Source organism: Anomaloglossus baeobatrachus, chromosome 5, assembly GCF_048569485.1.
Source record: "Anomaloglossus baeobatrachus isolate aAnoBae1 chromosome 5, aAnoBae1.hap1, whole genome shotgun sequence".
In the NCBI taxonomy this organism is placed as follows: Eukaryota; Metazoa; Chordata; class Amphibia; order Anura; family Aromobatidae; genus Anomaloglossus; species Anomaloglossus baeobatrachus.
This window is the reverse complement of record NC_134357.1, coordinates 74,203,674-74,434,994: the sequence shown is the minus strand read 5'-3', so window position 1 is coordinate 74,434,994 and position 231,321 is coordinate 74,203,674. Positions and strand designations below refer to the sequence as shown.

At 47.0% G+C, this 231,321-nt stretch overlaps 1 protein-coding gene across 2 annotated transcripts; it reads right to left on the bottom strand.

Annotated features, from left to right (window-relative positions):
- Positions 1-37,733: 37,733 nt before the first annotated feature.
- PDZD7 (PDZ domain containing 7) lies at positions 37,734-171,509 on the bottom strand. Of its 2 annotated transcripts, XM_075352312.1 has the most exons (17): positions 171,466-171,509; positions 163,919-164,327; positions 158,566-158,706; positions 144,525-144,699; positions 138,773-138,949; positions 134,365-134,512; positions 122,664-122,724; positions 119,247-119,744; positions 111,024-111,215; positions 105,353-105,394; positions 99,793-99,956; positions 94,616-94,707; positions 92,422-92,513; positions 73,345-73,416; positions 69,097-69,720; positions 51,187-51,287; positions 37,734-38,112 (listed from the first exon to the last, which is right to left on the bottom strand). In XM_075352312.1, exons 2-17 carry the CDS (start codon positions 164,109-164,111, stop codon positions 37,963-37,965), a joined length of 2,922 nt encoding a protein of 973 aa, XP_075208427.1. In that variant the 5' UTR covers positions 164,112-164,327; positions 171,466-171,509; the 3' UTR covers positions 37,734-37,962. The 2 variants fall into 2 exon arrangements, with proteins under 2 accessions (XP_075208427.1, XP_075208428.1); XM_075352313.1 differs by lacking the exon at positions 105,353-105,394.
- Positions 171,510-231,321: the final 59,812 nt, after the last annotated feature.

The window sequence follows — 231,321 nt, the reverse complement described above, 5'->3', positions numbered from 1 at the left end:
ATGTCAAGACACAGAAGTTTAAAAAACTAAACTGTTTTCATTTAAGCATGACACTGCAAACAACAGCGTCAAAAAACAAGATAAAAACGCACACAAAAACTCAATGAAAATAACACTAGTAAGTAAAGATGGTGCAGAAATTCTGCCGCGTCAAAAATTCAACCGATCCTGATTAAGGGAACGTAGCCTAAAGCGGGCTGTACACGCTGCGACATCACTAGTCGATGTTAGCGATGTCGAGCGTGATAGCACCCGCCCCTGTCGTACGGCCGATATGTGGTGATCGCTGCCGTAGTGAACATTATCGCTTTGGCAGCGTCACACGCACATACCTGCTCTGCGACGTCGCCGTGACCGGCGAACCGCCTCCTTTCTAAGGGGGGTGGTTCGTTCAGCATCACAGCAACGTCACTAAGCGGCCACCCAATCAAAGCGGAGTGGCGGAGAAGAGCGGGACGAACATCCCGCCCACCTCCTTCCTTCATCATTGCTGGCGGACGCAAGTAAGGAGAGGTTCCTCGTTCCTGCGGTGTCACACGGAGCGATGTGTGCTGCCGCAGGAACGAGGAACAACATCGCTACTGTAGCAGCAACGATAATTGGGAAGAGGGGGGCATGTCACCAATTAGCGATTTTGAACGTTTTTGCTAATAGGTGTCACACGCAACGACATCGCTAAAGCGACCGGATGTGTGTCACAAATTCCGTGACCCCAACGAGATCGCTTTAGTGATCTCGTAGCGTGTAAAGCCACCTTCAGTAGCACTGACTATAGCACTTCTGCTGATGTTAAGAAGAGAATACATTATTGCTTTTACTGTTCCCCACCAGAAGACAGCGAGTATCGTGTTATCCTTCAGCCATTGTTTGTTTCTTTGTCGTTTTCTTGTGGCGACATGTAATGCTGATTACTGTTCTGCTGTTGGATGTATTTATCCTGCAATAGTATAGCCCGTCTGTGCATCATTCCCAGTATCTGCCTTACATCAGCAGCGTGATTATCCCCCGGGGACTACGGTTTCTGGAGTAAGCTCTTCGGGGTTATGGAATCATTGATCTGAAGGCGTACGCACCCGCCAGTATAAAGTGAACACGATGAGGTAATGGCTGTGAGGTCACGTGTAAATGATCTTTGCGGAATCTTTTAGAGGGATGTCAGCATTGCAGAATTGGATAGATACTTCGCCTGCGTATAGGCTTCTTAAAATAGTTGCTTCTAGACTTGACCTGCGGAATCTAAGGAAAACATACAGTATATAAGATTTCGACCTAACTGCAGAAATTGTGGCTATAGACCTATGTATCTCTGCTTCCCAGCTTTTTTTTTTCTTTCTTTTCATCAGCTAAGATGGGTACATAAATACAATCTGCAGAATTTTTCACACATAGATTCAACTCAGGGAATCTGTCAACCGTTTTCTTCCCTATCGGAGAGTAGCAGCATGTAGGGGCCAGTGAGTGGCGTAGCTAGAGTTTGATGGGACCTGGTGCAAAATTTGGACCTGGGCCCCCCCATTCCCACATGTTGGTCAGATGGCTATATACAGTGCCTACTAGTATTCAACCCCCTGCAGATTTAGCAGGTTTACACATTCGGAATTAACTTGGCAGTGTGACATTTGGACATTAGATCAGCCTGGAAGTGTGAAATGCACTGCAGCAAAAAAGAATGTTATTTCTTTTTTTTTAAATTGTGAAAAGTTTATTCAGAGGGTCATTTATTATTCAACCCCTCAAACGACCAGAATTCTGTTTGGTTCCCCTAAAGTATTAAGAAGTATTTCAGGCACAAAGAACAATGAGCTTCACATGTTTGGATTAATTATCTCTTTTTCCAGCCTTTCCAGACTTATTAAGACCCTCCCCAAACTTGTGAACAGCACTCATACTTGGTCAACATGGGAAAGACAAAGGAGCATTCCAAGGCCATCAGAGACAAGATCGTGGAGGGTCACAAGGCTGGCAAGGGGTACAAAACCCTTTCCAAGGAGTTGGGCCTACCTGTCTCCACTGTTGGGAGCATCATCCGGAAGTGGAAGGCTTATGGAACTACTGTTAGTCTTCCACGGCCTGGACAGCCTTTGAAAGTTTCCACCCGTGCTGAGGCCATGCTTGTCCGAAGAGTCAACGCTAACCCAAGGACAACAAGGAAGGAGCTCCGGGAAGATCTCATGGCAGTGGGGACATTGGTTTCAGTCAATACCATAAGTAACGTACTCTACCGCAATGGTCTCCGTTCCAGACGAGCCCGTAAGGTACCTTTACTTTCAAAGCGTCATGTCAAGGCTCGTCTACAGTTTGCTCATGATCACTTGGAGGACTCTGAGACAGACTGGTTCAAGGTTCTCTGGTCTGATAAGACCAAGATCGAGATCTTTGGTGCCAACCACACACGTGACGTTTGGAGACTGGATGGCACTGCATACGACCCCAAGAATACCATCCCTACAGTCAAGCATGGTGGTGGCAGCATCATGCTGTGGGGCTGTTTCTCAGCCAAGGGGCCTGGCCATCTGGTCCGCATCCATGGGAAGATGGATAGCATAGCCTACCTGGAGATTTTGGCCAAGACCCTCCGCTCCTCCATCAAGGATCTTAAGATGGGTCGTCATTTCATCTTCCAACAAGACAACGACCCAAAGCACACAGCCAAGAAAACCAAGGCCTGTTTCAAGAGGGAAAAAATCAAGGTGTTGCAGTGGCCTAGTCAGTCTCCTGACCTTAACCCAATTGAAAACTTGTGGAAGGAGCTCAAGATTAGAGACCTGTGCCGGCCTGATCGGGTCTTATAAAAGACGATTATTAGCTGTAATTGCAAACAAGGGTTATTCCACAAAATATTAAACCTAGGGGTTGAATAATAATTGACCCACACTTTTATGTTGAAAATTTATTAAAATTTAACTGAGCAACATAACTTGTTGGTTTGTAAGATTTATGCATCTGTTAATAAATCCTGCTCTTGTTTGAAGTTTGCAGGCTCTAACTTATTTGCATCTTATCAAACCTGCTAAATCTGCAGGTGGTTGAAGACTACTTGTAGGCACTGTATGTATGTATATGTAGCACCCACGGGGCAGGGGGATAAATTGCTCGTTGCCGGGCCTGGTGATGTCGGGTCTGGGGATGTCACGAGGTGGCCCTTTTGCCCTTTTTGTCCGGCTTCGTGACCCCAAGATGTACAATAAAGAAGGGGGTGGTAATGGAGGTTTAATTTCGTGACACCACCTGTGGTACGCAACCAGAGAATAGCCGCCGCTGCTGTCGCCATCCTCCGGGGCAGATAGTAGTAGCAGCTAAGGTGTTTTCCGCTCCCCACAGGTGGAGCGGGCCCTGGGGAGGATAATGAGGGGAGTAGTATTGGCGGGCGCCGAGGTGTGAGACGTCAGCGCTGGGAATGACAGGCGGACAGAGTCTCTATGTGTTCCAGGTGTTTTTCTCACTGTTCTTTTAAGCAACCTGGTTGCCGCTCCCGAAGGACTGGCCACCGCTACGATGGGACCCGGTTGATCCCGAGCAATTCGAGGTCACCGCCGGTGTTCCCACTGTGAGTCCTTTCTGGTCGGGGTCCCTCCAAACCCGGTGTATGTGGAATATGGAACGGGCCGCTGGTGTTTCACTCACTGAGGACCCTGGAATCCCATGTAGCTGTAGAGAACCTGGGCTCAGCTGGATGCTCCAAGCCATGGGCCCTAAGGTGCTCCCAGAAGTGTGAGGTAGAAGAGAGTGGACCAAGGTCCCCAAGTGCATCTCACCCAAAGCTGTGCCCGGGGCAATCTGACTATGTGTGAAGATGCTCCTTCCCTTTTCCCCAAGTGGCCGGAAAAGTCCCATATCTCGTGATGGCCACCCTCCCAGCCGACCCTAGTCCATCACCCCGTTGGGAAAGCACCTAACTGTGTTTGTTGTGTGAATGTGAGAACCACCAGCGATTAACCTCTTCTTACCCGGGATGAGTACTCCAACTTTAGGCTACTTTCACACTTTCGTTTTTTTGCATCAGTCACAAGCCGTATTGTGACTGATGGGACAGATGTGTCGCACTCTGTTGTAAAACTGATTCAACGGATCCATTAAAAAACGTATCCGTCATGGTTTTTTTCTGTGTGAAAGGTCATTTGGTAGTTAAAACCTATCTGAACACATGTGAGAGAGAGATAGAGATTTCATGGCCAGAAATTCATTTACACTGGCATACCCAGAATCAAAAAATGGATCCATCGCCTGATTCCGTCATTTGATGGATTCTGCCGCCCATAGGCTTCCATTATAACACACGACGGATGCCGATGCATCCGTCGCCGTCAGTTTTTTTGCCGCACAGAAAAAATGTTACATTCTGCGTTGCTTCCGCCCGACGGTCAGTCACTAAACGACTGATCCATCGCACGGCGGATGCAATGCTAGGGCATCAGTCGCAATCTTTCGTTAATACAGGTCTATGGGGAAAAAACGGAATCCTGCAAAATATTTTGCAGGATACCGTATTTTCTAAAGGTGATGGATTACAACTGATGCAAAAAAATGGAAGTGTGAAAGCAGCCTTAAGGGAGATGCAGTGCACTGTGGCGGCTGAAGCTTCAGGGACGCCACATATACATTTAATGTTCTAAATGCTATAAAGACATATAAGTGGTCCCCCCCCATTATGTAGTAATGTCACCCATCCTGTTCTAATCTCCCCCATTTTAGGCTCCTTCCTGGTAAATATGTCTCCCATCCAGGTAAATATTTTCCCCATCCTGGTATTTATGCCCCTCATCCTGTAATGTCCCCCATCCTAGTAAACATATCCCCCATCCTGGTATATACTGTCCCTCTCCTGGACCCCTCCTAGTATATACTGTCCTTTTCCTGGTATATACTGTCCCTCTCCTGGACCCCTTTTAGTATATACTGTCCCCTTGCTGGTATATACTGTATGTTCCTCCCATGAGCCCCTCCTGATATATACTGTCCCCCTCCTGGTATATATGTTCTTTTCCTGGGCCCTTCCTGGTATATACTGTCCCCTTCCTGGTATGTACTGTCCCCCTCCTATTATACGCTGTACTCACCACCTCCCCAGCTTCCACACTGCATGGCGTCCTCCTCCATAGCTGGCCTGCAGTGGCAGGCAGTTTTCATTGGCGTCTGTGCTATGGCAGTGCATGATGTCATTATCATGTGCCACCTCAGTCACGGGGACGCCGATAAAAGCTGCCGGCTTCTGTTGCAAGTCTCTGCACTGTGATACATTTCAGCTGGATGTGCAGCCTCGGACGCACATCCAGCTGAAGCAGGGGCTGGGATCGGTGGGTTCCCTGCAACCCAGGGCCCGGTCACGATTCCTATGACCATAATTGGTTCGCCCCTGGCAGAGGCCCAGATTCTAGTGAGGTGACACAGGGTTGCTTGTTGAAGTTTTGATATAATCCGTGTTTTATCGGCTGCACATCTACCAGTTCTCTGAATGCAGAGCTCTGTATAACCCTGGCCATACCACTAAATTGGCAGCTTTCTGGCTATGCAGTGTACACAGAAAGCTGCACATCAGTAGTGGAGGGCAGATTATATACAGAGGTCATGAACATGGAAAACTACATGGTAGTAGGTTTACTAGTCCTCTAATGATAATTTCCTGCAGAAAATAAAACCGGAATTTTTCAAAACTGCAGCAGCAACCAGGAAAGTGACACATCATTGCAATCAAGGTCTCTGCATTATGCTGCTCTCAGCATTGATTTTACTCTCTGCAGAAGTGTGTGTTCTGTTAAAATCACTCCAAAAAGTCAGAAAAACCCAAAGATAACAGCAACACAACCCCAAAAACTAGGTGAAGACTTTACAAACTGTAAAAACCTACATATTTATTATTAGAAAGGCACTATGCAGAAATGGTATTCAGGGAAGCACACCACGTCTGACACTTACCCGAGCTTAGCCGAAACCTTCACAATGGACAAATGAGAAAAAGTGAAGGAAAAATACATTGTACCCATTTGATGACACCTGCTCCTTCAGAGGATTGCAATGCACAGGCTCAGCCTCTGATCCGATGTTAGCCGACTCTACCAGGTTACTCTTTCGTGTGCACTGCCACCTACATCATATCCATGTTTGTTATAAATCTTAAAGAGGCCACATCCAAAAGTTTATGGCACACTTCATTTATTCCCCTGAGTGTAACAATGGCTTTCATTCTTTCATTAGCACTGGCATGATATTTATCGCCCCCTTTAAGGGAATCTGTTATATCGTACAACAGCATAATGTAGGAAAAGGGATCCTGAAACCAATGATATTTCACTTAGTTTACTGGGTGCAGAAGTTGTGATGCAATAAGAGTTCTTACATGTAGTATGAAGCAGAGCTCAGAAAGCTAACCCCGCCCATACCACAGCTCTCTGTACATTGTATATTGACATTGAGCTGCTTCTCAGAAGAGGGAGTGTGGTCAGACAACTACTCATGTGCCCTGTAGTCCTGGCAGTGGTAATCACCTGGTGATAAAACCTTCATTGTAAGTAAACAACAGCACATAGCTTACTAAATGACACATCACAGAATTCAGTGCTTCAGCTTTTCTCCTGCTGTCTTCAGATTAAATAGCAAAAACCTGCTGACAGATTCCCTTTGATTGTCTGCAATTCAGAAATCCTTCTCTCAAAGTGGCTACACCTGGATCTTTGTTTGTTCCTGCTAATTACAGCAAATCTGACATGGCAGACCCATGGGTAATCCTTAGCCAGGACTGGAATAAGGCTGCTTTCACACTACGTCTTTTTAACATGCGTCATGAACGTTTTTTTTAACGCAAAACGGATCCAGTGCAAATGCGTTTTCATTTCAATGCATTTGCAATGGACTCGCGTTAACATGCGTTCACCTGCATTTGCGTGCGTTATAGTGAGGATCCAGTGACTTGCAGTTTTTTAACTTTTTTCAAAAACGCTACTTGTAGCGTTTTTGAGCTGCGTCCAAATACTGCAAATTGCTGGATCCTGACTAAACAGCACGCAAACACATGTGAACGCTGGCATGCTGATAGACAGGATCCTGCTTGCTCTACTGAGCATGCCCAGAAACCAGCCTCCGTGATCAGTCTATCTCTCTCCTCCCTCCCTCACCCTCTCTGTCTCTCTCCTCCCTCTCTCTGTCTCTCCCCCTCCCTTTCCCTCTCCCTTTCCCCCACCTGAGAGCTGCGGACACTCGTTATCAAGGTAAACATCAGGTAACCGCGGTCTTAGTTACCCGATGTTTACGTTGGTTACGTGTGCAGGCAGCCGGCTCCTAGCAGCTGCAGACGCTCGTAACCAATGTAAATATCAGGTATCCAAGCAAGTTACCCGATGTTTACCTTGGTTACGAGCCTCGCAGCTGTCAGAAGCCGGCTCCCAGTCTGGCACGTTTAGTTCCCATCACTCCCGATCACATGACTCCAATGCCCGCCCCTAAACAGCCAGTGACAGGATCCTGCAAAATAACAGATGCGTTTGCATGCGTTTTTTGCTGTAAAAGCAGGATCCGCTTTTGCAGCAAAAAAACATTCAGGACACATGTTAAAAAGACGTAGTGTGAAAGCAGCCTAACAAAATTTTTACTGTATTTTTCTGTCTTAAGAAAATGGATACAATTCGATATAACAACAATCCACAAAAATTGGGGATTGTTATTATATCGGTCGGTCACTAAATCACTTAGACTCTTTGACTGCACATTTTGTAGTACTAGGTGCAAGAGCACGGACCTCTATAGTGGTGACATTCTAGGAGAACCGTACAATCTGCACAACAAGGACCTGTGTGGTGGTGACATTCCAGGAGGACCCTACAGTTTGCTCAAGGAATTGTGTGGTGGTGACATTATAGGAGAACCCTACAGTCTGCACAATAAGGACCTCGGTGGTGGTTACATTCTAGGAGAACCCTACAGTCTGTACAACAAGGACCTGTGTGGTGGTGACATTATAGGAGAACCCTACAGTCTGCACAACAAGGACCTCGGTGGTGGTTACATTCTAGGAGAACTCTACAGTCTGTACAACAAGGACCTGTGTGGTGGTGACATTATAGGAGAACCCTACAGTCTGCACAACAAGGACCTGTGTGGTGGTGACATTCCAGGAGGACCCTACAGTTTGCTCAAGGAATTGTGTGGTGGTGACATTATAGGAGAACCCTACAGTCTGCACAATAATGACTTGTGTGGTGGTGACATTCTAGGAGGACCCTACAATCTGCACAACAAGGACCTCTGTGGTTGTGACATTCTAGGAGAATCCTACAGTCTGCTGTCATTTTAACTCTAGATCCCTGCTCATGTTTCTCTTTCTTGTATACTTCTATCAATTTTTCATGGTTTATTTTTTCTCAGCCTATTGATGTCCTCTATCACTTACATTCACACCTCATCTCACATTTTGTGCGTTACAATTGTTGTCACCATATGCAAGTTTAACACTAAACCCTCCAACTCTAAGGGGTACTTTGCACGCTGCGACATCGCTAGCAATGATAGAGATGTCCAGCGCGATAGCACCCGCCCCCGTCGCACATGCTATTTCTTGTGATTGCTGCCGTAGCGAACATTATCGCTACGGCAGCTTCACACTTACCTGGTCGGCGACGTCGCTGTGACGCCGAACGCACCTCCCCCTTGAAGGAGGTATTGTTCGTCAGTCACCGCGACGTCACTAAGCGGCCGGCCAGTAGAAGCGAAGGGGCGGAGATGAGCGGGACGTAACATCCCGCCCACCTTCTTCCTTCAGCATTGGCGGCGGGACGCAGGTAGGAGATGTTTGTCGGTCCTGCGGCTTCACACACAGCAATTTGTGACGCCGCAGGAGCGACAAACAACATTGCATCAGCAACAGGAGCGACATTATGGAAATGAACGACATGACACAGATTAACGATTTTTGACTGTTTCACGCTCGTTCATCGTCGCTCCGAGGATTTACACATTACGATGTCGCTACTGGCGCCGGATGTGTGTCACTAACGACGTGACCCCGACGATATTTCAGTAGCGATGTCGCAACGTGCAAAGTACCCCTAACTTGCAATGACATAATAAGGTACTGGGCCACATTGGGTCATGAAATGTCTTATTAATCAACTGATTAATTACTTTGGATGTTGTGAAAATAGAGGGACCACCTGCAAAGAAAATGTCTGTAATTTCAAAACTGTGTGGTGAATGTGGTGGTCCCCATTGGCAAAAAGTCTACTTTTTTGGGGGGTGGAGCCTAGTAAATGCTGTGATGAAAATAAAATATTATAGAAAAGGAATCTGTCGCGGGCGGGGAAGGACGCCGCGCTCGCTAACGCTCGGGTCCGGCGCTGCTGCGATGGCTGCTCGGTGGTTCAAGCGGTGGGCCGGATCCGGAGACTCAAGCGGCGCTCCTCGCTCGTGAGTGAAAGGGGGTAATTTGGTTTGGGGATTTGGTCCGTGACGCCACCCACGAGTTGTGGTGAGGTTGGGCACCACCGCTGCTGGTGACGGGGATCCCGGGAGCGATGGCAGGGAGCAGCGGGGATGTTGTTTTCCCCCTCCGTGGGTAGGGGTTGGCGGTCCCGAGGCCCGGTGAGATAACAGGGAGGCAGGGTTGGATGGGTGCAGGGTCGCTTGGGCTGCGCAGCGCGGTGCCAGACGGCACGGTAGTACTCACTCAGCCACAAATGTACGCAAAGTCTCTGGTAAACCAAACGGCTGGATGGACGGGTCCCGCAGCCGGCTGCTGTGGCTTCTCCCGGACGGTTAGTGGTGGCTGCCTTTCCCTGCACCTTTGTGTATGTTCGGTCCCGATGGATTCCCACCGGTAACCCGCTCCACAGCGTGTGTATGTGCCGGAGGAGCCCTTTTGCCCGCTGGCTCTGGCCTTTGGAACTCTAGCTGTGGCGGTAGCTGTATTTCCTTCTGTTGGTTGGACGGTTGCCTTCAATTGGGTCTTGGCTGTTAGGAAACCCCTGGGGTTCCGGTCACTGATGGATTTGACCTCTAATGGCGACTCCAAGCCTGGTCGGGGTCCGTAGGCCCTGCCTGTGTGTGCTGGCTTCACTTCGCTCCCCGGTTCGGTACCGGCGGGCCACCGCCCGTCCCTGGTCCTACGGTTCCGCGTTGATCTGCCTCTCCTGCAGACGGACGGCCACCACCGTCTGCCAACCTTGCTCTTGGTGCCCGGGCCACACACCCGGACACGGTCAGTTTACTCCTCCACTACTACTTCACTCCTTCCACTTCCCTAACTGATCTGACTTCCTTTTCCCGCCTCCAGGACTGTGAACTCCTCAGTGGGTGGGGCCAACCGCCTGGCTCCACCCCACCTGGTGTGGACATCAGCCCCTGGAGGGAGGCAACAAGGATTTTGTGTCTGGCTGATGTGCCTGTCTCAGGGTGTGGGTGTATGTTGTAGTACCTGTGACAACCTGGCTAGTCCAGGGCGCCACAAATCACTTTGACTTTGCTGTACTAATTCAACCAGTGAAACCTTTTTTATTTTATTTTTTTTTTTACATCTTTTTCTTTTTTCTGATTTTAGATTTTTTTATTTGTTCTCTGTACATGATTATGAGGGCAGTTATTTTTCCTGAGATACTGCTTTTATGTAATAAATGTCTAATACACTTTATGGATGAAAATATTACAACTGTTAATCAATTGCTCCAGGTTAACTTGTAGGGGTGTTTGGGGTTGTTATCATGTTGGAATACTGCCCTGTGCCCCAGTTTCTGAAGGGAGGGGATTATGCTCTGCATCAGGAAGTCACAGTACATGTTGGCATTCATGGTTCCCTCAATGAACTGTAGCTCCCCATAGCCAGCAGCCCCAAACCATGACACTTCCACCATGCTTGACTGTAGGCAAGACACACTTGTATTTGTACTCCTCACCTGGTTGCTGCCACACACACTTGAAACCATCCGAACCAAATAAGTTTATCTTGGTCTGGTCAGAGCACAGGACATGGTTCCAGTACTCCATGTCTATAGTTTGCTTGTCTTCAGCAAACTATATCTGGCCTTTGTTGTGCATCATCTTTAGAAGAGGCTTCCTTCTGGAACGTTAGACATGCAGATTATTTTAATGTGGTGTGTGGTCTGAGCACTGACAGGCTGACCTCCCACCCCTTCAACCTCTGCCGCAATGCTGGCAGCACGTCCACTTGTGTCGCCAGGGGTTAAGGGGATACCCAGAACCGGGACAAGGGGTTGCTTCTGGAAAGGGGATCACGGTGTCGTGACCCGGTCCGTGCTCCCTGGTTCCACAATAAAAAGGGGGGTTATGTTCGTGACGCCACCCGTGGAATGTGATCAGAGATGACCACCGCTGCTGCAGAATCTCCGGGGGTGATGGAAGGCAGCTTGAGATAGGACGTCTCCCCACGGGTAGAGCCTTTTCCCCGGGGCAGTGTGTTAGTCTATGGGGAGAGCGCAGGACACGAGCACAATAAACAGGCAGACTCACAGTTTTGCAGTTTCTTTGTCCTTTACTGATGATGGTATTCAGCAGAGTACTGTCCACGGAGTCTGTGAGGGGTTCAGGGTTTCTCCCACCCAGCCGGGCCGTTTTGGCTTCCTTGCCTGCACTGTGTGTCTGTGGCCCTGCTGCTGTGTGAACTAGACGTGAAAATAAGGAAATTTCAGCTCACCTGCCGACTCAACTGCTACGATCTCCTGAGTGCACGGATCCGCTGGCAGGTCCAAGCCAGCCAAGGTAACAGAGAAATTGAACAGAGGAAGGATCCAGCACAAATCCTTGTGGGTTAAAAGTAAAAATTCATCCTTTATTTCATAAGTTAAAAATCTTCAGAGACCGGGGGTGGGGGGAGTATTTACAATTAGCGCATAGGTGTACTTTACGCGTTTCGGACTTAGGGAATAAAAACAACAGAGTCCTTAATCATAAGGTAATAAAGTTTTTATTCCCTATGTCCTAAACGCGTAAAGTACACCTATGCGCTAATTGTAAATACTCCGCCCACCCCCGGTCTCTGAAGATTTTTAACTTATGAAATAAAGGATGAATTTTTACTTTTAACCCACGAGGATTTGTGCTGGATCCTTCCTCTGTTCAATTTCGCTGTGTGAACTAGGCAGCCGGCTCTGCTCTGCTCCTAGGTACCGACCTGACAGGCAACTCGAGTCCTTCCTAGTATGTTCCTGAACTCTGCGTTTGTTGCGGTGTCTGTGGAATAGATAGAGAATGTGGAATCCTCACTTCTCTGGTGTTAACTGTACAGTATGTAACCTGCAGTCTCGGATCCAGCATCCGTTCTGTGTGCTCCACTGGGGTGAGCTCTGCAATGCTCTGTCTCCCAGGAATGTTCCTCTGTGTCCTCTGTCTCCTTTCCTCAGACCCTTGGCTTAGGCCTGGAATTGGTCAGTGGATCCTGAGGTGAGCTAAAGCCAGCTTCCAACCTGCAGATCCTTTCTCCTCCGTTTTCTGCACTGACCTGAGCTGAAGCTGCACTGAACTGCACTCTCTGCACAAACAAACTAAACTGAACTCTGACCATTTCCTCTCCCCACCAGAATATACAGGGAAGCAGCTTGGTCTTCCCCTTCTGGCCAGGAGGTCTTGGTGTTGTGTGTGGGGAGTTAACCCTTTGTGTTGTTACTGTGGCAACCCTGGGGTGCCACACACTCAACTTCTTTGGTCAACCATGGCGAGGCCTGTTCTGAGTGTATCCTGTCTTGTTAAACCGCTGTATGGTCTTGGCCACCATGCTGCAGCTCAGTTTCAGGGTGGTGGCAGTCTTCTTATAGCCTAGGCCATCTTTATGCAGCGCAACAAATTTCTTTTTCAGATCCACAGAGAATTCCTTACCATGAGAAGCCATGTTGAACTTCCAGTGACCAGTATGAGAGCGTGTGTGAGGGATAACACCAAATGTAACACACCTGCTCCCCATTCACTGTTGAGGTCTTGTAACATTGATGAGTCACATGACACCAGGGAGGGAAAATGGCTAATTGGGCACAATTTGTCCATTTTCACTTAGGGGTGTACTCACGTTTGTTGCCAGCGGTTTAGACACTAATGGCTGTGTTGAGTTATTTAGATGGCATCAAATTTACACTGTTATACAAGCTGCACACTGACTACTGTACATTGTATCAAAGTGTCATATCTTCAGTGCTGTCCCATGAAAAGGTAAAATACTTACAAAAATGTGAGGGGTGTACTCACTTTGTAATATTCTGTACACACAAGGGGCTACAGGCCCAAACGGCTCTTTAATTAGACCTTCATGATGATCTGAATAGCCAGAAATGCATTTCCCATCTGCTGGCCGAGGTTCGGAGATGCACTGTCCTGCGCTGCCAAATGTAATGTTTATAGTTAGTCATATAAAGCATGTGTTCTTCTCACACATTAAAGCGCTTGATCGTATCTGACCAGATCCCTTTCATCTTACTTTATGAAGACTTTTATCTGGTTTTGGTCATGAGACACACAAGATAGGGATGTTCCTTGCAGGGAGATTGAACTGGCAGAGGCTTAGGAAAAGATTGCCAAAATCTATTCCCACTGGAAAAATGTAGTGAAACAGACCCACAAGACAGACGTGCCATGTTTTGGGGGTTTTTTTTTAGAGGATCACTCTAAAAAAAAATACTTAGTGGCCAATTCATTGAGACTGGCATTGCACACACCCAAATATTCAGGCCAACATTGGTAGGAAGTCAGGGCCCTTTCCAGGGTGGGGTCAGTAGGAGCACATTTGAAAATACGTTTTTTTTTTCCTTACTTTTAGATAACTTTTCATCTGAGAATTCCAGTGAATGCTGGGACACTCAAACAAAATGTCATCAGGGCACAGGCTCTGCCCCCTCCCTGAAATGAAGCGTCATCAGTGGCATTTGTTTCAAGGACTGAGCTAGTCCCTCCGCGTTGAGCACTGTGTGATGTGCACCATGACAGCGTGCTCTGTTGTTGGCTTTGGTGAGCAGAGTGGTGACAGAATACCTGGGGTGCACCACTTCGCAGGTGACATCACTGGTCTTCGCACACCAGGTATTGTGACACTGCTCTGTTGCCTGCTAATCTGAGCCGACAACCGACCGCATTCTGTTGTGCACTTTATATAGGTACTAGCTCAGCCACAGAAACTAATGTCACTGATAAGTAGCTGCCCCCTTTTTATTCAGGGCTGCTGTATGTGTACATTGAGCTCAGCCCCAGGGTGCCCCCAGTATCTACAGCTCATTGAGCTCTTACCTGCTCCCACCTATGGCGACATTTCATCCTTTATGGCACTCTGCAGAGACGCCAGCAGCGTGATGATGTAAACTCATTACGCTGCCTTGACGTCAAGAGTGAGAGCACGGAGCCGCACGTCAGGTCAGGGACCTGATTGGAGCTCCACTGAACCTAAAAGTGCCAGCGCACAGAGTTTTATGTGTATTAGCGTCTTACTAAGACCAATGAATACAGGGACACTGATCCCCACAAAGACTCTGTTTCGTTTTAATAGAGTCTGGAGAAGGGGAGCGAAGATTTAAAAAAAAAAAAAAATATTATTTCTTTTAAATCTTGACCCTGTTGCTGCCCCTTACAACCCGCCGCCCTAGGCACCAGATCTTCAGTGCCTAGTTGTAAATACAGGCCTGACGTTCTTGGTGAGGGGCCGTGTAGGAGTAGGAAGATTCTGATTAGTTAAGATAGGCAAGCTTATTAACAATCCAGGAACATCTGATGAGTGGAGTGCACATCTGTGCGCCACACCAGACCTCTTACTCCAGTCTATAACGAATGCCACAGCTTATTGTTGAGCTGTGGAATTACACCCCCGCTGCACCAGCAGGGCAGATCAAACTGCGCATGTGCAGGAGCATAATGTCGGACCCTGTGTGGATGACATAGGACGCGTCACCCACACGAGGCTGGGAAGAAGGATTTCGATTGCAAGAAGTGAGAAGCGTTGCTGCACCGAGAGCACCGACGCCAATCGGACCAGACCAGACCGGCAGGTAAGTATAATAAAGTTCTTTTTTAGATTATATAGAGCGGCCTGGGCTCTTATATACAGCATTTTAGAATGCTGCATATAAGAGCCCGGTGGTGGTGGCCGCAGCTTATAGGCCCCAAAACTGGTGACAGGTTCCCTTTAAAAGGAATCTCTGTCATCCTAAACTGACCGAATAAACTAAGCACATAGCATTATAGAGGATATAGCCCTAATAAAAATCATATTTTTAGTGATCTAATCGCCGCCTCCATTCTGCAAAAACTGACGATTAATCATATATGCTAATCAACTTACTTTTGTCAGTTTCAAGTTAATTCACTTACTATTTTGGGGTTTTCTGACTTTAACAGAATGGTACCAATACTTTTGTTCATGTGTATATTCTGCGGACAAGGCCTGAAGTTAAAGACAGTCTACCCATAGGTTTATATAAATTAAATGAATGAAATTCCTATTTCTCCTTTGTATGTAGAAGAAAAAGTACCTTGAAATACCCCTTCTATGATATATCAGATATTGAATGCCTTGTCCCGCAAATGAAAATAATTTTTAAAAGAGCTCAGACTTTTTTAAAACAAATATTCAATATCTCATATTGCAAGTTACTGTACTTCAAAAACAAAAAAAAGTCTTGAAATACCTGTTCTCTGTCATAGGTAGATCCCTGCTATTTCTGGTGATTGGTAGAGAAGGCATTTCTGGCCAATTCGGGTCAGTTGAGACTGAAAATATCAGTATAGACCAGGAGGGACTTAAGAATTACTGTAATTTTTGTTTTGTGAGACACACCGGATTATAAAATGCACCCCAAATTTAGAGATTAAAAAAGGGGTCCATTTTATAATCCCGTGGTGCCTTACCGGGTGTGGGAGAATGCGGGGAGGTGGCAGCGGTGGTGGAGCAGGACCATAAGAGGCAGGGGCGATGGTGCAGTAGGGTGGTGCAGCGGTTGTATCAGATGCTTGCTGCGGGCTTCAAAGAAATGGCGACCGGAGTCGGCGCATGCGCAGATTGAGCTATCGACTCAATGACAGGCCGAGATCTCATCTGCGCACACACCTCCTCCGGGCACCATTTTCCTTAAATCTAGTTCTGAGAGATCAATGGTCCAAAGGCGGTGCGTGCGCAGATGAGATCTTGAGCCGAGAGCTCTATCTGCGCGTGCGCTAACTCCGGGTGCCATTATTTGAAGCCTGCACTGCCAACATTTTCAAGATGGCTTCTTCCTCCTCACTCGCAGTGAACACAAGCCCACAGCCTACAACATTTCCCCTGCCTCCTGCAACCCTTGTCCACCACCTCCTGGTAAGCTGGATTTGGATTATGAGACGCACTGCTCCTTTTCCTTCCAAATTTTTCATCTTATAATCCAAAAAATATGGTAAATAAGGAGCTGTGGGGGATCAGTGAGGAGCAATATTACAACTTTAGTTGGGTTTTTTTAAGCTAGTTTCAACTCCTTGAAAATTTTTGTCTATTCGGTGGACAATCTCTTTTAGCACTGAAGACATGGTCAAAGGAAATATTCACACAGAAAATATATAGCTGATCAATCGTTACTATAGAATTGGTAAATGGTTTGTAAACCGCAGTCATGTCCTCTCGGGTACGTGTATTTTCCAGAAGAGCATTTACGTGACTGGAGCTTCTCACCCAAGATCCTCTGAGCAGCTTCTTGATGGATCTATTTCTGGAAACTCTGATACTCGCTCGATGAGATGTAAGTGCGTCTTGTGGAAAGTTCCTTATTGAATTTGCAGTGTGGTAGTTAATGCAATGGAAATATGAACGGTCAGGCCCGCATTTAGCTGTGTTAGCAGACTATGTAAACTGGTATAAGTAAATTATGAAAATTTAGGAGAAGTTTATAAATATTCAAGGCTTTTTATAGAGCTGGCACATCATTATATAAACTTCCTTACACTGCTTACTCTTATAAGAGACATGAAGTCTGGAATCTAAGCCGAGAGGTGATAGTTGTACAAATCCGAAGAAATGTAAGGTCAGTATGAGCTATCAAGATGTATAGAGACCAGCGGTGTACCTAGCAGTAAGCAGCCCAGTGGGTACACAGGCCATACAATGACCCCTTTTCCCCCATAGTTTACAGTCTCCACCATGCACCTCTTTTCTCAGACACCAGATATCTGTTCTGTGGAGGTCTAGTCTGCAGAGAGTGCTCCCTGCACATTCAGTTGTTGCTCTGTCGCTGTCACACACAGCGATCTGTGCTTCCCAGCGGGAGAGCAACAACTAAAAAATGGTCCAGGACATTCAGCAACAACGAACGACCTCACAGCAGGGGCCAGGTTGTTGCTGGATGTCACACACAGCGACATCACTAGCAACATCGCTGCTACGTCACAAAAGTCGTTCCTTAGCAGCAGGGGCGGACTGGGGTATCTGGGGCCCACCAGGGGAATTGACTCCAGGGGCCCACCCTACAGCTAAGTATAAACACCCATTAGCGTTATCCCCATTATTGTGTTGCTTTGACTGTATACACAGGCAGCTCCTGCACATCTATATTGTGCACCATAACTGGGATGTACATTTATAGTCGTTTGCAGTAATGGGGTCTTTGGTGAAAACAAGTTATCACAGGGTAGGTTGGTGATAACTTATTGATCGGTGGAACCAGACCAGTGAAAACCGCACCGATCGGAAGATTGGGGAACTTTTTGCAGCGGCAGGTGGGATCTGTGACCGCAGCTCCATTCATTCTCTGTGGGGTGGGGTGTGTGACCGCAGCTCCATTCATCCTCTGTGGGGTGGGGTGTGTGACCGCAGCTCCATTCATCCTCTGTGGGGTGGGGTGTGTGACCGCAGCTCCATTCATCCTCTGTGGGGTGGGGTGTGTGACCGCAGCTCCATTCATCCTCTGTGGGGTGGGGTGTGTGACCGCAGCTCCATTCATCCTCTGTGGGGTGGGGTGTGTGACCGCAGCTCCATTCATCCTCTGTGGGGTGGGGTGTGTGACCGCAGCTCCATTCATCCTCTGTGGGGTGGGGTGTGTGACCGCAGCTCCATTCATCCTCTGTGGGGTGGGGTGTGTGACCGCAGCTCCATTCATCCTCTGTGGAGCAGCCAGATAAAAACAAGCCGAGCGCTCGCAGCCACTGAGGGAATGAATGGATCAGGGGTCAAGTCGGACATGAGCTCCAGTGTAATGGGGGATAAAAGTTGCACGATTGGTGCAGGTCCCAGCAATTGGTCCACACAGATGAATAAGTTATCACTTATCCATAGGCCACGTTCACACGTTCAGTATTTGGTCAGTGTCTTACATCAGTATTTGTAGCCAAATCCAGGAGTGGGTGATAAATACAGAAGTGGTGCTCGTGTTTCTATTACACTTTTTCTCTGATTTTACCGCTCCTGGTTTAGTCTTCTAATACTGAGGTAAAAAACGCACTGAATACTCAGTGTGTGCACGTGGCCTTAGTAAAGAGATTACTTGTTTTCACTGAAGAATCTCTGTAAGTGCATATTTACTGCAGTGTAATAGTCACAGGACAGGGAGGGGTTAAATGTTTAAGTATTTAATTTCTACTGGAAATAATCGCCCCCTTATAGAGAGAAAAAGTGATCTCCATACACAACACAATCCACTATACCAAAATCAATAATACCATATACAAGGGGGAAATACCGCCACACTGTGACAAGACAACATATTACCACCACATAGTGACCGAATACAACCACATACAAGGGATAAATACCGCCACACAGTGACCAGACCACATATTATCACCAAACAGTGACCAAATACATCCACATACAAGGGAGAAATACCACCACACCGTGACCAGACCACAAAGTGACCGAACAATACCACATACAAGGGAGAAATACCGCAACACTATGACCAGATAACATACTACCAACACATAGTGATCAAAAGCAACCACATACCAGAGAGTAAAACCACCACATCATAATTAGACCACACAGTAACCGAATATTACCACATACAAGGGAGAAATACCGCAACACTATAATCACACCACATAATGACCGACTATAACTACATACAAGAAAGTAATACCGCCACACCATAATCAGACCACATAGTGACCGAATACAACCACATACAAGGGAGAAATAACGTGACACTATTACCACACAACATAATGACTAAATAATACCACACATGAGACAAATATCAGTACATGACCAGACGACTTATTACTACCACACAAGGACATATATTACTATAATAATGATCATGAATAAAAACTACAATGCTAATAACACTAATATTATCATCAGTGCCATAATGCACATGAGCTCTGTATATAGTGTATAGGTAATACAGTGCTCACCAGTAACATTATACACAGGAGCTCTGTATACAGTGTACTGCCCTATAATTTCCCCACTGCCCTATTATGTCCCCCACTGCCCTATTATGTCCCCCACTGCCCTATTATGTCCCCCACTGCCCTATTATGTCTCCCACTGCCCTATTATGTCTCCCACTGCCCTATTATGTCTCCCACTGCCCTATTATGTCCCCCACTGCCCTATTATGTCCTCTATTGCCCTATTATGTCCCCCACTGACCCATAATATGCACCATAAAGTCCCCCACCGCTTCTTAATGCCCCTTGTAAAATAACACTGCTCCTCCCCCACCCGCAGCCCCTCATATAAAAGTACATCTTCGGCTCCTCTGGAGCGCTTACTTGTGCGTCCTGCTCTTCATCCCTGCAGCTGCGGCCCCGGTGATGATGATGTCGGTGCAGGACTGAGGCGCGCTCCTCTGCAGCCCCGGTGATGACGGTACGTCGCGGTACCAGCGCTGCTCTCCCTCCTGTCACCGGCCGCACTGTACAAATGTATTGCGCGCCTGAAAGACACACATACATCTGGATACCGGTGCGGTCGGTGCAGGCCTTGGGACTCCCGCATTGCACTGCTAGGACCTTTGGTGAGTCACATGACACATGTGATGTCACTAAAGGTCCGGCAACTGCAAAAACATCAGTGATAGTGATTGTACAAGTTCTGTACGATCACTGAAGTTTACGATAGAAAGCCCGGGTGGCGGGGCCAACTCAGGCCTGTGATGCCCTGTGGCATGGGAGCTGCCTGAGGGCACCATACTGGGGATGGGGGGCAGCTGCACTACAGGCCCACAGCAGCAGGACAGATGGCATCAGTGGCATAACTAGAGTTTGATCGGCCCCGGTGCAAAGTTTGGACCTGCCCCCCCCCCCCACACACGTACATGACACTCGGGGTATGGGATAGTGTCGCTGACACTTGGCTCTTTCTCTCAGCACCCAGGTTTCCCATGATCTGAAATCTCTCTATCAGCAGCTTTCCCATGCTCTGCTATACATCTTTCCCTCGGCACCCAGCTTTCCCATGATATCAGAGCATGGGAAAGCTGGGTGCTGAGGGAAAGAACCTCTTTTCCTCAGCACAAAACGTTCCCATGCAGTGCTTTATCTTTGTCCCCCCTCGTATATAGTTATCCAAATACTATAATGGCCCCCACATAGCCTTCCATATAGTATAATGGGTCCCACATAACCCTTCATATATTATAATGCACCTCCCATAGTCCTCCATGTATTATAATACACGTCACATAGTCCTCCATATTATATAATGTAGAGCATAGTCCTCCATATAATATAATACACATCCCACAGTCCTCGATTTAAGATAATGCACATCCCATAGTCCTCCATATAAAGGCAAACCCCAGAATCCTCAATATAGTATAATGCACCCACATAGACCTCTAGCCACTGTTTACTCACTGCTTAAAAAAATAAATTAAATATAAATACATTAAAAATAATTTTTAATGGAGTGAATTGGGAGATGATTTGAACTTTTAGGTTTTTTATTTTTTTTAAACTTTTTTTAACATACATATATATATATATATATATATATATATATATATATATATATATATATATATATATATATATATATTACTAGTCCCCCTGCTGCATTGCTCTGATCTGCATAAATGCTGCTTTCCTCTGGCGGTCTGTCAGGTGTAAGAGGAACTGACTCATGATAGCTACAGGAGTCATCTGTGCTACCATGGCAACAATCAGCTCTACGTGGTCACACACCCTGTTCCCCATACAGCCTGCACCCCCCCATATGTCACACACACTACACCCCCATGTCACACACCCTGCACCCCCATATCACACACACTACACCCCCATATGTCACACACCCTGCACCCCCCATATCACACACACTACACCCCCATATGTCACACACCCTGCTTCCCATAGAGCCTGCACCCCACATATCACACACACTACACCCCCATATTTCACACACCCTGCTTCCCATACAGCCTGCACCCCACATATCACACACACTACACCCCCATATGTCACACACCCTGCACCCCCCATATCACACACACTACACCCCCATATGTCACACACCCTGCTTCTCATACAGCCTGCACCCCCCCATATCACACACACACACTACACCCCCATATATTACACACACTGCTCCCCACACAGCCTGCAACCCCCATGTCTCACACACACACACACACACACTCTACACCCCCATATGTCACACACACTACACCCCCATATGTCATACACCCTGCTTCCCATACAGCCTGCAACCCCCATGTCACACGCACACACACACACACTCTACACCCCCATATGTCACACACCCTGCACCCCCCATATCACACACACACTACACCCCCATATGTCACACACCCTGCTTCCCAAACAGCCTGCACCCCCCATATCACACACACTATACCCCCATGTCACACAACCTGCTCCGCATACAGCCTGCACCCCCCATATCACACACACTACACCCCCATGTCACACAACCTGCTCCGCATACAGCCTGCACCCCCCATATCACACACACTACACCCCCATATGTCACACACCCTGCTTCCCATACAGCATGCACCCCCCATATCACACACACTACACCCCCATATGTCACACACACTGCTCCCCATACAGCCTGCACCCCCATATCACACACACACTCTACACCCCCATATGTCCCACACCCTGCTCCCCATACAGACTGCCACCCCCATGTCACACACACTACACCCCCATATGTCACACACCCTGCCCCACATATCTCACACAGCCTGTACCCCAACTTACCCCTCTCTCAAACACTCTGCACCCCTTCACATCCTTCTGTCACAGTCTGCAGCCCTCATATGCCACTCACCCTGCACCGCCCCCTCTCTCTTATGTCCCCTCTTTTCTTATTACCAGTCATCTGTCCAAATCTTCAGGAATCAGTATCTTCTGATGCTTTCTGCCGGCATCCTGTGTCTCCTCCCACACAGTCACATGGGTGTGACATCATCGCAGGTCCTGGAAGGATGGATTCCGTCTACTGTGCAGGAGCAATTCTGCTCTGCCACAGCTCAGAAATGCCTGGTGGCCTCTCCAGGTCAGGGGCCCCTTCTGCCCCCTCCTGACACCGGGCTCCGCGATCGTTACGCCCCTGGATGGGATGGTGGAGGCGGCTGGAGCTGGCCTCAGGCAGGTGACTGGTAAGTTAAAGAGCGCCCCCCCCCCCCCCGGGCCCCTGCTCGCTCCCCTGGGCCCCCGCTTTCTATACTCACGTGCTGCTGCTGCTGCTGCTCCTGCAGCCTGGCCTGGGTCCTCCTCCGCAGCGCGATGCTGCCAGCACCCGCACAGGAAGGAAGCAGTTATCGCTCTGAGACTGCCTCCTCCTGCAGTGTCGCTGCGCACAGGAGTCAGAGCAGCAGTGACAGCAGGCAGAGCAGAGAGATCGCTCTCCCTGCTTGCCGCTGCAGAGGGAATGGGCTTGTCACTAATCATATCGGCACTGTACCGATATGATTAGTGAAATTACCGGCCGGGGGGGGGGGGGGGGGCTCTCACATATCCATAGGGGGCCGGGGCCCAGGGGGGTAGGGGGGCAGGGCCTAGGGGGCGTGGCCATCAATAGCAGGGGCCCACCGGGGGTTCTCCGGACCTCCTGGTGGGCCAGTCCACCCCTGCTTAGCAGCGATATTGCTAGCGATGTTGCTTAGTGAGACGTGGCCTTAAAGGTGCATTTACACTGCAAAATAATAGTGAACGAGTGTTGTTAAAAGAGCTCGTTTCATGAGCATCTTGCGATGTAAACAGGCTGCTGATCACCAAAAATGATCAAGCCAAACGCTCATTTGTCAGGTGCATGTCACACGGTGTCAGGACTACATCTGATGCTGTTCACACAGCAGATCAAAAAAGTCCATGGAGCCTCTGTTAGGCTACTTTCACACATCAGTTTTTTGCCATCAGGTTCAATCCGGAAAAAAACGGGTAAAACGGATCCGGTACCGCATCCGTTTTTTCCCCATAGACTTGCATTGTTACCGGATTGTACCGGATGGCTTTGCGTTGCATCCGTTTTTTTCCGGATGCGGCAAAATTAGTTAAAGCGGCGGCCGGAGGCAACGTAGCTTGCAACAATTTTTTGTCCGGCAAAAAAAACGCATCGCGCCGGATCCGGCGCGATACGGCGTGTTTTACAATAGAAGCCTATGGACGCCGGATCCGGCGTAATGCGGTAAAAAACGGATGCGGCCGCCGGATCCGTTTTTCTAAACTGAGCATGCTCCAATGTAATTAACAAAACGGATCCAGCCAAAAAACGGACGAAAAGGATGCAAAAACGGATGCAAACCGTATCCACCGGATCCGTTTTTTAACGGATCCGGCATAACGGATCCGTTAAAAAACGGATCCGGTGGATACGGTTTGCACTTATTTTTCAGGATCCGTTGGATCAGGAAAAAAAAGGACTGTGCCTGAATACAGAAAACTGATGTGTGAAAGTAGCCTTAGGAGTCTCGACACGGAAAAATAGCCAGATATCCCTCCGGGAAGGACCAAGCCAAGGAGCGGCTCTTTTTAGGAGACCACCATATTAAGTGGCCCTTCTAGTCAATATGCAACTCTTGATGAGTTTAAAGATATGACAAGGGAAATACCAAGGCCAGGTATCCATCCATAGACAGCTGTTTCGGAGTATTGCCCCTCATCAGTGTGGAGTAGGATTCTGCCCAGGTGGGAGCAATGCCTAGTAGACCAACAAGACAAAACAATCACTGATCTCGGGGAGACCAGCCAGAGAAAACACTGCCTGCAGCCAGCAAAGGTGCTCAACACAGTGAAATCCTAGGTGCATTGCCCCCTGGGAAGTATGCAAATCAAAAAAGTCCATGGAACCTCTGTTAGGAGTCTCTCGACACGGAAAAATAGCCAGATATCCCTGCAGGGATTAGTTTCTGCTAGTCTGTGCATTACTGCTTGCGTCACATGTTGCAGGAGACCTATCACAGTCACCTCCACCCTTTTTAAGATGGTAGAGCCTGTTCTCCCATGCCGATGATGGCTTTATGCGATCCCTTGTGCTTTGATATCTTGTTGCTGGTGAAATATATGTGCTGTTTGGTGTGTTGTGGAAATACTCTTGTCTGATTATTTCCTCCCTTCCTTTAGTTTCCTCCTGATCATGTATTACTATACCTCTGTGAGTGATTGCTGTGAGTTTGAATTTGTTTTTTCCCTGTCTGTTTATTAATCATTCCTGTCCCGCCCCTCTCATGGGTGGAGGGAGAAAGGCCACTAGACCTGGGTTATTCAGAGTTAGGGTAAGGAAGGCGGCCCAAACATCGTCACCTTCAGGCGTATCTTTGGCATCAGGGTCACCGAGGGTTCTCCTAGACTGATGGGCAGTTCAGGCTCCCCTGTTCATAGTGATCCCGTCACATTCCAGTGTCAGTGAAAAATAATTGCTAACGGCAGGGCATTACCATGTGTAAACAGGACTCTCAAGAACAATGGCAGCTCATGTGCACCAAGTGATCTGGTAAAGATTGCTGAGTGCTCTTCGTTTACTTTTGGTCTGCCAGTGCAATCAGGCATTAAATGACCGCTGATCAATAAATGATGGACCTTTTGTCTATACTTGATTCTAATTCTGGAAAAAAGAAAGAAGATAAAGTCCTGTACCAAAATTAAACTCTTTTCTTTATTTTCAGTAGTTAAAACATGATGGAGTTAATGATATGACATCTGTTGCAGTGCGGACAGGTTCCTTAATCACAAAGGATTAAGGCCCCTGTTCAAAACGCGTCCGGTGTCTTTGTACCTTTTAACTACTCGAAATAAAGACAAGAATTTTATTTTGGTGCTGGACCTCATCTTCTTCATTGTTTCTACTCCGTGGACACCAGCCACTTGGATCCATGCACCTGTCTCTTCACATGGCTTCCCACAGGCATAGAAAAATACACTGTGTGCAGAATTATTAGGCAAATGAGTATTTTGATCACATGATGCTTTTTATACATGTTGTCCTACTTCAGGCTGTATAGGCTTGAGAGCCAACTACCAATTAGGTAAATCAGGTGATGTGCATCTCTGTAATGAGGAGGGGTGCGGTGTAATGACATCAACACCCTATATAAGGGGTGCTTAATTATTAGGCAACTTCATTTCCTTTGACAAAATGGGTCAGAAGAGAGATTTGACGGGCTCTGAAAAGTCTAAAATTGTGAGATGTCTTGCAGAGGGATGCAGCAGTCTTGAAATTGCCAAGCTTTTGAAGTGTGATCACCGAACAATCAAGTGTTTCATGGCAAATAGCCAACAGGGTCGCAAGAAGCATGTTGGGCAAAAAAGGTGCAAAATAACTGCCCATGAATTGAGGAAAATCAAGCGTGAAGCTGCCAAGATGCCATTTGCCATCAGTTTGGCCATATTTCAGAGCTGCAACGTTACTGGAGTATCAAAAAGCACAAGGTGTGCCATACTCAGGGACATGGCCAAGGTAAGGAAGGCTGAAAAACGACCACCTTTGAACAAGAAACATAAGATAAAACATCAAGACTGGGCCAAGAAATATCTTAAGACTGATTTTTCAAAGGTTTTATGGACTGATGAAATGAGAGTGACTCTTTATGGGCCAGATGGATGGGCCAGAGGCTGGATCAGTAAAGGGCAGAGAGCTCCACTCCGATTCAGACGCCAGCAAGGTGGAGGTGGGCACTGGTATGGGCTGGTATCATCAAAGATGAACTTGTGGGACCTTTTTAGGTTGAGGATGGAGTGAAACTCAACTCCCAGACTTACTGCCAGTTTCTGGAAGACAACTTCTTCAAGCAGTGGTACAGGAAGAAGTCGGTATCGTTCAAGAAAAACATGATTTTCATGCAGGACAATGCTCCATCACATGCATCCAACTACTTCACAGCGTGGCTGGCCAGTAGAGGTCTAAAAGATGAAAAAATAATTACATGGCCCCCTTGTTCACCTGATCTGAACCCCATAGAGAACCTGTGGACCCTCTTAAAATGTGAGATCTACAGAAAGGGAAAACAGTACACTTCTCGGAACAGTGTCTGGGAGGCTGTGGTGGCTGCTGCACGCAATGTTGATCGTAAACAGATCAAGTAACTGACAGAATCTATGGATGGTAGGCTGCTGAGTGTCATCAGAAAGAAAGGTGGCTATATTGGTCACTAATTTTTTTGGGTTTTGTTTTTGCATGTGAGAAATGTTTATTTCTAAATTTTGTGCAGTTATATTGGTTTACCTGGTGAAAATAAACAAATGAGATGGGAATATATTTGGTTTTTATTAAGTTGCCTAATAATTCTGCACAGTAATAGTTACCTGCACAAACAGATATCCTCCTAAGATAACCAAATCTAAAAAAAATCCACTACGACTTCAAAAAATATTAAGCTTTGATATTTATGAGTCTTTTGGGTTGATTGAGAACATAGTTGTTGATCAATAATGAAAAAAAAATCCTCTAAAATATAATTTGCCTAATAATTCTGCACACAGTGTAGACCTTATTAAGTTTACAATGGTGAGCTGATAATCCCTCTTTATTTGATTCTCTTTTTGCCTGTATTAAGGTCCAGTCACACTAAGCAACTTACCAGCGATCCCAACAACGATAGGGATCGCTGGTAAGTTGCTAGGAGGTTGCTGGTGAGATGTCACACTGCGACGCTCCAGCGATCCCACCAGCAACCTGACCTGGCAGGGATCGCTGGAGCGTCGCTACACGAGTTGCTGGTGAGCTCACCAGCAACCAGTGACAAGCCCCCAGCGCCGCGTGGAAGATGCTGCGCTTGGTAACTAAGGTAAATATCGGGTAACCAACCCGATATTTACCTTGGTTACCACCGCATGGAGCTACACGTGCAGAGAGCAGGGAGCAGCGCACACTGAGCGCTGGCTCCCTGCTCTCCTAGTTACAGCACACATCGGGTTAATTACCCGATGTGTGCTGCAGCTACATGTGCACAGAGCAGGGAGCAGCGCACAATGCTTAGCGCTGGCTCCTTGCTCTCCTAGCTACAGCACAGGACATTCAGCAACAACCAACGACCTCACAGCAGGGGCCAGGTTGTTGCTGGATGTCACACACAGCAACATCGCTAGCAACGTCACAAAATTTGTTCGTTAGCAGCGATGTTGCTAGCGATGTTGCTTAGTGTGACGGGGCCTTTAGCTGAAAGAACCTTCCCCCAAATTTAACTTCAGACCCAAATGATTGTTGGCTGCCTTCTGGGGAAATTAATGATTTTTTGCTTGGACCTTTTAAACACCAATGAACAAAGAAGACCAACTGGCTGTATCATCGGCCAAAATAATGTAACACAGCTGACGTGGTCTATGATGCTTTCTGTATACCGCCGATGAACGACCGTCGGTCAGATCGATGAATAATTGTTCATTGGCTGAGCTTTCTCTCTTATTATTGGTAGTGTTTGCATTAGAGTAATTACTGGGCACTGTGTTCTACTATTTCCAGAACTGCCCAGGTCCCTCGTCTGCATCATTGGACTATAGGTCTTTTTTTGCCAGCTCCTACCACAGATCATAACCTCCTCCCTACATACAAGTCTATGAGAACCTTGTTCTGAGTCAAATACACTTACATTGAGAAATTGACTTAAAGGAGTGGTCCAAAATCTAAAATGTATTTTCTTCCTATCTATCCTTACCCCCTAACCACTTTTGTAATTATCTTTATTATACAATTCCCTACACTTCTCCCATATCTAACCATTAAAGGTGTTTTTTTTTTGTTTTTTTTTACTGTATTTCCTGTCATGTTTCATTTGTGGAGTCTCAAACTTGGTGTCAAAGGAAGCTGGGGCTGCACTCACTGTCCGCAGTGTCCATCACCCCTCCTGGAACAGGATGTCATGAGAGGGCAGAGTTGAAGTTACATGCTAGTTTTTTGCATCACTGCCCCTCTGAGAATGTCCTAGATCCTGGATGATGGATGCTGTGGCCTAGGATAGTGGGACGCCGGCATGCTGCTCCTCTCTCTGCCACCGATTCCATTGCTTGTTTGAAAGATGCCATCAGGGGACAGTTTTAGGCCTCTGCCACACTCACGTGAAAATCACGCACATGCCGAGAGACACGTATTTCTCCTGCGTGTTGCGTGCAGGTAAGTACGTGTCTCTGGTACGTGCGGGCCACGTGTGTTCTACGTGTGCTATCCGCGATAGCACACGTAGAACCGGTAATTTGCATACTCACGTGGTCCGCGCTGCTGTCCGTGGTGTTGATCTTCGGTTCTTCGGTTCTCCAGCCCTGCCGTCTCCCCGCTGCTGCTGTGGAGTGAATATTAAATGAGAATAATGAGCGGTGGTCGGCAGCAAGAGGCAGCAGCGGCAGAGGCAGGAGGGCTGGAGAAGGTGAGTTAAGATTTTTTTTTTTCACTGACATGTGTGTTTTCTCCGGCGCGTGTCACACGGGACCGCATCCACACTACATCCGTGTGGTACGGGTGCGGGCCGTGTGACACCCGTGCTGCCGGAGAAAACACTGACATGTCAGCGTTTAGAAAAACGCACACACGTACAAACGCACACGGACACACGTTCTGTGTGGTTTTACGTGTGTGTGCCTGCTACAATAGGGTAGCATTTCTGAATGTGTCTCCGTGCCGCCAGTACGTGCAAAAAATAACAAACACGTACCGGCGGCACGGATGTGTGTCGCAGGCCTTAGATGAAGTGAGTGACTCCAGCCGCTAGCACCGCCCTCAAGTGAATCGTCATTAAGGATTAGATTAGATAGGGGAGGATTGTATAATAAAAGATCATTTCAAAAGTGGTCAGGAGGTAAAAATAGAAAATATATTTAAGTGTCGGACCACCCGTTTAAGGTCCACAAAGAAACACTGTGTTTAAATAGTGAAAACTGCACCTTCGTTACATAAGGGTAAGTTCACACAGTGCGTTTTTCGCTGTGTTTTTGCGCGTTTTTCGAGTGCGTTTTTCCTCAGTTTTGTCTTCCCCAGCAAAGTCTATGAGTTTTCATTTTTGCTGTCCGCACACAACTTTTTTTTTAAGCTGCGTTTTTGAGCTTAAAAAAAAAATGAACATGTCAGTTCTTTCCTGCGTTTTTCTGCAATGCATTGGAAAAACGCAGAAAAACGCAGAGATCAAAAACGCAGCAAAACGCAGCCAAAAACGCACCAAATCGCGTTTTTTGCCGCGGGTGCTTTTTTGTGCGTTTTTGGCCGCTAAAAACGCACAAAAACGCAGCGTGTGCACATAGCCTAATGTAGGAGAGGACTGGAGCAGCGCTGGAAAAGGCAGAAGACTGTGACTAGTAAGTATTTTAATGCATGCACTGAGGGGATGGACTTTGAAGCAGGGAAGCAGAGCCTGGGTCGTCAACATCAGCGTGTTTCTGCTGTAACAAACACCTGATACTCTACTGCAGTGGTCCCCAAGATTTCTGACCTTGAGAGCCACATTCAGCTCTTAGAGAAGGTCACAAGCCTCATTTAGCTCCCGCCCCTCAACGTATTGACACGCAGAGCCCCCATTACTAGTGTAATGAGGATCAAAGTTTTTCCACAGATATCACAGTGTTCCAATATCCAGGGGTTCCTACCGCCATTCAGATCTGCTCTTCTGTGTGGGGCTTAAGGCGGCGTCACACGCTATGCATACCTCCCAACATTTAAAGATGAGAAAGAGGGACAAACGGCAATTTTAAGCCACGCCCCTAACCACACCCATTTTGCAATCTGTCACGCCCACATCCAATCATTTTCAGCACTGCTGATCACATTGTTTAAGGCTGCGTGCCCACGATCAGTATTTGCAGCATTTTGGATGTAGCGTGTTTTTGCTGTGTCTAAAACGCCGCATTGTACAGTACAAGCACAGTAGAGGGATTTCTAGAAATCCCGTGCCCACTGTGCTTGTTTTTTCTGCAGCAAACACTGACCTGCGGAGCGTCTTTCCAGACTGCAGCATATCAATTGTTTGCTGCAGTTGCATGCGTCCTCCGTAGGGAGAACACAGCAGGAGACCACAGCGCACTGAATCCTGATCGTGGGCACAGGCAGCTGCGTTCTCCTGCGGAGGAGACGTGCAGCCTCCCAGGTCAGGACCCGCTGCCTCCAGGACACAGCGAGTCCTGATCGTGGGCACAGGCAGCTGTGGTCTCCTGCGGAGGAGACGTGCAGCCCCGCAGATCAGGACCCGCTGCCTCCAGGACACAGCGAGTCCTGATCGTGGGCACAGGCAGCTGTGGTCTCCTGTGGAGGAGACGTGCAGCCCCGCAGATCAGGACACGCTGCGTCCAGGACACAGCGAGTCCTCATCGTGGGCACAGGCATACGCACATATACGGTACATATTTGAAGACAAATTCCCTAAAATACATATAAACAGACAAATCTATACACAGTCATCTGCACTGACATACATAGATATATACATCATACATGCATACAGACATTGGAGGTAATAATGGGGAAGCCGGCAGCAGCCGCACTCACCTACCCCGCTTGTCTCTATCCAGCTCCTCCTCGGCATGTGATCACTTGGCAACACTTTAACAGACCTAGCCACGCACAGTGCACACTGACACCGCTGTGTATGCATCACAAGGGAGGATGGGGGTTTTATATACTATAATATATATATATATATATATATATATATATATATATACACACACACACACGCACGCACACACTGTATATATACAGTATATACAGCACAGGAGGGGGTGGGGGCTACAGTATATACAGCACAGGAGGGGCTGGGGGCTACAGTATATACAGCACAGGAGGGGCTGGGGGCTACAGTATATTCAGTACAGGAGGGGCTGGGGGCATAGACAGTACTTGAGGGGCATACATATTAGGCCTGTTTCAGATGTCAGTGATTCTGGTATGTATGTGCTACTTTTTATACGTACCAGAATCACTGACCTATGCAGACCCATTATAATCAATGGGTCTGCACACACATCAGTGATTTTTCACTGACCGTGTCTCCGTGCGGCGTACATGCGTATCCGTGATTGCCGCACAGAAACATGTCCGTTTTTTTCTGGCATCACTGATGTCCCACAGACCACACTATGGTGTGATCCGTGAAACACGTACCAGAAAAACACGGACATTTAAAATAAAAATAAAAAATAAAACTTTTTCAACTCACCTTCTCCAGCAATGCTGAGTTCGGCAGCTGCTCTCTGCTTCTTCCTGGCTGCTTCATTATGGCATGCATATTCATTTATGCAGCCAGAGCCGACCCGGAAGCAGCTGCAGAGGTGAGAGAGCGGTGGCTGGATGCTGAATCGCGGGACTCTTCAGCACCACGGAGAGCAGGAGTGGGGAAAGGTGAGTATATGTCCATGTGCAATCACGGAGTACGGATCACGTATCATGGATTGCACATGGACAACCACTGTGTGCCGTGAATCACGGAGTATGAAGGAACATATGCGTGTTTAACACATCAGTGAAGAACGTCTGTGTTTTTCACTGAGGGGCATACACGTTACTAAGGGGTATACACATTACTGGGGGAAATACACTTTACTGTGGGGCATACAAATTACTGGTAGCATAGATATTACTAAGGGGCATATAGCTCTGGTGTTGGGGCTTATACAGCTCTGGGGGCACATACAGCTCCGATGGGGGGGCTGGGGGCATACAAATCTGGTGTTGGGGCTGGGGGGCACACAGATCTGGTGAGGGGGGGTGGCTGGAGGCATATAGCTCTGGTGAGGAGAGGGCTGCTGGGGCATACATATCTGGTGAGGGGGGGGCTGGGATACATATCTGGTGGGAGGGGGCTGGAGGCATACAGAGCTGGGGGGTGCTGGGGGGCATATAGATCTGGTGGGGTGGCTGGGGGGTATACAAATCTGGTGTGGGGGCTGGGGGACATACAAATCTGGTGAGGGGGGTGGCTGGAGGCATATAGCTCTGGTGAGGAGAGGGCTGCTGGGGCATACATATCTGGTGGGAGGGGGCTGGAGGCATACAGAGCTGGGGTGTGCTGGGGGGCATATAGATCTGGTGGGGGGGCATACAAATTTGGTGAGGGGGCCATACAGATGTGGTGAGGGGGGTGACTGGAGGCATATAGCTCTGGTGAGGAGGGGGTTGGGGCATACAGCTCTGGGTAGGTGGGGGGGTTCACATACAGCGTTCCTTGGTGTTGCAGCTCCTCTTCCTGCAGTCTCTTTATCTGTGAACAGAGCTCAGCATGTTGCTCGGTAGCTCCGCCCACAGATGCACTTTCGTACACAAACAGCCCAGCAGTGAGCAGTGAGTGCACGCTGAGCTGCAGATTTAAAGTGTCGGCAGCCAGAGTGCTGCTGCCGCCCACCCATAACAGCGGCAGCACAGAGCCAGAGCCGTGAAGCAGCGCTCGGCTCTGCTCTACTCATGTGCATTAGGAGGGGGAGAAAGTCAGACGGGGAGAGAGCGGGTGGGCGGAGCCACGGGCGGGACAAAAAGCCTCACGATCGTGACACCGGGACACCCGCTGAAATCCGGTACAGTCCCGCTGTATCCGGGACGGTTGGGAGGTATGCCTCGATATATCGGGCGATATGTCGTCGGGGTCACGGATTCCGTGACACACATTAGGCATCGTTGCTATGAACGACTGTGAACAAGCAAAAATACTCACCTTATCGTTGCTCGTTGACACATCGTTCATTTTCATAATCTCGTTCCTCCTTCTGCGCGCCGGTTGTTCGTCGTTCCCGAGGCAGCACACATCGCTCCGTGTGACACCCCGGGAACGACGAGCACAGCTTACCTGCGACCCGCCGGCAATGCGGAAGGAAGGAGGTGGGCGGGATGTTACGTCCCGCTCATCTCCGCCCCTCCGCTTCGATTGGCCGGCCGGTGTGTGACGTTGCTGTGACACTGAACGTACCTCCCCCTTCAGGAAGTGGACGTTTGCCGCCCACAGCGAGGTCGTTCGGGAGGTAAGTACATGTGACGGGGGGGTTAATGACTTTGTGCGCCACGGGCAACAAATTGCCCGTGGCGCACAAACGACGGGGGCGGGTACGATGCTCCATCGATGTCAGAACTACCTCCAGTGAAGAGCAAAAACAGCATAGCGATAAACCCCAGCTAGTCTTACACTGGCATATACAACGGCAGTATGGCTGGACATCCACATGAGAATATCACCAGCAGGAAACACTAGCAGGGGGAAGGTATATAAAGCTGCACCTAAAAGGTGATTGGAAATACAAATGGCTAAATAAAAACCACCTATCAGCCTAAATAACTAAAGCAAGGATAAGAGATAATAAAACACAGATAAAAGGTGTATCCTCTGTGACACAATGGACAGACAATCCAACATCAAGGCCCATGTTTGAACCCCAACACATGACAGGCAAATTGTCAACAATCTGCATCAAACTTGTCTAATAGCAGCCATCACCATTGGGACCAACCAGAAACAACTATAATTGAAAGCTGGGGTTGTTAACCCTAGAACACGCAACCATAGAAATCAACCATAGAAAACCAGTAACCTAGCAAGCCTGCGAGGCCCCAGGTATGCGTTCTAGGGTTAAATTGTCAAAGATTTGTGTATTTGAGTGAGTAAAGAAAGAATTGTTCCCAAGGTCTTGAAAGGAATCTGTCAGCAGGTTTCTGCTATGTAATCGGAAGGCAGCAGGATATAGAGGCTGACACACAGACTTCAATGATGTATGATATATTACTCTGTGTGGTGTTTTTACTTATAGTGAAGGTTTTATCACCTGGGATTATGATTGCTTCAGTACACTAGTCCGACGCCCCCTCCCCCTCTGATTAGCAGCTCTCTGTCTATAGACATTGTATATAGAGAGCCTCTGTAACAGCCGAAGTGGCTGTGAAGTCTATGGCCGAGGCAGGGGTGTAGACCCATTGGACCAGAGAGCCCATGCTTACCCTGGAATTGCATAACTAAGCAACTACCTGGTCTTCTCTGGAGCCTCTCCTGGGGACCGCATAACATTGTTGATTCATAAGATCTCTGCGGCCAGTCATCGCTGGCTTCACTCTCCCCTCCTTCGATGAAATTGGAAAAATAGGGATTGAGAGGAGGTTGTCCAAGTAGTGGACAACCCTTTTGGAGGGGTTGTCCCTTTCTTTAAAAGTCAATGTGAAAAGGCCGTTAAAGGGAATCTGTCACCAGGTTTTTGCTACCTCATCTGAGAGCAGCATAATGTAGAAACAGAGACCCTGATTCCAGCGATGTGTCACTTACTGAGGTGTTTGTTGTCATTTTGATAAAACCAATGTTTTCTCTGCTGCAGATCTAGCAGTTATACAGAGCTCATGAATATGCTGGACTACCTGCAGCACGCCAAGTAGTCCTCTAATGATAATCTGCTGCTGATTAAACTATGATTTTATCAAAACTACACAAAGCCGCTCAGTAAGTGACACATCGCTGCAATCAGGATCTCTGCCCCTACATTCTGCTGCTGTCAAATTGACAAAAACCTAGAGACAGATTCAATTTAAGGGGTAATAAATAAAAAAAACCTTTTACTAACCTCCTAGACTGGTGCTGTTCCTCCACTCTCAAAGCTGATTACCGTTACTCTTGGCATCAACATTGGTGGGGAGCATTAAGGGACCACTGTAGCCGATCACCAGCCACTGATTGCCTACAGCCGCCATTGTTTCCAAGTGGAAGAGGCCAGATCCCTTTAAAAAGTTATGGCTCTAGGAAAGTAACCAGCAGGTGGCCGTTGTGCTAGAAATGTTTGTACACCCTGTTCTATGTGCACATAATGAGATCTACATATGCAATGAAGAAATAGTCATATGGGAAAGGAATTATCATAAAAAATAAGACTTATAAAGAATATTGCTCCAGTGTAATGTGTTGTACTTGCTCCCTGGAAATACAGCATTAATTCCATTTTATTGTAATGCGTGCAGGAAATCAAGGCTTTTTATGAGCAGCAATAGTGACACCTGGTGGTAACTATGTGTAATAACATCTTAAACGAGTATTCAGCACAAGGTTCAGTTTTGCAGATAATAAAGGCTTGTATCTAATCGAATAAGTTGCATTAATTAGTAGCCTATAATTCAGACTACAAGAGGGCTTGTTGTTATCTGAATTACTGCAGTGGGAACTTATTTACCTACAGTACAGACCAAAAGTTTGGACACACCTTCTCATCTCTAGAACAACTGTTAAGAGGAGACTTTGTGCAGCAGGCCTTCATGGTAAAATATCTGCTGGGAAACCACTGCTAAGGACAGGCAACAAGCAGAAGAGACTTGTTTGGGCTAAAGAACACAAGGAATGGACATTAGACCAGTGGAAATCTGTGCTTTGGTCTGATGAGTCCAAATTTGAGATCTTTGAATCCAACCACCGTGTCTTTGTAGAAAAGGTGAACGGATGGACTCTACATGGCTGGTTCCCACCGTGAAGCATGGAGGAGGAGGTGTGATGGTGTGGGGGTGCTTTGCTGGAGACACTGTTGGGGATTTATTCAAAATTCAAGGCATACAGAACCAGCATGCCTACCACAGCATCTTGCAGCGGCGTGCTATTCCATCCGGTTTGCGTTTAGTTGGACCATCATTTATTTTTCAACAGGACAATGACCCCAAACACACCTCCAGGCTGTGTAAGGGCTATTTGACTAAGAAGGAGAGTGATGGGGTGCTACGCCAGATGACCTGGCCTCCACAGTCACCAGACCTGAACCCAATCGAGATGATTTGGGTTGAGCTGGACCGCAGAGTGAAGGCAAAAGGGCCAACAAGTGCTAAGCATCTCTGGGAACTCCTTCAAGACTGTTGGAAAACCATTTCCGGTGACTACTTCTTGAAGCTCATCAAGAGAATGCCAAGAGTGTGCAAAGTAGTAATCAAAGCAAAAGGTGGCTACTAGTTTGAAGAACCTAGAATATAAGACATATTTTCAGTTGTTTCACACTTTTTTAAGTATTTCATTCCACATGTGATAATTCATAGTTTTGAGGTCTTCAATGTGAATCTACAATTTTCAGAGTGCTGAAAATAAAGAAAACTCTTTGAATGAGAAGGTGTGTCCAAACTTTTGGTCTGTACTATAAATACTATTTATTTTGTCTTGATGACCCCTTAACTAGAACTCAGGTGAAAATACATTTCGTTTTACGTGATAAAGTTTTGTAAATTAGTAGAGAATGAATATGCCTTAGAGGTAGAGTACGTGGGTGTTTGGGGGAATGCCGGTATCATGCCTTTGTTCTGGCTGCAGCCTTCACATTTTGCACTTACTTTATAAATACATGTAACACTAGCTCCCTCTAGTGGTGGCTGCATCCTGAATTATATCCAGAATTCTAATCAGTCTACGATTAGAATATTCCTATTGAGATATATTGTGAAATTATACCCCTTTCACATGTAAAGCACCATGGAATAAATGACGCTATAATAATAATTATTATTATTAATAATAATAATAATAATAATAATAATAAAATTAAAGGAGTTTTGCTATTTTAGATATCCCCCATTATCTCAGCTGCAATTTGTTTTTAAAAAAAATTTAAAAAAAATAAACCATAATGTGCTTTACTCATTCTTCCCAGGTCCAACACTGAGCCTTCGTCTCCGCTCCCAGTATCTGTTATTGTCTGCGGTGCTGACGTCATGTCCAATGCACTGTAGCCAATTCTGCTCTGACTTAGTTGATGGCACAAGCCACTGAGAACTGCTGAATTCATTGATTGCCTGCATCGCTGACTATGTCAGGACTGCAGCAGCAGTGGCAGAGACTCATTGCTGGACCTGGGGAGAGTGAGTAACGCATAGTTTGCTATGTTAAATCTGAAACTGGAAAACTCCTTTAACCAGAAAAGAATTACGATCTAAAAGTTTGACAGTGGACAGAATAGGGATCTGTCGCCTCTCCTGACAAGTAAAAACTTGTATTCTTCATGAAAAAAAAATAAATTCTGGCCCATCTTTTCTTAGAAGTAAAAAAAAATAAATCTATGTTTTGCAGTCCCTCTGTTATTCCTCCTGGAAATTTATGAATAAATTGACAATATGATATTGGGGGATGGGTTTGTACGCCTCTGACACTGTCCAATTTATGCCAGATTCCAGAGGGATACCTCACTTTGACAAAAGGAATGGTAACATCCAATTTATGAAGACATTTCCAGGAGGAATAAGAGTGGAACAGAACAATGCAAATTTCTAAGAAATACTAGAGATTTATTTCTTCTTTTTTCTTTACTTTTGTACATTTCCATAGTATATGTAGCGGAGCTCTGGGACGTATATCCCATTCTGACTCTGTATGCCCCTTGCTCAATGATAAAGCAATTTTGTCTTCTATGTGACCTGGTGAAACAGACAGAACCGGTCTTCTTTTGACAATGGTGGTGCCGTAAAAACTTTTATTACATTCTACAAAAGTATGTACATGATTATTAAAAATAAAGGTCAGCGTGGTCTGTCCCTACTATATACAAGGAATCGTCCGCAGCTTTTGATACCGATTCACATAGGACAGTCCGAGAAAGTGCAAGGGAATCGCAGGAAGACTGAGGGGAACACATTAGGCACTTGCAGTGATATCAGATGGGGCAGCTTTGTCCCTTCATCAGTCCCTGGAAGCTTAGTGACAATATGAGGGAAGCACAATCTTATTAGTGTTCTAATTTTTTGGGAATTTTAACAACCAGCTCCATTGGCTCCCTTTGTTTGTTGCTGTAGGACTGGCGAATCACGTCCACTGCCCGCTGGTGGGTCACGTTCTGCAGCGTCTCTCCATCAACCGATACCAGTTCATAGCCAGCCTAGAAATGGAGTAAGAAATGGAGTAAGACATGTAATCATTTATTAATTTCATTTATATACAACAGTTTTTATAATAAAAAAGGAAGAGAAATATGTTCCCTTTAAAGCGAACCTGTCATGTTGTTTTTTTATATTAAACCGCCCCCAAAGTGTTTTAAATGATGCAATGTGCACCACTAACAGTTTTTAAAAAAAAAAAAAAAAAAAATCCTTGTTTTTAATGTTCAAAAAAGACTTTATATACTTAAGGGCACTTTACACGCTGCGATATCAATTGCAGCCCGAGGCGCACAACCTCACTTACACCCGTCACAAGGACTTACCTTCCCTGCGACGTCGCTGTGGCCGGCGAACCGTCTCCTTTCTAAGGGGGCGGTTCGTGCGGCGTCACACGGCAGCCGTCCAATAGAAGCAGAGGGGTGGAGATGAGTGGGTGGAACATCCCGCCCACCTCCTTCCTTCCTCATTGCCGGTGGACGCAGGTAAGGAGATGTTCGTCGCTCCTGTGGTGTCACACATAGCGATGTGTGATGCCGCAGGAACAACGAACAACCAGCGGCATGCACCACCAACGATATTATGAAAAGGAGTGACGTGTCAACGATCAACGATTTTTGACATTTTTGCGAACGTTGATCGTCGCTCCTAGCTGTCACACGTTGCGATGCCGCTAACGACGCCGGATGTGCGTCACAAACACCATGACCCCGACGATATATCGTTCGCGATGTTGCAGCATGTAAAGCACCGTTTAGGTGAATGCAGTACATTCCTTAGTTTTCAGTCATAGGGGCGGAGCTTTTGCTGGGATCAGTCATCCACTCAAGTTCAGGCACAATTCTTTTTTGAACTTAGTCATGGCCCCAGCATTGTAATTGATTACACCACAGGTCCTTCACCAGGACTTCTCTGCAGAGCTCCGGCCATTATGGTCACATGATAATGACATCTGCACAGGTCCTGCAGAACCACTTCTCTTCTGCTGATCACCACTGGTCCTTCACTATCACTTCTCTGCTGAGATCCGCCCATTACGGTCACATGATCGTGATATCTGCACAGGTCCTTCACCACCTTTTCTCCAAAGTTGAGCTCTGGAGCTCAGCATTGGAGAAGTGGAGGTGAAGGACCTGTGCTGAACTCACGATCATGTGACCGTAATGGTCGAGCTCAGTAGAGAAGTGTTCTTGAAGGACCTGTGGTAATCAGCAGAAGAGAAGTGGTTCTGCAGGACCTGTGGTGATGTCATAATCATGTGACCGTAATGGATGGAGCTCAGCAGAAAAGTGATACTGTAGGACCAGTGGTGTAATCAATTACAATGCTGGGGGCGTGTCTAAGTTAAAAAAAAAAAAAGAATCCTACCTGAACTTGAGTGACAGTGACTGATCCCAGCAAAAGCTCCGCCCCTATGACTGAAAGCTAAGGCATGTTCTGCATTCACCTAAACATATAAAGTCTTTTTTTAAGATAAATACATGGATTTTTTTTTAAAGAACTATGTTAGTGATGCACATTGCATCATTTAAACCACATTGGGGGCAGTTTAAAATAAAACAAAACGACATGACAGGTTCCCTTTAAGCTTTCTTGACTCGCCTTTATTATCTGCTTCATGGTTTTACTGTAGTTTTTTTTTAAAAAAATGTATCAACTAAACAAATCTTCTTCTTTGCACTCTTCAAGTCCTATAGAGAATTGTAGAGAATAAATGCTTCACAAGAACATCATACCGTGAAAAACAAAAATGTATTATTTTATCCCATGTTCATCTATAGGGCCATGGGTGGGGTGATAGCTATGGCGGCTGCTGTGCTCCCCCATGTGAAACCTTACAAAAAGAACAACGGTAAAATAAAACCCCAAGATGTCAGCTTTCTGTTATCAGGTTGTATATGTTGTCCTGGAAATGGAATCTGATTAGTTAAATCTGTAAAACTATAATATTAAAGAGGTGTCATTAGGCAAAAAGTGGTAATTTTTTGTTCTTTAATTATTCCTGCAGAATCCCTGAATACTCCACTTTTTTTTTTCTTTTAAATCCGCCATAGGGTTCTGTAGATATGGACCTTTTAAGTTAGTGAATCAAATATGATACTTATGGTCTGTACCAATGGCAGGCGTTTTCAAGGTGCTCTGCATATTTACCTTCTGAGCAAAACCCACTTGGTAAAGATCTTAAAAAACAGAATATAGGGCACACTAAATAAAAAGGCCCATATCGCCGGATCCCTATGTGAAATTTAAAAAAAAGAAAATAAATGCATTACTCAGGGTAACAGCAGGAATAACATAAGAGCAAAAACTAGCCACTTGTGACCTGGTGATCGGTCCTCTTTAATATTAAGGTAACTTTTCAGATTTAACAGTTTAGACTTCACTAAGAGAGACCCTGTACTAAATTGTGGAACCCAACCACAGGAACATTAACATACGCCCCAGCTTATGCACAAAGTGGCTGGAACCTATAAATATTTGTATAAAGTAGGTATTCTCTTGTGACTCAATGGTGAGGGCTTAAAAATGGCCCCTGAATGGAATGCACATTTTGGGGGTTATGTATTAGATTGAATTTTTCACCACTGGATTTGGGTCTTAAAAACAATATCAGATTCATTTAATATGATTAGCACTGTTGCTTTGAAGTGCTGGGGTCCTTGTTTCGAAACCCACCAAGGAGATCATCTGCAAGGAGTTTGTATGTTCTCCCCGTGTTTGTGTGGGTTTCCTCCAGGTTCTACGGTTTCCTCCCACACTCCAAAGACATACTGATAGGGACTCTAGATTGTGATCCCCAATGGGGACAGTGATGATTATCTCTGTAAACCGCTACAGAATATGATGGCGCTGTATAACCAATGCATAATAATAATTATATGAAGGTAGTCACTGGGCAGTTGTTACGCTGGACACCAGAATGTTACTGGATGGGAACCTTTGCACTGGCCCTCAGACTAAATTCAACCTGAGCTTTCCCTCATCCCAGAGGTACACTTGATGGTAGTCAGATCTGAGCCACCAGTGCCTCCCGATCTCCTGTCAAAGGCCCTGATGTAGTACCCTCCACACCCATCACCTAGGGGATGGGCCGGGACAGTAGTCATGTGACGCCCTGGCAAAGCCAGGTTGTCACAGAAAGAGTTAATCCTCCTTGGTAACCTGATCCCACACCAGTGCAGCAGGACAAACCACAGCCCCCAGTGTAAGAGAAAAGCAGAGCAGAGGGGAGGGGCTGGAGCAGAGTGTTTGGAGAGGCAGACGGAAGAGGAGTCTGGAGTTGTAGCTCCCAGGCTGATAGCAAAGCGTGCTCCGAGAGGGCCGGGACAGGCCGTAGTGAGGAAGGGGCCAGAGGTAGCCGGAGCAGGGTAGTGGCCCCTCGGTACCTAGGGTGACCCGGATCACTACAGGGGAGTGGATTCCCCGTTCCCGGCTGAGGAGTAAGAGGAAGAGAGTGGAGAGAAAGGCACCTGGCTGCAGGGAAAGAACAACAAGGGTTGCTGCACCGTGTGTGGGACACTAACACCCCCGTACCGAAGGCTGCGGACACCGGCAATTCCTAGTTTACCAGTGACTCTGTGTGTCATACTTGTGAGTACGCCCGTGCCCTCGGGCACCGCACCGCAGCACTGCGCCCTGCTCCCTGCTTACCCCATCACCGGGCCCCGGGACAACCAACCCCCCTACCCACGGAGGGGACATAACAACTACGCTGCTCCCTGTCATCGCTCCCGGGATCCCCGTCCAGAGCAGCAGTGGTGTCACAACCTCACCACAACCGTGGGTGGCGTCACGGACAATCTCCCTTAATCAAATCCCCTTTTTACTGTGGAGCCTGGGATCACAGACCGGGTCACGCCACCGTGATACCCACAGGAGTGACTCCGTGGCCCGGATCTGAGTACCCCTGGTCCCCGGGCGTCACATTTGGCGTCACGAACAGGATCGAACCCATCCAGTTACCTGGAGGAAGTGTGCCTTGCCCCGTCCGTCAGCGGCGTCCCGCTGAGGAAAAATCCCGAAGTCCGCCATTTTAGGCGCCAAAAACAACAGCTTGGCGCCTTCTTCTCCGAGCGGCGGGCGCGAAAAAGAGGCTCCGCCCCCTGAGAACGCGGGCGGAAGTGAAGCTCCGGAGGGCCGGAAGAGAAAGGGAAACTTTAAAAGTTGCTAGAAAGACTGCTCCCGAGTACCAAGGGGGAGCAGGAAGAAGGAACCGCAGTTTATGTGACTAGGACTGTAAAGGCAGGGACGCCAGGACTTTGCCTAATTCCGTTCCTGGACAAGCAGTAGCCGCAACCCCAATGACATCTCACCCGGCTCCGGCAGGCCGCCCAGCCGCAACGGAGGTGGCACCCGACCGGATGTCTGCCCAAGATGTGGCGCCAGCCGCTCCCAGGTATCCCGTCACGGCTGTGGAGCAGCCGGAGTGCACCTGCAGAGAGGAGGAGCAGGCCAGTGAGAGATGGAGCCCTCATCAGTTAGAGATGCCGGTTGTAGCCGGCGCCGAGGGCATCCAAGTGGGCCTGGCTTCTGAGCAGGAGGCAGAGCACGGAACCCGTGCCCCGTACTGGGAGTGGCGGCAGCGGCAGTGGTAATGGAGCATAGACGGCTACCCACAAGTTAAAAAGTTGACTGTTTTATGGACTGTCACCCCTGTTGAACGCCCTCAAGTTCAGGAGGAGGCCATCTGCTCCGCAGGTGTGGGGTGGCAGAACATTTTAAAGTTTTAGAAAACGTACCTCCCGATGTGGGAAGATGTATGATTGTAATGTGTTGATTTTTCCAGTTTTAATAAATGTTGGTGGCCAAAGGGCCCGAGGACGGGCCGTGTTTTACCAAGGGGGTGTGTGACGCCCTGGCAAAGCCAGGTTGTCACAGAAAGAGTTAATCCTCCTTGGTAACCTGATCCCACACCAGTGCAGCAGGACAAACCACAGCCCCCAGTGTAAGAGAAAAGCAGAGCAGAGGGGAGGGGCTGGAGCAGAGTGTTTGGAGAGGCAGACGGAAGAGGAGTCTGGAGTTGTAGCTCCCAGGCTGATAGCAAAGCGTGCTCCGAGAGGGCCGGGACAGGCCGTAGTGAGGAAGGGGCCAGAGGTAGCCGGAGCAGGGTAGTGGCCCCTCGGTACCTAGGGTGACCCGGATCACTACAGGGGAGTGGATTCCCCGTTCCCGGCTGAGGAGTAAGAGGAAGAGAGTGGAGAGAAAGGCACCTGGCTGCAGGGAAAGAACAACAAGGGTTGCTGCACCGTGTGTGGGACACTAACACCCCCGTACCGAAGGCTGCGGACACCGGCAATTCCTAGTTTACCAGTGACTCTGTGTGTCATACTTGTGAGTACGCCCGTGCCCTCGGGCACCGCACCGCAGCACTGCGCCCTGCTCCCTGCTTACCCCATCACCGGGCCCCGGGACAACCAACCCCCCTACCCACGGAGGGGACATAACAACTACGCTGCTCCCTGTCATCGCTCCCGGGATCTCCGTCCAGAGCAGCGGTGGTGTCACAACCTCACCACAACCGTGGGTGGCGTCACGGACAATCTCCCTTAATCAAATCCCCTTTTTACTGTGGAGCCTGGGATCACAGACCGGGTCACGCCACCGTGATACCCACAGGAGTGACTCCGTGGCCCGGATCTGAGTACCCCTGGTCCCCGGGCGTCACAGTCACAAAACTCACCAGCAAATAACACAGACAGGGGAGACCCAAAAAGGTGCACAGGAGGTAAATATGGTAGGAGAAAGTAAGTAAACAATGGGGTTACTTCCACACAAAACAACAGCAGACAACAGACACCTCCTTCCCACCCAGACCAAGCTCCAGAATGAATTCTGAATAACCAGCACCCTCTGTTGGGAGAAGAGGGTATTTATCTAGGTTGGGAGTGGTCATCAGTAGATACACCTGAGCAGAGGTAATGAGCATGCTTCTGGCAAGGAAAACTGACATTAACCCTGTGTATGCCAAAAGTAAAAAACACATTTAATGTGTATAGTCTCAGATGGTTCCATATGAGACTCCGAACCTGAGCCAGACATTAGTCTCCACAATAAACGATTGTGACAGCAGTGTAGTTTAGTGCAGGCCAGTTACATTAGTAGATGCCAAACTAACCTTTTATGGGACTAGTTGTGCACACTGTCAACCTAAAACAGGAAAGTTAGTATCACTCCATGTCTCTGCTATAGTTTACAGAAGGCTCTGTGGATTAAGACATGAGATATTTGCCCGGGATCTAATAATCCCTGCTTCATCCATCACACTGCCAGATGATGCCTAATCTGCTCCAGCAAAAAACATTCTCTCTTCTTTATTATCTAATGTGAGAATCTGAGCATTTCTGTAAAATCCATTGTACAGATAATATACACCTATGGAGAAGAAAGCCACGGACCCACTTGGGGGGAGGGGCGACATGACCAAGGGGGAGGTAGGGAGTGATGGGTTAATAGGGACAGTGGTATATGCCTAATATGGCTTTGGGGGATGGTTTTAGCCGGGGAGGAAGAGGAGGAGCAGGGAAAGGGTTAGCTGGGAGAGGAAGGAGTTACCTCCTCTTCTGTTTCCGGACGCCGAACGATCTGCACGTGCACCTCCATGGCAGATCTTCAGGAGCTCCAGCGTCTGATTCAGGCAGCGGTCGCAGCGCACGGGCCCCTGGCAGTGCAGACCCACATCAGGGCTGCCGGGGTTAACCCGTCGGCGCTTGCCCCTCGTCCCCCCAGCAGCGGCGGGCGCCAGTCGCGGCCCCCCCCGCAGGTATTCCCCGGGCGCGGGGGGGGCGAGGAGGAGATGTAAGAGCCCCTCCAGGGACCCTCCGCAGAGTGCAGCGCAGCAGCAGCGTCTGGCTGCTGCAGAGGCCGGCGGGAGGAATCTTCGTTCCAGCCGCGGCGGTCGGGAGGTGGGAGTGGCCAGCACGGGGCCTGCTTCCGGTCCCGGCCTCCGGGCTGGAGTTACTGAGACTGCAGCGGCTCCAGGCCGGGAGCGCGCTCGGCGCAGGAGAGAGGCCAGCAGATCCCCCTGCAGTCGGCGGGGGGACCGCGGGGCTGCACGTGGCGGTAGGTCCGGCGCCGGGGGGGGGGTCTGCGGTGCCTGACCCCGGTGCGGCTGAGAGAAGGAGTGACGGCGGGAGCCCTGCGGCAACCGCCGGGTCACTCAGTACCGCTGTGCAGCCCCCGGATGTGGCAGTCTCCCGTGGGAGCGGGAGGACTCGGCGGATGGAGGCCTGCAATAGCCCAGGAGGGCCAGAGGCGACGACGGCTGCGATCCGGAGCCGGGCGTCTGGTCGTCCGCGCCCAGAGGCCCCTTGCAGTCGGCAGGGGGGCGGGCGCAAGAGGTCGAGGCCCGGGGTGCCGGCGCGGGGGACAGGACGGTCTCCTGGGTTGTCACCCCGGGGCAAGAGATGGAGCGGGGATGACTCTGCCCACGCGGCGGCCCTGTCTGGCGGCCGTGGTGGGGGGGGTGCTGCGGCGGCGCCCCCCGGATGTCGGATGGAAGATGAGGCCAGCGGCGAGGAGGGGGAAGAGGCTTTCGGTTCGGAGGAGTCGGATGGACGACAGACGGAGGACAGCGAGGCGGCGGTCTCGGGAGACGCCGAGCGGCGGTCGGGTGAGACGGCCGCGGAGGCGGCAGGGGCTGCGCTGGCGGGGGGCTTCGGGGGGGGGGCGGCTGCGGCTACGGCAGCGCCCGCTGGTTTCGCAGTGTGGAGTCAATTGTTGGGGCTGTTGCAGGGGCTGGCGGCGGCTTCGGGAGCGGGGGGGGGAGGGGGCCCAGGCGCCGGTGGCGGCGTGGGTGGGTGCAGCCGGTTTAGGGGCCTCGGCGGCGACGGGGGGTGACGGAGCGGGTGCGAGTAGAGGGGGGGGCGAAGGGGGGAGTGAGACGGGGGGGGGAAAGGAGAAGGAAAAGGAGAAGGAAAAGGAGAAGGAAAAGGAGAAGGAGGATGAGGTGGTGCGCTTAGATGATAGGGCTAAAAGCGAAGTTTATGTTTGTTTTGAGGGCCCGCTGGGGGCCCATTTAAAGAAGGAGGTGCGGGAAAAAATTTGGAAAGGGGAATATGTGGAGATATTTTCTCTGCTTCCCCTGGAGAAATTTAATTTGGATAGGGTTAAGCCGAGTGATTCCAAAAAGGAGAAGGACGAGGAGGAAAAGCGCCGTTATAGGCTTATTCCTCGGACTTTTGCCAACTGGCTGCAGGCATTTGCGATTTTGGCGAGCGTGGTCGGGGAGAAGGAGCCGGAGCATTGTTCGGCTTTGTTCGGCTACATGGATGCGATAGGGGAGGCTTATCGAGTTTATGGCGGACTGGCGTGGCTGCGCTACGACGAGCAATTTCGGCAGCGGAAGGCATTGCGGCCAGATATGCGTTGGGACCATAAGGATATTTCCTTATGGATGCGATTGATGTCGGCACCGGCTCAGCCCTTTCGGGGGGGCGCCGGGGGTTCGGGGGGGGCCGGGTCCCCGGCAAGTTTCAAGAAAGGTTTGTGTTGGCAGTACAACGAAGGGCAGTGCAGGTTTGGAGCGGCGTGCCGTTTTAAGCATGAATGCTCCGGATGTGGGGGGGGACATAGCTTGTCCAAATGTTTTAAAAAAGGAAAAGGAAAGGCTGGTGATGGGGCTGGTAAGAGGGACGACGCCGGTGAAGGTAGAAGTGATGGTTCCGTTTTTAAATAGGTATCCGGACAAGGAGGCGGCGGCGTTGTTAAGTTCTGGTTTTTCGGATGGTTTTCATATTCCGTCGGTTGTTAATGCATCGGTTCCGCCGTATCGTAATTTGCGTTCCGCTCGGGATCACCCGGAAGTGGTGGATGAGAAGCTGGAAAGGGAGGTGGCTTTGGGCAGGATGGGCGGCCCTTATGTCGCCCCGCCGTGCGGGAATTTGGTGGTGTCACCGTTGGGGGTGGTACCAAAGAAGGAGCGGAATAAATTTCGGCTGATTCATCATTTGTCTTACCCGGAAGGGTTATCGGTGAATGATGGCATTGCGCCGGAGTTGTCGGCGGTATATTATGTGTCGTTCGATAAGGCGTTGGACCTGGTTAGGGCGGCGGGGCGGGGTGCATTGATGGCAAAGGCGGATGTGGAAGCAGCGTTTCGGTTGTTACCGGTTCATCCAGATAGTCAGCATTTGTTGGGTTGCTGGTGGGATGGCAGTTATTATGTTGATCGTTGTTTGCCAATGGGCTGTTCCATTTCGTGTTCGTACTTTGAGGCATTTAGTTCGTTTGTTGAGTGGGTGGTTCGGGACGTGTCCGGGCTTACGTCCATCATTCATTACTTGGATGATTTCCTGTGTGTCGGGCCGGCGGGTTCGATGGTTTGTGCGGGTTTGCTGTTTGCGTTGCAAAAAGTTGCGGCCAGTTTCGGGATTCCTTTGGCGCCGGATAAGACGGAAGGCCCGGCGCCGGTGATGTGTTTTCTGGGAATTGAAATTGACACCATTGCTATGGAATGCAGGTTGCCGGCGGAGAAGGTCCGTGATTTGAGGTCCGCAGTGTCAGGGGTAAAAGCGGCGAAGAAGGTGCGGCTTAAGGCGGTGCAGTCTTTGCTTGGAAAATTGAATTTTGCTTGCAGAATTGTGCCAATGGGGAGAGTGTTTGCGAGGCGTTTGGCGACGGCGACGGCCGGGGTACGGTTGCCGGCGCATTTTGTGCGGATCACAAAGGCGATCAGGGACGATTTGGAAGTATGGGATCAATTTTTGCAGCATTTCAACGGCCGGACGCTGGTGATGGAGAGGGTGGCGTCTAACGGGGCGTTGCAGCTGTTTACGGATGCGGCGGGGTCGGCCGGGTTTGGGGCTGTCTTCAGAGGTCATTGGTGTGTCGGGCAGTGGCCACAGGCGTGGCGGGAGAGCGGCTTGGTTAGGAATTTGGCTCTGTTAGAGCTATTCCCCATTGTAGTGGCAGTGGAGCTATGGGGGTCGCACTTTGCCGGAAGGAAAGTGTGTTTTCATTGTGATAACCAGGCGGTGGTGCACGCGATTAACAACTTGTCTGCTAAGTCGGAGCCGGTGGTGGTGTATTTGCGGCATTTAGTGTTGAGATGTCTGCAGTTGAATGTGCAGGTAGTGGCACGGCACGTTCCGGGTGTGGACAACGAGGTGGCTGATGCTTTGTCTCGTTTTCAGTTCAGCAGGTTTCGGGCGCTGTTGCCGTGGGCGGACGAAGTTGGAGTGGAGTGCCCCGAGGATTTGTGGCATCTGGTGAGGCGGTGATCTCAGACTTGATTCGGAACTCGGTGACCGAGGTGACTTGGTGCCGGTATGCTAAGGTGTGGGCTGAATGGGAGGAGTTGTTGCGTCTGATGTTTGGTGGGGAAAGCGTGGATTACTTGGTGGCTTTGTTGTCATTGGTGAGTACGGATTTTTCAGCCGGGCGATCGGCATCGGCTGTGGCACATCGGGTGTCGGCAGTGGCATTTTGGTTAAAAATGAGAGGGGAGCGTGATGTTTCACAGGATTTTCGGGTTCGTCAGGCTTTGCGGGGCTTTCGCCGTGGCGTACGGGAGAGGGACAAGAGGCGCCCTGTATCGTTTGGTTTGTTGAGACGGATGGTGGGTGGCCTGAGCGGCATTTGTGAGTCTGTGTACGAGACGGTTCTATTTACAACGGCTTTCGGTCTCGCTTTTTATGGGGCGTTCCGGATAGGCGAGCTGGTGAGCCCGTCCAGGGTGACGGGTGGTGGTTTGATGTTTGAGGACGTGCAAGTGAGCAGTAGTCAGGTGGAGTGCCGGATTCGCCGGTCAAAAATGGATCAGCTGGGCCGTGGTAGATTGGTGGTGTTATATGCGGTTCCAGGAGAGGAATTGTGCCCTGTGCGTTTAGTCGAGAGATTTTTGGCCGTGAGGGGAGGCTTACCTGGCCCGTTGTTGCGGCATTTGAATGGGTCGTTTTTGTCGAGGTTTCAGTTTGTGGCGGTTCTGCGGCTAAGTCTACGTAACGCGGGGGAGCGCCCGGAGGAATTCGGGTCGCATTCATTCCGAATTGGTGCAGCAACGGAGGCAGCCCGTTGGGGGCTTGGAGATGAGGTGGTAAAGCGTATTGGTAGATGGGAATCTTCTTGTTTTCGGCGGTATGTGAGACCGCAGTTGTTGTAGCATCATGGGACTTTGGTTACGTGCGGAAGGTTTGAGGCAAGGGGTGTTTTTTGATGTGTTGGTGGTTGTGCTGTTATTGGTTTTGATATTTTCGTTTTGTTTTATTTGTTATAGGGAAGTGCCTGATCTGGATCTTGGGGCACTCCTTCGTATTTTGGGGTGCCCGTCGGGCGGAGGTCCGCCCGAATGGTCGACAGCTGGGTTTGGATCGTGCGCAGGCGACTGTTCGATGGATCGGAGTTCGGGGCATGGAGTGGGGCAGGGTGGTCCCGGAATTTCGTTTCCATTGTAAAGTTGAGCGGCCCCCGGATGTGCTGGTATTGCATGTGGGGGGTAATGATCTTGGTGCCAGGGCGTCGCGGGATTTGATCCGAGACATAAAGATTGATTTACTGCAGTTGTGGAAGCGGTATCCTGGTTTGCTGGTCGTATGGTCTGACATAGTGACCAGGTTGGCATGGAGAGGGGCTCGGTCGGTGGAGAAGGTTAATAAGGCCAGGGCCCAGGTGAATAGGGTAGTGGCTAGGTTTGTGACCAGGAATGGTGGGATTGTGGTACGGCACAGGGATTTGGAGCCGGCTGATTGGCGATTTCGGAGGGGTGATGGTGTGCACCTCAACGAGGTCGGTCTGGATTTATGGGCGTTGGGTCTGCAGGATGGTGTGGAGCGTGCTTTTGGTGTGTGGCGGGTCCAGGCCACGTAAGGTGTCACGTGGTCTGTCCTGTGGCGGTGGGGGTAGGTCTGGTCCAGAGGTTTGGAAGTGATTGGTGGCTGGACCGGGAGTCATTGTCTTGGTATGGTGGCTCTCGGTTTCCGGGATGTGGCAGGCACGGGGTTCTGCCAAAGTGTGGGGGTCAATCCGTGGGTGATTGGCACCTCGTCTCTGGGTCGGTGTGTTGCGGCCGGGGACAGGGGGAGTAGTAGTAGTGGACTGGGCCTACCCCGGGGGGTATTGTAAATGTTATTGTCTATTGTTACCGTTATGTGGTTGTTTTGGGTCGCCCGTTGGACGGCGTCCCTAAGGTACTAGTCTGTAAAACAATAGGCAATAAAAAGGCTGCTGTGGCCATTTGAACCAAGTCGCATGCAGTCCGTGTGTTTAATTTTAGAGGATAAGGGGGTTTGGTTACACAGACATCATGACCGGAGAATCCTCCCTCAGCTGGTCAAGAAAGCCACGGACCCACTTGGGGGGAGGGGCGACATGACCAAGGGGGAGGTAGGGAGTGATGGGTTAATAGGGACAGTGGTATATGCCTAATATGGCTTTGGGGGATGGTTTTAGCCGGGGAGGAAGAGGAGGAGCAGGGAAAGGGTTAGCTGGGAGAGGAAGGAGTTACCTCCTCTTCTGTTTCCGGACGCCGAACGATCCCCGCCCACCCTCCCTTTGTGTTGTCATGTGGGAGATGTTTTTGGGTAGTTGGGATACCTTTTGTCACAGTAGCGGTGGGGGTAGGTCTGGTCCAGAGGTTTGGAAGTGATTGGTGGCTGGACCGGGAGTCATTGTCTTGGTATGGTGGCTCTCGGTTTCCGGGATGTGGCAGGCACGGGGTTCTGCCAAAGTGTGGGGGTCAATCCGTGGGTGATTGGCACCTCGTCTCTGGGTCGGTGTGTTGCGGCCGGGGACAGGGGGAGTAGTAGTAGTGGACTGGGCCTACCCCGGGGGGTATTGTAAATGTTATTGTCTATTGTTACCGTTATGTGGTTGTTTTGGGTCGCCCGTTGGACGGCGTCCCTAAGGTACTAGTCTGTAAAACAATAGGCAATAAAAAGGCTGCTGTGGCCATTTGAACCAAGTCGCATGCAGTCCGTGTGTTTAATTTTAGAGGATAAGGGGGTTTGGTTACACAGACATCATGACCGGAGAATCCTCCCTCAGCTGGTCATGACATTAATAGAGTTGGATGCCCCTTTTGGACCACGACAAACTGAATTTCAAAATGACTAATGTCAGAGTATTGGTAGATGATATCTTACCTGCAGATCTCCACTGACAAAAGCTGCTCCTCCTGGAAAGATCTTCTCTATCTTAACCATTGGTTGAATTTTGGATTCCATGCCCCCCGAAATGCTAATACCTATAAAATATGAATATGTATAAATCTTAAAATTACAATTCCCCCTACTTCATACATTGCACAGCTTTTGTCCCTGTGACAGCCATTGCAAGCGTTCTGCAATCAGAAATGAATCCAAGTGAAAAAAAAGTATACCGATAGTCTTAGAAAATGTTTCTTCTAATTTCCCCCCATCATGGTTTATATTTAAACAATATTGAAACTTAAGCCTGCTTCACATGGGACGACCGATTGTGCGATTTCACGATCGATCGTACCCGCCCCCGTCGTTTGTGCGTCACGGGCAATTGATTTCCCGTGGCGCACAAACTCGCTAACCCCCCGTCACATGTACTTACCTCCCATGCGACGTCGCTGTGAGCGGCGAACATCCACTTCCTGAAGTGGGATGGATGTTCGGCATCACAGCGGCGGCCGGCCAATAGAAGCGGAGGGCCGGAGATGAGCGGGATGTAAACATCCCGCCCACCTCCTTCTTTCCACATAGCCGGCGGGAGCCGCAGGATGCAGGTAAGAGATGTTCATCGTTCCCGTAGTGTCACACGGAGCAACGTGTGATGCCACGGAAACGATGAACAACCGGCGCCATGTTTCATAAACGATTTTATGAAACCTAGCGACGAGTACACGACTCACGATTTGTGAGCGATACTGCGTCGCTAGGAGGTGTCACACAGGCCGACGTCGCAAGCGATGCCGGATGTGCATCACAAAAAACGTGACCCCGACGATCTATCGCACGATAGATCGTCTCGTGTAAAGCACCCTTTACACATGGGCCATTGAGCCGAATAATCGACTGATATTTCCTGTTCTGTAGAGAGATCACTTCTCAGCATTAATCTCCATATCATTACAGAATGAAGTACAATGTTATAGTAATGTCCATAATAAAGAGTTAAATGCAGTTAACACCTAGGTGATGGGCCTAGCAGATCATCTTTTTTCCCCTCCCTGCAAAATACCGTATTTTTCGTTTTTTAAGATGCACCGGATTATAAGCCGATAAGACGCACCCCAAATTTGGAGAAAAAAAAAAAGGTGGAAAAAAAATATGGGGTCCGTTTTATAATCTGGTGGTGTCTTACCAGGGAGAGGGGGCAGCAGCAGAGCGGGGTGATGCAGCCCAGATACTCACTGCGGTCTCTGCTCTGTGTGGGGCTGGTGACGCCGCTCTGTGCGGGGCCGGTGGCGCCGCTCTTCTCTGTGCGGGGGGCAGGGAATCACCGGCCATTCTGAAGATGTCGGCGGTCTACAGTGAGGGCTTCAAATAATGGCGGTCATGGAGCTGAGAGCTCCATCTGCGTAGGCACTGACTCTAGGTGCCATTATTTGAATCCCTGACCGCCGATATCTTCAGAATGACCACCCGCCCGCCGAGCAGCACAAAGCAGCCGCGCGCTGAGCAGAGCCGAACAGAGTGGAGCCGATGCACACAACAGCGCCGTACTGACAAGTGCCGGCAGCACCCGGTAAGCTACATTCAGATTTTAAGACGCACGCCTCATTTTCCTCCCAAATTTTTGGGAGGAAAAGTGCGTCTTAGGCCCTGTGCGCACCGGAAAACGGAATTTTCTTAAGAAAATTCCGCAGGGTCTGAAAGATTACCGCACCCGCGGTAAAAAAACGAGGCAAACCGCACCCGAAAACCGCATGCAGTTTGCCGCGGTTTTACCGCAGTATTGTTTGCGGTATTGCTGCGGTTTTGCCGCGTGCGGGTTGGTACGTGTGCTTTAATGCATTCAATGCAATAAAGCACATTGAAAAAAAAAAAGGGTCATTTCCTTCTGAGATAGATAGATAAATAGACAGATAGAGAAATAGATAGATAGACAGAGGGATAGACAGAGGGATAGATAGAGTCCCTGTGAGCACACACTGCATTTCTCCCAAGCGGTAATGTGAGTTCACATTACCGGCCGTGGGAAATGCCCTGTGGTTACCTCTGTTGTCTCGCTGCTGTGGCGCCCTGGACTAGCCAGGTCGTCACAGGTAACACCCAAACACCCCCACCCCTAGGACAGCAACACTAGTCAAACACAAAACCCTTGTTGCCTCCCTCCAGTGTCTGATGTCCACACCAGGTGGGGGCGGGGCCAAGGTGGTTGGCTCCACCCACCGAGGAGTTCACAGGCCTGGAGGCGGGAAAAGTGAGAGATTAGTCTGGGAGGTCAAAGAGTGAGGAGCAAACACTTGGGTGTCTGGGTTCGTGGCCCAGGCACTGACAGCAAGGTTGGCAGACGGTGGTGGCCGTCTGCAGGAGTGGTGGAGCAACGCGGAACCGTAGGACCGGGGTCGGGCGTTGGCCCGCCGGTACCAACCGGGGAGCGAAGTGAAGCCAGCACACACAGGCAGGGCCATTGGACCCCAACCAGGATTGGAGCCGCCGACAACAGTCAAATCCGAATGTGACTGGAACCCCAGGGGTTTCCTAACAGCAAAAGTCCCGATTGAAGGCAACCGTCCACACCGTGAGGGTATACAGCCACCGCCAACGGCTAGAGACCCAAGGACCAGCGCCTGCGGGCACAACGGGCTCCTCCGGCACCCATACACCGGGTAGCGGACTACCGCTGGGAAGCCACAGTAGTCAACACAGAACACTAAGGTGCAGGGAGAGACAGCCACCATCACCTGTCCAGGGAGACATACAGCAGCCGGCTACGGGACCCGTCCATCCAGCCGTTTGGTTTACCGGAGACTTTGTGCCTCGTTTGCTGAGTGAGTACACCTGTGCTATCCGGCACTGCGCCGCGCTGTCCCTGCACCTCACCGGCCCTGCAGCCCCATCACATCACCGGGCCCCGGGACCACCAACCCCTACCCACGGAGGGGGAAAACAACATCCCAGCTGCTCCCCACCATCGCTCCCGGGATCCCCGTCACCAGCAGCGGTGGTGCCCATCTTCACCACAACCCGTGGGTGGCGTCACGGACTAAATCCCCAAACCAAATCACCTCCCCCCTTTCACTCATGGGCGAGGGGCGCCGCTCAAGTCCCCGGATCCGGCCCACCGCTCGAGCCACCGAGCAGCAGCAGCAGCGCCGGGCGTTAGCGAGCGCAGCGGCGTCCCCTCCTCCGCCCGCGACACTGCGAGGCTCCATTCAGCCTGTGTCTGTGTCACTCGCTTCTGGATGCAAGCAGCGCAAGACGTGGATTACGCCAGAGCTGTGTGTTGGGAGGGGTTAATAAAGGGGTTAAAGAGGAGGCTTTTTTGTGTTTTATTTAAAATAAAGGATTTTTCGGGGTGTGTGTTTATTCACTTTACTTACGGGTTGATCATGTCAGCTGTCTCATAGACGCTGCCATGATCAAGCCTGGAGTTAATGGCAGCGATGCGCTGCCATGAACTCGTTATTACCTGGATAGCCACTGCATTACGGCATCTGGAAGAGCTGGGGACACTCTGGGATTGCCGCATAATGCATGCGACAGTCCCGGGGCAGCTGCGGCCGATATTCTCGGCTGCGGGAGGAGGGGGGACATTAACCCTGCCCCCCGTCCTCCCCAGCCTGAGAATACCGGGCCGCCGCTGTGTGCTTACCTCGACTGGACGGTAAAAATACGGCGGAGCCCGCGTGTTTTTTTTTCTATATTTCCGTTTGATTTGTATGTGTATTCTATATGTCTGTGTGTGAGTGTGATGTGTGTGTGTTTACTCTCTGCTCCGCTTCCTCTTCCTGTAATGACATCACTTCCCTGCGGGATTTCACGATTACATGGCAGTCAATGGAGTGAAATCCCGCAGCGACGTGCGGAAAAGAAGTGACATGCAATTGTTTTTGCTGCGGGAATCCCGCAGCAAAACATGCAGCTGTCAAATTCCGCATAGTGCGCACAGCATTTTTTTTCCCATAGGTTTTGCTGGTGAATCACTGCAGAGATGTTATGAACATTTTCTGCAGCGAAACATGCAGCAAAACCGCAGGAAATCCACGGGAAAAAACGGTAAGTGCGCACAGGGCCTTATAATCCGAAAAATACGGTAACCTCTGCACAGGTCATGGATGATGCCCACAACACTTTCACATTGAAATTGAATAAGTGCAAGATTTATTAAATTATATAAAAGATAGTTATAGATAAAAGTACAAAAACACAGACTGGTTCTAAACCAGGGGTCGGAAACCTTTTTGGCTGAGAGAGAGCCATGAACGCCACATATTTTAAAATGTAATTCCATGAGAGCCATACTCACCAGGAGGAAGCGGCTTAGAAGTTCAAGTAAACCAGGTAGGCGATGTTGCGGGCACAGAGGAGGGGGTGTCGTGGCTCAAGATGGTCAGTGTACGGATGGTTGGAGATACTGCTGCGGGCTAGTGTGGTGTCGTGGTGGCGAGACCGCAGTAGCTGGCAAACTGTGGGCTGCTTTGATTCTCTTGCAGCTGACAAGATCAACTTCAAGAAAATGGCCCCGGCGTGTGCGCAGATCGATGTGATGGACTTCAATAAAATGGCTGCGGAGTCCTATCTGTGCTCACGCCGCTTCCGCAGTCAAAGTCAATCCCGTCAACTGCGGGAGATTCAAAGCAGCCCGCAGTCTGCCAGCTACTGCAGGATCACCGCTGCGACGCCCCACGAGCCAGCAGTATCGCCGACGCTGTGCCACCACTGCCGCCCGGGTAAGCCATATACAGTTTGTAAGACGCACCCCCATTTTTCTTCTAGTTTTGGGGGAAAAAAAGTGCGTCTTACAAACCAAAAAATACAGTATTTTATTTATTAAAGATTTGTCTGCAAGTCAGCAGCCATCAAAAGAGCCACAACTGGATCGCGACCTGACCCCTGTTCATAACAGTAATTAGGTAAAAGGGAAGGTAGAACAGTGTGGATGTATTATTAGATTGCTGCAATGTGTAGTGCATACAAAAGGAGGCAGTAAAATACCTTAAAAATACACATACAGAAAATACAGTACATAGAAGCACACATAAATGGTAAGATTTAGAGAATAACCACCAAGAGTACCAAAACTCGGAAGAATGCTTGAGGACAAGTAAATGTCTGAGGTAAAACCTCTTTTCCCCCACTATATGCATGTACTGGGGAAGATTCTCGATCATTTTTACCGTTAACCAACTTATCCCCACACATTCTTCCTACTTTTAGTACACTTGGTTCAACTCTAGTTTCTACAATTTATGCACATGTCAAGGAGTGGTGAATAAATTAGTGTAAAGAAATGGAAGTGCTGTCCACACCCCTCGAAGAAAATAATGTGATGTAGTTTAATGTGTTTAGGAAAAGACATGTATTTAGTTGGGCACATATAGGGTTAACTGTTGAGATTGGCCCAGATTGGGAGGAGTTATATTGGCAGACAAGAGAGCTGTTTCCTGGACCAGTAAGTTAGTACCTAGAGGTCAGTGGTGCAAGACCTAAGGCCTAATAGCAGACTGCCATGTTACAGATGTGTGGGAAGAGAGACGACATCTGATAGTACTGTATGTTCTGAGGACTGAGGAACCATGATGAGAAACGTGAAAGACTACAGCATTTGATTGACCAGAAAGTCCAATAGACTGGAACCTAGGCCAGGTAGGCTGAGTAAAAGTGGCGCCCCTGAGGCTTCAGTCGCCACAGGGTACTGTACCTCACTTAAGGTGCAGTATTCATTCTGGGTAAGGAGGAGGTTATTTGCTGGTGTTCATCACATTTCATACAACACACAGCTTAGTAGCCAGCCACTAGGACTGGGCTAGGGTAGATGTTGGGGGTGGCCGTCATGGGAACGGGACTTTCCACTCACAAGTCAGCACCTGGGGGGTGGAGCTACACTGGGGGGAAGTAGGAGAAACATTCCCACTTAGTCAAGTCGGGACTTTGGTCCAGATAACACCTCATCCCAGGAAAGCGAGTGGAGCACAGGGCCCAAGGCTTGGAGCAGGAAGCTCAGCCCGGAGTCTCTACACCTGAAGGGAGATTCCATGAACCATGGAGCGTGCAGCGAGCACCCACAACCCGTTCCACAGTCCAGGATTTACGTGGAGGGACTCCCGTCAGAAGGGACACACAGTCCACAACACCGGCGGTAACCTCCGAACTATCCGGGATCGAGTGGAACCCATCAAGGTGGAAACCGGCACTCCAAGGGTGACGACATTGAAGTCAGTAAAAAGAACTTTGACCGAAGCCTCTGTATTGTCCCCATCATTTCCAGCGCCATCACCCCGCGCTCCGGCGCCATAGACTATTACCACCATCATCCTCACTGGGGCCAAGCTCTACCTGTGGAGAGCTGCAACACCCGAGCTGCGTTATCATCCACCCCAGAAGAGAGACCTTCTGCAGCGGCGGCTTCCCTCATACCCGCACACCACAGGTGGCATCATGAGACAACTACTCCTAACATCCCCAACCCCTTCATCTTTTATTGACACCGACAGGACCACAGGGCCAGGCTAGTGTGACATCCCAAACTGACACCACCGGCCCAGTGACGAGTAAAACTCCAGGCCCCGTGGGTGCGTCATAAACAATACAGAAAGAGACTTAGGTGAACTAGGAGACTAATGTAATGCTATAGAGAAGGAATTGTATCAGCAGGACGCTGGTAAGCAGTTGACTACAGAGAAAAGGATCTCCATTTTGAATTGTGGAAGGAAGTTATGGTCGCTATATTGGGACATGAATTCCCCCAAGGGGAGCTGAGAGTGCAACACAGCTAAGAATATGTGACCCTTCAAGAGTGAACTTTGTTAGTAGCAGTGAGGATTTGTACCGAAGTGACCTCTCTAGGGGAGGCCTCATACGTTAATTGGAAGCTGATCCTAGCTGTGGGTGGTAGTAGCGTTACATCACGATCCATGCGGCCCTCACAGGGGAAGACCAAGTCTCCCAGAATTGTTGACTGGACTGTTGTGAGAATATATGAAGTGAAAGGAAAAGGAACAGTTGTTTGATGTAACTGAGACGTGCCCGTGTCTGCTTACAGCAAGTGAATAGTACATGAAGCATCATGCCTACTATCTGATGTATATAGTTGTTATCAAGTTCAATAAAAGATATATTTTTGGACTTTGGTGTTTTTACATTTGTGTAAACCATCTTGATCCATATCCAATGGCACACTCAGTCTGGGGAGGCGTATCGCCCATGTAACGATTACCACCAACTCACATCTAGCCAGGACCCCTATTTTCAAGTAGCGTGGTGGGGGGCAGGGGACGAGTACATTCATACACGACTACTGCCCACGGCCACGTTACATTAGCAATCTCCAAAGATTGTCTATGATGCTTCACACACTATATTTTATTTGGAGGTTGTATAGCCTTAATTTTTATAAGTTTTGTGGATTGCAGTAAATCGATTGCCACAACTGCACTGTAATTGGTGTAGGATGACCTTCTGATAGGCCATCAATAAGCTGTGAATGGACAACCCCATCAATGAATGGTTAAAAGTGTAAAAGGCCGTGGAACAGAAGAGAAATTTAGGTAGTATGGAGGCAGATCTGTAGTGTGCGCCAGAAGGCACAGTAAAAAGGGAGAACAGAGATGAATTAATCTGATACCCAATTATTGTGACGGAATTGTGACGCCCTGGGCAAGCCAGGGGTCACAGGTAATGACATCACCACACCCTACACCCCGGATAGGTACACCAAAGCTACACCAGAAATCCTTGTTGCCTTCCTCCAGGGGCTGATGTCCACATCAGGGGGTGGGCCAGGCGATTGGCTCCGCCCACCGAGGAGTTCACAGTCCTGGAGGCGGGAAAACCAGGCAGTTAGAGATGAGTTTAGGAGGAGAGTGGTAGAGGAGCAAGTGAGAGGAGTTGAAGTGGAAAGAGAAAAAGTGACAGTTTGGAAGCCTGAAGTTAGTCCGGGTGTGTGCCCCGGACTGAGACAGCAAGTTTAGCAGACGGTGGTGACCGTCTGCAGGAGAGGCTGATCGGAGGTTGCCGAAAGGACCGTGGACGGGTGGTGGCCCGGCGGTACCGGACCGGTATACAAGGAGAAGCCAGCACCATTGGCAGGGGCCTTTCGGATCCCGGCAAGGCTAGGAGTCGCCGTGAATTTGCCAAATCCGTCAGTGAAGGGGACCTCCGGGTCTCCCAACAACTAAGTCCCGATTGAAGGCAACAGTCCAACCGTAGGAGAGAGACACCGCCACCGCCAAGGCACCAGTTTCTCAGGGCCAGCGCCTGCGGGCAAAGAGGGGCTCCTCCGGCCCATATCCAAGTCGGGGAGTGGGTTACCGGTGGGAACCCATCGCTACCAACATTACACTAGGTGCAGGGAGAGAGACCGTCACCGCCAACTACCGGGGAAAAGCAACAGCAGCCATCCGTGGGAACCGTCTTTCCAGCCGTGTGTTTTACCGAGAACTGTGTCAACGTCTCAGGCTGAGTGAGTACCACCGTGCCGTACGGCACAGCGCTGCCCCCGCGACCCTGCACCTCACCAGGCCCCGCACCCGGCCTGCCATCCATCCCTACCCCATCACCGGGCCCCGGGACAACCAACCCCCTACCCACGGAGGGGAGGAATAACAACAAAGCTGCTCCCTGTCACCGCTCCCGGGATCCCCATACAGAGCAGTGGTGGTGTCCACACAATCACCACAACCGCGGGTGGCGTCACGGACAATAAATCCCCAAAACCAATCCCCTTTTCACTCACGGGCGAGGAGCGCCGCTCGAGTCCCCGGGATCCGGCCCATCGCTTGAGCCACCAAGCAGCAGAGGCCGCAGCAGCAGCGGCAGCCGGACCCGAGCAGTGGGAGAGCGCAGCGTCCCCTCCTCTGCCCGCAACAGAAACAGGGAGAACGATTCACCACGCAAGTTCAGGAACCACTGGAGGTGGGACCAGAGGAGGTGTTGATCTTTGATACTGCAGACAGAGACATTGAGGTACCACACAGGAGCCAGGATATAAGAAAGAAGAATGTGGGGACCAAATATCGTGTTGTATAAATTTATAATGTTGTATTGCTATTCTCAGGTGACAACCCGTTCTCATAACAGCTAAGCTGATACCTCTGTTAAAAAAAAGAAGCTCTAATCACTAAGAACTGTTCCATATCATAGTACTATAGTTTAATAAGAAAATCTTGGTCTGCTTTGAAGCTCAGTATATATCTCAGCTTCAGATGAGGACAAAGATGGTGGTGAGGAAGCCCTTTGTCAGGCCTCTGGTTGTCAAGGTATGATTGTGTGGCGCCCCTGGGCTTCAGGCGCCACAGGGTATTACACTACTTTTCAGGGGTAATATCTATCCCTGGTCAGGAGGGGCTTAACCTGTCAGTGCCTTCACAAAACACACACACAAACAACAGCAAGGTGCTTACAGGGAGTTGGACTAGAGCAGACAGGGGAGTTAGCCGTCACGAAGCATGGGACTTTCCCAGTCTCTAGGACAACCACTGGGGGCGGGCACCACATGGGGTAGAAGTAGGTGCACCATCATACTTAGAGAACCTTCCTAGGCACAGCTTGGGATAACATCTAGCACTGACAACTGGAGTTAGTGTTTCTCTCTCTTCGTGGTCCTGTGGCTTGGAGCAGGAGGCTCAGCCTGGGTTCCGGACAGCAACCGAGGGACACTTCACTAAAAGACTTTCATGGGTGGGGCATGGCCTGGACCTCATGTAGAGAGGACGCAGCGTGGGTGAGCTCCTGCCTGGATCCTGAATCATCCTGCACACCGGCCTTGCTGACAGGCACTACCGACCCTGGAGGGCTGCAAGACTACTTATAACACCCGGGGAAGCGAGCACCGCCAGGATATGCCGACCCGCAGCAGCAATAAAAAGGACAGAGACGCGCAGGAGCGCGCCTGTGAAGAATCCATTATGGCGCCGCCGGCGTCCACACCATCCCGCGGTGGAGCAGTGGGAGTAGCAGGCAGGCTGGAGCAGTTCGCCAGAGTGGCCCCTGGCACAGAGCCTACCTCCAACGAGGCACCCGATGGCAGCGCTGAACGGGCCCTGGAGCAGGGAGAAAACATACCCGACGGCGAGACTGTGAGTACCCTGGGCCTTGCATGTTCAGCAGCACCAAGATATGCAGACACGGAGGCCTGCACTGGCAGAGGGAGGAGGGCGAGATGTGGAGCAAACAACACCTATCTTCACTGAGGCCATACTGAGAGACATTCTGGCAGCAATTAACTCTTGCAACACCACATCGGCCACCCTAAGCAGCCAGATGGGAACAGTCACCTCAGATATGGCTTGTATTAAACGTGAGCTGCAGGGGGTGACTGTCAGAATGGGGGAGCTGGAGGAACGAGTGAGTACAACAGAGGATAAATTACCACCAATGTCACGAGAGCTGGGAAAGGCCACGCAAAATATTTCCACACTGCTAAACAAGGTGGATGATTTGGAGAACCGCTCCCGCAGAAGTAATTTGAGACTGGTGGGGGTCCCAGAGAGGATGGACGGCAATGACCCATTGAATTTCTTTGAAAAATGGCTTAAAGATACCATGGGAAAAGACATACTGTCCCCTTTCTTCACCATTGAAAGGGCGCACAGGGTCCCTGCGCGTGCCCCACAGCCGGGAGCACCCCCACGTCCTATTCTGATTAAACTACTGCACTATAAAGATAGGGACACTATCCTGCGCAGAGCCAGAGATATCAAAGAACTTGCAATTAATGGGAGGAAGATATCAATATTTCCTGATTTCTCCATGGAAGTGCAACGTAAAAGAGCGCAATTTATTGAGACCAAAAAACGCCTGCGCAACCTACAAGTGCCATACTCCATGATGTACCCTGCTAAGCTGCGCATTACTGCGAACGGAGAGACTCAATTTTTTGATACGGCTGGGGCGGCGCTGTCTTGGCTGGATATCAATGAGAGGTCCCTGAGGAGGAAGAATACCTGAGATTTCCCTTTCTGCCGCCAGGCGTTGTTTTTGTTTGGGACGCTATGCTGGTGAGCTCATTACAGTTAAATTCATCTAGGATCCAGGACGGGAGACGGCCGGTTCATTGTGGACACACGCTGCACTAGCGAGTTGTGGACCCCCCTCCCTGCATTGACTTGGGGCGTGTTTTTAGCCCTGATTCTCTCTATTTGGGAGAAATGTGTAAGATACCCTTGATTTTGAGGGCAGGGGCACTGCGCACTGGTGTGCAGAGCCCTATCTTTCTCCTTGTTTTTCTTGTTTACTGTTGTATGATGCAATCTGTTTGGGAAGCGTGGTGTGCCTCAGTCGTGTTGCTCAACCTAATGTTTTTGAGAATCAGTGGAGAACGCCTCTCTCCTGCAGGTATGAAGTATCCGTCCGGATCATATCTTAGTCTACGCTTATGGCGACATCCTTAAATATTGTAGCGTGGAATGTTAGAGGGCTCGGAGATGCAAACAAAAGATGTGCTATATTTACTCACCTACAGAAACTTTTCCCGGCTATTTTATGTCTATCCGAGACCGATATGGTCAGGGATACTGTTCATTGGCTGAGGAGGGGATGGATCGCGCATGAATATCATTCCACATACTCGACCTATGCACGGGGTGTGAGTGTGTTGGTGCACAAATCCATCCCGTTCTCATGTACCAGATCAGTGATTGACCCGGGGGGCAGATTTGTCTGTTTGCTTTGTACGCTGTATGGTATACAATTTTTTCTGGTTGCGATATATATCCCTCCACCATATTCAGTCGAACCGGTAAAAAGGATATTGTCTATTTTAGATTCCCTTCCATCTGCGCCGACGCTTCTGATAGGGGATTTTAATAATTACTTACATCCCTATCTAGATAAATTACACTCGGGAAACATATCGGAGAACGCCGCCCTGACTTCATTTGCTAGAATGCTAACAGAGCTGGGTTTTGTAGATCTTTGGTGTGCCCAACACCCCACAACCAAACAATTCTCCTGTTACTCTAGCTCCCACCACACCATGTCACGGATAGACTTGGCTATTGGAAACGCACTTATGGCCTCATATACACAAAAGGTGGCCTACCTACCTAGAAGTGTATCTGATCACTCACCATTACATGTTACGCTTGCATGGGGAAACCCCCTCGCTCTGCCCAGGCCTATCTGGAAACTTAATCCCTTCTGGATCCAGCTTATTGGGGGATCTTTATATGATAACATTCTGGAATATTTTCATCTTAATGAGTGCTCTGCACCACCACACATAGTTTGGGACTCTATGAAAGCTGTGGTAAGGGGCATATATATTAGAGAAATATGCATACGCAAAAATCAAACCAAATGTTACACCCAGAGTCTGATTCAGGAGGTATCTGATGCGGAGGCTGCGGTGGTGCTCAACCCGACAGTAGAAACTAAAAACACTCTAGAGAAGGCACAGATGTCACTCAAAGAAAATCTCATGTCGGTGGCAGAAAATAAACGCTATTTCCTTAAACAAAATTATTTTATAGCGGGGGAGGGCGTGGGGCACCTACTGGCCACAGTCATTAGAGCACAGGAAGTATCTTCTTATATAAATAGGTTAAAGACGGAATCAGGTGACTTTGTAACAGAAAGCGAGGATATAATAAGAGAAATAAAGAGGTATTATATGCGGCTATACACATCAGACTGTGACCTCACGGGGACTGAGATTGAGCAGTATTTGGATGCTCTCTCTCTTCCTACACTGAGTGATGTAAACAGGGAATTGCTGGACCGGGACATCTCATTGGAAGAACTGGAGGAAGCGCTTGGCCAGACACAAAATGAAAAAGCTCCGGGAACAGATGGCCTGCCTGGAGAGTTTTATAAAATGTATGCACCCTTACTGCTACCCAAACTACTTAAGGTATTTGAAGAATCTGAAAGGCAGAGGGTCCTCCCACCCTCTATGAGGGAAGCCTTAATAGTCTTAATATTAAAACCCGGAAAAGATCCAGAGATCCCGGATTCGTATCGCCCAATCTCTCTCCTACAAACAGACATTAAATTGCTGGCCAAGGTGCTCGCCAATAGGATGTCCCGAGTCATCTCATCTATAGTGCAGAGTGATCAGACAGGATTCATTCCATGCAGAGCCACATCTATGAATCTCAGGAAATTATATTTGGGAATTCAACATAGTTCTGAGGAACCGGGGGAAAGGGCAATTTTGTCTTTAGATGCTGCTAAGGCGTTCGATAGCCTTGAATGGGAATATATGTGGGCTGTACTTCGGAAAATGGGCTTTGGACATAGATTCATAAATTGGGTAAAACTGCTATATGACTCACCGGTGGCGAAGGTTAGGGTTAATGGCAGGGTCTCCGAGTCTTTTCCTCTTGGAAGAGGTACTAGACAGGGGTGCCCGCTTTCACCCTTGCTATTCTCGACTGCAGTGGAGCCGTTGGCAGTGGCAATACGGAAATCCAGGGAGGTAGAGGGATTTCGGTGTGGAGCCGTGGAACAAAAGATACCATTATACGCAGACGATCTACTCTTATATTTAGACAGGGTACGTTCCTCGATTTTGCCGGCAATGAATATCATTCGGGAATTTGGGCAGAGGTCTGGTCTACGAATCAACTGGTCCAAGTCGGCTTTAATGCCGTTGGACCCCCTTCCGGGGGATTTTTCGGACTTACAGATTCCAGTTCCTGTGGTCCAGGAGTTTAAATATCTGGGAGTAATTGTCAGCCCAATCCCGAAGGATTTCCAGGCCCTAAATCTGGAACCCCTGTTACAGCGATTCAGAGCAAAAGTGCATACCTGGTGCCGCTATCAAATATCGGCAGATCCAATTTAATTAAAATGGTAATGATGCCACAATTACTATATCTTATACATAATTCTCCAGTGTGGATATGTAGGGAATTTTTTGTAAAAATTAATACAATATTCCGGGAACATATTTGGAAGAAAAAACAAGCTAGGATTCGACTGGAAGTGCTACAGCGGGGAAAGGAGGAGGGAGGACTGGCGGTACCAAACCCATATATATACTATATAGCCTCCCAGATGCAACATCTGAGGGGTTGGGGCAAAGAAGGAGGGTATGATACCAGTGGTGATATAGTGAGAGAGGGATCAGTATGGAAGTACCCAGGTTGCCGGTTGGATGTGGGACAAAGACAGATAAATGGGGCACGATATCCCACACTGGCTATGATATTCCGGGTGTGGGACAGGGGTAAGTCTCTTTTGGGGATAAACGGACCTACAGAGCTCTGGCCACTGTGGCAGAACCCCGACTTGCCAGAAATTAAAAAATTAGTAGGGTTCAGAGGATGGGAGGATAAAGGGATCCATTTAGTGTCACAAGTACTACAAAATAATACTCTTAAAAGCTTTGAACAACTGAGAACGGAGTTTCACCTTCCGCATGTCTTCTTTTATCAGTATTTGCAGCTGAGACACGCACTGGAAAGACAGGGGAGGACAAACCCGGTAACAATGACACATAATCAAATATTACATAGGCTGCTTACATCTGAGTCCTCTAAGGGTCTTATTTCGGAATTATATAAAAAATTACTACCTGCCCATCTGGAAACACATCCATTGATTGTTAAAAGCAAATGGGAACGAGACGTCGGTCCCCTGACGGAAGGCCAGTGGTCTGATATATTGGAACAAGTTCCTAAACTGGCGGTATCGGAGTGCCAAAAGCTGTCTCAAATATATATCATCCACAGGGTATATAAAACTCCCAGTCTACTATTTAAGATGGGACTCAGACCAAACACACAGTGTGTTAGGTGTGGACAGGATGATGCCCATTTGATGCATGTTATGTGGGAGTGTGGACACATTGGTGATTTCTGGAAACAAACCCTGGGACTTATAGATCAAATATATCATATCACAATACAACCGTCGCCCCGCCTGTGCCTGTTGAGTCTGTGGGAAGGAGAAGTGGACCCGGATTCTCCAACAGCTCTGGGAATAGCCCGTATCTTGTACCAAGCAAGAAAGCTACTTGCATATTACTGGTTAGACCCTCTACCACCAACATTATCAGAGCTCAAAAACAAATTAAATAACGTCATAAGATTGGAAAGGGGAGTTTATTTAAAAGAAAAACATTGAAAAAGTTTTACAACATTTGGCGGCCATGGATGGAGTTGCCGGGCCTACCCTCTAGTGCACTGGTTCGGGATGCAATGCTGGACCGGTTACTGATGTGCCTGCAGTGATGGCATGTGTGAGGAAGGGAATTAAAACTAGTCTTTTCTGTGGCGAAGTGGACTTTGAATGAAGAGGTGAGAGAGGACTGGAAAGGTTTCATTGATGACTGCACGGAGAGGGAGGGGCGGGAGAGTATAGCAATATGATGTGGAGCGACACGGCTGATGGAGGAGGTGTTCCTGTTAGTCTGAAGCATTATTGCATAATTTAAGTTTTGTTTATTTGTAGAGCCACGAGGTTTGTAGGCTCAAGCTATATAATATAATTATGATTTGAGAACTCTATTACTATATTTACATACATGCAGAGAAAGAACCTGATTTATAAACCACGTGTGTTTATCTGTTGTTTATTGTTATCAGTTATATGAAAAGTGAAATACTCTCTGTATCGATCCCTAATGATTTAATAAAAAAAGATCTGATTTAAAAAAAAAACAAAAAACTTTCACGGGCACTGGCGGTGACCGCCGACTATCCGGGATCGGTTGGAGCCCATCGTGGCATAGATCGGTACTCTGGGGCAGCACCTGGACTACCTGTGAGTAATAAACTTGGAACCGCAGCCTCTGCCTCTACTGGCACCGTCACCCAGCACTGCGGCGCCAACAGGTACTACCACCACCCCCGACATGCTCCCCGGGGAGCAACACCATCCCGGCTGCACCTAACTTCTGCCCCAGTTAGAGACACTGCAGCGGCGGCCCCCATCCATGGCCGCATACCACAGGTGGGGTCACGATCATTTAATAGACTTTCCTAACCGTCACTACTACCCCCATCCTCCATCCTGCTTCCCTACCACCCTCCAGCCCTCCATTCTGTACTCCTCAGGTCAACGGAACTGGGCCAGGCCACCCCGTAATGATGCAGAAGATCTGCACCCCCAGCCCAGCAACGAGTAGGTTAAAAAACCTGCCCCGTGGGGCACTACATTTGGCGTCACAAACAGATTTCGTGCCCGCAATAACCGGGTACTGTGCACCAATTGAACTTTCTGTTTATTAACTGTGTGTGGCGTATTAACAAAATCAGACGCCATTACTGCAAACAGCGGAAACAGAGAGGGCATGTCTTTGTGGGCGGAACCTGCAGCAAAAGGCGCAAACCGGAGTTCTGCTGCAGAGCCAGTCAGAAAGCAAAGACCACAAGTAACATGTCCACTGAGGAGAATCGCATACCTAAGTGACTCCAAGGATAGACTGTACAGCTTATTTTGACTGCGGCTCCAGATCCTGGAACTGATTCAAGGCATGGCTACTTTGACCAAAGCAGTGCAGTCCCAGCAGGTGAAACCATGGAGCTGGCCTCCAGTGCTGATGACCTTCCCCGGCGACGACGTGGCAAGGACCCATTGTCCCAAGTTCCTGACCGGTATACTGCCGACGGGCAGCCCATCTGTCGCCGTTGCGGTAAAGCGGGACATTCTGCAAGTGACTGTCCCATGAGTGTCCAGAACCAGGTAGCCAGGACCGGTTCCCTAGTACAGCCATCTCCACCAGCAGCAGAAAAGAAAGAATAATAGTAAATGTTTTCTTGCAAAAAAAAAGTTAAAGTTAATGTTGTTTTACTATACTGCACTTTGAAAAGTTGATATAACCTGCTGACCTGTCTGAAACAGTTGAAATGTTTGAAATATTTTATTTGCTGTGTCTCCCAAAAAGGGAAGAAATGTTGTTTGGCTTAATGCATAACAAAAATTCGATGATTCCTGTAAAATGTTGCGGCCCCGGAGTGCCGCCATTTGCCACTGGGGAATGTGGCGCCCCTGGGCTTCAGGCGCCACAGGGTATTACGCCACTTTACAGGGGTAATATCTATACTGGGTCAGGATTAACCTGCTGGTGCTTTCACAAAACACACAAAAACAACAGCAAGGTGCTTACTCACAGGGAGTTGGACTAGGGCAGACAGGGGATTTAGCCATCATGAAGCATGGGGCTTTCCTAGTCTCTAGGACAACCACTGGGCGTGGGCACCACATGGGATAGAAGTAGGCGCAACCATCAACCATCACACTTAGAGGAGAACCTTCCTGGATAAGGCTTGGGATAACATCTAGCACTGACAACTGGAGTTAGTGTTTCTCTCTCTTCGTGGGCCTGTGGCTTGGAACAGGAGGCTTAGCCTGGGTTCCGGACAGCAACCGAGGGACACTTCACTAAAAGACTTTGACGGGCACTGGCGGTGACCGCCGACTATCCAGGATCAGCTGGAGCCCATCGTGGCAGAGATCGGTAGTCTGGGGCAGCACCTGAACTACCTGTGAGTAAAAAGACTTGGAACTGCAGCTCCTGCCTCTCCTTCACCAGCGCTGTTGCCCAGTGCTGTGGCGCCAAGGGGGACTACCACTACCCCCGCCATTATCCCCAGGGTAATCCCGCTCTGCCTGTGGGGAGCAACACCATCCCGGCTGCACCCAACATCTGCCCCGGTGAGACACCCTGCAGCGGCGGCCTCCATCCCTGGCCACGTACCACAGGTGGCGTCAAGATCATTTAATAGACTTTCCTAACCATCACTACTACCCCCATCCTCCGTCCTGCCTCCCTACCACCCTCCACCCCTCCATTCTGTACGGCTTGGGGCAACGGATCTGCACCCCTGACCCGGCAACAAGTAGGTTAAAACACCTGCCCCGTGGGGCACTACAATTGTGTCACAGGGAACGAATAAAATGATGGTTACTCTTTAAAATAAACCAGAAAATCGTATTCACTGTTAGGGAAGGTCATCGACATGGACTTACCCAAAGATTGTTTCATCTTGGAGACCATCACAGTCACAAGCTCATACTCCTCTTCTTTCTCTTCACCAAAGCCATTTTGTGACACCAGATCACCTTCTACACGACTGGTCTCCATCTCTAATTTCACAGGTTTCAGCTTGATATCAAGATTTGAAGGACTCAGGGAAACACCACCAAATATCTGAGATAAGATTGGCCTGGATTTCTTGGGTTTGTTGAGCACAGAATAAGCATTGTCTTTTTTTTCTCTGGATCTGCTGCGGGTAGTCCTTGATGTCCTTGAGTTTTCACTTGAGTCTTTTTGATCTTTTCTACTCCTCATTGACAAAGACTTGTTATCACTGGACAGAGATGAGGACGTTTGAGACAAATCAGAAGATGACTTTGTGGGTTCTGCAAGAAGCCAATTTGGCCTTGCAGGTCTAGAGGAAGACTTACTAAAAGTTATGTTTTGGGCATCATATGTATCGACTGGCACATCTTCAAGTGGGGTAAAGTTTTTTTGCGTCCGCTTTATACTTGTGGAATCCGAAACCTGTAACCTGTCCATTTCCCCTATCAGCGTTTTATCATTGTGCATCATTAGATCGTCTACTGGCTTAAGCTGGAAGGCTCCTCTGTGATCTGAGATGTAAACAAATAAGTCAATTACTACATAGATTTCCTAAAAAGGCAGTTTTAAAGGTGTATAATATTTATATAAAAACATCTGTTAATATACAATAAATTATTTTGAGATAGCTGCCCCATGAAAAATGGACCTTCAGGAGAGTCGTCATCTCAAATTAGAGGACTCATAACAGACAGGGAAAATCTGTCACAAAAACAGTGATTTTTATAAGACATGGTCTTCTCAAAGAGGTTCACTTTTTGAGAGATTTCTAGAGGTATCATCATTTTGGCAGACATTTTTTGAGATTTCTGGAAAGTAATCTCAGTTTTCTAGTAATAGGGACAGTAGATAGTGTTAAATGGCCCACCTAATAACTTCTTTTGTCTAGACAAATGACTAAAAAAATTACAGAAAGACTGAAATTTTTTTATGGATTCCATGAAGACTTTGGGATAGCGGGGAACCGGGGACCCTAAGCTGTCCCTCAAGCTAGGGGGCCCCATGCCATCTCTTTTCTCAGGGATGCTCCTAATGGTGGAAACGCCTGAGTGTCCTTTCTGTCCCTGTTTCTGAACAGTCCTTCTCTAATTAGCCTTCCCCCAGGGAGGGACAGGAGTGTGTTTAAACTACAGAAAAAGACACACAAGGGAAAAAACAAAACTCTGTCACACAGTATGCACACACGCAGGATAAGACAATAAGGGATTCAGGAAGAAAACAAGAGCAGGGAGAAAGTACAAAAAAGGTGTAAACTCCACAACCGCACCAAGCAAAAAGCACTACTAAACACAACTTTCACCAGAGAGAGTGTGGGACACCACACCTCACAGACCAACATAGAATATATTATAGCTGGTATGTGTAAATAGGAGGGGAGCAGATGTGATAGGTCTCCCCACAACGTGGGATTAAAGGAGCAAGCAGACTAGCAGAGATTAACTTGCTAGCCTGCCTATGAATCAACACACAGCAGGTTGACGCCCGAGTCTGCCTGTGTTGATCCCAGACACCGGAGAAACCACTGGGCGGAGTGTCAGATCTGCATTTGGAGAATTTTGTGTAAAACTCCGTGTGTGACACATGGATTCAAGGAAACTATAATGAATATATGTCTGTAGCTCAAGCACTAATTTGAACACATTTATTTAGTTTACTTATATAGCGCTTTTGTGGCGCCCCAGGACCTGGTCGCCACAACAGCATTGCCCCTCCAAAGGGTTAATGCTGAGCCTGGAGGTAATTGGGAGGTCTATTGGCCAGTAAGTTTAACATCCAACGCAGTTTCTCCCTCAGGCCAGCAGGGGGAGCTCTGAACCTGGAGTTCCAGGGAGCATTCCTTAAGTCTGACCTGAGGGAGGGGTTAGTGTTGAGTCTGTAGAGAGAAAGCAGAGAAAGCAGACGCAGAGTAGTGCTGTCCTGCGGACTGGGGCCTGGAGCTGGAGTAGCTTGGCCCAGTGAAGCAGGAGGAGCAGAGAGGCACAGAAGAGACTCGGACATCGGAGTCTGTGGTTGCCAGGGTGTAAAATCCTTCCCTGGTAGCCGAATCTGGAGGGCAGGAGAGCTGCAAGCCCCCTGGCCCAGAAGCAATCTGAAGGTACAGCTGCATCCCAAGGGCCCGGTGTGGACTCCAGCAGAGAAGCACCAGAGAGGGCCTGCGCAGCCTACCACACAGAAAAAGGGACGAACCACAGGTCCCAGCAGCAAGAGGGCCATTGCCAATCCAGAGAGCAGGGTCCTATAACAGTAAGGAAAGAACAGGAGTAGGCCTCATACTCATCTGACCAAAAAGATACCTCAGTTACTTCCAGGCCGGCCGGAGCCCTCTACCACCTGTGACGGTCTCCCAGGACTAACCGTTTGCCAAGTAAAAGAGGAGAAGGTAAAGAGAATACTGTTTGTGCCTGTTTCTTTCACTGCCTGTCGGCCCTGCACCGGGTGTCCCATAGCCCTGGGGTGGGCGAGTCACTATCATATTCCACAGCACCTTGCACACTTCATCATCACTGTCTCCATTGGGCTTCACAATCTAAATTCTTTATCAGTATGTTTTTTGAGTGTTTGAAGAAACCCACAAAGAAACATACAAACTCCTTGCCGATTTCTTCTTGGTGGGATATGAAGCCATGACCTCAGTGCTACAAAGCAACTGTGCTAACCACTGAGCCAACATGCCGTCTACATAAGAACTATTGATTGTATGCTGTAAAATGTTGGGAATTATAACTATATTAATTCACACAAGTTCCATCAGCTTGAAAGAAAAATCACAGACATGGAGATTTATTTCAAGCTCATGCACACAGCGCTGTATGGCTTTAACATCCCGCCTTCCCATAGCTGCCCTGGCCGGATTACTGCGTGTCCTAAGTGTGGGGTGCCCTTTACGAATCTGTGGCATGGGGTGTGGGAGTGCACAGAAGTAACAACATATTGGAAGCGAGTAAGGGACCAGATTCAAGCATTTGGGGAACGAAACTTCCACAAACACCACAGGCTCTGCTCTTCCACCAATTACGCCCCCCCAAATCTGAATCTCAGAGTATGGTACACAAAGTAAAGATTCCTAGAAACATCCACACATTTTTAGTGGTGGCTCTTCGGCCTTTGTTTAGTGAGTGGCTTAAATCAAACACTCCATCAATGGGAGCAATAATATCTCAAATGAAACATCTATTGGGACTTGAACTGATAGAAGCAGAAAGGAGTAAAGAAAAGTCAGCAGGAAAAGTTTTTCCGCTGTGGAAAAAATTCATTGGTTTTCATTGTAGTCCTCAGGAAATCGTGAAAATGATTAGCCCTTTCCGCCATAGTGAATGGTATCGTCTGGAAGACCTAGGAAGGACGTTGGGGGTTTTGGGACCATCATTAGATACTTAGCATGTACCATATGGAGATGGTAGTTGACACCATAGCAAGAACATAATTGTGGAAGGGTTCACACTCACAGTCTTATTCTTTGTTTGTGATACTACCTTTTATTTTTTCTTCCTTTGCAAGGTTTACAGTTGCATTGACGAACAAATAAATCTCGTGTATGCTGATGTTTACTATTTGACCATGGAATTGACTGTTTAATTTTTTTGTTATGTTTAAAAATATTAATAAAAAAGATGTTTTAAAAAAAAAAAAATCACAGACGTTGATTTTTTTGTTTCCTAATTTCATGGACTGTCCAAGAATATATGGGTGGTTGACAACCCAGGATAAAGAAGATAAACTTTAGGACATTTAGTGCCCCTTTTAAACTCTATTTACATATCATTATAACTAGGGATGATCGAATACCTCAAATATTCGGCTTCGTGAATATCCGACGAATAATTTGCCGCTATGCGAATATTCGATGCTCAATGTAAGTCTATGGGAAGCCCGAATAGTTCCGAATAGTTGTTATTCGGATTTCCCATAGACTTACATTGAGCATCGAATATTCGCGAATAGTCGAATAGCGGCGACCTATTTGGAAAATATTCGCAAAGCCAAATATTTGAGGTATTCGATCATCCCTAATTATAACATATTATACAGTACACAGCCCATTAACATGGCAAATGGAGATTTCTGATATATCAGAAGTTTTGATGCTAATATCAAGCAATGAATAATATAATTGCAGAACAGAAATAATTGCTGACCTGGAATTGGTGTAACAAGATGTTTCTTGGGGAGAGTGTTGGACATGGCCGGCCGGAGTGCAGGAGACGCCACTAGGATAAATGCACAAAATAAAACTTGTTAAAAACATTGGAATTATAGAAGCACCCTAACTAAAGAGGGCGTCAGTGGCTTTTTTTAAATTCTTCTACCTAGTTTAAAATGATAAAATAAATAATACTCACCCTGGTCGGTTCTGGTGCACTCCCTGTTGATCTCTGCTTCCTTGTCCTGTCCTTGGCACACAGTAAAGGGCCAGAAATTCCCACTGAGCCAAACACTGGCCGCAGTGACCCATCTCAGTGATTGGATGCATTTCCGCTCATTTTGAGAGTTGACCAGGAAGCAGAGAACAATACGGACCATGTAAGCATCAGACCAATAACGGCGGGGGGGATAACCATTTAAGTGTGGAAAAACGTTCTAGTATGAAGAGTATAAAGAGATGCAGGGCCGGCGTCAGCACGCGGCATACCCGGGCAAATGCCGGGGCCCTGGAGAGCTGGGGGGGCCCACTCAGCCTCGTCAGTTCTGCTGCCCCCGGGCCGAGTTCCGGGGACAGCAGTCCTTGGCACTGGAAACTGTGGCTGCCGGCCCTTTAAGGCCCTCAGACCACAGCGTTCACTGTGTTCTCCTGCATTGAGCATCATCTGTGGGCGGAGCTACCGCCCGGCGTCCTGCTCGGTCGCACAGATGAAGGAGTTACAGTGTCAGCCAGCGACCCTCAGCACATCGCTTCCCTCCAGCGCTGTGTGGGCCCCATCTGCACCGTGACCTGATCAGTATGTGGGACATCACTCCCTCCCCGCCCCTCCCTGTCCCCCCGTGCGTGTGTGGGCCCCGCAGAGCCGCATGTGTGGGCCCCGCAGAGCGGCTTGTGTGGGCCCCGCAGAGCCGCGTGTGTGGCCCCCGGAGCCGCGTGTGTGGGCCCCGCAGAGCCGCGTGTGTGGCCCCCGGAGCCGCGTGTGTGGGCCCCGCAGAGCCGCGTGTGTGGGCCCCGCAGACCAAGGTGTGTGTTTGTATGTATGTATGTATGTATATATGAAGCAGAGCAGTATGCGTGTCTATATGTATGTATGCATGCAGCAGAGCAGTATGCGTGTCTATATGTATGTATATATGCAGCAGAGCAATATGCGTGTCTATATGTATGTATATATGCAGCAGAGCAGTATGCGTGTCTGTATGTATGTATGTATATATGCAGCAGAGCAGTATGCGTGTCTATATGTATGTATATATGCAGCAGAGCAGTATGCGTGTCTATATGTATGTATATATGCAGCAGAGCAGTATGCGTGTCTGTATGTATGTATGTATATATGCAGCAGAGCAGTATGCGTGTCTATATGTATGTATATATGCAGCAGAGCAGTATGCGTGTCTATATGTATGTATATATGCAGCAGAGCAGTATGCGTGTCTATATGTATGTATATATGCAGCAGAGCAGTATGCGTGTCTGTATGTATGTATATATGCAGCAGAGCAGTATGCGTGTCTGTATGTATGTATGTATATGTGCAGCAGAGCAGTATGCGTGTCTGTATGTATGTATATATGCAGCAGAGCAGTATGCGTGTCTGTATGTATGTATGTATATGTGCAGCAGAGCAGTATGCGTGTCTGTATGTATGTATGTATATGTGCAGCAGAGCAGTATGCGTGTCTATATGTATGTATATATCCAGAAGAGCAGTATGCGTGTCTGTATGTATGTATATATGCAGCAGAGCAGTATGCGTGTCTATATGTATGTATATATATATATGCAGCAGAGCAGTATGCGTGTCTGTATGTATATATGCAGCAGAGCAGTATGCGTGTCTGTATGTACCGTATATATGCAGCAGAGCAGTATGCGTGTCTGTATGTATATATGCAGCAGAGCAGTATGCGTGTCTGTATGTATGTATGTATATATGCAGCAGAGCAGTATGCGTGTCTGTATGTATGTATGTATATATGCAGCAGAGCAGTATGCGTGTCTATATGTATGTATATATATATGCAGCAGAGCAGTATGCGTGTCTGTATGTATGTATGTATATATGCAGCAGAGCAGTATGCGTGTCTGTATGTATGTATATATATATATGCAGCAGAGCAGTATGCGTGTCTATATGTATGTATATATATATATGCAGCAGAGCAGTATGCGTGTCTGTATGTATGTATGCAGCAGAGCAGTGTGTGTCTGTCTATATGTATGTCTGCAGCAGAGCAGTGTGTGTGTGTGTCTGTATGTATGTATGCATGCAGCAGAGCAGTATATGTGTGTCTGTCTATATGTATGTATGTAGCAGAGCAGTGTGTGTGTGTCTGTCTATATGTATGTATGTATGCATGCAGAGCAGTATGTGTGTGTCTGTATGTATGTATGTATGTATGTAGCAGAGCAGTATGTGTGTGTCTGTATGTATGCAGCAGAGCAGTATGTGTGTGTCTGTCTATATGTATGTATGCAGCATAGAAGTGTGTGTCTCTGTATGTATGCATGTATGATGTGTATCTATGTATGTCAGTGTATATGACTGTATAGATTTGTCTGTTTATATGTATTTTTGTGAGTTTGTCTTTAAATATGTATATGTACGTGTATGTATCTGTGTATGTGTGTGTGTCTGCGTGTTTATGGGGCCCACTGGGACTCTTCCGCCCGGGGCCCACAAAAACCTGGAGCCGGCCCTGAAGAGATGGACATATTGTTGTGTTTTCCTTGAAGACACCAATATTGTTGTTGTAAAGTGCATAGTGAACTGTAATGTATACCGTAATGTGTATTTTGATATGTGTTAGTAGTTTTTAAATGTATTTCCTGGACATAGGGTAAAATATAGTTTATTTTTTAATTAGCTCAGAGTGTGAGGGGCTTGAGTGCAGAGACAGTGACTGTTTCCTGTTAGAAAGTCAGATAGGGCCCACTGCGTGACAGAGACAGACCTAAGGTCTAGCTAGTGCCAAGCAGCATGATGACGTAGATAGTGAGATTCACAGTTCAGAGAAGAGATAGAAAGAGTGGCCAAATTAAAGAGTGATCTCCTGGAGTCAGGTTAAAGGACTGACTGTAGGACTAATGCGGGCTTTACACGTTGCGACATCGGTAACGATATATCATCGGGGTCACGTTGTTAGTAACGCACATCTGGCACCGTTACCGACATCGCAGAGTGTAAACCCTAGGAGCGCCGATCACTGATCGCAAAAACGTCAAAAATCGTTGATCGGTGACACGTCGCTCCTTTTCATAATATCGCTGCTGCCGGTACAATGTTGTTTGTCGTTCCTGCAGCACCACACATCACTGTGTGAGACACCGCAGGAACGACAAACATCTCCTTACCTGCCTCCACCGACAATGCGGAAGGAAGGTGGGTGGGATGTTATGTTCCGCTCATTTCCGCCCCTCCGCTTCTATTGGCCGGCCGCTTAGTGACGTCGCGGTGACATCTCTGTGACGCTGAACGCACCTCCCCCTTGAAGGAGATATTGTTCGGTGGTCACAGCGACGTCGCCGACCAGGTATGTGCGTGTGAAGCTGCCGTAGCGATAATGTTCGCTACGGCAGCAATCACCACATATCGCATGTGCGACGGGGGAGGGTGCTATTGTGCTCGACATCGCTAGCAATAACATGCATATCGCAGTGTGTGACACTTATGTGCGACCTAAAATGATCGCAAAAGCAGCCAAAATCGTTTGCCGCGGAAAGGTCATCCTAAAACAAAAAATCGTTCTCTTCTAATTAGTGATGTTGTTCGTTGTTCCTGCGGCAGCACACATCGCTGTGTGTGACACCGCAGGAGCGATGAACATCTCCTTACCTTCGTCCACCACCAATGTGGAAGGAAAGAGGTGGGCGGGATGTTTACGTCCCGCTCATCTTCGCCCCTCCGCTTCTATTGGACGGCTGCCGTGTGACGTCGCTGTGACGCCGCACGACCCGTCCCCTTAGAAAGGAGGCGGATCACCGGCCAGAGCGACGTCGCAGGACAAGTAAGTCCGTGTGACAGGGGTAAGCAAGGTTGTGCGCGACGGGCAGCGATTTGCCAGTGTCGCACAACCGACGGGGGCGGGTACGATCGCTTGTGATCTCGGTACCGATATCGCAGCGTGTAAAGCCTGCTTAAGACGTGCAACCACAGGAGATGAAAATCGATTTCACTGACTTTACTGTGGAGCTAGGTTGGGTTGTGGTGAAAAAGGTGAAACTAGTGGAGGCTGCAACAAATAAAGTGGAAGAAGTAAAGAGACTGTGTATAGAGGTCCCCCACACATGCCTGGGACTGAGAGAGCAACGTGGCCTTTGCCTTCGGCGATTTTAAGGACTGTGGAAGGTGGAAGCAAGTATCTGACAGCTTGTGTGGCCTAGGGGGCCTGGGTCTGCAAACAGTAGAGAAACTGAGAGTCAGTAACTGAGCCGGAGAAATGCTAGTAGGTCCTTTCACCGAACATTACAGGGAGCTGGCTTCCCGATGAGAAGTCACCAGTAATAACCTGCAACGGGGATGTGACTCACCCACCCCAGGGCTATGGGACACCCGATGCCGGGTCGGACTTGTCCGGGGGTCGTCAGTGGTGGCGGGGCCCGGCTCCGTGGCCCTGGTGGGTGTCAGTTTAAATATGGCTGGTGACTTGGGGTTTGAATAAAGTTTGTGTTCGTGACGCCACCTGTGGTTTGCGGCTATTAAGCCGCCGCTGCTGTGTAAGGCCTCCGGGGTGATGAAGTGGCAGCAATGGTGGTACTGCTCCCCACAGGTGGAGCAATGCCCCGGGGCACAGTTGGTGCTCGTGAAAGTCTATGGTGTAGTGGAAGTCTAAGCAGACGGAATAACAGAGGCCACACCAAGGGTGCAGTTTCAAGTTCTTTACTCACACGTCCTGGTAGGAGCTCACTGGTGCCCTCAGACGACTGGAACCCACTGTCAGGGACCTCCGCCGTTTCTGGGTGATTCCTGGAGTAAAAACTGGTACCCTTCTCTCTAAGGTGTCTCTGTCTTCAGCTGTCTTCCTAAGCCTAGCTCTTTTAGGATGAACCTGCTCGGCCTCCACTACAGCCTCCAGGCTGGGGGGTCACCTGTCGGATGATTGTCCCCTTTCTAGAGGTTCTGCTGTGGGCTGTGGCCCGGGGAGTTTACAACTTTCCCTGGGCCTCGGTTTTTACTGTTTGGAGATGATTTTGCACTCCTCCGGTTTCTAGGGACCGTCCCCTGTTGCAGCTTGATCCCTCCACCGATGTTCCTGTGGAACAGGCCACCACAGCTCTACAGCTATCCGTGGCCCTGGAATCCCTTCTTCTCTCTGCTTGGTGTCACATGGACCCTCTGAGTCCCAGGATCTTCACCAGGAAGCGTCTCTTTCTTCTTCTCAGCTCCTGACTGACTAGAGCCTTTCTTCTACTTCTCCTCCTTGCCTGCCTCCTGCAGACCTCCTCCTCCTTCCCCACTCTCTCTCAGACTCCTCAAACTTGACCTTCCTTTCTTTGACTGCTCTCTAATGGCTCCTCCCACCTCCCCAGTTGCTAAGCTGTACCCTATAGGAGCAGGGATGGGTCTTACGGCCCCTCCCAGCATGCAGCATGGGAGGGTTACTGCCACTGTCCCTGGTCCCAGTGTGTACCTAACAATGGGTGTTGTGTAGATTTACCAGGGGACTGGTGTTCACTCCTTTCCTCACCCAGAATGTGGCATCACACCGCTGGATGGGGTGCAATGTCCTGTGGCGACGGAAGCCTCAGGGGCGCCACAGATGCGTCTTCATCCGTGAAGTTGAGATCGGCCATCGGGACCTTGTAGAATGAAAAATGGTGGAGACTGGACACTTGCCTTGCCAGATGAACAACCTCGCAGCAGGTGTACAAGTGACGTTCCTTAAAATGGATGGCCTCTACGGGTATTATGCGGTCAGTGTGGTGCATGGAAGTATGAGCTCTGCCGTGTGTTTATGAGAAGCTGAGAAGGCCTGGGAGAGGGCATGGAAGCTGATCTGAAGGTCCAGCATTGGAGACACTATGGGACTATGGGAGTATTGGAGAATACTCTCACAGGTGTGTGAGACGGTTATGGTTCAGGTTGTGGCTGGAGCATTCGCCAATGTTCATCTATGGCTCTGGAAATATCAGAGACCATACTGCACACTGAACAGATGCAGAGAGGAGAAGGTACAGGGGCAGGAAGGAGCTGCTTCTCCATCCCCTAGAGAAGAAGGAAAACCAGTGAAAGTAAATAGAGGCGGATACCAAAACGGGCTTGTTTTGTTTGTTGCCAACATCATCAGTACAGCTGAAAGTACAAGTTTCAGCAGTATTAAAGCATTACAGTTGTGCATTGTTCATGAAAAAAAAGACATCCCCTGAAAATAAGCCCATTTTTCGGAGCAAAAAATAATATAAGACTGTCTTATTTTCAGGGAAATATGGTACATAGAATCTCATCAGCACTAACTGTCATCTCCTATCTCAGCAATGGGAAAGTCTTCACTGAATTCAGATTTGACCTCAGAATTGAGAATTTTGATAATGACCGATAAATTCCGGCAGAGAAAGAAACAGATTTCTCTGATAACTTATATTACAAAGTTACTTATTTTCATTTTTTTCAGTTACACTTTAAGACTCCGTGTTGTACCCACGGATGGCTGAAAATTGTTGTGACCCCCTTCCCAGTTGGTTGGCTCACGTTGCGCACCTCCTGCCGAATTGTGGGACTTTGAAGCCGCGAGAGGACTTCACGCCCTTTGCGAAGGACTATACCCAATCCAAAATGGACTTTTCCCCTAAGGGACTGGGAGCCTGGCATGTGGATAGGACTATGTGTAAGAAAGGACTGTGCCCCTGTCCTAAGTAGTGACGGGAGAATTAAGGACTGTGCCCCCATTCTGTGGACTGATGGGAGAGATGTGGACTGTGCCCCAGGGTACAAGTACATTTTAGAGTAATAATATAATTATATCCATTAATTTTGACACTGACAGACTATACCCCAGTACATATATTACCATATGGTAAAAGGACAGCTGTGTGAAGGTCGCGGTGGGAAGTTCTGACTGTTCCAGTGCCGCCTCTGCCTAAATGAGAAGCATTAGTCCTGGAATGTCTTGTGGGTGTTCTTCATTCCTAACCATTCACACTCTGTGTGTGTCTAATTCGGTATTTATTAAGGAGAAACTATTGTACTGATTGAATCTATATAGAAACACATGGATCAGCCAAATAAAATAAGAATAAATATGAATCTTTATTGAAAATCATTATAAAAACAGGTAAAAAATGAGGATAGTCACTAAAAAGAAAAAACATTCTAGATCAAATCTACCATAGCAAGTAAAGCATATACACTTGGAAAAGCTATATTTATAAGACGGCAAGACAAAATATATGTTGCGGTGTCTCTTAACCCGTCTGTGAATAATCTTTTTACACTTATAGTTCATCAGTTGGACTTTTGTCTTCACTATTTCTTTGTAGCTGTCACCATCATTTTTTTTTACTTGTAAAATGGTCTGGGAGACTTTGATGTCTCAGAGGTAATGCACTTAATGTTTTGCATGTTCTGGCTTTCCACATTGCCTGATGAATGTCAAGTTTCCCTTTTTCTTATGAATTTATAATATTTATATATATTCTTTTATATCATTTGGGCAAGTGTGCAATTTTTTTTGGCAGAAGTACTCCTTTTTGCAAATGACTTTTATATTGAGAAAGGTTTTCCCACAGTCCCTGTAATCTACAATCCCTTTTCCAGCCATCTCTTACAGCCCTCTAGGGACATCTTGTGGTCGTACACTGGTATTACACTTTCCCAATATATTTTGTTGCCAAATTGTGTGTTTTTTCTTACTGACTATCCTCCTTTTTAACCGATTATTCGTTTATTTTGATATACAGTTGAAACCAGAGGTTTACATCCACTCTCTATAAAGACACATCTGCAGGTTTTTTTCACTATTTGACATGAAATCAGAATAAACCTTTCCCGTTTTAGCTCAATTAGGAACCAAAATTATTTATATTTGTCAAATGCCAGAATAATGAGAGAGAGAATGTTTTAAGGCATTTTATTACTTTCTGCAAAGTCAAAAGTTTACAGATATTTCATTAGTATTTGGCACCATTGCCCTTACACTGAATGACTTCGTTGAAACGTTTTGGATATCCTTCCACAAGATTCTAACAATAGTTGTTAGGAATTTGGGCCCATTCCTCCTGACAGAACTGGTGTAACTGAGCCATGTTTGTAGGTCGTCTTGCTTGCACCGACCTTTTCAGCTTTGCTCATAAATTTTCAATAGAATTGAGATCAAGGCTTTATGATAGCCACTCCAAAACCTTTGTTATCCTTAAGCCACTTTGTAACCAGTTTGGCAATATGCTTCAGGTCATTGTCCATCTGGAAGACCCATTTCCACTAAAGCTTTAAGTTCCTGGCTGATGTCTTGAGATGTTCCTTCAGTGTTGCCACATAATCGTCTTTTCTCATGATGCCATCTATTTTGTGAAGTGCACCAGTTCCTCCTGCAGCAACAACCCCACAACATGATGCTGCCACCTCTGTGTTTCACAGTTCGGATGGCGTTCTTAGGGTTCAAAACTTCTTCCTTTTCCTCCAGCTGTACCGATGGTCATTATGGGCAAACAGTTCAATTCTAGTTTCATCAGACCACAGGACAAGTCTCCAACAATGAAAGTTTTGTTCCTGTGTTCATTTGCAAACATTAATCTGTTTTTTATGTCTCTATTGGAGTAATGGCCTCTTCCTGGCAGAGTGGCCTTTCAGCCCATGCTGATACAGTACTTGTTTCACTGTGGATAATGACACAATTTTACCAGCTTCCACCAGCATCTTCACAAGTTCTTTTGCTTTTGTTCTTGGGTTGATATGCACATGTCTGACCAAAGCACATTCATCTCTGGTACACAGAGCCCGTCTCCTTCCTGAGTGGTTTGATGGCTGGACATTCCCATCTTGTTTGTACTTGCATATAATTGTTTGTATAGATGAACGAGGCACCTTCAGGTATCTATAAATTGCACTCAAAGATGAACCAAACTTGTGCAAGTCCACAATTCTCTTACTGAGATCTTGCCTGATTTCTTTTGACTTTCCCATGATGCTACACAAAGAAGCAGTGTGTTTCAGGTGTGCATTAAAATACATCCACAGGTGTGTCTCTAATTAACTCAGATGTTGCCAATAAACCTATGAGAAGCTTCCAAATACATGACATCATCATATGGCTGTGCTGTCCCATATTGTTCAACGGCATAGTGCTCTTATTGTATGTAAACTTTTAACTCAACAGAAAGTAATAAAAATGCCTTAAAACATTTTCTCTCTCATTATTCTGGCATTTGTCAAATATAAATAATTTTGCTTCCTAATTGACCTAAAACAGAAAAGGTTTATTCTGATTTCTTGTCAGATAGTGAGAAAAACGTGCAGATGTGTCTTTTTAGATAGTGTATGTAAACTTCTGGTTTCAACTGTAGGTGTTCCTAGTCTTTCTGAGTACGCCTTCTTTATAGTATGTGTGGCGCCCCAGGACCTGGTCGCCACAACAGCATTTCCCCTCCATAGGGATTCTGGACTGTTACCAGTGACCTCAGCAGATAAGTTCCCTGCTGGGATTATATATTGTATTTATATGCATCTTTGGTACATTGGTATCTTTACATCATCCTATTGGGATTTTTGACTGCTACCAGTTACCCCAGCAGACTAATTCCCTGCTGGGTGTATATGTTGTTATCTCTATACATCACTGGTATGCTGGTATCTCAACATTATCTTCTCTAACTGTGCTTGAAAATTGATATGTGCAGTGAAAATTGGCTATTATAGCATTTAAGAGCATTGGAAAAAACTGTGTATGGATTCCCATTTTTTGAGGCAATAACATACCATATAGTAGTTCGTATTGCCTTTCTTTCCTTATTTAAGGATAAGTTGTATGATGGTCACCAATTCCTCTTGGTGACCAATTTTTGACAATGACCTATTGACTACTGTGCACTTATATTCTTGGTGGTGGGTCTTATGCGACTTGCGGGTCAAAGGGACAGCTTAGGGAAAGCCGACGAGGAGCGGGGGGTACCCAATACTTTAAGGTGCACCTCCGCTGGTAGGTAGCTACAAGGGAGGGAGAGACCAATCCGATATATCCCTAAGGACAATAGGCTATCATTTATTTTTACAAAGACTTGGAACCATGCTACCTAGGGCTCACCTATAAAACGCTGAGATTATAATAGCCCCTTCCCTCACTAGCTGATTTGTACACTTCTTGTCCTCCCACTCACTTCACGTGACTAATTAAAGACTTTCTATAATATAAGAGTTATTATGCTCTGTATTTCTGAGCATTTTTAATATTTTACCCTAATAAATATTGTTTTTAGGAGTATTTTTTCTTTTTGGTTTTTCTTAATGCTGAGCCTGGAGGTAATTGGGAGGTCTATTGGCCAGTAAGTTTAACATCCAACGCAGTTCCTCCCTCAGGCCAGCAGGGGGAGCGCTGAACCTGGAATTCCAGGGAGCATTCCTTAAGCCTGACCTGAGGGAGGGGTTAGTGGTCAGTTTGTAGAGAGAAGTGATCGCAAGCAGACGCAGAGTAGTGCTGTCCTGTGGAATTGGGGCCTAGAGCTGGAGCAGCTTGGCCCAGTGAAGCAGGAGGAGCAGAGAGGCACAGAAGAGACTCGGACATCGGAGTCTGTGGCCACCAGGGCCTAAAATACTCCCTGGTAGCCGAATCCGAAGGGCAGGAGAGCTGCAAGCACCTGGCCCATAAACATCCCGAAGGTACAGCTGCATCAACAGGGCCCGGTGTGGACTCCAGCAGAGAAGCACCAGAGAGGGCCTGCGCAGCCTACCACAGAGGGAAAGGGACGTACCACAGGTCCCAGCAGCAAGAGGGCCATTGCTAAGTTCAGAGAGCAGGGTCCTATCACTGTAAGGAAAAGAACAGGAGTAGGCCTCATACTCATCTGGCCAAAACGACATCTCAGTTACTTCCAGGCCGGCCGGAGCCCTCTACCATCTGTAATGGTCTCCCAGGACTAACCGTTTGTGAAGTAAAAGAGGAGAAGGTAAAGAGACTGTTGTTTGTGCCTGTTTCTTTCATTGCCTGTCGGCCCTGCACCGTGAAATCCACACAACACCATAGACTCTCACGAGCACCAACAGTGTCCCCGGGGCACCGCTTCACCTGTGGGGAGCAGTACCACCATTGCTGCCATTCCATCACCCCGGAGGCCTCACACAGCAGCGGCAGCTTAATAGCCGCAAACCACAGGTGGCGTCATGAAATAAAAACTTTAATTACTCCCAAGTCACCAGCCATATTAATTGACACCCACCAGGGCCACGGAGCCGGGCCCCACCACCACTGACGACCCCCGGACTAGTCCGGCCCGGCACCGGGTGTCCCATAGCCCTGGGGTGGGCGAGTCAATTTTGGCGTCACGAACAGGATTTCGTGCCCGGTCCCACCGGGTACTGTGCGCCTGCAGAAACTGTGCTTAAAAGACTGTGTTACTGTTTGAAAACTGCCGCCGCCATTAGCCTCGCTGAGCGCAGGAAGAAGGGGGGCGTGTCCGAAAAAGAGCGCGAAGGGAGCGCGCCATCAGAGCGGAGGGTCGTTAACCCCGCGCTACCCAGAAGAGATTTTAAAAAGAAAGCGGAGCCTGGTAAGGTCCACTAAGTGGGAGGAAGATGTCCGACACAGAGGGAGAGCAGGTGGCTGTAGTAGCTCAAGACGCAGCAGCACCGGCCGATGTAATCCCAGTCGCCGTCGCCCCAACCCCCGCGGTAGCGCCGGTAATGCCGATCACAATGCCGTACATCCCGGGAGCAGAATGGCTGCCGCAGTACTCCGGGGAGTCACATACCCTGAGCGACTTCAGAGAAAGGCTGCACAGCTTGTTCCGGGTGTATCCGCTGACTGAGAGCCAGAAGGTGGGCATACTAATGGGGCAGCTAGCCGGCGCGGCCCAGCGTGAAGTGAAGTCCTGGCCTGATACAGATAAAGGGACGGCAACCCAGATACTGGCCAAGTTAAAGAGTACTTTTGACACCCGCACCGCAGCAGAAATAAAGATGAGATTCTTTGGGTGCAAACAACGGGCCACAGACAGCATAAGGGACTATGCCTTAAACTTGCAGGAGGCCCTGAAAGCAATTAAACAGGTGGACCCAGAGAGTGTACGTGAAGAACACAAACTCCTAACTGAGCAGTTCATAGAAGGGCTCCTGTCAGATGCCCACAGGACCCAGCTGCATATCATGGTCCTGCAGAACGCTGCTCTGGACTTTGCAAAGTTTAAGGACCAGGCCATCCGGGTACTGAGAGAATCTACACCGAATGACCCAGTACCCCTCCGGCCTCTTGCTATCACGTACCCAGGGGTGGTGCCTGCAACACGAGCCGCTGCAGGGGCTGAGGCGCAGTCCCTGGATAAGGATCCCGCTGCAGAGCTCAGACAGCAGGTCCAGGAGCTTACCTAGACTGTAGCTGCCCTTGCCAAGACCGTGCAGTCTCTACAAGTGACCCCATCGCCTGCAAGAATCGAGTTGGCCTCCAGTCCAGATGACGTCCCATGGATGCGACAGAGGAGGATTCCGCCGACCCGAGGAAAAGACACAGACCGGTATGATTCAATGGGACAACCGATCTGCCGCCGCTGCAGCCAGGCGGGCCATATTGCAAGACACTGTCCTTTAAATGGGCCGAACCTGGGGCCAGGAGCCAACCCCCAGGTGTAAGGAAGCCCGGCTCAAACCCCAGTCGCAGCAAGTATGTGGGAGGATGCCCGGTCTTTCCTATTGTGCTGGACGGGATCCCTTTGAATGCCCTCCTGGATACGGGGTCCCAGGTAACAACCATCCCTTATAAACTGTACAAAAGATATTGGGCTGATTCAGACATTGACCATGGCCCAGATGATGATTTAACAATTGTGGCCAGTAATGGTCAGCCCTTGCCTCAAATTGGGTACAAGGAAGTAACCATTAAAGTGGGGCGGGTAGAATTGCCATGTCAGGGGATGATAATTGTAGATATTGATCGCAAAGAATCTTACCCACTGCTAACCATTGGTACAAATGTGATGGAAAATTGTATTGCCGAAGTGATAATTTTGTTGCAGCAGGCGTCTGAAACTGCCAGCTCCGGGCAGCAGAGTGCCCTACAGAGGGAGATCAGAGCCCTGATGAGGAGGCAGCAGGTAGAGCTGGCCGGAGGAGAAATTGGCAGTGTGAGGGGAAGTGACCCCCTCCCCATTGCAATACCCCCAAGAAGTGAAATGTTGATATGGTGTCGGGCAGCAATAGGCCTCAAGGGTCAGGATTACCAGGCCTTGGTAGAACCGGTGTATTCAGACAGCAGGCCTGGAGTCCTGATAGCCAGAGGGGTAGCAAACGTCCGCAAGGGAAGAGTACCCGTCCGTGTTCTGAATTGTGGGGAGGAGGAAGCCAAATTGCCCCGGTACGCCACTGTAGCAAAACTGTACACTGTCAGTAATAATGCCATCAGGACAGAGGAGCCCTTGATCCCGTCTGACCAGGCGGAAGACAATGGCTCCAAGGGACAGCTGGAAGACTGGTGCCAAAAATTACATGTGGGCACCGACTCCACCCCCTCACACCAAAAGCATGTGGTTTACCGGGTGGTACAGGAGTACGAGCGGGTCTTCAGCAAACACCCCCTAGATTTTGGGCAGGCAAAAGGGGTTAAACATCAAATCCCCACGGGTGATCATCATCCCATTAAAGAGAGATACCGCCCTGTACCCCCAGCACAGTATCAGCGTGCCAAAGAAATGTTACGGGAAATGAAGGAGGCTGGGGTTATCAGAGATAGTTGTAGCCCCTGGGCAGCTCCACTAGTACTCGTAAAGAAAAAAGACGGTTCAATGAGAATGTGCGTAGATTACAGACAAATTAACCGCATTACACATAAAGATGCTTATCCACTACCCAGAATAGAAGAGTCACTAACAGCCTTAAAATCAGCTAATTATTTCTCCACCCTGGATCTCACCAGTGGGTATTGGCAGGTTCCCGTGGCAGAGGCGGACAAGGAGAAGACTGAATTCACGACACCAATGGGTCTCTGCGAGTTCAATTGTATGCCGTTCGGGCTCTGCAATGCCCCAGGGACATTTCAGAGATTGATGGAGTGCTGCTTGGGCCATCACAACTTTGAAACCGTGCTATTGTACCTGGATGACGTCATAGTCTACTCCAAGACCTACGAAGACCACCTGAGGCACTTAGCAGAAGTATTTGAGTCCTTGTCGGAGTATGGCCTGAAGATAAAGCCGTCCAAATGTCACCTCTTGAAGCCAAAGGTACAGTACCTGGGTCATGTGGTCAGCGCAGAAGGTGTGGCACCTGATCCGGAGAAAGTCACCGTAATCAAGGACTGGCAAAGACCCACCACGGTAAAGGAGGTGCGGCAGTTCCTTGGGCTGGTGGGCTACTACAGAAGGTTCATTGATGGTTTCACCAAGATAGCAGCGCCTCTTCAAGATCTCCTGGGGGGCCAGCCAAAGAAGGCTAAGAAGCAAAGCCCTCCATTTGAATGGAACAGTCAAATAGAAACATCTTTTGTCTGGCTGAAAGGGGCTCTCACGGGAGAAGAAATTCTGGCCTACCCTGACTACAGCCAGCCGTTTGTACTGTACACAGACACCAGCAACGTGGGACTGGGAGCAGTTCTGTCCCAGGTGCAGGGAGGCCGGGAGAAGGTGATAGCTTACGCCAGTAGGAAGCTTCGTCCCACAGAAAGGAATCCAGAAAACTACAGTTCCTTCAAGCTGGAGTTCCTCGCTATTGTTTGGGCAGTGACTGAACGCTTCAAGCACTATCTGGTATCGGCCAAGTTCACCATCTTCACGGACAACAACCCGTTGACACATCTGGCAACAGCCAAGCTAGGTGCGTTGGAGCAGCGATGGATGGCCCGGCTGTCTAACTTTGACTTTACCATCAAGTACCGGGCTGGCAAGAAGAATAACAATGCTGATGCGCTGTCCAGAATGCCTCACTTACCTGAGTCTGGAGAAGACCTGGATGAACTCGAAGAGATAGAGTTACCGGCTTTCCATCACCAAGGTGTTTCCCAGTGTGAGCATGCTGTAGGAGTGAAGCGCTCGAGCCAGCACGAGGTCTCGGTCAACCCATTACTCCACCATAATTGGGAAGAGACACAGAACGGTGACGCGGCCGTGCGATTGGTCAAAGAAAAGCTAGCACAAGCTGAGACCCATCTCGGTCCAGACGCTCCACAAGAAGCCCAGCAGTTGTGGAAGGAGAGGGGACGACTGTTCACCTACCAAGGCAAGCTCTGCAAGAGATATGTCAACTGGCGAACGAATGAACTCGTCTGGCAGATAGTGGTCCCACAGAGGGATGCTCCAATGGTCCTAGCAGCTTACCATGATAAAGCAGGACACTTCGGGTGGAAGAAGTTGGAGACCCTACTCCGCGATCGGTTCTACTGGGTGCACATGAGAAAGACAGTCGAGAAGTGGTGCCGAGACTGTGGTCCATGTAACCTGAGGCGGAAGGATGATGCCAGCCAGAGGTCTCCCCTACAGCCAATTGTCACGAAGCAGCCCCTGGAGTTGGTGGCCCTGGACCACGTGAAGTTAACACCAAGCCGGTCAGGCTATGTGTACGCCCTCACCATTGTGGACCATTACTCTCGTTTCCTGGTAGTAGTGCCTGTGAAGGACCAGACAGCCAGTACAGCAGCTAGAGCATTTCAGGCATACTTTTGTCGACCTCACGGTTATCCGGAAAGGGTACTGACTGATCAAGGTCCTGCATTCGAGGCAGAAGTGTTCCAAGAGTTCTGTAACATGTACGGCTGTAAGAAAATCAGAACAACACCGTACCACCCCCAAACCAATAGATTGTGCGAGAAGATGAACCATGTGGTTATTGATATGCTCAAGACTCTACCTCTGGAAGAAAGAAACCAATGGCCAGAGAAGTTACCAGATCTGGTAGACCTGTATAACCATATCCCAGTAAACACGACCAACTGCAGCCCTGCTTACTTGATGCGAGCAAGACCTGGCAAGTTACCTGTAGACTTTGAGATGGGAACTGTGTCACCTGAAGCGGTTCAAGAGATAGAAGATTGGGATACAGAGCGAAAACAGCAGTACCGCAAAGTCCAGGAATGCGTAGAAAAGAGCCTGTCCCAAGCAAGAACGAGACAAGAGCAGAACTACAATCAAACAGCCCCAGCAACTCCCTTAGCACCTGGAGAACAGGTCCTCAAGAAAAAGCGGAGGGCGCATAAATTAGATGATCAGTGGGAGAATGAACCCTACACCATTATTCCCTCCAACTTTGACAATAGTAAGGTATGCCTCATAAGCAAAGATGAAGGCAAGACTTATCAAACAGTGTCCAGAGACCGCCTGAAAGCGTGCCCTGAGCGGTGCAAAATCCAAAAAGAAGTGGAAGAAATTCAAGAAAAAGAGGAAGAGATGATACAAACAATCCTTGGCAAATTCCCCAAAACTTGGACCCGACTCAATAACGCCATATTGGTACCAGTCTTGACGTTCCCGCAGTTGGTCGAGCCGGAGACAGAAGAGGTTCCAGATCCACCTAAGGAACTGTCCGTCCCAACACGACACGCCAGCAGTAGAACAGGAGAATCAACCCCCTGCCAGTGGTGAACATGTCGTGCCCTTGGCGAATCTGAGACCCCGTAGGCAACCATCACGCATACCTGTCAGGGTTAGGCCTACCAGTAACACTGAGGGGGCAGACACTCCAAGTAGTCAGGGACAAACCCCAGAGCTACGCCGGTCCCAACGTAGCACTCGGGGACAGCCCCCTCCAAGGTATAGAGAGTAAAAAGAAAAAGTACCTATTAGAATGTATATAGTTATGTGAAAATGTCTTGTATGTAATGTTTTGTTTTAGGTGATTAAGTAAATGGACAATTGGGTCACTGGACTATGAGTGGCCAACACTTTAATTGTTCATAGTTAGCACCAGTGTGCTCAACACCCCTGAAGAAAAACCCGTCCGGCGTGCATAGAGTGGGGTCAGCAATGCTCTAACGCACGCCCAGAGCCTACGTTGGGGGTTTTATCGCGGCGGGTCCCCCATGGAGCAGTGTAATGGACACCCGGCAGGGAGCCACACTGGACTCTTATAGTTGTTTAAGGTTGTTACATGTTTTGTTTTGTTTTCTTCAGTCCGGGAGAACTGAGTTTAACTAAGGGGGAGTGTGGCGCCCCAGGACCTGGTCGCCACAACAGCATTGCCCCTCCAAAGGGTTAATGCTGAGCCTGGAGGTAATTGGGAGGTCTATTGGCCAGTAAGTTTAACATCCAACGCAGTTCCTCCCTCAGGCCAGCAGGGGGAACTCTGAACCTGGAATTCCAGGGAGCATTCCTTAAGCCTGACCTGAGGGAGGGGTTAGTGGTCAGTCTGTAAAGAGAAGTGATAGCAAGCAGACGCAGAGTAATGCTGTCCTGTGGAACTGGGGCCTAGAGCTGGAGCAGCTTGGCCCAGTGAAGCAGGAGGAGCAGAGAGGCACAGAAGAGACTCGGACATCGGAGTCTGTGGCCACCAGGGCCTAAAATACTCCCTGGTAGCCGAATCCGAAGGGCAGGAGAGCTGCAAGCACCTGGCCCATAAACAGCCCGGAGGTACAGCTGCATCAACAGGGCCCGGTGTGGACTCCAGCAGAGAAGCACCAGAGAGGGCCTGCGCGGCCTACCACAGAGGGAAAGGGATGTACCACCGGTCCCAGCAGCAAGAGGGCCATTGCTAAATTCACAGAGCAGGGTCCTATCACAGTAAGGAAAAGAACAGGAGTAGGCCTCATACTCATCTGGCCAAAACGACATCTCAGTTACTTCCAGGCCGGCTGGAGCCCTCTACCACCTGTAACGGTCTCCCAGGACTAACCGTTTGTGAAGTAAAAGAGGAGAAGGTAAAGAGACTGTTGTTTGTGCCTGTTTCTTTCGTTGCCTGTCGGCCCTGCACCGTGTTATCCACACAACACCATAGACTCTCACGAGCACCAACAGTGTCCCCGGGGCACCGCTCCACCTGTGGGGAGCAGTACCACCATTGCTGCCATAACATCACCCCGGAGGCCTCACACAGCAGCGGCGGCTTAATAGCCGCAAACCACAGGTGGCGTCACGAAATAAAAACTTTAATTACTCCCAAGTCACCAGCCATATTAATTGACACCCACCAGGGCCACGGAGCCGGGCCCCGCCACCACTGACGACCCCCGGACTAGTCCGGCCCGGCACCGGGTGTCCCATAGCCCTGGGGTGGGCGAGTCATATGCATATATAAGTTTCTATTGTACTAATTGGTATTGCCAGGTACAATGTACATAGCGCACTCTGAAAAAACTATTGTCTGTTTATCTCATACAGAATGAATGTAGCAGCGGTACCATGCCACTGCTCCATTAGTCTTGCTGAGCTCCGTTCTGGGAATCAGTGGGGGGTCCTAATAATTGGAATCCCACCGATCAGCAAGTTATCATCTATCTGATGGATAGGTGATGACTTATAAAATGAATAAAACCCTTCAGATTTTTGAGATTGAGTACCCACCTCTTTCCAGTTTATCATCTCACCCTGAGTGAGCATGCTATACGAGGAGGCTCCAGTTTTTTTCCTCTATTCTGCATATTAAAGAAGTTGTGCAGAAAATTTGAAAAACTGCTACCAAAGCGGAGATTATGATAATATAAGAAATTAATTATTAGTTAACTGGTAAATGCCCCTTTGCTCCAAGAACTTTGCTCCTGTGGTTTTGTCTGTGAACTATGACCACTGCAGCCAATCAGTGTCCTCAGCGTTAATGCCGGTACGTACATCAAAACATTGCTGAACACAATCGTTGGCGACTGTTGTCATGTTTTCATGTTCAGGACGTCATCATCGCTGCATTTCTCATCAGCGGTGGATTTATCGGGTGAGGATAACTTATTTTTTTATTTTATTACTTCCTCAGTTATACAGTTTTCAACCAAAAATAAAATCAGGCCCAATGTTACTTTACCTGATCGGCTCTTCAGGGCATCATAAGCTTCCATCTCCAGGGAGATAACCATACTGTCAAAGCGTCCAAGATCCGTGAGTGCAATCAAACCTCTGTTATATAACATGAAAAATAAATAAATGTATGTTATAGACACTTTACTGAAGAGTCAATAACTTTAGGTATTGTTTGATATGTAACTTTTTGATTTCATAATTTTGGATTTTATCATGATGTTAGAATACAGTAGAAAGAGGCTTTGTGAATCTACACGACCACCACCGATCATCTGACCTTCAATCGATATTCAGGCCCCATTCAATGATAACTGGCAGTCCTTGTGGTAGGATCCCCACTAATCAAACATTTATGGCCAATCCTACGGCCAAGCAATGTTTTTGTTCTAAAAACCTCTTTAGAGAGGGTCAGTGATTGCGAACAAATTCTGTTTCCATACCATTACCTATAATCTGCCTGAGGTATGGAACCATTTTTACAGAGGTACTGAAGAACACCTTTAAACATCAACCATCAAATATAAGGCTTTGGTTAAATATATATACTTATTTATTTATATTGCTCAAAAAAATAAAGGGAACACTTAAACAAGGATTTTGTATTTTGGTGTTCCCTTTATTTTTTTGAGCAGTATATATATATGAAATTATAATAAATACTGTTCTTTACTTTTAATACCAGACCGCATTCCGAGGAGGCAGAACCACAACGGCAGTTGAATCATGATCATTAGTATATATCAGAATAAGTCATGATTGTCATAGAAAAACTCAGAAACAGGGATGTAGCTCAGTGGGAATACCTGGGTCAATTAATAACAGCGTAGCAAAAGGTTCCCTTGAGGATTTTCTCCCTTGAAAAAGCATTAGCACCTTCGCGAAACGCGCGTTGGTAGGCAATCCTGCTCCTTCTGGGTATGTGCACTTTGTATTTTTTGGCTATCAGAACCTGTCTTTGTTCTACCTTTTCATTGTAATACTTCTTTATCCCAGTTTTTACTTGTATGAGTCCTTTGGGACCCTGGTTGTTTGATGCACTTGCACTTTAATGATAACCTTTTGCTACGCTGTTATTAATTGACCCAGGTATTCCCACTGAGCTACATCCCTGTTTCTGGGTTTTTCTATGACAATCATGACTTATTCTGATCTATACTAATGATCATGATTCAACTGCCGTTGTGGTTCTGCCTCCTCAGAATGCGGTCTGGTATTAAAAGTAAAGAACAGTATTTATTATAATTTCATACCATATACCTGATTACCGAATTCTGAGTTGACAGATAAATAACTAAAAAAACTTTTCCTTCATATAGTGGCCCCTTTTTAAGCCATTCCCTCTGTTTCCTCTACGTCTGTGCCGTTTACATCAAATTAACTTCGGTATTACCTCTCACACGGCTAACAGAGATAGTAGGTATCTGGGTTCCACCTCTCCCACGGCTAGTTGTGATTATATGTAATCTTCACATGCCTCCCTATACTCTGTGCCCCCCATGACTTATTGGTAGTTGTTTTTAACCTATTCTTGCTGTTTATACGTGTGCAACCTCATCAATAAATTTGTATTTTTTGCATAATACTTGGTGTTCCTCCTGTTTCTCTTGTAATTGAGTAGTGCATGCACTCTGCCGGTATACATATGCCAGCAGAGTGTATATTACATGGCTCTTCATGGGAGAATTTGTCTTATTATATATATACACCGGTATATATATATATATATATATATATATATATATATATATAGCACAGACCAAATGTTTGGACACCCCTTCTCGTTCAAAGAGTTTTCTTTATTTTCATGACTCTGAAAATTGTAGATTCACATTGAAGGCATCAAAACTATGAATTAACACATGTGGAATGAAATACTTAACAAAAATGTGTGAAACAACTGAAAATATGTCTTATATTTTAGATTCTTCAAAGTAGCCACCTTTTCCTTTGATTACTGCTTTGCACACTCTTGCCATTCTCTTGATGAGCACTAAATTCTCATTTGTTCACCCAGAACTAAGGTAATCAGTGCAAGAATTTCCTGAATTTAAAGCCATGAAAACAGCACTGGAAGTCCAAGAGATCCATAAGTTCGGACTTGAGCACACTACACACTCTATAAGGCAACATGTGCTTGATGGAAATATATTTCTTTCCATGGTTCTTATCTACCAGATTCTACAGAAGAGAAGTCCTACCTCACATCTCGCAAAAGGAGAAGCTTCTCAGGACGGTCCAAAATAGCAAGCAATGGTCTGACGAGATCTTCAATTCCGCCTTCTTGGATATACTGGTAAGAGATGTAATATTAGGGTAAGAGTTTCTTGCGAAGTCCCATAACTTTTATAACTTCAGTTAAAAGGCTATGTGTCTATTTCTAAATTTATGATGTGCACACTTGCTCAACAATTTTGAGGAACTCAGGTTCCACTCTCGAGATACACACGGTCTCAGAGGTGGGACTTATCTATTAGACATGTGGATACACCATAAATGTCCAAAAGGGAATACTGCTTTAAACATAAAAGTATTGTTTGATTGGGGTGTATGGACATCTTAGAGGAGGTTCCCCCTCTATTATCCAGGTCAGTGACCACTGAATAATATTTAATATTTTTTAGTCCATTTTTAAATTAATTGGAAGCAACAAGAAGAAGAAATCATGGATGACAATGTATGTACGCCCCATAGTTCAGTAGCTTGTAGGACCATAGAGGTTTTTGAGTCCTTCCTTTTCAGCTTACACTACAGCTGTAGGATCGATTCAAGTCTTTCCCTGCACCCCACCCCCCCACGGTCATCTATGTGTGCTGCTGCCTCCTTCACCTCCCGGGTTCTGTGCTTGCAGCCCAGGTCTCCCCGGAGTGTGTTTAGGGCACATGCACACAGGCCCTCCTCTAAAAGAGTCGGCGCGCCATTTGCAGGAAATGCCTCTGCCTGTGTAACAACTTTAGTTAGTTCAGTCTTCAGTCTGCTGCTAGTTAGTTGTCAGGTTCCTGTGCTCCTGTCCCGTTATCCCTATGTCTGCCATCTGTACCAATCTTCCTGTGGTGCCCCTGAATACATCCGGATGCTACAGGGAACTGCATCCTTACCCAGGGTGCAGGGCCTACCCCCATGGTTCTAGGTACCCAAGAAACCGGTGTCACTCCCATCTGCACCTCAAAACCCAATCACCTCACATCAGATACTGTTAGATACACCAGTTGGTTCGTCTAGCTGGAAAAAGGGCCACCCACCTAGGGGTCAAGCAGACTGTTAGAGGGAGACAGAGGAGAAGTAGGCTCCAGAGAGTGAGGAGCTGGGAGAGTTAGCTCCTGGATAGCTAGGGAAATTGATTGGGTGGCAAGCAGTGACTCGGGTCCAGAGGAGTCGGGGACCGGTTGCAGGGACATTGGACAGGGGTGTGACGGACGTACTCTGGGAGGGATTGTCAGCACCAGAAGGGACCAACAGAACTGACCGGTACTGAGCACGACGGGGTACAGGACCCTGGGTCAGGAACCGATTCAACGTCCTGACAATTCACCTGAAAGGGAAGGGATCTTCTAGGACTTCCCTACATGCTCAGAGATTGAAGGCACCAGCACAACAAAGGGGACAGGGTTTCTCCAGACACAGCGACCTACTAAAGTCCCAAGTGCCAGCCCTTAAGAGCACGGCTACACTACACATAGTGAGCAGAGCTCCCAACAGCTTCAAGCCACGGAAACCATCAACGGACAAAAAATTGTGCACGGAGGCAGGGTCCGAATCACTAAGTGACACCAGTGGGACCGTGTACCTGGACATCCTAGTGGCAGCTGTATGCAGAGACTTTGGTTTACCTACAGTGTGTGTCTCTCCTTTCTCCACCTCATCCAGCACCACGACAACCCGCAGTGAGTACCCTGATCCCTGCATCCTGTCCTCCCAATTCTACCAACCCCCTGAGCCCGGAGCCTTCCCTACCTATGGAGGAACTGACACCTTGCTGCTTCACACCATCTGCCCCGATACTCCCATTACTGCAACCCACAGGTGGCGTCACAAACTTTTCCTCTGTAAATTACCCCTTTTACGGATCAGAGGATCAGAGTGTCTGCCAAGCCGGGTCCGGATCCCTCGAGCCACGACGATCCCGGATCCGAGCATCCTGATTAACACCGGGGCGGTATATATATATGTATATATATATACCTAGCTGTCCATGGCGTGCCCACCATACCTGTCCATACCCGCTTGCCTGTCTGTTTCAGCCATCCCACCTGTACTAGCCTGCACCTGTGCCTATACTTGAGTCTGTCTCCTGTACTGGGAGGGTCAGCTGCCACAGTCCCAGTCACTGCACTGGGAGTGGTAACTGGTGTCCGCCTTGCGGTTGGTGCTTAGTCAAGCCCCTCCCACTAAAGGGTAGGCGGGGTCCCCCCTGTGGTCCTGTGGGTTTACTAACCCGCTCGCTGCCTGTACACCGGCCGCGAGCATTACAACAGCTATAATACAATGTTCAATAAATAGTGTTACATCTGATAATAAAGTGACTTTATATCCTTTTTCTTTTACTTTTGAATACTTTCTATTTTTCTCTACATAATTTAAGGATATAAGGAGTACTATACATGGCAGATTTTTGTCTATTTTTATGAAGTTCCCTCACACCTAAAAATATTTCTCTAAGGGCTCATGCGCACGTTGCCGAATTTCATGCATTTACGCTGCATATTGCACCGCAGCGTAAATGCATATGTCCTGCGTCCCCAGCACAATCTATGAAGATTGTGCATAATCCATGCGCACGTTGCGTTTGAGAGCACAGCGATTTGGATGTCAAAATTTTGTTCCATATCGCTGCGTTCCAAAAAGTAACATGTCACTTATTCCGTGTGCCTTGGATGCAGGTCCCGCCCTGTCTATGGGAGAAGCTGCATCCAGAGCGCATGAAATCAGATTTTTTTCTGCAGAAACACTGCATTCATTATGCAGTGTTTCTGCAGCGATTTGACGCGCACATGAGCTGTCAAATTCCTGCAGAAATTTCTGCAGGGACACGACGCAACGTGCGCACACAGCCTAAGGCCCCCTTCACACGTCCGTGAAACACGTGCGTGTTTGGTCCGTTTCCGTATATACCGGAGACACGGCCAAACGTGCACCAATGTTAATCTATGATTGTGGTCACACGTCCGTTATTTCATTATGTCCGTGTGTGCGTGTCCGTGATCCGTATGTGTTTGCGTTTTGCACGGATGCATGTCCGTTATCTGCACGGAGCACGCACACTTGGACACAATGAAAGTCTATGGGTATGTGCACACACGTTAGTAAACACGTATGCATCTACCTATAGTCCGTGTCCGTTTGGTGTTTTTATTTCTAATGATGTCGGCTATTCTTTCTATTTCTGTGTATGTCGGTCAATCTCCCTGAGTCCGTCGGTCGGTCTCTCTGTCTCTCTGTCGGTCTCTCTGTCTGTCTGTCCCTCTCTCACAGTCTGTCGGTCAGTTTCCCCCCCTCTCTCATACTTACCGTTCCCCGATCTCCGGCGCAGCGCTGCACGGCATTCACACTGCTGCGGCGGCTTTTACTATTTTGAAAAAGCCGGCCGCTCATTAAACAATCTCCTATTCCCTGCTTTCCCCGCCCACCGGCACTGCTGGATCCAGTGACAGCGGGTAACCTCAGTGACAGCTCAGCTGATCGCACGGCTGTCTTCATTAGCTGCGTGGAGGTGACCGGAGCGGCGGTGTCTTCTGCAGCTCCTGTCACCTCCATGCAGCAGCGCTGGATGCGACGCTGGACCATCCTGGAGTACGCCGGACATGGAGGGCTTTTTGGGGCTGATTAAAGTGGTGAACCAGGGTATATGTGTGTGTTTTTTATTTCTAATAAAGGATTTTTTTTGGTGTGTGTGTGTTTATTTACTGTAATTTACAGATTAATCATGGAGGGTGTCTCATAGACGCCTGACATGATTAATCTAGGACTTATTGGCAGCTATGGGCTGCCAATAACTCCTTATTACCCTGATTTGCCAAAGCACCAGGGCAAATCGGGAAGAGCCGGGTACAGCCCCAGAACTGTCGCATATAATGTATGCGGCAATTCTGGGCGGCTGCTGACTGATATTGTTAGGCTGGGGGGCTCCCCATAACGTGGAGCTCCCCATCCTGAGAATACCAGCCTTCAGCCGTATGGCTTTATCTGGCTGGCATTAAAATTAGGGGGAACCGCACGCCGTTTTTTTTTAATTATTTATTTATTTATTTTACTGCACAGTATAGACACGCCCACCGGCTGCTGTGAGTGGGTGCAGTGTGACACCTGTCACTCAGCGTGGGGGCGTGTCTCACTGCAACCAATCATAGGCGCCGGTGGGCGGGGAAAGCAGGGAATAGGAGATTGTTTAATGAGCGGCCGGCTTTTTCAAAATAGTAAAAGCCGCCGCAGCAGTGTGAATGCCGTGCAGCGCTGCGCCGGGGATCGAGGAACGGTGAGTATGAGAGAGGGGGGGAAACTTCAGTCACTCGGGGGATTAGCGGTCACCGGTGAATCCTTCACAGGTGACCGCTAATCAGTACTCGACACAGACAGAGCCGCGGTATGAGGATGAAGTCGGGTGAAGTTCACCCGAGTTCATTCTCATCGCGCAACTCTGTCTGCTGTCAGCCGACATTTATAAACGACATTGTGCATCACACACACGGACATTCCACACGGACATTCCACGTACACATACACGTTAATTCCACACGCACACACGGACGTTCTGCACACAAACACGGCTAGCATACGCAATTCACACAGGTGCCACACGGACCATAAAAACGGACACAAAAACGGGACACGGACCCGAAAAACGGCCCGTAACACACGTGCGTGTTTTTCACGGACGTGTGAAGGGGGCCTAAGAAAGTATATAAAAGACTTCTACCAAATAGTAGCAACAAAATACAATTTCTTGTACAGTTTATTGGCTCCACATTTAGGTCATAGATAAGAACGCTTTATGAAACGACCAGGAATATGGTTGCACAACCTTTTATAGTCATATTGAGCTTCTTCAAGGGACCACAAAGAACTTGACTTTAGACCTCCCCAAACAAAATGTTTGAATGAGGCAATTTTTGTTTTTTCTCGATATGGAGGCAACAGTAAGTATGTAGAGGCCAAGTATGGAACCATAAAATTCAATGAGTGCAGTATTACATCACCCCATACATAATAGGGCTGTGTGCATGGTCAATACTGAGACAAGGAGTGAGTGAAGAAATAGTCTGCAAGCTTCTTCACTTGGAAGTATGCTGTATTGCTTTCTAGATAAAAACAAAAAGTTTTTCTCCTACCCCAACCTTTATAATGATTACCAGATGTAGAGGTGATATGATCCCACGCTTACCCTTCGACAATGGCGCAACACTGCCACCACCTCATCCTCATTGAGTAGTTTTCGGGCCATGTCTTCAGTAACCGCCAATCGATCCTCCATCGTCATATCTCCATTGTAGAGAGCATTCAGATCCCGCTGTGCACCAAAGAAAAAAGGACGACTCCGATCTTTACCTAGAACAAAGCAGATGGATCTTTTTGTCAGTTAACGTCAGGGGGCTTAAAGGATATATACATGCATCATCACCTCCAGTAGAAATACTAAAACTTAAAGTAAATCTCACCTCTTACCATCTTTCTGATTTTGAGGTTTGGATTTGGATTTAAAAATCACATTTTTGCAATGGGATTTAAAAAAAAATATTGCACCATTAGGCGTTTACAGGCTCTTTTGTTTCCCTGCAAATTCTAGTTTGATGTGGTTCGGGGGTCATAAATCAGCTGAGAGGAGCTCAGAAAAAGGCGGATAAAGGAGTTACAAAACCGTCTCATTAGAGCATTAGAAACGAGCTCACTGACAGCCTTCAGTTAACTCATTCTGCAGCCAGGAATTGGCAGTGCAACACAAAGGCTACAGAAAGCAAGGAGTGTAAGATGTTCAATGAAACACAATTACAAAAAATATTTTTAGTCCCAAATACATGCATTTAAGTAAAATAAAAAATGTCCCCAAAGGTGGGCAACCTGTTTAATGTTGCACTGTGTTTGTCATGTAAGTTATGTTTGTATATGTTGTGCTGTACTGTAACATACTGTGCCTGATGTTGGTTATGTCCTTATTGCAGTTGGCTGGCGGGTGCAATAGGCAATTTCTCTTGTTGAAGAAATCAGGGAGCAAGAATAAGGCGGGCTTTGCACACTACGATATCGCAGGTGCGATGTCGGTGGGGTCAAATCGAAAGTGACGCACATCCGGCGTCGCTGTCGACATCGTAGTGTGTAAAGCCTTTTACATACGATTAACGAGCGCAAAAGCGTCGTTATCGTATGATCGGTGTAGGGTCTGACATTTTCATAATGCCGCTGCTGCAATGGTACGATGTTGTTCCTCGTTCCTGCGGCAGCACACATCGCTGTCTGTGAAGCCGCTGGAGCGAGGAACATTCCCTACCTGCGTCCCGGCCGGCTATGCGGAAGGAAGGAGGTGGGCAGGATGTTTACGCCCCTCTCATCTCCGCCCCTCTGCTTCTATTGGCTGCCTGCCATGTGACGTCGCTATGATGCCGCACGACCCGCCCCCTTAGTAAGGAGGCGGTTCGCCGGCCAGAGCGACGTCGCAGGGCAGGTGAGTGCATGTGTAGCTGGGGTAGCGATAATGTTCGCTACGCCAGCAATCACAAGATATCGTACCTGCGACGGGGGTGGGGACTATCGCTGCAGCGTCGGTAACACATTGTTACCGATATCGCAACGTGCAAAGCCCGCCTTAGGCTATGTGCCCACAATCTGGACATGCTGCATCCTGGACGCAGCATGTCCTCTCCTGCGAGGCTGTGAGTGCTCTCTACAGGAGACCATAGCTGCCCGTGCCCATCAACAGCATTCAGGCAGCTGTGGACTTTTTCACTGCGAAGAACACTTGCGTCTCCTCAGCAAAGAATTGACATGCTGTAGCTCGGGAAGCTGCCCCACAGGTCAGTTTATGCTGCAAGAAAAACAACCACAGTGGGCATCATATTTCGAGAAATCCCATGCACTGTACAATGCAGCATTTTGGACGCAGCAAAAATGTGCTACGTCCAAAACGCTGTGAACGCTGATCGTGGGCATGCAGCCTAAGGATATGTTTGGACGCTCCATTTTGTGTTCACCCAAAACTGCACCCTGTGGCCACAAAAACACATCTTGCAGCAAAAAACATAAAAAAACACATGTGTTTTTAGTGTGTTTATGATGTGTTTTTTGACCATGCGTTTTTAACACCAATGGGTGAAAAACGCAGGTAAAAATACGAAGAATTGACATGCTGCATTTTTGTGGTTACCACAAAAATGCAGCCAAAAAAGAAGCAACATGTGCACAGCAATTCTGAAATCTCATAGACTTTGCTGGGGAAGGAAAAGCATGCAGTTTGTGGCAACTAAACATCACCACAATACTGCACAAAAAACTGTGGGGTGGCAGGAGCCCCATAACCTCCCCGACGACCTGGCCTCGTTGATGTAATGGATACATAGGGTACCAGATAATTAACAGTATGTATTGACTGGGTAGGGGTATAGTTTTGCCATCCACCACAAGGTGGCACAGTACCCCCATAATTCGGTTGGGGTGAAGTGGATGAGCTCCGCATAGAGTAGAAAAAGGAGGAGGTGTAGTTTAGGAGTAGTGGTGAAGAACACAAGAGAGAGTGAGGCTGTGCAAACTTTATGGGAGAGACATCGGTTCCTGAGGAAATAGAAGGCTGTTCCTGTGGCTTGTGGACTGGCGTGGAAAGCACGGACGCAGAAAGCGTGGGGCTAAGTCCTAGGGACTGCCATCATGTAGTGTTTGTTGAGGGACTCCTGAACTTGGGATCAGCATGGACGAAATGTCCAAACCCACAGGGAGAAGGGCCGGTAATCCATGAAACCGGTGGGGGTCTCTGGCAGCCGTAGTAGTGGGAATCGGGAGGGAATATATGACTCACCCGTTGAAGAAATTGTGTCTTTCCTCTGGAAAAGAAGATGTAATTCAAGGGATTAAAGACCAAATGTTGAATGAACACTGGGAGTCTGTCTTTGGTTTAGTGAGACAAGGAGCTACACTGAAGGTAACAAGAACACGGTATCTGAGATCAGGTCCCATGCTCGAGTTAGTATTCTACCCATTCCTGTTTCACGGAGGGAGTCGGTCGGGGGTGCGACTACTCATGCTATCCTTGGCAGAACCCCCGGAAGCACCTTCAACTGCAGCTTGCGCTTGGGCCCAAATAGTTTCTTTCTTTAGATGGCTACCGGCTTGAATGTGGAGCTGTCAGCAACATGAAGAGAATGACAGTGATGAAGGCATGTGAAAGGAGGTGGACTGGAAGTTCCTTCCTGAAGACACCAACAGCATTGCTGGATTTTAATGTGAATAATGTCATGTGTCTTTGTACTTAATATATTGTGTGAACTGTAACGTACTGTAATGTGCTGTATTATGATGTTTCCCTGTATACTAATAAAGTATAATAATAGTATAAGGTAATATAATGTGTATTGAAAATACGTTGTAATTGGTATAATGCAGAATAATGTGTTCTTATATAATGTAAAATGCAAGATGTATAGAACTGTTATATAGCATGTTTGGTAAGGAGTTGTGCCCAGCAACAGAATGCAGGCTCGGAGATAGGTAAGAACTGGAACTAGCCCACAATAGGAGGAGCTAGTCTCTAGGGTAAGTGGCTGTTTCCTGAACAACTTCAGACAGGGTTATGGACAGATGGCAATTCCCACTAACCGGCAAGATTTCAAATTATCATCACTTGTGATTGACAGTGGTCAACTTTCCCAGGAGGGAACCCTTCTAGCGACTGCGAGCATATGGCTCTTCGCTTGTGCTATGGCAAATTCCCAACCCTCCTCCCCTACAGGGAGAAAAGACCTTCACCTGGAATTGACTGGGAGCCTACTGCTCCTTTCTTGCCTTAGTGGTCCGACCCCTTGGAGTCCCTGATATGTGAGGGAAGGAGACGTGGACACGCTGTATAGTACGGTGAGTGTCAGAGACTCTATTGTGGTGTTGGGCTGGGTTGTGCTGGAGCTCACGGGTCCAGAAGATCAGTAACAACCCAGTGGGAACTAGGGCATAACTTGCTTTTAATTTGCCTCAAAGATTCTCCTGTCTTCAGCTGCACAAACTTCTGACTTGATATCACCTCGCAAAGCGAGATGTTCCAGTGCATGCTCCTGCCAATCATTGATGTCAGCTCCCAGAGTTTTGTGGGATGCTTTAAGGCAGTCTTTATATTGTTTCTTCTGCCCCCTGAGCTTTTAGCTTTTACTGATTTGTTCCAGGATTGCTGTGTTTGGCACATTGTCTTGCCACCTTCTGTGGAGAAGAAGTGGCAAAGTATGCAGACCCAGCTCATATGAAAGTGATTGAGCTATTTGGAATGCTGTTTGTAGACAGTCCAGGTTTCGCTGGCATAGAGAAGTGTGGTAAGGACCACAATCTTTAGCTTGGTGGTACGACAAAGTCCCCTCTGCACCCGGACATTCTAATAGAGTCTCCCAAACGTGGCACTGTCTTTAGCAATTCTATTGCTGATCTCAGCGTCTATGGTCACTATTCGAGAGTACTGTTATAACGGTACTACTATTTTGATGCTGTTACAAGCAAACGTTGAGTGGTCTTTTGCACTTTGGGGTTTTCTTGTATTTGGGTTTTATTACTAATTTAGCACCATTTTCTATCTATGGCTCCTGTATTGCACTGTTTACTCATTAATTCATTCTGACAGTCCAATGACAAAACTTGCAACTCTTTTATCTAACTTTTCTGAGCTCCTCTCAAATGATTTTTTTGGGCAAGGGAACCAAAGATCCTCTAAAAGCAAAAAGGGGCAAACATCTTTTTATAAAGCTGAATTGCAAAACTTAATAGCCCCAATTACAAAAATTTAAGCCAATTATATGTCTCCAGAGGTGGATGAGGTGTAAAACCCCTGTTAATAAGCACTACAACGGAGACTACGTAGACTATTCAGTGACTTGCAGTCTTCGGTAATTGGGAGTGAATTCTTTGAAAGGTAGTGGGTGGCCGAGCAGTCATGAAGGCCGATAGATACTTAGCATATCCATAGCGAGTGGCTGGTGATGCAAAATAAGACAAGATTGGCAGACATACCCAGGGTCATTCTAGATGGAACCTGGTTCTTCGTAGACTTGTCAAATATGAACTATAGGATGGTCCGCTGGACTTAGTACTGCTTCGAATTGGACATACAGCTACAATTCTACAGCCTTCAAGCACATTGAGCAACCATAAAGAGTTCTGTCCCACCGGGTATGATTTGAAACTATCAAATGTTTGTGTTACTTTTTATAAAGGAAGTAATTTGTGACATAACTCGTTTATGAATTGCAAGGAGTTTTTGTAGAACTTGGTCATAGACTATGTAATTTAACTTTTAGATTGTGTGGAATATCTGATATTCGGATTTTGGACAGGGACCTCTTGATGCCAGATTAAAGCATATTCCCTGTATTACGTCGCAGAACAGGTTTTAGTTTTTATGGATGAATAAGAATACAGAAAAGCACGCTCATAACTGCCCCAACACATACAAAGATGCATCACCATGAAGAAGGAACACTTCTATATCATTGTGTCCATAAATATAAAAACAATACATATTGTTGATATTCAGGTTAACAAAGGATATTCTAGGCAAGGCTGCCCGAACACACACCAAGTAGATGGCTAGCTGATTTGCTGGCCTATAGACTACAGTGAAGAAATGATTCACTCTCATAAATCTGCTGATAATCAAAAATTTCCATCATTTATCAGAGACTAAGTTGTTAAGAAGATATCTGCATCTTTATATGATGGCGGCAGGATCACCACAAACCTTCTGCAAACATTACATTAGGATTTACCCTTCTTCAGGCTCCTGATCATAAATTTCTGAACAATATTAACTAGAAAAAAAAATAAAAAAAACAATATTACAGCCACGGAGACAACAAACCACTTACTGGAACCCATCGGTAAAGGATGGCAATCGGTACATTGGTTGTCAAGATTCAATATCTTATATTTCATCTATTGAGTTATTATAAATTAATAATTAATATATATATTTCTTAAATTCTAACAGCCGTGAAGACAAACAACTAAAAGAAGAGTCACAGGGATAAGGGTCTATTCAGATTGTCATCTTTTCTGTTGCCAATTGGTCATAAAGAAGACAATCAGACGACAAGAATTCTATGTGCATAATAATTGCTAATCCGATCCTTCTGTGCCCATGGAGTATCCTTGATATTGGTAGAACAGCTGCTGATATTGTTCTGCCGATAACAATGATTTTAATGCGAGCAAGATCGAGCTAGTCTCCTGACAAACAAGCATTATGTTAATTTTTTGGGTGATGGACAGTCTGACTACACAAGCCAATAAATGGTGTGAGGCCACGTTCACACGTTGAGTATTTGGTCAGTATTTCACATTAGTATTTGTAAGGCAAAATCAGGTTTGGAACAATGAGTGGAAAAGTAGAATAAACCCACTCCCACTTCTGTATTTTTAGCCCATTCCCGATTTTGGTTCCCAAACACTCATGTACAATACTGACCAAGTACTGAACGTGTGAACGTGGCCTAAGAGCGATTACATTGCTGCCTCATTTACTATCCTCAACATTGAAATTGCAATACCAAGAAGGAAAAGTTAATGAAATATGGAAATTACAGAATGCATAGACATGTTAGTGATATGCAAATTATGAAAATGTAAGAAATAAAATAAAACATTTCAATTTATTCAGTATTAAGTGTCAGCGACTTGTCTCCCATTGTGCACAACTGGGTCGTCATTGCTTGAAAATTACAAAGGCAACTGCCAGCAGCAGATCTTGATGATTTACCCAAGCACAGCAGAACAGCAAAACAATCCTCAGATGACCATTAATAACCTCACTAATAAGATAGTAGACAAGGCATGTAAGTGCAAGAGGTTCAGTTACTAAATAAATCAAGATAGGTTGAAAATTTTGTTTCCATTTTTTCATCATTTACATATCATTAACATGTGTCTATTCATGCTGTTATTTCAATAATTCCATGACTTTTCCTTTGTCATGTTACAGTTTCAATGTTGAAGAGTGTATATACCGTATACTGGCATCATTGGAATGGAATGATCCAGTTCCAAATGGCACTGTGCAACTTAATTTGTAAGCGTATTCAAAGGCCACCAAGCTCCCAGCATATATCAAAGTGGGTTTTTTGGCATAAGTAGGGCCAATAAGTAGTCTTGAGCGAGAAGTTAACTATTCGTACTCGCTATGCTGTTAGTGAGTACTATCCGTTACTCGCATATTCGTTACGAGTAGCGGGCACAATATAAGCCAATGTGAAATACTCGCTAAGTAGCGAGTAACCCGAAAGCCTTACTATTCGCTACTCGCACGAAAAATACGGCTTTCGGGTTACGCACTACTTATCGAGTATTTCCCATTGACTTACATTGCACCTGCTACTCGTAACGAATATGCAAGTAGCGGACAGTACTCGCTAACTACTCGCTCAACACTATCTACTTTCTCTCTATCTCTCTCTCTATATTAGCCATGGCCAAAGGTGTTGGCACCCTTGAAATTGTTCCAGGAAATGAAGTATTTCTCCCAGAAAATTATTGCAATCACCCATGTTTTGTTAATACACAGGTTTATTTCCTTAGTGTGTATTTGAACAACACAAAAAAACTGAATAAAGAGCAAATTTGACATAATTTCACACAAAACTCCAAAAATGGGCAGGACAAAATTGTTGGCACTTTTCAACATTGTGGGTAAACAATTTTGTTTCAAATTATGGTTGTTCAAATTCACATTTGGCAAGTAACAGGTGTGGGCAATATGAAAATCACACTTGAAATCAGATAAAAAGGGAAGAAGTTGACTCAATCTTTACATTGGGTGTCTATGTTGCTACACTAAACATGGAGAACAGAAAGAGGGGAAGAGAACGGTGTAAGGACTGGAGAACCGAACTTGTTGAAAAATATCAACAATATCAAGGTTACAAGTCCATTTCCAGAGATCTCGATGTTCCTTTGTCCACGGGGCACAACATAATAAAAAGTTTGCAACGCAGGATAGTTTGAATGGTGGATAAGGAGCCCCAATCAAGTTCCAAAGAAATTCAAGCTGTCCTGCAGGCTCAGACTGCTTTACTGTCAGCACAAACTATCTGTCCATATTTGAATTAAATGAAACGCTATGGCAGGAGACCCAGGGGGAACTTACTGGTTTCACAGAGACATAAAAAAGCTAGACTGCCGCTTGCCAAAATTTATGTGAGTAAGCGAACATCCTTCTGATAAAGTTTCTTGTAGACAGATGAGACCAAGATAGAACTTTTTGTTAAAGCACATCATTCTAACGTTTACTGAAAACTGAATGGGGATTACAATGAAAAGAAACAGTACCTACAGTCAAATGTGGTGGAGGCTCAAAGATTTTTTGGGGTTATTTTGCTGCCTCTGGCACTGGGTGTCTTCATTGTGTGCAAGGCGTTATGAAATCTGAAGGTTTGCCAAATAATTTTTGGTCACAATGTAGTGCCCAGTGTCAGAAAGCTGGGTTTGCATCCTGGGAAATGAGCTTTATAGCAGAGCAATGACTCCAAGAATACTTAAAGAAGCCCCAGAAACAGATGGAAACAAAGCGCTGTAGAGGTCTGAAGTGGCAGCAATGATCTAAATCCCATTGACACCGGTGGAGAGATCTTGAAATTGCTGTTGGGAGAAGACGCCTTCAAATATGAGAAACATGGAGCAGCTTACAGAGAAGAGTCCAAAACTCCAGGTGAGAGGTGTAAGAAGCTTGTGGCTGGTTATAGGAAGCGATTGATTCGTGTTGTTTATTCCAAAGGGTGTGCAGCCAAATAAAGAGTTGAGGGTGCCAACTATTTTGTCCGGCCATTTTTGGAGTTGTGTGAATTTTTTTTGGTTGTTCCAATATACATAAAGGAAAAAAACGTGTATGACAAAACTTGTAATTGCAATAATTTTTTAGGGGAAATTCTTCATTTTCTGGAACAATTTCAAGGGTGCCAACACTTCTTTCAGCCATGACAGTGTATTACAATTTGAGTCAGTGGTGGATGTACATGGCTTCTGTTAGGCTCGCTTCACATCAGTGGTATTTCGCCGGAAAGTCGCATCCGGCACAAATGCGTTTCAGCTCCATTCATTTACAATGGTATCGCGGCAAGATGCGGTCACATGCAGTCATGTGTGTCGCACGTGACCGCATCTTGCCGCGATACCATAGTGAATGAATAGAACTGAATGCATTTGTGCCGGATCCGGCTTTCTGGCAAAATACCACTGATGTGAGAGCGGCCTTAGAGGTGTTCACGATAGTACAAGATATTACCTATACATAGGACACAAGTTGCAATACCACACACAACCATTGAGAGCAGTATTGTGTCAAATACTGTGCTACAGGGTACACCGGGTGGATTACAACAGTTCACACACGGATGGCCTAGTGTTATAAAATTCTGGAAAAGCCTTTTACACCTTTTTTAGAGTCAAAATGCTATACAATCTGAAGCAATAGGTGATTTCTTTACGAAGCTCAAGTTCACTAAAGGTAATAAGGTAATCCCAACTGGATTTGGGGACCATTCAAATATAGGATCAGATTACAAGAAGAATAAATTGGATTGGTCACTAAATCCTTCTTAGCGGTGACAGGCTTTCCTCCGAGAAAGGTGTCACAGTGACAATAATGTGTGCCTAGACTGCTGCCGGAAAACAACGTACAAACAGATATATTCCTCAAATCAACAAAACTGATTATATTCACAAAGTAACATGTAAATATGGATGTAGAAGGGATGAATTTCCCAATATTTTATTTTGGGTTTTCCATAATTTATCCACTATTAAAACTTTTTAAATTAAAGGGAGTTTTCCAGGCGATCAAAGTAAAAGATCCAAATCTAACAGTTATATTGGCCCAGGTCCTTTATCTTCTGGTCGTTGCTCCATTCCAGGTTTTATGGTTGACACTGGAGAACATTTCTATGTTGTTAGGAGGTGAGTGAAGGGTCCTGGCTGATTCCTAATTTTACGAGCTAAGCCAATCCACTTCTGTGTCAACTAGAGATGAGTAAATCTGAAAAAATTCAAACTTGCCAAATTGTGCAGATTTTCCAGGTATTTTCTGCTAATTGAATGTCCCATATTATGCTCAGGAGTCTCTTCCTAGCGCATAAGTGTAAAAAAAAAATACCTAACTCACATGTCCAAGCCTTCTGTTACTCCCTGCCCGCTGCCTGGTTCTCCGAGATTCCACTGCGCCACATCTCCGGCCTGGTGTTCATTCTAGGCCGTGACTTCCAGCTGTGAGCAGGCCCCAGGCATGGGCAGTGACCTTGCGAGGCCTGCCTGAAGGTGAATATCCCAGCTTAGAGTGAACCCCGGATTGGAGGTGTGGAGTACCTAACAGCAGACACTGAGCAGTGGAGAGGACAGCTGTGAGAGAAGTTTTTCATTCTTTCTTTGCAACCTTTTTCTGCTGCCATTTTGCTCAATTCAAAAGGATCTACTTAAAAAATCTGCATTCTCCAGAATGTGGATTTTTGTAATATTTTAGTAAATTTAATTTGTTTATCTCCATCAACCATTTAAATTAATAGTCAACCGCCTCATTTATTCATTACTATGATAATCTGCTGAAATGAGAAAAGCTGCAATGGTAGAGAAATGGGATGAAACAGCAACCAGGGCAATTGGGATGAGCTGGGTAAAGTGCCAGGATTGTCACATCTAATGGATGCAACAATCCTGGGCGGCTGCACGCTGCAATTTTTAGGCTCGGGTGGTCCAATAACCATGGGAATCTGCAGCCTGACAACACCAGCCACTAGCTGTTGGCTTTACCATGGCTGGGTATCAAAATTGGTTTTTTTTTTAATTATTTATTTAAATAATTAAAAAAAAAAAAGCCACATGGGGCCCCTCTTATTTTGACACACAGCCAAGATAGGCACATGGCTGGGGACTTCAGGCTGTAGCCGTATGCTTTATCCGTGTTGGGTACCATAATATCGGGGGACACTAAGCCAGTTTTTTAATTTATTTTCACACCACTACACATACACAGACAGTGTGTGCAATTGCAAGCAGTCAGACATGCTGACACACAGGGTGGAGGCACGGTCTGACTGCAACCAATTACAGGCGCTGGGACTGCTGGTAGGCGGGGGAAGCAGTGCATATGTCTGAGGTTAATGAGTGGCCCAGGAAGTAGTGTTAACGCAGCGCGGGAGTCTGGTAAGTATAATGCGCCTGCTATAATCCCCCTATCACTTTTACCATCATTTTAAAGAGCTTGATTCAGGTCCTCATAGACTTATATGGGGATCGGCGTCCGGTCAGATATCTGAAATATTTTTTTTTTATTTTAAATCTGTTGATTCCGGATATCTCCTCATGAGAACTGTTTTATGTCAATATAGCACATAATAATGGTAATTTAGAAGGATAAACTTGTGGACAATGAAATGAAACAACACTCAGTAGTAATACCTTTCTCTGAATCGCCATGTGATGGGGACTTGCTTCTTCTCTTAGAATCCGGTGTAGAACTCTCTTTACTGCTGGTTCCATTTTGTTTTCCAAGTCCACCCTTAAAAAATAGGTTCATGAACGTTTTCGACCGTTGTAGGCCTGGACTTTCAGGAGTGGAACGCTTCTCTTTTTTCTTTTTCTTTCTGGCCTCTGCAAAAATTAGTAAGAATAACGAATGAATGAAGACTTCAGCATGATTTTTGCATTTTTATTCTGAAATAAAAATAGTTCTAATGTTGCCTTTTTTGTATATGCACCTTATTCATTATTTCATTTACGCCCTTTTTTAACTTTAACGCTTTACTCTGCCATATCTGTTTTTTTCTTTTTGGTTCAGCATTATGGTTGCGGTTACGTTTATCTAGATCCTAATTTATCATTTAGGACTTTTTGTAACATTTTTGGGCAGAGATATTTAATATTCTAAAAGAGTAGAAAATTGTTATTTATTTTTTGCCTATGATGAAGTCTAACGTGCAGAGTTCTAAAGCTTACTGGGAAGATTATCCTTTTACTCTAAAAAGGAGTAAAAAAAACCCCAAAAGACTAAAAGAGCACAAAAATAGGCATTTTTTATTTTGCACTAATTGATCAAACATTATGTGCCCATTTAGATAAATTTAGTGGATACATAGACAAAAAAGATTACTGAAAGAGAACCTGTCACTGGTTTTACGCTGTCCGAATCATGATTCTGCGTTATTGCAGTCAAGTATGTATTTCTATGTAACATAGAGGGGTTTAAAAAAAAAACCAGTTTGAAAAGTTAGACAGAACCACTAGGAGAGACGAGACTAATCCAGAGCATCCACTGCCCCCCTCTAGGTGATTGATAGCCCTCTCTATGTGCACATATGTACACACTTATTTTATTGACATAGGTTTGCCAAGGCAGAGCAGCTGGGTAGCACCATTATTGCATACTTATCAAATGTCTCAAACTTGCCGAGACAGTCTCGATTTTTCCGATACAACCCGTTCAAATTAAGGCTGGTCTGGGCCAATAGAGGCGAGTGAATGTAAACCGCACCCGAAGTGGAGGGTCCCAATTGGATCGTGGTCTGTGTGTGGGCTGGACTATGGTGTAAGGAAGTGGAAGTGGAAGTGCTGCCTGCACCCATCTTGAGGAAAATGTGATGTTTTGCAATGCAATGTACTGTATTAAATGTGTTTTATGTGTTTGGTAAATTACATGCATTTTAGTTGGGCACATATAGGGTTAACTGTTTCAGACTAGGAGGAGTTTTATGGGGAGACTAAGGGGCACTTTGCACACTGCGACATTGCAGGCCGATGCTGCGATGCTGAGTGCGATAGTGCCCGCCCCCGTCGCAGCAGCGATATGTGGTGATAGCTGGCGTAGCGAAAATTATCGCTACGCCAGCTTCACACACACACTCACCTGCCGTGCGACGTCCCTGTGGCCGGCGACCCGCCTCCTTGTTAAGGGGGCGGGTCGTGCGGCGTCACTGCGACGTCACATGGCAGGCGGCCAATCGGAGCGGAGGGGCGGAGATGAGCAGGATGTAAACATCCCGCCCACCTCCTTCCTTCCGCATATCCTACGGAAGCCGCGGTGATGCCGGTAGGAGATGTTCCTCGCTCCTGCGGCTTCACACACAGCGATGTGTGCTGCCGCAGGAGCGAGGAACAACATCGGACCGTCGCGTCAGCGTAATTATGAATTACGCCGACGCTGCACCGATGATACGATTACGACGCTTTTGCGCTCGTTAATCGTATCATCTAGGCTTTACACACTGCGATGTCGCATGCGATGCCGGATGTGCGTCACTTTCAATTTGACCCCACCGACATCGCATCTGCGATGTCGCAGTGTGCAAAGTGTCCCTAAGGCCACATCACACATCTGCTGAAAAAATGCAAGTGTGGCATGTTCCGTTTTGACCATCAGTGTGTCTTCTGTGTGCCATCCGTTTTACATCTGAGTGATATCCGTGTGACATGTACCGGAAAAAACACGTGACACTGAAATGAATGTGTTTTATTATATGTTAAAGATGTGCATAGATAGATAGATAGATAGATTTTACATCTATTAATCAAATAAATACATAATTAAAAGAAAAAAAGATGTGTGGCCCCCCCATTTTTGATAATCAGCAAAGGTAAGGCAGAGAGCCTTAACCTTATATTATCAGGATGGGAAAGTTCATGGTTATTGGGTCCTTCCCAGCCTAAAAATACCAGCCCGCAACCGCCCCAGAAGTGGTGTATTACCCGGCGCCTCTGAAGAGTGGTGCAAAAGTAACATTAATGCCTATCAGAGTCGCCAAGTCATGCACAGCACAGCATGAGCCGGAGTGTGAAGTGTGACTCAGAAACCATGAACAGCAGTAACATTACTGATGCCACCGCTCATCAGAAGCGCAGGATCTCACGTATCACAGACTGACCCGGAATTGCCTGTTAAAAAAGTCTATGGAGTGTCAGAACGATGCTCCATAGACTTTGTTTGTTGGATTCGCTCTGGACTACATGGGACTAGCTGGGATTTCTTTTTGCTTTTGAATAAAGTGGTGAACGATGGTAAGTGTCTTGTTTAATTTCTCTTTGTTTGTACGTTTATGTTTTTATCAGATATCCTTTTTTATACTACGACAGATTTGATGGACTATGACAGATGTGGTGTATTACGGCGGATACGGTGGTCAATGGTGGAGCTGCAAGGTTTTTTTTTAATAAAATGGTAAACGAGGGAAAGGTTTTGGGAGTGTTTATTGAAATAATGTGTTAATGTGAAATAATTTTTTATGTGTGTGTCTTTTTTTTGGATTACTGGTTCAATAATGGATGTGTCTGACAGACGCCTTTCCATTACTAACACCAGGGCTTGATGACAGTTGACATTAAACAGCTGACATCAACCCCGTAAACCATTAACCTGATTTCCACCACACTAGGGCAATCGGGAAGAGCCAATATGAAATGCCAGAATTGACGCATCTAATGTGATACATCATTTCTAGGGCAGCTGCAGGCTGCTATTTTTAGGCTGAGCAAGGCCCAATAACCATAGCCCTTCCCAACTTGATAATATCAGGCCTCAGCTGTCTGCTTTAGCTTTCCTGGTTATTCAAAATAGGGGGGGGATCTCACGTCATTTTTTCTTTTAATTAATTATTTGGTTAATAGATGTAAAATCTATCTATCATCTATTTATCTTTTTATCTATATCTCTATCATCTTTGCACATCTTTAACACATAAAATTGTCTAACTTCTTGAATGCATTTAATTCTTGTACATGTCACACGGACGGCATAAAGATGTCCCATGAATATCATCTGTGTGCTGTACGTATTGTTCACCGACCCATAGACCTCTATTGGCCCTCGTCAGCCGTGCTGACGCTAGGAAGGCCGAGTAAATTGTATGTAATGGATTAAATTTCGGGCTGGTTGAGCGCTAGTGAATGGGCTGCCAGTCTTTGTAGGTGATTCGCTTTATTAATAATAGTAATAAAAAGGATAACTCCTGGTTTATACAACGCGTTTCAGCAAAGTCTCTGTTGCTTTCCTCAGGTATAACAGGAGTGATTTACATACATTAAATTTATAGGTGAAATAAAGACCCCACAGGTGGAATTTGGCCCTCGTCAGCCGTGCTGACGCTAGGAAGGCCGAGTAAATTGTATGGAGAGAGACCCAGGTGAACTAGGAGACCCATGTGAAGGGGTTAACGATACAGAGAAGGACTTGTGTCAGTGGATGCTAGTGAACAGTGAACTACAGTGACAGGTACCTCAATCAAGAATACAGAAAGTGAGCTCTTGTCACCATGTTGGGACATGAGTTCCCCTATAGAGAGCTGTGGGTGGATCATAGCCAGGAGTCTATGACCCTCCAAGAATGGACTTTGTCTGAGTAGGACTCATAATGACATGACCTCTCTAGGGGAGGCCTCGCATGTTAATTGGTAACTGAGATTAGCTGTGGGTGGATGTAGCATTACACCTCGACCCATGCGGCCCTCACAGGGGAAAACAAGGTCTCCTAAGATGGTTGACTGGACTGTTTTGAGATACAAGTATATAAAGTACCAGGTAAACAAACTGTTGATGATGTATCTTGCTTACAGCAAATGAATAGTACATGAAGCATCATGCCTACTATCTGATGTATATAGTTGTTACCAAGTTGAAGCTCAGTATGAGACATTTTTGGACTTTGGTCTCTCTTGATTCGTTGTGAACCATGTGGTCCTAGCCTACCATATCCAATGGCAACAGGCAGTTTGCGGAGGTGTATCGCCCATGTAACAACCACCACAGATACACACACCTAGCCAGGAACCGCATTTTCATGTAGCGTGGTGGGGCACCGAAGTACCTCACCTACGGCTATCGCCCCCAGTCGCGTTACACTGGGCCAGAACGTAAGCAGTTAACAGCTCCCTGAGCCTATCTGCTCTAAAGCCCGCTTTACACGCTGCAATGTATCTTACAATGTGTCGGCGGGGTCACGTCGTAAGTGACGCACATCCGGCATTTTAAGGTACATTGCAGTGTGTGACAGGTACGTGCGATTGTGATTGAACGTTAAAACGTTCATCGCACGCACGTCGTACCTTTCTCTAGAATTGCACGTCAGATTGTTCATCATACCCGGGGTAGCACACATTGCAGCGTGTGACACCCCGGGAACGATGAACAGATCTTACCTACGTCCTGCGGCTCCCGGCCAGCAATGTGGAAGGAAGGAGGTGGGCGGGATGTTTACGTCCCGCTCAGCTCTGCCCCTCTGCTTCTATTGGTCGGCTGCCGCGTGACATCGATGTGACGCCGAACGTCCCTCCCACTCCAGGAAGTGGATGTTCGCTGCCCACATCGAGGTCGTATGGACGGGTAAGTACGTGTGACGGGGGGTTACTCGTATGTGCGGCACATTCAACAAATTGAACGTGCCACACATATGATGGGGGCGTTGCAAATCGCATACGATATTGTATGCGAAATTGCAACGTGTAAAGCAGGCTTTAGAATGGGCAGTTAATAAAAGCACTAGTGTTTACAGCAAGCTCCTCCATTACAGCTTGGATTGGAGAAAACTTAGAGAAATACTTTGGCGTAGTGTTGGGGCTCTATTGCATTGATCAATTCAGTAGCTAAATTTCTCTTTATTCATATATTCATGGCAGTAATGCAGATTCCATTTTTCACATTTTCACTCTTACATATAGCTATTGGATTTTTCAAGTCAGTATTCACACAGCAGTTTCTGCTATTTCATGTATTCCCCTTACATAGTCACTGGTGTGCATACCTTATCTCCCCATAGTGATGTTTTTTTAGGTTTTTGCACCCAGTTCGGACTTAGAATGGTGTTCCAAACGTTATTCCTATTTGGAGAAAACTTAAGGCGCATCATGTAACCCTTTGATTACCATGGTCAGTGACTGAGGAACGATCTCAGGGGACTCCCCAACTCTGAAACTGGGGGACCCGACTGCAGCTCTGTTAATTAATCTGAAAAATTTCAGCGCTGTCTGATCAGTAATAAGTGAAGAGACCCAGCGTATAATTAGTATACAGGAATATTTTTAATACATTATAAGTAAAATAAAGAATACAGTGCCTTGCGAAAGTATTCGGCCCCCTTAAATTTTTAAACCTTTTCCCACATTTCAGGCTTCAAACATAAAGATAAAAATTTTAATGTTATGGTGAAGAATCAACAACAAGTGGGACACAATTGTGAAGTTGAATGAAATGTATTGCTTATTTTAAACTGAAAAACTGAAAAAAAAAATAAAATAGAAAAGTGGGGCATGCAATATTATTCATCCCCTTTAAGTTAATACTTTGCAGCGCCACCTTTTGCTGCGATTACAGATGCAAGTCGCTTGGGGTATATCTCTATCAGTTTTTGCACATCGAGAGACTGAAATTCTTGCCCATTCTTCCTTTGCAAACAGCTGGAGCGGAGTGAGGTTGGATGGAGAGCGTTTGTGAACAGCAGTTTTCAGCTCTTTCCACAGATTCTCGATTGGATTCAGGTCTGGACTTTGACTTGGCTATTCTAACACCTGGATTTGTTTATTTGTGAACCATTCCATTGTAGATTTTGCTTTATGTTTGGGATCTTGTTGGAAGACAAATCTCCGTCCCAGTCTCAGGTCTTTTGCAGACTCCAACAGGTTTTCTTCAAGAATGGTCCTGTATTTGGCTCCATCCATCTTCCCATCAATTTTAAACATCTTCCCTGTCCCTGCTGAAGAAAAGCAGGCCCAAACCATGATGCTGCCACCACCATGTTTGACAGTGTGAATGGTGTGTTCAGGGTGGCGAGCTGTGTTGCTTTTACGCCAAACATATAGTTTGGCATTGTGCCCAAAAAGTTCGATTTTGGTTTCATCTGACCAGAGCACCTTCTTTCACATGTTTGGTGTGTCTCCCAGGTGGCTTGTGGTAAACTTTAAACAACACTTTTTATGGATATCTTTGAGAATTGGCTTTCTCCTTGCCACTCTTCCATAAAGGCCAGATTTATGCAGTGTACGACTGATTGTTGTCCTATGGACAGACTCTCCCACCTCAGCTGTAGATCTCTGCAGTTCATCCAGAGTGATCATGGGCCTCTTGGCTGCATCTCTGATCAGTCTTCTGCTTGTTTGAGATAAAAGTTTGGATGAACGACCAGGTCTTGGTAGATTTGCAGTGGTATGATACTCCTTCCATTTCAATATGATCACTTGCACAGTGCTCTTTGAGATGTTTAAAGTTTTGGAAATCTTTTTGTAACCAAATCCGGCTTTAATCTTCTCCACAACAGTATCACGGACCTGCCTGCTGTGTTCCTTTGTCTTCCTGATGCTCTCTGTTCTTTAAACAGAACACTGGGACTATCACAGAGCAGGTGCATTTATGGAGCCTTGATTACACACAGGTGGGTTATATTTATCATCATCAGTCATTTAGGACAACATTGGATCATTCAGAGATCCTCAATGAACTTCTGGAGTGAGTTTGTGCACTGAAAGTAAAGGGGATGAATAATATTGCACGCCCCACTTTTCAGTTATTTATTTTTTTTTAAAAGTTTAAAATAACCAATACATTTCATTCAACTTCACAATTGTGTCCCACTTGTTGATTCTTCATCATAACATTAAAATTGATATCTTTATGTTTGAAGCCTGAAATGTGGGAAAAGGATGAAAAAGTAAAGGGGCCGAATACTTTTGCAAGGCACTGTATGTAAAATCACAAAAGAAGTAAAATAAATAGTAATTTCTAAATGGAAATAAAAATAAAGAAATAAAAAAAATAAAGTCTTCAACCACATTGATACTATTATTCAGTATAGAGTACATTGTGCTGTACACATGATAATTAAAAACAGAAATCCAACACATATTAGGGTTAGAAAAATAGAAATAAATGTACAAATGTTTTGATCCCCCCCCAAAAAATTATATACGTTACACAATAAATGATACATATCGCTTGGAAAAAAAATACCGTACTTCCTGCTAATAATATAAGGCCTCATACAGCCACAGCAGTGAAAAGCAGGCCTATGGAAATTAATAAAATTGACTGATAATTATATTAACAACGTGTTTGGTTTGTTTATTACGGTCATGCGCACTATGAAGCCAAGGATATATGTCCTGGCTTCAAAGAGGTCTAGTGTGCATGACCGAGAATGCCTAAACCCGGCGTCTAAGGCGGTGACAACGGACATAGATATGCGCGTCACCCCAGATGACGGTAGGCAATGGGCATTGAATAGCATGTTAACTTGTCCCTGTGGGCAGATTAGTCGGGGGAAATAAGGCCCTTGCGACTAGTCCCTGCACTCATTAGCATATCATAAAGGATCTTTAGAAATATTAATCCAGCTAAGGCTCTGGTCACATCACATATGTCACATACACATAGCATAAGCATATGTCATAAGTCATTCTCAACAAAAACTTCTGTGGACCATTATTTGATGGAAGAGTTTCCTGTAGGTAAACCTTTGGGCGCTTTGCATTTTATACCTTTCTTTGTTCAATAAGGTTTAGGCAACTACACTTTTCCACAAAGCAGAATAAATGTGATAAAGTCAGTTAAGGAAAATAGTAAAGAAAACATAAAATAAATATTTGGATTTCAACATGAAGAATACATATATAGAAAAAAAGATAAAATGAATGAAGCAAAAAAACTCACCCCACAAAGTAAGGTAACTTTGAGATCTTTTGATAGGCTTTCGAGGTTTGCTAAGAGCTAATAACAAGGCTGTTTTGGGGGATTCTGAGCTTGGAAAATCTCCTGATGGTTTCCTCTGCTTCTTCTTAAACTGGGATTCAAGAAAACTCTCTGATCTTATGGCAGTGTCTTTAAGACGAACAGTGGGATGCACAATCCTTTTGGTTTCACCAATGACCATTCCCATCTTGTGAGATCCTTCTTGATCCAGGAGCCCTGATGATAACATGTTGAGATCTGTTTGTATGGCAGTCTCTGACCGGTCCAAATAATTGGTCTCAAGTAAAGCTTCAGTAGAAATGCCAACATCGATCATTCCTGGTTCATATAAGGCTGGGCTGGAAATGAGCGCTTGATGGTATCCATTCATAGAACCTGGAGGAGGTCCAGAGGAATAGGAAGAAATAGAAGAGCTGGTTTCCGATGCTTGAGATAGTTGCTGCAATTGGCCATTGGTTACTGGTAAGAGGGAAAAGAAACATAAAGAAATGAAAGAAATCTGCTTCTTTCCCTTATTGATCAGCTGTTAATGCTTTTACTTCAGGAAAAACGTAGTATTCCATGTAAATGCATGGAGAAGTCATGTCCACGGGGAAGGTAGACACTTTTACCCAGTGGAACTATGTTATGGCTCACCTGAACAGGAAAGTCACCTAAATCTTTAGTATAGTTGTCTCATTTGTTGGACACTTTTTCTTTGTTAGAAAGTCTTGTGGAATGATAAGCTGCACACAGGAGGTCCCATGCCTGGCATTGTAAATAGTAAGCTCTTGGTGAACTTTCAAGTTCTCTACATTCCCAAGAATTGAAACATTAGCTCCCATCAATATCATTGAGCTGTCTGTGTAAGGCCTCTTTCACACGTCCGTGAAAAACTACGCACGTTTTTCACGGACTTGTCAGAGGTGCATTTTGCCCTCCGTGAGCCGTGTTGATGACCTACATGTGTTCTTCGTGTGTTATCCGTGATAACACATGGAGAATGAGAACTTTCTGCTCACCTGTCCCTGGAGTCGCTCTCCATGGTGCTGAACTTCGGTCTCCGGTCCTGCCGGTTCCCCGCTGCTGCTGCTTCCGGCCGCAGTGAAGTCAATATTCAATGAGCATAATGACCAGCGGTCGGCAGAAAGTGACAGCAGCGGCAGAGACAGGAGGACAGGAGAAGGTGAGTAATGTTTTGGGTTTTTTTTCTCGCAGACATGTCTATTCTCCAGTGCGTGTCACACGGAACACTACCGTGTGGTCAGTGTGTGTTACGTGTGACCCAACGGGCGTTCCGTGTGACACCCGTGATGCCGGAGATAAAACGGACATGTCGGCATGAGAAACACACGGACACACGTAAGTACGGAACGGACACACGGTCCGTGCGATAATACTTACGTGTCTCCTAAACCAAAGGAATACATAGGTCTACGTGTGTACGTGTCTCCGGTATGTGAGAAAACTGCCAAACACGTACCGGAGGCACGTACGTGTGAAGGGGGCCTAATACAAGGATATTCTGGATCATGTAACTTAAGGGTCTGTTCATACAGAGTTTATTTACGTGGATTTTGAAGGGGATCAGATCTAAAATCCACAATTGATTATGGCTATTCCTGGTACTGAAGCTCGGTGTAGCCCCGTTCTTTCAAGAAGCGTAACTGAGCAGTATACCAAGAACAACCACAACTATATGTACAATGATGTGCCTGGGTAATCCTTGAAGCTACCAGTGGGCATCTTGGCCCCTATATTCAGCTAATATCAAGGGGTTCTAGTACATGGAGCCCACCTAAAGAAAAAGGAAATCCTCTGTAACTCCGAACTTCTAATAAAGTATTTGGAATAGGGTTTTCTAAACAAACCAGCTGCTTTAGGTTAAGTTCACAAGTCAAGTAATCATCTGTTAAAGAGGATCCAGCATCAATCCGTTATGCAAACAACTTTCTTTACTGTTTCGTAAAAATTGATTTTTGCAGGATACGTTCTTTTTTTAACATTGAGTTTATGGAAATTGGATCCATTAACAATGACCTGATATAGATGCCACTGTTCACCTGAATCTGGTGTTGTTTTGGTTTTGTTCTTGCACCCCTCTATTCCTAACATATGTCCCTTTTTCCCTATTTATAAATCTATACTTTTAACCAGCTGGGCGTTGTCCTCAAGAATAGAGATAAGCAAACTTAAGGTTCGGTGTTTGTACGAAACAGACTTTACAAAAAAATAGAGCTCGGGTGCTTAACATATGAACACCACTCTTGCAAGCATCGCTGTGCTTGGGTACGCTCAGTGTTCAGCCCAGTGTGAGCCACTTTCAGTGTTTGATTGGCTCGCACTGGCGGTAACAACAGCATTATTGGATGTAGTGTGTCCAAACAAAATAAAAAAAATTGAAAAACCATGCCCAATCCAGCCCTGGAAGTGATCTGTATATGGTTGGCTGCATTTGGGCTGAAACCCGAACTGCCCAATTAGTGACTTCCAATGGGGTTCAGGTCAAGTCTGGATCCCAAACTGAACTTTATCTAAAGGCCCCGTCACACACAGAGATAAATCTTTGGCAAATCTGTGGTTGAAGTGAAATCATGGACATATTGTTCCATTTGTACACAGCCACAAACCTGGCACTGATTGTCCACAATTTCACTGCAACCACAGATCTGCCGCAGATTTATCTCTGTGTTTGACAGGGCCTTTAGACCGGTGTCACACTTGCGATTGCCTCGCGTGTATCTCGCGCGAGTTTCGAGCTGCATCAGCCGTCACGGACTCACACTCTGTTCACAGGAGCGAGTTGGCTGCATAGAGATGCATGCAACCGACCCGCTCCTGTGAGCAGAGTGTGAGTCTGTGATGGGTGATCCACTGGGAAAGTCACGTGAGATACACGCGAGGCAATCGCAAGTGTGACACCGGTCTAATTGAACTCACCGAACGGAACTTCCATGCTTTTGCTCAGCTCTAGTCAAGAGGACTCCAAAAGAGAATAGTTAAGGACCATGCCCAGTTGGGTAAAAAGACTAGATTTATACACATGAAAGAGGGGTCTTATCTCAGGAATGGGTACAGGCAAGAAAATAAGAAAGACAATACCAGATGCAGGAGAACAGCAACATTTACACCAAGGCTGAAAATTACATATCGAATGGTAAATGATAGATACTTTTTAATTGAATTGCCTGATCACTTTTGAGCAAGAAGTTGACAATTCAAACCCTTTTTATTGCACAGATCAGATTCTTCTTAATATGTTTGCTTTAAAAAAGTGGATGAATATTCATCAGTAGTTTTCTAGAATGTCAGGAAACCTTATATAAGAACAAGGAACATTCTCCGTGCACCAGGATTCCCTTCAAACGTGACAAACCTGTTTTATTATTCAGTACTTACATCGATTAAACCAACAATACTCTGCAATCATCTCCTTGTACGCAGGGTACATCCCCATCTCCTGTAAGGTACAGGTGGACACAAAGAGTTACGAAGATAATAAAATACACATGGACCTGCAAATTTGAGATGAGCTGCAGAAAGTAAAACCTGATAGGCCTGTTTGATGAATAATACATCGCTCTTCACAGATGAAACCGTAGACACAGAGCCTTAAGTAAGTGACCCTACAGTGCCTTGAGACGCAGCCTGCGTAATGCTTGATTATACCCTTCCCTTTATGGAGGAGGTAATTAGTGGTAAGTCACTTACCCAGGAACAGGCACGGGTTTTCACTAATCACTCCAACACTGAGACATGTCACTCAAAGTTTTTTTTTTTGTTGTTCAGAAAAATATTATGTTTCTAAGAATATGTATTATGATGTAAGGTTATCATTTTTTCTAACTTATCAACCACTTATGTCAGAAATATTAAGGCTATGACTGCACTTTGCGTCGAGGTAGTTTCAGTTCTAAACGCATTCTCTGGCAGAAATGGTTTTTGCCAAAGTTGCTTTTGACCACAAAAACGCGGTAAATACGCGTGCATTTTTACTGCGTTTTAGCCGCGTTTTCAGCGCTTTATACCTGCTTTTCCATTGCTTCAAGTCAGATGCGTTTTGATTAAAGAGACACTACTAAATAAAGTTTTAACATACAAACACTAAGGAAAAAGGAAAAAAAAAGAAAACAAATATAATTATTTAACCCCTTAACGACCGCGGGCAGTAAAATTACGTCCTAAATGTCATAATGTTACTGCCCACGGTCCTCCGGCTTCAGCATGCCACGATCGGCACACATCTCAGCTGATTTTCACAGCTGAGATGTGTGCCTGCTAGGCACGAGCAGAATCGTTATCTGCTCGTGCCGATTAACCCCTTATATGGCGCTGTCAATATGTGACAGCGCCATTATAAGCGCGATCGCGGTAAAGTTTTACTTACCGCCCGATACCGGAAGTCACGTGACGCGATCACGTGACTTCCGATAGTTGTCATGATAGCACAGGGTCATGTGATGACTCCTGTACTACACCTGACTTGCTTTCACTTTCGCTGTGCCCGGGGCACAGCAAAAGAGAAAGAGAGCGTATCTGCTGTTTACAGCCTTGTAGCTGTGATCAGCAGATACTGCAGAGAGATCAGAATGCTGATCGCAATAGCCCCCTAGGGGGACTAGTAAAATAAAAAAAAAAAATTAAAAAAAAGTTTTAAAAAATTTAAAAAAAACAAAAAAACCTAAAAGTTCAAATCACCCCCCATTCGCCCCATTGAAAATTAAAGGGTTAAAAAAATAAAAAATATACACACATTTGGTATCGCCGCGTTCAGAAACGCCCGATCTATCAAAATATAAAATCAATTAATCTGATCAGTATACGGCGTAGCGGCAAAAAAATTCCAAACGCCAAAACGACGTTTTTTTGTCGCCACAACTTTTGCGCAAAATGCAATAAGAGGCAATCAAAACGTAGCATCTGCGCAAAAATGGTACCGTTAAAAATGTCAGCTCGAGACGCAAAAAATAAGCCGTCAGTGAGCCATAGATCCCGAAAAATGAGAACGCTACGGGTCACGGAATATGGCGTAAAACGTGCGCCACTTTTTTCGGACAAACTTCCGATTTTTTTTTAACCCCTTATATAAAAGTAAACCTATACATGTTTGGTGTCTACGAACTCGCACTGACCTGAGGCATCACACCCACACATCAGTTTTACCATATAGTGAACACAGTGAATAAAATATCTCAAAAACCATAGTGCTATCGCACTTTTTTTGCAATTTTTCTGCATTTGGAATTTTTTTGCCGTTTTCCAGTACACTATAGGGTAAAACTGATTGTTTCATTTAAAAGTACAGCTCGTTCCGCAAAAAATGAGCCCTCACATGACCATATTGACTGAAAAATAAAAAAGTTACGTCTCTCAGAAAAAGAATGGCGAAAAAAAAAACGGAAAGCGAAAAATTGGCCGGTCGTGAAGGGGTTAAATCATAAAGATAATAGATATATTTAATATAATTATAGCGGTTTTATACTATTTATGGCTAAAATAACAATAAATTAATATTTTTCATTAATTTAATTGTCGGACTATGTGTGTGTGTAAAGGGACATATCATTCCAATATTTTGAATATGCTTTCTGCAGCTAAAAAGCAGGTAAAACGCTGGAATTTTGATGTTTCTTGCTTTTTGCAACTTCTCATTGACTTCAATGTTAGCAAAACGCAGCCCAAATGGCAAAAACAATTGACATGCTGCTTCTTTGAATGTTGAGTTTTTGCCCAAAATTATGCAAATTAAATGCAGCATTTTGAACAGCAAAGTGCGCACAAGAAATCCCTATTTCCCATAGACTTTGCTTGAAAATCAAAACGCATGCATTTTGGCATGAAAATGCTGCAAGTAAAAACGCAAAGTGCACACAGAGCCTAATAGTTGTAGCTGATCCAGCCACCTACTCTGAAAATGAAGGGATCACCAAGCCTAGTTTTAAATGTGTTTTCCCATGAACACAGTTGATTTTAATCAATAGATATTGGAGTAATATTAAGTTTCACAATTGGATGTGTTTAAAAAAAGTGTTCAAATACAACAAGGCAAAAAAGAAATTGATGAATAGGGACCTATGTGTTTGGTATTGTGCCACCCCTGTAGCAGTCGGGCTGCTCGGATCCGGGGTTGCTGTGGCTCGAGGGTCTCTGGACCCGGGGGCTTGCGGCCACTCAAAAGGAAGGGGGGGAGTATTTACAGGGGAAAAGTGTTTGTGAAGCCACCCATGGTTTGCAGTAAGGGGAGTACCGCCGCCGCCGATGGCAGTACCTGGGGGAGATGGAGTGGGGCAGCCAGATGATGTTCCCTCCATGGGTAGGGGAGACCCCGGGACACTAGAGATATAGGTGGCGGGTAGCGCTGTGCAGGCTATCCGGGCAGGCAGGACTCAGGGAGAGCAGTGTACTCACTTAGGCTGTGTGGATGTTGGTGCAACCATTAAGCAGACTCTGACACAGGAGTAAACCAAGTCTCTGGGTGCTGCTGCCACTTTGGGGAGCTCATCTGGGAATCCGTCCCCGCTGGTATTGCTTAGTGGTCCGGAGCCTGCTTCCATGCACATGTAGATAGATGTTTCTGAGTGACACCTCGGCCTGAAGCGGCCAGGGTCTCGCTCCCTATATTTGAATAGGGGAGCTGTGCTCTCGATGGCTGACACTTGCGATTTCAGTGGGCCGCATAAGCTGGAAAGCCCTATCCCCCTCATTGTGTTGGTGCCTTTGATCTCTGAGCTCTTGGGGAAAGTTCATAAAGAGACTATCCTCCACAGGTGAATTACCAGGTTGTGTGAAGCTACTCCCTGATCTAGGGTCCTGTACCCCGCCGTGCTCGGCATTGGTCCGGTTACTGGACTTTCCAGTGCCGACCGTTCTCCAAAACTAAGTGTGGGCACCCTTCTCCAATACCCTGTGACTGGGTCTCCGACTCCTCCGGTCCTAGACCACCGTCTGCGACCCAACCATGGTCACGCAGGGAGCTACAACTCCCTCAGCTCCTCACTCTCTGAAGGTTACTCCTCGACTTCATGGAGCTACTGCTCCCAGCTCCTCACTCTTTGGGAGCTACTCCTGAACTGACTATGTTCCTCCCACCAGTCTGCCTGACCCCTAGGCGGGTGGCCCTTTTCCAGCTAGACCACCCACTGGTGTGCCTGACAGGGTGTGGTGTGAGGTGTGGTTAGGATTTGAGTGCTGATGGAAGCAACACCAGTAGTTAGGATCCTAGAACCATGGAGGATGAGTTCTGCACCATAAGAAAAAGGGGTGCAGTTCCCTGTGACACCCTGATAGAGTCACTTAATGTATTAAAAAACAAGGAAAATATTCTAAGCCCTCATATGGCCAAGTTGACCAAAAAATGCAAAATATATTGAAAAAGGTCAGAAAAAACTAAAGTACAAAAAAATAAATGAACTATGTCCTTAAGTGGTTAAAGGGATTTTCCCACAAAGTTCATTTAAACCTCTTCATGCCGTGGCCATTTTCATTTTTTTCAGTTTCATTTTTACCTGCTAGTACATTTGCTATTTGACCTTTTGTGCCTAATGGCTGTTTTTGGTGAGCTTTTTTACTTTTTTCCATACCAAATATATGTATTTTTTTTTTTAAATGTTTTATTTCCAATGGGACAAACTTTTGTGTTTTTTATTTGCACGGAAAGATGTGAACCAGCATCAAAGGCAGGGACATGACCTTTGATGTAAATATATGTCAAAGGTCATGGAGGTGTTAGGGCGGCATGACACGGGACGATATATCGTGCGATCGCACCCGCCCCCGTCATTTGAGCGTCACGGGCAATTAGTTGCTCGTAGCGCACAAAGTCGTTTACCCCCGTCACACGTACTTACCTCCCGAATAACCTCGCTGTGGGCGGCGAACATCCTCTCCCTGAAGGGCGAGGGACGTTCGGCGTCACAGCGACGTCACACAGCGGCCGCCCAATAGAAGCAGAGGGGCGGAGATGAGTGGGACGTAACATCCCGCCCACCTCCTTCCTTCCGCATTGCCGGCGGGACGCTGGTAAGTTGCGTTTGTCGTTCCCGGGGTGTCACACGGAGTGATGTGTGCTGCCTCGGGAACGACGAACAACCGGCGCACAGAAGGAGGAACGTCATTATGAAAATTAACGAAGTGTCAACGAGCAACGATAAGGTGAGTATTTTTGCTCGTTCACAGTCGTTTGTAGCTGTCACACGCTACGACATCTCTAACGATGCCGGATGTGTGTCACTAACGACGTGACCGCGAGGACATATCGCCCGATGTATCGTAGCGTGTGACGCCGCCCTTAAAGTAAATTATAATTGATAGATCTTGGAATAATAATAAGTTGAACAATTGGATGTGTTTAAAAAAAAATGTTCCTGTGCTGAGATAATCTTATATATGTGTCCCTGCTATGTACTGTGTAATGGCCGTGTGTGAACGTACAGGAACATGGTCTGATCATACCACATCTCCTGGGCTGGGGAGGATGCAAAAAAGTATAAAGACATTACAGAATGGGATTACAAATTATTCTTCCTGTGAGGTAAAACACATTTAAAAAACAGGCTTTACCTCACAAATAGAATCAGCTATGATCCCGTGCTGTGCTATCTGTCTTTTCTGTCCGTCCCTGCCCAGGAGATGTGGTATGATCAGACCTTGTCCCTGTACGGTCAGACATGGCCATTACACAGTACATAGCAGGAACACATATATAAGATTATCTCAGCCTAGGAACATTTTTTTAAACTCATCCAATTGTGGAAATTATTATTATTCCAAGATCTAATGATTAAAATTAAGTTTCACACCTTTCGACCTTTGACATATATTTACGTCAAAGGTCTTGTCCCTGCCTTTGATGCGGGTTCACATTTTTCCCTGCAAATAAAGTTAAAAAACACAAGTTTGCCCACTTGGAAATAAAACTTTTTTTTAAAATACACATATTTGGTATGGTGAAATAGCACATGCACTAGCAGTTAAAAACGAAAATGAAAAAAAGGAAAATGAAGCCATTTAAATAAACTTTGTGGGAAAATCCTTTAAAAATTTTAGGACATAGTCAATTTCTGTGCTTTAGCTTTTTTCTGCCCTTTTTTTTTATAAACTTTACATTTTATGGTCAACTTGGCCATATGAGGGCTTAGAATATTTCCCTTGTTTTTTTAGTACATTAATTGGCAAAATATATAGTGTTATTAAAAAAAAAAACGAGGCGAAATGGTGAACCTTCCATGCTCTCGCCCTCAATTCTTTTTATTGTGCAGTTATACCAAACACAAACACATAGGGCCCTATTCATCAATTTCTTTTTTGCCTTGTTGTATTTAAATTTGTTTTGCCTAATTCTTTAGAATGGTGTACGTTGGAAATGAATTTGGCACAAAGTAAAGAATGATCTTCATTTTGAATTTTGACCGTTTTTTGCAATTTTCCCAGCACCAAAAGTTGTAAATCCTTTAAAAAGTTGCACATTTCTCTAAAAATGTGACAAATTTAAAAACATTGTCTGAAATCTTACTATAGACAGGAATTTGAGTGATATGACATGACTCTTCTGAACAAAAGTAAGGGTATGACCGCACTTTGCGTTTCCACCTGCGTTTCAGGTGCTTTTTAGGTCCGTTTTGAACTGCAGCGTTTTCAGGCCAAAAGGCATGTGTTTTGATTTTCCAGCAATGTCTATGGAAAATGTAGATTTCCTGTCCGCACTTTGCGTTTTAAAACGCTGCGTTTAATTTGCATAATTTGTGGCAAAAACCACGCGTTCAAAGAAGCAGCATGTCAATTGTTTTTGCCATTTCTGCAGCGTTTTGCTAACATTGAAGTCAATGAGAAGTGTCAAAAAGCAAGAAACATACAAATTCCAGCGTTTTACCTACTTTTTAGGTGCAGAAACATTGCGTTTTCGACTTCAAAACGCATGCTTTTCAGACATTAAAATAATGGAATAATATGTCCCTTTACACACACACACACACACACATAGTCCTACAATTAAATTAATGAAAATTATGATTTTATTGCTATTTTAGCAATAAATATTATAAAACCGCTATAATTTCATGAAATATAACTATTTTCTTTATTATTTAAAAAACTATATATGTTTTGCTTTTTTTTCTATTTTTTCATTCTGTTTGACTATTTAATCTTTATTTAGTGGTGTCTTGATGTTCAAAACGCATCTGTCAAAATGCAAGGGAAAAAGCATGGAAAAAGCACTAAATATGCATCTAAAACGCGGTAAATATGCATGCGTTTTTGGCGCTAAATTTCTAAATAAATTAAGGCCAAAATGTGCGTTTACAACTGCAAGTAAGACGACACAAAGTGCGGTCATACCCTTAAGAGAAAAACATATACAGAATAAGGCCCGAATACTAGAGCGACTATAAATGAGCAAACTACTCCAGAAAGGTGGAAAAATAGCTATGATGAATCGGGGCCATAGATTTCAATATTACTTTAGAGGTGTAAAAATAAATTCAAGTTTGTAAAAAAAATTTGGTTTAACTTCTTTAATTTTCCTCAATTAGAGCTTGTTTTTTTGTGTCCTGTTCTCTAGTTTTTATGTATAACAGTTCAGAGTACATATGAGGTTTTGATCTCTTTATATTGCAATTTTGGAAGGAGATGTAGCAACCGAAAAACAGCAATTCTGCTGTTTATATTTCATTTGTTGTTACACCACTTACCATATGGAATTAATTAATTTTATATATTGATAGATTAGATATTTATGACTGTGGAAATCCCAAATAAGTGTATATATATATATATATATATATATAATTGCCTTATTCTGTCTGTCTGTCTGTCTGTCTGTCTGTCTGTCATGCTCCAAAATTGTGTCCTTACGGTGACACAAAGCTGATTGGCCACTGGGCTCGCCATGGCCCCGCCCCCCACACGGATTGGCCTCTCGCCCCGGCTCTCTGCAGGCCCCGCCCCCCTCACGCAATGCACGCTCGCTCTGGCCCAACTGACACGGAGCTCCGACTCCCAGGTGAGTACACACACACACATCAGATCACACTCACTCTCACACACACCTCACACATCACATCCACACACTCACAACATCCTGGGATATCGCTTGCTTCTACACCGGCTCCGTCACGATCCCAGCAGCGCCAGACATAACCTTGCGATGCTGGGATCTTGACGGAGCCCGTGAACGCTGGTAACCATTATACACATCGGGTAACTAAGGTCCCTTGGTTACCCGATGTGTATCATAGTTACCAGTGTACACCAGCTCCGTCACGATCCCAGCAGCGCCAGACATAACCTTGCGATGCTGGGATCTTGACGGAGCCCGTGAACGCTGGTAACCATTATACACATCGGGTAACTAAGGTCCCTTAGTTACCCGATGTGTATCATAGTTACCAGTGTACACCGGCTCCCGGTACACATGTGCAGGGAGCCGGCATTATACTCCTCTCCCCCCAGGACTACTCCTCCTATTACAGTCCTCCTATTATACTCCTCTCTGAGTATAATAGGAGAACTATTATAGCATGGGGGATGTAGCACAATGGGGAGTGTGCAGCATGGGGGATGTAGCACGATGGGGGGTGCGCAGCATGGGGGATGTAGCACGATGGGGTGCGCAGCATGGGGGATGTAGCACGATGGGGAGTGCGCAGCATGGGGGATGTAGCACGATGGGGAGTGCGCAGCATGGGGGATGTAGCACGATGGGGGGTGCGCAGCATGGGGGATGGAGCACGATGGGGGGTGCGCAGCATGGGGGATGTAGCACGATGGGGAGTGCGCAGCATGGGGGATGTAGCACGATGGGGAGTGCGCAGCATGGGGGATGTAGTACGATGGGGAGTGCGCAGCATGGGGGATCTAGCACGATGGGGAGTGTGCAGCATGGGGGATGTAGCATGATGGGGAGTGCGCAGCATGGGGGATGTAGCACGATGGGGAGTGCGCAGCATGGGAGATGTAGCACGATGGGGAGGTGCGCAGCATGGGGGATGTAGCACGATGGGGAGTGCACAGCATGGGGGATGTAGCACGATGGGGAGTGCGCAGCATGGCGGATGGAGCACGATGGCGGGTGCACAGCATGGGGGATGTAGCACGATGGGGGATGTAGCACGATGGGGGATGTAGCACGATGGGGGGTGCGCAGCATGGGGGATGTAGCACGATGGGGGGGTGCGCAGCATGGGGGATGGAGCATGATGGGGAGTGCGCAGCATGGAGGATGGAGCACGATGGGGAGTGCGCAGCATGGAGGATGGAGCACGATGGGGAGTGCGCAGCATGGGGGATGGAGCACGATGGGGGGTGCGCAGCATGAGGGATGGAGCACGATGGGGAATGCGCAGCATAGGGGATGGGGCATGATGGGGGGTGCGCAGCATGGGGGATGGAGCACGATGGGAGGTGCACACCTCCCCCCAACACACACACACACACACACACACAGGGAACCACAAACACCGCCATACACAGACACCCACACACACAGACAACGCTGCACACACACAACACCCAACACACAAACACCGCGGCATACATAAATATACGCACATACCGCACAACACACACATTGCACAAAACATACCTCCCCCAAAACACACCACACCCACACAAACCGCGCAACACACACACACACAACGCGACAGACACACAGCGCTCCACAAACAACGCAACACACATACAACACCGCTCTCACCCCCCGCCACACCCAGACAACACCCAGAACATGTACAGCGCCCTACACAAACACTTGGTAACTACACACAACAACATATATATATATATATATATATATATATATATATATATATATAACAAAAATCATACATGAACTACACAATACGTAAATTCTAGAATACCCGATGCGTAGAATCGGGCCACCTTCTAGTATATATATAATTTATTTAAACCCTTCACGACCTTGCGATTTTCCATTTCATTTTTTTCCTTCTTATCTTCTAAGAGTCATGACTATTTTATTTTTCCATCCCCATAGCTGTAGGAGGGCTTGTTTTCTGTGGGGCGAGCTTTACTTTTGAGTGACATCATTCATTTTATCATGATGCACTGGAAAGTGGGGGGAAAAAAACTCCAAGTGTATTGAAATTGCAAAAAAGAGCAATTCCACAATAGGTTATTTTTGTTTTTATTTACCATTTTCACCATATGATCAAACTGATGGGGAATATGATTCTCCAGATTAGTATGAGAGCGCAGATATCAAACATGTATAGTTTATTTTTTAAAATTTAAGTGCTGATATTTTGGGAGGAAATTTGTAAGAATTTTTTTTTTGCTTTCTTGACATTTTTTGAGACCTGTAATGTTTTCTTATTTTGAGATATGAGGCTTCTATGCAGCAGAAATCATGATCTCCTATGAATGTTGCTTGCAGTCAGTGTTCACAGGAGGATCGTGATGACAGACACAGGGGCCATCAGTGGATCCCCAACTGGCATGACAACACATCAGTGCCCCGCAGTCACGTCATGGCTTCACCGATGGGAATGGGTAATGACGTGCCCCCTTGCTGGAACATGTTAAATCTTGCTGTCAGAGATTGACGGCAAGATTTAACTGACTATCTCCGATCCACCTGCAGCTGTTAGAGGCGCATGACGGCTGATGAGATCAGCCATCATGTGCAGGTAAAAATTCAGGCTCAGTGTGCGAGCCCACATCAAAGGCAGGGACATGACCTTTGATATACATATATGTCAAAGCTTGTGAAGGGGTTAAATTTTAGATTTTTTTCCTTGTGATAAGGCAAAGTGTGTGATTCAAATGTTTACGATGTTATTTTTTATATATTTTTAAAAATATTTTTTTAATTTCCACTTTCTTTCAGGGACTTAAAATTGCATTTAAGGGGTTAAACAGCAGCAATCAGAGCTAGCTCTTTAACGTTTCCTCATAAGGTGTGCTTGCAGTAATTCACTATTATAAGCTTTTGGCTTGCATTTCCTACAGTTTTTCCCCTTTAAAAACTGCAGTAAATAAAAAAGTGAGCTGTTTGGCATTGTGGAACACCAGAATAGTGAACCCAATACATTGCTGGACCTTTGTAGCCTCATTCAGACATCCAATGGTCTTGTATGAGTGCTATATGTGATTTTCAATCTATGGGGTAATTCACGTCCATAATTTTTTACAGACTAAACCGGTCCACAAAAAAATTGTGTAGAAATGTCTGATTTTGATCTGAGCATTGGCTTAAAATCATCAATTCAAGTGTATGGGTCTGTGAAAAATATCAGACCAGACTCTGATGACACCGGAGTGCAATCAATTTTCACGGATTGCACATAGGATAAAGTGGAGAAACATTTTTTCTCCACACACGAGAAAAACTGATGACATTCGGACCATACTCTGATTAAAGTCTGGTAAAAGGGAATCAGCCTTTTCTTCTCATTTAAGAAAAATACTGATAACTAGTTTTGTTTCAATTTATTCTTGCGACTTGGAAACATTATTTGAGTGACTTCTCTTGCACTTTTTTTTTTTTTTTTTAAAGGGAACCTCCCAGGTCCCCAGAGTTCTGGGTGAATATCTAGAATTCCTGTCTAACCGTTCCTGTATGTAGTAGCATAGATAAAGATATCTTTAGAAAAAAGTATTTCTAAAGATCCTTTATGATATGCTAATGAGCGCAGGGACTAGTCGCAAGGGTGGTAGTTCCCTGACTAGTCAGCCCACCTAGCATGTTAGCACGCCCCTATGGGTGTGCTAACATGCTTTACACTGCTCAGCATCATGGCATTTGAGCTCCTTTGATGCTGGGTGTTTGCCCCCTGGCTTCAAAGACACTCCCTGCCCATGATCAGAAGTCAGTCGCACTTTTGGTCAAGCGCACTACTCAGAAGCCAGCTCCTGCGATTAGTCACAGCCCTCATTACCATATCATAAAGTATCTTTAGAAATACTTTTTCTAAAGATCTCTTTATCTATGCTATTGTATACAGGGACAGTTAGGCATGGATTAGCAAAATACACCCACAACTGCTTGTGGTTCTGAGTGTACTTGGGACCTGACAGGTTCCCTTTAAGTACAATTCATCTGTTCTGTTTATTTCAATTTCCAACTAAACCAATCTGGATTCACCTTGATTGTGAGCATAATGTGAGTTAACCCCTTTAGCACTTCGACCGCTTTACTATGGCTTATGTCTTCAAAGTTAATTCCGTTGGCTGCAAGGACTTGATCTCCAATTTTAATGCCTCTTTCTTCAGCTATTCCCCCCGAATCAACTCTGAGGACAAAACAAAAATATCATAAAATAAATAAGAGCTAAGATATAACAGACGTATAGTGATACATGGGGTAAAAGATCACAATAGATTTTATGACTTTACATCATTTTTATGGATATCCTGATAAGTCCTCAAAAATAGATGGATCCGATTTTCATCCATTTTTAAACCATGTGTCCATTTTTATCATTAGTTTGGCATGTGCTTTTCTTACATGCAAATACGAACACTTCCAAACATCTAAATTATGAATCAGTAAAAAAAAAAAAGTTAATGACTCGGATAACAGATGGATAGAACATGTATGTGAAAAATTGATGTCCGAATGAGGCCTAATGCGGAAGCAAAAAAAAAAAAAAAGACAATAACATCTGCTAACAGCTTCCCAAATAAGCAATAGATAATGCTCCCACTGTCCGGATTGTCTGAGTTCATGTTTACCCTTTATGGCCTTATGCACACTGTCATCCTACAACCTCAGGCTCTATTCGGAGGCATACCAAGGGTTTTCATTTTGGATCTGAGATTGCTGCCATGGACTAGCACAAGGCAAACCTCTTCTGAGTGGTGATGAACTTCTCATACGTTTCGTCTTGGACAGAGAGCATCTCTACACACAGTTGTTTTACTTCTTCATAGTCATTTGTTCCTGTCTCCATTTTATACAGTTGCTTCACCATAACCCAGCTTAGCCCCACAGTACAGTCTGTAAAAATCATATCTTCATCTCACCATTCCTCCTATTAAAGGAACTGATTTGCTGGTATGTCCGAATTTAGTTTATAATTTTCTGACGTGCCAACCTGGGACACTCACAGTGTCTCACGCTTCTGTCCCATCCTGGCCTGTTACCTTAAGAGTTATAAACTCAGGGCCATATGCCTGGACTTCCTCACCAAGGACCTGTCTCTTGTTGATCACTCTGACCTGTCTCCAATAGATTACTGTGGATCTCTCTCCAGGATCTCTGTCATGGGGAATGTACTGACGGACCAGGGGTTCCAAAACTAGCCCTTAATCTCAAGACCCTACGCTGTCCCTCTTCTTGGAGGTAGGCTTGATGGTAGCCATGTCCAAGCCCCCAACATAACCCTGTCTCCTGTCCAAGCTCTGATGTTATTCCCCCCACTATGGGAGCGGGCCAGAAACCCAGAAACAAAACCCCACAGAAATGACATGGACAAGGGAGAATGAAACCTCATACACTCTGCACTCAAACACAAAGGAGACACGATATGTGTACAGGGGAATAAAGATAAGTGTAGGGAATAAACTCACAACAGGGAAACGTTCACATCATGCAGAAAAGCAACTGTTGTTCACCATGAACTGACAACTACTGAGACCGGGATCGCTGATGCTATCTTTGGTGGTCTCCTCCTGAATTCCCCAGCCTTAAATAGGAAGAGACCAGTTGTTGAAAGTAATCAGCAACCCGACTCTCAGAAGAATTGCACACTTCTCCAAAAAGGATTACCTCCTGCATGGCTGGGAGCAGTGAAACAACTCAGCCAACACCCAGCCGAGCTGAGCACTTAAGAGAGACCAAGTTGCCTGTCGAACTCTGCAATGTGATCAGAGTCCGACACCGTAGTAGTAATCCATGTGAGCGGATCCGGACAGCGCATAACAATCTCACTATCCATGGCCTCGGTCTCCTCTCCCTCTAGGGACACCCAAATCATGTGGCTCTGTTTTTCTAGCCAGACCTTAGGTCTGTCACTACTGCAAGCTGGGTCCCATCTGACCTCCTGACAGGAAACTAGCACTGTCCCTTCAGGATAGCCCCTCTCCCTCTTGGCTAGTCCCAAACATTAACTCTCACTTAGCCTACTGTCTGGCACAATACAGTCTATCACTAACAACACATATCACAATTCACATTGAAACTCATTAACACTTATCACATTATATATTATATATCATAACAATAACATTGGTGTCTTCAAGAGGAAACGGGCAGTTTATCTATCTTCTTACATCTGTGTGCTGTTGTACTGTTTCTAGCACACGTTCTCCCAAGACTGTTGATTTGTCATCCAATAGGCACAAAACATGATCCTATCAAGAAGTAAGCTGTATATCTATTAAGTTAAATATCATTGATCACAATGCTTCTGATCATGTTGGCAGTGAAACCTGCCCAAAATAAGACCTTTCTTTATTAAAGACCACCTCTTCATATAGACAAGATTTTTTGTGATGAACTTTTAGTTCAATGAAATCCTAATGCATACCAACCATCTATTTTACTAAGGCCACCCCTCTTAGAAGACCATACTTCAATATAACTTTGGGTCATTGCATCAATAAGCTTTTATTGTCTAAGCAAGGGAAAATAAATAAAAATAACACTACAATAGCTTAAAGCACATATGTCAAACTCTGGCCCACAGACTGGTTGTATTATTCTACCATTATTATACTTATTCTGTATGGAGGGCCATGTGGGACCCATTAATCTGTATAAAGGACTATGTGGAGCCCATAATACTGTATTAAGAACAATGTGGGGCCCATAATACTGTATGAAGGACTATGTAGGACCCATTAACCTGTACAGAGGACTATGTGAGGCCCATTATCCTATATGGAGGACTCTGTGGGGCACATTATTCTGTATAGAGGACTGTGTGGAGCCCATTATTATGTATTAAGGACTATGTGGGGCCCATAAAACTGTATAGAGGACTGTGTGGAGCCCATTATTATGTATTAAGGACTATGTGGGGCCCATAAAACTGTATAGAGGACTGTGTGGAGCCCATTATTATGTATTAAGGACTATGTGGGGCCCATAAAACTGTATGAAGAACAATGTGGGGCCAATAATACTGTATGAAGGACTATGTCGGACTCATTAACCTGTATGGAAGACTATGTGGGGCCCATTATTCTGTACAGAGGACGATGTGGGGCCCATTATTCTGTATGGAGGACTATGTGGGGCACATTATTCTGTATGGAGGGCTATGTGGGACCCATTAATCTGTATAAAGGACTTTGTGGGGCCCATAATACTGTATTAAGAACAATGCGGGGCCCATAATACTGTATGAAGGACTATGTGGAACCCATTAACCTGTACAAAGGACTATGTGAGGCCCATTATCCTGTATGGAGGACTCTGTGGGGCACATTATCCTGTATGGAGGACTCTGTGGGGCTCATTATCCTGTATGGAGGGCTACGTGAGGCACATGATTCTGTATGGAGAGCTATGTGGGACCCGTTAATCTGTATGTTGGACTATATGGGGCCCATTATTCTGTATGAAGCACTATGTCAGACCCATTAACCTGTATGGAAGACTATGTGGTGCCCATTATACTGTATGGAGGACTATGTGAGGCCCATTATTCTGTATGGAGGACTATGTTGGATCCATTATTCTGTATGCAGGTTGGAGATGTTCTGAGAGAAAAAAACATAGGTATTAAAATTTTAACTGCTTGACCCTTCTTTACACGAACATTATTTAAGGAGGGAGTGTCGGGAGGCCTCCATACACATTTAATGGTGGGAGGTCTTGATGAAATTGGCGGGTTTAGATGACTTTTCACTAAAATGTTTAGTGGCCTTAAGCTTACCGTTTGTGTCTTATGGGCCCATGTTTTCTCAAAAGTTAGTGAAGACTAAAGAATATACAGTCTCAAATTTTGATCAAGATTATTGGGTGCAATCTGGAAGAATAACTGAAAAACTACTGCTAAAGAAAAAAACCCCAATCTAATATAATGAAAGATGGATATGATATTAACCTTTTGTCATATTTTTACCTTTAAAGAACATTTAAAGTTGTCTTTCACAATTGTAACATGGTGGGCATAGATGCAGCAAAGTACTGTAGTCTGAAGCTTGTGGCCCCAATGCAAAATCTCCAGCAGGGCCCTCAACTATCAAGAGTCTGCAAGGCCCAAGTGTGACTGCAATCCCTGCACCCGTTAGGCCACGTGCACACAATGAGTGTTTGGTGAGTTTTACCTCAGTATTTGTAGCCAAAACCAGGAGTGGAACAATCAGAGGAAAAGTATAATAGAAACACGGGCACCATTTCTGTATTTATCACCCACTCCTGGTTTTGGCTACAAATTCTGAGGTAAAAAACTCACCAAATACTGAAGGTGTGAACATGACCTTAGAGTTACCCAACTGCACAGATGCCTTTTAGAAATGACAAGTGTTATAAATCAATGTATTAAAGAAGCCAATCTATGAAGCAAAATATGACAGCGTATGCTTGTGAAATATTCCCTTACTTGGAAACAAAGATCCCAAGTCCAAATTCTTTCCCCCCTCTAATGTTAAACCCCCAGCACGTGTCATCAGAGGATGTGTAGAGATGAACGATCCTTCTCATCCCATCTTCAGAGCTGCTGTCTGATGGCGTCGAACTCCCCTTCTCTACTATAAGTCTCTTATTCAGCACATCCACCCTGAAATTATAGATATGGAGACTCATCATCTAATATAATGATAACTCAATCACATATTCGGTAAAATAACTTAATAATAATATTAATTGACTGTTATACATAAAGGGTATGTATATTTTTGCAACCAGTTTCTTATCGCTATGGCAAACATAAAAAAACCCTAAAAATTAAAAGGTTATTCCCATCTCCCAATATGTAGTAGGTGTAATAATAATAAGAATATTAACAAATACCTCCAATTAGAAATGAAGTATAGTTTTCCTGATATAACCATGTCTCTTACCTCATGTGCAGGGCATTGCAGCTTAGATATCCATGGTTACGACCATGAGTAACTATGAGTAAAGACACACATAGCCCAAAACATGTTAGATTTAAAAATGGATTATGCTTAAATTTGAATCCTTGGAATAAACTTTTGATTTTATTACCATACGTATTGTGCTGGAAACTGCCTTTCTACCCTGTCACTATATGAGTGGTCGTAACCATGGATACATAAGCTCCTGTAATGCCCTGCACATGAGGTAAGTGACATAGCTAATCAGGAGATCTATACTACTTTTCTAATTGGAAGTATTTCTTAATATTATTATACTTTCAACATTTTCTGATAGGATCTTGAAGATGGGAATAACCTTTAAGCATCATTTTAACGTCTTGTGCATCTTGTGAGTTTACTAGTGATGTAAAATCTATTTGGGTCTGGAGTATTTGTAACGAATCCCAAAATACTATTCTGGTATTCGTCCCAAATAATAAACCTAATGCAGGTCAATAGGGTGACCCAAGCATTTTTCTTGAAGATTTCCCAGAAGAATCCTTGGGTTCCCCATTGACTTGTATTAGGTTTGTTATTTGTGACGAATACCAGAATAGTAATTTGGGATTCGTTACGAATAATCCGAACCCGAATAGAAATTATTTGCCCATCACTAGTGTTTACCGCTCCTACATGGACCTACAGTTAGGTCCAGAAATATTTGGACAGTGACACAATTTTCGCGAGTTGGGCTCTGCATGCCACCACATTGGATTTGAAATGAAACCTCTACAACAGAATTCAAGGGCAGATTGTAACGTTTAATTTGAAGGTTTGAACAAAAATATCTGATAGAAACTGTAGGAATTGTACACATTTCTTTACAAACACTCCACATTTTAGGAGGTCAAAAGTAATTGGACAAATAAACCAAACCCAAACAAAATATTTTTATTTTCAATATTTTGTTGCGAATCCTTTGGAGGCAATCACTGCCTTAAGTCTGGAACCCATGGACATCACCAAACGCTGGGTTTCCTCCTTCTTAATGCTTTGCCAGGCCTTTACAGCCGCAGCCTTCAGGTCTTGCTTGTTTGTGGGTCTTTCCGTCTTAAGTCTGGATTTGAGCAAGTGAAATGCATGCTCAATTGGGTTAAGATCTGGTGATTGACTTGGCCATTGCAGAATGTTCCACTTTTTTGCACTCATGAACTCCTCGGTAGCTTTGGCTGTATGCTTGGGGTCATTGTCCATCTGTACTATGAAGCGCCGTCCGATCAACTTTGCGGCATTTGGCTGAATCTGGGCTAAAAGTATATCCCGGTACACTTCAGAATTCATCCGGCTACTCTTGTCTGCTGTTATGTCATCAATAAACACAAGTGACCCAGTGCCATTGAAAGCCGTGCATGCCCATGCCATCACGTTGCCTCCACCATGTTTTACAGAGGATGTGGTGTGCCTTGGATCATGTGCTGTTCCCTTTCTTCTCCAAACTTTTTTCTTCCCATCATTCTGGTACAGGTTGATCTTTGTCTCATCTGTCCATAGAATACTTTTCCAGAACTGAGCTGGCTTCATGAGGTGTTTTTCAGCAAATTTAACTCTGGCCTGTCTATTTTTGGAATTGATGAATTGTTTGCATCTAGATGTGAACCCTTTGTATTTACTTTCATGGAGTCTTCTCTTTACTGTTGACTTAGAGACAGATACACCTACTTCACTGAGAGTGTTCTGGACTTCAGTTGATGTTGTGAACGGGTTCTTCTTCATCAAAGAAAGTATGTGGCGATCATCCACCACTGTTGTCATCCGTGGACGCCCAGGCCTTTTTGAGTTCCCAAGCTCACCAATCAATTCCTTTTTTCTCAGAATGTACCCGACTGTTGATTTTGCTACTCCAAGCATGTCTGCTATCTCTCTGATGGATTTTTTCTTTTTTTTTAGCCTCAGGATGTTCTGCTTCACCTCAATTGAGAGTTCCTTAGACCGCATGTTGCCTGGTCACAGCAACAGCTGCCAAATGCAAAACCACACACCTGTAATCAACCCCAGACCTTTTAACTACTTCATTGATTACAGGTTAACGAGGGAGACGCCTTCAGAGTTAATTGCAGCCCTTAGAGTCCCTTGTCCAATTACTTTTAGTCCCTTGAAAAAGAGGAGGCTATGCATTACAGAGCTATGATTCCTAAACCCTTTCTCCGATTTGGATGTGAAAACTCTCATATTGCAGCTGGGAGTGTGCACTTTCAGCCCATATTATATATATAATTGTATTTCTGAACATGTTTTTGTAAACAGCTAAAATAACAAAACTTGTGTCACTGTCCAAATATTTCTGGACCTAACTGTATGTGTCTCCATGGTAACAGACTACTAAAAAAGTCTGTGTAGTCAGGCCATGCAGTCATTATCCCTTCCATCTGCACCTACTTTTCCTTAACTACTGAATGCCCAAGGGCTTGTTTCTAGTAAGAAATCACTGAGACACATAGTTCTGCATGTGAGCTGTAAACATAAAACAGTAGGAGGTTTTTGACCAAGATCTATTGCAAAGTTATTTCATTAAAAAAATGATCTGCAGGCCCAATTCCAGCTAATCCTTCTAAACAAATTTAATGGCAATGATACAAAAGCGTGGAGAAAGGAACAGCGTTAACCAGCACTAGCAAGGGCCTCATTTTGTTTTTTTGCAATGAGGCCCCTTCTGCTGTATGTGTGGACCTGTACATTTAGTTTATATCATAAAAAAATGTCGTTTGCTATGCGGACCTGGGGCCCTTCAAAAATTGAAAACCAAGGTATACCTACACAAAATTGATTTTCTGCCATAAACTGCAGTAAAAATCCCCAAAAGTACTACAGATTGCCTTTCACAAATACTGTATATTAGCCACAGATATGACCATTTGAATTGGAACGGGTGAAGTCCTCACTGAAAATCGGCAGCATAAACCGATATGTAGAATACGAGTCAGGAGCGTTGGTTATTTTCCACTGCTGATTTTAATTACACTGATTTTCTGTGTGTAAATTTGCGAAATATCAGCTGTATATCGCACCTATGTGGACGCACCCTCAATAATGCTGCTTACTCTTAGGGGTGCTTTACACGTTGCGACATCGCTAGATTTTGCTGGCGATGTCCAGCGCCCCCATCGTACATGCGATATGTGGTGTTTGCTGCCGTAGTGAACATTATCGCTATGGCAGGTTCACTCGCACATACCTGGTCGGCGACATCGCTGTGACCGCCGAACAATCCCTCCTTCAAGGGGGAGGTGCGTTCAGCGTCACAGCGATGTCACCGCGACGTCACCAAACGGCCGCCCAATAGCAGCGGAGGGGCGGAGATGAGCGGGACATAACATCCAGCCCACCTCCTTCCTTCTGCATAGCCGGTGGACGCAGGTAAGGAGATGTTTGTCGTTCCTGTGGCTTCACACACAGCGATGTGTGGTGCTGCTGGAACGACAAACAACATCGTACCTGCAGCAGGAGCGACATTATGAAAATGAACGACGTGACACAAATCAGCGATTTTTGTCACTTTTGCGCTCGTTCATCGTCGCACCTAGGCTTTACACATTGCGATGTCGCTACCGGCGCCGGATGTGGCGTCACTAACAATGTGACCCCGACGATATATCAGTAGCGATGTCGCAACGTGTAAAGCCCCCCTTAAAAGCGTTGTCCAGTCTAAATCCACTAGGCAGATTCTGGCCCGGAGTCTGCATACTACATACTCACGAACACATGACCGTCGTTTTCGTCTCTGATACTGGTGAGTCTTAACAGTGCACAGTGCACACGATGTGAGGAATCACAAGTCTGCAGTCACATAGAGCGACATATAGAGCGACACATGGAGGGACATACAAAGTGACACATGGAGGGACAGAAAGAAGGACACATAGAGCGACACATGGAGGGACACATAGAGCGACACATGGAGGGACAAATAGAGCGACACAGAGCGACATATGGAGGGACACATAAAGGGATATATAGAGCGACACATAGAGGGACAGAAAGAGAGAAACATTTAGGGACTCAGAGAGACGCAGAGCGACACATAGAGGGACACAAAGAGGGACAGATGGTGGGACACATGTGGGGCACAAAGAGGGACATGCAAAGTGACACATGGAGGGACAGAAAGAGAGACACACAGAGGGACTCATAGAGGGACACAGAGCGACACATAGAGGGACACAAAGAGGGACACCTAGAGGGACACAAAGAGGGACACATGGAACAACACATAGAGCAACACATAGAGGAACATCTGGAGAGACACACACAGGGACACATGTAACAAAACATAGAGGAGCATAGAGCAACACATGGAGGGACACATGGCAGGACACAAAGAGCAACACAAAGAAGGACACAAGAGGGACAAAGAGGGACACATAGAGGGACACACAAAGCGAAACATGGAAGGACAGAAAAAGATAAATGTAGAGGGACTCATAGAGGGACACATAGAACGACACATGAGGGACACATAAAGCAACACATAGAGGGACACACAGAGGGACATATGCAAGGAGACAAACGGAGCGACACATGGAGGGACTGCAGACTTATGAAATTAGACCAGACCTTTAACACTAGAACTACTGGACTCGTGACACCTATATAGAAATACATAGTGCAAAGTAGTCAAAATGACTACCTCAGTAGTTCTAGTGTTAACTCCTGAAGGCAAAAATCCTGAATTTCATGCTCTCGTATCGGAAGCTATGCGCAAGTGGAACCGTACACTAACACAACAGTAAACTAAGTGATACATCCCTGGAATCAGGACCTCTATCCCTACATCATGCTGCTGTCAGATTATATTCTGTAGTTATAACCTGCTGATATATTTATTTTAAAACTAAACTTTTCTTTGTAGATTTATTCATTATCACCTTTACTGTGTAATTGTATACGTCTACATCTACGTCCACATGTAACTAGGAACTTATAGAGGTTGTATTATAAATATTACATAATTATATTATTAAAATGGACTTGGTTGCAATGAGTTACAGCTCTGCTGTGCACCCTGCATTTAAAAGGTTAAATCGGCACTTAATAGATTTCCATAGACTTAGCAGGACGTCTCCGAGTTGCATGTTTTCTGGTCAGAGTTCACGCTCGCAGAAGCCCTTTTACTGTGGTGTAACCAAATACTGTGATCCTCTAATGAACTTGACACGGTCTCTTTGGTCCATAGAGGTGATACATTGTGATTTTTGGTTACCTAGAATGGCTGACAATGAGCGGGAGGATGTGAGTGAAGCGTACGGCTCTGCTTACCATGTGGTCTTTTCTCTGGAGAACTTAATCCCTGGCACTTTTCCCATCCGTCTCACCATCATACGTAGACGGTTGTTCCCGGTCAGAACTTTGACAGCGCTTCCCATGGTTATACTTTCCAGACTGATCCCATTCACTTCTGCAATCTTATCTCCAACGCAGAGCCCCGCGAGATCTGCAAGTATGGATTAAAAGAGTGTTATACCTTATGAAAAGAGTTGAACGAGTACCTAACTATTCATACTCGCTATGCTCATAACGAGTACTGTCTGCTACTCGCGTATTCATTCCGAATAGGGTGTGCAATGCAAGTCAATGGGGAAAAACTCACAAAGTAATGAGTAACCCAAATGCCGTACTATTCGTGCGAGTAGTGAATAGTGCGGCATTCGGGTTACTCGTTACATTGTGCAAATTGTCTCTCCAGTAAAGGAGACAAACTCTAGCACAGCGCCACCTATTGGAAGTAGCGATCCTAAAAGTCACAAGTGGATTTTTAACAATCCTTTGCAATATGACTCAGGATATATAAGCCAGATCAGAATCCCAATTTGCAGACACGGTGTTTCGGGGTGCTTGCCCCTCGTCAGTGCAAAGTATGGGGGTGTCTGATCTGGCTCATGAGAAAGCTATGTGGGGACCACGGGGGAACACTATTCTCCTTAAGGAGACTTTGCAAGCCAGTCTGGCTGCCAAGTAAGGGGACTCGTTACATTGTGAGTATTCCTCATTGACTTGCATTGCACTCACTATTCGAAACGAATACGTGCGTATTAGACACTACTCGTTATGAGCATATCGAGTACAAATAGTTAGATACTCGCTCAACTCTACTTATGCACTATTGCCCCTTCTGCATAAAGTCATTTTCTGGATCAAATTCACTGAGCATGCATACGTATTATTAGACTTAGTAAATTTGTGTGTGGCTGCCCACTGCAATTTATGGACAGAATTGGCGCAGAATCAGAGCCTAAACATGTCACTTTTTTAAAACTGTATTCAAATCTGCAACAAAAAAAAATGTCTTCTCATATGAATGACAAGGAAAATTTATCGCTGAACATATTGTGAGTCAGCTCAGCGTGGAATAAAGTACATACTGAAATCGATGTGAAAAACACCTCATGTGAGCATACCCTTCAAATTTCTAATTTAGGGAAAAAAAAGAAAATTCTGCAAAATTTCAGATTTTAAATAGGGACTCGGTCAGAATTTTCATCATTTAGTCATAATAAAGAGCCACTACAAAGAGTATCCGGAGGACCCAACATCATACCTCCAAACTGTTACAGAACAGAAAGAGGAACAAACTAAACCGTGCCATAGCACATTGAGGAAAAATTTTGCCATGCCTCTAGCCACAACCCTCAAGTCACACCCATTTACCATTTATTTTTATACTAGCAGGAAAAAGTGTCAGAGGGGGCTTGGTGGCAGTGAGGGACATTCAACATTCCGCCCAGGACAGCAGGACGTAGACCCCAATCCAGGACTGTCCCGCTATACCTGGGAAGGTTGTGATCTATGGATTTATTTTTTGTTCATTCATTCATAGTTGTAGCAGCCAGAACCTTCTCATTTTTAGGCCTCTTTCACCCGTCCGCGTATAACACACTTGTATTTATTGATTGAAAAACAACAAGATTTTTAATATTAAAATATTGTGCTTAGTATCATAGTAATCAAATCCCAGTCAAAAAAGGCTAATCCGTAAGGTTCAGCACAGGGTAAAAATATGTAATATAATATTTTATATACCTTTCATATATTACTAATCATGCGCTTTTTAGACAAGCAAAAGACCAAAATTAGGAAGAAGGGGAAGAGAGGTCATAAGCATTTTATTTTTTTCCTTTTTTTCTCTCCTCTCAATTCCCCAAGATGCAGGGGACAGAGGCCCAATGGATACCACGGTTTAATTGTTACTCTGTTAAAATAATTTTGTTTTATCCCTGCGGCCTCCAACGAGCAGCTGTACGCCTATATCGGGGATAATTTTAAATGATCATCTCCCTTTTCCCTCTTGCGATTTCTTTGTGTATTCAATGAATAAAATACTCAAAGAAACCCCACTGCATAATAATACACGGAGAACGGAAAGCCCCGCCTTACTTGATTCTTCCAGAGCTGTCTGCGGTGCTGAATAACAGCGTCCGGCACTGGCCACGTCCCGCTGACGCTGCGTCTGGTCCCCAGTGAAGAAGATGCGTTGTTCAAATTCACTGGGGGACAGATGCAGGGGACAGCCGCGGCAGATACTGCAGGGCTCGTGGAGTTGAGTGTGTTTTTTTTATTTTAAACCTGACGTGTGTGTTTCTACGGCGCGTGTCACACAGAACCGCATCCACACTACATCCGTGTGGTACGTGTGACACCCGTGCTGCCAGAGCAACACGGACATGTCAGCGTATGGAACTCACGGAGACACGTAAGTATGGAACGGACACACGGTCCGTGCGATAATACTTACGTGTCTCCTAAACCAAAGGAATACATAGGTCTACGTGTGTACGTGTCTCCAGTACATGAGAAAACTGCCAAACACGTACCGGAGGCACGTACGTGTGAAGGGGGCCTAATACAGGGATATTCTGGATCATGTAACTTAAGGATCTGTTCATACAGAGTTTATTTATGTGGATTTTGAAGGGGATCAGATCTAAAATCCACAATTGATTATGGCTATACCTGGTACTGAAGCTCGGTGTAGCCCCGTTCTTTCAAGAAGCGTAACAGAGCAGTATACCAAGAACAACCACAACTATATGTACAATGATGTGCCTGGGTAATCCTTGAAGCTACCAGTGAGCATCTTGGCCCCTATATTCAGCTAATATCTAGGGGTTCTAGTAGATGGAGCCCACCTAAAGAAAAAGGAAATCCTCTGTAACTCCGAACTTCTAATAAAGTATTTGGAATAGGGTTTTCTAAACAAACCAGCTGCTTTAGGTTAAGTTCACAAGTCAAGTAATCATCTGTTAAAGAGGATCCAGCATCAATCCGTTATGCAAACAACTTTCTTTACCGTTTCGTAAAAATTGATTTTTGCATGCCATGTGACACCCGTGCTGCCGGAGCAACACGGACATGTCAGCGTATGGAACTCACGGAGACACGTAAGTACGAAACGGACACACGTTCTGGTCATAAATACTTACATGTCTCCTAACCATTGGGATTACCTAGGTCCCCGTGTGTACGTGTCTCCGGTACGTGTAAAACATGGCAAACACGTACCGGAGGCACGGATGTGTGACGGAGGCCTAATAGATTAACAATTAAACTGCGGTATCCATTGGGCCTCTGTCCCGTGCATCTTGGGGAATTGAGAGGAGAGAAAAAAAGGAAAAAAATAAAAACATAAATAAAATGCTTATGCCCTCTCTTCCCCTTCTTCCTAATTTTGGTCTTTTGCTTGTCTAAAAAACGCATGATTAGTAATATATGAAAGATATATAATATATTATATTACATATTTTTACCCTGTGATGAACCTTACGGATTAGCCTTTTTTGACTGAGATTTGATTACTATGATACTAAGCACAATATTTTAATATTAAAAATCTTGTTGTATGTTTTTCAATCAATAAATATGAATATTTTGATACTGACTCGCGTTTCTCCTGTTTTCAAGTTGTTGTTGGAGTCATAAGGTATCTTAAAAATGGGTATTTTGAACTTTTGTTTCTTAGTAAAGCACACTTGTGTTTCATGGTCCATGGTGAAAGTGCGTATGTGTGTTCTACGTGTGCTCTCCCTGTGCTATATGTGTGACATCCGGATAGCACACGGACAGCATAAGCTGGTATACTTACCTGTCTGCTGCACTGCGGTTACTTCCGGTAATGTCCGCGGTCAGTGCAGTGAATATTCATGAGCATAATGAGCCCGGAAACAACGGCATTGCCGCATACAGGTAAGTATAAAAAGTCTTTATTTTTATGTGACCTGTGTTTTCTCCAGCACGTGTCACACTAATTACATCAGTGTGAGGTCCGTGTTACATCCATGCTGCCGGAGAAAAACAGACATTCACTGTGCAAGCGTATGCTCTACACTGACATGCGGTCTGTGTGAAAATGTTGACGTGTATACAAACATGTATGAATCAAGCACCATACAAGATTATCCTGGAAAAACAGTTGCTTCCTTCTGCTTAGGCAATGTTCCCCAACTCTGAAGACTGGTTTTTCCAGCAGGACAATGCGCCATGCACACAGCTAGGAATTATTCATGGTTCCCTCAATGACCTGCTCCTCCTCACAGCCGAAAGCACTCATGTAGCCCCAAAATCATCACACTCCCACCACCATGGTGGACTGGTTTTTCCAGCAGGACAATGCGCCATGCCACACAGCTAGGTCAAATCAATATGTCGATGAAAGAACACCACATGAAAACCCTGTCATGGCCAGCCCAATCTCTAGACCTGAACCCCATTAAAAACCTCTGGAATGTAATCAAGAGGAAGATGGATAGTCACAACCCATCAAACAAAGAAGAACTGCTTACATTTTTGCACCAGAAGTGGCATAAGTTCAACCAAAAGCAGTGTGAAAGACTGGTGGAAAGAATGCCAAGACGCATGAAAGCTATGATAAAAAAAATCAGGGTTATTTCACAAAATATTGATTTCTGAACTCTTCCTGAGTTAAAACATAATTAGTATTGTTGTTTCTAAATGATTATAAACTTGTTTTCTTTGCATTATTTGAGGTCTGAAAGCAATGCATTTTTTGTTATTTTGACCATTTCTCATTTTCAGAAAATAAATACAAAATGTATTGCTTGGAAATTCGGAGACATGTTGTCAGTAGTTTATAGAATAAAAGAACAATTTACATTTTACTCAAAAATATACCTATAAAGAGAAAAATCAGAAAAACTGACAATTTGGAAGTGGTCTCTTAATTTTTGCCAGATCTGTATATGGCAACTGGAAGCATTGTATGAATGGAGTAGCACAACCCAACACCCTACAGCGAGAATCACAGCTGGAACCTTAGTTTACTGCAATCAGAGCTATCTTAGGGGATTTCACACCCTCTAAGCTACATAACATAGACCCCAAAAACACTCCACTTTGTTGGACAAATTGTAACGAAAAAGGAACGTTGGTCCACATCCTATGGAACTGCCCAAAGATAAGACATCTCTAGAGAGAAGTGTCAAATCTAATTAATTGAATTACGAATTCCAAGATCAAATTATCACCCCAAATGGCGCTTCTTTCTATAGATATGGAAGAACTAGACCAAATGCAGATTCCGATTGTGATTCACATTTTTTTGATCACCAAACAACTTTTACTGGCCAAATGGAAAAGTGATACTGTCCCAAATATTTCTGAAGTAATCAAGATGTTATCCATGCACCACGAATTGGAAAATACACGATATACAATAATCTGTTCCAACCCTATCGAAAGAGATGGGATACATGACTATCCTACATGGAGCAATCTAAATCATAAGCTTCTAGAGTAGAAATATTGAAGATTAAAACACAAATAGTCCTCTGACAAATACCCCAATCAATTTTCTCCTTTCTTTCTTCCTTCCTTCCACTTCCTCTTCTTTCCTTTTCCTCTTTCTTTTTTGTACATATTTCTTAAAAGAAATTATTCTCAATATTTGTAAAGAAGATATGACTAAACTAAGCAATATACCTTGCAAAAGTATTCGGCCCCTTTAAATTTTTCAACCTTTTCCCATATTTCAGGCTTCAAACATAAAGATAAAAATTTTTAATGTTATAGTGATGACTCAACTAGTGGGACATAACTGTGAAGTTGAACGAAATTTATTGATTATTTTAAACTTTTATAAAAAATAATAAACTGAAAATTGGGACGTGCAATATTATTCAGCCCCTTTAAGTTAATACTTTGTAGCCCCACCTTTTGCTGCGATTACATCTGCAAGTCGCTTGGGGTATGTGTCTATCAGTTTTGCACATCGAGAGACTGAAATTCTCGCCCATTCTTCCTTTGCAAACAGCTGGAGCTGAGTGAGGTTGGATGGAGAGCGTTTGTGAACAGCAGTTTTCAGCTCTTTCCACAGATTCTCGATTGGATTCAGGTCTGGACTGTGACTTGGCTATTCTAACACCTGGATACGTTTATTTGTGAACCATTCCATTGTAGATTTTGCTTTATGTTTGGGATCATTGTCTTGTTGGAAGACAAATCTCCGTCTCAGTCTCAGGTATTTTGCAGACTCCAACAGGTTTTCTTCAAGAATAGTCTTGTATTTGGCTCCATCCATCTTCCCATCAAGTTTAACCATCTTCCCTGTCCCTGCTGAAGAAAAGCAGGCCCAAACTATGATGCTGTCACCACCATGTTTGACAGTGGGGATGGTGTGTTCAGGGTGATGAGCTATGCTGCTTTTACGCCAAACATATCGTTTGGCATTGCGCCCAAAAAGTTCGATTTTGGTTTCATCTGACCAGAGCACCTTCTTCCACGTGTTTGGTGTGTCTCTCAGGTGGCTTGTGGCAAACTTTAAGCAACACTTTTTATGGATATCTTTGAGAAATGGCTTTCTTCTTGCCACTCTTCCATAAACGCCAGTTTTGTACAGTGTACGACTAATTGTTGTCCTATGGACAGACTCTCCTACCTCAGCTGTAGATCTCTGCAATTCATCCAGAGTGATCATGGGCCTCTTGGTTGCATATCTGATCAGTCTTCTCCTTGTTTGAGATGAAATTTTTGAGGGACGGCTGGGTCTTGGTAGATTTGTAGTGGTATGATACTTCTTCCATTTCAATATGATCGCTTGAACAGTGCTTCTTGGAATGTTTAAAGTTGTGGAAATCTTTTTGTAACCAAATCCAGCTTTAAACTTCTCTACAACAGTATCATGGACCTGCCTGTTGTGTTCCTTGGTCTTCATGATGCTCTCTGTGCTTTAAACAGAACACTGAGACTATCACAGAGCAGGGGCATTTATACGGAGACTGGATTACACACAAGTGGATTATATTTATCATCATCAGTCATTTAGGACAACATTAGATCATTTAGAGATCCTCAATGATCTTCTGGAGTGAGTTTGCTGCACTGAAAGTAAAGGAGCCGAATAATATTCAACGCCCCACTTTTCAGTTTATTCTTTTTTACAAAAGTTTAAAATAAGCAATAAATTTCGTTCAACTTCTAAATTGTGTCCCACTTGTTGTTGATTCTTCACCATAAAATTAAAATTTTTATCTTTATGTTTGAAGCCTGAAATGTGGGAAAAGGTTGAAAAATTCAAGGGGGCCGAATACTTTCGCAAGGCACTGTATATATATGTTTTACAAAAGTTTTTGCAAATGATTATTACGCATGGTAGTTCTCCTAATCATTTTCCTAATCCCATTTCACCTTTCATTCCCTGGTTTCCCCAATAAAGATCTCTCCTTCCACCTCCCCTCCCTATTTAACCTCCCTCCTAAACAAAAAACACAAATGTTTGAACTGTTTACAATAAAGTTGTCTAATGTTTCTACTTTGTTCCTCTAAACTAATGTAATGTATAAATGTTTTAATATGTAATAATAAAAATATTGTAACCAGAGCTATCTTTGATATCATTTCCCTTTTGATGCCCATCAGCCTCATGATCAACATGATTGGTTGATGTTGATGGCACTGTCATGGCAGAAAGGGGGTCTAACTAGAGGAAAAGTCATGAAATTATGGAAGCCACAGGATGGATAGACATGTGCAATGATGAAAAAGTGGAAACAGTATTCAAAATATCTCCATTTATTCATTATCAAGCGCCACACACAAAAATACCAGCCACTTACAGGTCTTTGCTGCTATCAGTGATGCTGAATGTTTTGCCGCACTGAATCTACTTGGGCAAATCATCAAGATTTGCTGCTGGCAGCTTCCTTTGCAATTGTCAACCAATGGTGTCTCAGATGTACTTGATGCATAGGCAAGTCTAGAGACGCTGTAGGCAATGATAGCAAGTTTAGGCCATGCAGGCTGCTCACAGTAGGATGAAAAACATGCAGCTTGGAGTTATCATGTCAAAAAACATGTTCCTTGGACACTTTGGAGAAATGACTGTATCTCTGGTTCCAGAACCAAATAAATGTATTGCCAAGCTGTTAGTGTACCTGAAATGAAGACTAGGGTACATTATGCCACCCAACATCATAATCCTAGGAGTAGGAGCGGTGTGATGCTCCCTCATAGAGACCTCTTCATTGATTTGTCACCACTACTGTCAAAGGTTTGTGCTTTTTAGACACTTTTGTCTTGGATCAATGATAGTCATTGATTGATTTGGAGACCACATTTTCGACATGATGAAGAGGCCTTCATGGGGCAATGTTGCACTGTTACTACTCCACGGATCATGTGGTGGAGAGGCATAATGTACGGTAGCCAGACATCTCTAATATTAATTTCAGGTGCACAAACAGCTCAGCATTACATTGATTTGGTCATAAAACCAGTGGTACCACTTCTCCAAAGTGTCCCAGAAACCATTTTTCACCACGACAATATGAGTTGCATGTACTTATTCTACTGAGCGCAGCGTGCATGGTCTAAACATGCTACCATGACCTGTTTGGGTAAACAAATGCATTCAGCCTGGCAGAACATTCTGTGTCATCCATTAATAACCTCACTTATAGCATCCGAGGTATGTAAATGTTTTTCATAATTTGCAGATCATTATCATGTCTATCAATCTGTGATTTCGAGAATTTTCTTTCCTGGTGTTGCAATGTTGAGGAATATTTTTTTTTCAAATAGAAGCCTAATGCAGGCGTCACATGGTACGATCTATCGTGCGATCGCACGAGCGATCGTACCCTCCCCCGTCGTTTGTGCGTCACGGGCAAATCGCTGCCTGTGTCGCACAAAGTTGTTAAACCGCCATCACACGTACTTACCTGCTGAGCGAAAATCCTCTTACTGAAGGGGGAGGGACGTTCGGCGTCACAGCGACGTCACACAGCGGCCGGCCAATAGAAGCGGAGGGCCGGAGATGAGCGGGATGTAAACATCCCGCCCACCTCCTTCCTTCCACAGTTTATTGTCCCCGGGGTGTCACACAGTACGTTGAACAACCAGCACAAAGAAAAATAAACGATTTTTTAAAAATGAGCGACGTGTGACAGATAAATGATTTGCAAACGTTTTGCGTCGCTCGTAGGTGTCACACGGGACGACGTCGCAAACAATTCCGGATGTGTGTCACAAAAAACGTGACCCCGACGATGCATCGCACGATAGATTGTCTCGTGTGACGCTTGCATTACTCCGAAATAAGCCCTAGTCGTGATTCAATAATGAAGTGTCCATGCATCTAAAAAAGTTAAGGAATACTGCAGGACGCTTGGTCACTTCATTATAGAAAGCAGACACCTCCAAAAGAGAGAAGAAAGAAGACAGAAAACTCAGCAGTGGAACGTATGAAGGTCCTGCGGAGGAATGCATCAATGCGTTCCACCGCAAGTCCTCTATGCGTTCCACCACAGGTCCTTGCGCTGCAATGCACTGCGTCCCATCTTCCCCTGCTGGCTGGAAGCAATCGGTATCACCAGATGTAGTGAGTGTGTGTGCAATCTGATGTGTGTGAATGAGTATGAGTGTGCGTGATGTGATGTGTGTGAGTGTGTTGGCCAGAAGCAGTGCTTTTGGAGGACCACGTAGAGTAGAGCATACCTACTGGGAGTACCCGACAAAGATTGCAGGAGGACCTGGGAGCCATGCAGACGTCCAGGGTCTGGTAAATATGAAGATCCTGGGAAGGGTGGGGGCCAACTTCCCCCAACCGTGTTCCTCTGAGGATAAGCCCTAGCGCACTTTTCGGGGCAAAATATAATATAAGATAGTGTCTTATTTTTGGAGAAACATGGTATATATATACTGTGTGTATGTATATATATATATATATATATATATATAGATAGACACACACACACACACACCGTTGTGTACTTATTTCATCAATTTATGCACTTGTACCTTACACAGTAATATCACTATGACTGTATTATATATGTATGTATGCAATCTCTATGGCAATAAATATTTTTAATATCTGTATTATGTACTGTGTTTACTATGTATGTTATCACATTGAAATTATTAATTATGTAAAATAATTGTATATTTGCATAATGATGTATTATGCCTTTATGTTTAAACTGTGTTTATTAACATTTAATATCGTACAAAGGAATATCAGTACAATATGCATTGTATTATGCCTTTAAATACTTCCTGTTATATTATATTAGTAGCTTGATATAAAGTTGGAAACAACTGAAATGTTGCCACGCCACATGGCCTATTAATGTCCACTTTTTACAAAAAAATTTCTTGCGTGCTGACTACTATTTTTCAGATAGATAGATAGATAAAAGAAAGATAGCTAGATAAAATCATGGTCGAAAGTATTGGTACCCTTGAAATTATTTCAGAAAAGGATATATTACTGACAATTATTTTAATTACACATATTCTATCATACACAGGTATATTTCCTTTGTGTTTTGGAGCAACACAAAAAAAATAGAAAAGAAGAGGCAAATTGGACATAATTTCACATAAAACCCCCAAAATGGGTTGGACAAAATTGTTGGCGCCTTTCCAAAATTGTGGCTAAAGAACTTTGTTTCAAGCATGTGATGATTGTTCAAATTCACCTGTGGGAAGTAACAGGTGTGGGCAATATGAAAATCACACCAGAAACCAGACAAAAAGGGGAGAAGTTGACTTAATCTTTGCATTTTGTGTCTGTGTGTGCCACATGAAGCATGGAGAACAGAGAGAGGAGAGAATCATCTGAGGACCGGAGAATCAAAATTGTTGAACTATATCAACAATCTCAAGGTTGCAAGTTCTTTCTCCAGAGATCTTAATGTTGCTTTGTCTACGGTGTGCAAAATAATCAAGAAGTTTACAACTCACAGCACTGTAGGTAATCTCCATGGACGTGGAGATCAGAGAAAAATTGATGAAAGGTTGTAATGCAGGATAGTCCGGATGGTGGATAAGCAGCCCTAATCAAGTTCCAAAGAAACTCAAGCTGCCTTTCAGGCTCAGGGTGCATCAGTGTCAGTAAGAACTAGCCATCAACATTTGAATGAAATGAAACGCCATAGCAGGAGACCCAGGAGGACCCCACTGCTGACACAGAGACATAAAAAGGCTAGACGGCAGTTTGAAAAAATGTACGTGAGTAAGCCAAAATCGTTCTGGGAAACCATCTTGTGGATATGATAGAGCTTTTTGGTAAATCACATCATTCTACTGTTTACCAAAAAGAAAATGAGACCTACAAATAAAAGAACACAGAACTTACAGTCACATATGGTGGAGGTTCAAAGATGTTTTGGGGTTGTTTTGCTGTCTCTGGCACTGGGTACCCTGACTGTGTGCAAGGCATTATTAAATCTGAACATTACCAACGGATTTTGGGTCACAATGTAGTGCCCAGTGTCAGAAAGCTGGGTTTGTGTCCTAGGTCATGGATCTTCCAGCAGGACAATGACCCCAAACATACTTCAAGAAGTACCCAGAAATGGATGGCAACAAAGCGCTGGAGAGTTTTGGAGTGACAGCAATGAACCCGGATCTATACCCCATTGAAAACCTGTGGAGAGATCTTAAAATTGCTGTTGGGAGAATGTGCCCTTCAAAAATTCCAGGTGAGAGGTGTGAGAAATTATCTCCACTTTGCCTTTATTCTCCTCTGCTTTGTGGGTTGTTCCAATACACCCAAAGGAAAGAAACGTGTATAACAAAACATGTGTGGGTGAAATAATTCATTTCCTTGAACAATTTCAAGGATGCCAATATGACTGAAAATTTTAGTGTGGCGCCCAGGACAAGCCAGGTTGTCACAGGTACTGCAACAACACACCCCACACCCCGGCTAGGCACACCTAAGTCAAACATAAATCCTTGTTGCCTCCCTCCAGGGGCTGATGTCCACACCAGGGGGTGGGCCAGGCAGTTGGCCCCGCCCACCGAGTAGTTCACAGTCCTGGAGGCGGGAAGAGGAGCAGATGAGTTTTGGAGTTGGAGAAGTGAAGTGGTAGAGGAGCAGCCTGACTGTGTCCGGGTGTGTGGCCCGGGCACATACAGCAAGGTTGGCAGACGGTGGTGACCGTCTGCAGGAGAGGCTAATTGGAGCGAACCGTAAGGACTGGGGTGGCCCGACGGTACCGGATCGGGGAGCGAAGAGAAGCCAGCACCATTCGGCAGGGCCTACGGACCCCGACCAGGCTAGGAGTCGCCGTAAAACTGGTCAAATCCGTTAGCGAAGGGAACCTCTGGGGTTTCCCAGCAGTCAAGACCCGATTGAAGGCAACAGCTCACACCGTGAAGGGAAACACAGTCACCGCCAAGGCTACAGTTCCCAGGGCCAGAGCCTGCGGGCAAAAGGGGCTCCCTCAGCATCCATTCAAGCTGGGGAGCGGGTTACCGGTGGGAAGCCATTGGAACCGTAAACACAACACAGGTGCAGGGAAAGGCAGTCACCATCAACCTACCGGGAGGAGAACAACCGCAGCCGTCTGTGGGATCCGTCCATCCAGCCATTTGTTTTACCGGAGACTTTGCATTCATCATTGGCTGAGTGAGTACCACCGTGCCATGCGGCACAGCGCTGCCCCCGCGACCCTGCACCTCACCAGGCCCCGTAACCCGCCTGTCATCTCTAACCCTCCCCAGGGCCTCGGGACAACCAACCCCCTACCCACGGAGGGGAGAACCAACATCCAAGCTGCTCCCTGTCATCGCTCCCGGGATCCCCGTCCAGAGCAGCGGTGGTGTCACAACCTCACCACAACCGTGGGTGGTGTCACGGACAATATCCCCAAACCACACACCTCCCCCCTTTCACTCACGGGCGAGGAACGCCGCTCGAGTCCCCGGGATCCGGCCCACCGCTCGAGCCACCACCGAGCAGCAGCAGCAGCCGGACCCGAGCAGTGGGTGAGCGCAGCGTATCCTCCTCCGCACGCGACATTAGCTTATCATATATATATGATAAGCACTTGGAGCAGTGACCCCTAAGGCTAAGTTCACATTTCCGTTGTTTTGCATCAGTCACATGCGTCGCTTGCCGCATGTGACTGATGCGCTGTACAACGGATGACAAAGAACAGAATTCTTTGTCGGACTCCGTTATGTGCGGGGGGTGGAGCGTCAGGGGGCGGAGTTTGGGGTTGGTGGAGCTGAGCGGGGCCATGGCACTGAGGACGTCAGTGCCGTGGGGACTGCAGGTCTGGGGACAGGTGAGTGTGTGTGTGTGTACATGCTGAATGCGGGAGGGGGCGGAGCCGAGCGGGGAAGTGTCAGGCTCCCTGCACAGCCAGGGTAAATATCGGGTATAAGCAAAGCACTTTTTGCTTGGTTACCCGATATTTATCTTGGTTACCAGCATACACCGCTTAGCGCTGGCTTCCTGCACCCGTACCCAGTGTAAATATCGGGTAACTAACCAAAGCGCATTGCTTGGTTACCCGATGTGTATCCTGGTTACGGGTGCAGGGAGCCAGAGAGAGCATGCGCAGCAAAATCCTACGGATTGCGCTGCTCAAAAAATGTTACAGGCTGCGTTGCTCCCGCCCGGCGGTCAGTTAAAAAACGACTGACCGCGACGCAGCGGATGCAACGCAGCATCATCAGTCGCAATCCGTCACTAATAGAAGTCTATGGGGAAAAACTGGATTCCTGCAAAATATTTTGCAGGATACCGTAATTCCTCAAGGCGACGGATTGTGACTGATGCAAAACAACGGAAGTGTGAACCTAGCCTAAGTTGGAAAAATGGCTGCAACAGATTCCAGGAGCAACATCTGAGCTCTCTGTCTAGAAAAGCGCAGTGCTGGGAACAACTAAGATCCTGCGCAGAACCCTCAAACTCCCAGGCCTCTGGTAGAGGACCCGAGAATGAGGAAGGACAAATAACCACCCACAGGGGGTGAGAAGGTAGTTATATATATATTATATATATTATATATACACATACATACATATATGTACATCGGACATGCATATATCTTACCAGCACTGCTTCCTTCTTCCACTTTACTGACAAATATCCCCAGCCCGTGTTCTGATCCGCCTCGGACGCTGAAGCCCAATCTTCCATCAGGAGTTTTATCCACTGTGATAGCGAGGATTGAATCACTTTCATCACTGTTGGCTGCAAAGGGGTCATTTCATTATTATTTTGATTCCTTTTGTAATTACAATTTTTTGCATAATGTTAAATAGCCAATAAATTCATAGAAAAATATAAAAGAGCAATTAAGCAAACTATCTTGCATTATCACAATCAATACAAAGTCTAAAGCTGGGGTCACACATAGCGACAGCGACAACGACATCGCTGTTACGTCACCATTTTCTGTGACGTAACAGCGACCTTGTAAGTCGCTGTTATGATCGCTGCTTAGCTGTCAAACACAGCGACGCAGCAGCGATCATAACGTCGCTATATGTGCAGAGAGCAGGGAGCCGCGCACACTGCTTAGCGCTGGTTCCTTGCTCTCCTAGCTACAGTACACATCGGGTTAATTAACCCGATGTGTACTGCAGCTACATGTCACAGTGCAGAGAGCAGGGAGCCGCGCACACTGCTTAGCGCTGGCTCCTTGCTCTCCTAGCTACAGTACACATCGGGTTAATTAACCCGATGTGTAATGCAGCTACATGTCACAGTGCAGAGAGCAGGGAGCCGCGCACACTGCTTAGCGCTGGCTCCTTGCTCTCCTAGCTACAGTACACATAGGGTTAATTACCCGATGTGTACTGCAGCTACATGTGCACAAAGCAGGAGCCGGCACTAGCAGCAAGAGCGGCGGAGGCTGGTAACGAAGGTAAATATCGGGTAACCAGGGAAAGGTCTTCCCTTGGTTACCCGATGTTTACGCTGGTTACAGCTTTCCGCAGTTGTCAGACGCCGGCTCCTGCTCCCTGCTCGCTTCATTTCGTCGCTCTCTCGCTGTCACACACAGCGATGTGTGCTTCACAGCGGGAGAGCGACGACGAAAAAATGAAGCTGGACATTCAGCAACGAGCAAAGACCTCACAGCAGGGGCCAGGTCGTTGCTGGATGTCACACACAGCGACAGCGACGGGACGTCGCTGCAACGTCACAGAAAATGGTGACGTAGCAGCGACGTCGTTGTCGTCGTCACTGTGTGTGACACCACCTTAAAACTGACAATACAAAGATACAGCTGACAGGCTTCCCTATACACGTGCATGCTCCTCTAAGCTGAATGTTTGCTTTTGTAAAGTGGGAGAGAATGATCTAATTTGAGGTCCTTCTGACACAGGCTTATCACCTGGAGGAACAAAGGATCAGGTCTGTTGTAATCCAATTTTCTCCCAATCATTCTTCTTTCCCCTAAAGCTGGTGTCACACATAACGACGACGACAACGACGTCGCTGCTACGTCACCATCTGTGACGTTGCAGCGACGTCCCGTCGCTGTCGCTGTGTGTGACATCCAGCAACGACCTGGCCCCTGCTGTGAGGTCGCCGGTCGTTGCTGAATGTCCAGCTTCATTTTTTGGTCGTCACTCTCCCGCTGTGACACACACATCGCTGTGTGTGACAGCGAGAGAGCGACGAAATGAAGCGATCAGGAGCCGGCACTGGCAGCTGCGGTAAGCTGTAACCAGCGTAAACATCGGGTAACCAAGGGAAGACCTTTCCCTGGTTACCCGATGTTTACGCTGGTTACCAGCCTCCGCTCTTGCTGCCAGTGCCGGCTCCTGCACTGTGACATGTGGCTGCAGTATGCATCGGGTAATTAACCCGATGCATACTGTAGCAAGGAGAGCAAGGAGCCAGCGCTAAGCAGTGCGCGCGGCTCCCTGCTCTCTGCACTGTGACATGTAGCTGCAGCACACATCGGGTTAATTAACCCGATGTGTGCTGCAGGAGAGCAAGGAGCCAGCGCTAAGCGCGGCTCCCTGCTCTCTGAACTGTGACATGTAGCTGCAGCACACATCGGGTTAATTAACCCGATGTGTGCTGCAGGAGAGCAAGGAGCCAGCGCTAAGCGCGGCTCCCTGCTCTCTGAACTGTGACATGTAGCTGCAGCACACATCGGGTTAATTAACCCGATGTGTGCTGCAGGAGAGCAAGGAGCCAGCGCTAAGCGCGGCTCCCTGCTCTCTGAACATGTAGCACAGCGACCTTATGATCGCTGCTTCTGCTGTGTTTGACAGCTAAGCAGCGATCATAACAGCGACTTACAAGGTCGCTGTTACGTCACCGAAAATGGTGACGTAACAGCGACGTCGTTGTCGCTGTCGTTTAGTGTGACACCAGCTTAAGATCTGTTGCCAAAATCAGTAGGTCAGTTGACTTTTATATAATAATTTTGATCAGATTAAAGGTTTCAATATCCGTTGGTCAAATGATGGTTCCGCAGATTGAACATACGCAGGAGTTCACTTGGCCAAGCACTCTTATGTTCTCTATGAAAGAGCCACCTACTCAAATGTTAGCTGGCGGGTTTTCTTCAGGAGAAGAATGAGATTGGCAGTCCAAAATCGAAAATGTGCAATCGAAATCTCTTCTGACCATAAGTCGTCTGGCGTCTTCATACACGTTAGACCGTCACCGAAACCTGTTAAAATCGGCAGGTTCAGGTAACATTGGAATAATGTGCATGGTGGGCCTTTAGTCTCACTATTTTTATCCGTTAAACTTCTCACCAGATGTCGGTGACAATCCTTTCAATTCACAAGTGTAAAGAAATAAAAAACATAGATGTCCTCAAATTTATTGATGTATAATAATGAGAAATTACACAGGGAAAAAATATTGACCACACTTACTGAAATTTATTGAAATTTATTGTACTTCGTACAAAAGCCTTTGTTGGTAATGATAGCTTCAATACCCACCCTCTATGGAGAAACTAGTTGCATGCATTGCTTAGGTGTGATTTTGGCCCATTCTTCCACACAATGTTAAAATCCTAAAGGTCCTGTGGGCTCCGTCTACGAATACGGGCTTTAATTTTTTCCTTAAATTTTCTATTGTACTCAGGTCAGGTGACTGGCTCGGCCATTCTAGCAGCTTTATTTTCTTTTTCTGAAACCAATTGAGAATTTCCGTGGCTGTGTGTCTGGGATCATGTCTTGCTAAAATGGCCGCCCTCATTTCATCTTTATCATCCTTGTAGATGACAGCAGATTTTTACCAAGAATGTCTACGTTTGTCCATTCATTCTTCTTCAATCATATGAGGTTTGCCAGTGCCAAATCCCACACCATGATGTTCCCACCTCCAAACTCACTGGTGATTTGTCTTTTGGCCTCCAAATATGGTGTGTATTATGGCATCCAAAGAGTTCAATTTTGGTCTCACCTGGCCAGACTATAGTCTTCCAGTTTTTTATAGGCTTATTTAAAGGTTGTTGACAAACTTTAAACATGCTTTATCACGCTTTTAATTCAGCAATAGTGTCTTGCGTGCTGAGTATGCTTATAGGCCATAGAGGTTGAGGGTAATAATTATTGGTTTCTTTGAAAACATTGTTCCTGCTGATTCCAGGTCTTTCTGTAGCTTCCCACAGGTGGTTCTTGGCTCTTGGACAACTCTTCTGTAAATTGTGTTCACTCCTCTGTCTGAAATCTAATGACCTTGTCATGGCTGGTTTATGGTGAAATTATGTTCTTTCCACTTCTGGATTATGGCCCCAACTGTGCTCACTGGAACTTTCACTAGTTTAGAAATTATTCTGTTAGCAATGCCATTAGTATGTTTTGCAACAATAAGATTGAAAAGATCTTGAGACAGCTCACTAGTTTTACTCATTATCAAATGTTTCTTGTGTGCCACCTTGGGTAATAAAACACGTTTTTGTAGGCCATGAGTGGAACTAACTGATATTATTTTTTCACCAAGTGGCAGGTTTGCTTTCTAATTACTGATAGTTTTCAGCTGGTGTCATGACGTTCCATGGCTTTTTGCATCTCTCTTTCTAAATGTCTTCAATACTTTTTCCCTGTATCATATCTCATTATTACACGTAACTTAATTGATAAACATCTATGATGTGATCTCATTGTCTGTGTTGATTGGATGTGTTGTTCCCAAAATCTGGTGAGAAATTAATGTCAATAGCACCTTTAGAAATATGTTTACTTAGAAAATTGGTGAATACTTTTTTCACTGGCTGTATATCCTTCCGCTATATAAATTAAGTGGCTTAAAGTGGTTTTGTTACAGCCATCAGCCCCACCAGACTTGTACAGGGAGAGAGATAGTATTACATTTCTGCCATTCAAATTCAAACATATGGCATTGCGTCCATGAGATATCATCCTCTGTGATGTTTACATGTCATAATAAAGCAAATGTGTTACCGGTGGTATTGGTTTTATTAAACCAACTGTCTCCCATTTCTTTGTATATCCTTTCCCTAATAATAACTGTGCTTAAAGTGTGACTTCTGGTCCCCCCAGAAATCATCTAGTATCGCAAAAGGAAATTTTCTCCATTTCGACATGTCACCTGCAGCAGGATAAATGAGGTATTATGTGGGGTTAAGTGACCATATGTGGTCTGGTTAAGTCTATCCGATATATCTTATATTCTACTGCATAGATAACCTCACTAACTTTTGATCCTAAAATATATTTGTGGTGTGGTGGGTTAGGTACCATTTTGTCTATGTTTATATTTTTACTTAATCACATTGCAGAAGGTCTGGCGTTGTCCAAGACCCCAGATTCTCTCTGGCACTGTGCTCTAGGGCGCTGTGTGGCCAGGGAAACTTGAAACTTTCCCCGTCCAGGCAGATTCTGGAAAACCAAAGTGGAGTATGATCTTCCCTAGGGTCCTGCTGCCCTGTGTGGCGCCGTTTCTGAGGGTAGCAGATGCCCTCTCCCCACAGCAACCGTGTGAACTCTTCTCCTTCCCACCGGAGCATCCGTGAAACACGTCTGCTTCTTTCCACTCCTGCTGGAGAACTCTCTAACTGTTGTGTTGGCTCCTGACTCCCTCTGCTGGTTGCTCCTCCTCCCTCCCAGGTCCTAAGCTAGTGGGACTGGGGCCCCTGTATGAGAGCATCCTGTAAATGCCAGTCTGTAGGCAACCCCTTTATTACCTGACCCTAGCCCAGTTCCCAGTGGGAACAGGAGCAACCTGGTGTGTATTTGAGTGTGAAAGTGGTGAAACCGGGACTGACCTCCTCAGGATCCGGGTGTAGCATTACACTCAAAATTGGGTGCAATACTCCGTGGCGACTGAAGCCTAAGGGATGCCACACATCTCTCGCTCTGTTTGTGTGATATCGGAGTAGGACCTCTTGATAATATTCTTATTGAAATATGCACATATTGGATAGGACAATAACTGATACAGAGAAAAATATTCAAAGACTTACCTTCTAAAGGAGAATTAATCAAAATCACCCTTCCCATAGGAGATGTTGCTCGCAGACCTTTAGGGTGACCATTTCCTGGTCTGTTCAGCTTTCGAAATAAATGCCGAGCCTTAATTGAGGAGTCTCTCCTGGAAGTACTGGGGTAGTCATCATTGGTCATCTCACTGTCATCCATTTCAATAGCATGTGCCATGGCGGCGGAAAGTGAGGGCAAGTCATAGGGATCCTAGAGTCTGATAGAGGCTGTGGGTGAAGAAAGTTCTGTGTTCTTGCAAATAAGAAATCCCCTCATGTCATCTCCCACCAGAAGAGATATGTGCTGAACATAGTGAGAAGAAGCATGTCTTCAGGCCATGAAAGGAAGTTCTGTGTTTTCCATTGTAAGTACCATTCAAGAAATGACCATGACCTAAACCGGAGAACGGAAAACATTTTTGTTATTTCTGTGCATTTCATATCTTTGAGCACCCCCTGAGGAAAAGAATGATTGAAACGCGCGTCGGGGCATAGCGGTACTCTGGATCTTTGTGACCATTTGAAAGGTATATATACTCTTCATTGATTAGCACATTATTAGCACTTTATAACTTACAAAGGGTATATATATTATATCTTAGTTATATATGATTAATCCATCAATTTGATATTAATTTTTGCACAGTGAACTTTGTTATATATGAATAATTGATAACCTTATGACATCGGTCACTGTATTAAGCTATTAATTATCTAGTTAACCGCTGCTATAATTTATGGGAATCTCTCCTGCTTTATATTTATTCTGAACATGTAATATATGTCTATTTTTTTAAAAAAAAAATAATAAAATACTGATTTTAACATCATTTGATCACCAATTCCTTTATTTTTTGCATCCATATGGATTCTTCTTTAAGGGTATTTTTGATACATATTTCATATGTTTTGTCAGGTCTCCTGATCTAACCTATCTGAGTGCAGCATAAAATAGAAGAGGAGATGCTGAGGCCAGGGATATATGTTTACATTTGATTTATCTTCTTAATGAAACAAGTCCTGCTTCCTCTGCTCATACAAAGAGATTGCCATTGGCGTAACTTGAATCTTGTGAGCCCCTATGCACAATTTCAAACGAGGCTCCCAATTATCATAAGTTTGTAACGATTTCTTGCTCCGTTACTTATAGATCCATTACAGAGTAGGTGCGGGAGTATGGGGTGGGCTTTAGATGAGACCACCCCACACTCTCCACTGTCTGTGATACAGTATTGCAGTATATAATACAAGACAACAAAGGAAACTAAAAGTAAAGTGAAACAAAAACACATTTAAAGGGAACCTCTCCCCTGTGGGGCAGTTCAATCCAATGGGCGTCGCTGGTCTTGACCCACCATCTCCTTTCTGTTTGAGATCACCATCCTCCTTCTTGTTTTGTGTGGATGATGCATCCTACATCATCCACACACTGTCCTCCGTGAACGCACACGGGCATAGCAAAGTTCTGTAATGCTTAGGTGCGGAGAAAGGTAAAAAAACACATGCGCATGCGCACTACAATACTTTGATCTGCCCTCAACAGGCCAGAGAGAAGTGCACGTGTGCAGCAACCCAACGGAGGACACTGTGAAAGATGACGTAGGATGTGTCACCCACATGAAGGAGGGAAAGAAGACAGTGACGGTAAGAAGAGAAGACTGAGACCAGCGACGCCCATCAGACCGGACTGCCCAGCAAGAAAGTAAAAACAAAAAAGTGAGCCGGAGTATGAGATGGTATACATGGAACTTGTGAGACCATGTTCACACTGGCCATGAGAAAAAGAGAAACCAAGGAAAAAAAAAAAAAAAAGTGAAAACATACCCTGCTGTAACTAAATAAAAGCATAGTGCATATAAACATAGGGTACTTAGTAAACACTGTTTTTGATCAAAAAAAGCATAAAGCTATCCCACCGATGCCAAGGTGTACCCAGTTGGGATAGTACCTACACTCTCTAATATTAAAACCTTACCATGGGTCTAAAATAGGCCTCAATGTGGCTAAGGGCTGAGAGCGACCGGGTCCCAACAGGACACACACAGTCAGGGGGATTCACAGAATGAAATGTCCAGCTCGCTAAGAAGGGGGCCACTCCCTGTTTGTACTGAATACAAAAAAACTACATAAAAACAAAAAAGTGAGCCGGAGTATGAGATGGTATACATGGAACTTGTGAGACCATGTTCACACTGGCCATGAGACAAAGAGAAACCAAGGAAAAAAAAAAAAAAATGTGAAAACATACCCTGCTGTAACTAAATAAAAGCATAGTGCATATAAACATAGGGTACTTAGTAAACACTGTTTTTGATCAAAAAAAGCATAAAGCTATCCCACCAAACGTCAAGGTGTACCCAGTTGGGATAGTACCTACACTCTCTAATATTAAAACCTTACCATGGGTCTAAAATAGGCCTCAATGTGGCCTTAGCCTTACACCTTGACGTTTGGTGGGATAGCTTTATGCTTTTTTTGATCAAAAACAGTGTTTACTAAGTACCCTATGTTTATATGCACTATGCTTTTATTTAGTTACAGCAGGGTATGTTTTCACATTTTTTTTTTTTTTTTTTCCTTGGTTTCTCTTTGTCTCATGGCCAGTGTGAACATGGTCTCACAAGTTCCATGTATACCATCTCATACTCCGGCTCACTTTTTTGTTTTTATGTAGTTTTTTTGTATTCAGTACAAACAGGGAGTGGCCCCCTTCTTAGCGAGCTGGACATTTCATTCTGTGAATCCCCCTGACTGTGTGTGTCCTGTTGGGACCCGGTCGCTCTCAGCCCTTAGCCACATTGAGGCCTATTTTAGACCCATGGTAAGGTTTTAATATTAGAGAGTGTAGGTACTATCCCAACTGGGTACACCTTGGCGTTGGTGGGATAGCTTTATGCTTTTTTTGATCAAAAACAGTGTTTACTAAGTACCCTATGTTTATATGCACTATGCTTTTATTTAGTTACAGCAGGGTATGTTTTCACATTTTTATTTTTTTTTCCCTTGGTTTCTCTTTGCCAGCAAGAAAGTAGATCACAGGTTTCCTTTAAAATTATATTAAATGATGAGTATCCCCTTTTCACAGTTTAAAAATAAAGGCATGAAAAAATAACCATATCCAGAAAATAAGCCCTTGTACAACTATGACAAAAATAAAAAAAGTTAGGATTTTTGGAAGAAGGAGATAAAAAACAAAGTGCAAAAATGAAAATTGGCTGTTCTTAAAGGGTTAATAGTATTGGTCTTCTCTAATGTGCCATTGGGACCTTTTTCGAGCCCCCATAGACTCCAGTACTTGGGTACACCTGTGACTCCTGCACCCACTATAATTCAAACATCACTTCCTCCAAGATCCTGCAGGAATGTGGAGGCTTTAGTTTTTACTTGGGATCTCTTTAAAGGGGGCTTTACATGCAGCGACATCGCAAGCGATATCACTCGTGAAAGCACCCGCCCCTGTCGTTTGTGCGTCATGGGCAAATCGCTGCCCGTGGCGCACAATATAGCTAGTTTCCGTCACACATACTTACCTACCTAACGACGTCGCTGTGGCTGGCGAACAGCCTCTTTTCTAAGGGTGCGGTTCGTGCGGCGTCACAGCGACGTCACACGGCAGCCGTCCAATTAAAGCAGAGGGGCGGAGAGCAGCCGCAGGAAAATGACGCCCACCTCGTTGCCGGAGGACGCAGGTACGGTGTTGTTCCTCGTTCTTGGGGTGTCACATGTAGCGAGGTGTGCTGCCTCCAGAACGACGAACAACCTGCGTCCAGCACCATCAAATATATTTGGGATTTGAACGACGTGTCAACGATCAACAATTAGGTGAGTATTTGTGATCGTTAGCGGTCGCTCGTACGCGTGACACGCAACGATGTCGCTAACGAGGACGGATGATCATCACGAATTCCGTGACCCTAACGACATCTCGTTGCGTGTAACGGGGCCTTAAGGCTCCCTTCACATGTCCGTGAAAAACGTTCGTGTTTTGCACTGGTGTGTTGAAGGGGTGCATGACCCATCTGTGTGCCGTGATTTTGGCACACTAGTGTTCACCGTGTTAGCACACAGACAGAAAACTTTTTACTCACCTGTCCCTGGCACTGCTGTCCTGATGCTGATGTCTCCGGCGCTGCTGCTGTTTCTGGGTTTATGGTCCAGTGAATATTCATGAGCATAATGAGTGGTCCTGGAAGCCAGTGACAGCAGCGCCGAAGACAGCAGTGCTGGAGACAGGTGAGTGTAGAAAATTATTTTATTTCAAAGACATGTGTATTCTCCGGTACGTGTCACATGGATCACATCAGTGTGCGGTCCGTGTGACATCAGTGCTGCCGGAGAAAATCGGAGTTGTCTCCATGTGAAACACATGGAAATGCGTGTGCTCCATACGGACACACGGTTGTTGTGAAAAGACTGATGTGTGTGCAGACCCATTGATTTAAATGGCTCTATGTATGTTTGTGATTCCAGTACGTATGAAAAAAGACGTCATACGTACCGGAATCACTGACGTGTGAAGGAGGCCTAAATGTGGACATTTGTTAGATGATTCACTGGGCGCTCGGAGGTCCTCTCACTAAGGCACTACCTGGCAGGCACTTAGCATGGAGACTTGCTAACTGGTAATTCTTGGGGGAATGAGGCACTAAAGCAAAATGTCTTTATATCTGGTAAAATTTAATTTGCAACTCATCCAATCTGTGTAGGTACAGGAAGTATTGGATGTAAGGTGCAGCAGAGTGCAGCTCTGAAAAGAACGCCGGGTCACCTGTACATGTGGCACTTCTGGAAGATATACCTAGCTACGTGAATAATTAACAGGAGATTCTGGCTTCTGTGCTGCGGAAGTAAGGAGAGCTGAGGAGAAGAGGGGTATTTGGTTCCAAAATGTACATCATGACTCATCTGTGCACTAACATCAGAGAAATACATTAAAGTAATATAAAATATACAAATATAAAAATCAAACAATCACATCCATAAAGCAATTACAATAGAGATCTAATATAGAATTATTATAGCAGAATATAATACTTTAGGTAGCTTATTATTGCAATGTGGTTTACATATTTCCCTAAATACCAATGAATATGTCGCAGTAACAGCTTTGTATGCTGCAAACTCCCATCTCTGCCGGTCGACAGCCCTGGATCATATGACAGGTTGCTGTTACACTTCATAGCACTGCATAACAAACACAAAGGATGGAAGCTATTTAACCTATTCCCCTCCGTTTCGTCTATATGAAAATACTCTACTGATATTTCCCCTGTAAGCTGTTCATAAAGAGGATTAGGAAACTGAAAATTTGCCTAAAATAATTTTTCTAAATGTATGTTGCCTACAGTGACACATGGTGGTGGCAGTGTGCTTATGTACGGCTGGTGTGGGGGACCTACATGTCATTGATGGTATCATGATGTCCTGCTCTAAATTGGAAGGGACTCCGTGCTCTTGGTAGACGTGCGCTTTCCTATCATGATAATGATCCAAAAAACACACATCTTCTGTATTTCAGAAGAATAGAGTCAACGTGATTTAGGGGCCAAGTGTCTCCTGATCTGAACCCAACCAAACACCTATGAGGAATTCTGAAGAGACAAGTCGTCATCACTCTCCATCCAACATCCAGGCTCTAAGAGGTCGTTCTTGAAGAATGGAAACAGATATATGTTGTAATATGTCACCAACTTGTTCCTTCCATGTCTACAAGACTTGGCGCTGTCCTTAATATTCATGGGGGTAATACAAAATACTACATGTAGTAGTTTTTGATATGGGGTGTATTCATTTTTACATAAACTAATAAGTAAAACTAAATATTTTGTAATTAAAGTTCTATTATTAAACTTACTTTCATGTTACCGGTTCAAAAAAAAATGTTCTATGAAACTCAGTCTTGTTAAGTGAGATCTTACTTTTCAAAGGGGGTGTACTCAATTATAATGAAAATAAACCTATTTTCAATTTTTGGCAATTGTGTTCCGCAGATTCCTTTATTTCTATTGATATCCTAATCAGCTAATCACCTAATCGGCAGCTAAATAGGAAAGGGTTCTTTACAGTTAGAGCAGTCAGACTGTGGAATGCCGACCACAAGAGGTAGTAATGGCAGATACTATAACAGCTTTTCTAAAAGGGCTGGATGATTTCCTCAGTACACACAATATTGTCGACTATAAATGACTTGATGACAAAATATATAATTGGTGGAGGAAGGTTGAACTAGATGGACCGGGGGCTTTTTTCAACCTATGTAACAATTCACAAGGATCGAAGCGTGGACCCTCTAATCTGAGCTGTGAGTGTGCGCAGCTGTATGTTTTGCTACTTGATCTTACTTGTCACTTGTGTTTCGCCATGATAATAGGAAAAATTATAGTTGGATAATGGGGAGGCAGAACACTTCTATCCAGACCTATTCTCATACATAAAATAAAAATAAATAAAATAAATCTTTATTTTTATATAGCGCTAACATATTCCACAGCGCTTTACATGCATCAGGAACACTGTCCCCATTGGGGCTCACAATCTAAATTCCCTATCTGTATGTCTTTGGAGTGTGGGAGGAAACTGGAGAACCCGGAGGAAACCCTCGCAAATGCGGGGAGATGATACAGATTCCTTGCAGATAGTGCCCTTGGTGGGATTCGAACCCAGGACCCCAGCGCTGCAAGACTGCAGTGCTAACCACTGAGCCACCACAAGACTGCAGTGCTAACCACTGAGCTACCACAAGACTACAGTGCTAACCACTGAGCCACCACAAGACTGCAGTGCTAACCACTGAGCCACCACAAGACTGCAGTGCTAAACACTGAGCCACCACAAGACTGCAGTGCTAACCACTGAGCCAACATGCCACTCATACATTGCGTTGGGCTACGCCATCTGTCTGTACCTAAACAGCAGGATTTTCCCCATTGAAAGGATTCTGCTGCTGATTTTTGTATGATATGCTATAACCTTTCCATTGTCTTGTAATATACAGTTTTTTACTTTGTCTCTTGAGTAATTCAACTTCTCGATGACTTTCTTTGTGTCCAGCTCCATATACATTGTATCATTGTTCAACCTCCTGTATTCATCTTCCAGATCCGGAGCCAAAACTTATTTTGCAGGACACAAATAGGCAACAAAACGCTAAGATCTGACAGCAGATTGCTTATGATGCTGATTGTTATTTTTTAACTTTGTATCAATGCAATAAATAGAACAAAAATGTGCATTAATCATAAACAAAACACACAAATATAAACTGTTTACAAATAAACAAGTGAAATCTTCTCTGTGCAGTAATCCCTGGTGCATTATCACTACAAGTAGGTTACAAACTTTCACTATTGCATATAAAGACATTTACAAAGAGGCTCAGGGGCAGTATTATCATTGAGACATCTGCTGCCAGGCTCGCAGCACTGGGTGCACTTGCAGCAAAAAGCATCTGAAGCTCAAGCAACTATTTCTCAACTAAATGACAAATAACCCTTGAAAGGGAGAACAATATCACAGGCAGAACATGCACTTACCTTACATTGGTGGCTGCAGATGGATCTGATGCTGTTCTGCTTCCTCTGACTCTTGTGTTACATCACTGGCCTGTACATGTGTGAGATGACAGGTGAGCACCAGCGCCTTCTGGTGGCTCTGCACAGCCAATAGGAGGAGCCGTGTACAGGCAGGGTAACATAGTCATAATATGCAGGTAGCTGTACTGCGTGCACTGTAGACCATGCACTTAATTACAGACATGGAGGAATGCAATTTAGTGATAGTGATAAAGGTGAATCCCTCAAGGTTCAGGGCACTCGTAAAGTATTATTTCTCCTGGTAGGAAAAACGCAGTGCAAAAATGCAAATTAATGATACACTTTTGCTTCGTTTCAAGGTTCAGGGTACCTGCACTCGCAAGGTATTATTTCTCTTAGGCTGGATCACATCTATGCGAGTAAAATCGGTCCGAGTTGGCTGAAAAAAACTCGGCTGATTTTAGTTCCCGTTAGGTCCGAGTGCAACGCAAGTGCGATGCTTTTTCTGAATAAATTAATGATTTTACTAGCGTGTGTAATGTGTAGGGATGCGTATTTTTTACTATGTCATCTGCCATTCAGCTCTGCTACATGGCCGCTGACAGCAGACACAGACAGCCATGTAGCAGAGCTGAATGGCAGATGACAGCAGACACAGACAGAGCCGCACGATCAGAATGAACTCGGGTTAACTTCACCCGACTTCATTGTCATGCTGCGGCTCTGTCTGTGCCGCATCCTGATTAGCGGTCACCAGTGAAGGGCTCACCGGTGACCGCTAATCCCCTGAGTGACTGAAGTTAGCAGCCCTCTCTCATACTCACCGATCCCCGGCACGGCGCTGCACAGCGTTCACACTGCTGCGGCGGCTTTTACTATTTTGAAAAAGCCGGCCGCTCATTAAACAATCTCGTATTCCCTGCTTTACCCGCCCACCGGCGCCTATGATTGGTTGCAGTGAGACACGCCCCCACGCTGAGTGACAGGTGTGTCACTGCACCCAATCACAGCAGCCGGTGGGCGTGTCTATACTGTGCAGTGAAATAAATAATTAAAAAAAACGGCGTGCGGTCCCCCCCAGTTTCAATACCAGCCAGATAAAGCCATACGGCTGAAGGCTGGTATTCTCAGGATGGGGAGCCCCACGTTATGGGGAGCCCCCCAGCCTAACAATATCAGTCAGCAGCCGCCCAGAATTGCCGCATACATTAGATGCGACAGTTCTGGGACTGTACCCGGCTCTTCCCGATTTGCCCTGGTGCGTTGGCAAATCGGGGTAATAAGGAGTTATTGGCAGCCCATAGCTGCCAATAACTCCTAGATTAATCATGTCAGGCGTCTATGAGATACCTTCCATGATTAATCTTTAAGTTACAGTAAATAAACACACACACCCGAAAAATCCTTTATTAGAAATAAAAAACTAACAAATTCCCTGGTTCACCACTTTAATAAGCCCCAAAAAGTCCTCCATGTCCGGCGTAATCCAGGATGGTCCAGCGTCGCTTCAAGCTCTGCTGCATGGAGGTGACCAGAGCTGCAGCAGACACCGCCGCTCCTGTCAGCTCCACGTAGCAACTGAGGTGAGTATCGCGATCAGCTGAGCTGTCACTGAGGTTACCCGCTGTCACTGTTGGAGGATCCAGCGGTGGCCGCGGGAACCTCAGTGACAGCTCAGCTGACCGCGATACTCACCTCAGTTGCTGCATGGAGCTGACAGGAGCGGCGGTGTCTGCTGCAGCTCTTGCCACCTTCATGCAGCAGAGCTGGAAGCGACGCTGGACCATCCTGGATTACGCCGGACATAGAGGGCTTTTTGGGGCTTATTAAATTGTTGAACCAGGGAATTTGTTAGTGTTTTTTATTTCTAATAAAGGATTTTTTCGGGTGTGTGTGTTTATTTACTGTAACTTAAAGATTAATCATGGAAGGTATCTCATAGACGCCTGACATGATTAATCTAGGATTAAGTGGCAGCTATGGGCTGCCAATAACTCCTTATTACCCCGATTTGCCAACGCACCAGGGCGCTGTCCGTTTTTAAAGGTCCGCATTCTTACCCAATTAACGTTGTTAATCATTCATCATGAGATCCTGGTGTTGTTGATTGCCTTCAATTGACCTGATAGATTGGAAACAAGTGTTTCAGATTTCGTGAGTAAAAACGGACACGGACGATACGTGCTGAACACGGACATACTCCGTGTGCAGTCCATGCAGGCACGGACCCATAGACTAAAGCGGGTCTGTGCCTGCGTGCTGCCGGCCAAAAACGGACATGTTGTCCGTGTAGAAAAGCGCACACACGTACTTACCACACGGACACACGTTCCATGTGATTTTACGTGTGTGTGCCATCTACCATTGAATAACATGGGTCTCCGTGTGTACGTGTCTCCGGTACGTGCAAATACGTACCGCACACATACAAAAAAAACGGATGTGTGTTGCGGGTCTAAAAGAAGTGAGATGCTGTGGCTTTAAATCTTCAAGGAGAAAATACTCAATGTGTGCACAAGACTTCATGATTCTCACTCACTTTGCTGGCAGCAGGATTCCCTCCAGGTTTTGTGACAAATCTGGACTGAAAAAATGCAAACAAATCTGCAATGAGTGCACACAACCTTAAGGGGGCTTTTCACGCAGCGATATCGCTAGCAAGTGTACCCGCCCCCGACGTTTGTGCATCACGGGCAAATTGCTGCCTGTGGCGCACAATATCGTTCAGAGCCGTCACACGGGACTTACCTGCCTAGCGACGTCGCTGTTGCCGGCAAACCGCCTCCTTTCTAAGGGGGAGGTTCGGGCGGCGTCACAGTGGCGTCACTAAGCGGCCGCCCAATAGAAGCGGAGGGGCAGAGATGAGCGGCCGTAATATCCCGCTCACCTTCTTCCTTCTTCATTGCCGGCGGCCGCAGGTAAGCTGTAGTTCGTCATTCCCAATAAGGTGTCACACGTAGCGATGTGTGCTGCCTCGGGAACGACGAACAACCTGCGTCCTCAACAACCAACGATTTTTTGAAAATGAACGACGTGTCAATGATGGACGATTTGGTTAGTATTTTCCATCGTTAACTGCTGCTCGTTGGTGTCACACGCAACGACGTCACTAACGATGACGTCAGTGTTTTGGATGTAGTGTGTTTTTGCGGCGTCCAAAACGCTGCGTTGTACAGTACAAACACAGTGGATGGGATTTCTAGAAATCTCGTGCCCACTGTGCTTGTTTTTATTGCAGCAAACACTGAGCTACGGTGCGTCTTTCCAGACCGCAGCATGTCACTTGTTTGCTGCGGATTCTCATGCGTCCTCCGTAGGGAGAACACAAGCGAGAGACCGCAGCGCACTGAACCCTGATCATGGGCACGGGCAGCTGCGGTCTCCTGAGTTCTCCTGCGGAGGAGACACGTGGCCCCGCAGGTCAGGATCATGGGCACATACCCTTAGGTTATGTGCACATGTGTATTTGGTTGCAGAAATTTCTGAACTAATTTAGCATCTCTTGGCAGGAAAAACATCAAGCAAAAAATTTTTGCATGCATTATTACATTATTTTCAATGGTGAAAAAAAGCACGCAAAAGTGCTGAAATAATTGACATATTGCATATTATTTTCTGAACCAAATCTGCAAGAAGAACATACTCAGTGTCTGTAGTACACTTCAGGATTCTTATTGACGTTGCTGGATTTTCTTGCAGTTTTGTGCAAAACTGCACTAAAAAAACACATAAAAAGTGATGAAAACGCACTGTGTGCACACAGCCTTAGGCCTCTTTCACACGTCCGTGAAAATCACGCACGTTTTTCACGGACGTGTCAAAGGTGCGTATTGTCCTCCGTGTGCCGTTTTTATGGCACACGTGTGTTCTCCGTGTGATATACGTGATAACACACGGAGAACGGGAACTTTCTGCTCACCTGTCCCTGGTGTTGCTGTCCGTGGTGCTTCCGCCCGCAGTGAAGTGAATATGCGATGATCATAATGAACGGGGGTCGGTAGCAAGTGACAGCAGCGGCAGAGACAGCAGGGCTGGAGAAGTTGAGTATATATATATATATATATATATATATTTTGTTTTTTGCAAACGGGTGTTTTCTCCGGTGGTCCGTGTGCGGGCCGTGTGAATCCTGTGATGCCGGAGAAAAACGGACATGTCCACGTGTGGCGCACATGGGCACACCTATGCGCCACACGTACACACGGTCCATAGCAAAACATGCACGTGTGCGCAGACCCATTGATTTTAATGGGTCTACGTGTGCCCGTGTCTCTGGTACGTGAGGAAACGGACCAAACACGTACCGGAGAAACGGACGCGTGAAGGAGGCCTTAGAGTTGTTGAGTGGTGCTATTTAAAGGGAACCTGTCATGTAAAATCTGCTATCAGTCAGTGCTGGGGACGCGGTTACAGCCAACACATACTATGCACAATGCAATAACTGAAACTGTGCCTGCGCCACCACTATAACTGAAGGTTTGAGGCTCCTGGGAGGTATAAAGATCATTTCCTCCCAGCAGCGGGGCTCTCAGTGTGATGGCCAGAACACTATTAACATGCAGATTAACACCATATCTGCAGGTTAATAGCGTGACAGCTTCCCTCTAAACAGTTCAGACACTCTGAACTCACTGATCCGTTTTTTCAATGCTGGTGGAGCCAGATGTACACTAGTCTCTGTTCACAGGTCCTGCAGCCAAGCTTACATTCAGTTCAATAGAAACAAGAGTGGACATACCATTGGTGCAGCCTGTACACAATAACACAGGGGTTCAAGAGGTCGGGAGCTCATTTCCATGTCTAAGGCTAGTTTCCGAATCCGCTGGGTCCGTTGCTGCGTCGTTTTGACGCATCCGTTATTTTTGTGGTGTCAACGAATGCAACGGGTCCGTTATTTCACAGGAATCCGTTAGCTGATTCCTGTGAAATAACGGACCGTTGCATCCGTTTGGCGTCCGTTAGGCGTCCGTCTAACGGAATCCGTCAGCTCTGTTTTATTTCTTTTTTCATTATTTTCCATTCTGGGCATGCTCAGTATAAATTAACGGAATCCAGCAGCGGATTCCGTTGTTAAGCACTTAGCAACGGAATCCGCTACCATAGGGAACCATTATAAATTTTAACGGAACCAACGGAATCCGTTGGTTGGCGTCATTTTGACACAAGCATTTAACGTTACATTCTGCGTTGCTTCCGCTTGGCGGAAGCAACGGAGCATCGGCCAATGGAAGCAACGCAGGTACTTTTGGCACAATCCGTCATCAATGCAAGTCTATGGGTAACAACGGAATCCGTTAACGGATTCCGTTGTTTCCCAAGACAGCGGATTGCGTATTTCATGCGAGTGCGAGTTGTCTTCTCACTGTTATATTGGATTGCACTCGTCTGTGAAAATCGCAAGTGGAACCGAGGCCTAATGGTGTTTATTGCAAGTATTTTAAATCTCTAAAAAAAGAGTGAATGAAGGAGGCCGTAGGAATCGGATATGTCCATGCAGAATGTAAATTCAGAAAAAAAAAATTGTAAAAATTGTACAAATTTGACTCTTTTGACTAATTGTGGCTTAGTGATGTATTGTATCCAATACATTGAAAAGAATAAAGTCTGCAGTTAAAATCAATTGACTTCTTGTGTTTTTAACCTTTTCGCACCAGAGCCTGTTTTTGCCTTTGTCACCGGGCCAATTTTTTCATTTCTAACCAGTGTCAATTTGACAGATTAAAACTCTAAAGCTTCATCGGATGCGGGTGAATCTGAGATAGTTTCTTCGTGACATATTGTAGTTCAGGATAAGGGTAAAATTAAGATGATATCTTTTATGTTTATTTGTGAAAATATCGGGAATTTAGGAAAAATTTTGAAAATGTCGCTATTTTCAAACTTTTAATTTTTATACTCTTAACCCAGAGTTATGTCACACAAAAAAGTTACTAAGTAACATTTCCCACTTGTCTACTTTACATCAGCGCAATTTTAAAACATAATTTTTTTTGTTAGGAAGTTAGAAGGGTTCGAAGTTCATCAGCAATTTCTCATTTTTCCAACAAAATTTACAAAACTACTTTTTTAGGGACCACATCACATTTGAAATGACTTTGAGAGGCCTAAGCGAAAGAAAATACCCAAAAGTGACACCATTCTAAAAACTGCACCCCTCACACTGCTCAAAAGCGCATCCAAGAAGTTTATTAACCCTTTAGGTTCTTCAAAAGAACCAAAGCAATGTGGAATTAAAAATGAAAATTTTACTTTTTCCCACAGAAATGTTACTTTAGCCTAAAATTTTGCATTTTCACTAGAGTAATAGTAAAAAATGCTCCATGTAATTTATTGTGCGATTTCCCCTGAGTACGCTGATACCTCATAAGTGGTGTAAAACTACAGTTTGGGTGCACGGCAGGGCGTGGAAGGAAAGTAGCGCTGTTTGAATTTTTGAAGGCAAAAGTAGCCGGAATCATTAGCAGATGCCATGTCGGGTTCGGAAACCCTCTGAGGTGCCTAAACCATGGAGCTCCCCCACAAGTGACCCCATTTTTGGAAACTAGACCCTTCGTGCAATTTATCTAGATGTTTGGTGAGCACCTGGAACCCCCTGGAGCTTCACAGAAGTTTATAACGTTGAGCTGTGAAAATGAAAAAATACATTTTTACCACAAAATTGTTACTTAAACAGGCAGCTTTTTTTCACAAGGGTATCAGGAAAAAGTACACCATAACATGTATTGTGCAATTTCTCCTGAGTATACAGATACCTCATATGTGGTGGAAATCAATTGTTTGGGTGGACAGCAGGGCTCGGAAGGGATGGAGCGCCATTTCAATTTTAGAGCGCACAATGGTCTGGAATAGATAGCGGATGCAATGTCGTGTTGGAGAGAGCCATGTGAGGTCTTATTTTTGCGGGATGAGTTGATGTTTCTATTGGTACCATTTACGCCAAATAACATTTTTGAATCATTTTTTATTCTCATTTTTGGTAGGCAGGATTAACATGAAACGGCAATTCAGGAATTGTTTTTTGCGTTTTGTTTTTTTACTTTTCTTAACATTTTTACCTGGTCCTATATGGGACTTTCACTTTTCTTAGTCTGAATTCTGGTATAATGCATTGCCATGCAGTAGCAACATACTGTAACAATGCACTATATAGGCAGCGTCAGCCTGCAGATCACCCATCAGACCCTGCTGCAGGCTGGGTCTGATAGGCCACCGTACATGGCAGACCAGGAGGTATTCATGTGAGTTCTGGCTGCCATGACAACCCTCAGGTCCTCTGTGATAGTGACACAGGAGACCCGGGAGAGGTAAGAGAAGCAATCACTGCTCCTCTGTTACTTCTATGTGCCGCGACTGCTACTGATCGCTCCACATAGACGAATGCAAAGGGTTAACATCACCAGGATTTGATCCAATCAGGTCCTGGTGATGTCTCTGGGCAGAACTACCTTTCTGCACCGGAAACCCTGTGATGGCAGCATGTAGGGGGTTGTGATCTCCTACTGACCGCCGACCGTAAAAAAACGCTAGCGCTGTACAGAGCCCAGCAAGCTCTGACGTAAATTTACAGTGGGCGGTACTGAAGCAGTTAAAACACAAGTACATTTTTTTGCATGAACTCTGGCAGGATTTACACTGCTGATACTGTAATACGACACTAAATAGTGAAGCCAGCACCTGTGCCCCATGATTTATACTAACAGGAAATATATGAATTTTAAACTGCATTACTGCTATATACAGGGCCGGATTATAGGCGGGGCAGGCGGGGCTTCAGCCCCGGGGCCCCCACCAAAAGAGCTTCTAAGGGGGCCCCCACCACCAGGGCCATACTTGCCACTGTAGAGACAGTCTAATAAATCGGCTGTGTTTTCGGGGGGGGGGGGTGCACCGCTATTTATTTGTATCTGCATCTTTAAGACGCAAAGACAAACTGCGGGCACAGGACGCTGATTGACCCCGGAAGTACCAGCGCTTGCACTTCCGAGGTCAGAGGTGTGCCAATGAGCTCCCTGCTATATGCTGCAGCCGTACCCAGCGAGGGGCTGGGGGGGCAGCTGCCCCCCCCTAGAAGCAGGGGTACGGTGTAGTGGGCCGCTGTATCTGCTGTCTCCGCCGCGCTCCTCAGCAGTGTGTACATGCCGGGCACACTAGCAGGAGCAGGAGGCAGTGCTCTGTGCTGTGCTGGCTCTGCTGTGTGCTGCTGTGTGCCCGGCATGTACACACTGCAGAGGAGCGCAGCAGAGCCGGTGACCGCAGGCTCGTCCTTCCTATTCAAATGTATTTGCGTCTTTCAGACGTAAATACATTTGAACAGCGTGCCGGGACTGAGCCCCGCCCCCGACGTGCAGCAACGTGATGAGATCAGCACCTTGCTGACATCACAGTGCTGCGGGTGCCACACAGGGGACATCAGGAAGCGAGCGCTCCATGACGGAGCTGAAGAGACAGGTTTAATTAATGGGGATGAGTGGGGAGGGGCTGAGGACACATAACGGGGAACATTTGTGAAGGAACACAGCTTTGTGACAGGCAGAGAAGAACTGTATTCCGAGGGAGGGGGGAGGCAGTGTGTAGTGATGGGGCAGTGTAATTTGTGTGTGTAGGGGGTGATGAGGGTTGCATTGTATTGTGTGTGGGGGTAGAGGTAATGGAGGGTGCATTGTATTGTGTGTGGGGGGAGGGGTAATGGAGGGTGCATTGTAGTGTGTGTGTGTGTGTGTGTGTGTGTGATGGGGGTGCATTGTATTGTGTGTGGGGGGAGGGGTAATGGGGGGTGCATTGTATTGTGTGTGGGGGGGAGGGGTAATGGGGGGTGCATTGTATTGTGTGTGTGGGGGGAGGGGTAATGGGGGGGTGCATTGTGTGTGTGTGTGTGTGTGTGTGTGTCAGAGCTGTGTGTGTAAGAAGCAGTACTGTGTGTGTGTGTATATGAATTAGAGCAGTCTGTGCGGCCCCCCCAGAACTATATGGGTCCCCCAGAGCGCTATGTCGCCCATCCCAGTAATGAGTACACCACCAGAGCTGTTTGCCACTTCAGTAACGTCTATGCCCCCTGCCCCTCCTGTAATGTATATATTGTAGCCCCCAGCCCCTCCTGTGATGTATATACAGCAGTGCTGTTGTGGCGCCCCTGAGGCTTCTGTCGCCATAGGTCATTGCACCCCACCAGCGGTGTGATGCCCCATTCTGGGAGAGGAAGAGAGTGAACTCCGGTCCCCTGGTAAATCCACACTACACCCATTGTTAGGTACATACTGGGACCAGGGAAAGTGGCAGGCAACCCTCCCATGCTGCATGCTGAGAGGGGCTGTAAGACCCATCCCTGCTCCCATAGGGTGGTAGCTTAGCAACTGGGGAGGTGGGAGGAGCCATCTGAGAGCAGAGACAGAGAGGAAGGTCTAGTGAAGTCAGTCTACCTCAGGGAGAGAGAGAGTGAGCATGTAGTTGGAGGAGAAGAACGAGAGAAAGGAGGGAGGAGGAGGCCTGCTGGAGGCAGGCAAGGAGGAGAAAGAAAAGAAAGAAGGAAAGAAAGCTCCAAGTCAGACAGGAGCAGAGAAACCGAAGGAGACGCTTCCTGGTGAAGACCCTGGGACCCAGAGGTCCAGGTGACACCACGTAGGAGACAGAAGGAGTCGCAGGGCCGCGGGTAGTCCTGGAGGTCCCACGAGCAGTCCTTGTTAGGTACCGAAGAGAGGGCCTAGAGGCGCCACGGGTAGTTGCAGGCTGCGGTGGCCTGTTCCACATTAACATCGGTGGAGTGATTAAGCTGCGACAGGGGACGGTCCCTAGAGACTGGAGGAGTGCAAAGACAATCTCCAAACAGTAAAAACCGAGGCCCAGGGACGTTGTAAGCTCCCAGGGCCAGAACCCATAGCAGACTTCCAGAAAAGGGGTAATCAGCCGACAGGTGACCCCCCAGCCTGGAGGCTGTAGTGAAGGCCAAGCCAGGTCTATCCTAACAAAGGCAAGGCTAAGGAAGACAGCGGAAGAAAGAGACACTAAGAGAAAGGCACCGGCTTTTACTCTCAGAATCACCCAGAAACGGCGGAGGTCCCTGACTGTGGTCCCAGCAGTCCAAGGGTCCCTGCAGCTGTGACAAGACGTGTGAGTAAAGAACTTGAACTGCACCCTTGAAGTGGTCTCTGTTATTTCGGCTGCATAGACACTCACAAGCACCAACTGTGCCCCGGGCATCGCTCCACCTGTGGGGAGCAGTACTACCATTGCTGCCATAACATCATCCCGGAGGCCTCACACAGCAGTGGCGGCTTATTAGCCGCATACCACAGGTGGCGTCACGAACACAACCATTAACAAGCAAGCCACATATTCTACTGACACCCACCAAGGCCACGGAGCCGGGCCCAGCCACCACTGACTACCACCGGACTAGTCCGGCCCGGCACCGGGTGTCCCATAGCCCTGGGGTGGGCGAGTCACTGTCAATCTGCAGTCACATCTGTTAGTGACAGCCATCGTGAAACACAGCCACATGTCCTGAAGGAGCTGGACGGAAACAAGCGGGAGAGGTGAGTAAGGCTGCTGGCGACTTCCCCATATTAATACCTGTAAGGGCTCATGCGCACGTAACTGCTGAATAATCTGCAGCGATTTGACAGCACATGTGTGCGTCAAATCGCTGCAGAAACACTGCATAATGGATGCAGTTTTTCTGTACAAAAAAAGCCGATTTCATGCGCTATGGCTGCTGCTCCCGCCATAGACAGAGTGGGAGCTGCATCCATAGCGCACGGAATAATTGACATGCTCATTTTATGAACGCACAGATTTGGGTCAATATTTTAGCACCCAAATCGCTGCGTTCATAAAAGCAATGTGCGCACGTGTCATGCACAATCTTCATAGATTGTGCAGGGGACGCAGGACGCATGCATTTACACTGCAGTGCTATGCGCAGCGTAAATGCATGGAATTACGCAACGTGCGCACGAGCCCTAATGCATCTGTGTCTGCATGTATGTCAGTGTATATGACTGTGCATATATTTGTCTGTTTATATGTATTTTTCTGCTCTATTTATCTTCAAATATGTATATGTACGTATGCCTGTATGTGTATGTGCGTGTCTGTGTGTGGATGGGGTCCACTGAGACTCTTTCACCCGTAGGCCACAAAAACCTGGAGCCGGCCATCGCTGCCTTAACATTGGGATCAATAAAAAAATATGTGAGTAAAGCAGGCTTTACACGCTACAATATATCTTACGATGTGTCGGCGGGGTCACATCGTAAGTGACGCACATCCAGCATCGTTAGTGATATTGTAGTGTGTGACAGCTACGAGCGACTCTAATTGTGCGTTAAAACGTTGATCGCATACACGGCGTTCAATTTCTAAAGATTGAACGTCCGGTTGTTCAATGTTTCCGAAGCAGCACACGTCGCTCCGTGTGACACCCCAGGAACGATGAACAGATCTTACCTGCGTCCCGCTGGCAATGTGGAAGGAAAGAGGTGGGCGGGATGTTTACGTCCCGCTTATCTCCGCTCCTCCGCTTCTATTGACCGGCCGCTGTGTGACGTCGCTGTGACGCCAAATGTCCCTCCCACTTCAGGAAGTGGATGTTCGCCGCCCACAGCGAGGTCGTTTGGAAGGTAAGTAAGTGTGACGGGGGTTAATTGTTTGTGCGACAAGGGCAATAAATTGCCCGTTCCGCACATACGATGGGGGCGGGTGTGATCGCATATGAGATCGCATATGTAATTGAAACGTGTAAAGCAGCCTTAACTCTACTTTCTGTGTATAGGTAACGGCTGTGAGTGATCCTGGACTGTATCTGTATTGTACTGTGTATAAGTGACTACTATGAGTTATCCTGGACTGTATCTGTATTGTACTGTGTATAAGTGACTGCTGTGAGCTATCCTGGACTGTATCTGTATTGTACTGTGTGTATAAGTGACGGCTGTGAGTGATCCTGGACTGTATCTGTATTATCTGTATTGTACTGTGTGTGTATGTGACGGCTGTGAGTGATCCTGGACTGTATCTGTATTGTACTGTGTGTATAAGGGATGGCTGTGAGTGATCCTGGACTGTATCTGTATTGTAGTACTGTAAATCTGAATCTGGCAGAACAGGATAAGATACATGTTCATTGGATTTATATCTAAATGCTACATTTCATGCTCTACTGTTATGGCTAAAAATGTTAACGTTATGGGGCCCCCACCAGATTTTCTGCCCAGGGGCCCCCACCAACCTTAATCTGGCCCTGGCTATATACTGTATATATATTCACAAATTGGCCAATTCATGTGTGCCCCCCAGCCAAAACATGGCAATTTTTATTTTTATGGAACCGTAATTGTACCAAATAGACCTCCACTGGATCAAAGTCTGCAAATTTAAAAGGGAATACTAACAGAAACAAGGGTCCGAATTAGGACCACCGACATGAGGTCAACAGCAAACAATTTTTTGTAAAATTAATTAATTTTTATTTTTTTGATAATTCAACTTATTATTAATAAATAGATAAAACAGGATAATACTCCTCCAATGGAACAAAAATTGGGGACAACAGGCACATAAAATTCAATATAAATACAAAATATAAATTGACAACAATCAGATATATGTGGTTGTATAGCTTTGTACCCCTTTTGAGCCTGGACAATAATTATTATATTATTATGCGTCTTTGCTCTGTACTCTCCAGTATATAGGCCTAAAACACACTTCCGCATAAAAAACGTCCATGTGACACGGTCCGTTTTTCGGGTCCGTGTTCCGTTTTTTTGGGGCGTTTCTCCGGTACGTATGGCATCCGTGTGATGGCGTATGCGAGCTGTGTGTACGTGTAAAATGTCCGTGTTTGTATGTAAAATGCCCGTGTATGTGTACGTGGAATGTCCGTGTGGAATGTCCGTTTGTGTGTTGCACAATGTCGTTGATACATGTCGGCTGACAGCAGACAGAGTTGCGTGATGAGAATGAACTCGGGTGAACTTCACCCGACTTCATTGTCATGCCGCGGCTCTGTCTGTGTGCCGCATACTGATTAGCGGTCACCTGCGAAGGATTCACCAGTGACCGCTAATCCCCCGAGTGACTGAAGTGAGCAGCCCTCTCTCATACTTACCGCTCCCCGATCACCAGAGCGGCGAGGAACAGCTGTGCAGAGAATACGCGGCAACAATTACTTTGAATATGCCGGCCAGCTGTGCTGCATGAAGGTGACCGGAGCTGCAGAAGACACTGCCGCTCCTGTCAGCTCCACGCAGCTAATGAAGCGAATAGCGCGATCAGCTGTATTCAGCGTTGGCCACGAGTAACCTCAGTGACAGCTCAGCTGATCGCGCTATTCCCTTCATTATAAAAATAGCAACAAAAAGAGGACAATGTCCTCCAAAAATTAAGTATTACTCACAGCAAGTTGGGCTGCAGTGTGTACATCGCCCAGGCCAAAAGCTAATGCTCAACCAGGATACAGCTAAACCCCCACTAATGTGGAAGCATCACAGGTGCAGGAGAAGCAGATCACACACACACCTCCATGGAATGGAGGGGAGGCGAATGCTAGATCATAAAACTGCACACTAGTGGCTTGCATAGAGCGCTGTTCACATGCAGATGGCACAGTCACAAACCCGCAGCCTATTAGGTGACGCCCTTCTATTAGATCAGGCGGGCTGCCAAGCCATACCCCACTGTGTATCATGCACGGACAGACACTCTACAATGCAAGGCCCAACAGAAAGGGGCCTGGCTGTATCCTGTACAAACAAAAAAAATATGAGGTTTTTGTTGGTATTTATGGTATTTATGGTACTCAGCCAATGATGAGGACACAGTTCTCGGTAAAACACACGGCTGGATGGACGGGTCCCACAGACGGCTGCGGTGTTGTTTCTCCCGGCAGGTTGATGGTGACTGCCTCTCCCTGCACCTGTGTACTGTAAACGGTTCCAATGGGTTTCCACCGGTAACCCGCTCCCCCAGCTTGGATATGGGCTGAAGGAGCCCCTTTTGCCTGCAGGCTCTGGCCCTGGGAACTTTAGCCTTGGCGGTGACTGTGTTTCACTCTCTCGGTTGGACGGTTGCCTTCTGTCGGGACTTGGCTGCTTTGAAACCCAGGAGGTTCCCTTCGCTAACGGATTTGGCAAATTCACGGCGACTCCTAGCCTTGCCGGGGTCCACAAGCCCCTGCCAGATGGTGCTGACTTCTCTTTGTGTACCGGTCCGGTACCGCCGGGCCACTGCCCGTCTACGGTCCTTACGGTAAACTCCGATAGGCCACTCCTGCAGACGGTCACCACCGTCTGCCAACCTTGCTGATCTGTCCGGGCCACACACCCGGACCAACTTCTGTCTGCTCCTTTACCACTTTTCTCCTTCCTCTCACTTTCACTCCCCAACTCAACTGCCTGCTTTTCCCGCCTCCAAGACTGTGAACTCCTCGGTGGGCGGGGTCAACCGCCTGGCCCACCCCCTGGTGTGGACATCAGCCCCTGGAGGAAGGCAACAAGGGTTTTGTCTGACTTCGGTGTGCCTGACCGGGAGTGTGGGGTGTGTAGGTGTTGTTCTCTGTGGCCCCTGGCTTGTCCAGGGCGCCACACTTCCATATTAGTTGGGGTTTAGCTGTATCCTGGTTGAGCATTACCTTTTGGCCTGGGCGATGTACACACTGCAGCCCAACTTGCTGTGAGTAATACTTAATTTTTGGAGGACATTGTCCTCTTTTTGTTGCTATTTTTATATTTAGTGTAGGGACCTACAGACATGAGGTCCTGTGACGAGGGTGTAGGCTTACGTTTTATGGCCATAAATGCCAACAAAAACCTGATATTTTTTTGTTTGTACAGGATACAGCCAGGCCCCTTTCTGTTGGGCCTTGCATTGTAGAGTGTCTGTCCGTGCATGATGCACAGTGGGGTACGGCTTGGCAGCCCGCCTGATCTAATAGAAGGGCGTCACCTAATAGGCTGCGGGTTTGTGACTGTGCCATCTGCATGTGAACAGTGCTCTATGCAAGCCACTAGTGTGCAGTTTTATGATCTAGCATTCGCCTCCCCTCCATTCCATGGAGGTGTGTGTGTGATCTGCTTCTCCTGCACCTGTGATGCTTCCAGATTAGTGGGGGTTTAGCTGTATCCTGGTTGAGCATTAGCTTTTGGCCTGGGCGATGTACACACTGCAGCCCAACTTGCTGTGAGTATTCCCTTCATTAGCTGCGTAATAAAATTGGTTAGGCTGGGGGGCTCCCCATAACGTGGGGCTCCCCATCCTGAGAATACCAGCCTTCAGCCGTATGGCTTTATGTGGCTGGTATTAAAATTGGGGGGGACCGCACGCCGTTTTTTTAATTATTTATTTATTTATTTTACTGCACAGTATAGACACGCCCACCGGCTGCTGTGATTGGGTGCAGTGAGACACCTGTCACTCAGCGTGGGGGGCGTGTCTGACTGCAACCAATCACAGGCGTCTGTGGGTGGGGAAAGCAGGGAATACGAGATTGATTAATGAGCGGCCGGCATATTCAAAGTAATTGTTGCCGCGTATTCTCTGCACAGCTGTTCCTCGCTGCGCTGGTGATCGGGGAGCGGTATGAGCCGGGGGAAGAAAAAAACCGAGCGCCAATGTAAGTATGACTGAGAACAGCAGAAAAAAAGGTAAGTATACTGAATTTAATTTAAAAAAAAATAAAAATAAGATCGCTAGTGTAAAAACGCACACGCACGAAACGTGCTGAACACAGACATACTCCGTGTGCGGTCCGTGCAGGCACGGACCCATAGATTTTAGCGGGTCCGTGTCTGTATGCTGCCAGCCAAAAACGGACATGTCGTCCGTGCAGAAAAGCGCACACACGTACTTATCACACGGACACACGTTCCGTGTGATTTTACGTGTGTGTGCCATCTACCATTGAATAACATGGGTCTCCGTGTGTACGTGTCTCCGGTACGTGCAAATACGTACCGCACACGTACAAAAAAAAACGGATGTGTGTTGCGGGTCATAGAGAGAGCGGCCTTGTTTCTAGGTTAGGACCCGTTGAAGTGTGTTGTTGCGCAAAACGGTCATAGTCCATAACGCTGCCCACGTCCTCCTGCATCCATGATTTTACATAGATGAAATAAAAGGGATTTTTTATCAAATGCTGACTGTCACTTATTTCTTGTTCCGCTTACATCTTTCAAAGTTAAGCACCATACAGTTTCTACAGCTGTAACACCAAAACCAGTGACCCCGAGCTGTCTTGACCCCCTCCATCAGCAGGGACGTCGGCACTCTCACTTTCCTAGCTGCGCAGTGGTGACTTCTCCGTCCCCGGTTCCTGCTGCTGTTTCCCGGGGCCTGTGCCTGCCCACACAGGTCTCCTAGGAGTTCCCGTAGGGTGCATGCACGGGCACGTCATTTTTATTAAAGGGCCAGTACGCCCTGGCCCAGAAGTATCTCTCAGCAACAGCACACTGATTTAAGGCACCTCATCCTTGAGGGAGGTGCCTGGGCAACAAGTTCTATACATCACTAGTCCTCAGGTCCCTTTGTGCTGCCGCTGCGGTTACTGTGCTGTGTGCTGTTGATAATTCCTATCTGTGTTTCGGTTCCACAATATTTGCTGCTGCCGCAAGTATCTTGTCTGACTGCTCCTATGATACAAGCCACTGCTGCAGCAACTACCCATACCGGCCGCTGCCACTATATCCATCCATCTAAGGTGAGTCTGTCGCGGGCGGAGGAGGGGACGCTGCACTCTCCCACTGCTCGGGTCCGGCCGCTGCTGGTGCTGCTGCTCGGTGGTGGCTCGAGCGGTGGGCCGGATCCCGGGGACTCGAGCGGCGTTCCTCGCCTGTGAGTGAAAAGGGGGATTTTGATTGTGGGGGATTTGGTTATTGTCCGTGACGCCACCCACGGTTGTGGTGATATTAGTGACACCACCGCTGCTCTGGACGGGGATCCCGGGAGCGGTGACAGGGAGCAGCTTTGTTGTTAGTTCTCCCCTCCGTGGGTAGGGGGTTGGTTGTCCCGGGGCCCGGTGATGGGGTAGGGATGGATGGCAGGCAGGTTACGGAACCTGGTGAGGTGCAGGGTCGCGTGGGCAGCGCTGTGCCGCGCGGCACGGTGGTACTCACTCAGCCAATGATGAGGACACAGTTCTCGGTAAAACACACGGCTGGATGGACGGGTCCCACAGACGGCTGCGGTGTTGTTTCTCCCGGCAGGTTGATGGTGACTGCCTTTCCCTGCACCTATGTACGGTAGATGGTTCCAATGGGTTCCCACCGGTAACCCGCTCCCCAGCTTGGATATGGGCTGGAGGAGCCCCTTTTGCCCGCAGGCTCTGGCCCTGAGAAACGGTTGCCTTGGCGGTGGCAGTGTCTCCCTCTCTTGGTTGGACTGTTGCCTTCTGTCGGGACTTGGCTGTTGGGAAACCCAGGAGGTTCCCTCCACTAACGAATTCGGCAAATTCACGGCGACTCCTAGCCTTGCCGGGGTCCGTAAGCCCCTGCCAGATGGTGCTGGCTTCTCTTTGCGTACCGGTCCGGTACCGCCGGGCCACCGCCCGTCCACGGTCCTTACGGTAGACTCCAATCAGCCACTCCTGCAGACGGTCACCACCGTCTGCCAACCTTGCTGTACCGCCCGCTCCTTGGTGGGCGGGGCCAACTGCCTGGCCCACCCCCTGGTGTGTACATCAGCCCCTGGAGGAAGGCAACAAGGGTTTTGTGTCTGACCTCGGTGTGCCTGCTGGGAGTGTGGGGTGTGTTGGTGTTGTTCTCTGTGGCCCCTGGCTAGTCCAGGGCGCCACATTCCCCCTTAGTTAAATGCAGACCGTCCGCGGGCTGCCCGTCCATCACCGGTTTTATTTTCACAAACTGAAAAATATAGAAAAAAAAACGGTAAAACACAGATTACATTTATAATAACATCTTCCCACATCGGGAGGTACTCTTACTTAAACGTTATGGTTACGGCTTCCGCTCTCTCCCACCCAAGCAACCTGGTCCTGATGCTGCCCCTAAGCAAACAGGCAGCACCCCTTGACCCCAGTCCAGCACAAGTTGCCCGAGCGGGTTCTGACCTTTTCATGGGACCCACGTCCATGGAGAACCCCTGAAACCCCCAGAGGATCGCCACCGGTTCCGGTGGTGGCTGGGCCCCAGCCTGCTCCACTGCGGGCCCTTCCTCCAATCTGCCTCTCCGGAGGCGGTCACGGTAGAAGCCACAACAACAGTATTATTTACAAGCCACAAGTTTGTGGTTGCCCTGCTAGTTCTCGGGCCTGTTCATAAGGAGTCCCTTATGCAAATGGTAAAGGGGGTCCCAACGGGGACCAGTTGCCGGCAACGACCGGTTTCAAGCAGGCTGACAATCAGGTGCAAATCAGATGACTTCATCGGTAGATTATTCACTTATCATTCATTTTCAACTTTTTTACACTGGTGGTCCCAACGGGGGACAACTTTTAGGCGGAGGACCGCCGACTTCACTGCGCACTTTCATCATCCTCCGCCGGCCCTGGGTGGAAGAACACAGGCACCAGTCCCTCCAGCGCATAGCAGGCGCGACGGGGAAGGGCCGCCCGGTAGCCGTTATTTCCGCTCCGTGGAATGTAAGTGGCCTCCATGCCATCCAGGGCGATGACTCCTTCGTCCTCTTCTGAAACAGGCTCTGTGTCAGGACCGGAGTCACTATCATCCGACCCTGCGCCAGGCGGGTTGCCGCCAGCTGCCGCAGTCTCCGGGCTTGCCACTCTTCCGGCTACCGTTGCGAGGGGTTGCACGCCAGACGGACCAGCATCAGCAGGGTGCACGGGCAAGAAAGACGGGGGCAGCATGGGGGCTAGCGGTAGACCGGGTCCCTCAGCCGCAGTGGCCGGTCCCTCGGGGACACAGGGGCGTGGGTCACTCACCAGCTCCTCCATCATGGCCTCCATTCCGTACACCCGAGCGACCGCAGCTACCTCTTCCACCTCCACGGTCCACTGTTCCATCAGTATGCATATCTGATGTCGGTAGTGTTGGCAGATCCCTGCCGTTCGGGCCCTCAGCCACGCCGCTGTTCCGGGCACCGGCTCGGTAGCCACCGCATAGCTGGGTGGGGCAGACATCCTTTGCAGGGCTCAGCAGATTGCGGGGTCCCGGCGTCCCTGCTCGTATAGCCGCGAGCTACATGCGGCCAGACGCCATCAGTCCCCCTTAGTCTCTTTCCGGCACCTCCTCTACAGGGGCGGGGTTTTAGCCTTCGCGTCTCTACTACTCGAGGAGACGCTCGAGCGGGAACTCTTCGCGCCCAAGATGGCGGCTTCTCCAAATTTTCGGCCGGACTCCTCTGGCGGTCACACAAGGCGCACTTCCACCAGTCGGTAGAACGGTAGGATCCTGTTCGTGACGCCAAGTTGTCGCGGGCGGAGGAGGGGACGCTGCGCTCTCCCACTGCTCGGGTCCGGCCGCTGCTGGTGCTGCTGCTCGGTGGTGGCTCGAGCGGTGGGCCGGATCCCGGGGACTCGAGCGGCGTTCCTCGCCCGTGAGTGAAAAGGGGGATTTTGATTGTGGGGGATTTGGTTATTGTCCGTGACGCCACCCACGGTTGTGGTGATATTAGTGACACCACCGCTGCTCTGGACGGGGATCCCGGGAGCGGTGACAGGGAGCAGCTTTGTTGTTAGTTCTCCCCTCCGTGGGTAGGGGATTGGTTGTCCCGGGGCCCGGTGATGGGGTAGGGATGGATGGCAGGCAGGTTACGGGGCCTGGTGAGGTGCAGGGTCGCGGGGGCAGCGCTGTGCCGCACGGCACGGTGGTACTCACTCAGCCAATGATGAGGACACAGTTCTCGGTAAAACACACGGCTGGATGGACGGGTCCCACAGACGGCTGTGGTGTTGTTTCTCCCGGCAGGTTAATGGTGACTGCCTTTCCCTGCACCTATGTACGGTAGATGGTTCCAATGGGTTCCCACCGGTAACCCACTCCCCAGCTTGGATATGGGCTGGAGGAGCCCCTTTTGCCCGCAGGCTCTGGCCCTGAGAAACGGTTGCCTTGGCGGTGGCGGTGTCTCCCTCTCTTGGTTGGACTGTTGCCTTCTGTCGGGACTTGGCTGTTGGGAAACCCAGGAGGTTCCCTTCACTAATGAATTCGGCAAATTCACAGCGACTCCTAGCCTTGCCGGGGTCCGTAAGCCCCTGCCAGATGGTGCTGGCTTCTCTTTGCGTACCGGTCCGGTACCGCCGGGCCACCGCCCGTCCACGGTCCTTACGGTAGACTCCAATCAGCCACTCCTGCAGACGGTCACCACCGTCTGCCAACCTTGCTGTACCGCCCGGGCCACACACCCGAACGCCGTCAGTTAGTTGCTCCACTACCACTTCTCTTCCTTCCACCTTCACCTCCAAAACTAATCTGCCTGTTTTCCCGCCTCCAGGACTGTGAACTCCTCGGTGGGCAGGGCCAACCGCCTGGCCCACCCCCTGGTGTGTACATCAGCCCCTGGAGGAAGGCAACAAGGGTTTTGTGTCTGACCTCGGTGTGCCTGCTGGGAGTATGGGGTGTGTTGGTGTTGTTCTCTGTGGCCCCTGGCTTGTCCAGGGCGCCACAAGTCCATGACACTGGCTGCTGCTGCTTCTGCTGTCAGACACTGTCTGTCTTGACATCTGTGGCGCCACCAGGGCCGGCTCCAGGTTATTGTGGGCCCTGGGCAAAAGAGTCTCAGAGGGCCCCCTCCACACATAGGCTGTGTGCGCACGTTGTTGCGTCGTGTCCCTGCAGAAATTTCTGCAGGGATTTGACAGCACATGTGCGCTTCAAAACGCTGCAGAAATACTGCATAATGGATGCAGTGTTTCTGCAGAAAAAAAAGCCAATTTCATGCGCTCTAGATGCAGCCTCTCCCATAGACAGAGTGGGAGCTGCATCCAAATCGCACGGAATAATTGACATGTTGCTTTTTAGAACTCAGCGATTTGGAAATAAATTTTGGCATCCAAATCGCTGCGCTCTCAAACGCAACATGCACATGGATTATGCGCAATCTTCATAGATTGTGCTGGGGACGCAGGACGCATGCATTTACGCCGCAGTGCAATACGCAGTGTAAATGCATGAAATTCGGCAACTTGCGCATGTGTGACGCCCTGGACTAGCCAGGTAGTCACAGGTAGGCCCCCTGCACAAACACCAGCCCCTAAAAAGGTATCAGCAGCCAACCTAAAAACCCTGAGTCACCCCTCTCAGGTCTTGACGTTCACACCCGGGGCGGAGCCAGGCGGTTGGCCACGCCCACCGAGGAGTTCGTATAGCCTGAGGCGGGAAAACAAGACAGATCAGTTTTGGAGGTGAAGGAGAGGAGTTGGAAAGTAGTAACGTCTGTCAGGGATCTGGGTAGGAGCCCGGATACCCTGTGGCCAGGAGGCAGACGGTGGTGGCCGCCTGCAGGAGCCGGGAAGACAGCCGGTGGAACCGTCAGGGACCGGGACAGGATAGTGGCCCGCCGGTACCGAACCGGGGAACCGAACGGAAACCGGAGCACCAGGAGGGGTACTCGGGCCCAGTACGAGGCCCAGAAGCCACTAGACCGAGTCGAATTCACTGATTGGGGTCTGGACCTTAGGTTCTTTCCCACCCAAGTCCCGACTGAAGGCAACAGCCCAACGAGGGGGATAGAAAGCCACCGCCCAGGCATAGAGATCCCATGGGCCAGCGTCTGCGGGCAAACGGGCTACCCGACATCCACTAGCCGAGGAGCAGACTCCCGTCGCTGAAGCGAAGGAAGTGAGCATTCTACTACAGAGGTGCAGGAGACAGGCGGGGACCACCAACCTGAGTAAGGGGCAAAGCGCAGCCGACTGCGGGCACCGACCACCATCCTTTTGGTTTACCAGAGACTCTGGTGTATTTATAATAGTAAGTACAACAGTGCCCTCGGGCAGCGCACAGCACCATCCCGCCTGCACCTCTCGCCCCCCAATCGGGCCCCCGGGGCCACCAACTCCTGCGCATGGAGGGGATCAACACCAAGCTGCACAACACCGTCCCCAGGAGCCTAGTCAACGGCAGCAGTGGTGCCCACTCACTCACCACAACCTGTGGGTGGCGTCACGAACTTAAACCCCAAACAATTGCGGCCCCGGCCGTGAACCTCCCCACCGAACACCACCCCTCACGTAGTGCCAGCATCCCTTCAGAGCGACGTGACCCCCGGGTCCGGGAGGAGCTCCAGCCACCCACCGACGAGCACGGATCCGAGCGGCTCGGCAGCCGGCTGAGCCCCGGGGCGGTACACATGAGTCCTTAAACATGCACAGATACATACACATACAGGCATACGTACAGATACTTATTTAAAGAGAAATTCACAAAAACACATATAAATAGACATAAATCTATACACAGTCATATACACTGACATACATAGATACACATCATACATGCACACACACATTATTTTTATATATTTATACTGTAAATATATTTCTAATATTGGGAAGTCGGCAACAGCCTCATTCACCTCCCCGCTTGTCTAATAGACATGGCCGCACATAGAGCACACTAACACTGCTGTATATACATCACAAGAGAGGCTGGGGACATACACATTACTAGGGGGAATACCTATTACTGAGGAAAGGGCTATACAGTAATGGGGGGCATACAGCTCTAGAGGAAGGCAGTGACTCTGAGGTGGGGGGACAAACATCTCTGAGGTGGAGGGTGACATGCAGCTCTGGGGGTATACAGCTCTGGGGTGGGGGGACATACAGCTCTGTGGGTATTCAGCTCTGGGGTGGGGGGGGGACATACAGCTCTGGGGAGTATACAGCACTGGGGTGGGGGGACATACAGCTCTGAGAGGGTATACAGCACCTGGGTGGAGGGGACATACAACTCTGGGGGTATAGTAGTATGCAGCCCCCATATTCCTCCATATAGTGTTATGAAGCCCCCATAGTCCTCCATATAGTATTATGTAACCCCCATATGCACTATGCAGCCCCCATAGGGCACTATGCAGCACCCAAATAACATTAAGCAGCCCCCATATAGTACAATGCAGATCCATATAGCATTAGGCACCTTCATGTAGTCTACAGCCCACATATAGCACAATGCAGACCCAGATAGCATTAGGCACCCTCATGTAGTATACAGCCCCTATATAGCACAATGCAGACACATATAGCATTAGGCAACTGCATGTAGTATACAGCCCACATATAGCACAATGTAGACCCAGAAAGCAATAGGCACCCTCATGTAGTATACAGCCCACATATAGCACAATACAGACCCAGATAGCATTAGGCACCCTCATGTAGTATACAGCCCCTATATACCACGGTGCAGAGCCAGATAGAATTAGGCACCCTCATGTAGTGCAGAGCCCCTATATAGTAGACTGCAGAGTCAGATAGCATTAGGCACCCTCATGTAGTATACAGCCCCTATATAGCACAGTGCAGAGCCAGATAGAATTAGGCACCCTCATGTAGTGCAGAGCCCCTATATAGTAGACTGCAGAGGCAGATAGCATTAGGCACCCTCATGTAGTATACAGCCCCTATATACCACGGTGCAGAGCCAGATAGAATTAGGCACCCTCATGTAGTGCAGAGCCCCTATATAGTAGACTGCAGAGTCAGATAGCATTAGGCACCCTCATGTAGTATACAGCCCCTATATAGCACAGTGCAGACTGAGATAGCATTAGGTATCCTCATGTAGTACACAGCCCAATACAGTACAGTGCAGACCCAGATAGCACAGTGCAGAGCCAGATAGTATTAGGCACTGTCATGTAGTATAAAGCCTGTATATAGGACAGCCTGTATATAGCACAGTGTATATAGCACAGTGCAGAGCCAGATAGCAGTAGGCACCCTCATGTAGTATACAGCCTGTATATAGTAGAGCCTGTATATAGTACAGTGCAGAGCCAGATAGCAATAGGCACCCTCATATAGTATATAGCCTATATATAGGAGAGCCTGTATACAGCACAGTGCAGAGCCAGATAGCAGTAGGCACCCTCATATAGTATATAGCCTGTATATAGGACAGCCTGTATACAGCACAGTGCAGAGCCAGATAGCAGTAGGCACCCTCCCTCATATAGTAGATAGTCTGTATATAGGACAGCCTGTATACAGCACAGTGCAGAGCCAGATAGCAGTAGGCACCCTCATGTAGCATACAGTGATTAATACTCACTTCTCCTCGTTCCCCCGCTGCTCTGGTCTCCTTGGTGCGTCCACTGCTGTCGCTCTGACCTCACTGCAGTCACACAGTGATGATGTCACCGCGCTCCGCTGCAGAGCTGTCAGAGCGCCGACAGTCAAGAGTGGAGAATGATGAGAGGGAGCGCGCTGCTCACTCTCTCATCATTGCTCTCAATTGTATCGCAACTGCGATGCCGATACAATTGAAAGTGCGATCCTCAGCGAGGGAGGGGGGCGGTGACAGCGCGGGCACCGGGCTCCCCTGAGTAGCGGTGCGCCACTCCTGCCACCGCGAGTGGGCCCCCCGGCAGCTCAGGGCCCCGACATTTGACTGGGTTTGCCGGGTGCTGACGCCGGCCCTGGGCACCACCTTGCTGAGATACCGTTGATCACCTGGGGCTGCTCTCTGTTGGCTGCCTCCAAGAACGTGTATATATCACCATCTATAGTGGCTTTCGTGAAGACTTGGTAACCGTTCTAGTTTGCTACCCCAGGCCAGTGATCGGTACCTTCATTCCAGTTGATTAACTAATCCTGTGCTCACCCGGTGAGCATTACACTAGGTATATTCCACAGACGAGTCTTGGGACTTTGGTGCAGAATCACTCATTTCTCATTAAAACGGAATATGTGCAAAGCATTGTCGTTCTGATATTGATGTACATTATCTTAATTTTTGGGGGCTCTTTTTCAGCCAAATTCCAAGTGGAGTCTGTCTGCTATTGTCGCGGGCGGAGGAGGGGACGCTGCGCTCACCCACTGCTCGGGTCCGGCTGCTGCTGCTCGGTGGTGGCTCGAGCGGTGGGCCGGATCCCGGGGACTCGAGCGGCGTTCCTCGCCCGTGAGTGAAAAGGGGAATGGTTTTGGGGATTGATTGTCCGTGACGCCACCCACGGTTGTGGTGAGATTGGTGACACCACCGCTGCTCTGGACGGGGATCCCGGGAGCGGTGACAGGGAGCAGCTTGGATGTTGTTTCTCCCCTCCGTGGGTAGGGGGGGTCGGTTGTCCCGGGGCCCGGTGAGGGAGGTAGGGATGGATGGCAGGCGGGTTACGGGGCCTGTTGAGGTGCAGGGTCGCAGGGGCAGCGCGGTGCCGCACGGCACGGTGGTACTCACTCAGCCAATGATGAATGCAAAGTCTCCGGTAAAACAAACGGCTGGATGGACGGGTCCCACAGACGGCTGCTGTAGTTCTCCCGGTAGGTTGATGGTGACTGCCTTTCCCTGCACCTGTGTTGCGTTTACGGTTCCAATGGGTTCCCACCGGTAACCCGCTCCCCAGCTTGGATGGATGCTGGAGGAGCCCCTTTTGCCCGCAGGCTCTGGCCCTGGGAACTGTAGCCTTGGCGGTGACTGTGTTTCCCTTTTCGGTTTGAGCCGTTGCCTTCAATCGGGTCTTGACTGCTGGGAAACTCCGGAGGTTCCCTTCACTAACGGATTTGACAGTTTTACGGCGACTCCTAGCCTGGTCGGGGTCCATAGCCCTGCCGGATGGTGCTGGCTTCTCTTTGCTCCCCGATCCGGTACCGTTGGGCCACCGCCCGTCAACGGTCCTTACGGTTCACTCTAATCAGCCTCTCCTGCAGACGGTCACCACCGTCTGCCAACCTTGCTGTATGTGCCCGGGCCACGCACCCGGACACGGTCAGTCTCCTCTCCTGCCACTTCACTCCTCAAAACTCAAAACTAAACTGCCACTAACTGAACCCTTTTCCCGCCTCCAGGACTGTGAACTCCTCAGTGGGTGGGACCAACCGCCTGGCCCACCCCCTGGTGTGGACATCAGCCCCTGGAGGAAGGCAACAAGGATTTTGTGTTTGACTTCGGTGTGCCTAACCGGGGTGTGGGGTGTGTTGTTGTAGTTCTGTGACGACCTGGCTTGTCCAGGGCGCCACACTATTACAGGGGGAGGAAGGACAGGCAGCAGACAGGGGTGGGAAAAACTAGCAAAACCAAACCCACCTATTAGATATTCTGTAGCTGCTATCAGCCAAATAACAGTGCATTGCACAAATGTTACTTGCCTGTATTTCAGAAAGTATACATCCGATCTCAAAACTAAAGGTATGTATAGAATCAGCATGATAGCGCCAGTATAGCACTGGCTTTAGTTTATATAGGGAAATCATGGTGGTTGGTCCTCTTTAAAGATTTGTCTGGTTTTATTAAAAAATGGGCCAACTGATACATTTTTATAAAACTACAGCTGATGCATTGTGACATCACAATGAGTTATTAAAAAGTTAGCCATAATACATCAGCATACCCATCTCTGCTACATCTGTGAGAACCATGAGAAATTAGAAGCCAACAGCAATAATAATTTCAGTCATATTGTGTTTTGCAAATTACAGCGTGACTATTACATGCCCAAAGGTCCCCTACCCGTCCCTATATCTTGCACTATTTTGTCTATAGATCTTTAAAAGTTGAGAAGTATGGTTAAATCTAGGCCTACCGGTATTCACCACTTTTTCCTGAGCAGTAGGGTCAATCTGGAGTTTGGATGAGTTCGAAATATGGAGTAAGATACCAATGTTTGTTGAGTTAGACAATGAAATCTCCAATTAAAAATAAAAAAGATTTCTACATGTAAAATATCTTTGGACTGTAGGTAATATAAGTGCAGAGTCGCTAACTTTTCCTATCCATTAGTTGGATTACAGTGTCTTGGATGAGTGACCAAGGTCCTATGAATTATTCATGTGACTCCCACTGACATCTCAAGTGCAAAGCGTTCTCAGACACAAACTCACAAAGGGACAATCTTCAGGAAATTACTATTTATTTATATTGTTTTATTATAAAATTCCAGACACATTGAATCATTCCCTGTCTTCTCAGATCTTGCTGTTCTAGTGCATCAGACAGGCTATGTGACTCACATTATGGGTTTGTGTAGCACCCCACGGGGCAGGCGGTTAAACCTACTCGCCGCCGGGCCATTTTGGGACGGGTCAGGTGTTGTCACGGGGTGGCCTTGCCCGGTAATGTTGCCCCGAGGCGTACAGTTTAAATGGTGGGGTAGGGAAGCGGGGTGATTGGAAAAGTTTGTCATGATGCCACCTGTGGATTGCGGCCAGGAATAGCCGCTGCTGCCGGGTTCCTCTCCGGGGCAGGTGTTAGGGCAGCCGGGATGGTGTCGCTCCCCACAGGCAGAGCGGGCCCCGGGTGGATGATGAGGGCAGTAATGGCCGTTGGTGCTTAAGCGCTGGGCGGCGGCGCCGGTAAGGACGAGCCAACACAGTCTCTGTGGGTTCAGGGTGTAGTTTACTCGCAACTTCAGCTGCTAGCCCAGTCACACTGGTCACTGCCGTGATGGGCTTCGGTCAATCCCAGATCCAGTAAAGGGGTCAGCACCGGTGTTTTGAAAGAGAAGAAGTGAGAGTCTTAATTCTAGGGTATCCCCCTCCGTAGTTAGGAACCCCGGCTTCAACCTTCTGGGCCCTGTGAAGTCCAAGCCCTCCAGAAATGTGTCACCAGCAGTGATGTGTCGGTCGCGAATGATCTGACACAAAGATCCGACTCCCTGCTGTGATTGACAAGTGCCTGATCCCCAGTGTGAGTCAATAAATTTTCTAAATGGCTCTTTTCGCCGCTGAAACCCCGCCCACCCACAGTTAAACCCTGCCCACTCAACAATTTAATTTGTCCCTTGTAAATGAGCGGGGTTTAGCAGTGGGTGGGCGGGGTTTCATCGGCGTTACTATAATCTTAAATATGTATTCACTTGGGGTGAACACAAATTAATAAGTAGCCGAGAACGATCCAAATGAGCCGGCTCTTTTTGGTGAGCGGAGCCATGGGATCCGGATCACCAAAAAGAACCGGACTGCCCATCACTAGTCACCAGAATTATAGTCCTGACCTGTCTGACTGGCCTTGATGTGTGTGTGTAGTGCCTATTTATACTCCAAGTGGAACTCGCCCCAGGTGGCTGGCTTCAGTGACCGGGAAGTTCATGTTCGTACGGCCACCCCTCTGCCTACCCTGAGCCAACCACTCTGTGTGTAGGTTCCTAAGCTGTTTGTAGTGTGTGAATGTGGAACACCGGTGATTAACCCCTTCCTTACCTGAGATAGATACTGCACCTTGATTGGGGTGCAGTACCCTGTGGCGACCAGAGCCTCAGGGGTGCCACATTTGCTCACATCTTCGTCTAAAAAAAAGGTCCCATTCTCATCCAGTTGAGTAGGATGAGTAAAATCCATTTTGTATTCCATCTGTCATGCGAGTGTGTGATTTTTTTTTTTCTCACCTAGCATCCGTATGCAATGAGGTTTTATTCTCAGCAACTATTATTCTACAATCATTTTCAGGACCATTTACAGTGCTCTATGTTACAGAATGGTAATCTATCTGTAAAAAATGGATGGGATATGGATAGTCCGGGTGCCGTCCGTTTTTTTTTCTAGCACCCATAGATTGCATTAGTGAGTTTCAGCCATTTTACATTACCATAGGCCAAAAGCAGCTGAGAAAAAAAATCGCAGCTCAGCACTCACTTATTGTTTAACATTGGTGGAGTGCCATCTGATTTTATATCATACAGTGCCTTGCAAAAGTATTTGGTTCCCTTGAATTTTTCAACCATTTCCCACATTTCAGGCTTCAAACATAAAGATAAAAATTAAAATTTTATGGTGAACAATCAACAACAAGTGGGACACAATTGTGAAGTTGAACAAAATTCCTTGCTTATTTTAGACTTTTATAAAAAATAAATAACTGAAAATCGGGGTGTGCAATATTATTCGGCCCCTTTAAGTTAATACTTTGTAGCGCCACCTTTTGCTGCAATTACAGATGCAAGTCGCTTGGGGTCTGTCTCCAGGGCCGGCTCCAGGTTTTTGTGGGCCCCGGGCGGAAGAGTCTCACTGGGCCCCATCCACATACAGACACGCACACACACATACAGACACGCACACACACATACAGACACGCACACACACACATACAGACACACACGCACACACACAGACAGACATACGCACACACACATACAGACACGCACACACACATACAGACACGCACACACACATACAGACACGCACACACACATACAGACACGCACACACACATACAGGCATACGCACATATACATATTTGAAGACAAACTCACAAAAATACTTATAAACAGACAAATCTATAGTCATACACACTGACATACATAGATACACATCATTGCATACAGACACATACCCACTTGTCTCCATCCAGCTCCTCCTAGACATGTGGCTGTGCTGCATGATGGTCGTAACAGACATGGCCGTGCACAGTGCACACTGACACTGCTGTATATACATCACAGGAGGGGCAGGGGGTATAGACATTACTGGGGGGCATAGATGTTACTGGAGTAGCAAACAGCTCTGGGGGTATACACATTACTGGGGTGGGTTGCACATACGGCTCTGGGGGGCTGCACACATGGCTATGGGGGGCGCACGCACAGCTCTAATCCATACATACTGTATACACACAGCTCTACTACACACACCCCTTGATAGCACTGTTGCACACATCTCTGCTGCATATGTACAGACACAAACACACACACACAGCTCTGCTGCATATATACACATCACTGCTGACCGAAGACTATATATACACACAGCTTTGCTGCACACATCTCTGCTACGCTGCCCAAACAGCACATAGTCATAAAGCTCTGCTGCCCAGAGTAAATACACACTCTGCTGCCCAAAGAGTATATATACACACAGCTCTGCTGCAGACACACACTCGGCTCTGCTTCACCCGGACACACACTCGGCTCTGCTTCACCCAGACACACACTCGGCTCTGCTTCACAAAGACACACACTCGGCTCTGCTTCACCCAGACACCCACTCGGCTTTGCTTCACCCAGACACCCACTCGGCTCTGCTTCACCCAGACACACACTCGGCTCTGCTTCACCCAGACACACACTCGGCTCTGCTTCACCCAGACACACACTCGGCTCTGCTTCACCCAGACACACACTCGGCTCTGCTTCACCCAGACACACACTCGGCTCTGCTTCACCCAGACACACACTCGGCTCTGCTTCACCCAGACACACACTCGGCTCTGCTTCACCCAGACACACACTCGGCTCTGCTTCACCCAGACACACACTCGGCTCTGCTTCACCCAGACACACACTCGGCTCTGCTCCACCCAGACACACACTCGGCTCTGCTCCACCCAGACACACACTCGGCTCTGCTCCACCCAGACACACACTCGGCTCTGCTCCACCCAGACACACACTCGGCTCTGCTCCACCCAGACACACACTCGGCTCTGCTCCACCCAGACACACACTCGGCTCTGCTCCACCCAGACACACACTCGGCTCTGCTTCACCCAGACACACACTCGGCTCTGCTTCACCCAGACACACACTCGGCTCTGCTTCACCCAGACACACACTCGGCTCTGCTTCACCCAGACACACACTCGGCTCTGCTTCACCCAGACACACACTTACTGTTGTAGTTATCTCCTTTTAATGCAAGGGGTTTTAGATTATGATGGGACATGATTTGAGACATGTGCAAACGCGGCTCTGGGGGCCCCACACACTTGGCTCTGGGGGGCCCCACACACTTGGCTCTGGGGGGCCCCACACACTTGGCTCTGGGGGGCCCCACACACTTGGCTCTGGGGGGCCCCACACACTCGGCTCTGGGGGACAGCACATAGTTGGGGGCCAGGACATACATCTCAGGGGGAAAAAAGCCCATGCAGCTCACTGGGGCCCATAAATCGGGGGGCGGGGAGGGTTGTAGAACATACCACTCAAATCACTGTGGAGAGGGGGCCCACACAGCGCTGGAGGGCAGCGTTGTGCTGGGGGTCGCTGGCTGGCACTGTTCCTTGTCTTCATCTGTGGGACAGTGACTGGAGCAGGACGCTGTGTGATAGCTCCGCCCACAGATGAAGTTCAGAAAAGGAGTTTACAGGGAACGCTGTGGACAGCGTGCCTTAAAGGGACAGCACCTGCAGTTTCCTGCAGAGGACTGTGGTACCCAGAACTCGCGAATGGGCCCCCCCGGCTGTCCAGGGCCCCGGCATTTGCCCGGGTATGCCGGGTGGTGACGCCGGCCCTGTCTGTCTCTATCAGTTTTGCACATCGAGAGACTGAAATTCTTGCCCATTCTTCCTTTGTAAACAGCTGGAGCTGAGTGAGGTTGGATGGAGAGCGTTTGTGAACAGCAGTTTTCGGCTTTCCACAGATTCTCGATTGGATTCAGGTCTGGACTTTGACTTGGCCATTCTAACACCTGGATACGTTTATTTGTGAACCATTCCATTGTAGATTTTGCTTTATGTTTGGGATCATTGTCTTGTTGGAAGACAAATCTCCGTCCCAGTCTCAGGTCTTTTGCAGACTCCAACAGGTTTTCTTCAAGAATGGTCCTGTATTTGGCTCCATCCATCTTCCCATCAATTTTAACCATCTTCCCTGTCCCTGCTGAAGAAAATCAGGCCCAAACCATGATGCTGCCACCACCATGTTTGACAGTGGGGATAGTGTGTTCAGGGTGATGAGCTGTGTTGCTTTTACGCCAAAGATATCGTTTGGCATTGTGCCCAACAAGTTCAATTTTGGTTTCATCTGCACCTTCTTCCATGTTTGGTGTGTCTTCCAGGTGGCTTGTGGCAAACTTTAAACAACACTTTTTATGGATATCTTTGAGAAATGGCTTTCTTCTTGCCACTCTTCCACAAAGGCCAGATTTGTGCAGTGTATGACTGATTGTTGTCCTATGGACAGACTCTCCCACCTCAGCTGTAGATCTCTGCAGTTCATCCAGAGTGATCATGGGCCTCTTTGCTGCATCTCTGATCAGTCTTCTCCTTGTTTGAGATGAAAGATTGGATGGACAGTCGAGTCTTGGTAGATTTTCAGTAGTATGATACTCCTTCCATTTCAATATGATCACTTGCACAGTGCTCCTTGGGATGTTTAAAGTTGTAGACATTTTTTTGTAACAAAATCCGGCTTTAAACTTCTCCACAACAGTATCACAGACCTGTCTGTTGTGTTCCTTGGTCATCATAATGCTCTTTGTGCTTTACACAGAGCACTGAGACTAACACAGAGCAGGTGCATTTATACGGAGACTAGATTACACACAGGTGGATTATATTTATTATCATCATTTAGGACAACATTGGATCATTCAGAGATCCTCAATGAACTTCTGGAGTGAGTTTGTTGCACTGAAAGTAAAGGGGATGAATAATATTGCTCGCCCCAATTTTCAGTTTATTATTTTGTTACAAAAGTTTAAAATAAGCAATACATTTCGTTCAACTTCACAATCGTGTCCCACTTGTTGTTGATTCTTCACCATAACATTAAAAAATTTTATCTTTATGTTTGAAACCTGAAATGTGGGAAATGATTGAAAAATTCAAGGGGGCCGAATACTTTCACAAGGCACTGATTGTATATGCAGATGTGACTGAACTCTTTTAGAGACTTCACAATAATTATTATTTGACATATCATCTGACAACTGGAAACAATGTCAGACTGTTGTGTTCTGTTGCAATTAATTTAAAATAAAATTTAAAGCTGAATCAGTTTTTAGTCTTCAAAACTCTTAAAGGGAACCTGTCAGGTCCAATATGCACCCAGAACCACGAGCAGTTCTGGGTGCATATTGCTAATCCCTGCCTAACCGTCCCTGTATACACTAGGATAGATAAAAAGATCTTTAGATAAAGTATTTCTAAATATCCTTTATGATATGCTAATGAGGCCAGGGACTAGTCACAAGGGTGTTTCTTCCCCCAACTAGTCTGCCCTCTTACCATGTTGGCACGCCCACAGGCCACAGGGGTGTGCTAACATGCCATTTAATGCCCATTGTCCAGTATCATCTGCAGTGACATGCGTACCTGTGTCCGTTGTCACCACCTCAGACTCAGTGCGCTTCCACTGGCACTTCCGGTCATGCACACTAGACCTCTCTGAAGCCGGGACATGTACACCTGGCTTCAAAGTGCGCATGACCAGAAGTTCCTATGGCTGAGAGGCATTTCCTGGAAATGGCATACCGGTCTTTTAAGAGGAGGGCCGGTGTGTGTGCGCTCATCTTGGGTGCATTCCCGGGAACCCTGTGCGTCATGGATAGGGCCCGGGAGGGGAAGGAGGTAGCAGAGCACATTGATAGCCGTGCATCTATGTGGGAGGACGTGACCCGGCCGGGGCAGTGAATAAGTTGACGTCTCTGTCAATTTTAACTATCAGTGATTCTTCAGTGATCTTTTTATTCTGCCAAAAAATTATAATACAAAGCATATTCTACACATAAGAACTGCAAATAACGGACATGGCATCCAAGTGCTATTTGTGATTTTCAGGGACCCATCGACTCGTATGAGTGATTTGGCTCTATGACTTGGATCAAAAACAAACATAAGTCTGTGGCTTCTTTGAAGATGCACAGTCCGCAAACATACACAACCATGTGACCAGCCCCATAGACTAATGAGAACCTGGACATGAAAAACAAACTTCTAAATGATATATTTATATATATTGCAATTTTGCCTCATTCACGTCCAAGTCCCTTGCTTAGACATTATATATATATATATATATATATATATATATATATATATATATATATATATATATATATATATATAAATGTATATATATATATATAGTGTGTTAAGCATTAGATAGAAGCGATACAAACTGAGAGATCAGTTCTCTTTTATTATCTAAGATGATGATGACAAATAGCAAGCTTTCATGGTTTTATCCAAGCTTTTTAGTTCTCTTTATCCAGGTCTGGTGAAGAGACCTAAGTACCATAGCCTGGAACACTTGCCATTTGTCATCAACCACTGAGGACGCTCAGTTTTATCTTTTCTGTTCGTAGTAAAGTGCCTGCAGCCACCACTAGAGGGCGTTTAGGAGGTTATGTTCCATGTCTGCAGGCAATGTACAGCTCTATATCTGAAAAATGTAGCTTGGGCTGCAATTTAATATATAAAGCTGAGTGTGTGTGTGTGTGTGTGTGTGTGTATGTATCTCCGCTAAAGGAATCCGCACCGTCGCATTTACAATCACAAAATTTTGCACAGACACCCCATGTGACTCAGGGAACGTCATAGACTATGTTTTGATGGGAAAATTTAACCCCGCACTTTAAAGTTACTCTCCAAAAAAACTGCCTCCATGACAGTCAATGGAGGTGTGAGCTAATAGGTTATTAAAAGCAGCTGTGAGTGGTTGCTATAGGAACAAAATAAATTGTCAGTAGAAGAGGCTTATGTGTGAGGTAATAAGATGGAGAGACGGAAAGTGACAGACATACATAGGCACAGACAGAGTAAGAGGCAGAGAGGGAAAGAGACAGACAGATACAGACAGTCAGGGAAAGAGACAGAGAGGGACAGTCAACAGACAGAGGCAGACAGACACAGACAGAGAGGGAAAGAGACAGACAGACAGGGAAAGAGACAGAGACAGACAGACAGGGAAAGAGACAGGCAGACAGGGAAAGAGACAGAAAGGAAAAGCGACAAAAGATCTGGATAAGATGTCAGAATGGGCAGATACTTGGCAAATGAGATTTAATGTTGATAAATGTAAAGTAATGCACCTAGGACGGAGTAATCCTATAGCTGCATATACATTAAATGGAAGTAAACTCGGGACTACAGAACAGGAGAAGGACTTGGGTATTCTCATTACAAATAAGCTGAGCAGCAGCACTCAATGTCAGGCAGCAGCTGCAAAAGCAAACAAGATTCTAGGGTGTATAAAAAGAGAGATTAGATCCCGTGATCCCAACGTATTGTTACCCCTCTATAAATCACTTGTAAGGCCACATCTGGAATATGGGGTCCAGTTTTGGGCTCCACATTTTAAAAAGGACATTCAGAAGTTAGAGTCAGTTCAAAGGCGGGCAACTAGACTATTACAAGGAATGGAAGGCCTCCCATATGATGACAGGTTGAAAAAGTTAGATATGTTTAGCTTAGAAAAAAGACGTCTCAGAGGAGATCTCATTTATATGTATAAATACATGTGTGGTCAATATAAAGGACTGGCACATGACTTATTCCTTCCAAAGACAGTACTAAGGACTAGGGGGCACTCACTGCGATTGGAAGAAAAGCGATTCCGACACCTAAATAGGAAAGGGTTCTTTACAGTTAGAGCGGTCAGACTGTGGAATGCCCTACCACAAGAGGTAGTAATGGCAGATACTATAACAGCTTTTATATCAGGGCTGGATGATTTCCTCAGTACACACAACATTGTTGGTTATAAATGACTTAGTGACTAAATGTAGAACTGGTGGAGGAAGGTTGAACTAGATGGACCTAGGTCTTTTTTCAACCTAAGTAACTATGTAACTATGACAGAGACAGGGAAAGAGAGAGACAGAGAAAGAGACAAAAACATGAAAAGAGACAGAGACAAGGAAAAAGAAAAAAAGACAGAGACAAGGAAAGAGACAGTGAATGAGACAAAGACAGAAGGGGAAAAAGACAGATGGGGAAAGAAAGACGTGGGAAAGAGACAGACGTGGGAAAGAGACAGACGTGGGAAAGAGACAGATGTGGGAAAGAGACAGACAGACACAGAAAGAGGCAGACAGAGACAGACAAACAGAAACTGGGAGAGAGACAGAGAGACAGTTACTATTCCGGGCAACGCCCGGGTACTACAACTAGTAAAGATATAATAAGAGATCGATCTGAGTAGATTTTTAATCTATAAATGCTTGGTGTTAAAACAAGGGCGCTCACTTTAAGGATAGGCTTTGAAGTTGCATGCATTCCGAGGAATATTCAGTGTCCTGCCCCCATAATGACAGCTACAGACCCTATAAAAGGTTATTTTTTATTTTTAATCTGCAACCATTTCTGCATTATTCTGAAATTCAGTGTTATACAAATTCTTCAGAGAACAGAGGGGTAATTCTCCTGATGATCAATAGCATTCTTGGATGGTGGATAACCACTTAAAGAAGTCTCAATAATTTTTTTCCCTAACCCCTTTTAATTATGTATATAATGGGCAGATTTATTAAATTAACTATTCCAGGGGGTTGAAGGGTGGTGGGGTTTTCCAGTGTAAAGCCGGGAGAGCAGAAATGAGGCTCCATAGACTTGCATTAATGTTATTGCAAGCAATATAATATGCTTCCAGTATATTAGGGGTCTAAAGGGGAACTTTTCTCCTTGCGGAGACTGACACACCAATCTGGCATGTCAGTGAGGAGACTTATAGCAGCAATGCACCTCTGGGAAATAACGAACCTTGTCATATGACTTAGGATATCCTAATTCATATGACAAGGCTTGTTAAAGAGTCACTTTTGCCTTTTAGGATTGCTACTTCTAATAGGTGGCACTAGAGGTCATCTACTTCCTCCCCGACGAGACAATTTACACTACCTTACATGCATAATAAGGAGGATTTAGGAAAAAGAAAATATGTTGAGACAACTTTTTTAACCAAGGGAGGTGCCTAGGGATCCGGGTCTTTAGGCTCTTGCTTCAATCAATTTTCTTACTGCCACATTGGAAAGGGGAGAGAAGAGGGAGAGACATGGCTGATCACATGGAGAAATATTAGGTATTTTTCAGTTTAAATTGGCAGTATAACACAAAATAGGATAAAAAAAGTTGTCGATCAAGGAAAGAATATCTTCATATCATTTAATTTTTCATACGTTTAGTGTTCCTCCACACTCCCAAGCTGCTCTCTTTTGCTGCAGAGTTGAAAAGAACGAGGGGCTGCTAATAAGTCTTTGGCTTTGTGATCTTTTTTTTGTTTCTATGGTAACGAATGTTACATCACATGAAAGCCTTATGTGTCTAATATATGTTTTAAAAATGTTGTGTTTGTTGCTTATGACAACAGTGTTCTACACACGCAGGAAAGCAAAATGGTGGAGTCTAATGCCATATTCACAGCAACTGAGAAGAGTGATAAAATTCTTGATTCTACAAGGAAAGTCCACATAGGATATTCATGGTGATGTGTCGCAGACATTGGGGGATCAATGCCCTTCATATTCGACAGTTAAGAACTGGGTTGTTAAATTTAAAATGGGCCACTTCAGCACCAATGATGAGGAACGTCCTGGACGGCCGAGAGTGGTTGTTGTTCCGGAGATCGTCGATGCTGTGCACGACCTCATACTGGAGAATCAACGAATTTCAGCTAAATTAATAGAGACATCATAGGGATTTCCTGTGAACGTGTTTGTGTCATTATCCATGAACATTTGGACATGAGGAAACTATCTGCAAAATGGGTCCCCAAATGTTTGACAACTGATCAGAGAAGCATGCGAGTGAAAACTTCCCGGTCCATTTGTCAGTGTTTCCGGACTGATAAGAACTTTCTGGATTGACTGGTCACTATGAATGAGACTTGGATTTATTTGTATGACCCTGAAAACAAGGAGCAGTCAAAAGAGTGGAGGCACAGTGGTTCTACTCGTCCAAAGAAGTTCAAGGAGCAAAAATGAGCCACTAAGGTGATGGCGTCTGTGTTCTGGGATAAAGAGGGCGTGCTGCTAGTGGACTACCTTCAAAAGAGTTCCACCATCAATGCAAGATATTATATTGAACTTTTCAACCAATTGATGGCATCTCTGAAGGCCAAAAGACGCGGCAAGCTGTCCAAAGAAATTTTTTTCCTGCAAGACAACGCCTCCACTCACACTGCACAAGCGACCATGGCAAAACTGGCAGAGCTGGGCTTCTAGCTGGTTGACCACCCACCTTATTCACCAGATCTAGCTCCCTCCGACTATCATCTGTTTCCAAACCTGAAGAAACACCTCAAGGGTACCAAATTTCACACCAGTTCTGATGCCATGGCTGCTACATATGCCTGGTTTGAGGCACAACCGAAATCCTTCTTTTTGCTAGGCTTACAGAACTTGGAATACGGATGTAAGAAGTGTGTTGACATCAGTGGAGAGTATGTGGAATAAATGTAATGTTTCATCATCTAATCTCATTTCTAGAGATGAGCGAACCGGTCGCGGTTCGGCTCGAGGTCGGTTCGCCGAACGGAGGTCCCGTTCGAGTTCGGTTCGTCGAACGTTCGACGAACCGAACTCGAACTGCATAGGAAACAATGGCAGGCAATCACAAACACATAAAAACACCTAGAAAACACCCTCAAAGGTGTCCAAAAGGTGATAAACAACTCACAACACAACACAAACACATGAGAAAGTGACAAGGACATATACTCATGCGAAAACAAAACAGCTGGACAAGGAAAAAGAGGAGGAGACACAGATATATGAGTATATGCAAGGAAACATCGATGCCATTACTGTGCAACTTGAGCCCTGCTCATTTTAGGCTTCCAATCTGGATAAATTGCCTGTGCTCGCCACGTACGCCTTGGGGATCTTGTCGTGTCCTGCAGCCAGTGTTCTCTCTGAACCTGTCTTCAGTGCTGCTGGGGGTCTGCTGGCAGATAAGCACACGTGTCTGTCCACTGACAATGTGGACATGGCTCTCACAGGACTTTTCTTCCCCTGGGTCATCCAGGGGACGGGAAAGGCACGCGTATTTTTGAGAGTGCTTCATGCAAAGCATCTTTTTCATTTTGAAAAGGGGGTCAACTGATGCCAGTCAAGTGGGGTGTGTGTGGCCCAATTAGTGGCAACGAGGGAGACTGTGGTTGGAGTCCCCTCGCTGTGTTTCTAAAAGAACCAAGATGAACAAGTCATGGCTCTCAGAGGACTTTTCTTCCCCTGGGTCATCCAGGGGACGGGAAAGGCACGCGTATTTTTGAGAGTGCTTCATGCAAAGCATCTTTTTCTTTTTCAAAAGGGGGGTCAACTGATGCCAGTCAAGTGGGGTGTGTGTGGCCCAATTAGTGGCAACGAGGGAGACTGTGGTTGGAGTCCCCTCGCTGTGTTTCTAAAAGAACCAAGATGAACAAGTCATGGCTCTCAGAGGACTTTTCTTCCCCTGGGTCATCCAGGGGACGGGAAAGGCACGCGTATTTTTGAGAGTGCTTCATGCAAAGCATCTTTTTCTTTTTCAAAAGGGGGGTCAACTGATGCCAGTCAAGTGGGGTGTGTGTGGCCCAATTAGTGGCAACGAGGGAGACTGTGGTTGGAGTCCCCTCGCTGTGTTTTACATGATTTTCGAAGGGCATGACATGCCTAAGAGGTTTAGTTTCATCATCTGCAACTTGTTGGCAACAGAAAGGCTGCCTTTACACCCTTTTGAGATCGAGGATTTTCGAGACCTTATGCCCATTGCAGTGCCCCAAGAGCCGATGGCCAGTCGTCACTCCTTCTCCAAGAAAGGTGTGCCCGTGCTACCACAGCAGGTCGCACACAACCTCACCGATTCCTTGAGAAACTCTGTGTGTGACAGGGTGCATTTCACCACAGATACTTGGACCAGTAAGCATGGACAGGAGAGTTACATGTTGCTGACTGGGCACTGGGTAACTATGGTGAGAGATGGAGAAGGGTTTGCTGTACAAGTCTTGCCGTCCACACGACTTGTGTGTCAATCCTTCATCTGTATGTACAAGTTCCTCCACTGCTTCTGCCTCCTCAACCTCGTGTGGGTCCTCCACCTCGGCCCAAACCCTGTGTGGTCAGGCCACCCGCGTTGTAACTGCGCCCAAGGAATCCCACACACCTCCTTACTATGCTGGCAGCAGAGCTCAAGGCCATCAGGCAGTCAAATGTTTACTTTGAAATGTAGGGGAAATGTGAGACACCGCTGAGGAATTGTGGACGGTTAGCTCTGGAGAGTGAGACCGAGTTTCATCAATGGTTGTCTCCACTCAACCAGCAGCCAGGGAAGGTCGGGTGCGACAATTATGCAAACCAGTCTGCGACCCTTCTTCAGGGCAATGTGGCACACATGCCTTGTATGGCTCACGTGTTGAACCTGGTTGTCCAGCAATTTTTAAAACACTATCCCGGCCTACATGGCCTTCTGCAGAGGGCACGGTGTAACGCCTGCCTGGATCGACACACTCAGATGGGCTGTAAAGGATAGGCTAGAGGCAAGCCACTCACCAAGCTGGACACCCAGAACCCTGAAACCCTTTAACCCCTATACAGTGATTTGGAATTACACAGGGCCCAAGTTGATCAATACCTGTGGAAGGCTGCAGTTCCAGAGAATAGTAGTCATGCAGGGTCAAAAACATTAATTGAGGAAGAGGAACAGAATGGGATGGCCAGGACTTAATCAGAAAACAAGCAGAGGTGAAATGCAGATCGGCCAACGAGGTACATAAACAGCAAGCAGGAAAAGTAGTCAGGTAACAAGCACACAAACTCATAAAACTGAACTGGGGGTAACAGTAACAAGAGGTTCATAGCTTTGTCTGGCAGTGGTCTGCAGACAGGAGGGGCCTAAAAAAGGGTGTGGTGTCTTCCCATTGGTTGTAGCTGAATGATGGTACTTCATCTGTGAGATACCCACCACCTACATTCAGCCTGTGGTTCTGTATCTGTCAAGGTAACGCAACCCAGTGGGTGACCATAACCTGCGTCCACCTGCGCCGCAGGCATCGACTCCTTTCCCATCATCAGCACTATGCACGAAAGGAACACGTTGTCACCTGGCGACCGGAGTACAAATTGATTGAGTGGACTACGTTGGTGACTTAACAGCCGTGTGCGGCAATGATGCAAACCTGTCTGCGGCCCTTCGTCAGGGCAATGTGACACACGTGCCTTGTATGGCTCACGTGTTGAATCTGATTCTCCAGCAATTTTTAAAATACCATCCCGGCCTACATGGCCTTGTGCAGCGGGCACGCTGCTATGTGCTCACTTTCATCCTTCGCACCCAGCAGCTCAACAACTTTCATTGTTCCGGAAGTCTTAGGGTCTGGCGGTTAAACGCCGGAAATGCGATGTTCCGACACGCAGGAATTGGAATCTGCACATGTTGCAGCGTCTGTGGCAGCACCGCAGAGCCCTGCTGAAATACGGTATGACGTATACCCTGGGCTAACTTGATCCAGAGGTGGTGCAGATCACGCTGCTGGAGTGGTGTCAGATCAAGGACCTATGCAACCTTCTACACAATTTACAAATGTCGACGAAGATGTTTAGCACTGGCGATGCCATTCTCAGCATGACAATTCTGGTCATCTACAAGATGGAGCACACTGTATGCATTATTCGGAGTCAGGTGTTGGTCCAAGAGGAAGGGGAGGAAGTACAGGAGGAGTCATATGCAGAAGGGATAATAAGGTCTACAAGGTCCAGACGGTGAGCGGCACCTAGGCGGAAGTCAAGGGACGGTGGGGGAGAGGGATTAACAAGGGCGCATAGTATCAGCAAAAATTGTTGAGGAAGGTGCAGGAGCCCATGAAGAAATGGAGGACGAACTGGCAATGGGCATGGAAGACTCAGCAGATGAGTGAGAGCTTGCTCACATTTCGGTTGTGCGAGGTTGGGGGGAGAGGGCAGAGGAAGGAGGCACGATTCTCACCTCTCTGCCATCAACACACCAATGACTTGGTCCTCCTGGATGCACAAGACACATGAGCGCCTTCTTGCTGCACTACCTACAACATGACCCTCGGATTGTACGAATTCAAAGTAATGCTAACTACTGGGTTGCCACACTGTTAGATCCCCGGTACAAGACAAAATTTGGCGAAATAATTCCAGCCATAGAAAGGGACGCACGTATACAAGAGTATCTGCAGAAGGTGAAACGGATTCTTAGATCTGCTTTTCCAATAAACACCAGTGCTGCACAGAGTGAATCTCAACGCTTTGTCATGGATAGGAGGAAATGGGCTTTTACTTGTCCACATCTGAGGGACCGAGGGCTGGCTGCTGGGCTGAGACGGCGTTGAGTACGGTATCCCTGCAGAGTTGCACTTTTGGTTATATACAAAATGAGTTGAAAAAGGACAGATGCTGGTGGAAAGGGGAACAGGTGTGTTGGAAAGGGGAAAAAAGTTTTTGTCCGTGGGTTTGGTGGTTAAGCAAAAGTAACATTTGATGAAGAAACACCATCTGTTACGGTGGGACTGGCAGATTTGGATAAGGTGGTATATACTATGTTACCGCTATATAACGAAAATTAATAAGAAAAGAAAGAGAAAGGTATATATCCCCATCAGCAGTCAGTGTCCACCGTGCTCCCAGATGGAAAAGGAGAGGTTGGTAAATGGAAGGTTAGGTGGAGGATACAGATCTGTGTGGCTATGAAACTAATAGTTGCCTGAACCGAGTTAGACGCCACTCGGATCTTGAGACTGGGAGCCCTGTTAGCGTCACAGGGTCCACACGCCCACCCAGCCCAGGAACTCCCTGTTAACATCACAGGGGCCATTCAGTACGCTGACCGTGTGCATTGGGGCCACACCTGTGGACAGCAGGCGCATCAGCAGCAGCAGGCCTGTTAATGCCACTGGGCTGCACAAGCAGGACTTGTAGGACAGGAGCTGGTCTTAACCGTTCTGCGTTACCAACTGTGGTGGCGGCCTGCATCGACACCCTATCCCTGCCTACCTCTGGCCTAAAGCCGCAATGGGTTCAACACATGGAGGTGTGCTCTTTCGGAGCATAATAGAAGACTGCGCACCTCCTTGTTGGCTCCAGCCCGTTTTATAACCTGGGTCCGCCCCAAACCAGGGTGGACCACAATGCACCTCCTGGAGACAAAAGCAGAGTGACACGTCATGAGTGGCATAACTAGCGTCCTATTTGGAACCGCAACTTCAATAATGACCTCATGGCTGCCACGACACAAACACCTCACCAATCATTGTCTGCCCATCAATGATGAGGTGACAAGTCATAGGGGTGGGCCTCTGCAAGCCATTTGGGAGTGGCCTGGCCACATCGTCAGGACACCTGATGCCCTGTGGTCTATATGGGCCCCCCCACATCAGGGGCAGGGCCAAAGAGTTAATTACCAGACCTAGTTTCTGATGCAGTAAGTGTCTGAGCATGGTCAGTTGCATGAAATACAGTCTCTGAAAAAAGACTATCAGCTTTAGCATGGTGTCTATGCACAACACAGGACTTAGACCCGGCACGGAGTGCAAGTACCTGTGCAAAGAGGCTTTTCACACTTAGTGTGGGAGCATGCGCTGTATCCCGAAATGAAGACTTAGCGTCGGGAATGGCACAGTCAGGCTGAGCATACTCACTAGGCGAAACACTGTAGTTAGGCTGCGGCTGGGGTAAATCGGCACACGCATGCGCACTAGCTGCCTGTCCACACTTACACGTGGAGGAGAAATTGCTCTTCGGGTGTGGACTTGGAGATGCTGTCTATGAACAGAAGGAAAAGCTAAAGGAAGCTTCACTTTCTATCCCTCCGAATGATCAAATGCAGCAATGAATTCCCTGAGTTTGCTATAACATTAGCGTAGCAAAATGTGCATGAGGGTGTCCTGCACAGGTGCTAGAAATAGCTTGTCACCAGTGGGACAATAATGGAATACAACATCCAGTTCTATGATGCCACTAAATGGCAGTATTTTTTGCTATCATTATAGCTTATTAAAAACAGACCAGGAGGGTGTAATGCAGAGGTGCTGTAAATAGCTTGGCACTAGTGGGGCACAAACGGAGTACAACAGCCACTTCTTGTATGCCACTAAGTTGCAGCAGTTTTTGCTAGTATAATGGCTTAGTAACAATGAGTGTGAGTGTGCAATGCAGGCAGACGTGCTGCAAATATCTTTGCACTAGTGGGACTATACAGAAGTCCAACAGTCACGTTTAGGATGCCACTAAGTTCACTCAGTGTTTGCTAGTATAATGGCTTAGTTATAATGAGTTGGAGTGTGCAATGCAGGCAGACGTGCTGCAAATATCTGTGCACTACTGGGACTATACAGAAGTCCAATAGCCACGTTTAGGATGCCACTAGGTACACTCAGTGTTTGCTAGTATAATGGCTTAGTAACAATGTTTTTGAGTGTGCAATGCAGGCAGACGTGCTGCAAATATCTTTGCACTAGTGGGACAATACAGAAGTCCAACAGCCACGTTTAGGATGCCACTAAGTTCACTCAGTGTTTGCTAGTATAATGGCTTAGTAACAATGTTTTTGAGTGTGCAATGCTGGCAGAGGTGCTGCAAATATCTTTGCACTAGTGGGACAATACAGAAGTCCAACAGCCACGTTTAGGATGCCACTAAGTTCACTCAGTGTTTGCTAGTATGATGGCTTAGTAACAATGAGTTTGAGTGTGCAATGCAGGCAGACGTGCTGCAAATATCTTTGCACTAGTGGGACAATACAGAAGTCCAACAGCCACGTTTAGGATGCCACTAAGTTCACTCAGTGTTTGCTAGTATAATGGCTTAGTAACAATGAGTTGGAGTGTGCAAAGGGCAGGAGGGTACAGTGGCAGGGTTGTGGGGCTCTGGGTAGAGGAAAGGAAGCCTGCCTTTCTATCCCTCCTAATGGGGAAATGCAGCGAGGAAATCCCTGACCTTAGCTACACAGACGCTGTAATCTTGTGTAGCTGTTAAACTCTGTTTTCATGGACCTGTCACCTATGGCTCTGACCCTGCCCGTATGAACCCTTAAAGGGAACCTGTCATCAGAAATTTCGCCCAAAAGCTAAAAGATTCCCCCTCTGCAGCTCCTGGGCTGCATTCTAGGAAGGTCCCTGTTATTATTGTGCCCCATGTGAGACCAAAATAAAGCCTTTATAAAGTTCTACCTTTTTGTATGCAGCTTCTGTAAATCTGACACGGGGGCGGGCTCTCTGCCGTCCGTTATTTTGCCCCCTGGTCCTGTATGCCGCCCCCATCGCTCCTTTCCATATCTGATGTACCGCCCACTGCTCCAGCCATCCCCGCGCATGCCCAGTGCCAGTCTCACGGGACTGAGCAGTGTGACCGCTGGTGACGTGAGCGCAGGCAAGTGATTATGGACGGGACTGTGACTGTTATCAGCAAGTACCCGGCCATAATCTCGTGAGCGCGCAAACCTCTCCAGCGTCACACTGTGCTCAGTGTAGATGCTAGACTGTATGGGCTGCTTCCAGGGATGACGTCCCTTTGTCATGTGATAGGGGCGTGTTCGAAATACTATCACATGACAAAGGGACGTCATCCCTGGAAGCAGCCCATACAGTCTAGCATCTACACTGAGCACAGTGTGAATGCTGGAGAGGTTTGCGCGCTCACGAGATTATGGCCGGGTACTTGCTGATAACAGTCACAGTCCCGTCCATAATCACTTGCCTGCGCACACGTCACCAGCGGTCACACTGCTCAGTCCTGTGAGACTGGCACTGGGCATGCGCGGGGATGGCTGGAGCAGTGGGCGGTGCATCAGATATGGAAAGGAGCGATGGGGGCGGCATACAGGACCAGGGGGCAGAATAACGGACAGCAGAGAGCCCGCCCCCGTGACACATTTACAGAAGCTGCATACAAAAAGGTAGAACTTTATAAAGGCTTTATTTTGGTCTCACATGGGGCACAATAATAACAGGGACCTTCCTAGAATGCAGCCCAGGAGCTGCAGAGGGGGAATCTTTTAGCTTTTGGGCGAAATTTCTGATGACAGGTTCCCTTTAAAAGGACTGATAGAAAGTGCTATCCCTAAGCTGTACAGCGCTGTGTATGGAGCGTATACAGCAGTATCGGCGATAGGAGCTGCGCCAGTGATGTCTGACACCAAGGACGCAGAAGAGATAATGGCGTCCGGACGGGCAGATACTCGTTTTTATAATGCAGGGACATGTGGCATGGACATCCTATCACACATGCCGTTGCTTCTCTGGCTAAAAGTCCACTTAGCTGTGTGTGTGTGTCTAGGATTGGCTGACATGCTGGCCCGCCCCACTACACGCGCGCGCTTAGGGAAGGAAGACAAGGGAAAAAAAAAAAATGGCGATCGCCATTATACATACAGCAGTGATCTGAAGGCGCTGTTCCCGCACACTATACACTGAAATGTCATAATAGTGTGAGTCACAGAGTGACTTACACTATTACAACGGAAAGCCAGCTAGGAATTAGCTGTTTTTTTGGCTGCTAGAACCGTTCTCGAACGTATCTAGAACTATCGAGCTTTTGCAAAAAAGTTCAAGTTCTAGTTCGATCTAGAACAGCCCCCAAAATCACTCGAGCCGCGAACTGGAGAACCACGAACCGCGCTCAACTCTACTCATTTCCATCTGGGTAAAGCCAAGCAGCAGCCCCTCGGAACACTGCTTTAATTTCTAAAAAAAATTGGTTCTACTGTCTACTGTACACTGGAAAAATAGTGGAATATATAAACAATTCTGTATTCTCCGTTTACTGGGAGCCTGAGTATGAGTGAATGATCACAAATAAATGTGTTACAGAAATTTCTGAGAGTCAGAAGTTGTTTCTGCAGCATGTGTATGGATTTTGAATAGTAGCAAAAATGTCTGTAAGAAATCTGCCACACGAAAGGGATGATATACACAGATGTATTTTTTACGTATACGATTGCTATCCGTATTTTTCATGCATGGAATGCATACATTTTATAGTCTATGGGGCTGTTTACATGTCCAGATATTTTTGCAAACTGAGTCGTTAGTACAAAATCAGAGACGTCCGATTTTGTTCTAAAGGCTGCTTTACACGCTACGATATATCTAACGATATGTCGTCGGGGTCACGTCGTTAGTGACGCACATCCGGCCTTGTTTGACATATCGTAGCGTGTAACACAAATGAGCGAGTGTGAACGAGCAAAAATACTCACCTTATCGTTGCTCGTTGACACGTCGCTCATTTTCAAAAAATCGAATGTCCTTCTGTGCTCTGGTTGTTCATCGTCCCTGGGGCAGCACACGTCGCTCCGTGTGACACCCCGGGAACGATGAACACAGCTTACCTGCGGCCGCCGGCAATGCGGAAGGAAGGAGGTCCCGCTCATCTCCGCCCCTCCGCTTCTATTGGCCGGCCGCTGTGTGACGTCGCTGTGACGCCGAACATCCCTCCCCCTTCATTAAGTGGATGTTCGCCGCCCACAGCGAGGTCGTTTGAAAGGTAAGTACGTGTGACGGGGATTACCGACTTTGTGCGCCACGGGCAAGAAATTGCCCGTGCCGCACAAACGATGGGGGCGGGTGCGATCGCACATACGATTGCACGAGAAATTGAAGCGTGTAAAGCAGCCTTTAGTCTCTGATCAAACTCGCCAATTCAAAAAATTGGACAGCACATGGATGCCACCTATATGATGTCTGTTTTTCACGGATTCTTAGTAGAAGCTTCTAAAACCTCCATCAGTGTTTTTTTCTTTCAAAAATGCCTGATGAAACTGTACCCAAACTCTGTTAGTAAAAACTGACACAGACCAAACTCTGATAAAACTTTTACATAGTTATGTCGCGGGCGGAGGAGGGGACGCTGCGCTCACCCACTGCTCGGGTCCGGCTGCTGCTTGCTCGGTCGGTGGCTCGAGCGGTGGGCCGGATCCCGGGGACTCGAGCGGCGCTCCTCACCCGTGAGTGAAAGGGGGGTGGTTTGGTGTAGGGATATTGTCCGTGACGCCACCCACGGTTGTGGTGAGGTTGTGACACCACCGCTGCTCTGGACGGGGATCCCGGGAGCGATGACAGGGAGCAGCTTGGATGTTGGTTCTCCCCTCCGTGGGTAGGGGGTTGGTTGTCCCGGGGCCCGGTGAGGGGTTGGGTAGGAATGGCAGGCGGGTTACGGGGCCTGGTAAGGTGCAGGGTCGCGGGGGCAGCGCTGTGGTACTCACTCAGCCAATGATGAATGCAAAGTCTCCAGTAAAACAAACGGCTGGATGGACGGGTCCCACAGACGGCTGCGGTGTTTCTCCTCCCGGCAGGTTGATGGTGACTGCCTTTCCCTGCACCTGTGTAGTGTGTACGGTTCCAATGGGTTCCCACCGGTAACCCGCTCCCCAGCTTGGATGGGTGCTGAAGGAGCCCCTTTTGCCTCTGGCTCTGGGAACTGTAGCCTTGGCGGTGACTGTGTTTCCCTTTACGGTTTGAGCTGTCGCCTTCAATCGGGTCTTGACTGCTGGGAAACCCCGGAGGTTCCATTTGCTAACGGATTTGACAAATTCAACGGCGACTCCTAGCCTTGTCGGGGTCCGTAAGCCCTGCCGGATGGTGCTGACTTCTCTTTGCTCGCCGATCCGGTACCGCCGGGCTACCGCCTGTCCACGGTCCGTACGGTTCGCTCCAATTAGCCTCTCCTGCAGACGGTCACCACCGTCTGCCAACCTTGCTGTTCCGTCCGGGCCACGCACCCGGATCACCTTCAGACTGCTCCTCTACCACTTTACTTCCTCTCACTTCCACTTCAAACTCTATCTGATCTGCTTCCTTTTCCCGCCTCCAGGACTGTGAACTCCTCGGTGGGCGGGACCAACCGCCTGGCCCACCCCCTGGTGTGGACATCAGCCCCTGGAGGAATGCAACAAGGATTTTGTGTTTGGCTTCGATGTGCCTAACCGGGGTGTGGGGTGTGTTGGTGTAGTTCTGTGACGACCTGGCTTGTCCAGGGCGCCACATTCCCCCTTAGTAAAATGCAGACCGTCCGCGGGCTGCCCGTCCATCACCGGTTTTATTTTTCACGAACTGAAAAGATATAACGATAAAACATGTAAAACTCAAGCATTTTTCATTCTTCCCACATCGGGAGGCACATTTCATAAACGTTACTAAACGGTTGTCTTTATTAATGGTACGGCTTCCGCTCTTCTCCCATCCAAGCAACCTGGCCCTGATGCTGCCCCTAAGCAAATGAGCAGCACCCCTTGACCCCAGTCCAGCACCAAGTTGCCCGAGCGGGTTCTGTCCCTTTCAGGGGACCCACGTCCATGGGGAGCCCCTGAACCCCCGGAGGATCGCCACCGGTTACGGTAGTGGCGGGCCTGGGCCATCCCTTTCCTCCAGGCCCATCCTCCCAAATCAGCCTCTCCGGAGGCGGTCACGGTTTCAAGCCAACATTTTTATTTACATACCACAAGTTCGTGGTTGCCCTGCTAGTTCTCGGGCTTGTCCGTAGCAGTTTCTACGCATTGGTTTGCAGACAGTCCCCACGGGGACAACAGTTGCCGGCAACGACCGGTTCAATCAGGTTAGTTAATCAGGTGAACTTTCGGTTAATCATTCTTATCATTCTCAAACTTTCAAACTGGTGGTCCCAACGGGGACAACTTCTGACAACGGTGGACCGCTGACTCACTCCGGATCCACGGTGGCGGCCAGGGGAGGGGGCTCGGTAGATACTCGGGCCTCTTGACTGCCCCTCAGCTTCGCATCCAACGCGAACCACCCCCTCTCCCCGCAGTGCCTGGTGTACTGCGCCAAGTCTCCCGGCATCAGGTTGCGGCCCAGGTGATCCTCTGGCAAATGGGCATTGACGTCCCGTCGGGCCACAAAAACTTCGGCCTCCAGGCCCGGCTCATAGATAAAACCATAGCCCCGACGAACGTCAAACCTCCTCACTTGCCCTTCATAGAGCGGGCCCCGGACACGGAAGGTCGCTTGGCGGAGGCTTTCTTTCTCCCGAATCGTGCGGGCCACCAGCTCCGCCTTCCTTCTCTCCCTCTCGGCAATTTCTTGGCCCAGCGGGGTCGGTTCCCTGTCCCAATACGGGGCCGCTGCGAGCCCCTGCGCACGGGTCGAGCCCCGCGAGACCTTCTGGACACTGCCCACCACTGGCAATCTGGGTGGAAGGTCCCGCGGTGACTTGGCCTGGGGTGCTGCCTTGCAGCGGCAACCCGGCGCAACCTCAGCATGAGGTGTGGGGAATGGGCACAAGGGTCCTCTCCCGCCGGACCTCCGCCTCCTCCTGCATGAGACGGGCTACCGGGGCCGATGCGGGGTCAAGCACGATCAGCGGTGCCTCCGGTACAGCTTCAACAATGGGCTCAGCCTTCGGCGTCTTCCAAGGAAGCGGTGCTGCATGGTCACGGGCCTCGGCTGCAGTTCGGTCCGCCTGGGCGGATGGGCGGGGTACCACTACCGGTGGGGGTGGTAGCGGGCCTAGTGGCGGGGCAGCAGCAGCCAACACGGGTAGCGGGGAAGGTAGCAGGGAAAGCGGGTGTAGACCGGGCCCCTCGGCCGCAATGACCGACCCACTAGGGGTACAGGGGCGTGGGTCACTTACCCTCTCCTCCAAGACTCCCTCCACCTCGCGTCTCCATATGGCCGCCACCACCTCCGCCATGTCGGCCTCCCACTCCTCCAAGAGGAGTTGCATCCGAATCTGCAGCCACTGTTGGAGCTGGGCGGTCCGGACCTCCACCCACGCCGCGGCTCCCGGCGCGGGGGCTACGGTGCTGCGGGACGGCTGATACATCGCTGCGGCGGCCTCTTCCAGGAACAAAAAGATGGCCGCAGGGTCCTGGCGTCCCTGCTTTTATAGCCGCGGGCTACATGCGACCAGACGCCATCCGTCCCCCTTAGTCTTTTTCCGGCTCCTCCTCTACAGGGGCGGGGTTTTGGTTTTCGCGCCTCCACTACTCGGGAAGACGCTCGACCAAGAACTTTTCGCGCCCAAAATGGTGGCTTCTCCAATTTTTCGGCCGGACACCTCCGGCGGTCACAAGGCGCACCTCTACCAGACGGCAGAGCGGTAAGATCCTGTTCGTGACGCCAAGTTGTCGCGGGCGGAGGAGGGGACGCTGCGCTCACCCACTGCTCGGGTCCGGCTGCTGCTGCTGCTTTCTCGGTCGGTGGCTCGAGCGGTGGGCCGGATCCCGGGGACTCGAGCGGCGCTCCTCGCCCGTAAGTGAAAGGGGGGTGGTTTGGTTTAGGGATATTGTCCGTGACGCCACCCGCGGTTGTGGTGAGGTTGTGACACCACTGCTGCTCTGGACAGGGATCCCGGGAGCGATGACAGGGATCAGCTTGGATGTTGGTTCTCCCCTCCGTAGGTAGGGGGTTGGTTGTCCCGGGGCCCGGTGAGGGGTTGGGTAGGAATGGCAGGCGGGTTACGGGGCCTGGTGAGGTGGCAGCGCTGTGCCGCACGGCACGGTGGTACTCACTCAGCCAATGATGAATGCAAAGTCTCCGGTAAAGCAAACGGATGGACGGGTCCCACAGACGGCTGCGGTGTTTCTCCTCCCGGCAGGTTGATGGTGACTGCCTTTCCCTGCACCTGTGTAGTGTGTACGGTTCCAATGGGTTCCAACCGGTAACCCGCTCCCCAGCTTGGATGGATGCTGAAGGAGTCCCTTTTGCCCGCAGGCTCTGGCCCTGGGAACTGTAGCCTTGGCGGTGACTGTGTTTCCCTTTACGGTTTGAGCTGTCGCCTTCAATCGGGTCTTGACTGCTGGGAAACCCCGGAGGTTCCCTTCGCTAACGGATTTGACAAATTCAACGGCGACTCCTAGCCTTGTCGGGGTCCGTAAGTCCTGCCGGATGGTGCCAGCTTCTCTTTGCTCGCCGATCCGGTACCGCCGGGCCACCGCCTGTCCACGGTCCGTACGGTTTGCTCCAATTAGCCTCTCCTGCAGACGGTCACCACCGTCTGCCAACCTTGCTGTTCCGTCCAGGCCACGCACCCGGACCACCTTCAGACTGCTCCTCTACCACTTTACTTCCTCTCACTTCCACTTCAAACGCTATCTGATCTGCTTCCTTGTCCCGCCTCCAGGACTGTGAACTCCTCGGTGGGCGGGACCAACCGCCTGGCCCACCCCCTGGTGTGGACATCAGCCCCTGGAGGAAGGCAACAAGGATTTTGTGTTTGGCTTCGATGTGCCTAACCGGGGTGTGGGGTGTGTTGGTGTAGTTCTGTGACGACCTGGCTTGTCCAGGGCGCCACAGTTACATAGTTACTTAGGTTGAAAAAAGACCTAGGTCCATCTAGTTCAACCTTCCTCCACAGTCTGGATGCTCTAACTGTAAAGAACCCTTTCCTATTTAGCTGCTGGAATCGCTTTTCTTCCACTCGCAGTGTATGCCCCCTGGTCCTTAGTACAGTGGAACCTCGCTTAACGAGTAACCCAGTTAACGAGAATTTCGCTTAACAAGCAAAGCTTTCTGTAAATTTGTAACTCGGTTTACGAGAAAGCTTTGCTGTACGAGCAAAATACTCATCGCGCACACTTCCGGTTCCGTACATCCACTGGGCTCTAACCCGCACTTGCAGTCCACACAAACACACACAAGCACGCACAAACACACGCAAACAAACACGCACGCGCACACATACAGTATTATGCTCACCTTACCTTCCGTTCCATCGCCGGCCTCATGGTTCTTGTAGTCCGCCGGTACATCGCAACAAGGGAGGAATCCTCGCGGCGAACTACAAGATCCAGGAGGCCGTCGATGGAAAGGAAGGTAAGGTGAGCATAATATGTGTACCTTCCGTTCCCTCACCGGCCTCCTGGGTCCTGTAGTTCGCCGGTATAGGCTGTGTATCGGCAGGCAAGGCGACGAAGCAGGAACTTCCTCTGTCACCGCTACTCAAAGGCAGCGCGCTGGCCAATCAGAGGCAAGCAGCTCCTGCCTTTGACGTCAGCGCTCTGGGTGCGGAAATTCCTCCCTCGTCGTTATGGTAACCTGATACACAGCCCGTACTAGCGAACAGCAAGTCCCAGGAGACCGGCGATGGAATGGAGGGTAAGGTGAGCATAATATGTGCATGTGCGTTCGTGCTTGTGTGTTTGTGTGAGTTTGTGTGTGTTTGTACGTGTTTGGGTGTGTTTGTGCATGTGTGGAATGGCACAATAGGTGACCAGGATGCAACATTTAACAAGTTGTGGAAGGAATTGTCTGCATTGCAATGATTTCCTATGGGAGATCTTGCTTTGCTGAACGAGTTAAGGCTGCTTTACACCAGACAATCTATCGTGCGATAGATCGTCGGGGTCACGGTTTTTGTGACGCACATCCGGCATCGCTGGCGATGCCGGCCTGTGTGACACCTCCTAGCGACGCAGTATCGCTCACAAATCGTGAGTCGGGTACTGCTCGTTAGGTTCCATAATATCGTTTAATTTGGTTGATCATCGTTTCCGTGGTAGCACACGCCGCTCCGTGTGACACCACGGGAACGATGACCAGCTCACCTGCCTCCCGCGGCCGCCGCCGGCTCTATGTGGAAGGAAGGAGGTGGGCGGGATGTTTACATCCTGCTCATCTCCGCCCCTCCGCTTCTATTGGCCGGCGGCCGTGTGACGTCGCTGTGACGCCAAACGTCCCTCCCACTTCAGGAAGTGGACGTTCGCCGCCCACAGCAAGGTCGCACGAGAGGTAAGTATGTGTGACGGGGGTTACTGACTTTGTGCGACACGGGCAGCGATTTGCCCGTGACGCAGAAAGGACGGGGGCGGGTACGATCGATTGTGAAATTGCACAATCGATCGTACCATGTAAAGCAGGCTTTACTTGGTTAACAAGCACAGTCCCAGAACGGATTGTTCTCGTTAACCAAGGTTTCACTGTATTGTCTTTGGAAGAAATAAGTCATATGCCAGTACATTATATTGACCACACATGTATTTATACATATAAATGAGATCTCCTCTAAGACGTCTTTTTTCTAAGCTAAACATATCTAACTTTTTCAACCTCTCATCATATGGGAGGCCTCCATTCCTTGTAGTTGTCTAGTTGCCTGCCTTTGAACTGACTCTAACTTCTGAATGTCCTTTATGTCCTTTTTAAAATGTGGAGCCCAAAACTGGATCCCATATTACAGATGTGGCCTTACAAGTGATTTTTAGAGGGGCAACAATACGTTGGGATCACGGGATCTAATCTCTCTTTTTATACACCCTAAAATCTTGTTTGCTTTAGCAGCTGCTGCTTGACATTGAGTGCTGCTGCTCCGCTTATTTGTAATGAGAATACCCAAGTCCTTCTCCTGTTCTGTAGTCCCAAGTTTACTTACATTTAATGTATACGCAGCTAAAGGATTACTCCGTCCTAGGTGCATTACCTTAGATTTATCAACATTAAATCTCATTTACCAAGTATCTGCCCATTCTTACATCTTATCCAGATCTTTTTGTAATATTGTACTATCAAGGTCAGTTTTCAATATCCTACATAGTTTGGTGTCATCAGCAAAGACTGACACTTTACTATCAATCCCATCCACAAGGTCATTAAGGCCCGTTTCACACGTCAGTGAAAAACAGTGACGTTTTTCACTGGTGTGTAAAACACGCACATGTCCCTGCGTGTGCCGTGAATCACGGCACACGTGGGTTGTATAAGTGCAATCCGGGCTACGTTCTCCATGGCCCGTGATTGCACTTAGAAATCAACTCACCTGCGCCCGCTCCCGCTCTCCGTGGTGTTGAATCCTCCCGCGGTGCAGCATCCGGCCGGCGCTGACCCCTGCAGCAGCTGCTTCCGGGTCGGCTGTGTCGCGCATCATTAAGATGCGCGACAGTAATCAGCCGGCTTAGAAGCAGCAGGGAGAACGGGCTGCAGAGGACATCGCTGGACGCCGGGTGAGTTAAAATGTTTATTATTTTAAATGCACGTTTTTTTCTGGCACGTGTTTCACGGACCACACCACTGCGTGGTCCGTGGAACATCAGTGATGCCAGAAAAAAATAGACATGTCTCCGTGCAGCAATCACGCACACGCGGGTACGCTGCACGGAGACACGTGCAGTGAAAAATCACTGATGTGTGAGCAGACCCATTTATTATAATGGGTCTGCGTATGTCAGTGATTCTGGTACGTTTAAAAAAAAGCACAAACGTACCAGAATCACTGACGTGTGAAAGGGGCCTAATAAAGAGATTAAAAAGAATCAGTCCTAGCACAGATCCCTGTGGCCCCCACTGCTGACTATAGCCCATTTAGAGAATGTACCATTTAGAACTACTCTGTTTCTTATGCTATGTTAACTTTGCTAAAAAAACCCCAAAACAAAACACTGATGAAATGCAGAATGTTTCTTGCGCAGGGCAAAAAAATCACTGATGTATGAAGGAGGCCTAAACCTACCCTAGCTATGCTATTGCTATGCTGGTAACATCATTTGCTCCAATCAAATTCAGCCTTCTTGCTAGTAAGTCCTAATTACCATAATTACATTACATGAGAATTAGGGTACCGTCACACTAAAGCGGGCTTTACACGCTGTGATATCGGTACCGATATCGCTAGCGTGCATACCCGCCCCCATCGTTTGTGCGACACGGGCAAATCGCTGCCCGTCACGCACAAAATCGCGCACCCCCGTCACACGGACTTACCTGTACTGGGATGTCGCTCTGGCCGGCGATCCTCCTCCTTTTTAAGGGGGTGGGTCGTGCGGCGTCAAAGCGACGTCACACGGCAGGCACCCAATAGAAGCGGAGGGACGAAGATGAGCGGGACGTAAACATCCCGCCCACCTCTTCCTTCCGCATTGCCGGTGGAGGCAGGTAAGGAGATGTTCCTCGCTCCTGTGGTGTCACACATAGCAATGTGTGCTGCCGCAGGAACGAGGAACAACATCGTTAATTAGAAGAGAACGATTTTTTGTTTTAGGACGACCTCTCCGCGGCAAACGATTTTGGCCGCTTTTGCGATCGTTTTAGGTCGCACAAAAGTGTCATACGCTGTAATATCGTTAATGACGCCGGATGTGCGTCACTAACGACGTCACTCCGATCAAATTAAATCATTAACGATATCGTAGCGTGTAAAGCCCCCTTAAGCGACGCAACCAGCCATCCCACCAGTGATCTAACCTGGCAGGGATCGTTGGTGCGTCTCCACATGGTCGCTGGTGAGCTATCAATCAGGCAGATCTCCACAGCGATCAGAGATCAGCCACCAGCGACCCGTGTAACAACGCTGTGCTTCGTAACCATGGTACACATCGGGTTACTAAGCAAAGCGTTTTGCTTGGATACCCGATATGTACCTTGGTTACCAGTACCCGCAGCTGCCAGAAGCCGGCTCCCTGCACACGTAACCATGGTACACATCGGGTTACTAAGCAAAGCGCCTTGCTTGGATACCCGATGTGTACCTTGGTTACCAGTGTCCGCAGCTGCCAGAAGCCGGCGTCCTGCTCCTTGCACATTCAGATCGTTGGCTCCTCCCGCTGTCAAACACAGCGATGTGTGCTTCACAGCGGGAGAGCAACGAGCAAAAAATGAACCAGAGCAGTGTGTAACAATCAGCGATTTCACAGCAGGGGCCAGGTCGCTGCTTAGTGTCACACACAGCGACATTGCTAGCAAGATCGCTGTTGCGTCACAAAAACCGTGACTCAGCAGCGATGTCGTCAGTTATGTCGCTTAGTGTGACGTGGCCTTTAGATAGTATTAACCAGTTTAATAAGCCAAAGATAACAGTCTGTTAATTTGTTTTCTTACCTTTATATATGACTGTTTTTGCCAAGATCCCACTGGATGCACAGTGTCCTTGTGAGGTTATTACAGCACAGAAAGTTGACCTTATTAGAGGTTACTAGGAGTCTGGTATAGGGAGTGTACAAAGTAAAACCACCCATGTGTAACACTAAAGAGTCACATTTCAAAAATGAATGATTGAACTGTATAGTTTAATACCTCCATACACTGATTGAAGAATACCACCATACAATCACTAAATACGCTGACGAGCAAAAGGGTAACAATGTTATGAACTTTCGACTAGGCTTCATATCTAACCATTCTACAGCTTTGAGCGTGAGACTACCTTCATTTTATAGGCAATAATCTTGGCTATCTCATACATAAATTTGACTTCTAACTATTTAGTATATGATTAGTTGTGCAGATTCTTGTCATTTCACTGCATTGTTACTGTTTTGCTCCTGGTGGTAGAAAAATCTTTTTCTTCTTGTATACTACAAATCACAACCTGTTCTCACATTCCCTAATAGGTGAGTGGTTCAAATCGAGGAGCAGCCATGAAGATTTCCCCAAAAAAGAGAAACAGCATCATCCAGCTCATCGATAGCGGTCTCTCAGCCAACAAAATTGCCAAACTGCATTATGTGAGGCCATTACAGTTCGAAAAATATGAAATGAAGTTCATCCATCCATTTAAAAGTCAAGAGGTGGACGTCCAGGCAAAATATTGGAGTCAACAAGTTGGTTCATCACAAAGTCTAGAAGTTCTGGAGCAACAAGCACGGCAGTGGAGATGGCTCGTATGCTTCGTAATAGTGAGATCACAGACGTCCATGCAAGCATTGTGTGACACATGTTACACATGTCTGGAATGGTGGCTCAAAAAAAGGTGAAGAAGGTTCGACTTCAATATCATCATAACAAGCGTTGGCTCGAGTTTGCAAAAAAGTATGAAAAGTGGACAGTAAAGATTGGAAATGGGTGATTTTGAGTGATGAGACAGACGGGCAACGAGACAGACGGGCAAAGAGACAGACGGGCAAAGACGGGCAAAGAAGCAGATGGGCAAAGAAACAGACGGGCAAAAAATCAGACAGAAAGGCAGACAGGGAAAGAGACAGACAAAGAGAAAGGGAAAGAGACGGGGAAAGAGACAGACGAGGAAAGAGAGAGATGGGGAAAGAGAGAGAGATGGGGAAAGAGAGAGACGGGGAAAGAGAGAGATAGGGAAAGAGACAGACGGGGAAAGAGAGAGACGGGGAAAAAGAGACGGGGAAAGAGACAGACGGGGAAAGAGAGACAGACGGGGAAAGAGAGACAGACGGGGAAAGAGAGACAGACGGGGAAAGAGAGACAGACGGGGAAAGAGAGAGACGGGGAAAGAGAGAGACGGGGAAAGAGAGAGACGGGGAAAGAGAGATGGGGAAAGAGAGACACGGGGAAAGACAGAGATAGACAGACAGACAGAGATAGAGACTGAGAGACTGATACAGAGATAGACACAGAGACATAGACACAGACAGACACACAGAGAAAGACAGGGAAAGAGACAGAAAGACAGACAGACAGAGACAGACAGACAGAGACTGGGAGAGAGACAAAGACAGTTACTATCCCGGGCAAAGCCCGGGTACTACAGCTAGTATAATATAAAGCTGTGTGTGTGTGTATGTATATATATGTATGTGTGTGTGTATGTATGTCAGCTAATGGAATCCGCATCGTCGCATTTACAATCACAAAATTTGACACTGACGCCTCATGTGACTCAGGGAATGTCATAGACTGTGTTTTGAGGAGAAAATTTAACCCCACGCTTTACAGTTATTCGCAAAAAAACCTGCTTCCAATAAAGTCAATAGAGCTCGGAGCTACAGGTCATTAATAGGAGCTGTGATTGGTTGCTATAGGCAACGAAGGACATTATTAGTATAAGAAGCTTATGTGTGAGGTAATATCTCAGTGGAGAAAGAGACAGACAGGGAAAGAGACAGACAGACAGGGAAAGAGACAGAGAGAGACAGACAGAGAGAGTCAGACAGACTACATGTACAGTTAGGCTGCTTTCATACATCCGTTTTTTGCCATCAGGCACAATCCGGTTTGTGCCTGATGCAACTGATCCATCGCAGATTGTGTGAGAACTGATGCGACGGATCCAGCAAAAAACGGATTTGTTTTTTTTTTTTTCATGCCAAAAGAGAGAGAGAGACCATCATCACCGCAGACACTGGCACTACCTCCCCCATCATCACTGCACACACCCAGGCACTACCCCCCCCATGATCACTGCACACACCCAGGCACAACCGCCCCCATCATCACTGCACACACCCAGGCACTACCTCCCCCATCATCACTGCACACACCCAGGCACTACCGCCCCCATCATCACCGCACAGACCCAGGCACTACCGCCCCCATCATCACCGCACACACCCCGGCACTACCGCCCCCATCATCACCGCACACACCCGGCACTACTGCCCCCATCATCACTGCACACACCCATGCACTACCGCCCCCATCATCACTGCACAGACCCAGGCACTACCGCCCCCATCATCACCGCACACACCCCGGCACTACCGCCCCCATCATCACCGCACACACCCGGCACTACCGCCCCCATCATCACTGCACACACCCAGGCACTACCGCACCCATCATCACTGCACACACCCCGACACTACCGCCCCCATCATCACTGCACACACGCAAATACTACCGCACCCATCATCACCGCACACACACCAGCACTACCTGAGTGACGTCACCGCTGACAACGCGACTCACTTCAGTTGCTGCGTGGAGCTCACAGGAGCGGTGGTGAAGACTATTTACACAATTTCTGGGTATGCCCAGAAACAAAAACCGGATCCATCGTTGATTTCCGGCATATGACGGATGACGACCAATCCAGCGCCCATAGACTTCCATTATAAAAAGCCGTACGGCGCCGGATTCGGCACGATTCGTTTTTTCATAGGAGCCAAAAAACGTTCCCTTCAACGTTCCATCCGGCCGCCGGACAATCAAATTTGCCAGATACGGCGAAAGCCAAATGGAACGCAAGGCCATCCGGCACAATCCGGCACTAATAGAAGTCTATGGGGAAAAAACGCATCCGGCGGCAACAGATGCCGGATGCGTTTTTTCATGTTTTTGCCGCATTGTGCCTGATGGCAAAAAAGAAGGCGTAGCTGAAACGTGTCTCCTGTTTATCCCTAGTGGACTATAATTTTTCACTTCTGCCATTTGTTACTTGTAAGAGAATGGAATTTATAGATTTTTAAGAATAATTTTTCAAAATAAAATACTACATTTTATCTTTTCCATCTACTGGCTCGCTGGATACTGCTCCTTCATTATAATTAATGGCGAACTTAATGATAGATTTTCAGATGA

Coding starts and splice junctions, on each gene's coding strand:
- PDZD7 (XM_075352312.1), bottom strand. CDS start 164,111: ATGGCACATGCTATTGAAATGGATGACAGTGAGATGACCAATGATGAC. Junction 134,513..138,772: donor CTTGGGATCTTTGTTTCCAA/GTAAGGGAATAT, acceptor TTTTGTCCTCAG/AGTTGATTCGGGGGGAATAG. Junction 99,957..105,352: donor GATCAGGAGCCTGAAGAAGG/GTAAATCCTAAT, acceptor GCTTTGTTCTAG/GTAAAGATCGGAGTCGTCCT.